This window comes from Hippoglossus stenolepis, chromosome 11 (assembly GCF_022539355.2).
Source record: "Hippoglossus stenolepis isolate QCI-W04-F060 chromosome 11, HSTE1.2, whole genome shotgun sequence".
Lineage (NCBI taxonomy): Eukaryota > Metazoa > Chordata > Actinopteri > Pleuronectiformes > Pleuronectidae > Hippoglossus > Hippoglossus stenolepis.
Window position 1 is genome coordinate 5,647,744 of NC_061493.1, and position 265,263 is coordinate 5,913,006.

A 265,263-nucleotide genomic window follows, 5' to 3' on the forward strand; every position below is an offset into this window, starting at 1 on the left:
TGCTGCTACTTTCCCTGTCCTTTTGTTTACAGACAAAATGGATATTTGATTATATTTTTTGTATCTGCACTCTGCCTGTTCTTGGTTCACAGGAAAAAGGGAAACTTGAATTTAAATTAAAAAAATTATATTAGCACTTTGCCTGTCCTTGGTTTTAAATGGACAAAAACTAGATTTTTCTTTGTTTTTGTATCAATAGTAGCCTAATATGCAGCAAAGTTTATTAAAAGACATTTTTGAATGAAGTATCGATCTTTATTGTCTTTATTTTCAGTCATCACATGCCGCAAACAACCTCAAGCTAAATTTAAAAGCTGATGGCTAAATAAGAGCAATTGAGAATTTGTGTGATTCATAACCCGATTAGTCGATTAATCGTTTCAATAATCGATAGATTAATCGACTATCAGAATAGTCGTTAGTTGCAGCCCTACTTGAAATCAACAGGTAGCCAATGCAGAGATGCAAGAACAGGTGAGATACTGTCCCTCTTCCTAGTACCAGTTAACTGTCTAGCAGCAGCATTCTGCACCAGTTGCAGGTGAGACAGTGATGACTGACTAATGGCCAAAAGGAAGCATTACAGCAGCAAACCAATAATGAGGCATATTGCAAATGACCAGTAATGAGCCAGTTGTATCATTTTCAGAGCAACTTAATGTAAAAATAATCACATCTTACAAGAAAAGCTATGCTGCTTTTTTTTTCTTCTTGAATATGTTCCTTCCCTGTAGATCATGCACGTCTGGTATGACTCATTACTGATGGATGAAACCAGATAAGGGAGATGATAACCTGGAACCAGTAGATAATATTATAATTGTTTTCACTTCCTTCGAAGTTCTCATTCTAAGAGATCTGTAAACCAGCAGCGGATGGACAGAATCTTTGAAACACATTGATGCTCAGCCTGCCCAGGTGACTCACTTTTAATGGCAGAGCTTCTTTCTCTTTTGTCTGTCACCATTTTCCTTCACTCAGTCTGCACCACCCATCTTTTGTGTTCCTGCTGAACATTGTGAACTGTGCTGTTATGATTTAATAATAGAGAACAGCAAACTTAGTTCTAATTGATTTGTGTGTTGCACCTTATTTGTAAGTGTTGGCATGGAGAAGTCAACCCAGCAATAACGAATTTGTCCAACACTTTCTCACCATCAATAGAGTTGTAATTATGATTACAGTTGAGTAATGTACGTGCGCCTGCAGACTGGACTTAATACGTTTACCCTCTTTTTATGAACATTGTCATCTTACCTGTTCCATCAGTACTGTTACAATGTAATTGACTGTTGGTTTTTCTCTTCATGTGGTTGCGATGCTATCTGCCAACCGCAGGCGCCATTTCTGGACCCAACCGAAAAAAACATCAACCACTGCCAATCTGCTCTCTGGCTAAATGTGCGGTCTCTTTAATAAAGCGATCGTGACGTCCTGATCTGGATTCTGTTGGTTTTGTGGGTGTGTGACAGAGATAAACGACATAGCTTTATTTGGACTCGTTATTTTTCCACTTATTATTCATATGCTATTTTTTATATATATTGATGAACCAGAACTGAGCTCATTCTTTGGTCGCAGCTCTTTGCAGTTTTTCCCTATTCATAATTTATATAATTAAATATAATATCTTTGCATTTTTGGACAATACATTTGAAGATGTAACTTTGTGGAACTATGATGGGCATTGTCCATTATTTTCTCATATTCTACAGACAAAATCGTGAAAATTATTGAATGAATGAATGAATGAATGAATAAAATGAACTGATAGTTGGAGGCCTAGTTGATACAAAGAAAAATATATTTTAATCAGAACCTACACTGCAGCTGCCATTGTTCTCCCATTTTAAAAACGGTTAACATTTTACAGTTTCTAGCAAATAAATGATATCCAACCCTGACATTGACAATGAATGCAATTCTTTTGCATTTGCTTTTCTAAATAGCCAGTGGCATTAATAGAACGGAGCAGAGTCCTGAATACACAGTAAAGGACTGTGATGTTCTTGTAGACTTAATCAGGTGTGGTGAATGATCTGTATTATTGTACTATTTACTTCTTGCCATTCCATTGGTGTCCACATTTTAACAGGAGAATTAAAGCTTTGTGTCATGTCCCCAAACAAAGTAGTTATTACCACTCTACTCCTTGACTCCTCACTGTGCTGACCTAAGTAAAAACACATAGAAAGCATAAGAATCCCACTGTCAATGTCTGACATTTGCTTCTGAGATGTTAGACATAAGCTGTTTTCAGACATGACCTCTGGAAGAACTCCAGAGAATTGGGTGCAGATTTTCTGCTTAGGTTGCTTTTTCATACTATGTGAGCGTATTGTTCACGACAGAAATTTTTTTTACTAGAGGGGCCAGGTGGAGAAAGTCAGCAGAAACTCCGGCGGCACGACATTTGGGTTCACACATTCACCTCCTCCGGAAGAACTCCGGAGGATCTGGAGTTCAGTGCATGTCTGAAATCAGCTACACATTGATAGATCGATAGATCACATGGATTGTACTAACTTTATGTACAGGCCGCCGATCGCAGCCTTGCGTTGGCTTTAGTATAACACTGTAAATGGTGCATGTTTGTTTGGTTGGGTTTATTGTTACGGTGCATGATCAAGCAGCGTTTCAGAGAGATTCCAGAACAGATTAGTGATATGTACACTTGTTCATCAGGAACATCATTGTGCAGCTACGCCTATGAACACGCAGCCATGCAACGTCATTAACCATAGACATGCCAAAGGGCTGAGTCAGCCGTGGTTATTACATGCACAACCAAAACAATTAGACTTGTCAAAGCAGATACGCTATTATATAACCACTCTGCAGTTTCAATCTTCAAAACAACGCACTAAATAATGTCATGTAATGAGGATTGATGTCTTGGCAACCTGAGGCTCCTGCTAAAGCTCTGTCTAAACAAGACTCATCACACACTGCCCTGACTGTGTGAGAATTTGCTGGGAAATTGTGCGGCGACTAACAGAGGATTTTATCTTATCACAGCACAAACACACTTTCATGACGAAGAAAAACGAAGCAATAATTTAAAAAGTGTCACTTGTGATGATGCATTAATTATGGTAATATTTATATCCTAACTAACGTGTAGGTAAGTTTGGCATTCAATTTGAGGCCACAGTCACACTCACATAGAGTATATTTGTAAACAGATTATTCAACTTTTTTTCAAAGAAATGAGGGAATGTTTAAACCTGTCACTTTGTACCCTTTGAACCTTTCCAATACTTTCCTCTGTTCTAGATCATTGACAGGAGATCAGAGGTAATTTATCAGCTTATTAAAACATTGTTTAAATGTTGTTAGGGAATAAATGGGGATGTGTATTGCACTCCTCACAGTGTAGCTGTAAGCAGGTTTTTTTTATTTTGAAGAGCCACTCCTCTGTGGTGCGTCTGATACTCTCTGAGCAGCCAGTTGATTCTTTTTTCTCTTGCTACTGAGCTTTCAAATTAAATGACATCGTAGGGAAACTCCTTGAACTGCAAATGGAAATTAAGAGAAAAAAAAATGTTTATCGAGAAAGTACCTATAAACAATTATAACACAAAGTTCTTCAAAAGACAATAAGATAAACAAGTTCTCACCCTTTATTGTTGTTTAAATGCCTGTAATGTGGCCCCTGCACATCCAAGGGAGATTAAATGAAAAAAAAATTCAACTTGTGATGCCCTACTTTATTTGTCGCTATCATTCCAAACAAATTCGGGGGGGGATTACGCCATGCTGACATTACTAACCACTTATGTAGGGAGCAGGGATAATAGCAAGCTGTGGCTGCAACAAGATACTGTAGCTCCAAACAGAAGGATTAAATCAGATCACATATCAAAGAGATGAAACAAAATGTACAGAGACAAAACTAGAGCTGCAATAACCAAATGACCAATTGACGGCAGAGGAACATCTTTAAAAGTAGTGAGCACACGCCACTAAATGTCACCTCTGCTAATCTGTAGAAGACAGGCAGGACAGCTCAGGCGGCTAGGTGAGATAGCGCCCTCTCTCTAACTGAAATGCAAGAGGTCCGAGTCTGATAAGAGCTGAGAAGAACTGTCCGGTTCTCTGCGTGTACTACATGGAGGCGGTGATAACTCAGATCAACACACAGGGTTCTTAGAAAACATGACCAAGCTTAATTTGCTGAGGAGCAAGAAACCCTACCACCTATAGGATCCTCATGCATCCTCGTTTCCAAGTATCGTGTGGATAATGATTAGCAGTTTTCAATTTAACTCAACTGTTTGCTAACCCGGTACATTGAGAAACCGACAGAAGAGGAAGTGAGCGTACGCATGATGATTTGTCATCAGAATTGAACTATAACTAGAATGGCATTCAGAATGCATACCTCTGCCAACAGTCCCCTTCTGAAACCACATTTAAATGTATTAGATCCCGATTTTTATTTGGATCTGCGCCAAACTGCACACTCATAAATATCAACCCCAGATGTTATCATCAAGACCCATGAATTATTCACTGAGAAATCAACAGAAATGTTGAAATACGTCTTATCTCGCAATGTCAAACAAAGTGAAAAAAAACCCTGCATCTGCCCCCTGATCCTGATCCACACTGGAATACAATGGGTTCTTTCTTGACCCATGTCGCATCCTTTTACATCTAGATGTGTGGTAATCTGTATCATAGTGTTTGCGTAATCTTGCTATAAATCAGTCAGACCAATGCAGATGAAAACATAACCTCCGTGGTAGAGTTCACTACATAAAAAAAAAAGATTAAAAGACAAAGAAACCTCATTATCTCGTATCTATCATGTTAGGATGGGTTGAGCAAATCTCAGCCATCATTTTCAGATACAGAGCAAGATATACAGTGCATGTGCAATGAATCAAATTAACCCACCCTCCTATTTTTGAACTTGTAAATGGAAACAGTCTCAATACTGTTGGACTTCATTGGTGACAATTTTATTTAGTTAGGTTTGAAACAGCACACACACACACACACCCAGCAGGAAGTCACGGTTAATGATTTATAGAACTGAATGAATTCTTGAGGAGGCAGACCATTATATTAGCAAAATAAAATGACAGAATCGCCCAAACAATCAACCCCCCCCCAAAAAGAAGCAACCGATGATGGACTCAGCCAATCGCAGATATATTCGTCCAATCACCCAACCCTAAACCACCATCATCAAACCACGAAATGAGTAAAAACATAGGAGAAGAATGGTTGTATCTTGCCTTAAGAGTCCAGAGAATTAAAACAAATCTAAGCTCAGGAGCAGTGAAACAATCCTGGAGGTTTAGATCATCACCTTAGTCAGACTCTTTACGGGACATTTTCCTTTTAACGTGTTACCCTCATCATGCATAGACACAGCAAATTATACCACATTCGCTCGTTGTAAACATTAACATTGTAGCTTTCACATTTTTCCAAAGGAACTTAACATTCTCGTGAGTCATACTTATTCAGCCGTAAACGTCTCTCATTGTTTCAGTTAAACAGGAGGAGTGTCAGAAGGCCCTTGTTACGTGTTTTGCCGCTGAAATTGAGAAAAAAATAATCTCCTGAAGTCTTTACTGCAGAATTGAACCAGGGTATAGCTATAGTTACCAGATATAATCTGTCAAACAGACTAATAGAGAAGCTACACAAATGTGAGTTTTCACATATCACTGTATTTCATATTTCATCTACAGATAGGAAAGGTTAAATAATGAGGATTAATAGTCACTCAGGGAAACTTAGGGTCGTCCTATGATCAGGCTGTGCTTTATCACTATGGCTTCTGTGTAGACACACTTCCTACCATGAAAACTATGAGAGGAAAGGAAAGGACACATGTACCCCCACACGAAAGGGGCCACACTCAAACACTGAAAAGAGAAGGCAAGTTAGGAGAAGACAGAGAGAAAAGGAGAAATAGAGATAAGATGCTTTCAGACATAAACTCAACTCCAGTCATACAGTATTTCTGAAATTTACCAGAGAGCACCAGAGAGCTCCAACATCTCAGTCAGTTGCTCTGGACGTTTTCTGTAACTACTCTTGCCAGTCCCCTGGTAAAATGTTCAGAAATTGTCCAAGTGAGCCCATGTGAGAATAAAACAGGAACATTCACAGCAAGCAAATGGGCGTGTTTTATGTTGTTTCTGATACGAGACTGGAATGAAAATGAGTTTCAAGAGCTTTTGGTGACGCGTCAGTGTGCCGTGAACAAAAACACATGATTTTCAAAGTGGAACATATCAGTCATTTTCTGCCTCCTACATGCTCTACTCAGGCGACACCCCTCACTTGGAAGTTCCAGGCCTTGTCCTGTTGTCAAAGCGTCTCATGTCCAACAGTATTCTGGAAAATGGACCCAGTTTTCTGGACAGTTCATATCTGAAAATGGCCGTAGACACACAGCATAGACACGTAATGTATGTACTCAGGACACAAGGAGCTGCGGATTGAGCCACCAACCTCACTGCAAGACGTATGAGGTATGGTAAATAATGAATAGTCCATTAAGCTGGAATTGAGCCATTTGTTGTGGCTAACACTGTCATTCAGGTGAACAGTTTACTCTTTGCTTAAGTTAAAGGTGAGCTCAGTTGGTGACTAAATGACCAACAACCATAAAACACTTAAGTCAGCATTTTCACACGTTATTCATTTGGCATTCTGTCCAGGGATTACCCCACCTTTTGCACAATTTCACCTGAGATTGGCTCCAGCTCCCTGCCCGTGACCCTTAACAGGATAAGCAGTTTAGATAATGGATAGACGGATTTATCTGAAAGAAATGTGTATGTAAAAGCAAAGCCCAGATATCGGTGTTATCACAAGAAAGAGCAGAAAATGTGTCGATAAGTACTAGTATGTGTTTTTGTGCCGATTTCCATCTGAGTGTGTGCGCCCACGTGATAGTGCCGTGCATATACCAGCTTCCTCAAGCTTGTTTTTGCTGCTCTGCTTGTTGAAACAGACTATTAAAGGTTTGAGGCAGTCTTAGTCAAACAGCGGTTATCTGAAGTGGACCCCATTAGCCCTCTAAATGTGGCAGGTGAGGGGTTGGCGGTATTGAGCTAAGTCGGTGAGCACATACATTGATGAATTAGGAGTGAGAAAACTTGTCAGCCTCTCTTGAAAAGCCAAAAGATTAATGTGTGTCAGCTAAGCCTTGTGTAAAATAGTGAAAGACCACCTCTGGGTTTTCAGAGAGATTTACACACCACAGAGGATCGAGCCTGTCAGAAAGCCTGTTGCCTGTAGAAAATTGACGAAAAAAAAATTACTATCATTAGCCAGAGAAAAAAAAATACAGATTAAGACAAAAATTCAAGCCTCTCTGAGAAAAACAAACAGACTGATAAATGGGCTCTGATGCCTCAAGATGAGACGACAAAGTAAATCTCCCTTTCATTATCAGTGGAGCGGCTACTTGGTTTTCTCTAGATGACAGCGCAGATAAGTCTCAACTGTCTGCTTCCTTGAGAGAGTGAAGGGCATACCTAGACAAAGAGTGTAGCACTGAATGCAAAACAAATCGTTTGTGCCTCTTAGGTTCTTGTAACTGTTGTCTCGGAAACTCACCATTCCCACTAATGCAGTGTATGTTTGGTGGAAACCTTGAACATCAATGGTTTAAATCTCATCAAAGACAGCCACTTGAATTTCAGACAGCTTCTGAAACTCTCTTTCCAATGCAGTAATCTGCCTCCAATCGTTTTTGTTACTTTCCACAACATCAGACTGATAATCCACCTTCTGCATTGATTGGGCAGAGAAAGTATGATGGGTTTGAAATTCTCTCTCTCAACCTTTTTTTGGGCTACACCCAAACTCATACACTTTTATTTAAAAGACTCGGTTTTCGGTTTCTTAGTTGAAGAAAATATTACAAATGAGGAACAGCAATGATGACAAATAAAAGCAGGAGTTTCTTTATGCACTTTAGCATTTAGTGCTGTTAGTTGATTTGTAACTTATAAGACCCAATCAGAATGCAGGGGGTCTGCATCATTGTTTCCAAAAGTCACTCTCTGTCCAGACTCAAGCACAACTTCAGAGGGCAACTCCATGAACTCCTTTGACAAGAGACTGTTTGTAAGATGGTGAATATCCCTTGTACGTTTGAAGGTCTTCTGCACAATTCAACTTACCAACTGCCATAAGATGTTAGCAGGTGTTAGCGGCCCCCAGCAGATATTAGGGACATAACTTCAGTTGTGCACCTTTGCGTCATCAAGTGTTTTGGGTTAGAGAGAGACAGAAAGTGAGCGAGTAGAGTCAGACTGAATGAATGAATATATGTAATATAATATATAACTGTAAGTGTCAGTTCCTAGGATAATGATTTATAGAACTGAATGAATTATTGCGTAGGCAAACCATTATATTAGCAAATTCAAATGACAGAATCGCCTAAACAATCAACCCCCCCAAAAGAATCAAACGATGATGGATTCAGCCAATCACAGATACACAATATATTTGTCCAATCGCCCGACCCTAAACCACCACCATCAAACCACTAAATGAGTAAAAACATTTGAGAAGAATGGTTGTATCTTGCCTTAAAGAGTCCAGAGAACAAAAAACAAATCTAAGCTCAGGACCATTGAAACTATTCTGGAGGTTTGTGGAAGATCAGCACCTTAGTCAGATGTGAATGTGTAATCATCATGCAAAGACACAGCAAATTACCACTAAAAACATTTTAGCTTTCACATTTTTCTCTAGTAAAGTGTAATCTCTCTTAATATATGCACAGATTTGAACATGCCATTCACCTAAATACAAATATAAGTGGGTTTAATTACCAGATGTGTAGAGATAGATAGTACTGTATACCATGGCCAGCAGCTTTAAAGATGTTTACCATGTATGTCTAACAGAAAATACAATGACTTTTTATGTTTGACTTAAAGGGGACATAACTCATTCAATCATAAACACTACATATTGTAGGAACATTGTAGGAACGATTAAATGTATCAGTCAACCACAATATTGCCTGAAGATAATCAAATGTCTACTTGACATTTTGTTGGCAAAGTGACTCATTATTTCTGTATGCAATCAATGTATAAGTATACTATCGTATTTGTGAGAATGTGTGTGATTTGTGCAGAACAAACAGAGTCTTGCCTGCATTCACAATACAGTGTAGGTGTCTTCAATTTGCATGTGTGATAGATTATGTCGAGAGGGATTCTCGCTGGTTAGAATCTAACACTCTCTTTAAAGGATTGCCCTGGGGCTGTTCAGGGACTAAATCTCATAATGGCTTCAATAACAGCCCCATCTTTGTGACAACGTTTCAAAGAGCTGGCAGGTTTAATGTACAGTACACCACAATGCACACTGACAGCACAACACAGACAGGGCAGGGTGAAGAATGAACACTGTGAAATGTCTTCCCTCAGCAAGGAGAGCGGGATTGAAAGGGATTGTTAACTAACTGACAGTTTGGCACAATGTGTTTTTATTCGGAGGGGTTTTGTAAAATGACTCTGTTCTGTAAATAATGGTGGGCTAACATGATAACAACCCATTTGCAGTTTGGCATCATGGAACTATTTGAGTCTGGATTTAACAAGGTGATCACATCTGCAGCATTATGCTATTCTGGTCTGAGGTAGTGCTCCACAGTGGCAGGGTGCTATCTAGTTTAATTAATTAACTGGGTGTAGTTAACATACCTCAGCTGCAGCTACTGTATTAACAACACTGCTGGTTACTGAAATAATGCCACAATAAGTAAGCACTAACTATACAGTGGCTACCAAATAAATGTAATTGAAATAAGTACAAGTACAATATTTCCCTTTTAATTCTAATACAGATTTATAAAGCAGAACTGTACTGAGAACATACTTGAGTACACAGACTTCTCTTGGTACAGTATTTTCCACAGATTATGTACTCCTTGACTAAATAACCTAAAGGTTGGACTGGCTTGGTTGTTAAGAGATCTGAAAATCTCTGCATCTGTTGAGGTAACAGTGCTGTGACACTGATCAGCGGCATTTTGTAGCAGTTTGATTACCCTGACTAATAAAGATAAAAAAAATAGTTTCAGTCAATATCGATAATGTTCAATTATATGCTATACCTCCTCACGGTGCTTGTATAATGTACAAGCATTACATCAATACTTATTGAGCTTGTGTTTTATTGCTATTGAATAAAATTATATTCTGATAATTATTGATATTGTTTTATTGCCCAGCCCTGATGCTTGGTGCTGGGACGATCATACCGGCAACAACTGCAGCTTTTGCTAAGGACACACAACATAACTGTCAGTTTGTAGGACTTAATTGAGAGATTAATGGGAAGTTCATCATATCAGTATTCAAGAGATACACCAGTAAAAAGTGTGAATAGGATGTGCGAGTAAGGGTTTTAGATTGTGTAATCTTTGTTTATATTTGTTTCTACTCCTTGTTTATATTTGTTTCTACTTTCTACCGAAACGAAGCAGATATAATGTCCGTTTCAATATTAAACTATTCACACTGCGATTACAACACACACACAACAGAGAGGGAATTTGGATTCTCTGCCACAATTTTGTAATGAAATCACATTGCCTAACATAAGGAGGTCATCTGATACCAAACCTGTGAATAAAACTCTCCAGTGGACTGCCTTGTGGCCATGTCTGAACCTGTCCACACACCTGCAGGCACAGAGGAATGTCCCTCAGCCAAAACCAGCTGCTCTGGAGCGCATCATGAACCACAACTATGTCAGCACGCTCATGTATTTTATCACTTCGCAGCTTGGTGCTGGATGAAGTATTGATTTAACTTCCAATGCACGTTAAAAAAATTGTATGATGTCGTTATTTCTTTGCAAACTTTGAGAGTCTGAACTCAGAAATGTCCGTCTGCCCCCATTCCCAAACAGACTCCTCACCCCTCCTCCACTCATGAAGGGGGCTCCCAGCCTGGTCCCAGTCACTCATCCTGCTCTGACTCTCCTTTGTCTCTGCTGGGGGGGTTTGGAGGATGTAATTGGCTGAGCCTGCTCAGGTGAAAGCAGACCTCTTGTCTGGGGACACAAAACCGTCTCTCTGTGTGTGTCTGCAGCACTGCAAGGTCAAAAGGACATGCTGTGTTCAGACGCACAAACACACACGGTGCCCTCTTCACTCATCCCGCAGCCCCCAACAATCAGTGCCGCTACCTGGGAAAGGTAATTATTTGCTCTCACGTCTCTCTTCTAGCTCTCAGGGCTCTCAGCTGCCTGGTATGAGAAGAAACAGACAGGGACAAGTTTGTTTTCTGCTTTCACTGCCATGTTGGTTAGATTTATGTACCGATTTGTAAAAGTTTCTGATTTAGCTACCTGTCTTATTTCCTCTGGGTTGTTAAAACCTTGTGTTTAATAAATATTACGATAAAGTGTTCACAATGTCCTGCTTTGCATCCTGCAGCCACTCCGCATTTTGCGTCCATCAACACACACATGTTCAGCAGGATGCACATGTTCGCACGTTGTAAGCCCTGGAGCAGAACATGGTGTAAAATGTTGTGCCGGCTGATATGAAGTGTAGTTCGGCTTGAATAAACATGCTCAGAAGGTAGAGCTTATAAGATTAGTCTGATCGGGTGATAAAAAATATAAAAGCTCTTGGCCTCCTTTTGCTTTTAATGATTCATTACAATGCCAGTTACAGCTTGAGAGTTGTGGTTGGATTTTAGTGTTTGCATCTTTGTAATAAATGTCATTTGTTTGTATTTTTGCTCATGGTAAGATGAGAGGATGATACTAGTCTCATTTCCATCTAATAAAGCTTTAACCACTAACAGGCTAGCTTAGTTTAGTATAAGGACCTGAAACAAGGGGGGGGGGGACGACGGCCTCAATCTCTACAAACAAAAAACAAACCAAAACATCAAAGTTGCGGTTTGACGTGGCCTCCTTGACAATTGCCATCAGCCTAACATCTTACTAAATCTCACCCAACCAGACATGCAACCACTGGGAAATGAATCACGGGGCTCTTTAGTGAAACCAATAAGCTTTTGTGACAGATATGACAGTATTGCCATTGAAAGGTTTTCACCCTCTTCAAAGGCACTTAATCCCTGTAAGTCAGAAGATATTTAGTGTTAGCATTGCGTCTATTTATTTTGACATTCCAATGTTGATGCTGTACTTTCAGATGAGAAGACGTAGATTGTGCCACAGTCATGAAGCCAGTAATGTGCCACGGGCGGCATCGGCCCACCCACATTACTCACTGACGCACCCAGTCAACTTTGATCAAAGTTCATTTTGTAAATTAAATGATGTAAGAATAGAAATAAATATAAACATCTGATTAGAATGAAACTATTGAAACAAGCTGTGGGGAGCCACCGGACGTGGTTGCTATGGTTCTCACAGACAGACGCATGGGCTATTCGTGGGCTGACCATATTAGTGAAGCAACACTGGCTGTAATGAATGAACAAGGGATTCGGGATATGTGCGATTTCCGTCTGATATTCACTTTGTCATATAATACGTTAACAACTTCTCTGCTATTTAGTTTGTGCTTTCAATTTGTTTTTGTGTTTGCAATTCGAAAAAAGTCACACCACCCATTGATACCACTGGCAGAGATCCCACCTGTGTTAGTGTCCCATTAAAAGATCCATAAGGTTTTTAACGTCCTGGGTATGCTGGTGCTTTGCACTATATAGCCAATACATAGCTGTATATTTGATGTGCAGCTGTGTATTACTGCCATCTACTGTGTCTTCTTCTTCTTCTTCTTCTTCTTGTTGCAAAGTAAAATCATCACAGTTTTTCTGAAGTTTATTTATGTTTTTATTAGTCCCTGTTTGTTGGAAAAGATGACCCACCCACTTTTCTTTTGCTGGTTGTTGTTTCCAAAGTTACAATCTAATCGCAATGGTTACAAAACCAACTCATCATACACTATCACCCACATACTGTAGAAACACAAAAGCAATCCCCTGTATCAGTTTCATTTACAACTTTAATTGACCATTCATATGCAGGCTCTTTGGTTTCAGTGAAAAGAAGAATTTAACTTGAGTCATCACAGGCAGAGTCACAGCCCAGTTCAGGCACCTGGAAAGATAAAGATATACGCATATCAACAAACAGAGTTGTTGACCCTGGAGACCTCACGTCTCCTTTTCAGTGAACGATCTCTCTGTTTTTCATCCTGTCCACGTGAAAAAAATACTGGAATCAAATCAGACTTGAAGAAAAGCTCATTGGAGCTGTCATACATCTGTTCTTCTGCATTTAGTTGCCAGAAATGACAAAGCTCCGATTTAAGTAATGTGTAACTTTGTAACAACACATTATGAACTGTATGTTTAACATGATATGTTTCCTGGGAAATACGATGGTAACTGGTAAAACAGAAATCTTCCTGGAAGATTACAATGCAAAACTCTCATATTTAAATGAGGATGTTGCCAGAGTCAATAGAATGTGGTAAAAGAAAATCTATTTCTGTGTGTAAATCTACATTGTATTTTGTTCTTTTCCATATTTATAAACATCCAAACTACATCCAATGTACACGCACGAATACATTTTTGGGATAATTGCATATTTAAGACAAGGAAGCCCACAGTACGTGTCCCCGTGGGCAGAATCTTAGCATTAAATTAGTTATATTTTCAATGGAAACTAAATGGTCTGATACTCTAAATCCGTTTTCGGACATGAACTTCGGGTAAAATCCGGAAAATTCGCTACAGAGTTTACCCAGAGTTTGCCTTTCGCACATGCACAACACAGCAGGTGGTTTTCTGCACAGACACGTTCACAATAGCAACAAATCCTCCACATTATTCAGAGGAGAGGTGGAGCAGCCAGGTGCAGCAGACAGAGGCAGGAAGTGACGTATTAACTCCGCTGCAGAGATCACATGATGTTCTAACCCTAACCCTAACAAACAGACACTGGTGTCCGCTCTTATCGCTTTTTCATTGGGAGATATTTGTTTTCTTTAAGTTTTTTTTAATTTTTGCGTCTGTGACGTCTTAGCAGTGTCATCTTCCCTCCCACTCACTTGCGGTGAATCCTGCAGGGGATCCCCTGCTGTGTTCACACATCGACTTCTCCTGGACTTCTACGGCCTTTATGCTAGGGGGCCAGGCAGATAAAATCCGTCTCACAAGTGCACCTCCTCTGGAGAGAATACGGAGGAACTGCGGAGATCAGTGCATGTCTCAAAGCAACTTAAGAGCCTACAGCCATGCTAGCAACTCTGTCAGGCTGTGCTCTGATGTTTTGATAAGCATGCAAACTGACAACACCATCCCTAGAGCACCAATATCTGCCCAAATCAAGAACAGAATTTATCTTATTTTGTCAAAACTGTACAACGGCGTGCAGCCATCACCTGCTGGGGTCCTGCATATTTCAGTGACAAACCCCTAACAGATTTATGATCTGCTTGGGTGGCCTCGTTTGGAAATGAACTCCTAACCCTCTACGTCTTATTGACACCGAATACACAGCGTGTTATGCACAATACATCACCCCTTGGCCTCTCACTCACCCACGCTGTGCTGCTGCTTTCTTTAACTTGTCTATAGCCCATGACAGAAGGCAAAGAGACGAGGTAATTCATAAAGCACTACATCATCAGGCATCAATCACAGGTATTTGAATTTGTCTTGATTGTTACGCTTGCGACTTTCTTAAAGTTGGAACAGGTTGAATTATTGCAATTTGAACTCACGGTCCTGCCGTTGAAATGGTTCCCAGACTTTTGTTCCCATGGTGAATCACATCCTAGCTCAACATGTGCTGAGATGTTCGGTCTCACTGGGACACTTCAACCCCTTTGGGACATTTCTCGTATTTTGGTCTGAGGGTGAAACTTGGTGCCCGAGTAGTCCTGCAGCGAGAAGTGCACGTGTAAAGTGATATGCACACACGCAGAAATCAAAACCGCTCTGTGTTAAATAATAACCTAAAATGTCAAGCAGTATATGTTTACCTTATGCCTGTTACAAAAGCCAGACAATAGGTGTGATTGTGTCCCTTTGTTGTGTGTCTCTCTCTCAGTAACACAGCTCAGGCAGTGAAAGATGAGCTAAGTGGAGCAGACAAGATGGATGTGGAGCTATCGCTTATTGCCTCAGAGCATGAGGATTGCTCCTGAACAGAAAATATGGACAACATGGTGCAACAGCAACCCTAAACCATCTGCCTGTTTTAGCACACGGTCTTTCTCCCGTTACCTCTTTAATGACACGCCTATTGTCAGGCAGTTTCTTTAAACAGAAACCCACTTGAAATGATATAAGCTGGCTATTTACGGCACAAAGTCGACTAACAGCGGTGTCAGGTCCCTGAGTCTCCGACTATGATCCTGTGATTGGAATAGAATAGAATAGAGTGTAACCTGGTCTGCTTATTTTTTACTTTAAATGCTTTCTGGTCAACATTTTGCAGTAACTACCAAAAGATACAGTGAAATCTTTATTTTTTCAGTCGTGACAGCTATAACATCAATTTAAGAGAACGTCTTAAATCCCAAGCAGTTTATCAGTACATGACCAACAGTTAGCTTCTTTAAAGAGATAGTTGGGCGAAATGCTTCATATTCACGTTCAGTAGCTGCATATAAAACACGCTTCAGTGTATGGTGTACTGAGAAAATGTTTTTTTTGGGGGGCTACTTTCTAAGAACAAAAAGTGAGCAGTAATCAAATCCCAGTTCAACTTTTAAGATACAGATGGTTGACAAATGTGAGGAAAACATGTTTAACTGAGATGAGAAACAATTGAAAAAAAATCCTATATTCAAAAAGTATTTTATTGGCTCATATTTGATTTTAAAGTATAAGCAAATAACAGGCAGACGTGTCAGTCTGTGAGAAGCTGCTGTTCCAGAAATACCTGGTTAAGACAGGTTCTGAAGAGAATAAAAATGAATAGTTTCACCTGCCTTATGCTGTGTGTGACCCCTTGATGTAATGCTAATTGTTGCTATCTGACACGGTTGTATGTATATCAAAGCTAAATAATCTATCTGCATGTGAGCCTGTTTGACTAATGCCTGACAACAAGTGGGAGGAACCAGTCACTCACATGGGCTTAAGGGGAAAAAACAAGCTATTTAATTTTTGACTTTAACATTGTGTATCTATCTATCTTTCTATCTATCTTTCTATCTTTCTATCTATCTATCTATCTATCTATCATCATCATTTTCAAATATTTCCCAGATTTTGAGCATGGTACTTTCCCTCCTGTGTTTTGATATTTAAATTTGCGACACATTTCTTTTTCTGTGTTTCTGTTTTCATCATTATGCTTTGGTTTCTGAAACATTTCTTGATTTTAAAGTAACACCAAAATACTGGTGGTCTCTTTCCAAGGAGCAATTTCCCACATATTCTCCCAACTATTCATTAAAATGTGCGATAAAAAGCGTATCTGTTTGTGACATGAGCACACTGCCATGGGAAACACACTCACACAGACAAACAGGTGGAACAGGTAATGACCCTTCAGGTGAAGAGTGAGCTGGTGGCCAGAAATGGGCAGAGTCTCAGCCGGTGCTACAAGAGGTGAAACTGAGACAGAAGGGAGACTGGTTCTTCCCCATACACTTGAATAAAGTGGACTTGGATCAGGTAGAAAGACTCAGATCCTCTGCTCATCAGTCCAGCACACTATGAAGTTAACTATGTATTTATTGTCCTGTGCTAAAAGCTTCAGTGCATATTCAAAAAAGTTTAATTTCCCCACCCCCAATTCATTCACAATCCCTAACCCTATTTATTCATCAAGTAGGATTATAAATGAACTGTGATTTCACTTCAATAAGCTAATTGCTAAAAACAGGCATTTTACGACATGCTTCATTTGATCGACTTGATGAACAAAACAAAAAACAAAAAGAACAATGCAATAAGAAGCTTCTTCTTCAAACTCTCTTGACATCTTTGTCAGTGTCTTCTACATGGATGGCGCCACTTTTTCACCCTGAGATATTTGTTTTTGATTCTGTTGAATGTTAGAAGCCTCATCAGGAACCCACCCCCACCCGCTCGTTGTGAATCCCGCAAAGAAACTCCTGCTGTGTTCTTACTTCGGCTCCTCTGGAGTTTCTGCGGACTTTATACTAGGGGACAGAAAGTCTGCAGAAACTCGAGAGGCTCTCACTCTGACATGTGCGTTCACACATCTTCTGTTCAGTGCATGTCTGAAAGCAGCTTTGAGACAGTTTAAGAGCACAACAACTACTCTTGCTGCAATCTTCAGAAAACTGCTGTGTATAATCCATCCGTAATCACCATGTTTATGTTTTACAGTTCATCTAAAAAAAAAAAATGGAAACTGCTTAATTAGAAGGTTAACTTTTGATTTCTTACAAGGATGACAGCTGGATTCTTGTTAACTTGTATTTTATGATGGTAACTAAACAGGCCCTGTTCACAATGACCAACCCACATTTGACTTTTTGAAGAATCAAACTTGAACTTGTTTCATTTGAGCTGATTTCATTTTTAACAAGGAGATCACTTAGCAGTTATATTCTATAAAAATTAATTAATCTTTTAAATGAGCAAAGTTAAAATGTAATGCGAATAAAATCTGAAAATCTTGTTTTAATCCACAGTGACACTCAGACTAAACAGGTACGACTAGCGTAAGTAAAGGGCAATAATAATTATCACAATCAAATTTTCATCAATGGCAATATTACAAAAGTTCAATATATATCGATACACATATGAGTGTGATGTTTAAAAAAAATCTGTAAGAAATGTGTCATTTATTGTGATAATTATTGATAACTGCCGATACGAACATTTTGATCATGATAATATTTGTGGACCTAATAAAGGGTTCCAAGTGTAATGGAAACATTTTTAATTTATAAAATAAATGAAGCAGTGAGTATTGATAATGTACAAACACTCACACTATGTAACCACTCTACTCAGGGGGTCGTCATTACTGATTCAGCTTCTAATTACCTCTGACCCTGATCACACACACACACACATGATAAACGTAAATGAGCCGACATTCTGCTAAGTATGTGCCAACCTGATCTCATTAGCCTAACAGCTAGCTGCTAATGGCCTCATTAGTACTGACTGCTACTAAACCATTTAACCACCGTGAGCTTTGCAGTCTGGAAAAAGATAAACCATTTAGGGCTGTTGGTAGTTAAACACTACAGCAGACTAGTAATCTTTTGTTTAATATAATGAGATCATGTTTGATCTGACCTGTGACTTCAAATCAACATTTTACATTACAGTCGTAACATAAAACCTCAGTCAGTTTATCTCTTTCTTCTGTTTATAATCAGGTAAATACTTTTCAAATAAATCAAAAAGAAATTGACCCGCTGGAGATCTAATAACTGAAATCCTGCAATCTTATCCAGTCTGCTCCGAGTCCTCTACTCCCGCCTTCAGACTGTTTGACCCAACAGGCGTCAAACTCTGGCCTCAGGAAGAACAGAATTACTGATTGGCCCATGTTGTTGCTGTTCTTCTTTCCCATGATTCTTCCCATCGGTCTGCGTTTGTTCTTGTTTCCTCTCCTCCCCACCTCCCTTTGATATCTTTCTAGAAGGTAAGCAGTCCGTCTCCGCGCCGTCATCGTACTTTCTTTTTTCCTCTTTAATCACTTTGTTGTTTTTTCATGCCATGCACGGCGGCATATTTATCCAAGATAACAGTCGGGTTTCCCCTCACTTTGTGGGTGATGAGGATAATTGCTCCTACTGTGTGTGTGTGTGTGTGTGTGTGTGTGTGTGTGTGTGTGTGTGTGTGTGTGTGTGTGTGTGTGTGCGTGTGTCCATCCGCTCTGTGCTGTAGGTTGCTTCCTGGTTATTCGGAGCACAGCCACTGATTGGACAAGAACACTAAAAATGCATATATGCAGGATCGTGTGTGTGTGTCTGTAAATGAGAGACAGACATTGACTGTACAGGGCAGTTGTCTGTACGTGCCGTCACACATTTACATTGAAGAAACTTAGCCTCCAGTCAAATGACTCTTTCCTGAGCATCAAAGCAAATATGGAACAGGTTGACTATGAGAAATAATTGTCAGACATGTGAAGTTACTCAAATCATCTCTTCCCAAATACCAGAATGTCACTCAATAGAAACGTATAATATGTAACTTCAGCCTTTCTGATTCTTTCAATCAAAACAATAGCAAAAGAGTTTGAGGCTGTTGTGAAGCAGCATGGGATCATGGCAGTTGGGTTCTTCACCACCAAAGCCGAGGAAAATCTACCTGACGTGAATCAGGAGTAAATCATGTTCATGGATGAGGTAATGTATTAAAGTATTCTTCACATTACACAGCAAATGGCAGTGAATAATTGGGATCTACTATGAGTCACCACTACAAACAGTGGACAGAAATACAGCCGACTGGCTAAGATGGCTAGAGTGGGTTTTTCCTTCGTCAAAGGTTGTTGACCCCTGGAAGTTATAGCAGAGATGGGCAAAGTCACGGATATGACACAATTAAAAGGCGACCAAAATGAAATGTCCAAGCAAGTCAACAAAATATGTAACATAGTTCTTGTTTATTTATCGAATAATTGTTGCATATTTTATTTTTGAATTCAAAATTCTCATCAAATCAAAAAACGGCCTATTGTTTAATGTTGAAAGTGTACAAAAATATCCTCGATCGGCCACTTTGTTCAGATCTGAGTCACAATGTATTGGGTTCTCTCACCAAGTTACTGTAAGTGACAATCTGTTCAGTAGTTTTTGTGTCATCTTGCTGACAGACAGACAGACAGGGGCAAAAACATAATGTCCTGTAAAAACAAAAAAGCAGGTTTCAGTTATCTGCCAAAATACTGGAACAATGCAACAAAAAATAGACTAACTCCAAGAAAAAAACTGATGTTTTGAAAGTAGAAATACAAACACTTGAATGAGATAACAGCTTCTCTGTGTTTACTTTGGAAATATTTGAGTGTATCCATCGTGAGGTGCCTTGCTTCTCTGTCTGCTCGACTGTAATCTTAAGTAATTGTGTTTAGAAAACACTCGAGCTGGGAGACTTCCTCCCTTTTAGAAAAGAGAGTGACAAAAGGAGAAACCCGAGCCCGGGGTGACTCTTTATCTGTATCTGTCTCTCTCTTCTGGACCAGTTGCTTTTTACATGACCTGACTTTGATGATGCCTTTGATGGAACAAGATAGAGGACGGCTTTCTCTGCAGGGGAGCTCACTCAAATGGTTTCAGTACCTTCCAGAAATTATATTTCAATATAATAGAGGATAGAAAATCTCAAGCTTATTACTGCTCCTAGAAGGTTCTGTAGTATAACAATTCCACAAACTCAAAATGCCCTGAATAGACATGTTCAACCAATGCATCAAAGTATAATGTGTCTACATTCTCAGTTACTGCAGCTAAAGGTGACTGCAGAGTGAAAGTAGAGGAAGCGAGCGTCCACTTTTCCTCAGGAAACAGAGTCCATTTCCACTTGGCACATGGACAGGAGTGGAATTTGTTTTGCGTAAGCCTGGCAGGTTAAAAATAACGGAGTATAAAGGGAGAGAGTTGCAGGACGCTGCCTCTCACAACACCTGCAGACAGACAGAGAGAGAGGGGCAGAGGGCGAGAGGAGCAGAGAACGAGATATTTGCATTAGTGTGATTGGTTGAGTGGCAGTTTAGGGGATTTAAAGCAAATCAAATTCACTTTATCTAATCTGATCTCAACTAATAAGATATGGGACCAGGGACTTGTGTTATGCTAAAGTGGGATAAAGTTAAAACGTTTTTTGTAAATCAGAACTAGGACAGAAAGAAAGAAAGAAAGAAAGAAAAAGAAAAGGTTTTGTCATAAAATTATATTTTATTTAAACCCCCTTCTCTGCATGTGTAAAACTATAAAGGTGACTATATCAATCGTCTTTGTTACAACACCAAACATTAGGTTTCTTATGTTCTAAATGTTCAACAGTATGTTCCTGAAGCTGTAACATTATGTCGCCCTGTATACATCAGTTAAACCCCAGAGGGGCCCAGCTCTCTTATGAACAGACCGTTTTCCAGCTTCAAAGTCAGACTTATTTATATGGGAGGAGTAGAGCTGCCTGGACTCATCAGTTAGTATTCAAGTAAGAACCGTAATTGTATTTAGTCAGTATTATAGCTGGGGGGTCTGAGGGGCGGAAACACAGGCAGCAGACATCTGAAACATGTTATCAGTTCAAGCAATCTTCACCAAATGCTGAGATGCAATGACGCATTTGAAGTAATTAGATGATGAAACTGTGTGGTTTTTTTTAGATTGTTCACCAATAGATGAAAGTGTCAGATGAAAGTCAGATTTTGTTGCTCTCTATATATATATATTCATTATTAGTTCTCCCTTCATTCTCCACGATCGAGACCCTTCCACCTGTACATTAGCATAGTGATGACTGCAGGGGACATTACAGGACTGTTTGGGGGAGGCTCATTGAGAAACATGTAGTCCTTTGTTGACATCCAGATTAACAGGTTGTTTCGATGGTCTTCGGGAATGAGCCGCCTCTTCACACGTTTGTGTTTGCGTTAAACACGCAGGGATCAAGTCGGGACGCATTAATGGTGTGAATATGTGCCTGCGCGTGTTTAGAGGGAGGCTGGAGTGAAACTGTGCGAGACTTTTACGCAGCGAAATGAACGCACGGGAGCGACAGCCACAAGTGCAACAAATGATACCTGCTTGACCCAATATGTTTTCCCGAAAGTATTAATATTTCCATGCAAACGTTCGTACTGTAACGCAGCACTTTCGGAATCTCGAGTCTCCTGCGGCCCGACACTCCGGCGAGGTTCAGTATCGCCCCCTGTGTCTGCCTCAGGGGAAATGCTTGGTCTCATGAGAGGAGAATTTGATGCCTCCACACTGCACACACCTTTATCTCACTCGTGGATGAAAATAAAGAGGTGGAAATGGATAAATGCTCTGGCTAAAAGGCAGATTAGGAAAAGTCATGCGTCAAAAGTCAATGCGTAAAAGACGCGTAAATTTATATCCATTGGCTACAGTGATGTTCATATATGTGGATGATGGTCATATAGTCAATCATTCTGTTATGTAAATCCTTTCTTTTTTGGGGGGTTTAGTGACATAGCTGCTTTACGCACCTAAATGTCATTTAATGTGTGTGCCGTGGGGGAGCTGTGTGTGTGTGTTGTGGAGGGAAGGTGGGGGCGGTAGTAGTGGCCACACCTCCCGGTATGGGACACTGGAGCTATAAGAGGCTCCGTCACCACTGTTGATACTTACATCCTGAATCCTGGAACGCTCCTCAGCTGCCGACGTTACCACAGACGCGTTTTATGGACATAAAGGACCGCGTCAGTTCTCACTTCCAGTCCCGAGTCCTCGCCTGTGGTTACCTGTGAGCGGTCAGCATGGCTGCGGCTGAAGCTGCGATACCCGCCATCATGACATCTTTTCCAAGTGTCCAAACCATGGAGCGGAAACATTTTGACAATGTAAGTAATCACCTCTGAGTTTTCAATAGTGTTTTTTTTCTGGTGAACAGTTGGGTTTACTTTGGTTCAGATTGCTGCGATCGCTTGAGGCTCACTCCATGTTCCCTCTGTGTTTCCGTGCAGCTGTGCAGGGATGAGTGTGCGCGTCAACGCAGCGCAACAGGTGGCGCCGACAAGCCGCTGATTGAGGTGGAGTTCAGCATCGTGCAGGCTCCCGCGCTGCCGTCCAAAGACGACGACGAGCTGGGCAGGTTCTTGGACCTCGAGTTCATCTTGTCCAACACCATCCACTCCGATGTGGTGAGCAGCAGCAGCCTTTCTCCACCTCAGCAGCAGCAGCAGCAGTGCGCGTATTCTCTGCCGGAGTCTCCGGAGAGCTGCGGCTCTGTGCCTGACAGCAGCGACCACCCGTCCCCTCACCTGGCCTCGCAGAGCTACTGCGGCACCGCGAGCTTCACGGGCTCCAGCCCGGTGCGCAGCCTCATGGCGGAGCTCCTCACGCCCGAGATGGGCTACCCGGGGGAGAGTTCGCCGGGCAAGGCGAGGGACGTGCGGGAGTACACCGAGCTGCGCGCTTTGAATCCCGTCACCGTCCAAACGACGTCTGGGCACCAGCATGTGGCCACATCCCCGCCGCCGCTTGGACTCAAAATTAAAGACGAGCCCGTAAGTCCGTCCTGTATGATGACTGCTGCTGGCGACTATATGGGACAGATGTTTGAGAAGCACCAGTTACGCACCGCGCATCCAGCAGCATTTACGCACCACCCCGCTTCAGTTCTAGGTGGGTTGCCGGGGTTCGGCGCGCAGCCCATGCAGCACCCTGTTCTACAGGGACACACAGACTGTCACCTACAAATGAACTCGACCATGAGCTCTCATCATCAACACCATCTCCAAAACCAGTACATGCACGCGCCTTACCAGCCGCACTACACACACCAGAGTGCGCCACCGTTTCAAGGACAGTACAACATGCACAGGGAGCCGGTGTGCGTTCACCAGCAGCATCACCCGGCCTCCATGCAGGGGATGATGCTCACCCCTCCCTCGTCGCCGTCACTGGAGTTCTACGGGCAGGACGAGGTGGGAAGCATCAAGCAAAAGCGGGGCCGCCGGTCGTGGGCGAGAAAACGCACCGCGACGCACGGCTGCGAGTTCCCAGGCTGTGGGAAGACCTACACCAAGAGCTCCCACCTGAAAGCCCACATGCGGACACACACAGGTGAGCACGTTAACTTTGTGTTGTGAAGGTCAAACAAATCCGATTAGTAAATGTATTTCAATTTCACTTTTTGTCTTGTTCATGCACCGTGACGACCTGTAATCTAAACTGAATTTGCTTTTGTGTGTCTCAGGTGAAAAGCCCTACCACTGCAACTGGGAAGGCTGTGGCTGGAAGTTTGCCAGGTCAGATGAGCTCACCCGTCACTTCAGGAAACACACTGGACACCGGCCCTTTCAGTGTCACATGTGTGAACGTGCCTTCTCCCGCTCGGATCACCTGGCTCTCCACATGAAGAGGCACATGTAGGCCCCACTGACCATAACGACATTGTTTCATCTGAAATCCATCATGGGATCATGGTCAGAACATCCCTGAAAAGTTTGCCGCTTATTATTGGACAACCAGTGAACTGAAACATTCCTGTAGGAGCCTTCGTGCCTTGGCAGAGCAACCACATCAAACATGACAAATGTATCCTCATTCCTTGTCAGGAAGGAGAATGAACACTGGTGGGGGTTTTTTGTACATTTTATGTGCATATATGAATATCTTTGGCTAAGTTATAGTAGTTTGGTATTTAAGACATTTCCTCACCTTGTCTTATAAATAACTTATTGATTGTTGGTGAGTATCCTGACAACACTGTTATCTGCTTCCCAAAGGGGACGACTCACTGTGGGCAGGTCCCATTGTACATATATGTAAATAGTATTTTTGTAATGTTTACATACGTCTACTCAAATCAGGTCAGGTTTTTTTTAATGCTTTTTATGAAATTGTCTCTCTTTAGTACACAAAACAGATTTTATAGCTCTACTAAGCATTGTAGGCTTGTCCTACATTTCTTTGGTTTTGTGAAGGTTTGCTTGAGCAATTCCAAAAATTCAGGTACTAAAAATATTTTTCAACATAGTCAGTCCACCCGCTAATTCAAAATTGTTTCTTAGCGTCGCAACGCTTTGTATTTTGTTATGGAAAATTAGTTTTTTAAGAATGAATAATCCATTGCAATGGTCAGACTTCTGTACTTGAACAGAATTGCCACTCGGATGCATCATTCTCCAAGAATGCTGTTTTTATGTACTTAAGGGCTCAAAAATAAAAGTACTTTTACAAATATGTGTGTCATTGTATTTTTCCCACTTCAACCATCCACAAGTAATGTTTTATTTTAAAACATTTTAATTGCCGTTTTACCAGTGCAGCAGACAACAGAGCACATGTGGTTGACTAAAGGTTAGAAGTTGGCAACTGAAACATGGTTACAGTTTGAAGTAGAAATTAGTGTTCACAGTATCTAATCTGTCCAGGCTGTTTGAGGTTTCCTTTTTCCAGAATTCATCCATTATCTGTAATTAAAAAAACAAAACCAGCATTTCATAACACCCTGATCTATATATCAGATACATTAAACTGCTGTAAATCACATTATCCATAATAAAGAATGAAATACTTTGCGACGTACACGTGATGTTATTGCAATTTGTTAAAGTTATGGACTCCCATCTGCTTGGCTTGTTACCGTTTATTAAAGACTGCCCCCTAGTGTTCATAAAACATTAACCCAAGGAAATAAGTTGTGTTTAGCAGTTTGAATGGCAAACACTTGTTGGAAAGGGTAATTGATTAAAGCTTTGAAACGAAGCAAAGTTATGTCATTCAATTCAATATGTTCCTGCTATGGATCTATGTGGACAGAACGCAGTGGATACTCTCTTCTTTAAACATTTTACTTATGAAGAATCTGCATCGAGCAAAATCAAATAGAAATTGCAGGGAAAACCCCCCAAAAAATTAAAAAACACAGGACTTGGGTCCAAACCAAAAACACTCGGAAAGGACAAAAAAAAATCAAAATCCACAATTATTTACACACAAGTTTGAGCCTTTAGCTGTCTAATACACAAACTACACAAACACACCCATTGACAATTGCACAACAAGCAAAACTGTGAAGAAAGAATGCAAACTAAAGCAGTGCAGCCGTCTGCTGACAACTGAATGGAAAAGAGAAGGCTGGCTGGGAGCTGGCGTCTAGTATATACCAGAGCTGGGGAGAAAAACCAATCAGATTCCAGCAGTTACAAAAATACACACAATAGAATGGATTTAGTTTGTATTCTCTTTTTGTTGCCCACAGTAGAATGTGGACCAGGGGTCAGCAACCTAAGGCTGTGCCAATGATTATAATCATCATCATTGGCACACAGGCGATTTCTTATTAAAGAAATGTTCAAAGGTTTTGTCGTCACGCAGCCTGTACTATTTAGCTTGATGTTAACACCTCCCAGCCACTAGGTGCCAGTAATGCGCCATAGGCTGGATGCCAATCGCCATTAAATAATAAGAAGAACCTCCGTGAAGTGCAGCCGCTCAGGTGTATCGGGGATTTCATGAGAAACCGAAGACACGGGCATTTCCGCCTTCATGGGCAGAAGACTGTGGCTTTGTTTTCCATAAGGACCGTGCTGTGTGCACGTTATGTTTTGAAAATGTTGTTTGCAGAACGTCCAGTGTTCAGCGAAACTTTGAGACAAAGCACGAAAGAAGTTTCAAAGATCAGGCAGACAAGGGAGAATCAGTCAAACGTGCAGTGTCCAGGTATGAGAAGCAGACTCTCTCAAAGTCTTTGCCACTGCCAAAACCATGCGACTGAAGCAAGCTCTGAATATGAGTGTGGTTGGTGGGGTTCATGACAAACTTATTATTGCAATCATAATGAGATAAACACTCTTTAAAGTGTTGTTCTATATATAGCCAATATGGATGGAATCAAATGACATGTCTGTTGGAAATATTAATGTGGTTCAATAATAAAACTTAATATAAAAAAATGTTGATATGGCACACTAATTAACAAGAAAATGTTACATTGGCACTTATTGTCAAAAAGGTTGCCGACCCCTGATGTAGACTCTTTTAAGAATGCTAGAGTTATACGTATCTACAACTTTATGTACATTTTGCAATTAAGAATCAAATTGAATTGGCTGCAGTATACATTATTCACAAATACATTAATGCATTGATATTTATCAAAATGATAATAAAATAATGATCAAAATCAGGTTTCCGTATTTAGCATGATATCGTAGATGCATGTCTCAGGTGCTGAAACAGGCAGTGGAATAAACTGCTGCCATCTGAGGTTTGTCCATTTTGATATTCGTCCCAACAACGAGAGAGTGTGAAAGCCATCATGTCCGCTTCTTTGAGGAGAAAGGTGTGAAGCAACACGTCCACAGTTTCCCTTCATTGTCGTTCCCAGGGGTATCCACTAGGTGTCCTCTTTGGTTAAGTTTCATCAGGCTGATGGTGTCTCTCCCCCCCCCTGCTTAAATCAGAAGAGCTTGTGACGCGTTCAGACTGCTCAGTTTGCATGTTGGATTTCTGAGCTTTGTCTTTCTTGTTATAGATGTCACATGTCGTTAAAAGCTTTGGTTTGTCCTTTCCTGTGTCAGAACACCAGCAGAGTTTCTTCACAGTCCTCTGCAACACGTTTTGATTTTGGATTTTCTTAGAACAAACTTCTATTGAAATCTGGTCTAGTTGAGATGTGTTCAATTTTGTCATCACATCAAATTTGATCTTGAAAAGTGATTTTATTACATGTAAAAAATAAATAAAACAAAGAAACTATTTCATTGTTTTAAATAACCTTTAGGAAAGTAAAATGTTAAAATCTCTGTGAAATATCCGCATCTGCAAAATCACATTTGGACGATCAGTCTTTTCTGTTAAAGGAGAAACACTTTGGAGCTGTCGACCTACTGAGCTGAAAATTCAACAGTGATCACAATTGTAAAGTTTTTAACAGAGGTGTTAAATCATCGGTGAAAGACACTGGTCTGAAGTCTAATATTCCTCTAAATGTATTAAATGTATATGTAAATCTATATTTTATAGTACTGTGTCTTTGTATCAGTATGGTATCTGTGTTTCCTCACCGTGTATGTTTTGTACTTTCTCTCCTTCTGTCCTCTCTCTCTCTCTTCATTTTAACTAGTCTACTCATTTAAATTTTTTCATAAAAAGCCTTCTGGTGACAGATGTTGCAAATTAGCATTTCGCTACAAACACTAAATATGCATGATTGTATATTGCAGCTCCAATGCTATTGTTATGTCCACGTCAAATAAGCTACACAACGTAAAACTTTTTGAAGGACACACAGCATTACAGCACAAATAAAAAAATGTTTAGTTGAGAAGAGAGTTGAAAGGTAAAGTGAAACATAAAATGATTAAAATAGTCTGTAAGATCAGAACTGGGAGAAAGCACATTTATCAAAATGAGATTTAAAAGATAAGAGAGATTGATCCAAAGATCCTTCCACAGAATGGGAGTCCTGAAAGTACATATCCACATGTTCAAATCAGTGTTGGCAGGATTCTAACAGTCAGTGTTTTTACATAGTACTGAAATAAGCAGAGGACTAGTGTCCCAAAGAGGCCATGTGGTTCACTTTGGTCATTTATCATCGTAGAGGTGGGAAACTTGGCTCGCAGTCAGGTGCACAAGAGAAAAGACAAAAAAACTGGTCTCTTGTAACTTAATAAACAAAGTGCAACACAATGCAAAAACTTGATCAGCTGAAGTTACCAAAAGCAATATGGTAATGTGTGCAGAGTTAGCAGGTTTATTGCATGGGAAACATGGCTGCTCTCCATCTCAAACTCTCAGTTCAGGGCGTGATATGAGCCATCTCTTCTAGTCGTCGCCTTGCCATTGACCTTTTGCTCAAAGATAACCGTCAGGAGATCTGTGGAATGCCGATCACCTCGTCAACGGGCTTCACAATATGGCTCCAGTGATTTTGTCCTTAATATTTAAATTACATGCCAAGCGATAAAAGAGAAAGTAAGAATCGATTGGATAAAATATATGTAAAACAGGGACATCATTTATATTAAAACATTATTAAAAATGAATTAATGCTAATGCTTCAGTTAGCTCTATTCTTAAAGCTTGCAATGCAAAGTGGCCTATTTTCAGTTTTGTGCTGGTCTGTGCTTTTCCTCATTCCGTACTATGCTGCCTTCAAATTAGGATGGATTGAGGAAAACGATAGGCCAGTTCATCAGAGGTCATTCAGGGTAAAAAGCTCAAGAATCCATTTTGAAAAATGCATAGTCATGTGAGAGTCTATGACATCATCAAAAGGACCATGTGTAGACCACTGTGGTGCTGCAGCAGGCTGTATTTATCTCTCCAATCAAATCTGCATTAATAATGTGATGCAGTCGTGTCAACATGGAGCAGAATCTCCAATGAGCGTCTCCAACATCTTGTGGAATCCACTGTCCAAAGGAACGTGGCTGTTCGAGAGCACAGGGAGGAACGGCCCGGTGTTAGTGAGGTGTTCCTGATGAGTGCACGTGTCATCTACCATAGACCTATCATCTCCCACCAAGTGCTTGTAAACCACAGGGGCATCCCCAACCATAGCAGCTGTCTTTTAACCACACAATTCTACTTGTACACTTGTTTTTAGACTCGGTTAAAGGTTCAGTGTGTAAGATTTGGGTGAAAGGGATCTATTGGCAGAAGTTGAATATAAAATAATCCTAGTGATGTTTTCACTAGTAAACTGTACTAATTGTTTTTTTCTTTACCTTAGAATGGGCCCTTTCTATTTAAATACTTTATATTTCCATCAGGAGCGGGTCCTCTATACGGAGGCCGCCATGTTTTTCACAGTAACCCAAACTGGACAAACTTAACACCTTTTGAGTTTTTATGGCAACTAAAGGCTACCACAGGTTCTCTTTCATGTTTGGAAGGGGAGGGTGAGCTGAGGGGTATTCAGCTGCAACATGCAACTACACCACTAGATGTCACTGTATTCTACTCACCTAACCTTTAAGTCTGTATGTCCTTACACATACTGTGTTGTGATGGGTCTGTTTCACAGCAGACATTTTGACTTATAATGGGGAAAGCACAGGAGTTCAGGGCAGTGAGCTGAGCCCCAGTATCTGTTGAAACATAGTATAACTGGTCAGAGTTTGAGTTGTGTTATTTTGTTGACATGTATTTATCAGTGCAAAGATGTTTTGGAGCAAGGTGGTGCTTCAAGTGCCTGGACATGCAGGTGCTGCAGGTAGCCACACAGAGGCAGTATAACATCACACTGACTGTGAATGGGCTGCACGTGTGATTGTGTACGTGCGTGCGTGCGTGCGTGTGTGTTGTTGTTTGAGCTTAGCATGACTTAATGAGGACACTACTGTTATGAAGTACTGTACATGTATGAAGTATGAAGTTACATGTAGGTGTTCGCATCCTATTGGATAGTTAAGTCTAAAGTATGCATTCCTAAATCACATTGTGTCCTTACGTCTTGCCACAGGTGAAATACACAAAAAAGTTGAAGTTGGTGTCTCTCTGTCTGGAGCATCTGAGTTAGATATGAACGTCCCTAAGCGTAGACGCTACAATGTACTGTTGGTTGGTCCTTTATCATCCTGCTTAGAGAGAGAAGGGAGTATCTGTGTAATTTAGACAGGCAGTATTCTCCTGTACAGATATAGTGTAATCTACAATATACATAATATATAGTGGCATATACAGTAATGTGTGAGGATGGTCAAAAATTCCTGATGACTGGGCTTGATTAGAGTCATGAGCTATGTCAACAGATTGGAATTCTTGCTTCAACATCATGCGATATTGCAAGCGCTTAATCTCATCCTCCACCCAGTCCATCTTGAATGCTGGCAGTAGTATAGCTGCCAGTATGTTTTCTCTCTTTTCGAGCATGCCTTCCACTCTTGTAGAGAGTGACTGTATCATGTTCTGGATGAGGGGACGACATGCAAGTAAACCTTGCGTAGCCGTAGGCTCGAAACTCTCATCCAATAGGCCATTCAAATCATTCTTCAGCTGGACAATAGTGGGAGCCAGGAACCCAAGGAATGTGTTTTTCTCCCCCTGAAGGATGTTCAGGGCAGAGGCTAGAGGGCTCATCACATTCACAAACTTGTGTATGAAGTCGATTTCTTCTGGAGTAAATCGACGTAGGCCAAACTCATCACAGACAGTGTGCAGGAGGAGTCTGTCATATTCAGGATCCGTAGACAGACTGGCCTGGGGAATCATAGTTGCTATTTTAGACAGTCGCTGCATGGAGAGGAACATAGAGTTCCAACGTGTACCATTTGGTGTTACAAAGCCAATCCCAAGCTTTTCCTCAACAAAATCGGAGGCTTTTGGACTTTCACTCTGTTCCATAGAGCAGATGCCTTTGAAAAGACGGGCCTCGCTCACGTTTTGTACTGTCTATCAGATACCTTTTCTGTGTCTTTGGCAACCAGATTTAAGGTGTGAGCCATGCACCTTCTGTGAGGTGGAAGGCAAGGATCCTCTAAATCTGAAAGAGGTGCAGGCTCAATCCCATCATCCTCATCTGAGCTCTCACTAGCAGGGCCAGATTCTTCTGATGCATCATCTTCAGTTGCTTCATCAGCTGCATCAGTAATGGCAACACTCTCTCCAAAACAGTTGAATGCTTTAACAAAATTTGAAGCGTTGTCCGTCACAGTGCACACAATTTTGTTTTGAATTTTAAACTCCTTATACACATCTGCCAACACTTTTGCCAGCACATCATATGTGTGTGCTCCTCTGACACGGCGGCATGCCAGGACTGCTGACCTTCTCTGTGATATATCATTTTTGTCCAGCCAATGAATGGTAATGCCCATAAATCCTTTGTTGACAGCTGACCAACAATCTGCTGTTGTGCAAACATGGTCAATATCAGCAAGTTCAGCTTTAAGGTTACTGATAACCTCACTGAATTCTTTATTTAACAGTCCCTGAACCTGATGAAGGAGGGCTTTTCCACTTTACTCAGAGGCTGTAAATCTCCAACAATGTAGTCAATTACGAGTTTGTCTACCTGTTGCTGGGAAATCATACCCTTGAAGGCTGCATCCAGGTTTGGGTCATTTGGGGCTGTTGGCAGGGGGTCTTGGTCTTTTTTTGACTTTCAATTACTTGGAGATAACTTTTTAGGCTAGCTGGATGCTTCAGCTCCACATGCCGTTTTAAATTAGATGCGGATGAGGCTGACGTCCGGACTTGCTTTTTCAGAGCAGGAGGACACAATTTGCACAGAAAGGTGAGATTTTTACTGTCGGAATCTTTATCAGACAGTGTGTAAAAATCCCGCAAATAATAATAAGGTGCATCGGATGTAGTCGCTGAGTCTGCGTCTCTGCTTTCACTTGCCATTTTTATATGAGACCGAGAGCTGTTGTCTTGGAATACGTTGCTTGTTTGGACTACATGTGTGTGCGATGAATCATGGGTAACGTAGTGCGAAGTCGAGTTAGTTGGTTTAGATTAGGCTACATCGCGGACATTTTACGGGCACTGAGCAACGACATGGTGCAAGCATTCGATTTACACAGCGTCTCTCCTCAGGAGAAGGAAAACATTCCGTAACGTTTTAGCTAGACCTCACATAATATGAACGTGTTCACCGTTCAAATTCATTATTTGTCATTAAGTTGCGTTCAGTTCATCGTTCTCATAAAAATGAACGTGTTCAATGAACGCGTTCTTTTGAACTCGTTCATGCACAACACTGAAAGTAGGACATGGATACACCACTCATATTGTAATGTGGTTGTGAATAATTGTGCCAAATGAGGCATTTGGTGTAACATATCATTTTAGTTTGGAAAAAGACTCTGTTGTTATGATGAGCACATATAGAAATTCTTTATATTCTGATTCAGCCTCAAGCCAAGGTAGAAGTCATTTTGTGAGCCATTTTCACTGACTCTCATGATTTCTGATGGTGGCCCCACAAACAACCTTTCCTCGGCCCTGTTCATAATGAAACTACAGGGCCCTAAGAATTGAGGGGTTCCAATTGGCTTGGTTTCAAGTCGGTGCCCTGAGAACCATGAGCTGGACAAAAAGGAGTTTCATGACCTGATGTACGAGCAGCCGTCGTGCGTTAAATTGGAAGTGTTCAAAATGTGTAGTACAGCATGGGGAACATAAACATGACACTCAGAGTCCACGACAGTGGTGGCCCCGCTCTCAATCAGAACAGATGTAGCCATGACTGGTCTCAAGCAAGCTGGCATTGCTCTGAATATGCTGGTGGGAGCCATGTTTCTGGACCAGGATTCCTGAGATGAAGCCATTGCATAGACTGAAAGGCACCACATAATCTGGTAGACCCAAGGCTGGAGCTGTAGTCTAAGAGTCTTTTCAGTTTCTGAATACCTTTTTGTTTTCAGTCCATTGACTCGGTTCAGGGGCAGAGTCAAGAGAAGCAGCATGAAGCACAGGAGCCAGTAACGTGCTACAACCAGTTCATCAAGGTCATTCCATACCTAGTATCATAGGGTGCACATGTGAATGTATATTTCTGACCCTTCAAAGTAAAAGCAAACAAATACTGGCTATGCAGATCCCAGTGGGGAAGGCTAAACAAATTTCTACAACAGGGTAAATTTTTGGACTTGATTGCGAGTGAGGCCGAAATTGAATTCACATCACACATCTATAAAGATTACTGAACAATTTAATCTATACTTTAAGATCTTATGAAGTGTCATTCCATAGTTCTCTTGGCTGATTGGCTGTTGGGATAGGGAGAATGGAATATTGCAGGGGCTGGATGTCTTAACCAGTACACTTTTCTCAATGGTGGCATAATTATAGGCTTTATGCCATTAATGTCTTGTTGAGATGAGAAGCTCTAGCCTCCATTCCGTCTCTGGTATGAGATGTAAACAGCCTGTGTGTGTGTGTGTGTGTGTGTGTGTGTGTGTGTGTGTGTGTGTGTGTGTGTGTGTGTGTGTGTGTGTGTGTGTGTGTGTGTGTGTGTGTGTGTCAGTCAGCCTCTGCACCATGCTGCCTAAATCACAAGGTCGAAAAGCATTTTCAACTGCCAATGGAATGTGTGGTACAGATAAAGAACATCAAAACATCTCCTCCGCATAGCAACTGTTTGACCATTTAATACAATAGCCGTCATTGGATTTTCTCTAGGTGAATTAGAAAACATAATTTTGTCGACTTACAATACAAAATTATTCCCCTCATTATCTTTATAATGTCCATCACTCTTTTGACACTTAATAATTATGATTATCAAAGTAATCCTTTATTCAGCCCTTCTGTTAGCTTAAGAGAAGCTTAATGTGCTTTCACAAAATGATAATACAGCAACAAAACATTTATAAAACAAATTAAATGGAATTATATCAAACAATGTAGCATGTACGACACTGTGATCTACTGGTTAGCACTGTCACCAAACAGCAAGAAGGTTCCCAGTTTGAATCCTGGTTGGGCAGGGAACTTTTTGTGTGGGGTTTGCATGTTCTCCCCTTGTCTGCACAGGCTTCCTCCCACAGTCCAAAGACATGCAGATTAGGATCAGGTTCATCAGAGGCTTTTGATTTGATTGTGAGGTTGTTTGTTTCTGTATGTGCAGATGCCAGCGACCTGTCCAGGGCCACTCTCACCTAAAGTCAGCTGGGATTGGCTCCAGCCCGCCTGTGAACCTGAAAGGAAAGTGGTATAAATAATGGATGGTTGGACAATGTAGCACTGCTTTGAGAGAAAACCTGGTTCTCTGTCTCCTTTTCCTAAGTCCCCATCCCACTTTCTGCACACTCCCTGTCTTCCTTCTCACCTCACTCTGACATTCACTCACTCTTTGACTGTGACAGTTTCCTGTCTCGGTTCATGCAGGTCTGTGAACCTATGGTTGCGTTTGGTGCGTGATGGGGAAACTGTCACCAATTTCCTTTCAGGGTTCACTTTTTTTCTGCTCCTGATTATTTATTCATTCTCCAATAGTCTGCCTAGCAACCACTGACATTTTGTAGGATTATTTATTTTCTTATGCAGTACTTTTACTTGCAATGAAGTATATTATAGATGTATGAATTCTTAAATGCAAGAGAGGATCTTAATACTCTTTTAAATTCCTAACATGTACCAGACTGGATTTCCTTTATTGTGGCAAAATGGACCGAGCTCTGTCTCAGGCCATGTTCTCCCTTCAGTTATCTCCAGGTCACATTCCTTAAAAGAACACTCGCTCATGTACGGAAAGGACAACACGTTCACACTCACATACTTCTCTGCACAGACACCATTCTTGAAAGCTTTTATAAAAAAATCACTGCCTTTATTTTAGAACTTTTGAGCATCAAGGTATTAACAAATATCGGCTGACATTTGTGGCTATTTTGTCAATTCCGGAGCATTAGGCTTTATCTTGTTTTGCACCTTTAATCTCCTCTCTTTGTGGGAGATTTTGACCAACACAGCAGCAATCCATTTGGACGCACATACACATATATTCCGCATTCCCTTTTTTTGATTTCACTTTATCTTTCATAATTATAGTTTTTTGGGGGGCAAATGACAACGCAAGTACTCAAATACTTCTAACGACTATTTCAGCAGACGTGCCAGGTGGGATTAGGGGAAAAAGGTTTTCTTTGCAGGGGGGTCGCGGAATTTTTGGTTGATTAGACAATTTTTTATATTTTTTTGATTTTACATTTTTTTCTACAAATTTAAATTGTCTTTAAATACACATTAACTTGAATCCAACATATTGTAGCGAACGGATAAATGGAGACAGAAGACGTTATCTTTCAGTCAGCAATGCACACACTGCAGCTCCTATACCTTGCACATGTTTAAAATAAAAACATGAATATATGAACCTGTGTATTATTTGAATAGTTTAGTATTGAATGCACAATAACAGGGTAGCTATGTTTATACATGACACTAGGCCCAGTTTAATATAAAACACAATTTTATACAATGTATATAGTAGGGGTTCCCTTCTCCATCTCTCCATCAGTTTGGGGGTCCTTGAACTGAAAAACGTTGAAGACCCCTGATATAGACAACACCACATCATATATTCAATGAAACTGGCTTTTTGAGATTTTTGGATTTAATTTTGATTGTGAATTAAAGCACGTGTTGGATTGTGGTTTCCTCATCCTACACATTCTCACCTCTTCCACCGCCTTTGTATCGGACTGAGCAGATGTTTAAAATACACTGCAAAGCAGAATTGATTCCTCAGAGCTCTGTTTACAGTCTTTGGTAATTCACATTTATCACTAAACTACTGGGTGCTTGGATTCTGTGGCCATAAGGCAAAACAGAACTGTCATTTTTCCAAAGGACACAGTTCAACACCTGATCTTGCTTAATGCTGAAACATGCATAATTCAGATTCCCAAGGACTTCCCCCCCCTGGGCATTAGCTCACTGTGTTTTCTCACTCAGTGTGCAAACAGCTACACATCTCAGATAGTTGTTGTTGTTGTTGTTGTTGTTGTGAACACTTCTGAGCAGAGAATTTACTGCTGCGTTGTTTAAATGTGAAAAACAAAGTCTGGGCAGAGTCTGTACCGATTGTGCTCACATTCTCTGACAGTGGTGTGTGAAAGCGGCTCTGAATTCTCACCATCACTGTTCCTCATTCGCAGTATTTTATGTTAAGCAACCAACTGCAGAGTAGACAACCTGCTTCCTGTTGACACTGGCCCAGTGCGCGTAACTGGTCACATGATAAACGTTAACTACACCTGTCAGATATGGGCGAGTTAAATGTAGTTTTAAAATAAAAGTACATGTTTGACCAATTATTATATCATATTATTAAGCGCTATGAAATCATTAGATCATTTGTACTGAAGCAGCTGTGTAAGCAACAGGTGGAGCTAGAGTAAAATACATTATAAACATTTTTATATACACATTAGATATATTGTGAAAAAATTCCCAAACCACTGGTTTACTCTTTAGCAACGTGTTTTAACAGCTTGTTATACTATATATTGTTTAAAATCCTCATTTTAAAAGAACTAAAGCTGTCAAGTAAATGTAATGGAGTAGAACATACAATAGTTCTCTCTCAAATGTATTATAGTGGAAGTATGAAGTAAATAAAGTGCTTACACATTGTGAAATAAAAAACAAATATTTGAGATTTTCAGTATTTGTGACGTGTAAACTGTCCAGCCTGCAGAAGAGGAGTTATCATATCTTTGGGTGCATATGTTCTTCTCTTAAGTGGGGGACAAAATAGGCTTGTTTGAGTATAAATAAGTTTATTACAATTACAAGCTACTAGGGGCAATATATTGAAATCTTCATTGTTGGACAAGTTTTTCATCGTAAAGTAAATTCAAGTAAATTACATTAACACTGAAGTTACTCACAATAACGTAGTCAAGTCAAAAAGGTTGGCGAGAAAAACAAGTCCCGTTATCTATCTACCGTTAGATTCTTCAGTGTGAGCTGTCAGTGCCTCACAGGTTGTGCAGTATATTTGACCGCCACCCCCAAACCCCTCACCTCCCTCCTCTCACCCCAGCCTGTGACCACCTCCACCGCGCCTGCATGCGTGTGTCTCCTCCTCCTCCTCCTCCTCCTCCTCGTCCTCCTCCTTCCTCCGCTTCCCCAAGACCCCCAACAACCCGATCGGTCCAGAGACAAGGTAAAGCCTATATCTGCATGCCTGGGGGGAAAAAACCAACACCCAACGTCCATCTGCATCTGTCATCCGCCACACATGCACTCATCTGTTGATGGGCGCCCCGCAGCCTCCGTGCACGGCACCGGTGGCGCGCAGCAGCCGCGGCCACACCACACCTGTCTGGAGCACCGCGTCGCCTCATCATCTGCCTCCGCTCCCCCCACTGATCCGCACGGTCATCACAAACACACACTGGGCAGCATCGTCGGACGCGATCTCATGCGGTGGCGCAGCGCGCGGCCAAAATCACAAGGGGTCTCTGTGAGGAAGGGACGCGGTGCGGTCTTCTTAACAAAAGAATGAGCAACACATGTCAGCGCGTTCCTCCACTGAACACGTGTAGCCGCACACACACACACACACACACACACACACACACACACACACACACACACACACACACAGTGACATGCATTGTGTCAGGGCTGCAGGCTGCGTACCAACATATAGTGTCTATTCAGCGGCTCAGGTCTGGTTTCTGTAGCGAGTTTAAGGGTTTTATGTCCAAATGTGGAATTACGCATGATTGGGATCTAATTGTTTTCATATGCAGCCTCAGTTACAATGAACCAATTACGATTAAGTGGTAGATAAGGAGCATTTTTTTTGTTGCAAATGCATCACACAGGCTGAAGTGACACGGGGTGAAGTGATGGAGCAGCGTTGTGCACCATGTGTTCCTGACAGGTAGACACAGACAGACAGCCCTCACGCACTGCTGCCTCCACCCCCTCACTTGGAGTTGCACAAGGAGGGGCAGGAGGAGGAGTTGTTTGGCTGACTGTGACCGGAGAGGGACGGAAGACCAAGGTGCTCGTAACTTCCATTCAACCAATATCAGCGGGAAAAGTGAGATAGAAACAAATGCGCACCCGCAGACTGCAGCCCTAAGGAGAAGCCCCCCCCCACAGGTAAGACAACACCTTGAGATAAGGGGGAGAGTTCAGGTTTAAAAAAACTAAGCGGGTCACTAGGCCAGGAGCTGTGATGTGGTTGTATCTTCTTCAAGGAGCTCTGTGTGTTGTTGCATGATGGGGATGGGGATTGCATGGCTATTTGGGCATTAGGAGGAACACTTTCAACATGTGTCCAGGAAGTGCAGACTCACAGAGGTGGTCCTGTCAGACGCAAGTCACATTGTTTAAAATCCGCGTGGAGCAACACGTGGCACTGGTTGTGCCCGCCCCTCCCCCTTGTTGTGGAATGGAGGGGGGAGGTGTCATCCCATGCTTGGACTGGTTCTAACATGCTACATACAAATAATTAAAAGTAACAACCTTGATGCTAATGACAACGGTAATTATTTTCATATTGTATCCAGACCAATGGTTTCATAACCCTATCCCGCTGATGTCACTATTGAAAACAAAAGGATACAGCATTATTTGTAACATTAACACGTATTACAACTGGAGATGAGCTGATCCCACTGTTTTGCTGTTCATATTTAATGAAGTACCTAAACACACTGTCTGAGGGTTTTTCTGCTTTTCAATCAATCATCAATCCAATTGTATTTGAATTTGCTGAGACTGTGCTGGAGTGTCACGGTAAGCGTGAGTGAGGCAAATTGTAAAATGTGATTGATTGATTACATTTGAGTTCTGTAGCCCATATTCACAAATCACAATTTGCCTCACAGTGCTGAGCAAGGTGCAACATCCTCTGCCCTTAACCCTCTAACCCCTAAAAAGCAGAAGCAAAATACAGTATAATGCTGATACAGCTAGACACAGATTATTCACAACTTTAAGACAGGTAACTGGTCAAAATGTACTGGCTGATTGGTGTATGAGTAGTCAGATGTATTTTCCTCTGCATTCAATCAACCAATACAATTTTATTTGTATAGCCCATATTCACAAATCACAATTTATCTCATAGGGCTTAAAAAGGTGCGACACCCTCTGCCCTTAACCCTCAACAAGAGTAAAGAAAAATTACCCAAAAACCCTAATAACGGGGAGGAAAATATAGCAACCTCAGAGACAGCCACATGTGAGGGATCCCTCTCCCGGGATGGGTAATCTTCCAAACCCTTCCAGCCTGTTTTTTCAAAATCCCCATTGCAAAGGGAAACAATGAGAGCATACAGAGGTATGTGTGATGAGCTAATATTAATTTACTTCTAATTAATAGTATAAAATCATGTTTAATTGCCACTGACAGCATTTTCAGTGGCAAGAAAAAGTAAGTGAACCCTTTCATGTATACGTTTGTCTTAAGATTCAATGTAATCATCATTCTACAATGCAACTTTGTATAATGAAATTGCAGATGTAGTTAATTTGAGCTACTCACAAGAAAAACAATAGTTGTATAAATTAATGAATAAAAAACTGCTCCCAAGTCTTGTGATCTAGCAGTGGATGCCTTAGTATCGTTTGCCAGGCGGCAGCAGGGTGATCAGGCTGAAGCTGGGGGTCACTCTCTTGAAATCTTTGTCGGTGTCCTCAACTTGTGTGTCGCCGCTCTTTCACCGGGAGACATATGTTTTCTTTATTTTTTGCTTCTGTCGCGAGTTAGCAGCGTCATTCACAAACCGACTTCTCCTGGATTTCGTTGGACATTGTACTAGGAGACCAGGAGGAGAAAGAGACAGGCATTCACGTCCAGATTTGGTCTTATCAGTCACGGCTTGATATCAGTCAAGTGCAACACATTGGTAACACTTACTGTCAGTAACAGTTCCACCTTGTTGTCCATCGAAGAAAAGAAATCCCTGCTCTCACTTTACACCATGTTCCTTGTCTGTAGTATTTTCTGCAGCTAAGCAAACGCTCATGTCTTCCTGCCTCTGGGCTGTAACAACACAATGACATTGAGTGGCAAAGGAATCTTAAAATGTATCAGTGTTATAGAATAATATCATAGAGGCTGGACATCAGTAGAAGTTGGGTGATGGAGAAGGACTTGGCTCCAAACTAGAAGTAAATCGAAAGTTCAAACAATACAAATATAGCTTTTGCAGTGGCTCAGTCTGAGGCCGGACCATGAGCTGCTGTGAAATGACCCCAAGATAACTGTTCACACCGGACACCCTCAAAATGTTGTTGAGCTGAAGTAGTTCTGTCTGATGAATGGTCTGAAAGTCCACCTAAACATGGAGAGGGTCTGATCTGCCACAAACACAAGCTCTTGTTTGAAGTTGTTACGGCCAAAGGACGTTTGACCAGCTATTACATCCAAGGGGTCACTCAGTTTTCCACCAGGAGTCTTTAATTTTGAATTGGATTATTCATTAAAACTTTATATATCTTAATGTCATTAATGTTACATCACAAAAACAATGATATGTCTGTGGCTACATGTTTTGAGATATACCATATTTAAATAGTATGCTTTTAGTATTTCATTTTCTATGATATCATTGAAAATTTAAGATATTTCCTGGCATATCATACATCAAGCAAGTGTTGATTTGTCGAGAAAATAATCAGCTTCTTCATTGATGACATTTTTTTTTCAAAAGGATGTCAATGACACTGATCCCACTATCAGATAGGGAAGAAAAATGATCTATATGCTGTGATGAAATCCAATCAGTTGCTGGACTGAAGGGTAAAAGTGGGGTATGTCAACAGAAGTTGTGCATGCATGAATGGCAGTAACTCCAACACCAAATACATGCTCGCACACCATCCCCCTTTCCATTTCATCCTTATCCACACACAGGAGAGCCTGTCTTTCTTCCATCCATAGAGTTCTCTGTTTGCTTTTCTTATTCACTGGTGACATAGTCTTGGCAAAGGACAGGGGCTCCTATAGCCCACGGCTTAGTCGTCTTATGTGTAAACCAGAGTAACAGTCAGTTTGCAGTTTGAAATATTAAGTGATAATAATAACATAGGCCAATGGTGTTGAGGAATGTTTGACCATCCTCACATATTACTTTATATGCCAATATATATATATATATATATAATGTACATTATATTATATCTGTACAGGAGAATAGTGCCTGTCTGTGGACTTGGGGGTGACACTTGCTCATGCTTCTCTGTTAGCGTTTGTATATTGTTGCACCTTCTGGTCTCCTTGATGCATCAAGTCTCCATTAAAACCTTCTGCATAAGACATCTGCTGCTGCCTGAGTTCTCCTTTCACCAGCTTCCAGGAAACTTCCATAACAAATGGCATATCTGAAAATCAGTTTTATCAACAGTAGTCAAACTTTTCTGCCACCTTACACATCACCGCCTCATTAGATAGCAATTTTCTAAATTGCAAATTAAAGATGAATAACGATCCGCATTTTTTCTGCAAAACCCTGACATCTTAATACAGATAATGTTTCAAAATGTAGCTAAAACCACATTTTAATGGCTCGAACTCAATGCACAAACAAATGGTTTTCACAAGGAAAAGGCAAATAACACCACAAGTCAACGCCAGATTTTATCATGTGCAGTGAAGTTTGTCTTCAATTTACCCGTAACCCGCTGTGACAGACAGCAGATCCTTGGATGGGGTTAGGTTTACAGCAGGTGAACGAAAAAGATCTCTGTCATCAGTGCTCCTCACTTTGCCCCCTACTGTCATTAACTGAAACGCGACTTGGTTTTATTTATGTCGGAAATTGATCGCTAACATCAGTACACAACATTTTGAAGTTGGTTTTATATTAATCTCGTGTTCACAACTTGTTTCTACAAATTAATTAATGCAGATTTAAGGTAAAACAACAAACATTTGGTTAAAGTCATAAACGAAAATCTGTGTGTGGTTAATAATAACTTCATGACTATCAATGTTTCCATGTTGCATTTTTACAATGGACTATTGGAGTAGGGCCACTTTAAAGGAAAGACGTGAGGTTTCGGGAATAAATTCTTTATATTACGAAAATTAAGTTGTAATATTATGAGAAAAGGAGTTGTAAATTTAGATTACAAGAATAAAGATATAATATTATTATTACATTATATTGCGATAGGAAAAGTTAAAAATGACTAAGAATAAAGTCCTAATATAATGGGAATGCAGTTATAGTTTTAGGCTACGTGTTATGTTGGTGGGGGAAGATCAGATGATCAGCCTGTTGCCTGAGTTAAAATGAGAAATGTGGTGTTTTGTGTTTCTCTTGTTTATCAAGTTCTACCTATAAGTTTCACACTAAACAAAATATTTAATCTTTTTGCTCATCAGCTCCACATTATCATACGTATCTGGATTACGTGACGGACACAGGAAGTGAAGAGTTTATCCTTCCCGTGGTGCACAAAACGCAACACAGCGTTTTGCCCGGTCCCCAGCAAATTTATTGAATGCCCAAAGGCACACCATTTAAGGGTTCCACGCTTAAGTTGAAAAAATCCCAACATTGTAAACTGGTTTGCTCTATTTTCTCGAGGAATAGAAGCCTGAACCCTGTAAAAGTGATTAGCTCAAAAATATTAGTAGCAAATGATTATTTTTAAGGTGCATTATGCCCATCTATTAGCTATGTCTGCAATGACTATTCTCCTTCCTTACTTGTATTATAATTTTTAAGTTAAATGCGATGACACAGCCAAGATCGAAGGCGTGTCATTTCTTATGTTTGTCGTTGATCTTGCCTTTGATAAATATTTTGCTAGGGAATGCCATGCACTACCGAAAGTAAAAGGCTTGCAGCTTACAGTTTATAACTGTAAGAACAGTACAAACCCCGTCCACAGTCATTAAATCACTATAATCAATCACTATATGACATAGTCCATTTAATGGTCCTTTTAAGAATAATATAAATCACCGTAAGAAAAAAAGAGCCCCAGAACACAGTCTCATTGAATCTCCTGGACCTTCAAGGCTGGACTGACTCACAAATCCATTTTGAGTCACAATGGATTTTCCCTTGTTGGCGGAGAGACAACCTGCTACTCAATGTAAGAGAAAATGCACAACACCAATTGGTACAATCAGTCAGACAACCGCTTGAGGCACGTGACGAATAGGAGAGACTTTAGTAGTAAGGCACAGTTGTACACGTGTAGAGCAACAAAGTCCGTGGTTGTAGATAATGCGAAGAAAAAAAAGGCAATATTACATTAAAACATGCCAAAAAAAATGTCTAACAATTTAAAAAGAGGTTGTGCAATTGAAAAGGGAAGTAGGGCTTTTGAGGGAAGGAAATGACAAGTTAATCTAAGTGTACTCAGAGAAAGTAATGAAGCGATAAAGGCAAAGATTTCTATAATCTTTGTGAAATTAACTTAAGATCTGTGTTGAGCAAATAATTTGTGTCTGATGTCGCTTATTAGGGCCCTAAAACCGACATTGCGAAGGCCTTATTGCTTTTCGTTTGTGAAAAGGGACGTTTTTTCTAACTCCACTGTGCATTCTCACCTATGAGTCCTACATACACGTTCAGGTGTATTGATGATGGCAACCCCGCTGGCTAAAAAAACGAAGGCACAGGAATTTCAGCCCTCATGGGCAGAAGATTATGGCTTTGTTTTTCATAAGGACTGTGCTGTGTGCTTGTATATGTCTTGAAAATGTTGTGTGCTGAACGTCCAGTGTTAAGCGCCACTTTGAGACAAAGCACGAAAGAAGTTTCAAAGATCAGGCAGACAAGGGAGAATCAATCAAACGTGCAGTGTCCAGGTATGGGAAGCAAGCCAACTCTCTCAAAGTCTTTGCCGCCGCCAAAACCATGCGACTGAAGCAAGCTTTCGCAATTCTGAATATGAGTGTGGTTGGTGGGGTTAATGACAAACTTATCATTGTAATCATAATGAGATAAACATGGTTCTTTAAACTGTTGCTCTATATATAGCCAATATGGATGGAATAAAATGACATGTCTGTTGGAAATATTAATGTGGTTCAATAATAAAACTTAATGTTAACAAAATGTTGATATGGCACACTAATTAACAAGAAAATGTCACATTGGCACTAACTGTCAAAAAGGTTGCCGACCCCTGGACTAGAGCAAAAAAAAGAGGAAGGCAATGCTAGGAGAGATTCAATGAATGGTTTGAGAATCATGAATGAAGGGAGGAAGTCAGAGATCTCTGCATATTGATGTTGCTTTAATGTTTAACCTCAATGTGAAGAGAGGGGGAGATAGGAAGATGGATATTTTGCAATGGCCACCAGGGGGCCCTATAACATAATTAAGCAGATCTGTTTTATATTTTTTTTGGTGAGCACGGCAGTGTCAGCATCTCTAAGATGTTTCAGTTATGATCATCAGGTGGGTTTTTAACACAAGCTTTTTGGAATCTGAAGTGGGTGGTAAACTAACCTGACCTCCCACCCTCCCTCTGCATGTGTGACAAAGCACGACACGATGACATGATGTTAAATATCTTATTTGTTAAATGTGAAAACTTTGTGTTCTTTCTCGGGTCCTTGCAGGAGTTACGGTCATAATTTCTCTGTTTGTGCAAATCAAGGATGTTTCTTCTATATTCTGAGTTTCAGTAATTATTCTCACTTTTTCATGATTACATATGTGTGAGAGAAAATGCTAGTGTTTGGAGAGTTGGCAGATCAGCACCAGTGCTGAGTACAACCTCCCTGCTCCTCAGCAAAGGCCCTTTTCATTCACAATATTTTGATATATATTGATTTTGATGTTTAAGTAGAAAAAGCACACATAATAATTCTGCATTATTAAAACTGAACAAACTAAACATCTTTTGAGCTTTTATGACAACTGAAGGCTACCACAGGTTCTCTATCATGTTTGGGAGGGGAGGGTGAGGTGAGGGCTATTCAGCTGCAACATGCAAATTCACCAATAAATACTACACACTGAACCTTCAAGTTTAAGCCAGCAGTCCACATTTGCACACCTTCTAGTTTACATTGTTATTGAAACCTGTCTGAGGGCTAGAGAAAGCACGCCGGGTGTCTTGTCCAAGGCGTAAGGCTGATGCAGCTGTTCCTGCCTGCCCTGCAGTATCTCCCACCAGTGACAACCAGGTGCATACATTGGCTGAACATTATAAAATATCAGTGTAAATTTGCAGGAATTTCCCACATTATAAAAGCTTGATTTGCAGGAATAGATTAAATCATGGGCAATATCTAAAATCCCGCACTGAAGTTCGAGCCCAGTGAGGGGACCTGTAGAGGCTGAACTAGCACACTGTTTACTCACATACTGTTAACTGACGTTTTTGTCCTTCTGATCACACACTGATTACATGCATGTAACTGAACTCATTAGCACAAAGTTACACATTCAAGCAAACTGATGAGCTCTTGACCCTAAGGCATGTGTTGCACCAACCAGGATAAACCTTTCTAGGGGTTTTCGCAAAGGTAGACACAGATTTACTCCTAAGTCTGATGTCTAGATGTCCATTTAAGACTAAACAAAAGAAAAATAATAGAGAAATCTTGTGTTATACTTTGCACATCTGTGAGTATGCCAGCGTCCATGTTAGGTACGTGAGGCTCTGTGCAGATACCCATGTACCCTCCAATTTGTCTGCACGGCCACTACGGCACAGGAGCTGTGACTGTGTCCTCCTAGTGGAGCAAGCTAGGAGGTATAATAAGAGGTGTGCTAGGTCTCTGCAGCTGTCTGTGTGCAGTCTAATTTTGGCTTCATGTGACAGACCCTGAATAGATTGATCATCCTTATTGGAGTGATATCTTATTATTCCCCAAGGCAATCCTCTTTGTGTTGCTCCATTTGTGTTTGATTGCTTTTGTCTCTGGAGTCAAAATGAGTCATTTCGCGACCAAGGTCTCCATTCAAAAGATAAGAGAGCTTGACCCCTTGCTTGTGGGTGTTTGTGTTGTAGCAGCGGCTGTTCATTGACTACGTTTTGAAAAGGTTTCCTCTGCTGTTGGGCACGGTGATTTTAGCTCTTTTGTATGGGAACAGGGTTCAGAAAGAGTCCACTACTGGTATTTTAGTTTTTTACTGCCATAGATTAAGTGTTTCTGTGTTTTTGCAACACTCTCCTCCCTTTCCAACTCCTCAACCACAGCAGCCAAAATCATTTGAATGCCACTAATTAAAAAATCACGATTTGTGCACTTCATATTAAAATCCCATATCTTCTCGTTCCCAATGCCATAGCGCTATTGTAAGAATTCTTATTTTCTCAGCAGTCCACAGTGAGTGATGCATCGTTTTCTGCCTCTATTTACAGGGTGCTGAACAAAGGCCGAAGCATAGTTGTCACTGCTTTGAGTACAATCACAATTTCTTAGGCGTATTTACAATGTCTGTGCACAGCGGGGAAAAGAGGCTGTCTATCATGACAAAACAGAGCGTGTGCCGTCCCAATCACACTGCTGCATATTGGCACTATTGATAACAGTCACAACTGCTTTCCACACCCAACAATATGATGCACTGTAACGACAGACAGCAATAACGGATGCTTTTTTTGTCTGGAACCAAGGGCGCCATGTCAGACCAGGGCGAAGGTCCTCACTAGGTCACAGTGTAGATGTTGAGGACATTACAGAGAAGAACTTGTGAGGACAGGAAAGTAATTGAGTCAACCATGAATTTCTTCCCATCGGTTCTTTTTTCACTTCCGGCCCACGATCAAATATCATATGTCTATCTTAACTGGCCCACTGGTAGATAGGACGCACACTTTTTTTGTGTGAAACTCGCCGAGTGAGAGCCAGGCGGCGTGCTCAGGCTACATAGGCCGAGCCACGGTGCACAATGCCCAGCTAGACGCACACGGAGCGAGCGAGCGCTGACAGGTTCTCTTAGAAGACATTGATGGTGGTGCACTAAGTTGTTTACATGAAAAGAGACAAGACTAGAAAATAATTGTGTCAAGAATGAAAACCACAGCTTGATGGTAAAGTCCAAACAGGGGTTTACTTTCTCATTTACACACAGCTGGCCTGTCATGGTGACAGGTGTGTGTGAATGTCAAACTGCTGCAGACCACCCTAACCCACCATGGTGCAGGGAGAGGGGGTCTCTGAAGTTTTTAAGACATCTGATGTCCAACATCGAGACCTGGTATGAACATCTGTCTCGAGAGATCCGAAGTGGTCGCTTGAGATGCATGTGGAGATGCATTCCAATGCAAACTGACAAACTTAGAGCTGTTCACTTGCGATCGGATCTCACTTCCCCTGCTCTATATGGTCAATGCAGTTGGGTTCATTATCATCATGTTTTCATCAGTTTGTTTGTGTGCATCCGTGTGTTGGTGTGACTGAGAGAGAGAGTTAACACTGTCAAAAGGAATGTGCCCTCATGTGTCCCAGACCACCTCTGAATGTGATCCGTGTGATCAGATCTCAAATGAATCCTCAATGTGTCTTGGATGTGCTCTTGCTTGTAGTTTGAGCTGTCCACTTGTGATCGGATAGGAGGGGTGTTAATACCAGGTCTGAACGGGCCTTCGAGTCTAGAGCCAGGGTGGCAGCTTTCTGTGCTTGGATGCCTAGGTGTGCTATCATTGGAATGCTAACAAACAGCTGATGGATATCGTGTTGGTTTTGTATGTGTTTTCTCACAGCACTGGACAACCTGAGCTGTTGATGGGATGATGGTGCAAGGTGAAAAGTCAGAGGATCATCAGAGGTTTTACAGTTCATCCTGAATGAAATTTCAAGGTGATCCATCAAATAGGTGTTGAGACATTTTACTCAGAACTAAATAAACCAGCCTGCTGATGGTGCTTGATGAGAAATCAGTACTTTGGGAAAGTCATTAGGATTCATTGTCTGGAAACCAATAATCTACCCAATTTCAGCGCAATCCATTCTAGAGTGGACATTTTTCAGTCTGCCAGCGGGCCAACTGAGGACATCGGTACACTTTCAGTACCCACCACTATTAAAACCATTTATTTATGATTTCATTTACTTACAGCATTTTGTCATTGATTAAGAAATCTGTCCCTGAAAGTCTTTTTTTTATTGAGTGTTCCTCAATTGCTTCATCCCAGTCTGACTCACATAATTAAAAAAGGCTTAATTACACTTCAGAAGCAGCTTCATGAAAATCTCCTTACACTGTTGATGAGTTTAGCAGTTAGCTGAGACACAGTCTGCCATTTAGCATACAACATGTCAAAAAGGTTCAAATTAGTATACTTTCTTTGCCCAGAGCCACATAGAAATCTGCATATATAAGAAATTTGTGTGTTTTTTTTTTTTAATCACTTTATTGTGTTTCCCACCATGTGACACAGGTATTACCCAGGAGAAGAGAGGGAGTTGCAAATAAATCTTTGACTAAATAAAGGCAATGTCCAGACTACAGGCTGTATGCAAAGAGGAACAGTGTGCCTCACTTGCACTATACAGAAATTAAGCTATAATACCCCGGATATGAACACCTCCATCTTGCGCATTTGCCAGAGTCAGTGCAACAGTGATCGGGGGATGAAGCCACCGAAGAGTTCCCGTTAATACGTACTCTCGACCAATCAGGAGTCAGTTCACACAGTTTTTATAGCAGCAAATAACTAATTAAAACCAAACTTACCAGAAAAGGAACACGTTAACATACACCAGTGTGATGAGAACCGCCTTAAAATGAAAGAGACCATCAATCCAGTAAAATGGAGGAGGTGGGATTTATGACCTATACTGCAGCCAGGCACGTGAGGGCGATGGTGCTTTGGCTGCCCTTTTGGAGGGCAGTCATGTTGTCCATCTTTATGTACAGTCTATGATCCAGGCCAATTATCAATTGGGCAAAGTGGCCACTTTTACTGTGTTTTAACAGGGTTGAAATGTGTTTGGGATTCACAGCACCCTTATTGGCACCAAATCCTCCTGAACAGACAGTTATTCCTTAACCAGTGATAATTCTTTAGTTTCTCTCTCCCCTCAGGTTAAGAGTGTGGGTGAAATCCTTAAGAGCGCACCATCTTTTCCAGGCTCACGTCAATAATGTTACTCGGTCCGCATACTTCCATCTATGTAACATTAATCGCCTCCGCCCGTCCCTCACACCCAACGGTGTTCTCGTTCACACCCTGGTTGCATCGATTACTGTAACTACCTTCTTTTTGGTCTCCCTCACAAATTCCTTCATAAACTAGTCCAGAACTCTGCCGCTTGCATCATTTCCAGAACCCCCTCCATTAATCACATCACTCCTGTCCTTCAGCAGCTTCAATGGCTCCCTGTCAAATACCGCATTGTTTTTCAGATTCTGCTCCTCACCTTTAAGGCCCTCCATAATCTCGCTCCTCTATACCTTTCCCAACTCCTGCACTCTCCGGTCTACTTCTTCCATCCACCTCACTGTACCACCTGCCCGCTTGACCACCATGGGATCAAGAGCCTTCAGCCGCTCTGCTCCCCACCTCTGGAACTCCCTCCCACCAGACATCCGTACCATTGAGACTCTCTCCATTTTCAAATCCCGTCTCGAAACCCATCTTTTTAAACTGGCATATTCAGCCTGATGGTTTTTCATTTGGCCAACCTACATAATGTTTTATTCACTGTATTGATCTTTTTGATACATGGTTGTTTTTTTGTTCTGTTTTTATCTCTGCCTTGTAAGGTGACCTTAAGGGCTTTGAAAGGTGCAGAAAAATACAATGTATCATTATTATCAACTGAGATAATAAAACTTTAATGCTCTGCTTCATTATCTTGAAGCACAGTATTAAAATCTACTGTGAGGTGTGGTGGCAATAATGATACTCTATTGTATAATAATACACACATAACATTGTCTCTTTGAAGTTCAATTCTAACACCTGCAGGTGGGCTCACCCCACACAGCCACCTATTGTAATGTGTATAGAATGAGCACAGAGCACAGGAGAATCACTTCACTTATACAATCAGACGCCCCTCCCTGCGAGGAGCCAAAAGGTATTCTTCAGCCTCTTGATGTCTGACCAGGTTGGGCAGAGTTCCTGTCTCAGATCTCCGTCCCAGACCCCTGGTGTGACTTCTGGTGTGAGACAATCTGTCTCCGAGATCCTCTATCTTCATATACAACATCAAAAGACCCCAGTCCTGTATACAATGCAGAGATCCCCTCACCCATCTCTATCAGACACACTAAGTAAAACCCCTGCTGTGACCAATTGCTCAGTCACACATGTGGGGGGCCATAAACACTTCCTTCTGCAACTTTCGTAGTTAAGTCACAGACAACATTTGTTATCTACTTCTTCTAAATACATATCTGTTCTTCTATTAAACATTACACAAATGCAAAATCTGCCATTACAGAGGAGAGGACCTTCGTTATTTTAGCGTTACATATATAACTTTTTCTTAATTCAGTAATTTGTGTAATCCAGTTGCCTTTATAGTAGGTCTGGGGCCAGTATCAAAGAATTGTATATGTTCTACATGGAGTGGGAGCAATGAGGGGGTTAACTGGGCCCCAGTAGTGCACTTTTACCCCAGTACTGTGTTGTAGGTTACTCTGGCAATGGGTAGCACAAACACAGTGGTGGAATTTTGATGAAAATCAAGGCTTTGTAAGCACATTTTGTTCTGCCCCTCATGCTTCCCCTCATCCTCGGCTGATTGCTGTGGGGTCAGGACATTTGTGTGCGTGTACGTGTGCTCCATCTGTGGCCCTCTCTCTTTATACTGAGGAAAAGGAAAATGCTTTGAAATTTCAAAAGCGCAGCACCGTCACTCATGCCTGAACGAGCCACAGCAGAAACCTGCAAAGCTGATTCACCTCCTGAGCCTGTTTTTTTTTTTTTTGAGCACACTGCTGTATGGGCAGGGCCACTTTTCTTGTTTTGTACCATTATTAAAATTGTTAGTTTTTGTTGCAAATATGGCTGAAGACTATACACTTTATTTTGTCTTAAATTAACAATGAATCATTCGATTTGTCATATAAAGAAAACACAAAATCAAACAAAATATGTTTACAAAAGGAAACTTTCCTTTCAGAAGCTGAAACTTGTGAAAACATTTCACACTGATCCAACTGGTCTCCAAATACTGATAAGCAAACCATTTGGAGTATTTTCCTTCGAGTCATGCAAACAAGATCCCTCAAAAGTCTAGATACATTTTATTATTAACTTTATAGGACCTTTACCTGGAAGTTGAAAGTTAAGGTCCGAGGACATCCTTTTTTTGAGCCAACACATGGTGAGTTTGATCTAACCTCTCACTGCCACTCCTCCTGGGGTTGTCCAATAGGCTTGGCTCACATCTTGCCTTGTGTACTTACATTAGAGTCAACCAGTGGGATGGAGCAAGTGCACTGGGACTTGATTATTGACTTCACTCTTCACACCAGTTAGTTTCTCACTGCTGAGCTGGTCCGGACGTAGAAGTTGGTTTTTACCTTCCCGTTTTTTTTTTTCTTCAAACATATCGTGGATGGTAAGGTTCAGTTTTTAACTGGCTTTATTTTGAATTGTCATCTTTTTTTGTCATTGTACAGCATGCTGTGTAGGACGGACGTCCAAGGTGCAATTCTATGTCCCTGTAGACTCCTGTACATATGAGAGAGGGGGGAGTGTGTGTGTGTGTGTGTTTGTGCGTAACTTTGAATGGTGGCTATATTGGGCCACTTTCTCCCTCCTTTCGCTGGGAGGCTTTTAGTGCACTGTCTAGGATTTTCATTCAGCGAGGCAGTGATGGAGTCCGATGGAGGGAGACGCTCGGGAGTTGGTGGATTTGACTCGCACTTACAGGACTGTGATATGCAAATTAGCTGATGTATTAAGTGTCTCTCTTACTAGTGTAGTGTAGTAAAGAAGAGCAGTGTATCCGCACCAAACATGTTTCGTAATGAAAAAACAAACTTTTTAGGTCACATAAAATGAATCAGTAACTATTTTGATGATTGATTCATTTGTTGTACACCAAACCTTGTCTTGTTCCCACAGTGCCAGTGTTTTGCTTTTTTTTTTACATCACTGTACATTGATAATCTCAGCGTCATCACCAAGACACATGTCGTTTTCACTATTTTTAAGGTTTTGGAGGCCAAAAGAGTAATAATTTAATTGAGAAAATAATGTGCAAAGTATTGGTTACTAGAAAAATGTCAGCTGTAGCCTTGTCTCAACTTCAGTAATTATTTAGTTAAATTTCATTGCACATTCAATATATTTGAAAAAACTATTTGAGCGTCATCTCATTTTTACTCGCATGTAAAATATTTACTGGTACAGAACAATAACTCCAGTCCAAGCCTGAATATCTGAAGCCAACATGAGCATTTCAGAAACAGAAGCATTTTCTGCCAGTGTCTTCTAAATCCAGGCTGAGTGCTCTTTTCCCAGTTTGGCTTTCATACAGCAGTAGTCAATGGGCAGTCTAAACGTTCCCCTAACAGTTAATCTCTCTGCACAAAAGGGCACTTTGTTATGGCAGCTGCTTTGCCGCAAAATGCAAATCTGTTACTACATGTTTTTTCAAAAAACATTCCCTGCATCTTTTTGCTTTCAGGCTCCTTTTTCAAGTTTTTTATCTGCAGCTCATAGTTTTATTGAACACACGCACACACATATACACACATATATATACACACACACACAACTTGCTGATTTTGTATTATTATTTTTCACCTCAAAGCAGGTCAAGTACAAAGACCTGAGGAATTGTTTTGAATGTGGCCAAGGGGACGAGTAACTAAAAAGTGCTGCCTTGTCGTCCCCCTTTTCCCCCACTCCTCTCTTCCCCTACCTCTCCTCCCTCCACCCCTCTCTCTCCGCCTGTCACATGTCCTTTTCACAGCATAGAAAAGTTTCTGGATTAGGGCAGAATTAACACAAAGCGGCGACGCCACTCCAGCGACACTCGGCGAAACAACGCAGAAGAGGCGAGAGGGGGGACCGAGACAGAGGGAGCAACACGACGGGGTGAAGACACTAGAGCGAACCTCAACTACCTCTGAAAACTGTGACAGCGAGAGGCCATCCCAGAGAGAGAGAGGGAGAGAGAGAGAGACAGCAGCAGAGAGGCAGGGGTCTTTGCACACAAGGTCCTGAAGGATGGAGGAGAAGCAGTTAGCTGGGATCCGGGTGAGTTTTGTTCAGTGAACACACACACACACATGCACACTATTACACTCTTGTGCAAACACCTGTAACACACGCATACAAGTGAATAAACACAAGGATGATGTTTGCACATCTGAGTCCACTGGGGGGATTCAGCTCCCGGGCCACCATCACTCTCTGCCTCACCTTTTTTCCCAGTTTGAGCTCAAGAGACCAGGTTGTTTCATCCAACAGGCTTTTATTTTCTTATTTTGTGCACTGTCCTCTTTTTAAAAGGATTTTGCTCTCAAATTTCCTGTTCAATCTACACTTAATCTGAGCTGCAGTTACACAAGGCAATACAATCGTAGAAATAACAAGCATTTTGTAGACAGAGCTGTCCTCACCACGGCAACAGAAAGCATGAATCATCTACTAAACATCATCCCAAGAGGACCTAAACTTTATTCATGGGAACTTTCCAGCCACACCCTCCATCAAGCTGATTTGTGCGGCTCCACTAACAGTTAACATGTTTTCAGCCGTTTGCCGCTGAGGTTAATGATTTTTTTTAGACGGAGCTGTCCTCACCTGCTGTTCGCCATGTGCCCCGCGGAGCATGAATCATCAACTAAACGTTGTCCCCAAAAAAGTCACACAAAGAAAAATGTTTGTCTTTCCTTTTATCCAAAGTGACTTTCCACTCACACTGTCCAATAAGCTGATCTCAGTTAACATGTTTTCTTGGCTGCTGATAAGAAACCGGGCCAAGAGGTAAATGTGTCAGTGTCAGGCCTCCAACTGTTATTGAAGCTTTAAATAGAGGTTTGGCATCATTGGCAGTCAAGTCACTTACCCCCCTTCCCCAACCCCTCCACCCTCTCTCCCCCCTCTCCCACCTCTCCCCCCTCTCCCCCTTCAGTCCGTCTTGAGACGGTGATAAACACAAACTCCGAGCTCCAACTCTCCTCTGACATTCTCGCACATTTGAAGCTTCACTTTTCTCCCAGATGACATTTTATTCTCCGCTGTGTCCTTTTGAGATGCATATCTGAGATGAAATGCCTAAGCGCTGCCTGAACTTAAGGTGTGTGTGTGTGTGTGTGTGTGTGTGTGTGTGTGTGTGAGTGTGAGTGAGATTGGGAGGGGTGTGTTATCAGTCTCGCCCTCTCTGTTCTCTCAACATTTGAACGTGGTTGGAAGAAGGTATTTCTTCTCTTTTTCAGAGCTTTTTGCATGTGTGTGTGTTTGTGTTAGAGTTTTGAGCTACGTGACAGATTTCCAATCAATCTTTTGCAAAGTTATAAAGCACTGCTGCATGGCTGCACAAGTAGTTGAATTTAGGTGTTCTTATCTGTGGCGTTCAAAAGTGCTTAAATAATAAGTAGCAAGATAATAATTTGAGACTTTGCCTACTCATCTGCAGATATTTTCCCCTCTGTTTAAAACTAAAATCATCAAGACCCTCCTCACGACCTGTCTAGCCAGTAGGAGGCGATAAAGTCTACATCAACGATCTGTCAAATACCAAGAACTTTGTGGTCCAATTCATACTGGGCAATTAGACCTAGCAGTGTTAACTAAACGTAGAGAAACCGGTATATAGCCGCCTTTGTTGTTGTTGTTTTTAGAAGTTTTGCAAAATATCAAACAAGTTGTAAAAGTTTCCATCACACACTCTGGGCCAAGGAGGCGGCTGAACTATCATAGTTCAAGTATCAAGTATTTGAATGTGTTACTCCGTGTATTCACCAGGGTCTTTGTATGTGAAAGCACCTTCCGTCACAGTAGGAAGACATTCTGAGAGAAAAATGTGCAATCTATTTTTCATCATCGACAAACTAGAAACAGTTCAGTTCGTTCGTTAAATTTAAAAAATGTGTTATCAGTCCATTTTAAATCCTTCATTGATTCAGATGTTTACAAGCTACATAAGGAGGGTGTGCTGCACACCATGCCATGCTACACAAGCCACTGTGCTGGTGTGAAATGCAACACTTCTGTTACATCAGTAGTTTGAGAAGCTTTCACAGTCCCACTTTGAGATTGCTACGTTCTTTTGGCTCAAGGTTTCCCATCAGTGAATAAATAATATGACAGTTTTTTTACCTCCATCATTAAATCGTTGATCCAGGTCTGTCCTCTTAATTTGGCAGAAAATACAAAATTATAAAGCTGCTTTATAAGTGACACGCAGGGTGTATTTACCTACTGGACGAAAAGCACATTTACATTATATCTGCTTGCAAACACAATAAGGTCATTGCACTTTTCTCTCCAAGGCCACATTTTGACCCGAGATTACTTTTGTGTGATTCTTTTGAACAGACACACAAGACTTATCTGTGACGGTAAACATGGTACAGAGCTGCAGGGAGATTGTACAACAACAACAAGCACTCACGCACACTTGCACACAGCTCGCCTCTTGTGATTGGTCCCCTTCTAATGGCTGGGCCTGTTGTCCTCAGCAGTGGTAGCAGCGGTGATGTCAGTCGCGGCTCAGAGACGTCAACAAAGAATGAAAGAAAGTTTGTGTGTGAGATTTATTGACCGATTCTTCGTCCTCGCACTCCCATCGCAAGCTGCCTCCTCTTCTTCAGCTCTTTTCTACCTATTTCTTCTCCTCCAATCTTTGCACATCCATAGATGAATGACGGATTTATAAAAACGAGTGCAGTGTCTTATCGAAACCAGTCTGTCTGGAATCGGTTGTTTACTTGCTTGTTGCAGCTTGCTTTCTGAATCCTCAAAAGTGACCTGTATCAACCAGATTAGTTAAACCAGTTTTTTATTTGCACTGATGTTGTAATCAAAGTTTTTCATCAAAAGAAAGTACAAACAAACATTTTTTTCATACTTTGCATGTCGGCTGTTTTAGAGGTCCCCAACGCAATCGACACAATCTTCAGATCCGAGTGCACAACTTTTTTAATTCAAGCTCTGTAAATCTGCTAGCTTGGTATAAAGCATTACAGCAACAAAATGAACATGGGGCTTTCACTTTGTAGATAAATTGCTACAGACAGACGGACTGACTTAGTTTGTTGGTCTTTTATTTCTTTTTAATTTCACAAACAATCTCCTTATCTTTACGTTTGCTTTGAGAGGGAAGTTTGCCCTTTCCTGTCGTGTTTTCTCAACATGTTCTTTTGTGAGTCGCTCCCTTTTCTTTACCGTCTGTTTAAATGTATTTATGTTGGCCCAGATGGTTGGTTGGTGGATGGACACGTCACTGTAAATCTCATGACACACAAGGCGCCCGCTTCCTGCTACCGCTTGGCTCGGCTGGTCGCCTTCTGCCGGGGCCCTTTCTTGTCCAAACGTAGTTTCCTCGCTCGTTCAGTGTTCAAAGGGAGCCCCCTTCCCCTCAATCTTCCAGCGTTGTCTTTGACCGCCCTGGAAGCCGCCACTTCCACAGAGCGGATGAGCAGATGGTGCCCTGGCAAGGGCTTTCACCGATAGCCGTTGCTTTGTTCCTACTCCTTAGTAACTTCTTTTTCCACTTGTTGTTTTAAAAATGTCTGCTCTCTGGATGTATGGATGTGGGATGTGAGAGGAGGGGGAGGAGTTGGGCCCAGGTTTCGCTCATTTGTCCGCTCAGCGCTGAATTCATGTGTCTGGCTGTGCTGACCACTGGTGCCCCTCCATCACTCTTAAGGCCAAATGGAGGGAGAGGTCACCTCAGACTTGCGCATCATCAAAGTTCGACACTGGCAGAACGTTTTCATCCACAGTGTTGGACATTATTAACCTAAATTTGGATATAAGATGTTGTGGTTATGAAATACTGGTACAGATGGTTGTAAAATAACCAACCACTAATACACACTGTAGCCCCACTTCAGGCTAAGGTGACTTAAACACATAGTTCAGTGAAGAATTTGAGTGATGCCATTTTATGAGAATGTGCCTGGATCAGCTCTGATACTAACGTATAAATATTGTTTTTGTTGCCATTTGGGCTTCATAACCATTCACAGGAGTGTGGTTTTTAATGCTGCGATAGCTCCGTGTGTACCCCCTGAGTGGGGAGCCTTTGTGTGTTTGTGTGTGGGTGGATGAGAGAGAGTGTGTGTGCGTGTGTGCGTGCGTGCGGCATTTCCCAAAGGTTGTGTGGCTAATGTGTGCTGTTGGCTGTGAAGTGGAAACTAAATGGAAAGAAATAGTGGAACCCACAGCCACAACCTCCCCAAGGTCAGAACACACACATACAAACACACACACACTGAACAAAACTGATGTTCTTACACATTAGATACACACATTATAGAATACTATAGAAGCACACAAACATATTACACATCTTCACAGTCCTCACAGATACATAAGTCAGAAACTGTTTGATGCACTAAAGTAGATGCAAGGGAAGTATTCTCTCTCTTTTGCTCCTTTTGTAAATAATGAAATAATGGATACACAATCTGTTTCGAGACTTCGAGCTGCCAGACTGTGACTTTTGCCCTGTAACTGTGATAAAACTGTGCAGGCCAAATAGTGGTCCAGCAGCAGAATTTGGACTCACTCGGGATGTGATGGTTTTTTTGTCGCTCACCCTGTTTGTCATCACACTCAAAAAGCATCTCTGTGAGCATTTGCAAATATTCCTTTTTGTTAACGCGCCCTCCGAAGCTGTGAGTTGACATGATTAGAGTGCAGTTATTATTACAGGTGAAACTTGACCGTCGTTTATTTGTCCTCATGTACGAAGCACATCGAGTTGCCAGTCAGCCAGTGTAGTTATAACAGCGGTGCTCAGCAACCGTGTTGACTGCCTCTGGGGCAAGGGGCCAACAAACAGATGTGAACCGAGCGCGAGGGGAAGAGCCGTGAGGGCAGGTGGGGGGGAGAAGAGTCAGACATGATTTCTGTTCCTGATTTCACCCTTCGACTGACTGGCTGAATGAAAAGGAAGGGGGGGGGGAATACACGCAGCCGTTCGGGCCACAGGCAGTGCCCACCGTCAGTTTAACGGCAGCTACTGTGGCGAACGTATAATTGAGGGACAAGGGCCACAAATGCCAAACACGTCCACTGCTGGGCACTCTTTAAAAGGTAACCCACCACTAACCAACCCCCCGTGTACGCTCACAAACACACACACATACACAGTACAGAGGGGGGGGAAGGAGCCCATTGTGTTTTGAACCTTTTTAAGATTTCATTTGGAAAAACCACTCAGGCTGAAAATTTCGTTTTTCAGATTTTCTTCCTCTCCCCCCTCTTTTTCTGCTTTAATGGGTCTCCCTCCCTCCAGCTCCACAAGAAAAAGACAGGCTAGTTAGAAAAAGGGGACTTCACACTCTTCCTCCCTTGTCCTCTGAAGTCGGTGAAATTATGGACAGGGCTCTGACATTGTATCCGCACAACGGAGCCCTTAAATCTCCTGCGGTTTCTTTTAGTATTATTATCATTTTCAAAGGTTTCCAATTGAACTCTTTTCAAAGGCCTTTTCAGAACCATATTTAGGTAATTTGTTGCGCTTGAACCCAACCTGCTCCCTGGCTCTGTATGTGTATGTGAGTGTTGAATGGCAGCTATAAGCCTGGGATGAGGGGGGGTCTGCTTTTCTCAGGGGCCGGACAGCCCTCTCCTGCTCGGTCACACACCTCCCCTGTGTTATTTATCACTTTTTCCTCCTCTCTCCGTTTTCTCCTCCTCTTCCAGCCCCTTTCAGACATGAAATCTGCTTGTAACAGTTGCTGTTTTCATGCGGATGATTTTATGATGGCTGTTTTAAAACTCAAATTAAACATGTCAGGGCTGTTGGAGGAACAGAAACTAAGTAATATTTGTCAAGGAGGAGCAGCAGTGGTCTCCTAAGTGATCAAATATTTGGGTATGATGATGTTTATCCTCACAGCTTGATTGTCAATGAGCACTGGGAGGAGGCTCGGCCTCAAATGATGATGAATGTTCAGATACAACATTAAAAAGCGCTAAAGCCATTAGTTTGTCTTTAAAGCCTATTTTCTCATCCTTGTTTGTCAATTTAATGTGCCATTTTAAAGTAATTTGCTGTATTTGATCCTGTCAGCACTTGGCTCAATGTAGGTAGACAAAAATAGTGGCTAATAATTACATTTCTTGCTTTGTGCCCTCAGATTTAAATTGAAAACAAAACTTGGTCAAACCCCATATTTCTGTAAGTCTGACTTCAAGTTAATTGTTCACTCTTATCTCTGACCCTAACCCTCCTCATTTGCTGCTTTAAATGCTCGGCAGCCTGTTGATTTACAGGTTGTTGTGTTTTTTTGCTGATAATCATCTGCCTAAACTTGGCCTGGATGATGGATGATTCATGATCAGAGCGATACGATTTAAACAGAAGAATCAAAACAATGCTGAAAGACTAAAACACCCTTTTCAGACCCTTTTCGTCAAACCAAAGCTCAAAACCCAAATGCACACATTGCACTGTCATAGAAGATGAATGAAGCGCACAAATAGACCTTTGAAAACACACAATATTTCACTTAATCATCTTATCTATTTTGCAAATCAATGCTGTGTTGTATTAGTTTTATCTAAGTGTACCTAATACATTATTAGGTGAGTGTAGATTAATTTGATCCCTGTGTTCATTCAGTATTTTTACAGAATAATTTGATGTAAACCTTGATATGGTTCTAACATGGATTTGTTTCATTTCTGGAGTAATATGTCAGATAAGAAAAACCAAGGCAAATAGATTTTTGCATCAGCCTGGAAAATATTATAAACAGTTTACAGACTCTATAACAATGTTAGTCTTACATGAGTTTGAGTAATTTTCTCACTAAAGAAAAGAAAATACACAACATTCAAATAACAACTGTAAATGAGACACTGTGTAAATTAATCCTACCATGACAGCAGTGCTGCATACATTACTTGATAAATGTGAAAAAGGTGCCGTCTTCCTTGCTTTCAGTGGCTGCAGCCATCTTTGCAATGTGCCTTGTTCATAAATGATGACGTCAGCTATGTGGAGGAAAATGCTTTCATCACTACACTTAATTAGCATCACACACACACACACACACACACACACACACACACACACACACACACACACACACACACACACACAAATGTTTAAGATGAGCAACAGAAAGAAAGACAGATATAAAGACGTTTCTCCATTCATAGTTAGATTGGCTATTTATTTGATAGGCACAGTGGCCATTAACAGAGTTAATTGTAGAGGTACATTTTCATTGATGAAGTGATCACTAAAAAGATTAATTATCTTCAGATAACTTCAGTTTTTATTTCATTCACTAATATGTCTGTGATATCTTCCGACTTGAGACTTGTGAACAAGTTGCTGGATCCCTGCAGTATTCAGTCTAACTTGGGTCTTTTCAAGCACGATGCTGACATCGTCTATGGAAGAGCTCGTCTGAAAGGAGCTTTTGCTCTTGAACATCCTGCTCCCACTTCAACCAGAGAGGAGAAAGCCACCCATCACACTCTGGTGTCTGACATGAATGTAACGTTTCGAAAAAAAGGTCGACAAATACTTCAATGTCCATTTAGTAGCTAGGTAGGATTACGTCACATGATCTTTAATCGGCAGATGGATGTTGGTCTGGTTTTCATGGAAATGTAGACGTTCATTTTATTTAAACTCCTGGTCCTGGTGGAAATTTGAGTTTCGAGGTTTATTCTTGACTTTGGTATAGGCAGCAAGTTGAGTGTCCGAAATTTTCCAAGATCAAGAATGAAGTTTGAAAGTCAGTTTCAAAGAGTAATAAATCATTTTCAGTCTAAAGGCTAATTTATTTTGCCTTTATGTACGACAAGAGATGAGCGTTTCAATCGATCATTTACGTTGGCATTATCGCTGAGCAATACATCCACGAGAGGGAAGTGCAGAGCGATCTGGCATGATCCTCCACTTTTCCTTCACTACCGTCCAACTCACTTTCAACTCCAGTCCAATCTCCTCCCAGCTTTTCTGCAGTAACTGTTTGTCCCTGTGCCCGGACGCATCACAAAGTCTCACCTCAAATAGTCCTTCCATTGTTGAAATGCCTTCCTCATCTACTATGATCGTCTGACTTGAACTTTTGAAGAGAGGGCCTTGAACCCCCGCATTGCTAGTTGTACTGCTTCATTTCGTCTGTTTTGTCCTTGTCTGTAGGTTTTCAGAAGATGTGCGCACATACAGACATAAAGAACGCAGTGTACGGGTAGAAGGCTCCCTCTATTTCCGCATACGTATCTAACGTTGAGCATGAATGTTGTGACCCTCAGAGACAACGTGTTGTGTATAATTTTCTGCGTCCTGGTGCATAGATGGACAGATAAACCTTTTTTTTTACGTTGATGCCTCACAAGTAGTAATTCATCATCATTCATGTATGTTAGGCGCTGGCACCTTTTTTTTTTTGTGAAAGATGAAGTCATAATTTATGTGTCTCTGTTTTCCGCTCTTTCTCTCTCTCGTCACATTTCAAGCGCAACAGTGACTTCTGCCACGTGAGGCCAACTTCAGTCACATGTTCCCCACTTTCATCCCCAGCAATGGTCCCATATGTTTGTCCAAATGTGTATGTTGTGTGCTTTTTCCGGCCCGATTTGTTCCCATGCCTTCTCTCCGATGAGCCTCGTTCTCCCCGGGGGTCCGAGCCGAAGCCTCACGCTATTTATACAGACCGAACAGCTGGGGCCCTCCCAGCCAAAGCAGTGAGGGATGAGGGGTCGGGGGATGGGAAAGAGAAATTATCGTGGAAACTTCAGGTTAAACCAAGCGTTGGAAATGTCTCTCTGTTCCCTCTTTTTTTCTTCCTCTTCATCATTTGTCTTTCTCCCCTGGGTGTCCAGAGTGGCCAGTTCAGGTCCCGGGCACCTCAGGTCAGCCGGACTGCCGGACAAACATCCCTCACTCATTTGAACCTTGTTTCCCCGTCTCCCTTCCATCCTTTTTTTTTTTTCATTCATCGGTCCATTTGTTTCTTTTTGTATGCTCTCTGCTGCTGATGTCTTCTTCCTGTTTCTTCACTCTGAAACACTTTCTTCTTTCCCCTCGTCCAATTAAAGAGCTTGCTGTTTTGGACTGAATAAGAAAGGGAGATTTTCCCTCCTAACTGTGCTTCAACGCGTTTTCTTCCTTTGTTGCTCCGGACAAAGCCGACCTGCTGTTGCAAAACTGAGCTTTTTGTGTCTCTTTCCTTTTTCTTCTGCTATATGGCTGCTGCGGTGCATGTCCCATTGTGAACCATCAACGCAGTGAAGTTACATGTATCTCCTCGCTGCTCTTGCCTTCACTTTATTCCATCCGGCCTTCCCTTCACTTCTCTTATCACTTATCTTCCGTGGACATCTCTACCCTCGGTGCTCAGCTTTCCCTCATATGATGCACTCAGCAGGGAAGAGGGAGTCGGGCTTATCGATGCTTCCTTCAGTTTGGAGGCCCCTCTCACAGTTAGACGTCTCATCATAGGCCTGCTGAGCTAACGAGAGGTGAAGCGATATTAACCTAATTGCTGTAAGGGACAGATATATAGATCGGGGGGGATGTGCTGAGCCCAGACACGACTGTGGGCTCACTGTGAGAATAGCCTTTCAGTGTGGGAGCAGGTTGATCCATGGATATTAATAGACAAGAAGTCACGCTGAGGCAGGCAGCTTTATATATCTTTCAAAATTTAAATGTTTATGTGCTCAGTCAAAGTTTTTAAAGCTCTTATAGATTAAGAATGCTCTATAGAGTCTTAATTTCAGAGTTGTGTGGATGGCCTGAGTGAAAATGATAAATCAAAGGGGATCCAGCAATGCAACCTTTTTTATAAGCTGATGTTTAAGACAACAATAGGTTCCAAGTCCATTCACCTGAACATCATCTTGCGTTCTCCCACATGTTTTTGTTAGTTTGCCTTCATCAGACTAAAGGGACTGGGAATCTTAAAAAAAAAAGAATCAATGACATTACAATACCACTGCCAAGGCTGATGCCCTATCAGTTATCTTTTTTTCTCAGAAAAGAAAAAAATACTAATATTAAGATGAGTTTTGTTTTCTCAGCTTTTTTTCTCTAGTTAATCCAATAATCACTGACTGGAATGTTTTGGGATTATATTGCTGTTTGCTTGACCTCTGCTTTTGAGTTTAATCTTTTTGTCTCGTGTCTATGTTTTCATGTGTGAGGCACTGGTGGGTGCACGTGTATGTATGTATGTGTTCACATCAAAGTGGGCTTAAGTGGCACAATCCAATGATTTGTTTAACTAGTCATATCGTTTGAACTGGTTTGGAAATATCAGGAAAAACATTTCATTTAGTTTGTACTGCATGGGCGGCAATGGAAAAAAAAACAGGCCTTAAAGCAGACAACCTAACAGTCCTACTCAGCTTCAGTCTGTGAAAACAACATTGTGCACAAGTAAGTTTTGTAATGTTTCACTGAACATTAATTGTTTTTCATTGGCCTTTTGGATCAGAAACAGTCTCCGCCCATAAAAGAAAGGCCTGGGAGAGATATATCTATCACAAGGATGCAGTGATATTTGAATTTAGACAGATAGTGCTTTGAAAAATAAGGGAGAAAAACACGAGTGAGGAGATGAAATGAAAAGAATTCAAAAGAAAGGAGATAATTTTCTTCCTCCGACTTGTGTCTTTGTGTCTGTGTATTTGCATCTTCCTGTCACTGTTTCCCCTAACTTTCCTCTGCCAGCCCTTGAACCTGCTGCATGCTCTGCTGTGTTTCTGGAGTCATCCCAAAATACCCCAAATCTCCCCCACGGTCCAACAGACACCAAAATATTATTCTTTATACTGTCAGAGCTCCACCGTCTATGTATTGTGAAGTTTAAAGCTCGCTAGCTGTGACCCAGGCAGTATTTTTCTTATTGGAGTGCAAGATGCATTATGTTAAGTGCAGACGGAAAATGACTAATCTGTGTTTTTAGTTTTTGCTGATTGCTTACCATAGACTTTATATAAAGATGGACAATGCGTCTCCACTTCCCTCCACTTTCCAGAAATGAAATCCTAACCCTTGGTATGAATGTTACCATTTTGCACCGAAGACGTCATTTGGAGCCAGAGTCTGTGCTGTAGTGATTGGGGGAGGGTAAAACACAGTATTCAGGTGTCAGCAATACACATGCTCAACCAATCACAAGTCAATCTCAGCTGTCAATCATGATGTTTGACCCCACTTTTATACCATCAAATTAAAACTAAACTTCCTGGTAAAATGAAAATCGACTTTTAGAACAATCTTTGAGAAAACAATTTAGATGTACATTTTGACTTTGTAGTTTGGGCCATGTCTTATCCACTAACATAGAGGAAGCAGGGTTCATAATCTATACTGCAGCCAGCCACAAGGGGCAGTCAAGACACTTTGGCTCCACTTCTGGGGAGCAGTAATGTTGTCCATCATTATATACAGTCTATGTTGCTTAAATGAAACACCTAAATGTAGTGCATTTGAAATGGAGCTAGACAAAATTAATGTTCTGTCATGTTAAATTAAAATAAAGATTATCCTCACATCAAGATAAGGACTTATTCACTAGTATTCGATCAATGCATACATTTTCAATATCGCCGGGTTAGAGTATAGGTGGGTGGCAGATATTGGGAGTTTACACCTTCAACAAGTCATCAAGGTGTACAATACCTTTCACCGTCCTGTCCAAGTTTATTTCAAACAATCCTATCAAAGCTCAGTGTGATTGTGTTTGTTTGAATCTGACTGTAATGTGTAATCATCTTATTCGCTTTAACCAGAGCTACATAGAAACAGGCTCTGGCATCAGTTGCCATGTGGCTGTCAGTGTTGATGCCATAGTTGCACATTCTTTCAAAGACTGTGTATAAAGTGTAAATCTGGCCAAAATCATTTGTATTGAATTGAACAGCTGTTAACAGTGTTATTAAACCAACATGTCAGAATGCAAACATTCAACAGTTGTGTTCAAAGTTTCTCATCTCACCTTATCTGCCCCCTCGTCTGGGGTGTGTGGCTGAAACCTCGTGTCTCCCACATGCCGCAGGAACATTTTTATTACCTGCTCGATTTAAACGTCTCGTTAATAGGACGAGTGAGGAAATGTGAGACTTAAGCTGCATTAATCTTCAAATTACAGCGTATTTGTTCCGGCCATCAGTGGGGATATTGGTTTGTCAGAGTGCAAGCTTAAAATGAAATTGGAAAAGGAAGCTTTTTTTTTTTTCTCTCTCTCTCTGTCTTTTATCTCTCACTTTTTCGTTTGAACGTCGGTGGAAGTCATCATGTGTTGTTTCTCATGTATGTCCAGCGACGGAATTTGAGATCAGCATGTGTTTGGCCTCAGGCTCACATGTAATGGATGTTGGCGTGTGTTTGGAAATGAACAGAAAAGCCGTGAGGAGAGAGGAGATCTCTGCCTGCCCTCCGCACTGCTGGTCTTTACACTGGGGGGGGGGACATCAAATGGTGATCACACAAGCGTTTCCCCATCAGCATGCCGAGGTGTCCTTGGGCAAGATACTGACCCCCTAAATGCCCCTCATAGGAAAAGTGCTGCCCATAGTAGCCCCAAATAACAGGTGTAAATGTCTAGACCGACAGACCAAAATTGAGTCTATTAGACCGGGTTTTGGTCGTTTGCAGTGTGAATACATTTTGTGTATAGTTCAGACCAATTGCAGGAAGTTGAGATGGCATGAAACAATAGAAGAAAAAGAAGTGAAGCGGCAGGATTGCTTAGTCTTCACCTCCAACAATTTAATGTTTGAATGATGAGGAAGTTCATTTTGCTGGTAGTAAAATCATAATGATATTACAGTGGCAACGTAATTCACAAAATGAACTGGTTCATTAATTTTCTCCATTCAAAGACTCCAGTTTCTTTCTTTGCAATTAGAAAATAGAAACTACAATAGCTGAATTGGTAACACGTCGACGTGAGATGCACGCTCGTGTACTATCCAATCAAGTATTGAAAAACCTTCGAAGACTCTTGCTTCAGCATCATGATTATCTATCTAATCAGCGTAGCTTTGCTTGCTAGTGTCATTCTCCATTTTTACTGATTAGCTTAGTTTACTGATCAAAAGGGGAGAACACAGTTAGAGTACACTGAGCAGGACCACAAGTCACACTACTTAAAAAAAACTATACGTTCATCCTTAATAGACAAACACTGACTTCTCTGTCTAACGTTAAATAGAGGATTAATATAGGGGTAGTAGAGAGTTGGCACCTGTTTGTCCTTGTTTAGTTAGTTGTGCCAAAAGACCATTATCAGATTTAGTTTTCTCTGAACTTTTTTTTTTTCTAAAGCACACTTTCTTATCATAAACAACACAGGCTCAGTGTGAAAGGAGCTGTGATGGCATAGATGTGTTCTTTGTTAATCCAGCAGCGGTTGTTCTAATTAGCTGTAAACCCAGGCTGAACAAATCCAGCCAGTCCCCGAGGCCTGTTAAGAAGAAAGCCTTCAGACATGAATACATAATTCATTTTAGTCCCTCTGTACTTTAAGGACCACCCGGACAGTGCAAAGACGTACTGGCATGCAAGTGGAGGTGGAGGTGCTCTCAGGAACAGTTCAGGCTCTTGGAATCAGGAACATCTCCAGGCTTCTGTGCTGTTGAATATTCAGTAAACATCCTCAGAGTGCACGTTGATATTCTCTCTTACAGGCTAAGTGCCTACACAAAGAAGTAAGTGAGATTTGAACAAGTTGGTGTTATTATCAGCAGCAGCATCTGTGCTTCTCTAATTAGAGTTAAATGACCTCACATAATAGAGCAATTAGTTAACGATACAAATCCGTCCTCCCTCCGCAAACAGCCTGCTGCAGCCCCAACAAGCTTTTTTAAAAATATTTAATGTCCCCATCCATACTGAGAGAGTGTGTGTGTGTGTGTGGCAGTTGTTAAGCCCCTTAACAGACCCATCTGAGGCAGAGTTGGTAAGAGGTGGCTGGATCCCTGTGAAGGAACTAATGATCTACCATAGTTTATTTCTCTAGCACAAACACACACACACACACACACACACACACACACACACACACACACACACACACACACACACAGTTGTGAAGCTTGTGTATTATTCCAGTCTTTGTTGCAACTCTAAAATAGATGATCTCTTGTTGCACATTGTGTGTGTAGGTCTATGACAATTTGTCGTCACAAAGAAGCCACAGCATGAACTCCCACCACCACCTGCTGACTGCAATGGCCTGTAAGCATGTGTTTAACTCTGAAAACACTCATGCAGAGCACATGGTGTTTTTCCAAAAATAAGCATTTCTTTAAAATTGTTGTTGGTTTTGTGTTTGCTGTTGAACACAAGGTCACAACCTGCACTAAGTGGGTCCCCGCAGAAGAGGACTCACAAATAGTGTGCCCTACATGTGTTGTGTTAAGCTGGAAGTGTACTGTGTGCTGCAAAGATTCATAGTGCACCCATATTGAAAACCCTTTTCCCACCTTTTAGTAAGGAATATTTTCAATGGGCAAATTGAGCATCCTGCTATAGCTGCTGTGGGCGAAACATACCACCTCAGCACCAGAGTACTGGGTCGTACACCCAGTCCCACCCTACATAAAATAGAAGGGAACTGGAAGGTTTTCATTGTCCTATAAACTAAGCTATTTCCTTACCATTACAGCAGAAGTCATCATATTAACATTTCCTTCCTTTTTGGTAGAGAACATTTGTAGTGAGTGAAGTGGCTTCGCTAGATTACAAAATGTGTTTTTGTAAACAAGAGGATTACTCTGCATTTTTTCCCCTTTTTAATCTTCCATGATTTTGTCTTCACAATCAGCATCAGAAGTTTGTTGGAGATGAGCTCAGGCTGCGCTGACCAATCACATTTCTTAACATGGTAACTGCGTAGTTGCCATAGTGCTGATGTTTTGCTAGATTTCTGAATAACAAACCTGATTGAGCCACAGAGATAATTAGCCGAGCCCGTCCCCAACCTGAGAGGAATTCTGTTTTTAATGTATAAAAACATAATCCTAGCTCGATATCTTCCCCAATTGCAGGAACGCGCAGCTTAAAATGTCGACGTAGATAGCCCAGGCAACATGACGGAATTGTTTTCTCAAAACTCGGCACAAGTTGTCTTTGGGACATGATAAGCTCAGGTCAGGTCATATCATGTATCAGCTACAGCCTACATTAAAGCTACAGAGGCCACATGTAGATTCAGTTAAATCCAGTTTTGAGGAAGCTGCTTTTAAATTGTAGCTGGTGACAAAAGAAGCTCATTTTCTATGGGAGTTACAGCCATGCTAAACTTTTAGGTTATAAAAAGTAGCTAGCTTCACAACACACTACTACTAGAAAACTAGCCAAACGTAAAAAGTTAAGTAATACAATCAATAAAACCATGAATCATTATGGACAATTTTTTAATTACACCACAAAATAAATGTATTTGGTTGTCAAAGGATGTATGTGTGTGTGATGGGGCAAATTTTTTGCTTCAGCATGTGACTGTTGGGCCCCACCCGGTGTAGGAGTAAATGTTGCATCATTTAAAAACTACCCTCTAAGCTGCAGGGCAATGCAGTTAAAATAGTAGCATAGCTGCATGTAGCGTGACTACTCCCTGGTATTGTAACTAATACTAGGTAACTAAACAAACATCTTCCCAAATATCATCATGATAAATGAGCTCATGTAATATCCTAAGGGTAATCAACGGCTCTACAGAAGGAATAATAAGTAGCTGCCTATGTGCAATAGTTCCCCCTCAACAATAATCTGCCTGTTCTCAATGTGTAAATGCAGGACTATTTGTTGAGAGCACTTGTTTTCATTGCCCTCGCTACTTCCTATGAGCACCCTGAATAGGGCGGATATATGGTAATGATTCTTTTATTGGATCCCCTGTGAGATTCTAATCCTCTGAATTGATAGACAAATGAATGGCATCCTGTCTGCGTTGATCATCTTGTGTTAAACATAACTGGAGGGCCTCCACTCAAGCGGCAGCGGCCATTGTCCCCGGCTATCAAACACCCATTAGGCCAGGCGCCAATGGCCTGTCCACTTTTGACACGTCTCGCACCAAAATCCAGTCATGAGGAGGTGACGCTGAGTGACACGCTGAAAGACGGTGTGTTGTTTTCCGCCGCATGAGTGATGTTTTTATTGATCTCTCAATCGCGCCCCCGTTGTGGACGCACTACCTTTCCTCATTGTGTGTTCACTTCCTCGCTTTCTCCTCGGCCTCTTTGTTGTGGATAACCATTAGCCATATGGTGGTAAACAGGGACAACAATGCATGCAACAAAACAGGGGCTCAGGAGGGAAGCGCTTGAATTTGAAAGGGCGTAACTCTGTGAACATGTCGTGGAAGGAGGAGGGTTCTGGCTCGGTCGGCCTCTCTGTGTGACATGGCAAGGGGGTTGGGGGGGGGGGCATTGGCAATGTCAGGATGTAGAGACGGACGAGGATTTGGAAGAGTCAAGTGCCGCTGAAAGGGAAGTTGTTGGTGGTCTGCAGAGTTGCGGCAGCTGCCTCTGAAAACAAACGGAAGAGAGACAGAGAGGTGTGGAGGGGGGATGAGGAGGGAGGGGGGTCGTACAGGCCAGTCCAGTGGAAGGCGTGCGGGCTCCTCACTTGTGGGCTCCTCACTTTTTTTGTCTCCTCACTTTAATCTGTTGGGAGAAAGAGTGAGGGAGAGAGAGAGCTTGGCTGTAGCCCACGGGTGCACCAGACCTCCCCCCATTTTACTCGGGCCAGCTAAAGTAAAAGTTCAACACCCCCCCCCCCCGTCCTCCGCCACCACCATCGGTCCTCCTCTCTCCCTGCTTACTCGCTCTGTATTCAGCCTAGGTGCTGGAGTGACAACGAGCCATTCATTGTGGAGGTAGAGGGAAAAGACTGTGGATCTTTCCTGTGTCTTTTTTGGGAGATGGTGGGAGCTGGGGAGAAAAGAGGGGAGGCGGACGACAGAGGAGAAGGAGGAGGAAGGGTGCATATTCCTGAAATTCGACAGAAAAAGGGGCAAATAAGAGAAAGTAAAAGAGTGAGAGGAGAGAAAGAGGGAGGGGTGAGTAAAAAAAGTAAGGGCGCAAAGGAGGGAGGGAGGGATGGAGGGGAGGCAGAGCTGGAATCACAGAAGGATGGGAGGGGGAGAGAGAGAGAGTGGGGAGAGAGAGAGTGGGCTACCATGCCGAATGAGCAAGAGAGGCGGAGAGGAAGCAGAACTCCATCAGATGAAATGAGGTGAAAGTAATTCAGGCATTAATCAAGCCAGGGCAAAAGGGAGGGTATACTGTGTTTTCTCCCCCCTCTTTCGCTTCGGAACTGAAAGGCAAGGTGTGAATGAAGGAGCCCACAGTGGCCAGCAGAGAAGCACCACTGGGTCACAGCATCAAATCATGTCTGAGTCGAACACCATTGCTGCTTCCACAGCAGACCAGGTCAGTTCAAGCTGTCATGTTGTTTTTCTGTTTCTGTTTGTTTCATTTTCTTGTTAACTTGTGTCCGAGGCCAGCGTGCTTGGTTGTGCCTCCCACCGACTCTAGGAATGGGATCTTGCTAGAAGACTGAGAAGAAAAAAACGAGCTGTACCCCAAGTTCCGGTCAGATGTATATCATCTTTAGATCCAAATTCGGAAGTAGTTAGAGGGAGTTTCTAAGAGCAACTGGGTGAGTGTGTGTGTTTCTTGGACTATCAAAGCAACGATTGTTTTGCCCGGAGCTGCCTGGACAACGGTACAGGGTCCTGAAAGAATTGAATTCATCAAGACGAGCTATTGTCTACGCCGCCTTATTTTTCAGTGATCATTCAAGGGGGTCTGTGACGACTCAATACCCCCCGCACCACGTGAGGAGGGGGACGCAGCTCTTTAAAAACCTGACCACGTGTGGCGGCCCTGAAAAGTTTTTATAAGTAATTGCAGTGGGAAGTCCGGGCAGCACTGTGAGAGATGGGGTTGGTAAGGAAGTGGGCTGGTCCGCCGTGTGTGTGAAAGAGAGTGACAGAGGAGAAAAGCGGTAGTGTCCAGAAAAGGCAGATATTTATGCCCCCCCATCCCCTCTCCTTCCAGCCCCGACCCCCCTCCCCTCCACAAGCTGCTTTAATCTCACACTTTGGCAAATGCATCCTTGGCTCGGCTCTCGTTATTTTACTGTCAAATTACTTTGAGACAATTAAATCATATAATTTGTTTAAGATAAGATATTACAGCTATTTTCATTATAGCAGGTAAGGTGTGTGTGTGTGTGTGTGTGTGTGTGTGTGTGTGTGCGTGTGCGTGCGTACGTGCGTTTGCATCCGACCTTGCTGCCGGCTTATGTTTTTAGCCAAGTCTCCTGTTTCTGATTGCTACTGTTGAGGCTGAGTCAGCTTGCTATAGTTCTGTTGGCAAATGCACAAACACACATACACACACACACACACACACACACACACACACACACACACACACACACACACACACACACACACACACACACACCTGCAAGCATATGCACAAACATTAGAGTTTGGAGTTTCACAAATGCAACGCACATGCCAAAACAACACCTGCTCAGATTGCTGACATATAATTCGGTAACAGAATTCTGTTGTCAGTAAAAAAGTTGGAGAAGATAATCAGAGCTGCATATTGTCTCTCTCTCTCTCTGTGTGTGTGTGTGTGTGTGTGTGTGTGTGTGTGTGTGTGTGTGTGTGTGTGTGTGTGTGTGTGTGTGTGTGTGTGTGTGTGTGTGTGTGTGTGTGTGTGTGTGTGTGTGTGTGTGTGTGTGTGTGTGTGTGTGTGTGTGTGTGTGTGTGTGTCAGCCCTACAACGGTGCACATGCTAATCCTCTCATTCTGGATGTTTTAGGTTTGTTACATTAAAACGTTTCTCCCAAAACCTTGACTGACAGGACTAAGCATCTTAACAAGTTGACTTGTGTTGACACAACATCATTTCAAACTGAGGTCATTCAGTGCCTTTCCTGCCAAGAAACAATTGTAATATCTTTATGATGGGATGTTATTTCTTTGTAGTCTCAAGGGCTGGAAAACACAATGTAACAAAAACATATTAAGTAAATTGTTAATCCTTGTGCCAGGCGTGGTATTGTCAATATTTGTCTACTTATAGATTTTAAACACAAGAAAACAATCTATGCCTTGAAACCGCAGTCGTGCCGCTGTTCATTGCTTGTTTCTCGCAGTTTTTCCTCAGTGGTAATGGAGTGGTAATCAGGAGGTTCAGCAGAAATCCCTGTAGGTTGGTACAGTTCCAGGCTGATTACGGTGGCTTGACTCAGGTGCGGACTGAGCTGATAACGCTCAGCGCTCGCAAGCTCTCCTCATTCCAACACACACACACGCACACACACACACACGCACACTAATCTTGTATTTCTATCTTTGCAAGGACACTTATTGACAACATGCATTCCCTATTCACTTCCTCAAACTGTCACCATCTCATCTAAATGCTTAATCCCGACCCGAACCATAACCTAAAACCTCACCAGTAGGTGATTTGTCGAGAAATAAGGGCGATGCTGCCCCCTTTAAACCAAATGTACTAAAAAACCATCCCCCTTAAACAACCTGTCAACTCTGCCATCCCCTCTCAGTCAGCCCCTCATCTCCTATGTGAGAGAGTGCTGCATGTGCAGTTTGAGAATTTGTGTGCAGGTGAGCATGATAAAGTTACCGCTGCTTACTAAATCATGGGATTCACAATATACACTACCGTTCAAAAGTTTGGGGTCACTTGGAAATTTCCTTATTTTTCAAAGAAAAGCACTCTTTCTTTCAATGAAGATAACATTAAATTAATCAGAAATACACTCTATACATTGTTAATGTGGTAAATGACTATTCTAGGTGGAAACGTCTGGTTTTTCATGAAATATCTACATAGGTGTATAGAGGCCCATTTCCAGCAACTATCACTCCAGTGTTCTAATGGTACATTGTGTTTGCTAATCGCCTTAGAAGACTAATGGATGATTAGAAAACCCTTGAAAACCCTTGTGCAATTATGTTAGCACAGCTGAAAACTGTTTTGCTGGTGAGAGAAGCTATAAAACTGGCCTTCCTTTGAGCTAGTTGAGTATCTGGAGCATCACATTTGTGGGTTCGATTATACTCTCAAAATGGCCAGAAAAAGAGAACTTTCATGTGAAACTCACCAGTCTATTCTTGTTCTTAGAAATGAAGGCTATTCCATGCGAGAAATTGCGAAGAAACTGAAAATTTCCTACAACGGTGTGTACTACTCCCTTCAGAGAACAGCACAAACGGGCTCTAACCAGAGTAGAAAGAGAAGTGGGAGGCCCCGGTGCACAACTCAGCAAGAAGACAAGTATATTAGAGTCTCTAGTTTGAGAAATAGACGCTTCACAGGTCCTCAACTGGCAACTTCTTTAAATGGTACCCGCAAAACGCCAGTGTCAACGCTGCAAATGGAGCATTCTTTGACAAAAGCAAAGTTTGAAGAACAAAATTAATATTTCAAATAAAAATCATTATTTCTAACCTTGTCAATGTCTTGACTATATTTTCTATTCATTTTGCAACTCATTTGATAAATAAAAGTGTGAGTTTTCATGGAAAACACGAAATTGTCTGGGTGACCCCAAACTTTTGAACGGTAGTGTATAGTCGAAAAGAACAGGAAGACAGCTCTCTTTGCCTCACTCCCCCTCTCTCTCCCCCGCACAAACACACAGTCAGATTGATCAACAGCAGCACCAGGAAATATCCTACCTGAGTTGGTGGCCATTCGTAAAGATTTTACTGTCTTCAGCAGGAAGGCAGGATTCAGCATAAAATGTATAGACACCCCTTTCACTGTGCGTGAATCACTCCGCAAGCATACAGTTCTCTACTGCAGGGGTGTGGTTCCTCACACTCACATTGTTGTATTCTTCAGTTACTTTGCGTGAGTGCACACACACACACACACACACACACACACACACAGACTACCATCGGGACCATCCCCCTGGTAAAGACTAACAAATAGCTGCTGCCAAAAGTTAATTCTAACCTGTGCCCTAAAACCAAGTCTTTACCCTCAAATAGTCAGAAACAGTCTCTTAGTTTAAGAGGATAATTTTGTTGTAGAATTTTGAAAGTTTGGTTTGATGCTGAGGGCTGGATGGCAGGAGAATGAGACGGGCAGCAGACCAGGATGGAATTGCCAGGGCAAAGGGAGAACAGGATCCAGGACAGGTGAACCAGGGAGCTGGATGAGGCTCAGCACAGGACTGGGAAACGAGAATGATGCTGCAGGCACAAAGAAACAGAAACGTGCAAAGTTCCAAAAACCAGGCCATGTTCCTTGAGCAAAATGTTGGCTGGAGCGTCGTACCACATATATAGCAGCAAGACACACAGCCACACTCCAACACTGAGAGAGGGAAACTGGGGACACATGACACACCAGGGAAATGAGCACACTGTAGAAACACAAGGAAAAGGGTGAGAAAGTTTGAAGAAAGGTTTGCCAAAAATAGAGAAATAAGGGGGTAGGTGCCAGTAAAATACTGATTAACAACAAACATCCTATCATGTACAGATGATTCTGTTTTAGAAAATATTGCTATAACGTTAATTGTCAAGCTAATTTAAGGCAACACTTAAAATTTAGATTTTCCCCCATTTTCATTTTATTTACACTTGACCATGTGATTTACTGAAACAGCTGTTTAATAGTTTATTTTCAAGATGGCTTTGAGGTCACAGACAGTTCGACCTCAAGTTAAAAGTGAGGAACAAGATTTTATTTTTATTTTTTATTTAATTCATAATAATTGGACAATTGATCTAACTAAAATACTAACATTTTGATTTGAATAAACCTGAACACGTTGGCGGCCTGTAGACTCTTGCTTCCATTAGCACCTCCACATAAGCATTTCCATGATCTGTCACTAATCCACAGATACTTCTTCCTTTTCTTAATTCACCCAATATCATGTCTTGAAAGTAGCTTTCTGAAAGAAAAAGTCCAAGTGCACTCAAAGACCCATTCCCTCATTTCCTCGGTCATTACATGGGTCACGTCTCTTCTCTCAGTGGCAGACCGACCTCTCCGTGTTGTGACAATAGTCTGGGGTCATGTGTGATTTCAAGACATGCTTGACTAATTATTGCAGTAATAAGGAGTTCAGATTGGTCTGATAATTGCAAACTGAGCACTGGTGATTGGCTCTGACATCCCCAAAGGAACGATCAGATCAGATCCCCTTTCCATATCCAGACAGCAGCTCTGATTGCTCTGTCATTGCTTTGACTTCTTGTAGTTTGTGGAAATTATACCGGATTTTATAATTTTCAAGCAGATATTTGAGTATTATGAGTTTTAAACTGTTCAGTGCTTTTTGAAGAATCTTCCATCTTAGCTGATCACTACTCGTTTGACAACTCAGAGAAAATGACTCGCATTAACAGACTGACCCAGATTATTGCTTTGTATATAAGCATATTTTCTGGATCACAGGGTGCCATGCCAGGAAGCTAATGGAGCCTGTTGTGTAGAAAAGTACAAATTCTTCCAGTGCAGTGTGCAGGCATTCATCCAGGGTGCCGCTGTCTTTAAACACCTACCTTTTCTTTTTATGTCTCTTATATGAATGTATGTGGACCTATTTATCCTATCAGCCCTGCAGGCTGTCAGTTCAGTGCCTGTTTAGCAGGGTGAGTCTAAGTTCTAATTGCAGAGACATTTTTTTTTGACAGGGATATTAAATATTACATGTTATCAGGGATGTGTCATGACTTGGAATTGGCTGTCCATGGCTGTCATATATAAGGTGATGACAGCTGCCAATATGCAGTTCAGTACATTACATTTAGCGTAGGGAGCCAGCAGGGGCCCACACACACACTCGCACACAAACTCTGCCCATCTGGGGGCAGGTGTTGCAGTTTATGGAGCGGAAGTGCAAAGTAGCTGTGTTTACTCACTGCACCAAGGCTCAGCAAGCAAGGGAACAGACACATGTGGAAAAGGGAGTCAGAAATAGATGTGCGTGCTTGTGTGTGTGTGTGTGTGTGTGCGCACCCCTTGTCCATCTCCCTGTGGTGGCTCTAACCTTTAGTCTCCCTCTGACTTCACTAAGTCAAGCTTGCGGGCTCACAGCTGCCTTGCAGAAGCACACAGTCGTACCAAACCACACACAGTAAACTGAGCATACACTCGTGGTTGTGTGGACAGATAGTTGCGAAGTTTGGCGGATAAATTGGAGGAATTAATGGCTGATGATGGCTGACAGGAGGGGTGGATGAGAAGCTGACCAGCGGACTATAGCTTGTTGAGAGGAGAGGTGGGCAGCTGAAGGGAGGGATGAAGGAGTGGAGGGAAATGTTACTGACCTGCTGGGTACATAAATGTGAATGGATATGCAAGCCAAGTGTGACAAACTGCTGTTTGTAGCATTTGGTTATATTTTCCCCATTTGAATCCTATATGACCATTTTGTTATAGCTACTGTAAATCCTCAATCTTTCTTCTCATAGAAACACGGGAGTCTCCTGGACAAATTAACATTATTACAGTGTTATGTTGTGACTATATGTTTGGAATGGCAGATGGCTCGAAATACCATGAATGACCCACAATCCTCTACTTTCTGAGGAGAGCAGGTTAGTCAGAGGCACAAATCAGAGCTGGAGCAAACTGGGAACAGCTTGCCGTTGCTATTGGGATAGTTGCCAAATTAATGCAAAATTTACCCAAACATGCAACTACATTGTGTCCTCTGGGATTGAATGTTTATTTCTGAAATGCCCCTTCTAAATCCCCCCTGCAGACTGCTCGCCATACAGCAATAGTTTTTTAATGCACTTTTTGATGTGCCTGTGTCAGTTGTGACCAAATTTTATAGGGAAACAATGAATAAACAGTTGTTTTCCAATACATTCAGTTGTGTTGGTTTAAAATTTGTCATTACCTGCGGCTTACCGGCCGAAGAAAATGTCTGGCCCAGCTAAATTTCTTGGTTTGAAAATCTGGCCCAACTGAATTTGTAATTGAATAGCTCTGTGATATGGCAACAGCTAGCAGTCTGTTAGCTCGGCACATGAAATAGGAGGAAAAACTGATTATATCAGGTTTTAGTCAGTCATTATCTATACCGCTTATCCTGTAAGGGGTCATGGGGGAGCTGGAGACATTGGGCAAGAGGCGAGGTACATGTCACCAGCTTATCTCAGGGTCAATACACAGAGACAAACCACTGCTCACACACACACACACAAACCCTTTCGGTGGATTTAGAGTCTCTAGTCACCTTAATCCCCAAACTGCATGTCTTTGTGCTTTGAGAGAAAGCCGGAGAAAACCCATGCTGACAGGGGTACATGCAAACCCCACACAGAATGAACCCTGGCCAAGCTGGGATTCGAACCGGGAACCTTCTTGCTGTGAGGCTTATCTTCTGAAATGCTCCAGAAACCTGTGTAGTACATCTATGTGTAGCTTAATGCTAAAAGCTTCTGTACTATATCTTTTTTTTAAAGATTTTTGAAAAGTATGTGTGGTTTTAATGAAAGTACATATAGTTGAATGCTAAAAGTATTTGTGATGATCACTGTGTGGAAAACAAGCTACTGAGAGAAGCTCAAAGCAGCAAAATAACTAAAGTGAAATGAGAAACTGCAGGGTCATTACCTCAGAAAGTTCTTCTCAGCATGGGGGCGCTAAAAATGACAGCGACTCAGACAACTGCTGGCGGCAGACAGACGGGAGAGATGCGTCTGTCTCTGACTGGGGTTAAAGGGTTCAGACCTTAAGGTGGTTCAACACCTTGGTATTGCTCTTATCACAGTGTCAGTCTGTTACCTAATTGTATCTATTGGAGTCATTTTTTTATAAGCAGACACGGGATGGCATTGTTTTCCGCTCATGCGTCTGTGTTTTTGTCTCACCATGGCCCAATATGGTCCGTCAGTACGTTAGCAGGTGTTTATATGTCTGTTGCTCTGTCGCCATATTGCAAGACAACTAACTATTCAGAACAAAACTTGTCAGCTGTGTTGGTGTGTTGTTGAGATCAAAATGAGGTGAGTTCAAAGATGGCTTCGCAATATCCTGGCTCGGAAAGTCAACATGTTGACAGGTATCATGGCTGCTGGGATCCCATCGCAAGACGGTCGAGCTCCACTCACAACTCAACTCAACCCACAGTCCCTGCTCGTCTCTTGTTATCTGTGATATTTGTTGTCTTTCCTGTCTTGCCTGATAAGAACTGGCGGGGATTGATAAAGCAGTCATAACAACAGTGATAAAACACCACAAATTATAACTTAGTCATATATAGGGTTGCAAAATTCCGGGAATATTCAAAGTTGGAAACTTTCCATGGGAATATACGTGAAATTAATGGGAATAAACTGGAAACTTTGGGGTAATTTATACTAACTGTATTTACCTTGTCATATACAGACATAAATATAAACATTTTGTTTTGTCATAAGCAGACATGCATGCAAACATTTCTAATACAAATTTTAAAAATGACATTTTTGACTTAATCCATTTGTGAGTAGAACTCTACCGTCTCTATGTGGATCTCAGGATAGAACCCGGTCAGTGAAAACTTATCAAAACCTGCAGGAACGATGGACTTAAATATGAAAATCTGACCTCAGCAGTTTCCTCTATGTGACAGTATGTTGGAGATGAGTATTGGTGGTTTCTGAATATATTTTTACTTTAGAGGAAATGGATGTAAAGTGCAAAGGGGAAGTAGTTTTACACATAAACGTCAGTTAATGGGAAGTAGTTCACAGGTGTTAAATGTCTCCTGTGGGTCAGCGGAGGAGAAAGCGATGTTGATGATGTCATCGACCATGATCAACCATGATCTTGGTTGTTTTAACCACGATCATGCTGCAAGATCTAGAATTGCTAACGTTAGCCACTTGCCAGCAAGACAATTTTGTTCCTGTGGACTATAAATACAGTCACCTGTTTGCGTTGTCAATCAATAATGGATACAGCGTGCTTTCTCGGACAAGAGGACTTCGGACTTTCATTTGACGCATTTGATCATGTCGGGTTGAGAGAAAAATAAAACAATCCATTAATTCTGTCAATTTGGTTTACAATAGCTAGCTACATCCTTTGCAAAGAAACAGTGTGTGCTGCATTCCATACATCTTTAAAATAGAGTTTTGAATGACGTTTTTATTGCTCAGCCTTTAATTTGCGGTAATGACTTTTAGCCCAGAGTAGAGTAGCCCAACTCTCGCTTCTTTGATGGACCCCAACAGCCGCGAGTAATCGAGGTGATGGTGTACTTTTGTGTGGACATACATACATCCTACTCTCACTGCTGTAAAAAGTTAGCCTACTGTATACAAATAAACTTGGTATTAAAATGAACATGGCTTCAGTGTAACAAGTAATCAATATGCTAGGTAATGACAAAGACGTTCAAAAACAACAGAAAGTCATAGGTTTACGTTTCTGGCAGACAATGTTCCCAACTAGCTGCATCCAGGGTCCAGCTGAGCTAGGCTTGGCTAGTCTTGTTTTCAACTACATTTAAGTTACCTGTTATAAGCTAACATTTGCAAAAAAAGTGTCAAAATTTCCAAAATTCCCGAGCTTAACTTCCCATGGAAAGTTTCCGGAAATTTACTGGAAATTTACCGGAAATTTTCCACCCCTTTGCAACCCTAGTCATATATCCCTTTAACCCCATTGCACAGCGGTGAGTAGGAAAAGCAGCTGCTCTTTCACCGGCACTCCATGGCTATTTAGAGTGTTGACTCAGTGACACTGAGGTTAGTCCAGCTACAGTTACCTTCTTCAGGCTACAACACCCCCGACTTAAGAATGTGGGGGTCATGGCAAAGGTGAATTGCCATCAGTGGCATAGGGAAACAGCATTAAGCCTGAAGCCTTTTGGATTGGGTGTGACATTGACAAAGTTTATATTCAAATATAAGCAAATCTGTATAGTTATCACTATAGGTCAAGATACAAAAAAAACTAATAAGACAGACAAAGCCAGAATGAAAAAAGAAGATGGATAGTCACCTTTAAATGGCATTAGCACAAACATAAAGATTTAGTTGCTTTAGGAATCCCTGACTTTTCACTGTACCACACTGTTGCAGTTCCCCATTTAGTTGACTTCTCACAAACTGAGAATAACTGTGCCATTGTTGTGAGTTCACTCTTGTTAGCATGCCGCTTTAGATTCAGGCTAGTGCGGTCCAGGTTGGCAGCATGGGATAGATATCATTCAACCCACGCAGCAATATGAGCTTAGACTTTGGACTGTAATGACCTGACTGTGCAGGTTCAGCCAACTGTGCCACAGTCAACGCTACTTTGCTTTCTGACTGATGTGGGTCATCCTTTCAGGATATAAACAATATGAATACGTATTTATTTTAGAGCAACATAGAAACTGAATTAGTTTGAATTGTTTCAAAAGAATGATGAGGCAGACTAAATGTGAACATATAGTTTCTAAACCACTTCTCTGGAAGGGAAACGTGTATTGGGCAATGACTGGATGAAGTCTTATTTACTGATGAATCCAGGTTTTAGATTTATGGCAGTAATAGAAGGGTGTGACTGCCATAGAGCAGATGAACAGGAAAGACTGTGTATCAAAGTGACACTGAAACATGGTGGTGGGAATATTAAATACCAAACTACTGTTGCCTCACCATGTGCTCATAGTTTCTCTGAGCAGTCTTCTTTAGTTTTTCGGGTTATAGTTGTTTTTTCAGACTATAAAACATTATATTGTAACATATGTAACAACTGCAATTTGCTCTTCAATACCATCTTACCTCACTGATTAACATGGCATCATGTCCTTCATTTGTATGTGTCCACACAAGCTTTGAGGTTATGTTACCATATTGCAACTAATTAGTAGGAATAGTTGACCTGAAATCAATTTTTGAATTTCAAACATTCAAGCACATGCTTATAATTCAGTGTACGCTACTAGGATTAATTCAGAATCCGAACACGCTCACATCACAACATCTGTTCGAGTCGGAGATCATTGTCAAAGGCTGTTAGTAATGCTTTGTTACAGTCTGTGTTCTCCAGTAATCAAACATGATACAGTGCTCTAACCTGCAAGCTGCAGAAGGAAAATTAAGCATCTTTGAAACCGGGGTGAGGAGAAAAAGGCTGATGAGGCTTATTCATCAGCTTTGTCACGGATTTGTGGGAAGCAAAAACCAGTGGAGAAAAGAGTTGATGATGAGGCTTGTGGAGGCAGCTTGCCGTGTTAGCAGGGAACCAGAGGAAAAGGGCGGATAATGCTTGTTGAGGCTGCTTGTGGGTGTGTGTTTGCACACTTCGGTTGAAGCAGCAGTGAGGATTGAGGCCAACTCCACAGAGATGAGGATTGTCAACCCTGCCTCAGGTGAAGAAGGCTGACACAATGAGGGGAAAACAAGTCAGATGGAGAAAGACTGATGATGGAGTCTTATGTATGTTTGTATTAGCGAGAGAGGAAGAGAAAATAATGTAGAAAGATGGACCTCTAAAGCAAATATCAATAATGGGGGCTTGTAAGTTTGAGGGCCACTGTTAAAAATGTATTAGATTCATTCTGATATTACTTAGATTTTTGTCTATGAGAGAAAAATGCTCCCGTAACAATACAAATAATCAAAAATGACGGAAACAGCTTTATATGAAATGTCTTTATTTTTTAATATCAGATTTTCTCCACTTATTGATCTATGACACAAGCAATACAGAGAGTGGGAGGTTGTCATGGAACAAAATAATAAGTGACTTGGACTTGTCGTCTTCAAAGGTCAAGCTGATTTGGTATATGACTTGGCTATGGCTCAGGGTTAGAGCTGGTCGTCCACAAACCAGAGGGTCGACTGTTCAATCCCAATCTCCCCCATTCTGCCTGCCGAAGGGCCAATGGGCAAGACACTGAACCCCGAACCCTGTGTGAATGGTTGAATGGGAACACTGCATGTAAAGAGCTTTGAGTTGTCATCAAGACTAGAAAAATGAGTCTTTGAAGCCTCCATACAGGAAATAGGACCATCACAAACTCCAATGTGACGTCTTCCTAATACTTTATTTGGCTGAGCAACAATCTAAAACCCAATTACCTTTGGTTTACCTTCAAATAAGTCACCAGAATTTCGGAAATTGTCAAATTTGAGCTTCAATTACAAGATGTTTGGCATTTTTCTTGATCAATGACATAGTTTAATCTCAAATTTTAAGTTAATCAGCTAGCAGTAAACTGTTATTCTGCTCTGCAATCAGCTAAACAAACCTTCAAACTATTTCAGTATCAGCTCCGCAGCTGATATCTTGGAAATATTGCAGCTTGAACTAGAATTTACAAACCATTTACTCATACAACAGACATGTGTGTGCGTGTGTGTGAGTGTGTGTGAGTGAGTGGGAGGGTGGGCAGGGGTGAGAGGGATGCAGGTGAACAGCTTGCGAGGGCCAACAGTTCCCGCAGGCCAGTCTCGCGCATCACTTGACAGCCATACCCTGATGCAAGCCCACGCACAAATGAACTTGTTAAGCAAATGAGTGAACAAGCAAGAGAGGGGGCGGAGGGGTGGAGGAGTGTGGGTGGGGATGGGTGGGTGCACACGGCTGCAGTGGCTCCAGCTCGACCTGCCTGCACACATCAGCCATCACAGCCCCTCTGTCTCCGACTCGTCTTCTCTTCCTCCTTTTCCGCCACTCCGCCGTTCCCTCGCAGAGCTTTCATTTGCTGCCTCTACTTCCCATCTCTGTCGTTCACCCGTGCTCGTGTAATCCCTTTGTTTCATTAGAAAACAGCCCCATCCTGAATTGGATCTGGAGCTTATCTTCACCATGCTTTAACGCGGGGCTGTCATCCTGCACCCGCAGACAATGGACAGTAAAAGAGACTGTCAGAGCACATTGGTCCTTTGCAGATACAAAAAAACAAAAACAAATACCTGGTATGAACATGGATCTTTCATGTAGCTGGCACACGCAGACGGGACTGAAAATCTAGTGACAATTGTGGAATCATCCTGGTGTTAATCTCAGGCAATCTTTCTCAAAATAACTCTTTGATTGTAGCACCTGCCCACATGCAAGTAGGATACTTGAACATATAAACATGTCAGCCCCCATTTGAACATTTATTCGCACTCTCCTATCTTTTTTATCTATCTTTCTTTGTTCGTGCAGCAAAGTTCCAATTCCTGCTGATTATGGATATCAATGGCAGAGCCCCTGCCCTTTGCCCCAACAACACCCTCCCTTCCTGGCCCTCCTCAGCCCTGCCCCCCACATTTTATTTCTTACAAAGACACCCATACAGCCGGACCCCTTTCCCCTTCCCCCAGGGAAGGCATTTGAAGATTCCAGCCTTGTAGGTTTGGAACTTTAAGTATCAAGGAGGTAGAGAAGTGGGTCAGTCATCAGACTGTTTTGGGGAGTATCTGAAGGGCTGATGCAGCTTCTGCATCACCATGGAGAATCATGTGCAGGTAAGGAGCTGGATGACACAGCTTTTAATGATGTTAGTGATGTGACTGAAATACCAAATTATTTATGTCGAAGAGGAATTTAATGTAGCTGTGGACCAGAAGCTTAAATTCAGATGTTTGACATGAGATGAGTAGTTCAGCATGCTTCAGACAAAGTGGTTCAGTAGTGTGTCGCATCTATATCTTTACAGGTTCAACAGTGTTTATAGCCTGAGAGTTTAGGGGATAATTGTGCATACTTAAGTAGTTTGAAGTGTTCAGGTGAGGGGTGGTGCAGCAGGCAGAGGCAGGACGTGGAAATTCCACTGTGGAGGTCACGTGTTTTTGTTTACAGCACATCGACACCGGCGTCGGGTCTTATCACCAAAAACTTTCTTGACACCTTCGTGGGTGTCTTCCGCGTGTATTGGCATCGTTTTTTTTTCATATTTGTAGTCTTTTAGTTTTTTGGTTTTTCAAATTTTTGCGTCTGTTGTATTCACATGCTCAACTGCATCATGTGGAGGTGTAATTTCAACCAGCAGCCAGAGCAACAAGTGCTCCTGAAAGTGTAGTATGTCAGCACTAGATGCCTCGTAGTATCGAGTGTGAAGTGGATGCTTGACATGCCGGGCAACTTTCTCAATGTATGAAGTGATGTAACCTGAAAGTGACCCTGAGCTTCTGGGCGGCCATCTATCCCACCCTTCATCTGACAGGGCTCCACTTTCTCCCCTCCTCCTCCTCCTCCTCTCTCCTCCTCCTGACACCCCATCCATTGGTTTCAATTAATCAGCCGTGGACAGGGATTTATTCAGCCCCTGCCCAAAGGGATCTTTTGGTATGTGGCCCCAGTGGTAGCAGGTTGAGAAGCCACGGTCTACGCTGTCTTAAGGCCTATTACTCTCACCTCACAGCCCACTCATAATGAGAGCTTTGAGCCGCCTGTTTTTGGGGGGATCCGGTGGGCTTTTTGTCCGATAATAGCCGAGTGGATTCAGTCACAGACATGTTTACTAAACTGTGTGTGGGTGGAGCGAGGGGAGATTATGTGTGCCACTTTAAATAACCGCGGCTGGGGCAGCCTCTGCTAAATGACAAGTTGTTTTTTGCTTGTCTCGCAGGAAAGTGAAACATGTTTCCGTCCCCAATTTGCACTACTGGTTAAAGTTGTTTCTCACGTCTAGTATTAAAAAGACTTCCTGTCAGAGAGTCTCCGCTGCTGAAGACACCTTGCTCTCTCATGAAAAGTATATAAGAATGTCATGGAAAATTCACGCTGATGTGAAATACTGGACAGCTTTAGGTCTTATTTCCTCACAGTATCATCAGATTCTGACATGTTTCAAACAGCACCTCCTCCATGCCTTTGAATGATTCAATACAAGAACAGACATCAAGTAAACTCACCTTTTCCAAAGCGCTACAGCTACGTACCACCTGAAATGCAATATGGGCTGGAGCTGCAGTGTTTAGATATATGGGGCAGTGTAAATGCAAATGAGCCCCTCCCTGCATTAAAGGGCAACTTTGTAGTGTGCATATCAGTCAAATACAGATGACCTGCCAAACGCCCAGTGACGTCTGTATTCCAGCCCATATACTAAATATGGCACCATATCTCCACTAGTGTCACCCATCAAGAACTGGTAGAAATAACTCAACTCAACATACTTGACCAGAAAGCCTTTTGATTTATTGCCTTGCTTATTGTGAAGCACTTTGGAACTGTGCTTTGAAAAAATAAATGCAGATTATTATTATTTTGGATCAGGACCGCAGACCCATACACATTGATTAGTTCCCCAGTTCAACATCACTTACCAGTTTCTAAAGTAATTAGCAGAGACAGTTTTGACCCAGGAGTCATGCTCTGCCTTGTGACCACGGCACAATAAAGCCTGTTTTATGAAAATGAATAATGTCATGAGGTGGCTAGTTACACAACACCATCAGTTTGAGGACACACTCTTGTAACTATGCATGTTTTGGATCAGGTGTGATCTCAGTCTCTTTTATCCCGACCCCACCACCCTCCTCTGAAGGCGCACGCTATTTTGGAGCTCATTACTCTTTTGCTACATAGCAGTACACTTTTGTATGTTTGTGTATAATGATAGGAGAAGTGAAAAAGTAATTTTACATGTGATTTCACATGTATTTGAAATACAGTACTTAAGTAGCCTATTACAGTAATGACTGTAAAGGTGAACCTCAGCAAATTGGGCCATAATATAAAACAAAATTAGCTAAAGTCAAAAACATATCGAACACAATATCAAATCTTGTATTATTACTGTTTTAAATATATTTTATAGTTATTCACACAGTAGCGTATACTGTAGAGTCAGTATTTATTTTTAATACTACAAACATATCATAGAATTGTGATACTGTACATTAACAGGTAAAAAGATGTTAATAGATTCAAAGCAGGTACCTTATCGTACTTGTGAATGGGCATTAAAAATGAACTCATTTAAAATAGAAACAATAAAACAAAAATAGAGAAACAAGATAAATCTGTGATCCACGTCTAGGAGTAAAAACGTAAAAAAAAAATGTTTGTTTATAGACGGAACACACATGAGGGAATTGGTACAAAGTAGTCGGGAAAACAAGATTTTGTTTGAATGCGTATATGTGCAAGCATTTAGACACCTTCCCTCCAGAGGAGCTCTGAGACGTCATAGACATGTGAAATGAGAACAGTGTGTGAGTGGGAGATATATATATGGAGAAATACCTTAACTATAAAAATATCACAACCCTATCTCAGTGTTAAAGTCTTATTTAATACGTTGTTTTTCTGTCTCATTACAGTTATGTGCGATTCTTGCCGACACACTGACAGTTACTGTAAATATCTACCCAATGTTCATAAAATGTTCAAATGTTTTTCTTAAAAGAGCAACTCAAACCGTCCTCTCGAGAGACGTGTGCAGCCTGAGACAGCTCGCCCTGTGAGTTGTCAGTAAAATGCCATTGCACAGTAGGAGGTGTCGCTAAAGGATATTCACTCAGACAGGAAACGACACAGTCGTCGTTCACCATCTCAACTAAGTTCAACCTGCAGAAGGCCTTTGCAGAAATGTACCGACTGTCTTCTCAGAGCAATTACAGCAATTGTTGCGACACTTTTGATGCAACTTTTAAATCAAGAGAAGATCATTTAATAAGCTTTCAAAGTGGGAGAAGCATTTTGTAACACACAGATTCTCTCAGGCAGATATCGTTTTTTATAGTGTCCAAATTTACAGTAAGTCCCAAGATCATCATCGAAGGAAAGAAAAGGAGTGTGGAGACTGTGCGTGCGTGCGTGCGTGCGTGCGTGCGTGCGTGCGTGCGTGCGTGTGTGTGCACACGCGAGGTGACAAGCCAAGAGTAAGTGAGTAGTTCTTGCTACACTCCAGTGGACAGTATCTCTTACAGACATGGCTGCAGCTGTCAGCAGATTTTTGAACAGTCCGTACTCGTCTGTCAAAACAGTCCTGTGTGTGTGTGTGGAGATGTACTGTACGTGTAGTGTGTGTGTGTGTGTGAGTGAGTGTGTGTTTGTCTACAAAGCTGAAGTGCCAGGAGGCAGCAGAGTCGAGAGGAAACACGAGGGGGAAAGAGCATCTTAGATTTTCTTTTCTTTACAATCAAATGTATTTATTTTTTAAAAATGTAATTTTCCAAAATAACACGTTAGTGATTGACACCAATAAAACATTCTGACAGAGCTTTACGACTACAATATCAGACAGTGGGGCTGTCGATTACTAGGTGACAGGACTATGCCAGTGGCAGATCTTGGATTTTTCTAAATCAGGGGCCTTAAAGGGGCCCCAATTAACTCAGGGGGGCCAATTATATATCCAACATCCATCACAATTCCTGATTCATTAAGGTGCATGTTTAAGTCATTGATTGATTCCTGTTAGATTTATAGCTTTGAGCAAAGCCATGCATCATCAAACATATTTAGAATTTTTATATTATATATTTTTAATATTATAAGTATTGTTAGTAAGTAACTGGTTTATTTAATAAAACGGCTACTGACAGGACAGGGGCACTTCAGGGGCCAATCAGATTTGAGCTTGGGCCAGTGCCCCCCCTGGATCCCGCCCTGTATTTATCCATTATTTATCCAACTTTTTTCATTCATTATCAAACTAAACTATTAGCTTCACCTCTCAATATGTTGCTTTTACCCAAGTATTTTAACTCTTTATCCAATACCTTTAGCTTTTCCACAGTGCCAATCAGATTTCAGCTGCCAGAGGCCCCCTGGCCCCACCTCTGGATCCGCCCCTGAACTATACTCATGTAAACAGTGTTGATTGTGGACATTGTAGCTGTTTACCTTCACATTTTCAGGAGCTAAACATGTTTATGTTCTTAAATCGATGTCTTGTTTCACTTCCACACATCTCCACATTTATTACATCAACAGTCCTGTGCCTGTTGGCGAGTGACATTCATCCTCGCCGCCTACAAACGCTTCAGCATTTATCCCCGTCACATTACCCCTGTGGGTCTTTTGCAGAGTGACGTGCCTCAGGGTAAATTGCACTGATCCCACCTTATGTCACTGTTAAGTCTGAGCCCGCACAACACATTCTCATTGTCGTCACTGAGCTGGCAGCCTTTTCGAGACGAGCTTTGCACAGGAGGAGGGTTCGAGTCGTCGGCGTGTTTGACAGACCTGTGAGATTATGATTTGAGATTTGTGAGTCACTGGTCCACTGTGCTACTGCCAACAAGACTATTTTGTAGTGTTTGTGGTGAATCTAGCAACTGGCACCAAATATATAAATGAGACTCATTAGTGGAAATAAGTTTGATTTTGATGACATTTACCTCTGCCAAGGAAATATTGGTTGGTTGGTTTGCAAGTAAGATTATGCAAAAACTAGAAAGAAATCAGATGTTTAGGGGACTGATGTTTGTGATTGTGTACAATTTGTTGCTGATCCAAATAAAGATCCAGATAAAGTGAACTTAATTGTGTTTTTATAAGGGGACTGTTGGGCCTTTGTGAAGGTATGCACTCTTTTTTCATATAAAAAAACCCCTTTGAAATCTATGCTTTTTCCTGGATCTGCACAAAATTTCATGGATTCTTTCTTGGCTCATGTCCCATCCCTCAATCAAGTTTCACGAAAATCTATTTGTATCTTGCTTACAAACAAACAAAATGCCTGTGCACCATCCTTTAGGTTTATTTTGTGATGAAATTAATTGACCCAATTTTTGTATGTTTTGTTTTTATACATTTTTTTTTATTTGCTATCAGTGAAACGTTGGACGCCTGATCCTGAAACTTGAAGCTTGACTGTCAGTAACACAAGATTGTAACTGAGACCTCAAGACACAGTCGCCTAAGAAATCAAACCTTATTGTCATTGGAAAGCAGAGACTGACACCTCCATCCCAGTGGGGCCCTTTTCAGTTGACATGGACACTGCAGCAGCAGTAAAGAGCTGTGAAGAATATGGCTGTCGATCTCATGCTATTCATGGGAATTTTGGGATGCTGTCTATCTGGTGTTATGGTACAAAACTTAACAGATCTGTGAAAGGTCTTGTTGAGTTTCCGAAAAGGGGAGCCACCACTAATGAGCATCACATAGAGCTTTTAAAGATTGGATAAGAAAAATAAGTCTGGAAGATAAAATATTGGTATTTCCTATAACACATCAAAACAAAGACCATACGTGCAACCAGGCGGATGGGCGTTTTTTGGCGTTTTCCCCAATTTCCCAGACAATAATTAATTGATCTTGATGGGAAAAAAATCTGGCATATTGAGACTGATATCTGAGTCTGAACACACTACGTCTCTAGCTTCTTTTAAATCCTGTCTTCAAACTATTTTCTTTTCTTTTTTCTTTCAGGAATATTTGATTTGCTTATATTGATGCAGTTTTTATTTATTTAGTTTTAGTCATGTTAACTGCCTTAGCTCCTATGTGGCCAATGACCTTGTTGTCTTTTGCCTTGTCTGGTCTTTGATATTTTGGTTTAACGCCTCGCTGCCAAGCACTTTGTGACATGGTTAGGAAAAAGTGCTTTATAAATGAGGTTTATTGTTATTATATTTTCTCTATAATTCAGTGCAGCCTGATTGAATGTAAGGGAACTGTTGGACTGGAGGTATGCGCTCTTCGGAAAGTTCTGAAATTTGTAGTGACACCATTTAAGAGCTTCATGTAAGCAGAAGGCTACTTGTAAATCACTGTGAAACATTATCTCACGTTACTAAGTCCTCTTAACTCACACATTTTTCACCACAATCAATGTGTCTAAATGCGTCTAATAGGCTGCTTCCTTTTAAAGCAGCAGCAGCCGAGAGACACGAGTTTCAGCCAAGTCAGCGCTCTCACTCGAAAGAGACCTTGAAAAGAGAGGAAAGTTGCAAAGCGAATAGATGGAGAGAGACGGAGGGGGTAAGACATGTGTGGTCTTATGTAAAGCCCAGATGGTCCCAGAGCAGCACGTGACTGAGAAATGAAGGGATATGGAGAGAGAGGAGTGTCGGTGTCTGACTCACTGACCAGGGGGCTCCCGGGAGCCAACGCCACAGGCTGCAACACCTGGGCAGAGAGAGGCAGACATCGAGGTCAGTGAAGGAAGAGAGGGATGTCATGAAGAACTCCAAGTTTTGACTTCTGCCCACGACGGTTCAGCCAATATATGGCCTCAACACGGCGGATTCTGCTCCGACTCGTGGATCATGTCGACGATCTCCAAACCCCCCCCCCCAAAAAAGCTTATAAATATCTTCAATCTCTCATTGTTTACTATCAGTTAGGACTATCAATTTTCTACCTCTGCCTTTTCTACTTTGGCTTTACCTAGTTCACATTCTCTGTGAGAACTTGTTGGCCAGGCTTCTCCTGTAGCTGGATGCTTCAATATGAAGAGTAACACAACAAATGCTATTCCAGTTACAAGAGAAGTGACATGTGATCGCTGCGCTGCCTCTGTCTGAGGCTGTTGTCGCTGGAGAAAGGGGTACGTCTGCATTTTACAGGACAGATTTATGATCAGCGTAGAAAGAACCTTTACCTTTGGATTATGAGACTGTGTTGAGATCTGAAAATGTTTTATATTCTTATTGTGGCTGTGCTGAAATGATTAGGATGATTAAGTAAAGAGAGAAAAAAAGGAGAAGGTTTTTTTTTTTGTTCCTTATATAGTTCTCAAGTGTTCTATCTTTATTACTAGATATCTGTGGATATATGTAGATATGGATATTATTTCTGGCAAATGAAAAAACAAAATCAGGTTGAGTTGTGTGTGTGTGTGTGTGTGTGTGTGTGTGTGTGTGTGTGTGTGTGTGTGTGTGTGTGTGTGTGTGTCTGTGTGTGTGTGTGTGTGTGTGTGTGTGTGTGTGTGTGTGTGTGTGTGTCTTTTGGAGGCCCACACCTGGTTGCTGATAGGGCAGTTGTATGTACAAGATGCAGAGGCGAGCGTCAGGTCTGGCGAGAATCCACACAGCTGCATGCTGTTTTTTTTCCTGAACTGTTCCAAAGTCAACCCCCGGGCGATGACGCCATAATGTGTGGCCCGCTGGGACAGCAGGCTCGCGGCCGGGGGCCTCTCCTCGTGCACTGCTGTGACTTTGAGCAACTCCTCGCCAGCAACACGTGTGTGGGCTGACCTCCGTGTCCGTCCCACCCGCAGCCTCGGTCAAGGATGCAGGAGAAAGCCTCTTTATTTTGCCCCCCCCCAACATGAGAGCACAGTCGGACTCAAAGGCAAACTATGAACCTTTGGGGGGAAAATATGGCGGCTGTTTGTTTTTTGTGGTTGTTGCTGTTTTGCTGTCCAAATTTTTTTCTCTCGCTCGCATTACTCAGGCTTGGCGCTGCCTCAGAGTTGAACTACGGCACCATGGGGGCAAAATGTGGATGTGGTTCTTAGTTGTTGTGGTTGTTGCTGTTTTCCTTCTTTTTTTTGGCTGATGAACAAGATGTCTCACTCTCACTCTGGTTCGGAAGTAGTGCATTCATTCGGGAGATGTGTGTGTGTGTTATACTAATATATAAATATAAATAATATATAAATTATTTTATTGCCTTATTCAAACTGTTTTGTAACAACCTATGCACACAAAATGTTCTGTTATCGCTTTACGAGTAGTAGTAAACATGCATGTAGCTACAGATTTCTTTTCTTTTCTCAACAGAAACGCTCTTTTTCAGCCTCCCTGGAAAAGTGTGTATTTATGACCAGTATTTACATTTTTTGTCAGATTGAAAGCTTTTCTCACAGAAAATATGAGGCCATTCATTCGACGAGCCCCAGAAACGCAGACTCTGCTACACACAGATAACACGGGCAGCACGACTGAAGTTTGTATTATTGTGTCAATCACAACTCTGGCCAGCCTGCATGGGCTTAGACGCCATAGACTCACACAAGCCAGCAACAGAGAGCTGTACATTTAAATCTTTAGACCTTTCAATATCTGCAACAAAATTCCACTGGCAAAAAACATTTACCATGTAGAAATCTAAGTGAAGTTAACAATCTGGGCTTCTTTTGCAAGAGTGAGATCATCTGTGCACCTGAATATTTGGCCACTGAGGTCACAGGATAGAGGGAGCAAATACTGTTTGTTTTTTTCCGACCATTTATCGTCATATTTTAATACAAGTTGATTTGACAGGCACCTAAGTCCTCCTGTAGCAGCCACAGGTTTTCTACTGACCTAAGCCATTTCACGGTTGCATTGTCCTGTCAAATAAAGACGAAAACGCCAAAAAAAAGACATGCACTGTTCACCGAATAATCACCGGAAATTCTCTGGATAGGCTGTATGTGAGAATGCAGAGTTTTGGACGCCGGCCCCCCCAGGTAAACACAATGAGCTCAAGTGAGAACGCAGCAGGAGATCCTCTGCAGGATGCCCCACAACTGAGTGGCAGTGTTGATGACGTCTTAACATGTGACCGACACGAAACTGAAAAAAACAAAAAGATGACAAATATCTCTGGAAGAAAAAGTGGTACCATACATGCAGAAGATACAGACGAAGATGTCAAGAGAGTTTCGGTGTTGAGGACCAACGCCGGCGTCGATGTGCTGTAAACAAAACCTGTGATATCTGCAGCAGAATAATATGTCCTGCCTCCGCCTGCTCTCCAGAGATGTCGGTGTCTGAGTGGAGAATCTCCTGCTGAGTTGTGTGAAAGGAAAACTGTGGAGAAAGTTGGGACCCAATTGTGCAAATATTCTCCAAAGCTCATGTCTGAAAATAACAACAAATCCTTACTAAAGATACACACCACCACCTCAAAAATTCTGCAGAGATTCACCTTATTTAAAATTACAATTGAAGTACTACAGATTACAACTTTAAAAAATGACTTATTTAAAATTTAAATTAAGCTCTTCTGAATTTTTACATTACAAAAAAAAGCTAAGATCATGACTTCATTTATTTTTCAATGGCTGACGAATTGATCTTTATTTACACTCCAACTACCTGAGGTCACATTTTACAAAAAAGAGCGTACAAATTATTATTTGCACTATTTATTTTTCTGCAAGAGCACGAGTGCCTTCATGTGCACCCACAAACACACCCACACACACTCAATCACACACACACACACACACGGACAGACGGTCGGACACAGCTGAGGTTACGGAGGAGGTCAGGGGAGAGGGACCATCTGATGCCAGCAGATGGAGTGATGGAGGGAGCAGAGGAGAGGAGAGGCTGCAAATCAGGACGACAAGACCAAATGCTTATGGGCTGTTCTTAAGGCGCTGAATTCACTTTACATCGCGTCTGCTCCAGCGCGCCCACCTTATGCCAGACTTTGGGTGGAGGAGATCGTATTTTAACGAGAATATTCAATAACGGAGTGCGAGCAATGCCACATGAATAATTCAACTCCACATGCGGCCCCCAAAGATGTTTTAATATTCACCGTTGTTTTATATTTATAATCACGATAAATGAGGCCTCTGAAGAGACTCGTCTCCATCGGAACATCCGTCTCTGATTTTCGCTTGTTAATGAGGTGTGTTGTAACCTGCTTATAGTAGCTGGACCTTCTGCTGCTGCAGCGCTATCTCAGGAACACACTCGCCTCCCTGCCACCTGAACTCACCCCTGTCGCTCGCTCTCTCCCTGTCTTTGTTGCAGAACGGAGCAGTTCCAGGCGAGCCAGTGAAGAAGGATGAAAACCTCCGGAGAGGCAACTGGGGCAACCAGATTGAGTTTGTCCTCACCAGCGTGGGCTATGCTGTGGGCCTGGGCAACGTCTGGAGGTTTCCATATCTCTGCTACAGAAATGGAGGCGGTATGTGTTTCCTCATAGAGCGTCGCTCCTTTCTCTTGGGCTGTTACTGATTTGATTTATTATTGCTGGCAGGTACATATACAAACTTACAACTTGCATAAAGGGAACATGAAGCAAAAAAAGAGATTGATTCTTTATAAAGCAAATCAACTGATGAGCAGGGAAAGGTGTGTACGTAATGTTTCACTCAAAACCCTGCACTCGCACTCAAGTGTCCGGCTTGTGCTTAGATTTTCTCTTCTTGTGCTTAAACTGTGCACGCCGATATTTTGTTGCTTGGACATTTTCCTGCGTCACAGCTGCAGCTCTTCTCCTCACTCTTCATATGCTGCTCCTGTGCTGTCAGATTTCCCCTCTGCTCTTGGATTTTCTTATCTCCAATTTTTTTTTTTTTGTGCAACAGGTTTGTGAAAATTACCCAATCAGGCCAGGTGTAGTGTTGAAGTGAAATAGTCCCGTCCTCGTTGTGGATCTACTTCTTTGTGTCCCGTTGAGGTGGTTTAAACAGATTCATGCACCTCTGCCCTCCACAGCTTTATTTCACACTCGGCTAACACCAGAGACAATCTTCATTTGTCAACCTGGCGTTCCGTTAGTTGGGCAATTTTCACAGACTTGTTTTGACATTTCAGACACGCATTGAAGTAGCATGAGTGCGAGAAGAGATGACGCTGCAGCGATCGGAATCTGTCCAAGCAACAAATTATGCAAGCGCACAGTTTGAGCACAAGCAGAACGGATCTACGCACAAGCCGGAACTATTTCTTCTTTATTTATTTATTTTTGCTATTTTTGATGTCTTATATATATATATATATGTATATATATATTATATAGGAGGTACTTCAGCCAAAACTATAAGTTACACTTAAAAGCCCCATTAAGCAATATTTTAGGCATGACCACAGAATCAAATGTAAAGTACTGATGAATATAGTTGACTTAAAATGGCTCTCACCCTAACCAGTTTGTAAAAAACAAGTCTATAGAATATATAGGGAGAATATGCACTGTAGGAAATGGTGCACAGCTACAGTAGTTCTCCTGTTTTGCACCAGCTATTAATAAATTAACTACTAAATTGTGTACAAGTTCTAGCTTCTTTACACACTACAGACATACTGCATTAAAACTCGAGTGTTTGGGATGTGGTTGCTAGCTAATTCGAAGAGCACTCTATCTTGCAATGTTGGAGAAAGTGGAAAGAAATTCCTGTACCCACCCCCTTTAACAAATCTGCTCTAAAGGTTCATGGGCTCCTCCCTGGTCCTTACTCCACCCTTCCACCAAGTTTTAAGAAAATCAGTTCAGTATTTTTTTGCGTAATCCTGCCAACAATCAAACAAACAGCATTGAAAACATAAGTTCCTTATTGGTGGAGGTAACCACGATCAAAACAACCAAATACAACAGTTCCTTTGTAAATGTCAGTATATGGCTTTGATTTATTTATACATGCATACAGCAGGGATATGTGTGTTGCTGTATATAGACAGTTACCGGCACAATCCTCCTAATTGAGTCTTAATGTGTATTTTTGTGTTATAAAATATCTTCACAGTCTACATCATCAGACAGGCCAGATGTGTCAGCCATATTCCATTGTAAGTGCACTCAATGCAGCTGTCTGCACCAGCCACATAATAGCTCAGGCTTTATACATCCAGAGCCGCGTGTTCGGCAGGACGTTTAGTGAAACAGCATTATTGTTTATTGGGCTGTGAATGCTGTCAAAATGTGTCTGAGAGCATAGAATGGATCCAGCTGCTGTTGTGCTGCTTTCGCTGTGTAGTCGAGGCAAAAGAACAGGATGAGGCGAGACTGTATTCGTGCTCTGCTGCCGAGTCTTTCTGTTCCCACGTCAAGTGCATCCGAAAAACTCCGGATTGAATTCTATGACTTAGTATCTCTTAGAGGAGCAAGGTTATCTCGCTCGATGACTCAGATCCGTCTTTGACATCTCTCTCACCTGGGTTTATGCTGCAGATATTTGGATCAGTGTTCCGCATGTAGCCGGCCTGCAGTCCCTCACAAGGACTCAGTGTATGTGGGCTGCACGTGAACTCACACACAGCTGCAGGTTTTATGAAGGATCAGGAGAGCTGAGCTTTACCAGCAACGCAAACCCACACACACACACACACACACACACACACACACACACACACACACACACACACACACACACACACACACACACACACACACAGTGATAAGGTTCTGATATTGTACAGTGTCAGCTGGTTGTGATGACCTAGTTCGCATACAGACAAACAAAAAATAACAGACATACGCACACACACACACACACACCCACTACAGACATTCCCTATAGATGAATGTCTGGTTTCTGGTCCAGTCTGAACCACCAGAGAGTTTCTGCACCGGTGAACAGACTCAGCTGCACATTTAGTGACCTCTCTGCTCACTCAGGGGACGTTACTGTGACAGATGAGGTTTTTTCTATCTTTTTGTGTTTTTGAAATACCCCGATGACCGGCTAGATGACGTGTCACAGGTTTTATTTATGTAGTATTACTTTCTGAGGAAATCAGTTTTTGCATAATCTTGCTGACATACAACCTAGCCAACAAACTAGAATGGTGTATACCCTTACCAAGGCCCAACAGTCCCCTAATGAAACCACATTTACATTCACAAGATACAGATTTATACTTGGATCAGCACCAAATTCCACACACTCATACATATCAGTGCCCTTAGTAAGGAGTATTTAATTTCATCAAGATCCAGGAATATTCTTCTTTCTTATTCCCAAAGAAATCAATGAAAATGTTGAAAAACTATTGAATGGGATTTACCTGACCCATACCACATCCTTAAACCAAGTTACGTGGAAATCTGTCCAGTAGTTTTAGTGTAATCCTGCTTCTTGCGTTCTGTACAATACTTATTATATGTACTGCACATATTTTGCAGATTTCTAAAGTGGTTATTGTCTTGCCTACATGTGATTTTATAACTTTATCATGTAGTTAGTGTGCAAATCTTTAGTTCTTCTTTTTCATGCTACCTGTAACTCTCATCTACCTTTAAACCAGTTATTATCCCTGCCAGACAACAGCAGGAGATAAATGGCATCGTTTCTACCTGCTTGGCTGATGTGTTTGTCTGTGGACTCACAGGAAATGCCCACACGTCAACCTTAATGAAGCACTCACATTATGCAGATTGGGAAGCTTAGTATATTATGTGCAGCTTCTCACAATAAGAGAGTGACTGAGTTTTTGTCCTGTTGTTTCACCCCTCCAGGTGCCTTCATGCTGCCGTACATCATCATGCTGGTGTTCTGCGGCATTCCTCTCTTCTTCCTCGAGCTGTCCTTCGGTCAGTTCGCCAGCCAGGGATGTCTGGGAGTCTGGAGGATCAGCCCCATGTTCAAAGGTTAGTGTTGATTGATGGCCGAGGATAAGTTAAAGCCAATGTGTGTGTGTGTGTGTGTGTGCGTGTGCGTGTTGAGAGTGTAGCACATTGATTCTGCTGGTTTCTGTTAACTAGTAGATCATGTGCATCATAAGAAGGTTGAGGTAAAGGTGAGAGGTTGTATTATCATAACAGATTATAGCTGCTTGATTTCATGTCACCTTGAATAGAAGTGAGGTTCCTCCATTTTTCTCTCATCCCTTCTTCTTTTCCCTTCAGGTGTCGGTTACGGCATGATGGTGGTGTCCACATACATCGGCATCTACTACAACGTGGTCATCTGCATCGCATTTTACTACTTTTTCATGTCTATGACCAACCTGCTGCCATGGACCTACTGCAACAACCCCTGGAACACGGCGGACTGCACCGGGGTGCTGGGCAGTGGGTACCCGCTCAACAGCAGCCTGGTCAATGCCACCACCAGCCTGGTGGCGGGGGTGACCGAGGTGGTCAACCGCACCAAGAGGACAAGCCCCAGTGAGGAGTACTGGAAGTAAGTGCTGGCTGTACCAAGGACATTGTGACTTGTACTATTAGAACACTGAAGCAATATATATTAGTTGTGTTTGTTAGTGACCTCAGTCAGACCTGGTATTAACATCCTTCCTGGGTGCTACGATCACAAATGGTCAGCGCTGAGTTCAGGTCTGAACGCACCCAAATGCGTCCTGAACGCGTCCTGAGATCCGATCACTCAGACCACATTTACAGGCGGTCTGGGACGCATTTAGCCACATTCTTCCTGTTGTGTGAACGCAAATGTGGGCCACATGGAAAAGGGCCGTCCAGTCAGCTTCATGTCCTCTGACCCGCTACATCTTCACAAAGAGGCAAACATATTTTGACACTTCTCAGTGCCCAAATGTGGTTATCAACACTGACCACCACCTAATGATTTCCTGAATGCAATCTGTTTTTCATTGTAGGTCTGTACACAGCTCATAGATGCATTCAGCCCCTTCTGTCTCTGCTCACTCTCTCTCCCGCTCTTTTGCTGTTTCTCGTAGAGTAACAGTAAAAAGTAAAGTAAACTTGTAACAGTAATGTAAACTTGACACTGGTGAGATACTCAATCCGGTGCTCGAGTGGTGAAACATTGGTGAAACATTCAATTATTGCACCAAAAATTATAGCAGCATTTTGGAAGATATGAGTTTATGGGAGCTGAATATATGTCTCTGCCTGTGTGTGTGTTCAGCAGATGAACAATCATCAGACCAGCATATTTGTATTGTTATAGGGAACTGTGTAGTCTTATGGCCTGTGGCAAATAGCTCTTGGTGAGTCTGTCAGTCTTGCGCCGCATGCTGCAGTAGAGTTTGCCAGAGGGCAGAGGGTGAAACAGTCCATGGTCTGGGTGGGTTGAGTCTCTGACTGTCTTGGTGGTTCTGCTAAAGCAGCGTGTCCGGAGTGGATCCTATATAGATGGGAGGGGGGTTCTGATGATTTTCTCTGCCGTCCTCACCACTCTCTGGAGGGACTTTTGATCCGAGTCGGAGCAGCTGTCAAACCAGACTGAGAGGCTGCTGGTCAGGATGCTCTCTATAGGGCCTCTGTAGAAAGTTGTGAGGGAAGTGAAGTGAAGACGCTGTTGTGCCCTCTTGAAAAGGGAAGTTGTGCTTGTAGTCCATGTCAGGTCATCCGTGATGTGCACCCCCAGGAACTTGGTGCTTCTCACTGATTCCACAGCATTGCCATGAATCTTAAGTGGAGTATGTATCGTGTGCTTCCTCCTGAATTCAACAGTGATCTCCTTCATCTTGTTGACATTCAGTGACAGGTTAGTGTTGTCACACCAGACAACGAGTTGGTTCACTTCCTCTCTGTAGGCTGAGTCGTCGTCGTTGCTGATGAAGCCCACCACTGTTGTGTCATCTTGAAAACTTGATGATGTGATTCAAATTGTTCTTGGCACGACAGTTGCGGGTCATCAAGGTGAACAACAGAGGGCTCAGAACACAACCCTGGGGGACCCCAGTGTTCAGGATGATGGTCTCAGAGGTGTTTTTTCCAACTCGTACTGTCTGGGGTCTGTCTGTGAGGAAATCCAATCGGACACATCTGTAAACTCAGACTGGGTAAAAACAACATAATCTGACCTTCATGAACAAAAATGACATATTGTGTAATGTGTACATTTGCATAAAATTTTACTCCCAAAGCCAAAATTAAAGCACATAATCCAAAGAACATAATTTTCATAGTTTCTAGTATTGAGTGTGCATTTAGTTTTTCCCAGGTTATGCAACTAACCTCATTGGACTGTCCTGTCGGCCTTTCCTACGAAACCCCGGTCAAAACGGACCCTGCAGATAAGCTTTCCTCAAACATGACCCGTGTTTGCAGAAAGCATTTAAATATTTGGACTAGATTTGACTGAAAGCGCAGCAGCTTTTGAGCAATCTGCAGCGACAGCCAGCCTCACCGCAGTTTAGACTCAACTAAATAACATCACGCACTCACAAAACAAATTATGACTCACGTCCATTACGTCCGCCAGTTTTGAAATAGTTGAAATAGTACATAATAATGTATGATGGGAGGGAGGAGGGAGGGAGAGAGAGAGAGAGAGAGAGAGAGAGAGAGAGAGAGAGAGAGAGAGAGAGAGAGAGAGAGAGAGAGAGAGAGAGAGAGAGAGAGAGAGAGAGAGAGACCGACCAGTAACAGTTGTGTAACTGTTACATTTAAGCTCTATCAGAGACAACATTGTGTTGGGCCAGTTGTTATGCTTTACAATTACCCATGAATCTTCAGCCCAGTACAAACTGCTTCACCTGTACCTGTTGGGTTAGATTTTTTTATGTCAATCCAAAAATGTCTACTCTTTCGATAGTAGTCAGGGTCTCTTTTCCTTTATATACACATTCTCATCACATATGTATATACAGTTGCAATCAGAAATATTCAACCCCCCAAAGATTTTAAGGATTTATCAATTCAAGTTTTTTCAAAGAGCAAGATTCTGCTTCGGACGACTTCTTTATGAGTTGAGTGATACATAAAATCAACACAGAAAATGCATGATGTAGTATTTGTGTGTAACAGTATGTTTTGTTAAGATAGCCATGTCACAATTATTCAACCCCTATATAATATTGTTGTTTTTAAAGCTGTCTGACAGTTTTTATGGCCTAAAGTGGAGTTGAAACATAATTAAGCCTTTGGGAACTCTATAGTGATCCTTCATTTGCTTCAGCTGTGATGCATATATAAACCCCACCCATTCATATTCAAGGTGATTTGCAATCATGGGAAAGACAAAGGAGCTTCCACAAAAGCTGAGAGAGGAGATTATTTCAAGGGCGTTGGGTATAAGAAGATTTCCCAAAAATTTTATATTCCAAGATACACCATTGGGAGCATTATAAGGACGTTTAAAGCTTATGGAACAGCTGCAAACCTGTTGATGATGTGGGGCTGTTTTTCTGTGGCAGGAACTGGCAATCTTGATCGTGTACCTGGCATCATGGATTCCCAGAAATACCAGACCATTTTAAAGAGGAATGTGATGCCTTCTGTTGACAAATTAAACCTTGGTGATCATTGGACTTTCCAGACAATGACAAGACAATGATCCCAAGCACAACCTCCAAGTCAACCAAAGCTTGGTTCAGAAAAAGATCCTGGAACGTCCTGGAGTGGCCTTCTCAGTCACCAGTTTTAAATCCGATTGAAAATCTTTGGTGGGATTTAAAGAAGGCAGTTGCAGCACGGAAGCCATCAAACATCACTGAGCTAGAGGCTTTTGCACGTGAAGAATGGGCAACGATTCCGATCAACCTAATTGTACCTGTCCTTCTTCATGCCCTGTGTGACACACTGGGCATGGACACAGCAAAAAAAATGGACAAAGCACATTTGAAGGTCAGGACAAATCTGATGTCCCGACACTGCTGTGTGTCTCTGGCACTTTGCACAGGCCACAGTTCATCGGACATTCCTGACGCAGTGGATTTAACAGTTTTAGTCCATCAGGCATTTACACCACTAAAACCCTCACATTTCTGCTGCTCTAAACCAACTATATAAAACTCCTATAAAATGAGTAGATCTTTTACAATTACCCAGATTGTTGAATGATATATTCAATTCTTATTGTGTTTGCACTGACATTGCAAAAACACGTCGAGAAAAATTGCTGAGGCAGATATAAAGATGTGTTGGTGGTTTTAGTAATTATCCTCACTGCATGCATATCACGTATAATGTTTTTCAGTGTCACTTTCCAGAAGTCACTTTTTCATAGCAACACAGGCCACATAAAAGCCATTGAATAACTTCACACCGAATGTGTTTGGTCACTCCTGAAACACCTGCAACACTTTTATTGCCTCAAGCAAAGACAAATATCAGGGGAAAGGCAGAGTCGTTGCCAGTAATGAAAATTCCAAGGCCCGGAGGCCCTCCTTGAAGTATTATATGTTTCTGCTGGAGAATGAAATGTTTGCAACACCGAGTGGAGTGAAAAGTGTAAAGCTAGACTTCTTTTTTAGCGTTTGTTTTCTTAAAATTTCCCTCTCGTTGAAATAGAAAACATAAGCCTTGTTAATACAAAATATTTAAATATCTATAGTGTCTATAATATCTAATGTATGTTTCTGTCTCTCAGACACTATGTGTTGAACATCTCTGATGGTATTGGAAACTTTGGAGAGGTCCGTCTCCCCATCCTGGGCTGTCTGGCATTGTCCTGGTTTGTCGTCTTTCTGTGTCTCATCAGGGGTGTTAAATCCTCTGGAAAGGTCAGCGTCTCACACACACACAAACACACACACACACTATCCCTGTGAGGCCAACCTAGCCCCTTACCCCACCTTTACCCTCATGATTTAATGCCTTACCTGAACCCAAACCTCAGTGCCCATCGGCTACTGTCTGTCAACGAATTGGCCTCTTGGGGCATCGGCCAATATTTTTCAGCTTCTGGTGTAGATATCGATTGTGTTTGTTGTTGACTGTTTTTCTTTTGTCAAACGAGTTGAGTGTTTCTCCACACAAAACACAAACAGTGATACTTTTTGTAGGAGTTTTGGGTCCAGACAACACTTCTCTATTAAGAACTATCTACACATGAATTTCCCTCACCTACATATTCTACATATTCACATGCAGAATCTGTTTATAGTGATTACGTTAACCCAAGTGTCCCTTGAACCCAAAAAACCAAGTCTTTGTCCTCAAAAAGCAGTTTTGACCCATGGGCCCCCACACACACATATATATATATATATATATATATATATATTTGGACATTTATAACTTTGTTGTCCCTTTGGTATTTTTTGTTGTCACAAATTCCAATCGACTTCACCACCTTGTCTTGGGGCTGTGTGTGTTTGTGTGCGTATCCAGGTGGTGTACTTCACAGCCACATTCCCCTATTTGGTTTTGACCATCCTGTTCATCCGTGGCATCACCCTGGATGGAGCCGTCAACGGCATCAAGTACTACCTGACTCCGCAGTGGCACAAGGTTCTTGACGCAAAGGTAACACTCACACAGACACAGGGATAAATCAACTGGAAGTAGAAACTGCTCTTTCTCCAACTTTGCACAACCTTTGACTGTGTGTGGGTTTGTTTTGCAGGTGTGGGGAGATGCTGCCTCACAGATCTTCTACTCTCTGGGCTGTGCCTGGGGTGGGCTCATTACCATGGCTTCTTACAACAAGTTCCACAACAACTGCTACAGGTTGGTACAGACTTATTGAACAGCATCTTTGTAAATACCTATTTGCTTTCTTGCAGAGCTAGATGAGAAGATAGATATCAGTCTCGTGTTTTTATGGTAAAGCTAGATTAATGTGTTAGCTGACTTAGCTTATAAGTTCCGTAAAGAGTGGAAACAGCTATCCTGGCTTTGTCTGAAGGTTAACAAATCAGCTTATCAGCACCTCGAATGCTCATTAAGTGACATGATATAGCTGGATTGTTAAATTCTTACAAATATCAAATGTTTAAGATTTTGAAAGGCATTTTGAGATTTCCACAGTGTCATTCTCAAACTAAAACTCAGCATTAAAACTGTGGTGGTCCGATTCACTGTGCCAGTGTCTGGCTGCTGTCGCCTGTGTGAATACGACTGAGCTCATTTTGCATCAGGCTCTGTTTGAAAAGCAGTGTCTCAGCAACAGACCGGCATCTCATTATTTCCACTAATCATAGGGACTAGATGTGGGTAGTGAGGAGGCGTCGGAGGTGAGGAGAGGTGAGTTAGGAGGAGGAAGAGGGATACAATTAACAATATTGAGAATCGACTAGAAGCTCGAGTGAAAAGACAAGCGGAGAGAAGTTGTTGAAAGGTGTGCTGGCTGTATAAAGTATTTGTTCCTCTGCCAGGAGCTTGGGGTTTTTGCTATCTGCGCACACAGCTGCACGGCGGCCTAATCAGCTCGCGGGCTCCACAGCTCCGTCCCCGCGGCGTCGCTCTCTGCACTCCTGCAACACCACCGGTTGGTGCATATGCAGTGCACGTCAGGGGTCAGGAGACGGGGGCAGAAGAGCGAGGAGGGGGACTGACAGCAAAGTTATCAGAGTCGTCCTCCGTGATCAGGTCTGATGGGAAATATGAGGAGACGAAACAAGCGTAGCCGCATGGTTCCCCTGTTAGATGTGAACAAAGTCCAAGTGAGAGTTAGAGACAGAGTAAAGATGAGAGGTGCTCTAAACACATCCTCCCGCTGAAACAGGTGCAGCCCAGAACAAGGACAACACATTCCAAAAAAAAATTATATAGAAAAATGCTGCATCGCTCTTGAAAATGAAAAAGCTTTTTGTTCCAATTTCCCTGCTTCCTACACAGAAATCACAGCAATTCTCTGGCACTTTACAGACCTTGGGTACATTAGTCACCTTTAAAAGGAATATTTCATGGATTTACACAATGCAAGATATCAAACATCTCCAACTTTGGTCGTCATTTATGCAGAAATGAAAAAGTCAACTGACTATTTCATATATTTAATTTCATAAACAATTATTTACCATAACATACTGTAGATACACTGTATGCATGAATGTGTGTGTGTGTGTGTGACGGGCAAAACTACTGTAAAGAGCTTTGAGTGGTCATCAGGAAAAGTGCTATTTAAAGACCAGTTACTGTGTTGATGTGCTGAAAACCAAAACTGACTCTGAAGAACAATTTCACCGATTCATCTACACAAGTGATTTTGTATGAAGATGCAAAACATATCGGACGTTATTAGTTTGATAAATTCTTAAAGGTTCAACAGTATTCTTGAAATTTCAACTTTATTCTCAATATGCAACTAAAACAGATCTGATTTAATTCGATGTTTCACTTTTTTCCTTGACATTTTGACTTTATTCTCGTAATGCAAGATAGAAAGAATTCTCCTCTTCTCGCGTGTTTCTTATGTCTTATGTCTCTCGCCTGTTATAAACACACCCCACTGTGTTTTGAAGACGTATGATTACCACTCACCATGTTTCTTTGTCTCTTTGCCACACACAGAGACAGCATCATCATCAGCATAACCAACTGTGCCACCAGTGTGTACGCCGGCTTTGTCATTTTCTCCATCCTGGGCTTCATGGCGCACCACCTGAACGTCCCCGTGTCCGAGGTGGCTGACCACGGCCCAGGCCTGGCCTTTGTGGCCTACCCAGAAGCCCTCACTCTGCTCCCCATCTCACCGCTCTGGTCGCTGCTCTTCTTCTTCATGCTCATCCTCCTGGGACTGGGGACTCAGGTGAGTTATTTCATTTCAGTTTGTTTTATTCAAAAATTTTAATGAAATCCCCCTATTTTATTATTATTTCATAAATAGTAGTAGCTAAATGTTGTCTCTGTATAGACTGACTTAATACTCTTAGACAGTGTCAAATCTCTTTGAAACTTTATTCTGTCAGGCTGGGTGCTTTATAGTACTCTACATTTAATGCGTATCTTTTGTTGAAAATACAGTTGTTGTTTTTTTAAAGCGCAGAGTGTAAGTGGAGTGGGATTTTCTCTGCACCTTGCTCCTGTCCTAACTTGACCCCGTGACATATTCCTTTAGGGTCAAGGAATAGTGAAATAGTAAAATGATTTTGACTTTCCCGAACGCACCCTGTGTCTCAGTGTGCCTTCATAGTCAGAAGGTGTTTTAACATATTTGCTCTTGGTCATGCTACAAAAGTTAATTTTTTAATGTTACAAAGTGAATATCCTCAGATGACACGTGCAGAATATTTGCTTTTTTCAGATTAAAATCCTCTTCCCTCAATAATGTTATCAGCTCTGTAATGTGTGTAAAAGTTGATTTCACAGAAAACAACACCTCAAGTCTAAAATATTCTTTTATGTGGTTCCTCTGTTCTCGTCATGTAGGGAGGAATTTTGAGCTCTCATGTTAAACCATACCTTTTTCACCCCTGTTCTCTCAGTTCTGTCTGCTGGAGACCCTGGTGACGGCCATCGTCGACGAGATCGGCACCGACTGGATCATAAGAAACAAGACTGTGGTCACGCTGTCAGTGGCCATAGTTGGATTCTTACTGGGAGTGCCACTAACAACACAGGTAAGTCCCACTCACACTGAATCCAGCTCGTGTTCATTTCCTAGAGATGCACTTTTAACTCTTGTTTTCCGTGTGCAGGCAGGAATCTACTGGCTGCTACTGATGGACAACTACGCTGCCAGTTTCTCTCTGGTCATCATCTCCTGCATCATGTGCATCTGTGTCATGTATATTTATGGTGAGGAGGGAAACAGACTGAGTATAGGGTTTTGTTGTGTGCAGGGGCAGATCTGGGGGTGGATCCAGGGGGGCACTGGCCCAAGCTGAAATCTGATTGGCCCCTGAATTGCACCTGTCTTTGAAAAACTACTCACTTACTGTCAATAAATATGACAATTCACATGCATGTTTATTAGACAAATTATTGGCCCCTCTATGTAAATTATTGGCCCCTCTATGGCCCCTAATTTAGAAAAATCCTAGATCTACCACTGGTTTTGTGTGTTTTCGATAACACAAACATACAACATTATTGTAAAAAAAAACATAAAAACACATGAGGCCCAGTAGTTTTTAATTCTCTTATCTCTGTGGATAGGGGTTCATACCTTGACATGATGACCCCGTACAGAGAAATAGTGTCAGCTGTCAAAACATCAGCAGTAAATGTCAGTGTGTCTTAGTCGAGCAAGAATGAAATTCTCCGACAACTCGTCAGTACATGAATTCTACAAATTATTCATTGACGCTGCCTTGTTAACTCACCATTACACACCCACAGTCATTGTGCCACAGGCAGATGTACTGATTCTTAGAGGCCTAAGGACATGTATTCAGTATGCAAGATTAGACAGAAACCTTTTTTCTTCTCGTGCGTCTCCTTTTCCTTTTGTACCTAGAATTTACCGACTGATATCATGAGCTACTTTTATCTTGGAAAAAACACATCTTAGATTTATTTTAAACTTATAATCTTCCCTTCTTTTCATTTTTCACAAGTCCGGCCGACAGTTGTTCGTTTTGTGAGCTATAGGCGTCACCGACCAGCCTGCTCACTGTGACTGCAGCTGATGACTGACAAGACCTTCCTGACGAGCCATTATGCAGATTAGAAATTCATGTGTGATATAGTAAAGCGCTGAGGGGATGTCACCGTAGAATCATTGTTTTGCGCAATTCCATCCAACAATTTTTTCGAAAAACTGAGGGTAGTGTTAAAAGAACAGTACAGACCATACACACACTTTCCCTACTCGTTCCTTTGATCACATGCTATGTGTATGTATTGAATATCATTATTAAAGTGTAAAATCAGCACTTAATTGATGTTCACCATGGATAGAGGTGGATGACATTTTTTTTGTTTTTCACCGCAGGTCACAGGAACTATTTCAGAGATGTTGAAATGATGCTGGGTTTCCCTCCTCCTCTCTTCTTCAGAGTCTGCTGGAGATTCATCTCCCCCTTCATCATCTCTGTATGTCAACACACACACACACACACACACACACACACACACACACACACACACACACACACACACACACATACACACACACAGGGCCCACAGTCACAGTGATTGATTCTTACTGTTTCAGTCACATGAAGCTACATTGTGCCCTTGAAATAGATTGGGACGTTGTTGCAGGACGGACACCACGTACTGGTTTTAAAGGAGTGCGAGGTTCTAAACTTTGGCTGAGTTGCTGACACATTGTTCGGGACGTGGCCTATATTTCAGCTGCCGTCACCACTAATCTGTTTGGCTGCTGTTTGGCCTTGTTTCCAATATAAACCTCTAAAAGCAAATCTTTCTGACTGGGAAATGGACACATGCAGCCGCTATCAATGGTATTTCCCAAGCAGGCGCATTAGTCCACTAAGCTGCTGGGCAAACCAAGAAATTCATTGTTGTGGATTACTGGTCAGACTTCAGGCACTTTTGTTCTCTCTTTCATTTCACCACACAGATTAATGCCCTGCTCTCCAGGGCCTCTGCTAGAACTGTGACCAAACTGCTGCTGGCTACACTCAGGATTTATAATTATATTTATCTGCTACTTGTAAATAAAAGCAAGTATGTAATGTGTTGCTGGCTTCTGATATTTGACCTGTAGAGACTAAAGTTTCCTGTGAAAACATCATCAGTTGTACAGGAACTTTTTACTTTGAGAGTAGCAACAACATTCATTTTTTACACAAACTGTGAATAGGATGGGGCCACATGCTGAATTGTTGCTATCTTTATTGATATTTTTATGCATTTGCCAAAAACTGTTTACAGATGATCAATTTAAATATCCATGTATTTTGCAAGATGTTTTGAATTCATCACCGTCTCCTCTGCTCAGTCTCTCTCTCTCTCCTCTGCTCTTGTAGTTCATCCTGATCTTCACAGTGATTCAGTACAAACCCATCACCTACAACAACTACGTGTACCCCAGCTGGTCCCTGGCTATTGGCTTCTGCATGGCTATGTCCTCGGTGATCTGCATTCCCGTCTACGCCCTCTACAAGATCTCCAGGTCCCCAGGAGCCACCTTCAGAGAGGTACCGCCCCCTTCCACTCAATGTCCAATCAGGGAGTTGCCTGAGCAGTCCTCACTTTGATAAACATATCAATCCTTTGACTGATGATTAGCTGGACAATATGTTGTCAAGTGATGCAAGCAGCAGGATGGCTACACTGATGTGTCTATGAATTTAAATCCAACTGTATAGTATATAAATATATATACCCAAATATGCATAAACAGAGTGCAGAGTCAACATTTTACTGATTTATTTATTTAAATTTGTATATTTAATATGACGCAAATCCATGATCACATGGTGTGGAGCACAAATAGAACAATGGCACACAGCAAGGCTGAACAAATTGGATGGGGGGGGGCAAGGACGAACCCTTTAACTTGAAGTGTGGATCCGGGAAAAGGGGCCGAACCATTATTTCTCTTTAACTTAGCATTTTTTTCCCGGGGAATAATTCCTGCGTGTTGATGAATAAAAATCTGACATATTTATGGAACAGATATCTACGAGTGTGTGAAAGTTGTTGCGGCCTGATTGAATTTAAGGGGACTATTGGGGCTTGGAGGAGGTGTGTGTTGAATTTTCACTAAACGCTGAAATAAGACGAACTACTGGATGAGCATGAGGAGTGAAAGATAAAAGCCGATGAAATGTCAGTTAATGAACGCAGCTTTAACTATTGACATTGTCAAGTTGTTTTTGGAGCTGGTGTTTGATATGCTGAACACTGTACTTCTAACTCAGTCCTGAGTTGATTTGATTCATCTTTCGTCTGGAATTTTATCATCATCTAAATGACTCCCCAAAGTTTCTCTTCATATTGAAGCTTCTCCAAATGACGTGTTCCTCTTTGTCTCTCTGTCTCAGCGGTTGAAGTTCGCGTGCCGAGCAGATCCATCTTGGGGCCCCGCCCTGCAGGAGCACCGGACAGGCCGCTACGCTCCCATGGCCTCTGAAGACACCGTGGATTCCCGTCCCCTCAAGGAGAAGGAAGAGCTGAAGGAGGAGCAGAAAGAGGAGTTGAAGGAAAAGGAGGAGGAGACGGAGAGGAGAGATGACATCAGTCTCACCATTCAGGGGAGCAACGGCTCCACCAACACACACAACAACCCCAACCCCAGTGCATAGACGGCACCCCCGACTCTGTCGGCGCCCCATCCATCTCCTCCTTCTCTTCCTCCATTTTTCCTTCCTTCTCCTCCAACCTCACCCCACTTTCCCACAGTCCTCTGTGGGGGAGATCCCATTCGCTGGAGACCTTTACATATTGTAAGGGCTTATTATTTCAATCCTAACCTCTTCTATATCTATCTGTGTGTCGTCTCGAGATAAGCAAAGAACAAAAAAACGAAAGGAAGAAAAAATTGGGTCATCATCCAAAAGATTAGTGTGTGTGTAAGTGTGAGTTTAGAGTTTGCGTGTGTGTGTGCGTGCGTCGTTTGTGTGTGTGTGTTAATTTGTCCGACATAAATTGATAATGCAGTTTGTTTTCTCCCATGTATATGTCACCTGCATATGCAGTTGGAGGTACAGTAGATTGTGACGCTGCATGTGTTTGTCGTGTGCATGCAGCAACATAGAGACACACACTGTTCTCCTTTATTCAGTTAGTCAGGTCTGTTTGTCGGGGATCGTGACGTTCGAGCGGCGGGGATTTGACGGCTGGAGACCTTGTCGTGGTGCTGTAACGTAGCGGAGGAGGGTGAACTGTGCCTGCACTGGCCATTTATAGTGTGATGATGCTGAGGGATGGAAGCAGTCTCAACTTCATGGCCAGAAATGAGACGGAAACACTCGTTCACACACTCTCACACTATTGTACATTTTACAGCACACAGTGACCTCAACCATAGTTGATCTCTGCTTGAGACTAAGCCTGTTTTTTTTTTTTTATGCTGCTTCTTCTTCAAAAATAAGTTCTGCAGAGAAAAAATGTTTTAACACCCGAGACGGAGACTGACACTTAGGGCTGTTATTCCGTGGAAATTTCCTCCATTTTTAACTTTATCTTTTTACTAAAGCTGCTTAAAGGTTGAGAACTCAGAGAAACGTCAGTGAACTTTAACTGTATTGTGACTCTTTCACACACACACACACACACACACACACACACACACACACACACACACACACAGTACACGGAGCATATTTGTTCCCAGTTTTTTGTCAGAAGGGATCCCATGGCCATTTCTCAGGGTCCACGCGAAGTTAAACTTAATGGTTTGTAGTCGCTCCTCACCTTTGGAAACCGTGTCTCCACTAAGGTGGCCTGTTAAGACACACCTCACTGTCTGAAAATCCCAACACACACATACACAAAATAGGTGGATGCAACTCTAAATCGAGAAGTGCCATCTCATCTTGAAGTCTTCCAGGCATTCCTTTTTTGGATGAAATGCATCTTGGGATGTGGCCTGTGACGGAGGAACTCGGGCTGGACGAGGTAGCCGGTGAGAGGAATCATAGGTGTGTTGGAGTGTGTGTCTCCCGTGGGTCGTAGCAATCCGCCCCCATTCAGGCATGTTACCAAAAACATAACCTACATGTTACCTGAGTCCATTCACATGTTTTTGGTAACATATGTTCCCAGAGACTGATCTGGTGTCAGCCTCTTACCGTCAGTGGAACCTTTAATGTATTTTACAGACACTTGTTTTTAAAAGCTCTGAGCCAAGCTGTGCTGCGACTAATGGAGGAAGCAGTGAGACGCAGCTTGTTTCCAGAAGAACGTAGAATAAAGATCATCACTGAATTATTGTAGTTTGAAATCTAGCTCATGTAGTATTGTTCCCTCCATAGAATTCTCCTTTTTACCTCTCATTATTGTAAAGTAACTTAGTAAATAATTATAAAGACAGCATATGTTTATTTTGTACAAAAAAAGAAAAACTACAGATTCATAATTAACCATGTTTACCATTCCTCAGCTGTGAATTGATTTGTCGTGGTTTTTGTTGGGGAGGGAGGGGGTCTCTTTAGCACGCAGAGCATCCAGGACAATGTTATAGTGGTGGGATGACAGAGGTTTATGTTGGTATCAGGTAGAGTAAATATATCTTTCTCATCTCGACAGCTGGTTGGTGATTTTTATCTGGTGCCACATGTTTCATCCTCCGATGTCCTGTTGGTCACCTGCTCAGGTGGTAGTGAGGTGCTGTTCGCTTGACAAGGAGGGATTGGGGTTTTGGGGAATGCATCAGTATTTCATATGCAGCATATTTATATGTAGGGAGACTTGAAGGAAGAGTTTTTGAACCGTTTATGCTTGTTTGCCATCTTCCTGAGAGTAATATGAGGAGATCGATACCACTCTCATAGCTGGAGCCAGAATCCGGTTAGCTTAGCTTAGCATGAAGACTGGAAACAGGGGCAAAGCACCTCTGACACTCAATGCACATGATATGTCTTGGTTGTGTCCAAAATCCCCCACTCATCCACTACCCCCTACTGAGACCTCTGTGAAGGGGACTATAAAGTGTGCTCATCTGCAAAAGTTTAAAAAGGCTTTCGGACACTACTCTGCACATTTTCTCTGTGCTGGTACTCATGTCATTGTCGCAGGGTTATGACGTGGATCAAAAACAATACTACAGCAAATGGAAAATTCCTATAATACATGTTAAAAGTTTATTTTACAGTTAATGGGAGTGCAATGCATTATGGTATATATTGCTCAGTAAATGACCATCAGTTGTACAATCAGTCCATTATATAGGGTATAAATCAATATTAATACAAACTACACATTGGCAAACTCACTATACAGTGGACTATGTAGTAAATAGTGAGTGATGGCCACAGTTCATGTTTTTTGAAATTGCACGAAAATAAAAGAAAATACAGCTGGTTGCCAGGCAACTGGTCCCAGCAAAGGCGTAGTCAAGCACAAAACGGCCATAAAACGGCAATTTTGACAATTGTCTCTGAGAGTATTAGAGAACAAACCTGCGCAGATGAAGACGTCGACGTTAAGCACATAAACACAAAGCGTGGCGAACACAGTGGGCATTCTGAAACAAGCACAAATCTCTACCAGGTTTTTATCAGGCCTTTGTTCAGGAAGGTTTCTCAGATTGTGGCTAATCCATTAGATGAAGAATCGTAGCTTTGGTCTGTATAGTTCTGTTTTAACTGTCAGGTTCTGACTCATCCAATAAGTATTCACACCACACTTGACGTATGTTGTAATAGTGTTTATTTTTTATTAAAAATACAGTGAAACCAGGTGCTCTATTAAAGGTCGGGTTGGTAAATTGTTTCTGAAACTTTTGATCATATTTGTTGAAATCCTCTCCATGTCCTGATAGCCGTCAATAAAAAAAAGCCAGGTTCTGCAGCCCTGTCAGGACTGTGATAAACACAACAGAACGAAATCATTGGCTGGCGTACTGGCCTGTCACTATAGTGACGTACTGTAGCTGCCTGTGTGTACCCCTCACAAACCAGAGAGGCTAGAGAGACATACACTGCTAAAGCAGTGACGATGGTTAGCGAGCTTCCAGCAGTTGTCAGTCAGTGCACGTTCCTGTGTTTTGGGGGTGTAGCATTGACAAGAGACTGATGGAAGGGGGTGGGTTGCATATAGCTTTTCCAGGATTACCAACCCTATCTTTAAGACAATAATACATTACCACCGTCCGCTAATCTAAATACATTGCGTTGCTTCTTCTGAAAACGGCATCAGAAATTCAAAGTTGGCTCTTGGAAGATGGAAAAAGGTGAACATGAACTCATCATCCTGTTGGGACAGCCTGTAGTTCAGACCGTTTCCTGTTTGTGCCTGTTTCGTGTGGTCATGCTGTAGTAAGTGAGGCTTAGCCGCCGTGTTAACCATCTCAATATATCCCGACCCTCTCCATCTCTGCTGGCCCCCACATCTCTCCCTCCCTTTGTACAGTAATGTAAAAAAACAACATATAATTGGACTGTGTGTTTGTGTGCGTGTTTTATCTTTACTTTTGTTTTGGGGGATGGATATGTGTTTTTTGGGGGCGGGTGGGCACTGTTTAATTTTTTTCTGTTTTTGATTTGTCATTTTTCTCGTAGCGTGACGTAGACGAAGTCAGGTGTATTGTGAAATCTGTGTGTAGTGGATTAGCTCTTACTGCTGAGCCTGCGCGTAGAGCAGGCGTGTAGTGTCACTATTGATGTCGGTGTACCTCTAATCTATCAGAACTAGCCTTGTCCTACTCTGCTAATAATCTACAGTCTATCTTTTAAGAGAGAGAAAAAATTTTGTACTAAAAGAAGAGAAAGAAACTACATATCTTATCTTTGGATTTTAATCATTGTTTACCCATATTTGATGACACTACTTTTTTGTTTCCTTTTTGAAGTTGTATTCATAGAAAAGAAAATTAAGATGAAGCCAGCTGATACTAAAAGCATTGCCAAACAAAAAGCTTTGGATCGAAACTTGAACTACAGAAGAATGGTTGTTTTTACTGTGAGCTCTGGTGTAGACGGCGGCTGCAGCTACATAACGATGCTTCTTTTCTTTTTTTTTCAACAACACTGTTACATGTACTCAAATAAAATATTTTACACAGTGCAGTGCCACCAGTCGCACATTGCTGCTTACCTTTTCGTAGCCTGTGGCCCTTAAAATGAACAGTTTGGCTTTTATTTCTGTGTAGCTGTTAGAAAATGTTGGAAAATGCGCAAAATCAAAACACCAAAATTACTCTGCAACCAAGACTGAATCAGTATCAGGACCCATGAAGTCACGGTGTCACTCTTGTGCAGCTCTGATGCATAATAACAGAGCATGATATTGTTTTATGTAGACGTTTTAACAAGTTATGTGTATCAGATGAGGGTCGTGTTGCTATTTTAAATTGATCCATTGGTAAAGGGAACCACTGATTATTGTGTCAAGCTACCAAAACAATAACACCTGACTCATTTGGCCCCTTTAAAGAAAGACTACACACATGAAGAAGTTAAAATTCGACCCATTCGCTCACTATCACCGAACAACATAACCTAACATGAAAGTCTGGACCACTTTTTGCACACCTTCTCCACTGCACTAAAAACACAAGTTTACCTTGTTTCTATTACAGAATGTTACCTCTTGAAGTTATTACTACTGCTCATATAATAATAATCTCAGCACTTTAAAGAAGTATTTTCTTTTTTTAAGCAACAAGAAAAAAGTATATATAATTACAACAGTTATTCACATTTTCATTCTGGTGAAAAAAGCAGGTATGATGCATGTCTTCTTTCAGTGGTGTGGGTGAAAGAAACAAGTCCAAGTGTCAGTGGACGGACATGCTGTGTTGTTGCTATGCCAATGTAAATGTTTCTGGGAGGAGAGGAGAAAGAAAAGCACAAGTGAGAAAAAGAGAACACAACTCTTCTGGTACCTTCTATCATATCTATCTGTCTATCTATCTAACCATGTCTGTTCTTCCTGTTCTTCAACCTTTAGGGCCCAAATCCATTGAAAATGTCTTAGTCCTGTCAGCTGTATATCGTAAAACTGTTGAATTACAAAATGGTAAATAAAATCTATTTTAAAGATCAGTCTGCTGCAGCGTCCTTGTGTTGTGAGACGATTGTTTTATACCTGTTAGCTTCATACCTTATCTCATACCTTGATTCCCCTGGGAGTGCCTACTTATTAATATCATATTATATATTTATTTCCCTGAGCATCTGAAACAATGACGACAATTTTTCATATTACACAAATTGCAGTGTTATCAGTGTTTTTCCTCATAACATATTGAAAACATATTATCATTGTAACCTCTTAAATTTAGTGAGATTTCCTGAACCATCGTAAATTTTAGAGCAAGACAATTATTACTGATTTTACAGTTTCTGTGATGTCTTTTAGTTGTTTGTGATTTTGGGGTTCATGTGATAAAAGTCTGACTTTATAACTTCCGAAAGACGAAAAAACTCAATCCTCTTCTTGCATATTAGAAGCTGAATTCATTCAGTAAATAAACATTCCTTGTTTACTGCTTGTGGTTGTGTTATCTCACCCCAAAGAAAGGTCATCTAATGATTGTGTCCTTACACGACTCATACAGGAGAGTCTGCGGAAATGAAGTGAAATGGTGACATTAAGCTGTAATTTCCTCCCGTGGCCTCAGGCTTCCACTGTTCATCAACAGTTGCATCGTCTCACTTTAAAGTGATGCAGTCTCTGGAAAGGAAAACATCCAAGGTCCTCCCAGTGTAATAAAAAGCCTTTTAATATATCACAATGCTTGTAAAGCACACATCCAGGCTAAAAGTCTCCAGTCAGGGTGTTGATACATACAAAATAAATACAAACACAGATCTGAAAAACTGACATTACTAACATGGAAGACGACCAACCTGGAGAGATGTTGGCCCATGTTGAATAAATGAATAAATTCGTTATTCATTATTTGAGATTTTAGCAGATTATACTTCCTATAATTTCATGCAGTTTTTTTGTACAGCCTCTAACAGCCAGATTGGTTCACCATTAGTTTAATGCAATTGATATACTTTGTAGTTCACAGTATAGATTTTGAACAGATTAGAATAGATTTAATCTGTGGGGGAAATAGAAACATTGCAGATGTGTAAATCCACCCACACTAAGCAGAGCAGCAGCAGTTTTGTTTAGCCCCACAAGGTGGTGGTAGAGAGACAGTTATTTTTAAACAAAAACAAACAAAGTTTTTACAAATAATGTAGTGAATGTAATATGAACAAAAACGTGTTTTATACATATATACCTAATCCTATTCCAATATCTGATTAAATAATCTGTTTTTACAACAGATGAAAATAATCCATCACGTTGTTCATTCTTTTATTTAAAAAAAAAACATAATCCCTTTCTTTTGAGCAATGAATTGTTTTAACTTTCTTAGAAAAAAGTCCCCAAAACCTTATGTTCAGAAAAGCAAAACGGTGACAGATGTTTGAAGTCTTCTTTTTTTTTTTAAATCATTATATCCATTGGAATTGATCACAATGGCAACAAGTTTCAGTTTAATACAAAACAACACAAATCCACATATAACTAGACAAGATCAACCCAGAGGCCTTGTGATGCTGCCTCCTCGTCACTGTCCTCGCTGCAGGATGAAGACTCAGATGAAGTCTGTGAGTGCTGACACAATGATCACATTAGCATGTGGAGTCAGCAGAGGGCAGCATGGCTGTAAATATAAACACTACTCTATATGAAGGACATCTGTGGAATGAGAAGTAGCAGCAAAAAGGAAACAAAAATATCCAGTAAATGCTTTGCAATGTTTTTTCCATCACACACTAGGTTCTCAGTGGACAAGAGTTGATATTGAACCTTGTTCCCAATTTCCTTCAATAAATTAGAGGCTTGTTAATACAAATACAGTCCACTGCTCCGATTGCACCTCACAATACAAAAGTGTCGGAGGTCCTAAATTACCTATGTGCTCTATCACTAAAGTCCTATGTGACATTTGTCTTGTTGGACCTTTTTTGAAAATGAAAATTAGTCCAGCCCCAGATGTGTCAGTTTTAATTAAGTTGTTCAATCCACTGCATTAGATGTCTGTGCTGACTGTTACACACATGACTGTGCCCAGCAGGTTTCGTGTGATGTGGAAGCGACCAGGAAAGATCAGGGGAAGGAATCAGAAGAGGGCAGCACGACTGTGGCTATAAACACCACCGGTCTATTCCACAGGCACATCTTCTCCAGCCAAGCCATTTTATTACCAGGCCGCAACATCCATCATGGGTACCGCCGGGTTACAGGATGAAGCTCCGTAATGAACACAGATATATGTCGATGGCTTGTTAAGTGTTAATGCAACGTACACAGCACTTCTCGTTCTCGTTAGTGTGTTTGTTACAGTTACATAAGTCAGTCCTGCTTTATCACTGGCACAATCTCATCAGCTGAAAAAGTCCTGTTTGGGGGGAGTCACACAGAGAATCACCCTGAGAACGAGGGATTAGGAATCACTTTTTCAGACAGTAACACACAGATGATGTTTGCGGAGCTGGAACTGTGGTTTATAATCCTCGTATTCTTCCCATATTTTCCTGTGCCCAGTGCAGTGGAGTGGTGCAGCCGGTGGATCATTGTGGCTGAAGGACATTTCCTAGATTGAAGTCACCCTTCTTTTCTTTTCTTTTTTTTGGCAGAAAGCAATTTTCCTGCTTGTGGGACCACTGTTGCATTTTGTTTGAAAGGTGACTCCACTTCTGGGACCGCTGCCCTTTCTCCTCACCTCCACTGAAATACAGCCACCACTCAGGGTCACAGCCAGCAAGCTGTTGGTCCTCCGCTACAACACAGTTAGTGGGGCTAGCGAGAGAGTGAGAGTAGCTTTTTATTGTTATTCAGATCATCAGACTCTGGGCAGGAGATGAATGCATTTACCGAGCGATCCTTCATCCTGATGTCAGCTCATCTTTTATCGGCGTGTTTTGTTCCATATCAATATGCACAATGTAATATTTAACACAGTGTGCAGGTTTATCATTGCAGGCTCAAGCTCGAGTTCAGGAGACATTAAAGTGCTTCTCAAGCTATGACACTTCTTTGATTGAGTCTGAGTAAAACATGCACGAGACAAATTTACTGTGAAAAACAATCACCCATGTTGACACAATGAGCGGATATCAGCGATTACTTAAGTTTCACTTGTTCACTTATTTAATAGGGACAGTGCTCGTTAGTCAACTGACAAATAAATGAGCCAGAGTAGCTGTATAAGCTAATTATCATCTGTTTACCCTATAGTCACTTTTTACAAGGCAAACTGCAGTAGAGGAAAATAGCCTAGTATCTATGAATAATTCATGTATATTATACAGTGCATATCATCCAAAGTACTGTACAAGAGACTCATGATCAAAACCCTTCATCCAATACAAACAAGAAAATCACCCATGATTACAATACATTATAAAAATCAAACAATATAATGCAACACTCAGAAACGACTCAAAGCCACAGATACACATGTGAACTGAATCCCATGAGATAAGGTGGAATAATTACACATGATGTCTTTGAAAGAAAAGTCAAAGTAATTTTTTTCAAATGGTTACGTTAGGCTCTGGAAACATGTCATGGACATTTTGAGCCTTGCTAGTGGCAAAGTCGATCAGGCCGTTGATCCTCGGGTTCAACCTGAAATATGTAATTTTTGTACAGACATCTGCGGTGCCCAGAGGAGGAATCCTGATGACTTTGGTAATCCCCTGACATCCCACTGACACTATGCAATTTTCTGCCTCCCACTACTCTCGACTGAGCAAATATAAGAACTCAGTTGCTAAACTTGATAACTGCTAAACTTGACAGAGTTGTGAGTGACTGATCAGTTTTTGAAATAAATGTTGCATCTCTCTTTTAGAGCTGCTGCACACTAGAGGACAATCAGGATGATTTTGGACCCGATTCGCCCCTTCCAACAATCACAGGGGGCGTTCCCGACAAGAGGCCAGTTGGTGCTGATTATCTGCCCAACTAATCCTGACGTGTGAGGGATTTACAAAATAATGTGAATTTTACGATTGAGTCGGAGACTCCTACGATCTCAAAACGTAAATATCAAACAGGATACGTGAAAATCGTTTCATACAAATCATCTAGTGTGTGCTTTCTGACAATTATTATATCATTTCAAATCCGTCATTATGTCTGTGGTCACTAATGTTTTAAAGATATGTTAAGAGTTTTGCATCAGGCCTTAGTCCAGAATATGAGTCCTGAAAACCCCTGGGTGCTGCACATCCCATAATGCTACCCCATAGCATGTTTGTCTTTCAAAGACGCTATTCTCAGTTTGTAATGTGGGCCTGAAATCCCAAACTAGGATGACTCAAGTGATGTCACTGGATGCTTTTTTCTCAGACTTGACAAATGACATCACAGAGCCATTTCCACCAGTTTATCGACTCTCTCCATGACCTGTGGAGGAAGCGTTAATGAGTTACGTTATAAATTTCCCCTTTTTAATGTGATGTACTTTATGACAGAACCCAACCCAAATATATAATGGTAAAAACAATGTAAAGTGAAGTTATAAGACCTCTTTGATTGGCTCACGGACATAGTGTAAATATCAGTGTCATCGCTCACCACTACCTGTACCATTCTTTCCCTTTCACAGGCAGATGTGAACCTTGTTTGATCATTATGCAGATTTGGCTTTGTTGCCTTAGCTAAACTGAAAGCATGTCACTCACCCGGTAATTGCTCTGCCACTCTGCTATTCTCTCCAGATTTACAAAAGATAGCAGAACATGTCAGCGGTTAAATTGGAGGAAAATAGTCTCTGGAGCCGGCTAACAACAGAGGCTTTATTAAATTAACCTGGCGCAGCCTTTGCCAGGGTTTTCACGACGTGTCCATCTCCATAAAAATTAGGACACTAATTCTTGTTTCCTGAGGGGTGACTTTGCACTTCCCCTGTAAATTAATGAACAGTGTTTTTGTCAGCTCCTAATGTTTCCTGAGAACATTGAGGGGAACTATGTTTCTACTGGCACTGCAGTAGTCTATGATTTCCAGAGGTGCCCAGATATCAGTGTGTTGATGTCTGAACAGGATGAAATCCACCTCTGAACCAAAATTACATTGATTCATATGAAGATATGAGAGTAAAAAAAACTGACTTTCTTTCTTTTTTCAACTTTTTATTCATTCCACACATAATAATTATTACCTTGATAGTCAATATCATTCTCAAGCAAATAATATGTCCTCTCTACTCTGATCATAACACTCTTCTGCATTCATCCTAATTTATATCCATCACATCACAAATTCTACAACAAAACCTTAAGTACATTCTCTTACTGAGCGTGACTCCTGAGCCAAATCTCCCACAATCCAACAGTCCCTCCAACATAACAAATACTAAAATACTGCGTCTTCACCGTCCACAAAACACTTGTTTTTCAACATAAATCTTCTTGTGTTTGGAGTTTTTTAAGTTATTTTCTACCCATATCGATTCTTACAGAGTTATATATGTGTTATTATCGGATTCCTTCACAAAAATACCCATACTCATCTTATTTGCTGTCCCTTTCAAGGAAACACTCGATAAAACACTCAATAACTTAATTTCCCACACTCATCTTTTCAAATTGGGTTTGAAGATAAGAAGATAAGAACTTACCCTCAGAGAGCTGTTAGATACAAATTCATCCCTCGGGCTACATTTGACAAATGAACATCAGTGCTTGAGTAGACTGCGGTTAAAGAGAAGGACGGCATGCATTACCACGGCGATGGTCCATTGGTAGGGACGGAGGTGTTGCTCGGACCCTCCCGGTCAGTCACTCTCTTTACCCTTCACGTCGCCCGGGTGTAGTGCTGTCATGCCCACATTGACTGATTTGGATGAGTGGATGCTGAGAATTTGTCTTGACTGCAGAAGGTTGGGGAAACAGACCGTTCATCACCTTAATGGAAGAGTATTGATTGTGGTGCAGGAGCGCGGTACCCGCCTGCAATAGTAATGGACTTCCTGAGGAATCACTGATGAAAAGACATCAGGGGATGTCCAGGGAGAGGGAGACACCTCTGTCCTGATTCTTAGCACCTTGTTATGTGCTCGCTGTGTGTGTTTGTGCTCTTTGGCTCCACTAATGTGTCCGGATAGAAAAATAAAAGCACAAACGCAGTGTCAAAGGATCAGTTCAACACATCATAAAAACATGTTTTCACTCCCCCTGAGTCACTTCTAGCTTTGGAGATTTTGTCAAGTTTCTGTGATGGCAAACAGACTGTTTCTGCAGAGCTGTCCCAGTCTTATCGACCTCTCAAAGCTCTTTGTACGAGTCACATTCACCTATTCACACATACGTTCATGCAGCACCTTTATACGCAGCACTTTTATTCCTATCACACACTATTCACACACTGTCAGCACAGCCATCAGGGGGGATTTAGGGTTCAGTATCCTGCCCAAGGACACAATGCAGACTGGAAGAAGCAGGTATCAAACCACTGACCGTCTGTGTAGTGGACTCCCAACTGAGCCACAGGCACTGGTAAATGTTCCATATAATTTATACATTTAATATAGCTAATAAAGCAGGAAGGGTGTAAAAGTAAGGGAGGTTCTCAAGGCCAACTGATTTCAGAACAGTGAAGTCTGTCTCCCACTAATCTCTATAAACAGATTTTGAAATACACAGAATCTGTAGGTGAGGGACACGATTTTGTGGTGGGAATCCTTCTGATTGACCAATCACACTGGAGCAGGCGTTGGTTGCCGGCAGGAAATGCATCGGCTATAGGCTTTTTAATTTATCTGCAGTTATATGCAAATAGCTGTTAATATAGATTAGCCAACATGTTGTCTGGACCTAAAACACTGTTTGTGTTTTGTGTGGATAAACAGTCGTTAACAGAAGTTAGTCAGACTGTAAACAATGTACAGTGAACTGAAGACAGAGTCTTAGATATCTGCTCTCTACACCTGAGGTCCCAAAAGTTTGGCCATCGCCCCCAGAGGCTAATTCGTCGTCATAGCTGAAATGTTTCCTTTTTTATTGCCTGTAATGATCTTTTTCACCTTAACCAAGTAGGTTTTAGTTGCCCAACCATATTCATCCTCTTCCCCTTCACCACACTATTTTGTTTCCTCTAGTCCTAAATGTACCATGGCATGATGGCTGTGCTAGCAGCGTGTGAAGTGGCTACAATCCACTTTTTTAACAATAACAATATGCGAGAGAGAGAGAAAAGTGAGAATTACACCCTAAGCCTACAGCTCCGCTCGCCTTCGCTGAACTTTACGGAGAGTTTCAGCTCATTGTTTATCCGTCTAGCCTGGAACGCTACTGTTCTGGTTCACTCTTAAAGGCTCTTTTCAGCTTCAGCAGGCAGGCAGTTGTAATGAGTGGAGGAGACAGTTAGCGGCTGGCTGGCTGGTGAGAATACAGTGGAGTATTTAGTGGCTAAAAAAGACAGATATTTCTCCCAGGAGCTGCTAGAGACTAAAAATAGAGAAAAAACGAGAGTCAGTTTAAAAGGTGATGATGGGTCAATGTAAAGCTTTCAAGCTGTTTCTGCTGCCTGCAGTGGCCGTGAAGAAGATCCGTTATCACCTTTCACTGTAGTTGCCAAGGATATAGAAAGTAAAAATAAAAAATATATATATTTTCACATTGTACAAAAAGAAGAATTTGAAAGAAATGTGTTACTGAATATGAATGATCTAGTATTGATCATCTGTGGGTCCATTACAAACACTGTTTATACGGTCTATAGACAAGCATGTCCTCTATTGTTAGTGTGCAATTATTGAGCAGTGTATCAAAGTTCACCAGAATAATTCTTTCCAGCGTTGCCTGGATCCACATCTTAATCATAGAACATGCTGTCAACACTGTTCACACTTTCTCTCATGTTCCACTGGAAAGTGTTGACAATGAGGTCAATGCATTATCGAAATCAACCAAGACGTTGTGTCTGCAAAGACATGTTGCAGCTGAATAATTTAAGCATCATCTTTCATTGCTGTGAGCAGCCACAAACATAACAAACACAACTGGCACGCAAAAAAATAAACTACCTTAGTGGTTAGATCCCAACTAAATGAGGAAATATATCCTTTTTTATCATTGAAATGAGCCAAACCCTTTAATGTGCGAGTGTTCTTTTATAACCTGCTGTTTACTTGATGTGTACGCACGCCCTCTGAAATATCTGCTGGGAACATGCCCGCTCCTCAGATCAGTGTTAATCCCTTTATTCCGTGATCTCACATGTCAAAATCACTGACAGCTGTCAAGGTGTAAGGGCCAAGGCAAGGGATATTGTGTTGGTGTGTGTGTGTGTGTGTGAGTTTGTGGTAGCAGTAGCAGGGCCTCATACTATAAGACTTTCTTAGCCTCCATTTAGCTGTATTTGACAATCCGCTCAGTGATTAGTGGAACAAATGTCTGCCTGTCGCATTACAACTGTTGTTTTGCTGGCCATTTGTAAAGCTTTGATGTCCTGCATGCTTTTCATTGGGAGATCATCTCATTACATGGTGTGTGCGTGTGCGTGTGTGTGTGTGTGTGTGTGCGTGTGCGTGTGTGTGTTTGTGTGTGCAGGTTTTGCTTTGAATTGCTCTTATCTCCCCCAGCATCTGCCTTTGTTGTTGATTCCAACCCATGTAGACCACATCACAGACAAAACGGTGATTCCCTCCCCTGTTTTGGTTTTTTTCACCTCACATTTATATGGAAATTGCACTCATTTATATTGCTCCGTAAAATATGTAAATGGCAATTATACTGCCCTGCTGGTAATTTGGTTTATTCTGTATCGCTCCATCTCCATCCGTGTGTCCCACTGTGAATCAAGTTGTCAAAGTTTATCTTTGCATGCCATTTTGAAAATGGCTCAAACGTGTCAGTTTAAGTAACGAGGAGACGGATGATTCAGTCACAGTTATGTTCCTCACGATGGAAAGGAGCTTTTGTTTCTCCTCTACTTTTTCACCTAAACTAAAGTAATTCACTGCTGGGAGGATGGCCTTCTCATAAAACTTGGTGCAATGACGGTGAGAACATAAAACAGGGACAGTAATTTCCCCCCAAAAGGCAACAGAAATACTGGCAGCACAGACGGGGTCCATATCCCGCTCGTAGGAGTAAGAAGAAGTTAGTAGTTCCCGAGTGCAGTGACCTAAAGACGGAATTAGTGACCGATCATCGGTTTCTAGTAAAGTATCTGGATGTCTAATGGCAGCTAATCAGGTTGTTTGGATTCTGCCCTCCTCTAAATCCGACGGCAAAGAAAATAATGCAGAAGTGCATGTTGTAGTAACACAAACACAGATGTTATGGAAGTTTCCTGGTGGTGAAAGGAGAACTCAGGCAGCAGCTGATGTCTTATGCAAAAGGTTTTAATGTAGACTTGATACATCAAGGAGACCAGGAGGTGGAACAATAAACAAACGCTAACACAGTAACATGAGCAATTGTCACCCCCAAGTGTGAAGATGTCTCCCAGAGCATCCCCATATAGCTCCCTCTACTTGCGTCACCCATTCCAACAGCACATCCATGAATGGCTAGAATTGCTGTCACTCTCTAAGTTACATGTAGGTGTTCGCATCCCATTGGGTAGTTAAGACAAAAGTATGTATACCTAAATCACATTGTCCGTATGTCTTGCCACTGCTGAAATATGCACTATTCTCCTGTACAGACATAGTGTAATATACAATATACATAATATACAGTGGCATAGAAAAAATTCTGGGCAACGAAGAGACCAAGTGGCAACAAAGATTCATCTTTTTTTAAATTAGAGGCTCCTCAACATGGCAGCATCCGACATGCTCCCTCTTTGATGTAGAGGTGTTTTCATTTACCAGGCAACTCGAGAAAGAGAACATCCCTAATTACAACCAATCCCTGTGGGAGTAGCTGCAAAGGGATGAGGGGTTTTACCGATCACACACACACACACACACACACACACACACACACACACACACACACACACACACACACACACACACACACACACACACACACACACACACACACACACACACACACACATACACACACACACGCAAATCTGGAAACAGCCCAGTGAACCTCAGTCTTCTAACGTTGGTCACAGAGCAGCGCTAATGAAACTGTGACTAGTCCAAGTGCACTAAGACAGTTGCACAGTGTAGTGAGTGAGTGGGAGCGTGGAGGACTGATTTCCCTGCAGATCTCGGGATTTAAACTAGCAACCGTGACATTATAAACCCAACCGTCTCACTTGACGGCTGTTTAATAAGGTGGTTTTAGGTTTTATGGCTGGAAAACACAACTTGTTAGCAAAGTTTATGGACCAATTGATGTGCAAATAAAATGTGGATTGGACCTTGCATGCATACAAATAGCCTGAGTCTTTGACATTTGTTGCTTCTCCTGTGAGCTGAGAAGGGAGAGTTGAGGGCAGAGGGATGAGAGGAAAGATGGTGGAAGGAGCCAATTGCGCTCAGAGACATGTGAGTGTTAACTATCCTGTTGTGGGTCAAAAGAGGCTTTTTCTGGCCTGGCGGGGGGTAGAGAGAGATCGTTATAATCCAAGCTTAAAGTTGCACAAAGACACAATTAAGATACAAAGTAATGTAGCTGCTCATGCAGGCATGGGAACCTTCTCACATGTAGATATGCATCAGCGTGCATCTACTCAAACACACACACACTCCAGCACTCAGCCCTTAATCAAGCTGAATGTGGCACAGCGCAGTTTGAACCACTGCGGTGTGCCACCGGTGTGCGGTGTGATTAGTGATCAAGTCTTCCTCAGAGTGGTTACATATGCTCACAGGCGAATGTGCATCAGTAGGTTTGGCTACTTGAACTACAGGGGTGTCAGTTACCTCAGTGGTTGACAGAGGGCATGTGATTGCAAAGGAGCAACTCATCAAATTGATCCACACGTTGAATCATCTGTAACAACTGAACAGTGGCCTTTGCAGTTCTGCACTAGCGAGTGAGCAGAGGTCTATACAGTCAACTAGCTAAAAGCTAAAAGTATAGACTGTATATTAAGATAGACGACATGACAGCTCCCCAAAAGTGAAGCCAAAGTGTCTCCATTGCTACCTGGAGGTTAGCTGCCTCCTCCTTCTTTACAACCTAAAACACCATCTTTAAGAATAGATTTACGACGTGTATTATGACTTTTTTAGATGTACCATCCACTAACATGGAGGAGGTGTTTTTTTTATCAATGCTGGGATCACCAGGTGGCAATCAACACAGTTTGGCTTTATTTTGTGGAGCACTTATGTCGACCATGTTGATATAGTTTGTATGGTTTGTATGCTTTGGATAAATGGATGGAGTTAAAAGCATTTAAAAGACTTGGAATGTTAGTTAAGTAGAGAAGTGTATGAAGTTTTGAATATGAAGAGAGGAAATTAAGACCCAACCAAAATGAAGCTTTATGACATTATAATAGCTAAAGAATAGTAGCTGGGGCTCTAAAAGAGCTGAAAAACAACCTTGGCTTCAATTCAACCTTTTTCCTCCACAGCCAGTAATGAATTGTTGCCGCCTGCTATGAGCAATATGCTTTTTGCAGGATATTGAAGAGGCCGCGGCTGCAGCTTCAATTCACTTGCCCTTGGCCAGACACAAATGGCCCTTTTTCAACTCGATCCTCCCGCTGTTTTCCAAGTCTTATTCCTGCCGACTGCAGGAAACATGACGAGCGTCAGTCTGTCAGAGGCACAGTGAGCAGATGCCCTTGCTTTCCCTCTATGAAGTTATGAACTTCAGAATTAGCTCATAATTTCTGCTCCAATGGCAACATTTTGAATAATCTTGTTGATAATATTGACTGGAAAAACAGATAAAGTGAAAGAAGTCTTTTTTAAGTTGATCTATAGATTTGACCCTGTCAATTTTCTCACATAAGTTAAAGAGTGACATTGATGTAGATTATCTTTCTGTGAATTGAATTCTGAGACTGTGAATTTACATAACAATTGTGGAAAGAAGTTACATTTTTTAATAGTTAACTACAGTTTTGCCTTTTACTGTAGATATATTACATTAAGCTGCCTTAACAAGGATGATAAAGCTTTTTTCTTAATACAAATTATATAAACAGGCGACCAGTGCTCTGTAGCAGTGAGAGGGGGCGGGGCTGTGTGCCTTTGGTCTATGGACCGAGTTGAAACTGTCTTCATCTACGTCTTCTGATCAACTACACCAGTGGTCAGCAACTGGCAGCCTGCTGCCAATAATCTGTCCAGATTATTTTGATTATTTGATTATTTTTATTTCACAATATCATACTGATACAAACTTTCTCGGGTGTCCCGGGTGCTGATCTCCGTCACAGCAGCAACATTCATGGAATTACTTCAAATTTGGCAAGTTGTCCTCAAATTGAAAACAAAACGTTTGTTGTGTTGCTGTAATGCTTTATATGCATCTTAATTACAGAGATTTTATTTTGAAAAGTTGGGAACTTGGGTCTGAAAATTGTGTTGTTAACAGACTTCTGGTTTAGCAAACATGCGATGTATGAAAAAATAGCACCATTTCATTCAATCATATGAATCATACACGTGGACAGTAATAAAGGAAATTCAGTTTCATTTTAAGAAAACATTGAGTATAAAATCTTCACTGCACATACACCAGGTATGATGAACACAAAGTTGTCTAACTTCACTCTGCACCATAGACTGTTTATAAAAAGCTCTGCACACAACGTCCTGCACACAAACAATAAAACGTGACAGTATGTTATAGAACTGTTTGAGGAGGAATAGTTATGAAGAAGCTCCAGAGCATCAACACAGGACAAGTGAACAGAACATGCTAAACAGGCAGGTTCACAACGGGCACTGTATCCGACTGTCAAGGCTCCAGCTGTGACCGCTGTGTTTCCTGTTCCCCTCCTCCGCTGTATGTTCTCTGTTGTGGGCGCAGCCTTCTACTCATGGCACCTGGTCAATCTGCACACGTGGGTTCCATCTCAACTGTACAAATACCCTGGTTCTCCATTCTTCACCAGATATTTCCACCAGTGTGCTAGTGTGTATTGCTACATGCGAAGCTTGTACCTTCACTACAATTCACTCATCTGCCTGTTCTGACTCTTCACTCATCTGCCTGTTCTGACTCTTCACTCGTCTGCCTGTTCTGACTCTTCACTCGTCTGCCTGTTCTGACTCTTCACTCGTCTGCCTGTTCTGACTCTTCACTCGTCTGCCTGTTCTGACTCTTCACTCGTCTGCCTGTTCTGACTCTTCACTCATCTGCCTGTTCTGACTCTTCACTCACCTGCCTGTTCTGACCCTTCACTCGTCTGCCTGTTCTGACCTTCACCTCGCTTCCCTTTCACCTGCCTGTTCCCTTCCTCGCCTGCCTGTTCTGACCCTTCACTCGCCTGCCTGTTCTACCTTCACCCTGCCTGTTCTGACCTTCCTCTCTGCCTGTTCTGACTCTTACCTGCCGACTCTTCACTCACCTGCCTGTTCTGACCCTTCACTCGCCTGCCTGTTCTGACTCTTCCCTCTGCCTGTTCTGACTCTTCACTCATCTGCCTGTTCTGACCCTTCACTCGTCTGCCTGTTCTGACTCTTCACTCATCTGCCTGTTCTGACTCTTCACTCACCTGCCTGTTCTGACTCTTCACTCCCCTTCTCCTCACTCTTCACTCACCTGCCTGTTCTGACCCTTCACTCGCCTGCCTGTTCTGACTCTTCACTCACCTGCCTGTTCTGACTCTTCACTCATCTGCCTGTTCTGACCCTTCACTCATCTGCCTGTTCTGACTCTTCACTCACCTGCCTGTTCTGACTCTTCACTCTTCCTCATCTGCCTGTTCTGACCCTTCACTCACCTGCCTGTTCTGACTCTTCACCATCTGCCTGTTCTGACCTTCTCACCTGCCTGTTCTGACCCTTCACTCACCTGCCTGTTCTGACCCTTCACTCACCTGCCTGTTCTGACCCTTCACTCATCTTCCCCCTGCTTCAACCATCACCATCCCCCTGTTAAGAATCATTGAACCCAGTTATCTTTTCCACTCCTGTGTCTGCTTCTGGGTCCAGTTAAACAAAAACCTCAACAGCCTACTATGAAATGGGGCAAATACATTTTTCCCCCTGTACTCTTGCACCTATATTTTATTTATTCATTAATATAAACCTTTATGTACTTTTTTGCATTTTCACCTTTTTTTATTTTATGTTGGACATTTTCCTTCATATTCTCTTTCTCTGTGTATTTTCTGCCAATATAAATATGAACATGCATGTGATCCCATGTCCACGTGTTCATCTCTTTCACTGCTTGCACGGTTTAAAATGTAAATAAGAGAAGATATACCGCCGCCCACACTTCCCCACCCCCACCCCCGCTCTCCCGCTCTCCCTCCCTCCTCCTCCCCTCGTTAGCCTTTCAGAATAAAAGGCCGCTGTCCGTGGTGCTGACATCACTGGGAATGGTGCTGTTTCACAATAAAAGTCACACTCGCTTCTCCCGGTGCGTTTTTGGCTGCGGGGGAAAATGATCCCGCACTTTTATAAAGTGAAGTGTGTGAGAACCGGTGCCAGGCAACGATGAGACTGAGACCGCCCAGTGTCTGATGTGGAAGTGAGAGAACAAGAGGAAAGAGAGCTGAGTCTCTCTCTCTCACTCTCTCTCTCTCTCTCTCTCTCTCTCTCTCTCTCTCTCTCTCTCTCTCTCTCTCTCTATCTCTCTCGCTCGCTCTCGCTCTCTCTTCAGATACAGAGAGAGGCACAAAGGGGGAGGGAGTCACTTCTCGCAGGGATAATTGCAGGAGTGTCACTGTTGGAATATAACGGAAAGAAATCAAATCAAACCAAAAGAGGAAAAAAAAAAGCCAAATCAACAGAAGAGTGTAAATCGAGCTTCACCGCTGCGGACGTGCGGCTCCGGCAGATGTGAGCAGTTTCCCTCCGATGGACGAGCTGAGCCTGTGTGGACAGTAGAGTCAGTCACAGAGATCAACAACGACCTGGCTTCTGTCCGCACTGATCTCAAGTGGGCTGCATCTTTTCACTTTTATTGATTGACTTGTTGTTTTTTTGTTTTTTTTGTCTCACAAGTGAGGAGACTGCTGCCAACATCAAGTCCAACGGTAGGTCTCAGCCTGTGTGATGTGGAGGGGGACAGTGTGTGTGCGCCTGTGTGGGATAGTAACAGAGCTTGTATATTATCAGGGATCCTATTTGTTATTCTCTTATGTTCAATCCTAAAAACAGCAGGTAACATTGCTGTTTCATGGTCTGTTGTATAAATGTGTCTGCAGTGCAGCAGCTACTTCAGAAGAGTGGGAGTGAAACAAATGATGTTTTGTTTATGGAATTATCTCTGGATTTAAGTAAAATGAAACGCTTTTATTTTGACACCCAAAGGCACCAGGCACCACATTGAAGATAGACATGTTTTATTCGATGCTGTTATGTGTTAAATTAGGTAGTAGCAACATATGAAATAGTAAGCAGACCTCATTTAAAGTGTTACTGTGTTATATTTCATCTTCTCCTAATGGATATAGATGGAACATGTAATTATAGCTAATACAATGCAATTCAACTCCATAAAACAGCACATTGTAAATCACTCATTAGCTAATCTCCCAAATGTTAAAAATATAGCAAATGCAATACATGTGTAGTCTATAGAAGTGGTTCTGAAATGGGGGCACACTGCCTGGGGGGTCTGTGAAAACAGTCCAGATCCATCCATTAAACTTATCATGATATGATATGATATGATATTATCCCAAGGGACATATATATGAGGGGGGTCCCTGGATTATTTTTTGTCTTGGAGGGGATTGTTGACTGAGAAAAAATTTGCTACATAAACGTATATATATCAGGTGCTCATGTACAATATAATATAATCGAATACAACTACTCTGCCATAAAGTCTACTTTTATGATGTCTATAATGATATTTTTTTAAAACTTTATTTTGTATGTACATAAATGGTAAAGACAACATTTTGATAAATGATTATCTCAATTATACATATCATAAAATGTAGACTTTTCTAACAGTGTTACTCAAAACTCAACATTACCAGCTTTGTTACAATAGATACGATGGGGCCGTTGTATTGAACTGCATTACGTGAACCTAAAACACTAGCCCTAAAGTGTCAGTAAGATTAATATGTGACATATGCAATTCAGCAGTGACTCAGAAACAGCCTCAACAAACCTTAAAAAACAGTTTCAGCAAAAAGCTGGACGTGAAAAATGTTGTTTCAGACTCTGTGTTCCTAATAAATCTCCTTTAGTTAGATAGATAGATAGATAGATAGATAGATAGATAGATAGATAGATAGATAGATAGATAGATAGATAGATAGATAGATAGATAGATACTTTATTGATCCTGAGGGAAATTTATAATGAGAATTATTAAATGGTTAAATGGTCCTTGTTTTCTTTATTTCACAGTGTGATTGATTAAAAGAAAACAAATAGGAAAGAGGTCAAGGCAGAGACTTAGGACTTTGGATTTTGTTCCATCATGTTGCAGCACTAAAACAGCCATCGTGATCTTATAATACCCATTTCTCCGCAGAGCCACTGTATATTCCAATCACATGGGAACATTAAAGTGATGCTGTTGGGATGGGAAAAAAAATGAAATAGGCTGATAATAAGATTACTGCTGAACACAGCACACGCCTCATATGGAATCTGGCAGGAGCATTACAGTGACACTACAGGAGATGCCAAGAAGAATGTAGTGTGCTCAGGTCAGTGGGAGCTAACAGTGACACACTGTCTGCTGCCGCAGCAGGGCCGTCATGTTTCCTCATTCTGACTTCTGAGCGCCACAGTCTCTTTGCTAATGAGGTTTAATGCATGTTCCTCCGGTTAATTGCTATTCAGCACATGCTGCAGCGTGGAGCCAAACAGCGGGGCCCCGGATAGGACCTTGATTGTTTAGCTCCGAGGGTTAGGGTATATCTCTCTGCCGTGGACACATCCATGCAGACAAGTTGACTTCTTGCACCTGCAGAGATCTTTTAAATTCTTCATTAGCTGGAGTCTGCCAGACACGATGACTGAAACCTCTCTTGGCTGTAATTGTATAGCAGCCGACCTGAGAGCGACACAGGCAGATGGCAAAGATCGGCTGATATAAGAAATGGATGAGGGGGAGAAGACAAAAAAGATGATGACTTTTCGTTCCATTAATTTCGGTCTATATGCCAGACTGCACAGATAACAATATAGGCTACATGCCAGAGTGCAATTTGACATACACATGAAATCCATCAATTGCAGTCACCAGATGCTGTCACTTCCATGGCATAATTTATGAGCATGCAGTGACTCTGAGTGCAGACACTACCGCACAACCAATATCACTGCAATGCAATATTGTGGCGTGATAAGCAATCGTTATCGAAGCATCGTTTTCATTTCAGTTTTGGGGCGTACACAAAAACACACGCTCCCACACATTTTGATTGCTTCTTGAGTAATACTTTCGACTGAGCGGCAATAAAAAGGAGTCATATTTACAATTCAGATTCACTCAGCCGAAACATCGGCGGAAACACAATAACACAGCAGCTTAAAACAAAACAAAATCAAATACAAAACCCATTCATGTGAATATACTTTTTGACAGAACTGCGGAGAAGATGGAAATGGAACGGACTGTTCTGCTCCTCAATAGAGGAGGATGTGATTCCTTTTCATCCATCATCCAAACTGTCTGATCCCATCCATCCACTGCACTGGGAAACAAAACTGTACTGAGCAACAGTCAAATGTGATTGGTATGTGTTCTAAGTTATTACTCCTGTCGTGTGGATTTAAATATATTCATACACTGACGTTATGGGGACTGGGGATTAAAAGCAAGTCAATACAATTTAAACTATGAAATTGTAAATTGAAGAATCCGGCAAATATTCTGGTTAAGGTCAGAGTATGCGGCCAGGAAATGGATGTGTGTGTGTGTGTGTGTGTGTGTGTGTGTGTGTGTGTGTGTGTGTACTGCTTTTAGTTAGCTCTTTAGGACCTTTAGGGCCAGCAACACTGACCGTGCCAGGACCAGCACACTCGACCAAAGCCTGGTCCTTATGAGGCAAACCTTCTCAGCTCCTGGTCAAGGTGTGAATTGTGGTTTGGTCAAGGTTAGGGTGAGGCATGAACGAGTCATGGTAAGGGATACGGTTTTGGTTAGGCTGTCCACGATGAATGGAAGTCAATGTAGAGGCCCTGATAAGGATACCTGTGTGTGAATCCCTGTGTGTGTTCATGTGTGTGGTCCAGGTATTACTGATGTTGAGGGGACCTAAATATGTTGACACAGTCACATTATGAGGACCAAAAGCAGTCCCTATACATCGATACATTTTAAGGTAAAGACTTAGGTTCAGGGTAAGGTTAGGTTTGGTTGGGTGTGTGTATGCATGTGTGTGTGTGTGTCCCTTTTTGCTTCCTTCATTCCTTCAGTCTCCCACTCCCCTCAGTCAGTGACATTTGAGCATGGGCAGAGAGAAGGGGGTTGCCACTAGGCTGATGAAAATGGCCCAAAAGAAATATAAAAATCAAACCACTCCTCTCTGCTCCGACATTATCCCGTGACTCATAAATTCTGCAGCCTGTCAGAAGAAGCTACTGTGAATAAAATTGCTCTGATCGATTACATCAGCCAACCTTGACAATTAGAATGGATAGTGTGCATGTGTGTGTGAAGGAAAGACACTGAAGCAAATTGGCATTTGCAAAGAGGCAACAAAAGAAATGGCGACGGAAGGAAAGCGAGTCAGAGTCAGGCAGGTGATGTTGACACACATTTATTTGAAATGTGAAGAGCAGAAAAAGAGCAGTTATATTTCAAAAGGCGACACAATATGTGAAAGTGACACTGGCATATTTAATAAAGACACAGACATATATAAGGACAGACACAGTTGGTGTTATTGGTTTGATTGACATTTTGGAAAATACACATGTATTTGATTAAACCCCAGGGATCTCATACCCGTGTTGTAAGCATGAATCTATACAGCCAGCCGCTTGTTAGGTCAGCTTAGTACGTATATGACATAATGTCTTTTTATTACCTGCCTAAAGGTAATGGAGGCAATAAAAGCCACTTTAAATTCTACTCCACATTTCCTAAAATGTCCAATTATTTATTTCATAGCTGGGGTTACTGCAGATGTTAATGATGTAGAGAGGATTTCTTATAAACGGAGCCAGACAGTTAAATATGTATAAACCAATACACTGTATATCAGTATTACTGTCCATATATATGTCAACTGATGAATGACTAGAAAGAATAAAAAATAACCAAATAAACAGTGCCAGCATTTTATAGTTTGTCCATCAGAGAGCAGTCACAACATTATATCTCAGCTGAAAAAGATCCTGCCCAGGATGTTTGCACTCGTCAAAGAAAACAACATAAAGGGAGTTTTATCAAACGTTTTACTCATATTATAAGTTGTGTGAAGAAAGATACTATTGGCTGATATATAAATCAGGTCTTTATGACATCTGAAGGCGACCACAGGTATGACTGGTATTGCTTTTGGCCTCAACAATCCTCAAATCTGTTGGGTTGCAATTTTGACCTCTAGTTTCTAATAAACGCACACCTATACAGGTTTATTAGTTGTAGTTATTTGATATAGACATCTTTTTATTGCAGACATTCAATGATATTGTGCTCTTGTCAGCAGACAGTAACATGACATGTCAGCAGAGAAATGTCAGAGGATAGTGACACCATCACATCGACCGTCCATCGAGACGCTGACAGGTTTATTCATCTCCCTCAGGACCTTCGTCACAATGAATCTGTGTGTTTTTGTCAAAATAATTAATTAGAAATAATTGGCCAGTGAATGAATAAATATAAGATAATATTGATATTGGTATTAGCCTCAAAGAGTCCAGTAATAGTTGGCCTTGAGTTGCCATTAATGGCTTAAATAATGGCTTAGGAATCATTTAATTATCCATTTGAGATCAGATATGGAGATAAGATATAATTAGATATAAGCCATTCATAAAAACACATTTTCTTTTGTCAGTTTATGATTTTTTTTTTATATATGTATAAATATATCCTTACCATTTGGTATTAGTACAGTTATACATCAATAGATTAGAAATCATTCATTTTTACAGCCCTGGCAGCCCAAAACTTGTTTTTTAGTTATGGGTTATAACTGATCTATATATTTATACATTTATAAAGGTATTAATAACAGCATATAAAGTGTCTTGTAGAAGTGGAAGCCAAATGAACAGCTCCTCACGACACTAAAAAACTATAACAACAAAAAACAGGGGAAAAACAGCTTGAGACTATTCTGACTCGGCCTCATTGTAATCAGGACTTTACTAAACAAAGTGGCAGCAATTTCATAAATTGTGCCACCTGTAATCAAGGTTACATTGTAACAAATTATTCCAAAGCCTGTTTTGCTTTAGATGTAGTTCATCTGTATAATTACATAATTATGTATGTCTCTAAAATCAATGTTTTCCTTCTGCATAATACATACAGATGTATTGAAGTCATACATTATTTACACATCTGATTAGTCATGCGGTTAAAGAGCGTTTAGAGGAAAGAAAGCACAGACAAACCAAGAGGTTAGAAGATGTTTAAAATCTCTTTTGAAGCTCTGAGCGATGATTATGGGATGTTACAATCACCCATCCTGGACAGTTAGCACATAAAAGTAAATCTGGTGTTGAAAATGGTTATTGATTATACATTCGTACAACTGCCATTGAGCTTTTAGTTCCAAATTATCAGCAACAGCTCAAATTGAGTATCACGATTTCCGACACTGGCACAACTTGTTGAAGCCGGGCAGACAATAAATAAATGTTAATTTTCTTAAGGCGTCACTGGTTGGTTGGAGAAGAAGAGCTTCTGATCGCTGTGCTCAGGGGAATCAGTGTGACTGAGCTTCATATGAACCAAAACGAAATCTGGGTTCTGGGTTGATTTGAGTCTCCGTGCAGTTTACACCCAAAAATCTTTGAGCCTTTCCCTGCTGGCCAGCTTACATTACCAGCAAAAGTTTACATGGCAGGCAGAGCCGTCACAGCAGTTTGTGATTTTAACTCTTAAAAGGCAAAGATTTATCCAGTTTGTCCACGTACGGGGAGATGGTCGGAGGGTTTTAGTGTAAAAGCCCCGCTGGGAGAAGTGGCAGGCTGCTGCTGCTGCTGCTGCTGCTGCTGCTCAAAGCCTGATTCTGCTCCAGCTCGGCCGACAGGGAGCTACACGCACACACCAACACATACAGACACACAAAGTACCTCAGCAATAAGCAACGTGCACTCATTTACTTCTCCTCAACACAGACATTCACAAATGCAATCCCACCCTCCCGTGAACATCTGTTTTCACAGTGAAAATCAATGGCTTCGGAGCCCAGCTGGACACAATAGTGGTGGAAAAAATAAAGAAATCAATGGTGGCTTATTAAGCGAGCAGCGCTTCCTTTACTGCTGACACAAAAATGTGTGTATGTGTGTTTGTGCGTGTGTGTTTGTGTGCACGTAGCTGCCTGCTTGTATCTGACTTGGTCTGTGTCCATGAATGATGATGGCTGCCGGCTGTAAGCAGGATGTGCACGAGCATAAGCACATGTGTGTTTGCCTGTGTGTGCGTCTGCCAGTCAAAGTGTCGTGTTGCTGATTGTTGGTGGCTAGTGCTCGCGTACGAGTTCTACTTTGTAGGCGTGCTCTGCATGTCTACGAGTGTGTGCACGCGCTTTAGTGAGCATGGCCGAGACTATCGCTCAAAGTCAGTGTGTTGCTCTTGGGTTCTTGCCCTGGTCTTCTCCCAGTGCCTTGGCCTCAGTCTATTTGTGGACAAAAGGATGCTCTGAGACAAATGATTTAGCACCTGTCCGTCAAAGCAGAAGGACGAAAGATGAGAAAAGAAAGAGGTCAGAGATGGGGAATGGGAAAATGATGGAAGCTTTCAGAGAAACTGTGAAAGGAGCAGGAGAGCGAAAAAACAGAGAAGAGGGGAGAGGAAAAAGTTCAAGCGGGAGAAAGGGAGAGTTGGACTGAAGGAGAATGTATGATTTAGCTCTGGGCCATCACATTGCTCAAGTCCCTGTGAGCAATTTTCCCCGGGAAATGACAGCTTCTATTTCAGTGGAGCTGTTTGCCTAACACCGCCTCACAGGAACTGCGCTTGGCCTTCGGGCCACGCGATCAGACCTTCCCTCATCACTAGTGTTACCATAACAACGAAAGAGGCTGACCTGCACCGATGGCAGCTCAGGGACGTGAACTTTGCCTCCGCCTGCAGCACTCTGGCTGTCTGATGCACCTCCTCACCCTCCTCGGAACAATAAGATAAAATCACAACAGCTCTATGCAGTGGATGCTCTGCGCCGGGAATGTTTGGCCAGCCAGGCTGTGATTGCTCAGCAGTGGGTGATTTGCTTAGGGTGTGAAAACAAAGCACGACGTCAACAATAAAGAGACACTTCTAATTTATAAAATGCACAAATAAACAGACTCCAAGCGAGTCTGGAGTGATGTTTGCAGAGACGCATGTTTGGAGGTAGATGGAGGGTAAACGTTGCCGGACAGGTTGTGTGTGTGCGATGTGCAGTTTATTAGATTTCCTTTGACATGTGCTGAGTGACATCTGCCCCAGCAGGTCTCTGCAGCCGCTCTCCTTTAACACTCGTCGGTTAAATAATGTAAACAACATTAGGCTCCAATCATAATATTTACACATTTCCACACACTGTCGGTAGAGATATACGGCTGACCTCGTTTTTTTAATGGAAAACAAAGCAGCTCCCCCCTCCATGAAAACGTTGACAGCTCCGACAGCGGCTTAGCTAACAAGCATCTGATTGTGCAGATTACGCATGTTCCATAAAGGATTACGGGGACTGAAATGAACAAATTGACCCCTTACCCCTGGAATCCTGCATCAGCATGATTAAAGATGAGAATCAAACACAGTGGGTGCAGGCTGATTCTAAAACAGTAGGCCATACAGTGCACTGTAAGACGAGCTGTAGTCAGCAGCATTATTTAAAGAAACCTCCGCCCGGCTGTATTTTTCCATTTTTGTCCTCGCCTTCTTTTTTGTTTGCGGACCCTAACAACTCCATAGGTTATCCTCTGCCTTATCACACTGAAAGCGTGGCAAGCTGTTTCCTCTGCCAGGCAGGGTGTCATTTGCATTGATGTCGAGCTCATATTCTAACAACAAACGTCGGGCCATGCATCCTGTGTGTTGCTCCTCTCCGCTTCCCTCCTGACACGTTTCAAGTAAGCCAAAGCTATTTAAAAGTCATCACACTGTGGAAGTGACAAAAACTCAATGACAGACCAAGGCCTTATTCCAAATTCAATTTTTTGTGCTTTTTCTCCCCAACAATAGAAATACATAATTTCTCTCCCCGCTTGTTTGGAGAACTCTAAAGAGGAAATGGCAGCGCTCTTGTTAATAAGTGTTTTTTTGCTGAGAGAAGAAGATTGAACAGCCTATGTAGGTCACATTGTATTAATCTAGCTGAATACATCCCCATAAATGGGCTATGTGTTCAGTTCAATGCCGCGTGGCTGCACACAGAATGACTTCTCGGCCTCTGAAATACTGGACCTTGTGCTTTTTCAGTTAAGCATTAAATTACTACTCTACTAGATTCCCAGTACAAAGAGTTGATACGGATGACGAAATTCTAAGTAAGGCTCGATCCTGGTGAACATGAAAGTTATTTGCAGAGCATCTCAGCCCTTTGGGTGAAAAACTGTTAGGAGAAAAGAAAATGCTGTTATTAGATTACTTTAGCAGATTATGTTTTTAAGCAGTTGTGATAAGTGGTATGGCACTTACTTGTAAGTGGAGAACCCAGTGTATGTGCTGCAAGCTTCCCCCCCCCCTCGCTTTGAGACTGCAACACATTCAATTCAGTGCAATTCAATTTCCGTTGTATAGCACCAAATCACAACACATGTTATCTCTAAGCATTTTACAGAGACCTATGAATATTGTGGTGAGCAAGTACCTGGCCACAGTGGAGAGAAAGAAACCTTCAGCAGTCAAGGTGAGCGGCCCCATGCCTCCACTGGTCGGGTTGAACGGAAAGTAAGGTTGGAGGGAGAGAGAGAGAAGAGAGAGACAATCTAGGAACAGGTGTATATGGGCACACACATGGTGCACACAACCGGAGGGAGTGAGGCGTTTATACAGTGCGCCCTATTCTCCCACGTCTGCCTCTGTGCTCTAACTATGGGGGTTGAATTATTGTCTTGAATGGGTTTTACACTCTTCAGCAAATTGAGCTAATAGTGAACATGGTTCGTCCGTCCACTTGGGTTTTCCGGTTGCTTCACTTGCTCCCATCGCTGTTTGTTTGTGTGCTGGCTATCTGGTAGATTTACATGCCAACCAATGCAGCTGCTGGTGTAGACTGGCCAGCAATCACAGAAATTGAGGAAAGCAGAGCCATTTCCCCCTGTTAATATTATGTAGATGAAGAACTGAAATTACTGGCATGGTAGGATCATTGTGTCTTTACTGTGGTGTTGTCTGCATTTCCCACAGAATAAATTCAATCTACGGCTTTGTGCACGTAGATTGAATTATTCTGAGTGACAGGTACACAGACTAAAGAGTGAATAATGAGTTGTCACGTAAGATAAAGAACTTCATTGCATGCCACAACTGCAGCGGAAACTATGAGATGTGCTAGCTCGTGGTAGCGCAACAGTGCAAGTGAGCATGCAGTTAGAGATCTCTTATAATATGAGAAGAGTAAAATACATTTTGCTTCATTGTAACAGTGGCAAATTAGAATACGGCGGGCCACCACGGTGAACAGATGTATAATAGGAAACACCTGTGTTGTTGATCAGAAAAAAACGAAGGTTGCTAGCTATTGATTAGGTGTATTTCATCAGATTACTTGAATTGGCGGGCTAATAATTAACATAAGATTAATTAATCTGCAAAGATATCTGACACATCTGATCACAATGTAAAAATAAGCATTTGCCTCATTTTCCAACAACATTGAGTGACGGCCAACTTCAACAAATAACTTCATCAGTCACAAACCGCAACAACGAGCTTGTTCCAGCCGCGATCGCCAACATACCGTTTTTGATTGTGTTGTGAGTATTTGGTTGTGTTGTATTTGTAGCATATTTTCTATTTCTTGTGCATGTGTTGTTGCATTGATTTCTGCATTTGCATGTGTTGTGTCTATTTGCATGTGTTTTGTTAGGCTGCGGTACATTGAGCTGTCTGGGCCACCGTATAAAAGTGGCTATTTATTTCACGATGTCATTACATGATTAGGTCTCGTTATTTCACATCCATATGGTTATTATCATATACTTCATATCAACAATTTCAACCACACCTCCTCACTATAATTTCTGTCCTAGTGTTACTCAGAGTTGCTTCGAGAACTTTCCTAAATCCCTCCAAAACTAAAAGTCCTTGCTAGAAATGTTGAGGCTATAAATTGGGAGCTTTCTGAGAGTACTCCCAGAATGTTTGTGAATACGGTCCCCGGATTACAGCACTACAAATGAGACACACTTGATATTAATCTGACAGAGCAGTTCAAACACCCTGCAAACTGAATATTTATCAGTCACAGTTTATTTCAGGCATGGGACCCTTTCATCACTGAGCTGTAATGAGATCCGTGTGCATTCTCATAATTAATAAACTAGATGATCTCCGAATCATTCGGAGCCTGATGTAAATGCTATCAATTATCTGTCTGGGTGATTCCTCAGTCTAAAGCAAACTAGAAATTTCACCAGTCAGACAAGCTTAATGGGACGTGGAGACATGGCTGGGGTGTGCATGAATGCTTTTTAACAATGTCAGACTTATGATCGGATCAATGAGACGCCTGCCTCTCTGCAGGACGAGGATTCCCTAGGACGAGGCAGGGGGCTCAGCAAAGAGCAGTACATCTACCTGCTGTCACTGATGCAGAATGACGAGCTCAGTGTGACATTTCCACATGTATTGCTTCTCCAGCCCTGCGGTATCTTCATGTGATCTGGTGCCGCTCAACTATTGTGAACACTGCAGCGCTACATGGCGTTGGACTGCGTGTTGGTCTGTGGTCGCTTTGATGTAGACAGTCAAGCGGAACAATAAATCCCTTCCAGCAATTAAGAAGAAAAAAAGTGCACGGCTGAGTTGCTCGGTGATGGTTTTATATTGCTGTGAGGTGCAGCAAGCAGCCAACGCTGATGCATTTGTATCAGAAGGATTAGGGCTGGTTACCACTTGAGATTTGAGGAGGCAAATGTGGTTTCTGAGATTACGGGGGTCAAAACAGAGCCTGTGTCTCTTTGCCGTGTGTGTGTGTGTGTGTGCCTTTGTAAGACAAAGACACAGACAGAAATAGAGTGTGTGTGTTTTTGCATGCATTAACGAGACAAGAGAGAGCTCCTTGAGGCAACCTGCGCATCTTTTATCACATCTTTAATTAATTGAAGCCCATAATAGAAGCTGCTGCAATTCCACTGAATAGACACAGCTGAATGGAAAACAGGCAGGGATGAGGAGATACTCTTATGTTCCTTTTTCATTTCTTGTCAATCCTCCCATGCCATTCCACAGTCATCTGCATATACAACATATTTGCAGCGACTGTCAATCTCTGCTTTGATGATGACACATATTACCACAAAGAGAGACCGTCGGCTGTTGAAACTGTGATGAGTCATTGATGCTCACTTTTCCGCCTCTACCTTCTCTCCTCAGGTTTTTGTCTGTGACGGTCTGCTGTGAAACCACGATGGTCCCCCCGTGGTCCCCCAGTCTCATCCTGCTCGTGCTCGCCCTCGTCCCTCAAGCGTGTCTGGCGTGCCCCCCCGGCTGTCGCTGCTACAGCCTCACAGTGGAGTGTGGATCTCTGGGGATCAAAGAAATCCCGCAGGGTGTCCCTTCTTTCACAGAGGTCAGTCGGCCGATCGACAATGAGTAAGCGCACTAGCTGTCAGTGCACTGCAGCTGACCCCCCCGCTCCCTCCACATCAGTGATTTTTGTATCAGTTGACTTCCTCTTTGATCTGCTCTTATTACCCTAAATTTTCTGTGTTTAATCAATTCGCCGTGACCCTCTTTGATGTAAGCCTGAGGGAGGAGCTGTGCCGTCGGCTGTGTAATTATTTATTCTTGCTCAGAAAATGACTCTCGCGCGTCCCTCTGATCATCTGTTGAGAAGATGTTAAACATCACACCGTCTTTTCCTCTTGGGTACAGGCCCCCCAACATTACTGCAGCTTATGAATATTAATGGGTAGCATGTACCGCATAAATTGCTCCATTAACCTCATTCAGTAGGTCTATCTCTTCCATCATACTTTACCTGATGGCCAGTGTGCGCTTCTTTGAAAACATCCCCAATGAATGCACTTTACTGATCAGGAGACAGCTTTTCATTGTGGATAAAAGATTTCTGCAGCATTTGGCAAGATGACCGAACCACAAAACAGGAAAAATGCTGCACAGATACATTTGTCAGTGCCATCATCACCATCAGCCCTGCACATGTACATAGTTTTCTGCTGCTAATGTATGTTGCTGATAGTTAATACATTTTTCTACCTCTGATCACCACACGGCCATGTTCACCTTCTTCCATAAAACAAACATCACATCCTCTCCTCTGTTTCCCTAATGCAATCAATTTGTGACTGCGCCACTAATTTAATTCCCCATCCCTCCCCTGAAGACCATCTTCCTCCAGGACAACGCCATAGTGCAGATCCGTCTTCAGGACCTAACTCGTCTCGGCAGCCTCCATTACCTGTACCTCCAGAACAACAGCATCTCAGCCCTGGAGCCCGGAGCTTTTCTTAGCCAGGGGAAGCTTCTGGAGCTGGCCCTCAATGGTAACCTCATCCACCTGGTCACCCCTGACATGTTCCGGGGTCTGGAGCACCTCCGGATCCTCTACCTTGCAGGCAACCAGATCACTCGAGTCCAGGACCAAACCTTCAGGGGACTGCAGGTTGGTGCATGTGAGCTGAGATAAAGGGACAGATGACTGGATGGCGAGAATTAATGCACATTTTTGGGTTAAGCATTTCAACATCTTAACCCTAATCCTTTTGGTAAAGCGAAAAAAAAGCTTAGATTTTGTGAGAAAATCCAAAGCAATTCCAATATGGGACGGCTTTTTGTGGATTATATAGCATGACGTCTGCGACTGTAAATCCAATTCATGACAGCATGTCTGACTAATCCCTACAGTACAGACTGCAGTGTTTCCAAAGGGGGGGTGGGGGTCAACATTGTGTCAACAGTACATTCTGTCGCCCAATGGCCCGTCTGACCATATCGGCAGTAATAATAGCCTGCAATTGGTCGGATATCAATAGGTAAAAAAAATCTATTTAAAGCTAGTTACATCTAACTTTCTGTCTCTTTCTCTTCTTACTCTCTCTCTTCCTCTGGCCTTGAGCTGCAGCAGCAGCTGGATGTACTTACTCGCCACGAGACTCCACTTCTTGTATCTGTCATTTCCAATTAAAAGTGGTCTGCAGAAGTGTGTAATTGCGATCGCCGCTGCAATGTCATGAAAACGCTGGACTGAGTTGGGAGGAATTGAGTCACTCCTCTCTTCGTAGTTGACATTTCTATTCCTCCTCTTTAACTTGTATCTTTCACATTTTCCCTCCTCTGCTGCTGTGTCTTGTTACTATCTGCAGCGTCTGCAGGAACTCCACCTGCAGGAAAACAGCATTGAGCTGCTGGCAGAGCAAGCCCTGTCTGGCTTGTCATCTCTGGCTCTGCTGGACCTCAGCAGAAATCACCTCCGCACCCTGGGAGCATCGTCCCTCAAACCGCTTGTCAGCCTGCAGGTGCTGCGTGTCACAGGTAGGACAGAATTCCTGCAGCACATTATGTCTTATAGTAATATGACATAATCCTCTAAGATTGAATTTAATGCTTCCACACCACAATTCTGAAGAACTGACAGTGCCCAAGACTGTCAGAGCACTGAATGTCTCACACAACTCACAGACCGATGTCCTGGAAAATTACCTGCACTTACACATCTTTTACATATCAATAGCTTTCACCCAAAAGTAGTCCTTGAATGAGAAAGAAAAGCCCCTCTGAAACATTTCTAAAGATTATATTGAAAAAAAGAATGTCTTCCCTTGTTTGACTCCATTCTTCTCCTCCAGAGAACCCTTGGCGCTGTGATTGCGCTCTTGGTTGGCTAAGAACATGGATCAGCGAAGACGGTCAGCGACTGCTGAGCTCTGCTGAGCAGCGTCAGCTGATGTGTTCAGAACCACCTCGCCTCTCCCACCTCAGCCTGGTGGAGGTGGCTCCCAACAGCCTGGTCTGCATCCCCCCTGTGGTTCAGCTGGAACCTAGTCACCTGACTGTGCGACTAGGGGAGAGTCTCAGAGTCTCCTGCCAGGCCTCAGGATACCCTCAGCCTCAGGTGACCTGGAAGAAAGCGTCCCATGGCAAGGCCCAGTTATCCCCTCGAGGACTGGTTCAAGAGCTGGGACCCAACGGTGAGCTCTTCAGGCCTGGAGCTGGAGGAGTGGTAACTGCCCTTCCCAGTGGTGGCGGGATTAAGGTGGGAGGTGTTGGTGGGATCCATGTGCGTGGAACTGAGGAGGGTGGAGAGAGGGACAGCTTTGACCCGGACATGGGCAGTGGCATGTTGTTTCTCAGCAATGTGACTGTATCTCATGCTGGACGCTATGAGTGTGAGGCGTGGAACCCAGGTGGTGTAGCCAGAGTTACCTTTCACCTAGCTGTCAACATGTCCTCTTCTTCATATTCAACCCATTTCTGGCCTCGTTTGAACTCACACTCTTTTGTTTCCTCTTCGTCTAACTCCTTCTATCAACCAGATGTTCTGGATGTGAGTCAGGAGCCGCTATATGAGCAGGACAGCATGGATTTTAGCGCTCTGGGCCCTGCCACACAAACCGCCATTGCGATTGGCATCTCCTTGCTGGCACTCACTGCTGTTCTCCTCCTGATTATGATCTACACTCGCCACCAGCAGTACCAGAAAGAGGAAGGGGGTTCCTACTGTACGAGTAAGGAAGAGAGCATCCTTTATGTGAACGACTACTCTGACGGACCCACAACCTTTGCCCAGCTGGAGGAGTACCGCGATGACCATGGCCATGAGATGTACGTCCTCAACCGAGCCAAGCCCGTTTTGGGGTCCACTTCATCCAGGTGTCCCATGATGAGCGGGTTCGTCCAGCAGAAAGGTATGAAAGAGGCGCTGCTGGACCACGAAATGGTGCAAACACTTACCAGATCAGGGGGAATGGGGCTTCGCAGAAACCCAGCAGACGGAGGCGAGGGACCCCTGACAACGGACCCGGAGGAGCTCTTCCTCAGCCAGAGTCTCCTCTTCGGATCACAGGTTGCCTACGAGATTCACTGCTAAGGGGTTATAATTGTGTTCTGACACAAAACAATAAGTTGATGGACTTAATTAAAGACAATAAAGGAAATAATGTGAAGTGATGAAGCTATGTGGTCTTCATCAGAGTGGAGAATGTCAGTTAGTGGTTGTTTGACGGAAACCTGGATCACAATGAGCCTCTCAGAGATCCTCATGTTACGGATTGTACGACATTAAGACGAGAGTGGTGAACTGTGGAAAAATAACAACTGAATAATACCTTTCTGTCTCCACATCAACCCTTTAGAGATAATTATAGGTGGCTAACCTTATCAGAAATGGTTAGTGAGAGTTAATCTGAATTCTCACAAAAGAGGCTGAAACTGTAATGGTGGCAACTAACAATACGGATTAGAAACAGCCTGTCATATTTTGTATTTATGATTTCTTTTTTCTTTTAGGCTTTGTGTGTTCTGTCTGTGTTCTGTGTAAATATGATAATAGAGCAAATTTGCACTGTGAAGTACAGTTGTTGTTTTGTGGACCCTGTTGCAGATTAGAATTTGACCTAAATGAATCTTACTGAAACTGCATAGTCATTATTCATATGTGTTAGTGGGCGAGGGTGGGTGGATTCGTTTAACGAGGTTCATTTTGAATGCAGCTGCAGGTCTTTTTAAAACATTTTGTTTTTACCGTAGCATTGTTTTCCTTGATGTTAACGTTTCATGTTTTTTTCTACCTATTTGTCCAAACACTAGGAAATAACATGCCCATTGTCTGAACTGGAATCGTTGGTGGAATTAACTGCATTAGCATCAGTTTGTAACAACCATTCGAATGTAAATATTGCAGGATTTGTCTTTTGGTTTCTACATAATAAAAATGTATTTTAAAAAGATTCAACGTTTGAGTTCTTACAAGGTCAAAGGGCTGCTTCCACAGAGCTGTTCTGTTCTGCTTAATCAAACTGTGCTGTAAAAGCAAAACAAATTCTCCGTGTCTCCCCTTCTTTCTCTTCAACTCATGAGATGTAGCAGTGGCTTTCAGTCCCTGTGTAGAAGGTCATGGTTCAGAAAGTCTTTATTGTTACTCTCTGCTGCTAAGCACTGTGCTCTCGGGTGTGCTTTCAGAGCTCATTGTGGACTAAGGTAGGAGAGTACTGTTGGAAATCTGTTTTGAAACATACAAAAATGTGCACTTCAAACCAAGACCAAGAACTGTATTGATTCTTACTCAAAAGCACATCAATATTCTTTTTTAAATTTCTCCTATTTCAGTTTTATTGTTGTTTGATTGTACAATTTAATTAGGATCACAAATGAAGAACAGTTCCCCATCACATACTAATATTTGATTTATTATTATTGCAGTAAATTGGTATGACAGTTGTGTTAGAATTTTTCTGAATTAGGGGCCATCAAGGGCACTAAATCTACACAGAGGGGCCAATTATATGTTCAACATCCATGCAAACTTCAGTAATGTGCACATTTAAGTCAGTACTAGTTTCACGTTAGCTCTGTAGCTTGGAGCAAAGCCACTCATCATTGAATATAATTAGAAAATTAACAATTGTCATATTTATTGCCTGAAGTAATCAGATTTCAGATCAGATTTGACCCCCTGGCCCTGTGCCTTGATCCGCCCCTGGTGGTACACCAGAAAAGACTGGAATATTTACTGTCCATATTTTGGTTGAATATCTAAACATATACAGTATACCCCTGCAATTCATAGCAACACAGACAGCATGAATACAAATTGAGCCAGCTTCCTGTGGAGCGACAATTTGGAGAGATGTTTTTTTGTTTGCGATAATGAAAACTTTTAGGAAAATTTCAGATGACATTGTGTGCACAGAGTCAACAACTGCAGCCTCTGCACAGACAGCTGAGCTAATACCAGGGACAAAAGTAGAACATTTCACAAACAGTAGGAAAAAAAACCCACCCAGCGCTGTTCGAAGCCCATCACAACACCTCCTTATCACAGCTGAAGATGGAAAACGCAGACGTTCTCACACAATGAAATGTGAAACATTCTTATTCCAGTTGTCCCATGAGGCAAATCGATTTCTTTTGTGCCTCCTGTGACAGAACTCTCAGACTATCTCATTACATGTCCAGCGCGGCCCTGCTTTTACAATTGTTGTCATATCCTCATTGGATTTTGGTGAAGCAGACGCCGCTTCTTTCTCTCCCAGCAGGTAGACAAAAAGACAGAAACATGCACAAGACGGTACGGTAATCCTGCTGTAGATCCAAACATGGTCGCTCAAAATGCACAGTGTTTGTTGAGACTGAAAGCTTGGCTCTCATTTCTGGATGTGTTTTGTCCAACTCCTATATCACTTAATCTATGCCTAGTGTAAAAAAATATTATTTTGGTTACAAAGTGTGCACCTCCTCTACACTACAAATTAGTTTCACAAGATCTCCACCAGTCGACCTGTGGGCATGAGCTGTTGATTAGAGACCTACAAAACTGACAGCCATTATGCAAAAGTAATACTAATGATAGCAGAAGAAACGCAGCATTTTCTACCTTTTCCAAAATACACTCTTTATGAGTTCTTTACCGTCAATTATCCAACCTTTTTTTGATGCAAAAAGATTCTGGAAAACACATTTTATGAGCTGTTTTTTAAATCGGAAAAGATTTTAAAGGCTTGTCAGGGATATTACTCTTTTGCTCTTGGGTTTTAAAACCATTCAGTGACAGTCAAGGAGTGTTGTCAATATAAAAATGTGAAGTCTTTTCATAAAAAAATAAGAAGCAAGGAAATGTAACACAAAGTCAGCAGCACTGTAGAGTCTTTTTTGCAAGGTGTTTTTATCAGATTTCCATTTTTAAACCCAAAGGCTGGCTGTAACCCCATCAATCAATATGTGAGGACGCAGCGAAGAATGAGAGCTGATGTTTTCATACTGATGGTGTTCTGTAGCCACCCACCTTCTTTCTTTCCAGGATCTCTTGTCATCTCTCTTTGAACTTGGTTCGATACAAGGGAGTGAATTTTTGTATGAGGTCAAATATAAAATATCTGAGACTGAATAATTGATGCATTTCTACCTGGCCTCTTCAGTGGCTTTTCATGAAAAACAGGCTTGTAAAAAATTCTGTCTAAAGTTCAGTGTCTCTTGCTTTGTGCAAAGACTGTTCCTCGCAATTTCATTTTTGGAGCTTTGATGCTATGCTGAGTGGTGTTGAAATTATGTTCGGTCCTTCAAGGTATCTGTTCATATTTAACAGCGTAATTAATATCAAATATATTCCAGGGCAGAAAACAAATGAATGGAATAAATATGTGCACCTGCAGAAAGTGTAGAAAAGAAAGACAAAGAAACAGCAATCAACCACTTTGTGTGGTATAGTCCCACAGTAATAATATGTTTCTCAAGGAGCTGTGTCATTATAATCCCCATTAAAATGTATAGTTTCCCTTAAATGTAGAATTTCATCCACAAAGGCATGAATGATCGGCATGCAATTGCTCACCCTGCATTACAGGACTAAAAGCCGGATCAAGTCAAAAGTATATATTTTAAGCGAACAATGAGTCTGTCAAACAGACAGCCGATAGGAACACCTCGCTCTTTTTTCCCCTCACAGAAAGCCTACAGGGCTGGCAGAGCCCTGTGGAGAGAGAGAGAAAGAAAAGACGTCAATGAATCATGCTGAACCGAGTGTCTTGCTGACATCTGCAGAGCATTTCCATCCTCCTCGGATGTGCTTTCTCTTCTAATGGCTCTGAGTCCTTCCCAACAAAAAAACATCACAGTAATTGGTCACCTGAGGAAAAGATTGTTTGGAAGGCGGAGCAAAAACATCTTTTAATGAATTTAACAATGCAATGCGTGTGCAATCACAATTGTACCACCTGTGAGAGGAGAAGCAAGCGATTCTGGAGAGAGAGTGATGAAGAGCCACCCCTCACTGGTTGAATCCAGAGAAAATATGGTGTGGAAGGATACGGATACTGTTTCTTAGCTGTAGCAAAACAAAACTTATAATATCAAACAGCAGTAAAGAAACCACATGCACACAGCTGCAGCAACTAAATCATAACATTTTGCCCAGGAACAGAAGAGATTTACCTTAAATTTGTACATAAGCCACCAAGGAAGGTAACATTATCAAGCATTTCCAGTTATGTAGCAATCGAAATAATCCAACTGTGCTAGCAAACTTGTGTATTTAGGTCTGTAGTAAATGTTATATGTCGTACATACAAAGGACAAATAATGAGAAAGCAACTAACTACTGTTGCAGCTGCAAAAAACTAACATGCACAGAGGACGAGATGGTTTCCCAGAGCTAGCACACCAGCTGTGGACAAAGTTACTGACAACTCTCCAGCTTCAACAGCTAACATCACACTAAGAGTGACAGACCGTACAGTATGAATAATGTCCGTGGGAAATGACTCTTAGTGGACATGTTGCTTGCTAACTAAGTTGTTGCGATTTGCTATTACAAATGGATACTGGCCTTCGCTCTGTCAAACAAATATAATGTTACCCATGTGTCAAGCAGAAAAAGGGCAACATGAACTTTCAACCCGAGAGTTGCCATCAGTACAACCAGAACAAATACTGGCTAGCCCGCGCAATACTGCTCAGTCTACACTGTTGGAAAGCCTTAATGCGGACCTTAGCCTTTAGCATTTCTTTGTCAACTTTGGCCTTCTGACCTTCTTCACTTTGATTGATGCTCAGCCTCCTTCTTGACAGGGAAATTACGTTGAGGAGTACACACAGCCTTCACACCGCTGATGGTAGACGATGCATTCACCTTAATGTTGCTGCTGGTCTCTCATCTGCAGTCCCAATCAATCTTTTTCAAAACCCTGCACAACAGTGAGGGTAAACTGCTGGCTCACCTTTCCATGTGGATCCTGAATTGTCACTATCCATTTGCCTGATTCACCGTCTCTGGCACTGTTAGATGGTATCAAGCCACAATCATTTCAAATGAACACGTAGGACCTGACAGGTGGTGATGATATAGGGGATGAGTTTAGCTAACGGGGCTGTGTTGGTTTGTCAGAAAGAAAAAACCTGGTAACAATTGCACAGTATATGTCAAATATTGTATGTGGGGTTGAAGCGTAAAACTGGATGCAGTTATATTGTGTCCTACCCGACAGCATTATCTTCAGTAGACTGTTAATATAGTATTTGTGAAACCTGTGTGTGTTGTTAAGACATATATGTAATGTGCAGCATGTGTCCTTTATCCTTCACCTTATCCTGCTTCTCCCCATCATCCCTCAGCAGGTGAAAGTCACATGTGAGCGGCTGCACCATTTTGTAAACTTCCTCAGCACTTAACTGCAAAGTATGGAGCCAATGAACACTGAACAGTGATGCTGCATTCCTCCTCCTCTACTCATTTTGAATGCCTATTTTGTATTTTAGGAAGAACAACAGCCTTCATGATGGATCACTGACATTTCTGAGTTCATCTGCTTCCAATGTAATTTGAAAAAGTTTGATAAGACTAAGAGAATGGTCCCTTTTTCCAAAGTATCACGTAATCCTTCAATAGAGGCATTTGCATTAAAATAAGAAAAAAATGGACAAGACAGCAGCAGCAAGCTTTGAATATAAAAAAGTCTTCATATGTTAAACCCTTTTACATCCAGTTCAGTTGTTGAGGTGGCCCACCCAATTACATCCAACTAATTTGATATGTAGACTCTCGTAATAATTTGCGAGTAACATTTTTTAAAGATTTAAAACAGTGTTGGAATGCTGGGTTATGTAAAGTGGTCATGCGTATAGAGACAAACCCAGATAGAATGACAACCTAACTGTGCAGTTCATACTAAAATACTAAATCTTTTTCAGCTCCACAAATTCATAAGAACCCATGTGTCGTACGAAGGGCAATCTGGTTTGATTTTGGTGACACCCTGACTTTTCCTCTTGCACCACCTGGTTCTCTTAGAACCCTCACAAAAAATCAGCAGGTCATTGAAAGCACGTTAGCACGCTGACATTAGCGTTTAGCTATTTAGCTAGAAAGGCTACACCCAAGTATTGACTTGAAGTCTTGTTAGTACAAGATTATAAAAGTGGTCCTATCCCTAATGCAAAACAGGAGGAGGTAGATTGCGAATGATTTTAGAGCATCACAAACACAAATAATATAATACAATTAAATGTTCTACAATGATACAAAAGAGTGCTTCACTGTATTGCTGCAGCAAGAAAGTGAAATAGGAGCAGTACAGAAAGTGCACTGACCCAGAAAACATTAGGCCCCTGCTGAGCCGGGGCTGTACTCATGATAAGTCAGCACTGAAAATGACTCTGTGTTTTTTTTCTTCTTTTGAATGTGACATTAAACCCATACTTTGGAGGCCTCATCAGCCTCTAAATTACTAAACTAAACTAAATATTCCCTTATGCACTCAGAGCAGGTAAAACGAACAGCATTAAATTGCACAGTGCCAATGGTGCCATAGAAGCATGAAATAGATATTGATCCCTGTGTGCGATTCTTATTTTTTCCACATTTGGTCTCTTGCATGGGTTGTTGATGTAGTCATACAAATAGCCGAGCAGCTTACAAGAACCCACCCTTATTTTTATTAGATTTTAAGAGAATTGCAGTTTAAAAGGACAAGATTTGTCACATTAAGTGATTGTTCACAAAATGTTAATTTATTGAAGAGTTGTAAGGTAAGTTTGCAAAATAGATTCACTTTGTGTATTTTTACAAGTAGTGTATGTAAGCAGGACAGGTCTTTTCAGAGCAAATTGATCAGTTAGGGCCTTGATGGAAATTGTATCAAATTGTCAATGTCATATTTTATGGCCTAGAGAAAAAATTATGATCTTTAATATTTATAAAGTTCAATGAAAGGCTTTACAGATATTTGATTGCTCTCATTCAAGGACACTTTCAAGGGTAAACACTTCTGTCTCTGAATATGGAAGACAGCTGTGCACTAGTGTTGTAATTTTCAAATTTCAAGGTTGTCTTCTTCCAAAAACACCGTGAGAGACTGCAACTCATTTGAAGATTGTATCCATTTTATCCATCCATTCGCATTTCTACTTGTATATTGTAAGTCTGCTAGAATAAGAAATACGCCTAAAGCTTTCTCCTTTTTTCCCTGAGAAAATAGAGATATTTTGTGACAAATGCACAAGGCTTCTGTTCATGTTCAGTGCCCATTGTTATCACGGAACATTTTCTGCAGATGATGTGACCGAAATGCTTCTTGACCCAGTTGGACAACGCATCAGGAATGCTGCTCCATGCAGTGACATTTAAAATCACAATCCTCACTGTGGAAGGAGCTGAACCCTGACGTGGCCCCATCAGTAAATGTTTAAAAGAGTATGTTTTCCTCTGGCATTTTCCATGACTGTATCAATAGGGAGACAATTATTCTGCTACTATTAAAGAAATCCCCCTCAAACTAAAGTATATGTCAGAAGAGCCTACATTGAATGTCTATTATAATTATATATATCGCATATATACAATCATAGCTTTAACATGAACCCTCTTCCAATAATCAGACGTCTGTGACTTTTAGAAATTGTTATGACATTTAAAGACTGAACACATATTGAGTGTTACCCTTTACTCTAACAATGCATGTGACAAAAGTGAAATATTTCAAATTAAAGTGACATTAAAACTTCCACATTTGTAAATGCATTTTTAAATAAAGCAACACTCTGTTTTAATGGCACGAGCTGCTGAGAACAGCTTGACATCCTGCTAAAAGATCGTACATTACCACTGATAGTCTCTTTAATTGTTTTTTGTCATGTTAGCATTTGCAAGGTGTTTTGTGGTGTCCATCAGGGATTCAATTTACGTCCTCTTTAACTGACAGTTTTTCTAAATTCCATCCAAACAGAGTAGTAGGGCCAAATTGAAAAAAAACAAAAAACACTGAGAGTTAGAGAATACAATCTTAATAATATGAGAATAAAGTTGCAATTTAATGAGGACTAAAGAAGTAATATATCCAGAAAAAGATTTTAAAAAATTTGGAAATAACAAGCAAGGAGAGCTTGTGCTTGCCTGCATTCCATAGCTCCAACTTTTTATCACAAATGTCATTGTCTCTTGAGAAACTACGAAACCCCTTTGAATAAAAACTCGCAATAGTCTTACACCCCCAGCCATTTCAATTTCCTCTTCCACAAAAGAGGCAATTTACTCCAATTCGTGTGGTTCCTCCTTTGGAATAGACTCAGTTTCTCGCTCAATCTGTTCAAAGTCCTGATACTTGTGAATTTGTGGAGCTGATGTGCCAAAAGATTTAGTATTTTGTTATCTGTGAAACTTATGCTTAAGTAAAACTCAACAAGATGCTCCACATTCCTCATTTTAACACAGATGAGAGGCTGATCTTGTCATGACTCTAAGCTCTGAGCTCTGAGAAAGAGTTTGGGGATCTTTTGTTGGACTTGTACCTGTGTTTCCTTGTGTTTAGATTTGTGTCCATACTGCTTTGTGTGTTTCCTGTTTTATTTTGAAACTTGTGTGTCTGTAACTTTAGCTCCTGCCTTTGTCCTGTTTCCTTCCCTTGTGATCGTCTGCACCTGTTCCTCATGTGTTTCACCTGTGTTCAATCAACCTCCCCTGTGTATATAAGTCTCTGTGCGTCTCATCGTCGTTCAGTGGTCACGGTCTTTTACTGTCATGTTTCCAGCGTCTTCTTGCGCCAACTGTTTATAATGTTTTTTTAGTTCAACAGTTTTTGTACAGATGGTCTTTTCTAGTTTTCAGTGTATTTTCAGTTTTTAAATTTCTTTGTAAATACCTTTGCCTTAATGAAATTACACTTTTCGTTAACCTTGCTATTGCAATTGCACACCTCAACTGTGACAGATCTTCTGATATTCCCCCCTCTAATATGACACGTGGCCTAAAATTATGACTTTAATCTTGAGATCTCTGATTTATCCCCCCCCCCCCCATTGAGTGACCCTAATACTCGTACACCAACATGTGCTGGAAAAAGGTAAAGCTTTTGTTCTTGTTTACGTGCTCTAGAATCAGTTACAGTTTTGATAGGATGGGTCAACAAAATGTAACCACTGTTTGTTCACCATCACTGCAGTTGTTCCTACACCCTAACAGAGTGGTTATCATTTTGACCATGAGACTGAATGTCTCATAATTTTAACAAAGCAGTCATTTCTACCCAACTCACAATGTTTATATAAGAACACATTTTACTCAAACCCATCATCTTTCCCTCAACCAAGTCGTCATCGTTCCCTTTGAAACAGATTGGAAAGGCCCTTAGAAATGATGTCCTCCTGCAGATTGGAGCTTCAGATCAGGGGATGCTTTTACGCATCGTTCCTCAGGGCATGGATCAACAATGTACTTGTGATTTTCAGACAGTCGCCAATGTCTTCAGTTTTATTGGTCCTTTTATGAAGCCACTTATCTCCGTCTCAAGGTTCTCCTCTGTTTGCTCATAGCTGTAAGAAATATTGATATCATTATGGATATTACATTTTAATTCAGTATGAAACCACTGGGAACACAACACTATGATGCATGTCTATCCTCAATGGAAGCTTTTACATCTCCAGGCAAATGTTATATTACAGTGTTAGTATGTTTAATGTTCATGTACATAGAATTAAAGATAGAATGATCTGTAGGAGTACAGTAAATCTAGTAGGTTTGATGTGAAGTGAGAATCACTAGGGGAAATATCACCTCATTCACTCGGCAGCTCAGATGTTGAAAGCATAAGTCGAGCACTATTATCTTATTGGCATCACACTCAAAACTGTTGTAATTTGTGTTGATTGCTTAGCAGACCTCGGAAACTGCCAACATGCAGTGTGTGTGTGAAGAAATAAACCAGTTAATATCAGATAACCAGGGAGGATGAACACATTTAAAAAGCTCTGCACACAACGTCCAAACATTAAAAAGTGACAGTATATTGTAAATCTGTTTTAAGGTGAGCTCACCAATGACGAGGAATAATTCTGAAGTAGCTCCACATTACCACAGGCCAAGCAAACGTGCACGTTTAGAACGGGCACTGCACCAGTGTTTATAATCTGCAAAAAATGAAATGCAGTTTGTTGTTTCAGGTGGTTTAGTGGTGTTAGTACTGCTACTGTAAAGGCTTTATAATAGTTTGTGGACGGACTGCATCATCCACTGAATAGCAACAGATCTCAGCCTCTCTTGTTTCCTGTGGTCCGTAACGTTGTTGTTCTCATTAAGCAGCATCCTGATGCTCCAGTCAACTCAGGTCTGGACGAACAAGAATAGTGCAGTATTTAATGGGGTCTCTGCGTGTGCCAGGCTTGGCCTTCAGAGCGATGGACATGGTTCATAGAGGAGTCGCTTATCCTTCAGCCCGGCCCTCCGTGATGCCTTATTATCTGCAGCAGCTGCGTACAAGGTGAGCACAAATGTATTGATTGTCACTGCCCTTAAATGGCAAGACTCTGGGGATGTGTGAATGCATGTAGAAGCTGGAGTTGGAATGTTTTTTCAAACTGAGCGAAAATAGACGAAAAATGCTGGGATGTTTAAATTCTGCATTTTTCTCTGTGGAGCCCTGTGGTGACTAGCAACAGCCTCCTGCTTTTTCTTCACTTTTTAAAAAACTGAATATTTGTAGCGTCCGATCAGGATGGAAGGGAACATTTTTGTGCACGAAGAGAAGCACACACCAGCAGTACATGATGAAAAGAACGTATTTCACACAGGGTTGACCTCCATCTAGTGGCTAAACTGATTCCCGCTTGAAACGCATTAAGATTAATGACCTGTGACACAAGACAATGGTGGAACTCAACTAACACCAGAGGGCCACAGAGAGGAAAGCTGAATGGAATATATTCCAAATATTCTTTAAAAGGGAAATTGGGGGGGAAACCTTCTTTATCCTACACTAATAGCACCATCAAATCCTTGTATGCAATCTTCTAGTAATTTATAGAGGCTTTCTTGAAATGATCTGGTCATGTCACCTTTATTCAACATTCTTCATAAAACACTGGTTAAAAACTACATATATTTACCATTTAGAACATGTATTAATGCAAATTAATACACAAATATAATCAAGAAAATGACTGTTAATGCTCTCCCCCTCTCCTCCCCCTCTCCCAATCAATCTCTCCTCTCTCCCCTCTCCTCCCCAGTTTTCTCTGCTCACCCCAACCGTTCGAGGCAGATGGCCGCCCACATTGAGTCTGGTTCTCTTGGAGTTTTCTTCCAGCTGAAAGGATTTTTTCTTTTTTTTTCTCTCTGCACAGTCACCAAGGTGATTGCTCATTGTTGGGTTTCTCTATAATTTAAGATCTTGACCTTCTATGTGATGTGCTTTGAAATAATGTATATATTATGATCTGGCGCTATACAAATGAAATTGAATTGATGAAAGAGTGAATGCCTTTAAAAAACAATTCATATTCAGGTACTGTAGGATGTAGTGTTGTGACTGGGACCCTTACTGCTCTAATTTAATTGCAAAGGAGAGCTATAACTATATATGTAAGACTGCACTGGGAAAAGCTGCAGACAGAATCAGGCGATGGATTAAACAATACTTTAAACGGATGCTACAGTGCTAAAATAAGGATAATGTAAGTTAAGAACAGAGACAGTTAACAAAGGAACAAATTACGATGGCATTTAGAACAGTCTTAATTTATTTCAGGTATATATTTCTCAAGTTAAACTTCTTTTGCAGACTAGATAACTGCACAGAGCAGAACAGACTTGGACTGTGTTTATCTAGCGTTTTTTTCTAGTATTATCAGTAACTCAAACATTCACACAGCATTTTTCTATCGCACACCATTCCTACACTGCACAGGAGCTCAGTGTCTTGCCCAAGGACACTTGGAATGCAGACCAGAGGAGCTGAGGATCGAACTCCAGACAACCCACTCTATCTACCGAGCCACAGCCACCACCGTCTCTCATATGTACAAAGAGGAAGTTTGCCCAGAATAATTATGAAAACATTTATACAGATAACACAGGTCATTTAATTGACAGCAAGCACCTGGCAATGCAGAACAGTTTACTGTGGTTACAAAGAACAATTGTGGTGATTCAAAGCCAACATCAAATCAAAACTGGTGAACTCTACATTTCCTAAAACGCCAGCAGCAGCAGCACTGACCAAGTGATAAAGGGTCTTTAAAAGCGAGGCACATTCATTGTGTTCCCCTTTTTCACTGAGCACAAAGTCGGCTTCGCTCACAGATGTGCAGTTCAGTGTTGTTGTTGACTTCTGCTTGTGACTCTGTGGTGATCTGAGCCACTGCACAATAACCTCATCTTTTCCCCCTTAAATATCATGTAAATGGACTATTAAAGAGAAACCCTGGGATAAAAGCTCAACATGTGAGTAATATACAAACTAAATACCAGAATTCACAGCCACAATAAGACTTGAAACATGGTTGCAGGCATTCTCAGCCTACGTGAACAAACAGACACTGAACAATAAATGAACAATTAATATTTGAAAATGTTTTCTTCTGAATTGCATTTTTCTTTGTCCCATAATAAAAAAAACTGCTCTTTCGTTTCAGTCACAGATTCGACTAAGCGTTCCAAGCTCTGGTTGGTTAAACAGCTGCTTTGGTCGTCTCATTACTGTTCAGTCTACAATTCTAACACATCCTCTGAGGATCCATGCAACAACAGACAGTCCAAGCATGAAATGTAAAGCTGTTTCCTTCAGTTAATTTGTGAGCTTCTTCTAATGTATTCAGTTTTTATTTGCTCACTTCTGTTTCAATCCCATAATAACATCTCATCGCTGCGCTCATGTCATCAGCATTCGCCAAAACTACTTTTCTGTCAAGCAGACTGTATCCGAGCGGAAACATTAATTAGCCATTTCATTTTTGTCAGGACATAAACTGTAATTTGTGGAAACAAAAACTGATGATGCACTAACTATTTACGGTCATGACGATTATTCAGTCACCCTGGACTTAGCTCTCTGCGACAGTTAGAAGCTGTCTAATAATGTGAGGGTTTATTATTTCTTGATCATTATGCTTGGTGTTAACTGCTGATATAATTTAAAAACTAGAATTCTTAGATGTGTGAACTCCTGTCAGGGCTGTGGTCGGGAGTTTAGCCTGGATGAGTCAACACTCCAAAAAGGCCAGAAAGTCTTGTAATCATGACTAATGTCACCTATTAGGGTTATTGCTGAATTATAGTTTCAGCAAACTTGACTTTAAATTCAATTATTTTATTTTAATGTAAAATATTCCAAGAAATGCTCCCTGAAAAAAAATTACTTATCTCTTTTACTTCTTCTTTTACTCTTAGCTTTTCTGTTTCCCCAGCTCTACATCAAAGTCAGCAACTAGCTCGTAAACATAATCAACCATTTGGCAACAGAAATTTTTCCTCAACAGGTAAATGTAGACTGAATAATGGATTTATCGGGGAAACACTGCAGTAGATTATTAGGCCCAGACATGAACAATCTGGGGAGGAAGACTGGTTTTTCTTTTTTTGCATTTCAAGAGTAAAGTGGAAATATTGAAAATTAAGTCGAAATGTCTGGCTCTATTACCCTGAGAATATTGAATATGCTAATGTTGCTTCACATCTGCTGTATGTGTGATTATCTTACAAATACTGTGAAAATAAAAGGTGATAATATGTCGTCGTTTCTGTTGCCCTCAGGTGACCAACATTTCAAGCAGAAAACTTTTTACACCAGGCTGTTAGGTAATTCGCGACTAAAGGCCTTTGCACTTCAATTCAATAATATTTGTATAGTGCCACATTAAAAGATACATATTCCAAGGCACTCTACATGTTTTCAGGTTGAGACCCTAAAATTATAGACAAAAAAAACTGTTCCTACGATGAGCAAGCACTTTTGCTACTGTGGAGAGAAAAAACCTTGACGCATGAAATTGCAAATAAGTTGGTGGCAAATTTTGACATACCTGACTATTCACATTAAATGAGATGCGATTCAACAAATAAATTATGAGGACGGAAGAAAATTATGCCTCGGGAAAGGAAAGATGAAATTTACATGAAGCAATGATGTTCTGGTCTTTTAACGCGATTAAAACCCAAAAAAGATGAAATACCTTGGTACACAATTTGTATAAAGAGAGGAGAACTTGGTTCAGGAGCTTGAACTGTTTCACAGCCACGTATCAGGACGTTTTTTGTCACCTACTTCTTGACCCTAGCTGCAAGTCGACTACATCACATCCTTTTTAAAGACAAAAATAACTTTGAGTGATGGTTTAAGACAAATATATTAAATTAATCAACAAATAAACTTTAAATATGACTACACAGAGGAGGCGATTGTTCTTCCTCTACTACTACTACTGTTTTGAAATGTGACGTTGTCAACAACACGTATTCTGATTGCGTAGACGTATACGTGTCTGAAGCAAAACTTCGGAAAAATCAACCTTGGTCCGAAAATATAAAAGTTGCTCGCTTGTATTTTGTCACTGATTTAAAAGCTTGAATTGACTTGATACAGGTTTCAGAAATATTAATTAAGAGCAAATTAATGGTACAAATGTCTAGTGTGCAAAGGCCTAAATATATGTTTTAATACCTTTCTTAATATTGTGCATAACTTATATCATGCCTGACACAGAGGTCTGGAGGCAGGACTGCATTAGATTACGATGCTTTATGTTTTGTGTTAAGAGTTGCCCTCTTGTCTCTGTCATTGCAAGATGAACCTTGAGTCAGACTCTTTTCTTAAGAAGATAATAACAATCCTGATGAGACTTCTAGTGACCCAGACCTTTTATCTGCTTCTTCCCTTATGGTATGTATATATGAAATGTTTCTATTGCACTTCAAGGTTTTTGGTTTGACTGTTGTAATAAACTCATTTATTAAAGTAAAGACAACTTAGACTCATTAATTCTTTTATTCACTTTACACCAATTAGACATTCAACCCTCTTTCATTAAACACGTGTCCAGAAGATTTTCTTCTTCAACTTAAGTAACAACATGAACAATTTCCCACTTGCACCAAGTTCTTTCCATTGAATATAATAGGAAATTACGGAGCGTTAAATTGAAGTGTCGTCATTTAATTTCTCCACATAAACAAAATAGTGGAGAAATCCCCCTTGGCTGTGAAAATACTCAACTCCTAAAAAACAATATCAGTGACTTTAGTGGTAGTTATGGCCAAAGTTAAAGAGAAGACCACACGGCTATATAATGGAAAATAGGTGTTAAATTAGAGATGAGCCATTTTCAGACATGAACTCCGGAGAATGTCCGCAGAATTGAGTCCAGACTTTCTCTGGAGTTTGCCATTCACACATGAACAACACAGCCGCAGATTCTCAGGTCAGGTGTGTTATCAACCACACAATCTCCAAGGCGTTCAGGTGAGGGGTGGTGCAGCAGGTATAGAGGCAGGGCGTAATAATACTGCTGCAGAGATCACATGTTTCTGTTTACAGCACATCAACACCACTGTCAGCCCTTATCACCAAAATCTTAAAGGTTCACTGTGTAGAATTTAGTGACATCTAGTGGTGAAGTGGCATTTTGCAGCTGAATACCTCTCACCTCTGCCTCCCCTTCCAAACATGATAGAGAACCTGTGGTAGCCTTCAATTGTCATAAAAACTCAAAAGGAGTTTAGTTTGTCCATACTGGGCTACTGTAAAAAACACATCGGCCTACGAAAGAGAGGACCTGCTCCCGATGTAAATATAATGTATTTAAATATAAAGGGCTCATTTTAGGGTAAAGAAAACATTTGTACAATTGAAACACACAAGTAAAAACGTCAATAGCATTATTTTATATCCAATGTCTACCAATAGATCCCTTTCACCTAAATCTTACACCTTTAACATCTTATTTGATGTCTTCATCATGTATGACACCGCTTTTTAATCCTGAGATATTTGTTTCCTTTTTGTTTTTTTCATTTTAGAAACTTCTTCTGCTGTGTTTACAAATGAGCTCATTCGGACATTTTCCAGAGTTTCAGGAGATTATCTACATTTTAGTGTAGGTCTGAAAATATATATATATATGCTAAGATGTCCATACTATACCAATTATGTACGGAAAGTAGTTTGCAGAAAACATCATAAATGTCTTTTAAATATGCTGCTTTATGTAATATACAAATAATGCATGTGTTCTTGCAGTGAAATAACAAATTACATTCAGTTACCGGAGAAAGAATAAACACGGCACAGACTCCATGAGTACAGACAAGCTCAGTGCATAAAAACCTCCTGGGAATCCTTGTTAATGTAAATGACAGCAGTATCTTGCAGGTCACCTACATCCCTTGAATACTCCTGCGGGAGAAGAAAAGAAAAATGAGCGCTATAATCACTAGAGCAGATCCTTGATAATAGCGTTTTCAAACGATGTGAAATAGAGTGATGACAGATATTTTAATGGAGGCTTACATTACGCCTCGCTTTCATCTCTTTAACTTGTCTCAGCACAGGATCCTCTGGAAACACATAGTGAGCATCTTTAAGCCACAAATAATGATGCAAATATACATACTTATAGGTATATTTAATGCATTTACAATATTTCATAGCCCAAAAAATGATTCTGCCTCGATTTATAATATGCAAAGAAATGAGAGGTTGCCTTACTGTAAAGTTTCCACTTCTTTCTTATCAATATGGCCAAACCCAGAAGCGCCATCAGAGAGGAGCACACCAGCAAAGACTTCAGGATGAGACTAAAACACAAACAACTGAAATCACTCACTAATCACTATATAGGGAATTTGCCATTTTGTAGTGCGGTCTGCATGTTAAGTGCATTTTTTTTTTTTTATACCCTCTAAAGGACACTATGTGGACTCATTGTATCCTCACAGCATTGACAGGAGGAAAAAACGCCAGAGAGACGAGAGGAGGGAGCGCATCTGAGCCGTCTCTCTCCGGTGATTCTACTCCTTCTTATTCTTTTCAAAAAACATCGGAGTTATCATGCGGATAAAGACATGTGGATCCCTAATATTTCCGATGGCTATAGATAGTTTTTAATGAGCTGCACGACACAAATTCATAAGTCGTGGTGGTAAAATATCTAATAAGAGCAGAGCAGCACATCACAGCACAAACTGCAACAAATAAGTTTATTTTTACATTTAAACATGGTCATTCAACTTGTTTTTTTTTTTTACCTAAAGTATTACTACCGAAGTGTAAATTAAACATTTAAAATTTATTATGGGATTTTGCACTGGCCGATGTGTAATCCTGTGACAACCAGCGAAGAGAAATTAGTAGATTCCGAAAGCATTTTTTTCTTTTGCCGATGAGGTCACTTTATAGTCCTCATTGTAAAAGTCTATACAGTGAGTAGGGGGTAGTGAGTGAGAGGGTGATTTCGGACACAGCCGTAGTGATCTTTACAGCCAGTCCACTAACAGCATCTCCGGTTGATACTTTAATCGTCCTGACATTGTAACACAACGGCCGAGATGATGACGGATGGATATTCCTCTGCAAGAATAGTCCGATCATTATCTGTGCTTGGCGGAGCTGAACTCTGGTGAACTCCATCGTGATGGCAAGGAGAACCATCCATAACGGTTAACAGCGGGAGCAGCATCACATCAAACATAGGAGGCATGGTAAAGGAGTGGCAATTTATGTGTAAATGCAATGTGTAAATATTCAATGTGGGGGAAGTGGAATCATAAAGAAGTGCTTGACTCTTACCCGTGACTGTGCCAGGAGTCCATGGTGATGTGTCCGGGTGGCGGGAGGTCAACAGACTGATGCGCTGTAGGTGGGAGTGTTACAGATGTCGCTGCGGGGATAAAGATATTATACAAAAAGCTGAAAAATGATGTACAGTTATAGGCAGCAGCAGTACACACAGAGTTCTACCGTCAATATCCTTGATATGTGACTTGTAATAATCAATACAGCTAGAGACCTGAGAGCCTCAGTCGTATGTCACAAACACATATTGATCTTCAACGCTGGACGTGGCTATTTGTCATTTCAGCAGCTTGAAAATTGACATGGGGAAAAGGCCATAAGTCAGACAATTGTGCCTCCTTTCTTATCTACAATGGCCTGGTTTGAATAGAGCCCAGTGACATTTTGGAATTTCAAGAAGCGAGTCAGATCACCACGTAAATAACTCACAGTTCACAGATTTGTCTGGTTTCTATTCCCTATAGGCTCAGCAGATGTTTCCCACACTGAAATCTCACAGTGAAAGCTTTGATTGTGAGATTTGGGCTTCGATAGACTCATTATTTTTAAAGCAGCGAAGATCATTGTGTTTCATAAGTTTCTGTTATAATGGTGAAATGTCCGATTTCAGATTAAACGTGGCCAAAGTTTCAAATAATGAGGAGAATGTGTGTAAAAGTAATTGCTGTGAGACAAAGGCTCAGGCTGCAGACTGCTTTGATGTGACAAGCTGATGTCAGCATGTCACTGATTTCTTTATATGGTCTCCCTCTCAAAAGACACTGCCTTTCTCCAAGAAGAGTCTACTTGAGCATTGTAGGCCTTTAATGTATTCTTCCACTGTAAAATCAGAGACGTCCTGCTGTAATCTTTGTTTCTGTCCACTCTTCTATCAGTATGAGGATGAGGTGGAGCTCACAAGCAATGAATGCGAGACCCCGTGGTGGGCTTCCAGATGTTTGGCCTATCAGACAAAAGTGAAGTTCAAGGAGACCTGAGCTCCATCACCTGTTTCAGTCAGAGGCTCAACTGAGGGGCTGCATAACCGAATGTTTGAAAGAAGTACGGTTTCGGTCCTCTGTTTGTTGGTTGGTTTGTGTGTTTACACAAGATTACACAAAAACAACTGAATAGATTTCCACGGAAATTGGTGGGAGCCGGATCAGAGGATATATCCAGGTTTTTTATTCACTTTCTTTAATGCAAGAGGTGTTTTTCAAAATGTTGTCAGTGTTTGAAATTTGGTGCAGCTTGATTGAATATAAGGGGACTGTTGGGCCTTGGCAGAGCAGTGCGCTCGACTGAGTGCCACTGTAGTTTTAAACTGTGAATTATGGAAAACTTCCATTGGAGTTCCAGGAGAAAAAATATAGAGCTGGAATCACAGTGAGTCAAATTTGTACGTGTGATGAGAAAGTCCATCCATCCATTATGTAGACCGCTTATCCTTTGACGGTCCACAAAGTGGAGCATTTAGGAGATATTTGTCGTCAGTAGGCCATGGATTAAGAAGAACTTTTTGAATGTATTGCTAAAGTTGCTCTGTGTGTGGGTAGTCAGGCTGTGTGCTAAAACTTCTGCCATTTCAACTTTATGGCGACAGTATGTCAGTATTGTGTTTGCCTATTCCTTTGCCCCCAAGTGTGAAAAATATATCAGAAATGCAAAATCCTGTCTTGTGCAGCTTCAACAAATAATCAAATGAGATGAAACACTAACTTGTCTAGATCAGTGATTCTCAACCTGGGGGTCCCAACCCCATTGAGGGGTTGCGAGAAAATTCCCAGGTGGTTGTGAAGAAGAAAATAATAGAATATATTCTAAATAAAATTACATGTTTTAGACTTGGAATTTTTTGAACATTCAATTGTCTGTGCCGGCTTCTACATTTTTGTCGCTGTTAAAATGTTTTTTGGCAGTTTTTCCTCACTCTTGTTTAATGAGAATGTTCAAATTGGGATTTGTGAATATGGCCTGTAGAAATAACATTTTATAGATTGATTAATTGATTAACTGACTACGGAGAAACACATATCGGCTTCTCCATCTAATCCAACAGGGGCTGCATTACACACTCACGGTGCAGTGGCACCAGCGACCCAACCCATCCTCTGAATTGAGCGATGGGGGAAAAAGTTAACTGCCATAATACTGATTATACTGTTGGATCACGACTCTAAAAGGTTAAGAAACACTGGTCTAGATTCCCAACACATGCACAGATTTGATGTGAAACATGTTTGTCAACCTACTAGTCGTGGGTCGTGGAGTGACCAGCACCTGCACAGCTATCTTCTGGTATCCTGAAGAACACCAGTACCAGCCAATGTCTCTCATCTGCAGATTCTTTAAGGTTACAGTGAAAGCCGTAGTTCTGTCATCACTGATGGCCACTGAAGTGTCTTCGTAGCTCCCTTCAGAATCAGTCACCAGACAGGAGCTCCAGTCTCCACTCCGACACCACTTCTTCTCAATCTCTCTGTAGGCAAACAGACACAGCAGACAGGGAGGACAGACTGTCCATCAGCGTCTCACTTGGATTGAAGATTTCTAACAAATAACCATGTTTAGTGAGTTTAGTTTGTAAATGTTGTTTTCCTTGCAGACGCACTGTAAAAATGCTCAAGGTTGTTCAACTTAAAAAGTTATGTTCAATTACTGCCTTGAAAACATATGTAGACTCAACTTAAAGATCATTTTTGATTCGATTCAGGGCTAAGAAAAACATGTGTTTAATGATCATTCATTGTTTGAACTTCATACTCTGAATTTAAACAACTATGTTACATTATCCATTCATGAAACCTTGCTTTCTCTTACATACAACACTTACATTTAATCCCACACCAATTCAACAAACATTTTCAAGTTAAGATAACACACTAAATTCATACCATTTGCCTTTTCAAGTTGCCGTGTTAACTTGTAATTTAGGAGGCAATTTAACTTAAGTTTTCAAATTAAGTCGATGTAAATTGTTTCATTTAATATTTATATAATTATATATGGGTAAAACATCCATAAATCTGACCGAACTAAACTAAACTTGACATGAATGGGAAAATCAAACACCTGTATCTCTTGCTGTAGAGGCATTCAACTGAAACACTGCTCCCTTCTTCTCCTGTCAGAATGTTGTTTACTACTGACATACCTGCAAGAAAAAGATCAACTCAATAGCCTGCATTTGTAATCCAACCATTTGATGTACATGTTTTTTTTTTCCTCCAGGGATAAATATTGATTTATGAGTTCAGAATATCTCCATCACTCACCATGAATAACCTTGATGTAAGGGTATGTAGCAACATCTCGGCTCCATATACCAGCTACTTCCACGCCGCACATGTACCACCCGGAGTCCTTCTCCTTCAGGTTGTTCATGGTCACCGTGAACACCAGCTGGACCGGGTCGTCGAAAATGCTCACTTTATCCACAGCCGGGTTGGTTGAACGGGGGTCATCTGTTCGGGCTAAGCTGGTGCAGAAATCCCTCATCCTCCCCTGACACCAGTATTTCACATAGCTGGCATACTGAGGGTCGTAATGACACGGGACTGTGAGCGATCGACCCTCCAGGACCTCAAACTCTTCTGCTGTAGTAACCCCACAGAGGAAGGCTGATGGAAAGTGGAGATGATTGAACACTGACCACAAGCTTGAACTTCTGCCGTCAGAACAGAACAGTCGCTCAGTGTTTCTTATCTGTGACTGAGTAACAGTGAAATTGGCCTTGAGCAACATTTAGTACAATATTTATGGTTTCAGTTTCCACTGTAACAAATCACTTCCTACTTTTAAGTTCCCTCTCCATACTTCTTATTCCAAAATTGGATTATCCCTCTATAATACAGAATTTTTGGGGACAAATAGAAGAGGCTTTTGAAGACTCGACAAAATAAACATCAAACGTAGTTTAGCTTTGGGGCAAACAATACAGAAGCTCGGAAGATTGAAAAAGAAAACACACAAAAGCCTCCTCTGGCTCTTACAGCAAACGGCAACTTTAAAACCCCTTCTACTTTGGCATTAACAAATGATAAATACAGGGAATAGATAAAACTGTAAAGAGAAGTGAAGCATAGGAAACATATGTTGCATTGTCGGACTAGGATTTGCCAAAAGCACAAAATAAAGTGAGGTGGCGGCGGAATAGACATTAATCCTCCTTAGAAATCTTTTTCTTCAGTTACCAGCAGACAGAAATAAGCTGCAAATGATTATTGAACAACTACTAGAATCATATGACAGTAGTCATAGTAATTACCTGAGATCCATGGTAATAGGCTGAGAGTGCGTGTGAAGAGTTGCGGCATGTTTCAGACACAGCTTGAGGTTTTACCAAATCAGTTCTCCCCCTTTTGGAAACACAGACTTCAGGTTCCGCAGTGACAACTTCCCATTGGTCACGGGGGCGTTAGTTGGATCCAGATGTTCTAGATATTAACCATGTAGTTGCCAGTTAGGCTTAAAAGGCGGGGGATGCTGTCAGGAAACATCTAACAATGATTTGTGTATAAATAAAAAGTGTATCCCTGCTGGTTTGTTGGATCAACCTAATAAAACTGAATTTACTGCAACAAAAATGCATGAAGAATGTTGACCTATATGCTGATGTCCTATATATCCTTTTGCATCCCAACAGGATTTATTTACTTTCTCAGATGCACAAACCTCCAAAACGTTATGATACTCAAGATTTCTTTGACCTTCCATCACAATTTGAAAATGGACATATTTGCTTTCTTGGCAAAAAAAATCTGAGAATGGATACTGCTCATATCTGTTAAGTAACTATGAAGCTACAGCCAGCAGCTGGTTAGCATAAAGGTTGGAGTCAAGGGGAAACAGTTAGCCGGGCTCTTTCCAAGGGTAACCCACCAGCATCACTATAGATCACCACCTGACATGTTTATGGGGGAAAACCACTCCTCATCATAGACATGAGTGCCTCCTCAAAGTGAAGCCAAAGCGTCTTGATTGCCCCCTGGTGGCTGGCTGCAGTAGAGGTCATAAAACCTGCCTCATCCACGTAAGCAGTAGGGACATGGACCAAACTAAAAAGTCAAATATACATGAAATAAATTTTACTCAAAGATGATTTCGGTCATTTACAGTGGTTCATATCACCCTGCTGTTTGTTCAAGTGTTCATGTTTCCATCCCCCGATCGCTATCGCACAGCTTCGATTATGACGTATCGGCACAAGGTGGCAGCATTTGTATCCAGGATATTTTGACTTCATGTCTGGATAGTGGGAGGAAATGGAGACTTGTCGTCCATCTTTACATATAGTCCATGCCTCACATAGGTTTTTGTACATACTAAACAAACAAGATGTAAAGTATACAAATGCTATGCTAAACTAATTGCTTTCAAGCATCTTCTTGTCTGACTCTCATAGAAGCAGCACATAAGGAGTCCTTCCCCAAAATGTCAGACAATTCCTCTAAGGTTAAACATCCTTCTGACATTTATATCTCCTGCTTTTATGATCTTGGTGCTTGCCATCTTTTTCATAGCCTATATTCTCCCAAGGAACAAAATCCTGAGCGCCTTCCCCCCACGGACGCAGATAATTCATTTGGCAGGCTACAATGAAGTTATTTGATTTTGATGCCTGAACATATTGGATTTGGTCCAGTCTTCATTTGTTGGATTAAGCTTCTACACACAGCCCCCACAGCCAGCGAATTAACAAACAATTATTCCAAGCCTCTCAATTTGCTCTGTGAAGGGTGTCAAGGATGTCCCAGAAGTCCCTTGCTTTTTAATGGGGCTACAAAGCCATTTTATGGTCGTCCATTTCCTGGAAAAATGTGGGCACAACCCAGAAATGAAACTGAACTTACATGACAGTTCAGGCTGATCTCAGAAACGAAACTTAACTTTCACAACACATTCCAGCTCTGTGAAAGACCAGTTTTCACATCTGTATTAATAGATTTCATTTTTTGTGAATCGTGGCATCAAAATAACAAAGATAATAAATAGTCACAATTTTCCACTTGTCTCACAGAGTAAACAAGCGTCAACAAGAAATAAATTACTCTCTATTGACAGTTTGGTGGAAATTAATACCCGTTTTTTTCCTAATCTGCCATTACTCAGAATGAATGTTAGTTAATGACATTTTCCTTCCAGTAGGCGAGAGTCAGAAAAGACATATCACAATCTGATTGTGATAGAAAGTACATTTACTCATGTACTACTGTATTTCTAATTTTATGGTACTCAATACTTTCAACCTTTCAAATCATAATGTTATAGTTTATTTTACACTGCCATTATGTGATGGATTTAGTTACTTTCTCATTGTGGAACATATATCTTAAGAACCGTTCATCTTATCAGCTTCACACTTGTGAAGTTGTTACGGGCCCAGGGAAGTGCAGTGTTGAATCTGGTGGGATTTGGACACCAGCATGAATAAAGGGCTCTTTCACTGTGGAGACTGGGACTCATCAACGTAAATTATGTTTCTGATTATGACAACAGGCACGTTCACAACAACAGCAACAATTTCCATTTTCTGTGCACTGAGCCGAGCTTCACTGAACTTTAAATAAACCGGTGAACAGCTTTCTGTACAGCAGACGTGCTGCAGCTCCAGGGTTCTGCGGACTGAGTCCAGCAGTCCAGTCTTTATTTGACGCAGCTCGATTACTGCAGGTCACTTTTACAGTTTCAGAAAGAGAGCTGCAACTGGCATTTACATAGGTTTAGCAAACAGCCTATTCCAAACCAGCAGGTTTAGAACAGGCACTGCCCTAGAGTTCTTAAAATGAGCTTGACTGTGCAGCACCTTAGCCAACCACAAGATTAAAATATATCAGCAATAAAATACAAAATTCAAAATATATAGCAATATAATAACACTTGTACTTAAATGTTGGGAAGAATTTTACAGTGTGGTATTGCTACTTAATTTTCTTTACCCCACTCACATGAATTTGTTTCCACTCACCTTTACCTATAACCAGGACAAGACATTAATGAGTTGACTAAATGTTCAAAATGTTATTGACTTCTTTGTAGAGAGCTCAAACTTCTCTTTGAAAATTTTTGTTACGATCATATCAGTCATATACGTCTCTCAGAATCCCAGAATAACCTATCCTACAACTTTAAGCTATCCTTTTGCAAAAGGACTGGTGCTAATGTCATCTCTTTAATGTGTGTAGAGCCCGGTAGATAGACTACCTCTTTGACTGCTAATAAATCAGCAAAGGAAGAGATTTTAGCTCTGACCTTTCCAGCAGAAACGTGGGCCGCCGGCTCGATTCAGACTATTTTTCATCTCCGCGTGCGAAACGGTTTCATATCCAGTTGAAACTGGTCCTCAGATCTGTCAGAGCAAACTCGCTAAAACGAACCCCCGGGTCAGAGCATTCAGTGACAACTGTAAGTGAGCGATGGTAACGCCTCAGTTTAAAGCAATTGAGCAGTAATGTGTTTCATTCTATCTGAGAGGCAGATCCTCTCATTCCTCTGCAGGGTAATGTTCTTTTGGGCGTGTTGCACGAGTGGAAGGTGTCTGCTCCCGATACTTTCACGAAGCATTGAACTGTCTTCTTCAGCATAAGAAACAATGCAATCTGTAAGTTCAGAAAGAGTTCTCCAAAGTATAGACAGTAACACAGGATGTAGATCCGTAAAACAGACAGTATAAAAGCACAGTAATATATTAGATATATTGCATCAAATATTGAGAGAATCGTGTAGAGATCAGCCTGTTTTCTTATATTAGTGGATCATGTCATTGATACATTAATTTGCAAGCAGCACTTTAACGTTGTAGCTGAGCCCTTCTGTAAGGTCTTGTTTGTCTGTTAGTCAGCAGGATTACGTAGAAAAAACTACTGAAACGACACCCCCAGTCAGTGCAGGGCCCTTAGAGTTACACTGAATTTCCCCTGCCTTTCAACACCCCTGATCTTTTATGCTAGTTTGTATTTCAGCTCGTTTACATTTTGAAAACAGATAAAAGTACATTTTTACCATGTTATATTTATCTGAAAGATTGTGATTAACATTGCTGGATAAAAAATTTTTTAACTAAATATCTTGTCAACAAATAAAATGTAGCACATTGTTATAGGTCAACCTACCCAACAGAATATAATACTCTGCCAAGGCCCAATAGTCCTCTCTTGAATTGACAATTACATTCACTCAATTTGGGGGTAGAAAGGTTTGATCCCCAGCTCTTCTAGTCTACATGGACAAGTGGGTGTGTGGATAGTGTGATAGAAAAAGCGCAGTGTATATTAGTGCTGTATAAATGTGTGAATTTGGCTTGTACTGTGAAGCACTGCGAGTGGTCAGTATAATACAGTCTGTATTATTATTAGTGTTCTCAGGTCACTATATTGTTTTATTTCATAAGGCACAAAATATCTTGGGATACACCTGCATAAAATTCTAATAAACTACTTACAAAAACGTACTTGTGTAACTACTGGGTATGGAGTCCTTTTACCATTTTTTGTAGACAGGTGGATGTTTAATATTTAGTTGTTTGCAATTAGCAGATCTTCATGTAAACTCATAGCTTCCCCAACAGTGATGGAAACAAAGCTGTTGTATAAATGAGGCTGTAATATAACAGAGCATAACAAAGGGAGGATATAGAGATGAAACTTGTACAGCACTGTGTGGCGAACTGGTCTTATTAGAAGGAGGCTTGTTGACAAGCAAAGGAACACTCATCTTGTTTCTTTTGAGATTCTGATACAATATATGCAATTATTTTTCTCTAGAAGAGATGTTATTGGGGAGGAGACTGAAGCTGCTAAGAGTTTAATATTTGTGAAATCAGGTACTTTTAGAAAACACTTCAATTCGCTATTCACCACATGTCTGTTGTTTTTATTTCGTCACCTCAGTGCAAAAAGGGAATGCTTTACAAATTTGTACATTTAAAAAAAAAAAAAAGGATCGACCATTTTATCAGTAAGAAAATTGTACTGTATCACATGTGACAAGATGCAACTGATTCAGTGTTGACGGCGGAATGCGGCATCATGTCTTGACGGGGAGATTTGCTATCTTCTCTTGTCGTGATCTTTGGGGAAAAAGAAAAAAGCGGGACAGGTGGAAGGGTTAGTAACATGGAGGTTATGAATCAAGGAAACAGAGCGTGACCTTTCCTCCACTGTCTGCTCGTCTAAAAATTTTATAACGCTGTTTTCTAGCAAAGCAAAAGGCAATATGTGGTATCCTGTGGATCTACCCTGAATAGCAAGAGTCTGCTTTATCACACACTATCTGGAGCTGTTCCACTGAGAAATAAGTGATGACCTGGCAAGGACGGTTAATGTGACTAAGAGCACCCAAAGGAAAAGGGCATGTCTTATTTTCCAAGCATAGATCTGTTTAAAAGCCCTTTTACTGTCCACTGAGAGACTGTGTGCTATATCCACAGGAGGGTTGGCTCATGTCCCTGTAAACTCTTATATCAAAGATACTGACTCTACTTAAAACCAATCGTAAATTCATCTATACTGTAGCAATGGTGCTGAACAAAATATATACGTTATAAATCCAACTTTACTAACTCTTAAAATGAGAGATGTTTGTGTAAACTACACACCTTCTGAGAGGGGGCTAATTAATTAGTTTCAACCAATGAAGTTCATCACAACCAGGTGGAGGACAGTGTGAGCGAACAGGAAGTCAGCAAAGGCCCTCTCTGGAGAGATGGACAGGAAGTCTCCCTTGTTCTGTGGGTTGATCTGGATACGAAGACACACTGGAGAGAGAGAGAGAGAGAGAAGACAGGGAGGATTTAGTTTGTTTTGTGCACCACAGATTAACACAAAAGCAATAGGACTATAACTAATGATCATTTCCATAATGACTTAAGAACATTTTCAATTGATAGCTTAGCAAATATTTGTCAGAATAAGACTTGTGATGATGACCGAATCATTCTTCTTTGAGCCGTACTGTTTTCCCATACTGAATCCTCTCCCACAGTGGAGTAACAAAGTGGATGTGTAACAAATAGGAGTGTAACGATTTTGAGACTGAGACTAAATGATACAAATATCCACAATCTCTCCTCGTGACAGGTCGATGGAAGGGCGATACCTCAACCTGCTGCCTCTTGAGCCCTTTATGCCATCTTCATTGTTCTATTTGGAGTTAGGGTACGCTTTGTTTTTTTTATATTGTCTCATGACTATTTTCGATCCAATCCTGATCCAGTGATTAAACCATGAAGAGTTGGAAGATTTTGGTTAATGTCTCGTCGCCCCAAAAAAGAGCCCCCTTTGAGCTTTTCTAGTCTTGATGACCACTGTACCGCTTTACAGAAACAAAATATTTCAACATTCAAAAAAAAAAAAAATCAAGGTATGTATCAAATGGTGCCTCATTAATCTAGGTCTATCAGTGAAACTGTGAATTTTGAGGAAAATAATAACGTTACTTTAACGCATTTTACTTTCAAAGCTGAAAAATTCAGCCCTGAAACCTTTGAAGAAATATTATCAATAAAGTAATATTTGACATCACTCAATGACACCTGGCAGGGAAGCGAAGACAAATAGTTACTGACTAATTACCCTGCTGCTTAATGCAATGATCTGCATCACCATCATCATCATCATCATATCAGCCAAAGGGCCTAATGCCACCCAGTCGAATGTTTTATGGAGAAGTTGTCAATGAACTCGGAGTACCAGGGTCACCACTCTCCTGCACTATGGGAACACACACAGCTCTGAAACCTAAAGAGAGTTATTTAGTGACCTGCTTATTAGATAGATGCACTTGAAATACGAACACTTCAATGCAACAAACCTGCAGTCAACCCGACTACAATGAAGGCTGGGATGTGCAGTACATTTTAAAATCAGTGGAATCAGCTTCGTGGTCAAGTTGGAGGCGGAGGTTTGTGCTGCTGTTTAAGTGTATTGCAGTAAATATTATAAATGGTGCGGGATTAATTAAAACTGCCCCTCAAACCACTTTTATACAGCTTTTTGATAAAGCTACATTAGCTCGTTAGCTAGCATGGGTCTGTGCTGGTCGCTGAAGGAGCACTGACCCCGGGACTCGGTGAAACCTCCCGGTGACAGTAACAGGACATGTCCCCGTGGAGACGACTGACCTGCGAGGATGAAGCAGCCCACACACGAGATGAACCCGGACAGAAAGCTGTTGAAGGGGAAGGTGCCGACCAGCAGGCAGTAGAGGAACTGCAGAGCCCCCGTCAACAGGATGTACAGCAGATAGGCGTCCACCACCTTCAGCTTGTTGTGCGTCGAGGAGCCGTACTCCTCCAGGAACCGGGCGACCACCGAAATCACGGAGTTAGACATGCTTCTTGGGTTGGAGGCTAAGTGTGCAGCTAGCAGCGGTTAGCACAGCTCCTCTTCCTCAGTCCAATGAGTGACGTGTCCTCGGCCAACCGGAAGCCGCCCCGGTGTTACAGGAAATGCAGTCCGAGTAGCAAAAAGGGCCCGTGTTGAATAAGGGATAGTTAGCACCGCCCTCCCAAAATTATTGAAAGAAAGATATGCTAAAAGTAAACAGATGTTACTCTCTGTCAGTTTCATGACATGCATCCATGTTATTGTAATTTACATAATCATACCGTCACACTAAATGTAGAACTGTTTTAAAACTTGATGAAGTGATTGTTTTCTAGATTCAATTTCATTTTCAGCACGAACCAAGAATAACTATGAAATCCCAATTTACTGTAGCTACTTTGGGTACTGTAGCTTTTTCTAAATAAACTTTATTAATTAACAATTAGCCAAACAACATAAAGCACACATAGACTAATATAACGTGCCCATAGAAATTAACAAACATACAGAGTACAAAGTAAACAAAGTTTCATATTGACAAACACAAAAAGCTAGTTGGTATAATCTTAAAGTTTGACATGCAAATAGATGATTATGTATTAGGTTTATCAAGCAATTAATAAATGGTGAGAAATTATAATTTAGTGAATTGTTTGCAATTAACATTTGACCTCAATCTTCAAGTTTTTTTTTTCTCTTTAGTGAAGAATGAAATGTACAACTATATATTACAGTTCAATAGTGTCACATAGAACAGAGTTCACAATGCAACTATATAGTTTAAATACAGACAATAGATAAACTAAATAAAATAATAATAGTAAAGGGGATGTTAAACCCAAAGTTGCACACTTGTCACCAGATTATCACAAATTTTCTGAGAAACAGCAAGCTCAAATCCTGGAAGCGACAATTTAGTCACTATTATCTGCATTTGGAAAAATTACTCAAACATAAAAAAAAGTAATTATTTACACATTTTGAATGTCTATCTGTCATCAAAAGCAATATATATATATTTTTCAACTTGTACTTGGTAACCTTGGTGTAGATGTACTTGAAATGAATGGTTAGCCAGGAAAGTATAAATAACACTTTGCTTCAATATCTGTACATTTCACTTTATTTTAGGATAAGCCAGCCTGTATCATTATTGCTGTCCATGGAGTTATTGTCAGTTAACTGAATTCATATAAATACTGAGGACATGGGAATAAAACTTAAAAAGTAGTAGGTCAGTAGCTATTTGTTGTGTACAGCTTCGTTTGTTATTTGTCTAGTATATGCACTGATACTTATACAATAGAAGTTCATAACTGATCAAAAATATTTTGAACTTGAAGGAGCACTTATTTATTTTAGATGTTCTTATGGATGTTAGTGTATTTAAAGAGTCCTGGGAGAATGCCTATGAGATCCCGTCATAAAGAAAACATTTGGGCCAAAGTCAACTTATGATAGTAAATAAAACTGTAAATGGTTTATATGCAATTGGAAAGTAATTTTTTTGGGAGTCTCTCTTTGCTGTCTTGTAACACAAAAACACTGAATATATTTATTCAGCCTAGAGAGAACCTAAATATAAATGGAGAGTGCGCCTGGTCCTACCGTTACTAATACTTTGTTCCTTTGAGGTATTTCCATTTACTTTTGTAGTCAATAAATTGCTACATGAGCAGTGGCATCTCTGTGCATCACTGCTATCATGGAGTTATTCACCATCTTGAATGTGTCTCATGTAGAATTTAAGGCAAGGATAACAATTTAAATGTTTCCTTTGGTTTATCACAGTTTACTCAGGCACAGTATCAGTCACACTGTAACTGATACTGGGAACACAGTCATTGAGTTCTTCCCTGTCCATAGACACCAAGATCATGCATGTGGATCTGATAGATGTGGAGCTTTTCTTGATTCATTTTGAGTCCAACCCCCGAGAGCGAACAAACTATCTAATAAACTTTCATAAACCCGTATATATCTCATTGAATAAATTACAAACAGCTTTAGTTGCTCTCAGACGGTGTGGCGCAGGGACAACTGCCCCCAAACACGTGTAGCAACAGAGGCAGCTGCCTCCAAACAGTGGCAACAGAGGCAGATAGATGCCAGACACCCTCCCAATTTGGCAGCTGCCTCCAAACAGTCTGACGCCGGAAGAGCGCAGGTTTATTTCGTTTGACCGTGATCATAAGAGTGACGCTTCGGTGCATCTTCACGAATAGACGATCTTTGCGCCCGGTCAGCTGATCCTGTACGAGTTACAAAACACGAGTGGCTCTCTGACGGCGGATCGTTGTGTTGTGTTGTAGCAGGAGCAGAAAACGTGTTGTTCAACCGCGATCGACTGAACTGAATGTAAACACCGGAGCATGTTGACAGATGGATCCCGGTTCAGCTCCGATGCAGAACGACTGTGAGACAGAGTAAGTCCGCGGCACAGCTGCTCAGCTACACACACACACACACACACACACACACACACACACACTACACCGTGTTCCCTGTGTGTCCTGCTCACGTTCACTTAACAGCAGCAGGAACATGTGTTTCCACTGGGTCACTTTCTCTCATCTGTTGTCTGTGTGCTCCAGTGCTTCACTACACTGCTGAGTCATTGTATCTAAATCCACTCAGAGGAAGTAGGACACGATGTGAGATGGTGTGAGGACTCATTGAGTTTGTTCAATCCACATGTGGATTGAACAAACTCAATGAGTCCTGACACCATCTAAAACAACACTAAAACATAATGAGGATTTAGAAATGTAGCCATCTTATGTGATACCACTCAACCAATGCATGTCAGCTTTATGGGAGAGACTGAAGAATCTTAGTCAACTGAAAAGTGAACCGACTAGTTTGCAACTGGAACTCAGTCATGTAGAATCAATATGCTTATTAATCAGTGTATTATACTATGTGGAGCCGATTGTGAAGCGGGGCATGCTGAAAATATCAACTTGTCACCAGGTTGAGCTCCTAAGCGATTTAAAAAGTGGTGTGTATTTTGTAAAGTCTCCTTTTTTTTTACTAGATTTACAGCAATATTTGTGAACTTTGTCATCTTTACCTTCTTCGCAAAAATTACACCGAAGATAATGTCAACGTTAAAGTTCATAATTTTCTTCTTCTTTATTCTTAAATGTTCGATTAAAAACGTTAAATGCTAAACCTACACGTTAAATCTGAATATTAAGTCTTAATCTATACGTTAAATGTTGAATTTAAATGTGAAATCTAAATGTTTAACTCAAATGATGATTTTAAATATTAAATCTGAATGTTAAATGTTGAATCTAAATCAAAATGTAAACTCTAAATGCTATGCCCCATATAGTACTGGTTTAATGAGATTATCTTAATGTGACATGCCTTTTTTTTTTTTAATTGTCACTGAGGAAAGGAGCAGCAGTGGGTGACACACTCCAGGGGGAGGCGGGCTCACCAATGACTCAGCAAATCTGAATAACCTGTTGGTATGAGGGCAGGTGAACGGCCTGGACCTGGACCTGCTGTATTGGTGGTGGTGGAGCTAGAAATATGACACTGGCCTGTTTCCACCTGCAATCAGAGCGGAAGGGGATGGGGATGGTTTACCCGTATTTAGTTTTTCAACATATTTTAAATAAAAAGTGGTCAAGACCGCAATGTTGTCAGTGTATTGACTTAAACTGCATAACAATGAAATATAGATTGACTAATAAGAAGTCACAGGTAACTGGGTTAATCATTAACCTCTGCTTCAATGCTGTGGCTCATGTGTGAGGGTTGTGAAACGTGACACCCCCGGATGTGTAGTCGTCGTGCCTCATGTAAATAACAAACCACACTGGCTTGAAACTTGGACTTGTGCCAGAAGCATTGGTGCTGTACATTCATCAAACACTGAGCATTTCCTGTCCTATCTCTTCATTCTCCTCATGCCTCTGTGTTTGCTTCAGGGAAAACTCAGTCTGGAACTGGTGGCCCTCCTGGCGTCCAACCTCCGTGTCCCTCTTGAAGACAACCGAGTCCAAGATTCTTGCCTGTAAGTATGTCTCGACTTATACTGGCTGATTACATAACCACTGGGAACTAATGTAAACATAACTAGGCACTTTGATGGTGTATTAAAGCGGCTAACCCTTTATGAAATATCACATTTCTCCATCTTGATTTCTTCGTTACTCTTCTTTTCCTGATCACATCAGGTATTAAGAATGACCTGTGGGCCCGGTTTGTGACGTTACCAAACCAGGATCAGCTATGGACTTTGACTCTCACCAACAAGATGGTTCACAAGCCTGCAGGTATGACCCTCCTCTTGTTGTATATCAGGGGGCAGCAGCTGTATTCTCTGCACTGTAAAACCCACAACCAAATTCCTGCTCTGTTACCCTCCTTTCTCCACCAGCCCCTAAGACTCCCCTGGTGATGGTCCATGGCTTTGGAGGAGGGGTGGGGATGTGGATCAGAAACCTGGACGCGCTGAGCAGGTCACGGCCCGTCTACGCCTTCGACCTCCTGGGCTTTGGCAGGAGCTCCAGGCCTCCCTTCCCCTCAGACGCCGCCAAGGCAGAGGAGCAGTTTGTCGCCTCCATTGAACAGTGGAGACAGTCTGTGGGCCTGGAGAGCATGATTCTGCTGGGGCACAGTCTGGGGGGGTACCTGGCTACCTCCTACGCCATCCAGTACCCTTCAAGGTAGTATAGATAAAATAATAACTAGAACCATCAACCAAACCCACATCAGGGACGTATACAGAAGCAAATACTTCATTGTTTGTCATGTTGAATATAAGCTATTTTATCTGAATTTAAGACGTGTACTTTTTTATTTGGTCGACTGGTGGAGTTTTAAAACATTTTGTGATCTTGTTTTATTGGAGTCCCAAAGGCGAGTTGGATAGCACTGTCATTTTTGTTGGGTTAACATGAAATACTGCAAGTAGACAGTGAGCTTCAGCTTGAGAGGGGCTAATAGGTGGATTTTATGACTGAGGATGATCAGAGTCAAGACTGGTTCCAGTCTTTATGCTAAGCTAACTGAATTTATGCTAAGCTAAGGTAACTAAGTTAAATACTTAACAGAACTGTAGCTTATTGTTTTTAATGGCCTTAAACTAGAGACATGAGTTTGTATTAATGTTGCTCAGTGTCTTGTAAATACGCATCTCTTTGCCAAAACATTTGCCAGAACAACTTTGTAAGTTGTTATTATGTCCAGTATTTTGTTTACAGATTTAATGCGTTAACGCTGCCCCTAGTGGCCAGAAAAAAACAAGTTAATGCTGCTTCAAACCTGTATTTCTACTAAATTGTACAAAATTCCAAGAAGGAATCTTTCGATATTTACCTTTTATTCTCAGGTTATGCTCCTTCAAATGTGCATCTGTGTTGTCTGGTAAAGAGACACAACTACTCACAAAAAATTCTAAATTGTAAAACTCTGTCCCTAAAACACATTCACCCCAGCCTCCTAATTATAGTATTAAGAAAGACAGCAGTGCATACCACGTTATGAGTAAGCAAATAAATGGTACTTAATATAATTTGTCTTCTGCTGTCTTTTTTCCAGAGTATCACATCTTATCTTGGTAGACCCCTGGGGTTTCCCTGAGAAACCCAATACACAGACTGAGGCGAATGGTGGTCAGGTGACAGAGATGAGGAGGTCGTCACCTCCACGCTGGGTGAAAGCTATTCTAGCGGTGGTTTCCCTCTTCAATCCACTGGCTGTCATTCGAGCAGCAGGCCCATGGGGTAAGAGACGTTATTGTTTATCTAGTAGAGCGCTGAGCCACATAATACTCTTTCCACTAACATCAGAGTATGTCACTGATTCAGGTCCGGGTTTGGTGAACAAATTCCGCTCTGATTTCAAAAGGAAATTTGAAGATCTGTTTGATGACGACACTATGACGCAGTACATCTACCACTGTAACGCACAAACCCCGAGGTATGCAGACATCGTGTGGTCGAATTTTTAGCAATACCACATAAGGCCTGATAATGGCCAACACATCGCTTATCACCCTTTCTCCTCGTCTTCCTCGTCCCAGTGGTGAAGTGGGTTTACGTGCCATGTCGGAGTCTCTGGGCTGGGCCAAGAGGCCGATGCTGCATCGGGTCGACCTGCTGCCGCCCTCCATGCCCCTCACCATGCTGTTTGGAGAATCTTCCTGGGTGGACAGCTCATCGGGGGACATAGTGGTCAAGATTAGGAACCAGGCCAACACCAAAATGCTGGTGAGTGGACATGCACAAGCAAAGACATTAGGCTGATGTTGTCCAATTATGTCTATTTCAGCACATCACTGAATTATTATCATTTTAGTTCAATGTATTTTCTTCGGCACATAAACGTAAAGTGTCTGTACATAACTAACTGCCTTTGTTATCTTTGTTTATCTGCAGCTGATAAATGAAGCCTCTCATCACTTGTATGCTGATCAACCAGAAGAGTTCAACACAGCGGTTGAAAATATATGTAACTCTGTTAACTGACTCCGTGTTTATGTGTGTGTGTGTGTGCTCCTGTTCTTATATCTTTGTGAGGACCATTTTTAGCATAGACCCTACAAAGTGAGAACATTTTTGGAAAGTGAGGACATTTAGGCCAGTCCTCACTTCTTCAAAGGGCTGTTTGAGGGTTAAGACTTGGTTTTAGGGTAAGAGTTAGAATTGGGTTTAGGTTAGGGTTAGGCATTTAGTTGTGATGGTTAAGGTTAGAGTAAGGGGCTAGGGAATGCATTATGCCAATGAGTGTCCTCACTAAGATAGAAGTACAAACGTGTGTGTGCGTGGGCTTGTGTATGCACTGAATGTATAGAGACGGTTCATGATGGTGGTTTTAGCAGTGTAATCTATGCATGTCAAGCGTCCTGGATGTTCCTCTGCTCTGTAACAAGTTATTACTGGCATCAAATAACTGTTTGGTATTTATTACACCAATTTATTTAGAATTAGAAACTTTATTTATAACATGTAATTTTTGTATTCTGCCATGTGTTCATACAGAGCATTAAATGATCTGATTAAACAGAGTAATGCAGCCTGTCTTTAACAAAGCCGACACCAGTCTACTGATACGCACATTTTATATATACCTCACATCAACCAGTAATACACTGTATGTTATATTTTCTTTGACTTCTGTACCTTTTCCACTGTATCAAACAGATGATTGTGTTTTATACATTGAAAACAATAAAAGCTGATTTGACAGACGCTGTCCCTCTCTGCTACTGTTGTATTCCACATGTGTTGCACTTTGTGACCCAGCCAGCAGAGGTCAGTAACAAGTGTCATCCCCATGAAAGTCCTCTGAGCAAACTGCTGCACAACTAAAAGTACATAAATATTTTCAGCTAAATATATTTTACCAGTAAAAGTACTCTCAACTATGCAGCCCTTGTTATTACATTAGTTAAAATAGCATTTGTAATTAGTGTAACAGTCATATGCACAGTGGGTTAGTTTGATTTAAAACAATATACAATTGCTATTAATTGTTTTTAAAGTACCATGAAATTGGAATATTCATGTCAATACCTTTTTATATTAGAATTTTCCTTCAGTACAGTACTTAAGTAAAAGTATTTCCTTACATCACTGCATGTGCACTACATTATATATTCAATTATTTTACTTAATCTGGCAAGGCCATCATGTAAAACACACTACTTTGTGAACGACATGCTAAATGAGAGAGTAAAAGTAGAGAAAAAGGAGCTCTGAGTATATCTGTAAAATGTAATTTTTGTACAGTGATGATTCAAACATTTTAAGAAAACTTAAAGCGAGACATTTTCCTCCACTGACTAAGAAAAGAAAATCAACCTCTTAACCAAATAAACCATGAACTAGTGTAAAGTGGTTATCTAATGAGTGTCCCAGTGTCACATGCTGTAAGAAGTTTTGGATATCATGGAACATGGACGTTTTGGAAATATATGGTTTTCATAGGACTGCAATGAATATACGTCATAGTTGACTACTATCACCAATCATATCAGAGAAGAGAACGACAAACCTCAGTGCAGTATGTAAGTCAAAGGTAAAATACAATCACTGCCTTGAAAGTTCTGAGCAAAAGATAAATATGTTTGACATCAGTATCTTAAAAATGATGAAATGTAGCGAAGGTGTGTCACATTCCTCCAGCTGTTGAAATGAATCACTATGAAGTAACCTGCCATGAAACACTTTCTCTCCTCAAATCAAAAAACAAGTGGTATTACAGAATGGGAATTTTACAGGCCCACACTTGCCTCCTCTCTAATCTGTCATTCATTATTTTTCTTTTCTTATTTCAACCCCTCCCTCCTCTGACTAGGACACTGGGTGTGTCTGTAAGAATGTATGCAGATAGAAAATAACTATTACTCACAGCCATCATTTCAGTGTAAATTTTATTACCAAAACGACACAGAAAACAGTCCCGCTAAATAAGATAGATAAATAATGTCATGTTATTCAAATAGCTCCTTCACATTGTACTTTGACTGCTGAAGTCAAATAGACCAGAACAAGCAAATCTGTGTGAATTCAGGCTGCTCTGGGCTCTGCTGTGACACGGTTGTCTGTAATTCACAGCAGAGGCAAATCCAATTTTGTAGGTAAATTGCAAAATACTGTAAAGCTGATGTCAGTATGATTATACACACACAGTGGAGACATACACACAAGGCACAACAGAGCAACATCTTCTTCATCAAGTTCAACCACAAGGAACACTCTGCAAATGGAGACGCTTGGGTTTAATGAGTGCTAACTTTTTCAAAATAAAGGCGGCGTTATGAATTTGCATGAATCTTCTGACTGAAATAACCCTTCAGCCATGTCCTTCCAGATACATTTTTTTCAAATACACATTGTCGACTAGTTTGGAAAAATGACTTTGTCTTCGAACTTTGATTACAAAATGTTTCTGTCAAATGTAACAGAAAAAGAAACTGTGGGGAATTCCAGTGTGCAATTTGCAAAACGCCAATTTCAATGTCTCCTTTCAAAACATTTCACAGTACCCTTCCTTCATTTAAGCCATGTGAGGTTCATTTTGTCTGAAAATAGTTTTCACAGATTCTTTTTTTCCACCTTGTGACAAGATACATGTATGACACACATACAGCATGTTCATTATCACGCAATACTGATGACCTCACTGCAACTTCACATCGTTCAACGTCTTGAAATGCACTAGTTTAGAATCAGTCTAATAACTAGAACAGCTTAATTCAATATATGAATGCTTGTTAGTTACAGCACTGCATTGGCTAGGCATGCATTTAAACCCTGCCCTATACTTCTTTACCACAGGTTTAACATTTTAGAGCAAGGCAGAAATGAATTTATATTACTTCAGGTAAAAAATAATACTGATAATGCTACAGTTGTTAAGTGTCTATTCATAGTTTTAAAAATATCATGATTTCATATTTTTGCTATATAAAATACACAAGATAGTTTAAGATAGAGGAACTTGGCAGACTTCATATAATCAAACGCTTTCAGTTTATAAGGCAGAGTGATGGTTCCACAGGCTCCATCTTATTTTTCAAGAACGACGATATCAGCCACGCCGTGCACTTGCGTGAGCTGTTTGCAGTCGAGGGACGCCACCAGCTTCCTGGGTCCGGGCTGGGTGGGGATGAAGTGCTCTGTCAGTGTCACCGTGGAGTGACCACTAACGTCACTGAGAGGGACAAACAGGAGAGAAAGTTTAGTCTGGAGAAGGAAAGTAGTCAGGAATTTTGAAGGGTAAGAGACAGCGAGGCAAAAAGAGGGCGACGTCTCATATTCTTACCCTACAACCACTTCATGGCCCTTTTGTAGACCCAGGCCTTCCACTCTGAACACCACGTCCTTCAGCGTACGTGGCAGGGGGTTGGTGAAGGTGATCTTTGCTGCCATCTCCTTGCCAACGACAGCTTCTCCCAAAGGCTGCAAGGCACAGATTACAAACAGAAAGGGTTGAACAAAACCTTTCTTATCTTTTTAGAGTGAAGGTTTACACTGGAGGTAACCCACCCCTCCAAAAATAGAAATAACACTACCGTAGCAATGCTGTGCTAAATTGCCAATTGACCTACCGAGATGTTGAGGTCAGGGGTGCGGAGCCTGAACGAGGTCTGGTTGGCCAACACTTGCTGCGTCTCGATGACTCTTCCAGACAGGGTCAACATCAGGGCGGCTTGATCCACCAGCTGGTTCTGGTACTGCTGGTAGGGCAGCACCCACTCAATGGTTTTTTCTGTGTAAAGAGATACGGAAAATGAGCACAGCTCAATATTCGATATTTTTACGATGGAAGTTTTACTGTTTTTCCAATGATTTTCTTATCTTATCTTATCTTATCTTATTAGTTTTACTGTTTTTCCAATGATTATCTTATCTTATCTTATCTTATCTTATTAAGTTATCTTCACATTAAGATCAGAAACAGCTAGCCTCTGTCCAAAGGTAACAAAATGACGTGTTGTGTAGTTTAATAGTTAGCGTATTGAAATGAGAGAGAAATGTGTACTTTTCCTTCCAGGGAAATACTCTCCCTGGCTATTAACTTTGACAACTTCGTATTAATCCCCACTCAGACTGCTAGGAACCTGGGTGTGACACTCGACAGCCAACTCTCCCTTACTGCCAACATTACTGTAACAACACGTTCCTGTAGATACATGCTGTACAACATCAGGAGAATACGCCACCTTCTCACTCAGAAGGCGGCGCAGGTTCTGGTCCACGCCCTGGTCATCTCACGCCTAGACTATTGTAACTCCCTCCTGGCAGGGCTACCTGCTAGTGCCATCCGACCTCTGCAGCTCATCCAGAATGCAGCAGCTCGACTGGTTTTTAACCTACCTACATTCACTCACACTACTCCGCTCCTCCGCTCCCTTCACTGGTTACCAGTGGCTGCCCGCATCCGTTTCAAAACATTAGTACTTGTGTACTGTGCTGCGAACGGATCAGGTCCAGTCTACATCCAGGACATGGTCAAACCTTACACCCCAGCCCATTCACTCCGCTCTGCTTCGGCCAATCGGCTTGTTGCTCCCTCACTGCGAGCTAAACACTCATCAAAATCACTAAAAAAAAACAAAAAAATCACCAAAAACACTGTTTGCTGTCCTGGCTCCTAAATGGTGGAATGAGCTCCCCATTGACATCCGGACATCAGAAAGTTTACACATCTCCCGCCGCAAACTAAAAACACACCTCTTCCGACTATACCTTGAATAACATTTTTAAACTAACAATTTAGTAGCACTTAAATGGCACTTACTTATAGCACTTTGTAGTTTGGCTTTTTTGAAGAAATTGTACTTTCTCTATTGTTGTTGTTCTGGGTTTGTACCCTCATGGTTGAATGCACTTGTAAGTCGCTTTGGATAAAAGGGTCAGCTAAATGAAATGTAATGTATTCTTTTTTAGTTTCACTTCTTCCTCTTCCTCTTGCAAATAAAAAGTTTGTTCTTGATAAAACACACCTTTGCTTAATAAAGTAAACTCAGGGATTTTATTGCTTCAGCTTCACTCGGTCTGATATCACCAGCTTAGCTTACAGTGACTAATGTTAGCTAACTTTATCTAGATATCGCCGTGTAACAGACGTAGTTTAATGAAGTCATCACCCGTGAACAATTGTGCTACTTTTAACTTTTACCATCATGTCACCATTGTCACTTATGGCCACAGAGGTCACTGTCAAGCAAGATTTACCGAAAATCGCCAGAAAAGATCTTCTTGAACTGAGCGTTTCAACTGCACCGGAGCAGCAGACACTAGCTGCGCAGTTGATACGACAGACTGCAAACACTTGCTCATCTACACATTGAGCAACATTAGCACTATACACATAATCGTTTGATACATTGTTGATATAAAAATATAGACTACGGCACTAACAAGTGGTTGATACTTTAAGGCTTAGTGGAAATCTGACCTTCATTGGGCAAAAGCTCCACAGGTATCTGTTCCTTCTTGATGGTGCCCTTCAGCACACCGGTGTAGTACATGACGGCCACCTGGCTGTGCAGGGTTGTCTGACGAGGCTCTGAGCTCAGGTTCTTCACCAAGATGCTCAGCTTAGCATCGGTGCCCATCCTCGGCCCCTCGCCCTCCATCTTCACCTCCACGGCGACGTCCTCAGCCATGGGTGTGGAGTAGACTTCTGGCTTGCTGCCATAGCGACTGGCGGTCTCCACAGCGATGCGTTCCTCCTCTGAATCTGATAGGGTGGAGGGAGGAGAAGGAGAGTGAGTTATTGACAGAAGCGAGAGATTTGGCACACAGCCCTTCCAAACAAAGCAACACGTGTTTTAATAAATCATTACATTTTAATAGTGTTGGAATGATTCTGACGCTCTGAAACATCAATCGAAATAAAACGTGTTTTTCCGCACCTTCTTGGTGTTTGTACAGGTGTGTGATGTCTGCCCGCTCTTCAGAGCCCACGGCTTTGGTGCTGATGCAGTGGCCGACCGCTTTCTTCTCGATGTGGAACTGGTTGAAAGTGCCATCCAGGTTCCTCTTCCAGTAGATTTTATCACTGTTGACCTGATAGGAAAAACAGGAAAAAAAAAAAAGGTCATGAGAAGAGGAAACAAAGTATCCATCACACTTATTTATTATTTTTATCCTTTCGTACAGTTGTAAAGAAATTATGTTTTCTTTAACTCTCTTTTGAATCAAATGGGGAGAATCAGGGGCCCAAGAAATAGTTCCTGTCAAAGACCAATATTTCATATCCTTAATCCCAGAGATTGAGTTTGTCCACCTGTCTCTAACTGGGGCAACCCATTCTTATTTATATAGTGGTGAATAAAAAAAGATTTCTGTCCCACTTGCCAATTCATACCACTCACCTCAGCGAACACAAAAGGCGTGTCATGTTTGAGGTAGACTTGGCCGGAACGGATGGCGTTGACGGATGCGGGGCCACAGCGGAAGGTGCCCTGACTTGTTTCCTGTGGAGTGGAGTCAACAGCCTGCCAGCCTCCATGGCCAGGAGGCAGGTCCGGTCTGGCCATCCAGCAGTCGTTCCATACGTGGAAATTCCTGAGGGAAGATGGAAATGAGAGGTTTTAATATGAGGTTGTTTTAAGAGGAACAGTGTGACACTTTGTGAAATATGCTCTTTAGCTGAGGAGGATGATCTACACCAGCCTGCTGTGTGCCACCCATTTCAGATTCAGATCAATCATCCGCCTTTTGTTTGTATAGCACTTTTCATACAATGTAACACAAAGTGTTTTACAGAACAAGGGCATAAAAACAACATCCTCCGTCCCTTCACTCACCCCATCCACGCACACAGCAAAACAAAATTAACAGGAAGTGAGGGAGCGTTATCGTAAATCTCATAAGTTTGAAATGAGGATACAGCAAAGACAGGAAAACAAAGAAAGATAAAATGATATGGATATAATAATGAAATACTAAAAGAGATAAGTAAAAGATAAGGATAAAGTAATAAAATGGTTCCAACAGTCTCATGATTAGTTTTGTATTAACTGACAAATACGAGAGTGAAATCATTCTTCTCATCTAACACTCTAACACACGAGAAAAGCTTATTAAATCAGCATATTTCCCAGTATGTAGAGCTGTTTCTTTAATATTTCATGGCATGTTCTTCAATTATACTTTTTGAAAGCTTCATTTCAGATTTGCATTATTAAAATGTCCATGAGCGAATGAACAGTATAGTGGGCAAAACCTGTGTCAAGCATTTACAGAGCAAGTAGAGATAAAGTGTAATTTTAAAAAAGAGCATTATCAGTAAGCTTGTAGACCTGGACGATATGGCCAACAATTATATGTAGATAAAACATTTACTATCAGTCAATATCGAAAATGATCAAGACAAATGTCTCAATATTATCATTTTTGCACTTGATAAACAGCAACAAAAATGGTAGATCAATTATGTGTCAAACCTCACTCTGATTGTACAATGCATAATCAATATACCAATATAAATTGGACTTTTGTTATATTGCTATTCATGAAAACTATATTGTGATAATTATAGTTTTTTTTATTGCCCAGCCCTATCAGCTGGTATGGATTCAATGAAATTCAACATAAATCATTGATTCAGAGGGAGTTGGCTAACTTTGCTCTGTGTATGGAGAAACAGGTGCCTGGTGTACTTTTGCTTCATAGCTATAGAGGGACAAGAAATGGCACCCATCAATCTAAGAACTGTACTTCACTTATGGGAGATAGATATCAGTTCAGCCTCTTGAGTCTGAAAGGAGCTGCAGATAATTGTAAGTACACGACGTCTCAGGGTCAAGTCAAGTTAGGAGACTGCTTTCGGAGCAGATCTAAATATATGGTGCATTCCAAAGGTATGGATTTAGCAGTGGGCAATTTTCCACGCAGGGTGTTCCTGTCAATGTAAAGATACACATCTTACCAGACGGAATCACTATTGAGGTAGTCGATCGGCTCCGCATCCTCATCGAAATACACATCGGTGGTGAGGGACACGTCAGTATCGTGAGCGGACTGGAAGTTGGTCACGCTGCGGGCTGGTATTCCAAGACACCGCAACACTGGAAACAAAGACAGACACATAAATAACATTTACATTAATTCAAACTCATTTAATAGTTGAATTATGTTTCCAGATGCAAAAGATGTGAGCAATCACTTGGCACATTTCTACAAAGATGGCATCTGCCTGGTTGCAGAGAAAGCTGATAAACCTGCATGAATGAAAGCAACACATGTGGCTCTATCTGTGATAAAAGTGGGAGGTATGACAGGAATGCCAATGCAAGGTATTTATGGTGTACATGAGCTACGTCCTGCTATCAAGAGCAATGCTGCAGTAGTGCTATCATGTGAGGAAATCCTGCAAGCACAGATTTAATGAAACGTTCTGTTTCAGAGAGGTGAGATCTGATTAACGGAGCCTGATAAACAGGAAGTCAGGATTACGATTCATTTAGACACTGTGAGTCAAACTCATGTGAACACTGGGAGATACAACACTGGTATTCTCTGTGGCATTTCACACACACACTCATACACACAAATACAATCTCTTCACATGCCTTCCGCCACCACCCACTAAGCTCCAGCCCCTCTATAAAAACACCATCACATGATCTATTTCACATGCTCACCTGTTGTGGTGACCCCAGAAAAGACCCAGCACTGTCCATATGACACAGGCGTGCCGCTGGAGGAGTGGTACTTCCTCAGGATCTCCACGCTGCTGCTCCACGCCGCAGGAGAGACTCCGTCGGAGTATTTCCCAGACCAGTTCCCGACCAGAACCCCAAAGTCATCCTGAGCGTTAATCTGGAAAGAGGATGGAGACTCAATCAATAACATGTGACTGCCATCATACCGTTTTCAAAACAGGACGTTGAAAATTATATGGGCTGCAGCTAAAATTAAAGACAGTGAGACAGTCAATCCTTCAAATTTAAGATATAATAATGTTACATTTAATGTGATAGTGAAAGGCTTAGTTTTGATATATTTAGAAGTAATTTTCTGATGTAGCATTGCACTTGGTCTGCTGCAGGGGTTCTCAAACTGGGGTGTAGCCTATAAGTAACACACTAATAAAACTAATGACTATTTTGGTTCAGAATTTCATACACTTCCTGTAGGAAAACATCCAAAAGCACAAATCTTTTCAAATCGGGGTCCATGGCAAAAGTTTGACAACAACCGATCTAAAGTGCAAGACACACGTGCATTTAGGGTGTAGCTAATTTAATAGTAAAATACCCAATGTAGACACTGGATAGTAAAATTACAACTGTTTCTGTCTGAAACCAGCAATAACACTTCCATCTCTTTTTTATTCTAGATATTCTTCTTCCTTATCAAGACCGAGAGCCTACTTTACCCAAAATGTAAATTCACTGCTCAACTTGAGAATTGGGTTTCTTATGCTATTAGTAGCTAATGTAGCCTCAGGCCTCTAGCCTCAAGCAAAGAAGAACTGTGCTTTCAACAGAGGTTTAGTAATTTAACGTCTCTTTAACTCCACACCAACAGATCTTTCTCATAAAAAAAAAAAAAAGTAAGTAAACTTCAGACACAACCAAATGGAAAAGACTTCAAACTACAGAATGCTGTATATAACTTCTTTAATATGTGCACATTGCACTGCTCGAGGCCTATAAATGGCCTTTGATGTGTAAAGTTAGTTAATTTTGACTACTTTGACTGCTACTGAATTAGATCATATGCAGTATACCGTATGTGTGTTATATGTGTGTGAAATACATGAATATACATTTTTATATTTTATCAATGTATTTAGCAGTATATCCATGTAAGTGTCTTACCAAGGCAGATAGGACCCTGACCACATTGACAGAATCCCCTCGACCAGACGGAGGCATGTCACTCTTCTCCAGGATGAACAGACACGCATCCAGGATTCCTTCATGAAACTATGGTGAAAAGAAACCCCACACAAATTAGTAATAAAGAAAATAGTTAATTTAGATGGGAATTGATCATTCTTTTAACATTTAAACATTAAAAGATAAAAAAACTCCATTGATTACAAAGACTTTCATGCTGAAAAAAAGGCCTAACAAGTAGGTTAACCCTGGTGATGTTCAATATTTTATATTTCTATATTTACTAGTCCATAAATCCCATAAAAAGACAGAAACCAGCGATTAGTTTATCCAAGTATTGCCTGAGTAGCTAGAGCCTGATATGTCTGATCCTATTAGCTCCCAGTTGAGCATTTTTTTAAATAAAACAAAATCAAAAGCTGTTTTAAAGATGAACAACTTCAGTATAGGGACAACTGGGCGTGATAGTGCCTACCTGTCCAAAGTTCCATGTCCGGGCCCCAATTTGATGCTCTGTGCCGTAGTAAATCCTCCCAGTGTCATTCAGCACATACTCCTTCCTCTCCTCCTCATCATCCAGGAACACTGTATCCTCTGGAAAGAACATGACAGTTATATATCTGTGTATGATCATTTATCATCATCAAAACAATTATGACAATACACTGTTTCATATAAGTGTGTGTTTGTTTGTGTGGGTGTGTATGTTTTCTGTAAGATTCTACACTGGCACATCTTTTAATTATTCTTATTTCAGTAGAACTATATGGGTTTATTTTAATGATATAGACTCTAGTGAAGACTTTGACTTATTTTCCTGTCTGCGAAAAAAATGACCCACAATCCTCTCTTTGTTCACCTCTTCAGTGACTAAGCCCCGAAAGAATGTGATTTATATTCACAAATCATGTCCCCAAGAGTCTCCTGGACCAGGAAATGGTTAAGAAACACAAAGAATCCTTGGACCTTGAAATGGGGCCCACACTCATTTATGGGAAGTAGTCTGTTTTGAGTGACATCAGCGCCCCAGACTTGGGCGTGCACCCCTGACATGAGCTTCACAATCACAGTCTTTCTTTTTACTCATTGTCTCTTGCTGATTCTACAGTGGTTAGTGGCGGGTCGCGAAAAAGGAACGCGACATAGGGAAACAAAGAGAAAGCAGTAAAAGTAGCAGAGTATTCATGATGGAGGTGAAAAAAGCCCACAGTCCAAAGTGAAGGGAAGAGGTCATGAGGGACGAGAGAGAAAGAGGGGATGTTATGCTTGGGAGGGAAATGAGGGAGAGAGAGTGGAGCGTAGCAGAGAGTCTTGAGATTTCTAAAGGAGAGATCAGAGGGAGGTGAAGTTGACTTTATCTGGCAGCTATGATGGTTGTGGTTTTCACTTCTTCCCTGAACATCGTGGAATGTATGATGAAACACACACACACACACACACACACACACACACACACACACACACACACACACACACACACACACACACACACACACACACACACACACAGGATGAAGAATGAGGAGGAGGCCGAAAAACGGGGCAGTGGGGTGATGCAGTGAGGGCCGGGTCAGCAGATAGCAAGAAGGGAGTAGGACAGAGTGGGCGAGGCATATAAAGGAAGGAAATACACATGGAGGCAGTAAAAGCGAGGGAGAGGACAGGTTGTCACCAGCTGTGGGATTACTCTGAGCTCGCCCCGTGGCATTTTATACAGTAATTGTAGGATTTTGACTTTTATGAGCGTGAGGGAGAAATTGGTCTCGGGAATAAGAGATTGAAAAAGGGAAGAGGAGATTGGGAGTGCTGCCAAAAGCAGCAACCCCATAATAAAAGACCATCTTTTAATCAAATCCAGGTCCACATTTTTTTTTTGTTAGCTGTGTCGCAAATACACTGCTTTTCTGCTAAATTTCCTGTGGGTATAGTTTGCAGTGCTCAGCAAACTGAAAGAGACTCGGGAGAATAAACAATGGATCGCATTTCCTAATGCTTTTATTTAAATTAATAAGAAACTAATAAATCCACAATACATTATTCAAAAAGACGACAGACCTTTATTTACTTGTTAAATAAAATTAATTTAGAAATGAGGAAATAGTAATTCCAGCAAAAGTAAAAGATGATATCTGTGTGCAAAAAACACTTATTTTATATAAGGAGCTATATGTTCTGTTCACAAACATAACTCGCCGTCAAGGAGCAAAATCTTTTTGCCTAAACCAAATTCAAAGATAGCTACAGTATTTCAGACTGATTTTGTTATGTAAGGCTTACTAATGCAATTAAATAGTTTCACAAGAACCAAGTCTCAATTATCACTCAACATTAAGCCGCTCAACCTCAGGGAGGCTAGCTAAAAATGTATGCCATCATATCAGATGGAAGGTATCGATACCACGTTCCGCGCCATGTTTGAAAACTAAAATATATAATATCATTGACACCTACTAACAATGCTAATTATATAGTGCAACAACAGTCTGGACACCAAGCCAATGACTGAAATCATGTTTATTTGCTCTTGTAGATGGGTCTGGCCCTCATCAAATCCTCACTAATTTCCATTTGATCCCAGAGCTAAAAGAGGAACAACTATATGACTAACACTCCTCAGACGGCCAGAGAAGCTCCAAATGAATGAAAAAAATGTATTGCTGGTATGTATTAACTGGCAGTTTGCTAAGATGTTATCATATCAATTTAAAAGGCTATAATATTCTATTCAGCTTGTTTTTGCTGCCCTCAATTGGCCAAAAGAATTAATGAACTTTAACTGCAAAGGTAGCTCAGTGTGCAAACACCAGGATCAACCTTATTTATCTGTGAATGTTCTAATTATCTGTAATAATTTCAAAAATGATGTTTAAAGATCGGTTTCATCTTGCACACAGATGTTTTAGTTATACACAATTCAGGGTGGAGCTGTAGTAGCACAACCAAGTTCACCAGCTGTCTTGAACTGTAGCCAGTGGAGTTACATAACTCCCATAGTTACAGGATCACGCTGTAGCTATTTGGTTGACAGCAACACGGATCAAGTTGGCCTTTTTCACCCATGTGTAACATTATATCAGCACTCCTCTCATAGATTCGGAGGCTGTACACACATCTACAGTATTTTGTGCCAGTATTTGCCATCTGAATGATGATGCTGTTACACAGCAGATATTTCCTGGGAACATCTTTGCTGGCAGCTCAGCAGTTTTTCTGCCATCAAAAATATAGATTTTCTTTTAAAGCTATATGGCCTCAAAAGCTTATGTTAGGACGAATGAAATGTTATTTATTCCAGACAGGTTATGTAACACTGTCTGTCTTCGACCAATGTTCTCCTCTTATCACCAATCTTATTTTCTTCATTTTATTTCCTTACCTTCACACCAAGGGTTGAAGAGCATGACGATGTTCTTGTTGGAGTTGTAGGTAGTTGCGGCCTCTCCCTTTATAGAGCAAGTCACCACGCTGAGCCCGTACAGGCCAATCACAGCGCTGGCTGGAGAGTTGACGGACAACTTGACCTTGGTGCCGTTCGCCGCTACGATCTTTGCCTCCCAGCGTTCATCCTCCAGGTGATCCACCAGAGGAATGATGACGTGGGTGCCTTTGGACACCATGGGCAGGGGACCTACACCAGAGAGGGGATATTTGAATCAGAATGCACCATTATGGAAGAAATATAAAGAAACATTTTATTATGTTCTGTATTGTAATGGTTTCTATGTTGTGGCTTTAGATGGCAGCCTACTGTACAATGTATTATCTTTTGAAGTAATGCAAATGCAAATACGAGTTCCATTTTTGTTATTGCAAATATATACTCGTATCTGTCCATTAAATCTGAACAGCCAGGAGGCTGTTGCTGAGCTTAGCATAAAGACTATAACCAGATAACGCAGCAGATAGTCAGAATGAGGTAGACAAGACAATAAAATAAAATAATATATAATATTTGAATCACACTTTGTTTCACAGTGAGTCAAAATTGAAGTTGTTTTCTCATTCTTTGTCAGCTTTGAATTTGGATGAACTCGAGTTATACAGCAGCTATGGAAGCAGAAGGACTTAATGTTTTAATAAAGTCCTTCTGGCTGGGGAACAAACCTAATGTTTTATTATCTGTGTCAAAGTATTTGACTCTCACAGTGGTTGAAAATCCGACCAAACTGTAAACCACATATGTATCACATTTCCAGCCGTGCATGTTCCTCTGACTCTGGGTCTGGAAGACATCCAGTTCTGCATAAGACACACCTCCCCGCAGATGTGTTCCTGTGTACGTGACCCGATGTTTTGTTGCGGAAAACTCCAAAACAGCTGAACCAACTTTCAATTAAGTTTATCATAAAGTCCCTTCTATCCCAGCAGCTATGAAGACTTATTGGAAGCTTTGCTCTGAGCTATGTGCTGTTTTATTTGAGTATGGAGTTTACCAAGATCTCATTGTTCTCCAGCTGACCCCAGTCAAGACCCCATTCTTCCTTTCTCACCACTGAGGACTTCTTCAAAAGGAAATCAATTAAAGAAACGTGTTGTGTCTTTTCGGAGAATGTAGTCGCCTTCATTGAAACAGACTTGGAAGTTTTTTCTTTTCTTAGAGAAGTTTAGTAAGTGACGATGATAAAAGCTGCTCCTTGTAGTGCAACGCTTAAAACCTTCGCCTCAAATGCAGCCGTTAGTTCGAAGGTAATAAGTGCATGTTGAATGTGGTTGATAGTTACTCTCCTCCCGTTCGAGCATGTAACAATCTAGGCTGCCGCTGACTGATAATCATTTCTCCCTGGTGATGTAATAGCCTTTTATTCCTCAGCCGGTCGTAGCAGTGTGAGGCCTGTAAATACCAGAGGGAGGTGTTCTGTGTCCTGAAGTCTGGAAAGTGTTAGCACTGTGCTGGGTGGTGGAATCCAAAACTTGTGGCGTACGGCTGAACTGCTGATCTATTTAAATGTGATCGGTATGCATAGCATTTTGACCACATTTCCCAGGCTCTGTTTTGAGTCAGGGGTTCGTTCCTTCACATTTCACATGGGTTTGCAATAAATACTGGTTAAAGGGGCAGTCCACCAATTGTACACATTTATATTAGCTTATTCTTCATGGACTGGTAATCTTAATCTGTCAAAAAACAGTCAGATGAGCTCGACACTGCCCGTCATGTTCCAAATGTGTAAATTTGAGTAGATTTCATCTTTCTTGTTATTTAACATTGTTAACTAGATGAGGCAATGTGTTTTTGAACTGAACCATAGGTTGGTCTGGTCAAGTTTACAATATACTACAATACTACGAGGAGGGTGCGAATTATATGTCCAACAGCCACGCCCACATTTTTTTGTTTAGAGATAAGGACACTTCAAAGTGCCAATCGGATTTCTATTTATTTCAAGTTTTTATCTTTTACTTCTAGCTGACCATTCTAATTGTTCATCCATCAGCTGCATTTAGTTATTTTCATTATTAAAGTTGCAGTGTGTAGAATTTAGTGACATAAAGTGGTGAAGTTGCATGATGCAGCTGAATACCCCTTACCTCACCCTCCCCTTTCCAAACATGAAAGAGAACCTGTGGTAACCTTACATTTTTAGAAAAACTCAAAGGGTGTTTAGTTTGTCCAGTCCGGGCTACTACAAGAAACATGGCGGCCTCCATAGAGAGGACCCCCGATGTAAGTATTTCAATATAAAGGGCCATTCTAGGGTAAATAAAACAACAATTTGTATAATTCAGATGAAACACACTCGTGAAAACATCACTAGGATTATTTTATATTAAATTTCTGGCAATAGATCCCTTTCACCTAAATCGTACACACTGCTCGACCTTTAAGGTTTGGCCTATTTGAAGCAGTCAGCTATGTTATTTCATATGTTATATTAATCCCTAAACCATGTATCACCCCATGACTCCCACTGCATGAATTTATTCATCTCATACCTGTTTTCAGGTCCAGATGCATTTTGTCATTTTCAGCATTGAAGGGCCTGTTGAGCTCCAGCTCAATCTGGAAGGTCTGTCCTCTGCGGATGATCAGCTCGTCGCCGTGATACAAGTCCGTGTGGTGCTCCTGTCTGTTCTGACTTGTCTTGGAGCTCAGCGGGTCAACCGAACGCACCGACAGCTTTATTTCTGAAAGATTATAAAATGTGCATGATGCAAAAACAGTTAGAGATTTGATCTAAGCCTATAGTCCCAATATACAACAGTTTATCCAAAAAGTCAATCACGCTACCTTCCATCTCCTTTGCTTCTCCATTCTCAGGCTTTGGCTTGGCGGGCTCTGGGGCTGGAGGTTTGACCAATTCAACCTTGTCTGTGATATCATAGGAGGTGCTGTTCTGGCGCTTACAGCAGCACGGACACATCTTCCTGAACCATCGGCGACAGGCTCCATCTTCCTGTTTCTTCTCCCCCTCTTTCTGAATGGTGAGCTCCACCCTGGTGGGCGGGGCTGCTCCGGAGAAGCGCCCTACCTCCGACACGCCCCTGACTGTCAACCGCTCGCTTGGCATTCTAGAGGGAAATAAAAAAATGCTTGAATTGTCTGAAAAAAACTAAAATATATTACCCCGATAAGACTATTGAATCATCCCCCTCTTTGGAAAAATGAATGTTTTGCAACTTAAAGATAGGGTTGGCAATTTGTTTCTTTGGACAAAATGAAATGATTGGCTGAATCAGAGATGATAGCCACAAGTTAGCGAGCAACACACAGAAGAGTCGGTTTCTAGGAGTTCACAATCATGTGGGTGTAGCTTTGACGAGACAGCCAATGGGAGGGGGTGGGATGTATCAATTGCATTTTATCAAAGTGTAGCCGGCTCTTGCGAGCTTAGCTAGTTGAAATTACAATAACATGTTTCATCGCCTACCCCACGCAGTATTTATCATGCAGATACAGTAGTGTGAGGACCAGAAACACAATTTCATTCGTCTCAACGTTTTTGGCACAAAAGCAGAAATCTCAGACAGAAAAATGAGACCGAACATATCTGCAACAGGGCATTGGTTGAGAAAACGTCGAAGCAGCTCATCAACATTGTAGGTGCAGCAGACAGAAAATGGACAACGCAAGACATTGTAGAGGTCATTATAGAGACGGTATGGAATTTCATTCCACCGAACTTTGTATCCATAACAAAAAACATCTCTTCAATCCTTTCATCTCTCCATCAGGAAAACACCCATTATACTTTCTCTTTCGCTTTTTCCCACAATTACCACGTTCCAGATGTGCGCTCGCCTCGGTCGTTAGGCTTTCCCAAAGCATTCTGGGGTATTTAGCCTTTATCCTTGTCAGCTACACTCGGTGAACACTGTAACACGCCTCCTGCAAGGAACTGGATTCTATCTGCCTCACCCCAGCTGCTGGGGCGTAATGTAGTTCCCGTGCATGTCCCTGTGCACGTGGGTGTAGGTGTACCGTGGATCATATGAACATCTATCACACTGCCATGTTTCTCCCTCTCATACGGTGAGGGTGGGATCACAGCGGAATTAGATCATTTGTCACATTAAAGATAAGCCTGTCCTAGGGCGTCGTAATATCCAAATGATTAGGGTGCATACCACATACCCCAAATTCCCTGAGCACTGCGTTCCTGGTTCAACTCTGCTCAACTATTTAATGCATGTCATTCCCCTACTTTCTTTCCTGCATTTCCTGCCCGTCTTCACTGCCCCTGTCAAACAAACAAACATATTAAAGAAATATATAAGCCTCTAAACTCAGGGTTAAATGTCATGCAGCAAATATGGCGAAGCGAAAACAAAAAGTGTTTACATAAATGGAAGGCAGAGGGAGGAGGCCTTTCCCTTTCCCCCCCCTCCTTTCGCTCCTTTCTCTCAACATCTGCAACTTGTCAATTGCATAAAAGACACTCAAGGCTGAGCACTGCACGCAAAATTCAATTCATTTTACTCGAACTTTAAAGCCCCGTTTGAGTTTTGTTGACTCTTGTGAAACACTGAGCTGCAGTAATGCACGTAGTCTGGAGAAATGGAGAATTGTAAGGCAAACATATACACAATGTTTGGTTTATGGGCTTACTATTTGCATTTTTACAAACACCCTTCACTGAGCCCTGCCTCCCATTAGATGCTGAATCTACTCCTGTAAAACTTTCCATTCTTTAGCACTCTACAGTCTGAAGGGTGGAAGATTCACACTAGAATGGGTCGTCAATGTCACACAGAAGTGAACAGAAGATTTCTTTTCTAACCGACAAGGATCTTATCTTTGACTGAGACAATCACTAATACATCAATCAGCTATAGAAAGCAAGTTAGTCAGTATGATGGTGTATTAGTGATTATCTCAGTCAAAGATCCTTATCTCGTCTTGACTTGTTGTTGAAGAAAAAGAATTACGAGATTTCAAGATGAATCGTTACATCCGCATCATCAAGTCCAAGTTTTACTGGAGCCTGAAAGAGTCGAACTTCAGTGAGCATGAGTTATCCTTGGTGCCTATTTCCGAAAAACAATTGTTTAAAGAAGGTTTTTAATCTTACAATTACGACTTAGTTTTTGTAAAATATAAACTTTATTTTAACTTGGGTTAGGGTTAGGGTCACTTTACAACTTTGTCATGTAATATTGTGACTTTATTCCCGTAAGTATTTTTTTCTCGTAGTATTACGACTTTGTTTTAGAAATCCCCGATTTTTTTTCTTCAACATGGCCCTACTGTGTCGTAAATTAACGCTAATTTCTTTATCTAATAAAGTAAAATAACGCAGTTAGCTGGTAAAATGCTCTTTAGTTTTGGAGGTGGTAAGCACCAGACTAGCTAGTTCGGCAACTTAAAGTTAAGGTTAAAGTAAATCTCCAGGAAATCAATGTAAGTCAATGTAATGTCCTCTGTCTTTAACAGATCATCATCCAGAAGTCAGACTCTCTAACCTGATGTTGATCGAAACAAAGTGAAACACATTCTCCTAACTGGGCAATTAAAATAACTTCATTGAAGTTTGTATTCCTCTTTATACTCACAGACAACAAGGGACTGAATATTTGTGAAAAAATGAAAGGTAAAAACATAATTGTTTAAAAAATACAGCAACAATGATGCTTTTCAAGCATAACAACAGCTTTTCATGCTGTGCTGCTCATTGTTTGTGTCTTCACAGGCTTTAAAAAAGGCAAGTTATCTCCCTGCTGCACCTTAGGTGGCCTATAAATTAGCCAATTAGTCACCCACTCAACCCCATAAAACCATGAAAAGCCTCAAGCCTCTTTTTTTTTTTGGCAGCGCTGCTCTTCCCTCACGCTCTAATGCACAAACTTAAATGGGTTTATAATACAGCCATCAGCCAAGCTTGAAATGAAGTGTAACTTCTTCATCTCTCTCTTGCTTTGCCCATCGCCACCCCGCAGCATACATCATGTGTGGTGCATGTGTCCTGTCTCCTTCTGCAGCTCTGCACTTCTTCCACAGTCAGTTTGGATTGGCATGCTCACACGCCTGGTACGCCCACCGGCCTCTGAGATAAGTGAAACTTTGGCTGGGCTTGTATGTCAGGTGATGTTGTTCCCATGTAACACTGATTAGTTGATTTAACTCAAAAAAGGGAAAAAAAGCATTATTTAAAAAAATTTATTGCCTGGAATGTCTTAAGAAAAAGTTGAAATCCTGTAAATTCCTCATCCTTCAATGTTTCTAAGTATGGAAACCACATCAATTATTATCACAAAATAACTTTCATCACAAGCAAAAAAGTTCAATATATATCAATATATAACTTGTGCATTGTGCAGGCACAGTGAGGAGGTGTAACACATTATTGATCTGCACAGGCCAAATCCAGAAGTTGGACCCCAACTGAAATCTGATTGACCCCTGTCCTATCAGTAGACTTTTAAAAAAACAATAAACTAGTCACTTACTAACAATACTAACAATGAATATGACAATTTGGTTAGCTTTTTTTACACCATGTGCTTGACCAAGGAACAATTTATAAAATATTTCCAATGACTAAATTGTGGCACTGGATCAACCTCAGATTTCTTCAATGTTTTGCTGTTTATCATCCTCTGCTCATAAACCTCACCCAGGTGCAGAAATCGTCATCTTTAAACTTAACAAATAATTTTGTAACATTTATTGTGATAATCTGTATAGCAATATCAACAAATTTTGATCTTCATAAAATTTCCTCCAGCTTTATCTCTGAGAGAAGGGGAATGATCAGCTGCAGCTGGTTGGCCACCAACCAACCAGGCTGAACACATGAAAACACTTTCACTTGTTGTTTCTTTCACTGAACATGGTTGTTGTTGCAGTTTATGACAGAAAAAGTTCAGCTTTTATTCAGAGCTGACAGAAGCTTGATAATGCTCAAGTTCAACAAAGTCCAGAAAACACCCAGTGAATAAGACAATAAGTTCCACACTGTAATATACCTTTGATATGATCTCTACTTTTGTAAACATGTATCCCCCCTCTCTCTCTCTCTGTGGACGAACCATCACCGTTAGGTGTTTGGAATAATAAACTCTTAAAGTAGCAGTGACTTACTTTCTCTTCGTGGATTCTCCTCTTCGAAATGTTCCTTCAGCGGATGAAAACTTTTTTCTTCTTCACTCGCTCTGTTCTTGGATCTGAATACTTATATGCTCCGGACACACCCCCCTCTTCTCCCAGCTCAGCCCACCGCGCCCCACCCTGCTCCGCACGGCTCAAGTTACCCCAATCCCAGCAGGACCTGGCGACCGGAGCGCGCTGCGTAAAAGAGCGCACGTAGTGAATTATAACCACACGCACGCACGCACGCACACAAACACTCACACACATACACACTCACACACTGAGGATATAAAGTTTGTTACGCAATGTTCAGCCAAACTTTTCCAATGCAGGAAGGGAGTGGGAGCACACCGATAGTGGAGTGCAGGAAGTAGACTGTAATGCTTGAATATTGTGAATGTTAATGTGACGATATCATAAAAAATCATAAAAAAAGGTCATAAATGATAAATAAATAAATGAATACTACTAATACTCACCAAAGAACAGACAAAAACTATAAACCACACCAATCTCAAACTAAACTATACCAAATCAGACCGATTTTATTTATTATCATAACCTTATCAACAGGCCCAATAAGGGTAACAAAGATCTCAGATCATTTCTTTGTGTTAATAGGAAGAAAAAAGTATATCTTTTTTAATGTTGATGTTCTTTTTTGGTACCAACATTTTCCGTCCAGCCCTCAGCTACAAAAAAACTCTCCCCATCCATCCCGATATTTTTTAAAGGTCATCATTTCTTTTTACAACATATATCCTTCCAAAATAAAGTGGCATTTAATAGATACTCTAAATTGATACATATTCAAAGAATCCACATCCTCAGCTTTAAAAAAAAGTATATTCCCAACAAATCCTGAAGTTAGTAAAGTAGAAACTAAATTTTATAATGTGACAAACATCCAGTACTCGACGCAAGGAATAGGAATTCCCCTCAATGTTGTTGGACTCACTGTGCAACACATTGCAAGACATTTAACTTCCCCTGCACACTCACTATCAGTTCTCCTCTGCTGGTCACATGACAGAAAAACCTCAGAGGACAAACCCTTCCTGACCTCTTGTCCACTAAAGCCACATCCTAAGTTTAAACCACGGCTGAAATGATCAAACCAAAATATTCAGAATAGGGTTGGATCAAGACTTTACACATTGTTGATTCCAGTCCAACTACAACGTGATTCAATGTTTCTTACAGGTAATCTGTCTCATGGAATCCACACCCATCTGGTCCCACTGATGTGAATGACTGAGGTTGGTCGTCAGCTTTGGGGTTGCCAGGAAATCGTAATGATGTCATAGCTGATGAGTGCTGATGATGACTGGGGCAAACTGAAGCCTTCACGCATGTCTGCCTCCCTCTCTTAATCACTGTGGTTTGCGTGGTATGGTTACCATAGAGCAGTGTAGGATTAAAGTCACACTGAAAATTTATATTCAAGTTTACCTGTCATTACATGTTTAAAGAAATGGGATGTACGTCAATGTCAGCATGCATTTTCCAAAACGTTCAACACCTCATTACTTATTAGAACTAAACACAAAGATGCTAAAACAGATGGGAGTGTTTGTGGATATTTGTTTATTAAAAACTGTTTATTAAAAATTTTGAATGTTGAAGTCACCGGATGAGAAATTCAATGGAGCAAAATTCCAGTCAGTCCAATAGCTGTTGAGATATTTCAACAAATTGTCATCTAGAGCAACACTGCAAGCATGGCAAACAACTAACTGTGTTATACATCATAATGCAAACAAGCAACACAGAGTTGACTGCACTTGTATTGTATGTGTCTAGTCGTGTTTTGAGTGCTTGATGGCTGTAAGCCATTCAGCAGTCTGTCAACCCAAGAGAGGAAACATTAGGATTTTGTATCATCTGCCACAGAACAGGACGTACAGGAAGTCCAACAGTTAGTCAGTGCCTGTAATTAATGCTGTAATTAATTAAAGAGGTGCAGTGGCATTAAAGAGGTGCAGTGGCAAGATACACCAGAAAACAGACAGCAAACAGCATCGCAAAACAAGGACACAACTAAAGGAACATTTTTGGTGAAATATAAGGTAGTGTAATGACCCTAAAGCCCTATTGCAAATCAGTCCTTTAGTTCTGTCCTTTATCTTCAGTTCGATATATTTTAACAGAAAAAGCCCCTGTGTAGCTACGAATATGAAACATGACTGAATCCCATTCTGCTGTCCTTACTCCAGGGTTCATGTGTTGTACGTGCTCACAGGGCATTCCAGTCTAAACTTGTGCTTTTTCTGCTATTGCGTCATAATGCGCCTACTGTTGGGGAAAAAAAACCTGTGAGTAATAAGGCAACCTGGAGGAACGGATTCATCATTTTTGCTACAATGTCATTTGTAAAGATGAGTCTTACAAGAATTGTTGCTCAAGCCATACATTCGATTTTTGTCATGACTATTTGCATTTTGAAAAATGCAGACCATTTGCCCGTCTCATTGTTGGTTCTGCTGGCTTGACACCAGTGTGATAAATGACATGGACAACATTTGCGGCTTCTGCAAAGCGGTGGGCGTGAGAGGAAACATAAAGGTGACTCGGGTTCACCGAGTATCTGAGTATAACAGATGGGCCCAAGTCCTGGCTCTCACACTGTACGTGGGAAACCAAACAGCCAGCCGCAGGCCAAAGGAAACTTCCTGACTGTGGGAGAAACAATCAAATTATGGGGAAAGCACCCTTTTATTATAATATATATTATATATTATTATATAAGTGAAAAATACCATCAAGGAATGAGATTCATTGTATGTAGAAAATATCTAGTATTGGTATGCGTATTGATTTTTCTCTGCATATACTGCTGGTTATTGTCCATGTGCTAAGGTCAGGGAGTCAGGGAAAAAATCTTTGGAATGTGTTCTATTGACACTTCATTGTTAAACAATAACCCAAGTTCTCCAGGAATTGTCTCTTACACAAGAATAAAAAATGTGCAACACACAACACACACAGGTGTACAACGTGTTGTACATTCTTAATAGCCAAATAAAAAAGAAAACCCTGGATGAAAACCGGACATATAGATGGCTCGTGTTGTGTTAAAGCAATTAGTTTGATGTTTTGGGAAATATGCTTATTCGTTTACCTCCTCCGAAGGTCTATGTTTTTATGCTTAATAAGCTACCACCACGGTTTGCTTAGATTAACATAAACTGCTTTCAGACAAGCACAGAACTCAGAAGTTCCCCCGTATTTTCTCCGGAGGAGGTTCATGTGTGAACGCAAATGTCCGAGTGAGACGCGTAGACATAGTTTCTGCAGACTTTCTCTGCCTGGCCTCCTTGTAGAAAGCTGATAATGCTTCTAACACGTGACAGACGCAAAAAAACAAAAAAAATTTTTAAAAAGCTGGTGAAAAAGCGGTGACACACACGTAGAACACACTGAGAAAGATGTCGAGAGAGTTTATAGTGATAAGAGCTGATGACGGTGTCGGGGTGCGGTAAACATGATCATGTGATCATTCAGATTTTTTAAATCTTGCGACAGGGCCAGGGTAGTTGTTTTCAGTCCATCGGTTTCCAGTATTTATATATATATATATATATATATATTTGTCTCTATCTATATATACAGTCTTCCATTTGAATATTAATTTTGAGTGTTTGTTATAAAGGTCAGTGATATCAGAGGTCAAAGTATTTTACAATAGCCCATTGTTTTCATGCCTTTATGAGGAATAGGACCTCTAACCCTATTTCACACAAACATCTAGACAGGCAACCAGAGACCGTTAGAGAGATGAGATAGAAAAAAGTTCCTGTTTAATAAGGAATTGATTATAACCTGCTAATTTACAAAGAATTCTTCACTCCATATTATTTAGGTGCAGTGTTTGATCTGAATGATTCATAAGTCTGTGACATCAAGAACTTGCGTAACATCAGTGTGATGAAATGCGTCTCGCAAAAGTGATAATCAGCTGCTGCTCTGTTCATTCACAGTTCGCCGTGCGGCGGATGATTTCATGCACTGCGGTTGCTCAGGAGACGAACACAAACAGACAAAGCCAACAGGAGCTCTGCTGCTGAACAAATTATTTATTGGTTGCTCCTTCGCTCGGCTCCCACCCCCTTTCTCTCGCTTTAAAGAAAAAGAGTACAGGATTCAGTTCCTCCTTTGTGTACATAAGGGAAAATATTGCCTTTACTGTGGAAGTACTTCTCCAAAAAGTGAAAATTGGAAAAAAGGACAGACCACAATACACTTTCCACAGTTTTGTGTACCACTTGGTCCCATTGTAAAATCTGTCTCAAGCTTTCTGCTCTTTTCATCTACGTTGTCTGTAAAAACATTGTGGTTTGTGGTTTGTTTATGGTGTTGCATTTACTACATCTGAGCGCCATGCAATCTTGTGCATAAGAATTAGGTTGAGTATAGCTCCATATCTCCAAGTTCCTTCACAACCAATCTCAAGGTTTTTAGATAATTTGTTCAAGACCAAAGTAGAGAACTGACAGACAACATCGTCATCCTTAAAGTCACGATGCCAACAAACTCAAATGAGAACCATTTGAATGTGAATACAGAAGTGGACCATGTAAAGAAATCCCTCTTCCCTCTGGTCTTGCTGTTAACCCATGGAAAATATTACAGGTCCTGTGTTACTAATCCGATCACAAACACATTTCAACTTGACTCATCACTGTTCCAGTCAATAACACACCCGGACTTATGCAGAACTGTAACCAGGGGTAGGGCCCTTTATAGAGGAAGTACACTATTGTTTCGATCGTCAAAAATTCTACAGTCAAGTCCCTGGTCCTAAACTTTGTGTTGTGAGTTGTAAATGTAAAAATGAAGGGTGGTGTGTGAGCCAAAGAAGAACACATTCCATTTTAGAGTGGATTTGATCTTTAACGTTGTTTTTTTTTACATTTATATGATAATAACGCAAAGATCTTTATGAATAAAATCAGTTATACGTAGAGTGCTAATATACAAATGAATAGGTGGAACTCCAAGCAGTTTGCAGGAAATGTCTATGTAAGTGATACAGAATATGAATCTGATCTCAATACGTGTATTTGGAATATGGTGATAAAGTGGCCAATCAGCCGTGGTGGAGGAATGTGCTGTCAGAGTGCCCTTCCAGCTCCTTTTTCTGTTCATTATCATTCATTGCACATTCTCAAAAGCTACAGTTTCCCACAGAATAAGACGCAGCTGACAGTGACCTCAACAAAAAAATCATCAGGCTGTTAAATCATTAGGGGGGACACACTTACCTATTATACAATGTTACAGGAAAGAATTGACTAGATCAAAGGTGGAAATAGATCTGGGACTTACTGAAATGTATAGATTTACCACGAAGTAAAGCATCTTTATAGATAAAGGTATTGAAGCTCTGTGTCAATATGTTGTCATTTTCTGCATCTCTTCCTAGCACATAAAATAAATCCTGCTATGAAACCATTAACATGACATGATAGTGGGCCTACAAATTAAAAAATGACGATCTGTTTTCGACTGAATATGGCGCTGACAACCATCAAGGATGGTGTAAGGTTCCTTGTGTGTCAAAAACCCTGTTGACGTCAATAGTGTTACATGCCTGAGGCTCTATTCCTCATCTCTGACCATTATCAGCTGACTATGCTGCCCCCTGGTGGCTACGACCACAGCTCAGTGTGCACCTCATACTGTCTGACGTGGTTAACAATCATGTCAATAATGTTAGTTAAGATATACATGTAAATAGATAACAATGCTTATTTTCTCAATAGTATTTTTCTTTGGGCTGTTCTACAGACTCCAGCTTTTCCAACAATAATGCAGCTGACACTTCAGCTGCATAAGCTGATTTCAATAGCATTTAAAAAAAGCTACCATTTGTTTGAATTCGATTTATTCATTTAAAAAATTTTTTTTATCTTCAGATACCTTTATTCCTACATATGAATCAACAGCATTCAACCAAACTTATGAAGAGGATTCAATTTAATGAAGTTCTACTTTGCACTTTGTCTTGTGTATGGTCAGAATGACAATAAGGTGAATGTGGTATTTTATTGCTTTTTAAAGACTTAATTTAAAAGAAATTTCCATCACAAAATAAATATTAAACATTGTAAAATGAGTCATAATCAAATACATATATTTTTGGGATTTGGAAATTAAGTTGAAAATAAAGAAAACTAAAACCTAAAACAAATTAAATAACAAAATTGCATTTAAAAAAACAAGGGGAGTGTTTGTATTCAGTGTATATTTAGTTTTATATATTCATAATATTAATATTTAGTGGTTGAAGAGGAGCGGGAGTCGCGGCCCTTTTACGTCATCACTCCGCGTCAGGAACCCACCATCAGCTCAACACATCTGACACGTGAGTCGAACTGGTTCGTGTTTACTGTTTGTATCGAGTCACATTTCACGTGAATCAGGCTGAATGGGTCATCTTACTCTTCTTTAACTATTTATTAAAACTGTCTGATAAATTCAGAGTTTATTTGTGTTTAAGTTCTCGTGCAGCGACTTAAGTAACGGCTGTCGGTCGAGTTTCAGCCAAACTCCTTTCCAGAACAAGTCAATTTAAGTTTCATAAAACACACGTTGTGATATCACCTGAGACATTTAAAGCCGGAGATCAAAACAAATAGATATACCTTGTTTACATTTCATTTCCTGCTTGCCGTTTGTATCAGTCTTCGATCAAACCATGAGATTGAATACATCGATGTAAATATACGGGATACTTTCCTCTTAGTCCTAGTCTTAAGTGTTTCACATTTAACATTAACAAACTTAACTATCAGTTATTCATTTGGTGAATCAGATGGATCTGAGCAATGTTCATTTTATAGACTCGTGTTTTTTGTTTCCTGTGACAGACACAAGATCAAGATCAAACATCTCCTCTCTCAGGACCAAGAGGTTGAACTGATCACCTTCAACTCATCACCGTGAGGCGAAAGCTATGTTGGAAAAAGCAGAGGAAACAAACCCACAGAAAGGAGGAGGAGGAACGAAGAGGAAACACCCCGGTGGTGATGATGGGAAAGGAGAAGAGAGGAGGAAGAAGGGAGGTGAAGAAGGAGAGAGGGGTCAGGGAGACGGTGGCAGGAAGCGCCTGGACCCCCTCAGTGTGGGATATTTCCGCCGAGTGGGAGAGAGACTCAGTGACGGTTTTGAAGATAAAGAGGAGAGAGGTGAGAATAAGTGTTCTGATGTTGTGAGCAACTGGAAGGTTGGAAAAGTGCGGAAGAAGAACACATGACATTATAGTAGTACACTTCCATATCAGAACACAAATAAGTGCCTTCTTCTTATTAAGGCCCTTTTTAGACATGAACTCTGAAAAATGTCCAGAATATTAGGTTTGGACGTTTTCCTGAGTTTTCCTCTCACATATGAAGAACACTGCAGGAGATTGTCCGAGTCAGGCGCGTTTGCAAAAAACAGGAAAATGGGTGGGGACGCTTGAGTACAGCATGTAGGAGGCAGAACACAACGTACAAATCTCATGATTCTGTTTACATCACATCGACACCAGTGACGGCCCTTATCACCAAAAGCTCTCAAATCTCTTTCCAGATTAAATATTATTCTGTGTCCTGTACGTCTAGGACACCTCTTTTTCACTTTAGCCTTTGTTGCATGTCAATCTTTAAATGCCATTATAATTTCCAAGAACCCAAAGTGCATTAAGGCTTCAAATTGCTTGTTTTAACCAATGAACTGTCAGTGTAAACCTAAAGGCATTCAGTATAAAAAATTCAAACTTGCAGTCGGAGAATGAGCCATGTAGCATTTCTCTGAAAAATTACTTTAATTATTTGAGGGTCTGGTTATTAAATTGACTAATCTTTTTAGCTTCATTTCAAATGATATGTAGCCCTAGTTCTTACGGAACATGAACAGCTTATTATGTCGAGCAGTCTATTGTTTGACCAGATGATCTGTCATTTAGCTCTCAGCTTTAAAAGTCCGAATGTGCTTTTAGAAAAGTGTTTAAAGAAGTTTCATCCATGTTCACTGAAAGGTGTAACTTTCTCTTTGCGTTGATGGAGATCTTGAGATATTCATGACTTCTATGTTGCCCCCCCCCCTCTGCTCAGCACTACTGTCCTTATCATTATATCTTTTCTCTGTTGACCCTGGTTCCTCTCTCACTGTCGCCCATAGCGATGTTCGTGGAGAATGTGCTCTCTGAAGTAAAAGGTAAAGCGATGATGGTGGCGATGGACTGCACAGGAAGCATCACCCTGCAGCGGCTGCTCCCTCTGTCCAGCCCTGAGCAGGTGGGAGAGGTGCTGGCTGAACTGGGTGGAGAATCCGGCTCAGAGTTTCAGGTGGTTTCCTGCGATCGCTGCGGGGGCCATGTCGTGGAAAGTGCAGTCAGACAGATGTCCAGGTGGACGGGTAAGATTCTTCTCTCATCACTGTGCCAAATTCTTTGTCGTAAAATAATCAAGTCACACAAAACACCTCAGCTTGTCTGTATCGATTGCTTCCATTTTTTTTTTTTAGAGTCATCACAGAAGGAGTCGTCTGATACCACAGAAGAAGAAGAGGATAGTTTTGAATTGCTGGAGGCGCAGGTGTTGTCTCTCAGTCAGGTGGTCAGAGACAACATTGAAGAGTTCATCCAACATGTCCATGGCTCACACGTGGTCCGCACACTTCTACACCTGTTGGCAGGCTGCCTCGGACCCCCCCGCACTGAATCCCGTCCAGGTACGAACACACACACACACACACACACACACACACACACACACATTTATTGCGTGGCTGACACTGATGTGCTGCAAACATCGACTGAGCTCCGCAGTGGAATTAATGTTATTTCCTGCCTCTGTCTACTGCTTCACCCCTCACCTGAATCCTGCAGATTATTTCTTGCTGTTGTGAACGTGTCTAAGCAGAACACCCCTGCTGTGTTGTCTATGTGTGAAACAAAAATTCAGGAGTTTCTCTGCAGGACATGTCTGAAAACGGCTTTAAAGAGCCACCCCCCCGAGACCAAATTAATTGTGGCCAATCCCTTTTGTGTCATTGAGCCATTTTGAGCTTAAGCAGGGACAAAAGTATTTATAAAGCAACGTTAAAAACGTTAAATTTCAATGGATCTGTCACTTCAAATTGTTTTGGAAATACAGTTCCTATGATACTTTTTGGGATATAAACAGGAATAATAATGTTTCTGAATTACTTTTAAAACTTCATTGTGCTGAGTTTTACATAGTGTCTTCTTTTCTATGATTTCTAACTGGATTGATTGAGGTTAATTCATGACTGATATAATTGTATCCCCAGAAAGTGTGCAGTTATTCAATCAGCCATCGTGTGGCAGCAGTGTCATGTACAACATCATGCAGCTACAGGATATGGAGTTTCATTAAATGTTCACATCAGAAATGAGAAAAGATTTGATCACAGAAATGTGACCTCGGTCAGATTGTTGGTACCCGACTGCTCTCAAGCTGCAGCTCCAACTGCTGCTTGTGTTGATTAAAAAGGACAAATCACTGAATAAGTAACTTGAGTTGTATTTAGAGCTCTGGCTGTGGAAGTTTCCCTTTCACCTCATGCAGCATCTTCACCCCACATCTCTCCCTCCAAGCCTCCCATTTAATTCTCACCCTCAGAGCCTTGACTCACAGTTTGAAAAGCCCTGGCCTAACACATCCAGTTTTTCTTCTTGAACATCTGGTGACCCTGCGTTTCTGCTCCAGTCATCCCTCACCAGACAGAGAGACAACTGTCTGAATATCAAGGCTTTTTTCACTTCACTCTGCACTTTTCTTTTCATTCCAGCATCACGCGAAGAAAATAGAGCTATGATTGTTCTTTGAGGCTGCTCGCAAGTGTCAGGACATTTACACCCAGAGGCATGTTTGCTTTAATCTTGAATTCATGCCATCTTTTCTCCCTTTTGATATTCTCTTTTTCCTCCCAGGTGCAAAAGTGCGCGGGGTCGCTCCTTTGCTGACAGACTTTGAGATTCCCACGTCATTTTGGTACGAGCTGAAAAGCCTCACGGAGACCTTGATGGAAAACATTAATCGTGAGTCATCTTTCATCAAACGCTGACACGACACGTATAATCTCCAGCATTGTGGTATTGCACAAAAAAAGTCATGGGGTCAACCTAATCACACACATTTAGATTTTCCAAAAGATAACTTTTGATTTGGAATGATTTTTAAATATTTTAAAACATGGAAATGAGAAAGTTGTCTACTTGGTGTGGTGGAAATATAGACATGGAACAATTATCAGTAGAGTTAACAATTTTTCCTTACATTTATATTATATGTGATTTTAAGAGTTGTATTTAGTATGTACATATTTAGGATTTAATTTATTTATTTATCTCATAGTTTCTGCTCGACCACATATTTCACATATCAACAGGTGCTGTCAGTAGTGCTGTCTCCTTCTTGTCCTCTGCTGAGCATATTTCTGGAATCAGAAAAACAGTCTTTTAAATGGAAGTGAGGACTCACAGGAGAGTCAGTGGGGTAGACCTGAAGGGCAGCAGTTTGTAATAGAAAGCTGCTTCGAATTCCTATGATTAGTCCAACTATGAAGTTTAAATACCACAACAAAATGAAGTCAATAAATTCTCTCCCTGCTCAGGTCATCAGTTCATTTTTTAAAAACATTAAGGAACATAAAGAGAAAACAAGTCTGATGACTGAAGAGAGACACAACATATGGTTCTTTCTGTTCTGTGTCAATATCCTCCATGCATCACTCAGGGCACTGATTGAAACTAGACTGTCACTCAGTCGAGCAAATACCTCCACCAAAGCCCAACAGTCCCCTCATGGAACCACATTTAAATTCACTACATCCAGATTTTTATTTGGATCTGCACCAACTGAAACACACTCCTATAATCAGTGCTCTAAACATGTCTGATCTTCTTTTATAAAGATTCATTAATTATTCTGAGATAACTGTTGCAAAACAATGTTAAAGAAATCTGGATTCAAACCAAAATGTTATATGTTCTTCCCTGACCCATAAAGCATCCTTCCACTAAATTTTATGATAATCCGTCCAGCAGTTTTTGTTTAATCTTGCTAACTAACAGACAAACATAACCTCCTTGAAGGTAAAAATAATTTGAATGAGTATAGGCCTCAGTACACTGTGTGGGTTTTTGAACGTCAATAAATGACAGTCCTGGATCACACCATCACACACTAAAGACAGCCTGCAGCAAAAAGAGAGAAAGGAGGGAGGAATAATGGATTAATACAAGGTTATGTAAAATAGAATTACGGTTATATAACGCGGAGCTTTAGATATATCTCAGGTCCATTCAAATGGTAAAGAAAAGTTACCCATTTCATTTAACACTTACCTGATCTACCCATCAAAGAAAAGAATGCTGTTTGTACATTCAAGTAATTAATGTTAATCAGGATCTAGCATTCTGAAAGTGATGGGACACACTAACTTCCATTGTTATAGCAGCAGTCTCCAGCATAATGGCTGAATCCATTCAGGAAGCATAGAAAGAATCCCGTTGAATAAATAATTAATAACCAGACGATCAACAACCTGAAAATTATTTCCAAAATTCAAAAGACATGGACTCATGTCCCCCCCTATCTCTGCATCTCCAGCAGGGCTCAGTCACTCTGTGGTTATATTGAATTGTACCAGCCTGTGCATCCTTCCTGTGGGTATGTGCTGTAATTCATATAAACACGTGGATACTTGGTGAGCCTTTCTATAACTGTAGGCTATTTCTGACTCATCTTTAGCACTTGGTATTAATACACTGATAATCTGCATAAAATCCCAGTGTTCCTGTTTAAGTAGATTTAACTCTACCTGCTGTTTTCAAAACATTTTCTATCACTGCCAAGGTATCCTCATGTCACCCCAACAGAATGAAGAACGACTAAAATATGTAAATATTCAAAACAACTATTTGGCATATGAGCTTGCTAGACCTCAAGGATACACACACAGGATTGAAGTACAACTGTTGGCCACAGGGCAAACAAAACAAAAGGCAGAAAGATTGACTACTCTTCTCTCTCTTCTCATCTCTTTCCTGTCTAGTGAGCGTGACAGATGCTGTTGCCAGCGCAGTGTTCCAGACCATGTTGACTGTCTGTCACAGAAAAAGGCCCAAACTCTGCAAACAGCTCCTCAAACAAATCATGGAGTACCTGACAAGTCGCAGTGCTGCTCCGGGACTGAGGTCGGTCCTGAATCCTACCCGACATGAATTGATCTTATAAATGATGTTATTTCCACTAAGTGTAACATGGGGTATTGCTTTTCTTTTGGCTGTAGCCCACTTCTGGTCTTCCTGAAGGATCAGGCTTCGAGTCACCTCATTGAGACGATCATACAGCTATCCCACAAGCCCCTTCTGCGTGACCTCTACAAGAACCATCTCAAGGGTCACATGGTCGACCTAGCCCTCCATCCCATCGCCAACTTTCCCATACAGCGTCTGACTGCAGCGTCCGCCAAATACAAAATGGTAGGTAATAACTGTCCAGCCCTCTGCGTCATAGTCAGTGATACACTCACAAAATATTATTATCGTGCCCTTGCAACAGAACGTTTAGTCCTTATTAGTATGGAAGAAGCTGCATCATCCCTGATGTATCCAGACAAGGGCGGTGCTATGGGTCACAATGAGGTCAACAACATGCTCTCCTCTCTTTGTAATAAAATAGTTACTGTGCTGGAATTCATATTTTAGTCATAATCCCATTTTATCCATGTATGATTTAAGGAATTACTATCTTTAAAAAATGTGCATTTAAATGGTAAATGGGCTTTTCTAGTCTTCATGTCCGCTCAAAGTGCTTTTACAGGACAGTTTTGCCATTCACCCATTCACACACATATTCATACAGTGCATCTAGCATTAGCTGTCAGAGGCAATTTGTGGTTCAGTATCTTGCCCAAGGACACTGGGATCAAACCTCTGACCCTCTGGTTAGTGGAACACCCACTCTACCTCCTGAGCCACAGTATTTATGTGATGGAGCAAAGTAAGCATGCATGTGTAACTATGGTCACATGTCAAATATGTCAAGCATTAAATGACTTGTATGGTCATACTGACTTTTTGTTTGTCAGCCTGCCTGTTATGGAAAATCTGTAATAATTTGTAACTGAATATTGAACTCCAGGTATAACTGAACTCTCTCTGTCCCATCTCCTGTCTCCGTAGTTCCTGACGTTGTTCGATGAGCTGATCCAAGGTGTGGAGGCCGTCTTGGCCTCAGGTCACATGGGGGTGATCGTCCAGCTGGCGGAGAGCTGTGCAGAGAGCGAAGAGAAACAGGACGACTTGCTGCAGTGTCTCCTGCGTGTAAGCCCTAAAGAGTATATGTTATTGACTTATGAAGGTCCACACGGGTGTTGAATCAATTTAACAAAATCCTTGTTACTGTTTATTCCTCTTTTACGACTGAGATCGAAACTTGATAACACTATAAAACTACTTAATGTTTGATTTATGGATTAATCGGGATCCTGTTGACTTGCTGCCTCGCAGGCGTTCCACTGCGCTGAGCCCGGCTCCCGACACGTCAGCTGCCTCCCCCTCTTCATGTCGCTGCTCACCTACGAGGTGTACTACCACTCTGAAACAGCAGAGGGCGGCACGTCAACAGAGGTGAGCAGCTGAGAGGAATCTAATGTATGAATGAATGCTACAGTGTGTTGATGTTAAATACATGTTGCAGATGCAGGGAGGTGACTTTGTGGATTTCTTGATCATTTTCCAGGTCCCGCTGTCGTCCATCTGTTATCATGGCTCGCGGCTGGTCCAGGCGCTGTCCAGGTTCAAGGAGCGCTCGATCCTCCTCAGCAGCCTGCGCACCCTGAGCCCTGCTGACATCTTGACGCTGGCCTCTGACCCTGCGGGCAGCCACGTCCTCCAGGCCCTCATCACCACATCCAGCGACAAAGGGAGGGGCAAGATCCTTAGGAGACTGGAGGTACGAGTACAAGGGAGCTGATGGAATATTTGAAACAGAAACGATTAGTAGATGGATTGATCTCTTTGGACCGTTGTTCAGACAAAACAAGCAATTTGGAGACATTACTCTGGACTTGAGGAAATTGTGGTGGTCATTATCCTCTATTGAGCCTTTTTCATGACCTGCGGGAAATTCCAAGAATTTTCTAAGGGCTTTATACTAGGGGACCAGGCGGAGAAAGTCCGCAGAAACTGTGGAGCCTCTCACTCATGCATCTCCTCCAGAGAAAAGAAAAGTGCTGTGGAGTTCAGTGCATGTCTGAAAGCAGCTTTTCTGACATTTAATAAATCAGAAGCTGCCGTCAACTTTGAATCTGGGAATAAATGTTTTTTTTTTCTCCATTCATATATTTTGTTAGTTAAATTAGACATGTTTTTAGACATGGTTGCTTGACCATACTGTTGCTAGTTTTGTATGATTGACTTGTAAAATACACTTCTTAATTTGAGAAAAGTTCCAGTCTCTTCTCCACTGTGGACATTTAAGTTACAGACTTTATCTATGTTAAAATTATGAAAATATCTGAGAAATAATTTGAAAAATAGAGGGAAAAAGCAAAGAGTTGAACATAATGAAAGAGGCAGGACGAGAAGCTTTTTCATCAAACCGTTTCTCCTCACAGGGTCTGCACGTTCAGATGGCGTGCTCCAGGCTGGGCAGTCGGGTGCTGGAAGCCATATGGAACAGTGCATCCGTGAATCAGAGGCAAAGCATCGCACAGGACCTAGGTAACACAAAAGGCTTTCACCCACTTTTCTGTAGAATTTCACATTTTATCCAGTTCAAATGTAATCTTTTCCCTCCCCTATCGCCCCTTCTCTTCCAGTTCCAAGTGAAAACCAGCTGAGGTCGGATCAGTTCGCTCGTCACGTGTGGGCCAAATTCGCTCTCTCCCACTTTGTGCACAGACGAGCACACTGGCAGGAAATACAGGCGGGCGAGTCCAAGAAGAGGAAGCTTTTCAGTGACATTCTGGAATAGAAATTCGTAACAGCTTTCATTTTTTATTTCCTACATATGTTGATAAAAATAAAATAGCAAATTGTCTTTCTCTGTGTGGTCTCAGGAGAGTAAATACAGCCCCAGTCTTTAGCTCAAACCACTGTTGTGCCATTAGGTGCAAGAATCCGCATGGCCTGTAGGGGGTGCTAGTGGAGCATTCAATGTTTTCCTGAGGTCTGGGTTCGGTTGTGACATGAGCAGAGTAACACCGGCTCCAATGTGTAAACACAGTCAATTTGCAAAACTGTCTGAAACTCTGAACCAAAGACACACAGCTGAAACATCTTATCCTCTAGAGTCATGTTGTTTATCATTGGAATTGCTGGGATGAGCATAATGGGAAAACCCTTGAAGCTATAATTGATCATTCAGTTGATCTGAATGTCGTGTTTCTTCAATGGAAACAAAAACCAAATCCCTGCTGTGATAAAATCAAAATAAAATCTTTTGTCGCCGGCCTGTTGGAGACACATTAGCACAGATCATTGATTATGAATTGATTTGACGAAGAGAGAACTTTATCCTGACAGGTGCTTGTCACACGGAGCCAAGAAGTAACGTTCCAGCACGTGTTACTGGTTCTGGAACAACCAGAACGATCACCTCACCCCATGTAGTAAATGCATTGTCAATTTATTTAGATGGGTTTAAAAACATGGTCAGCAAACTCTTTTCCATAATGTACAGATTCAGACAAACGGGTCAAATTCTAGTGTCTTAAAATTGTTGTAGGTCGTTTCAACCACGATTTTTCAAGCAAAACAGGGAGGATCAGCATGTTGGACAGAAAAATAGAAACCTCACAACAGTGTAAGTCAGTCGTGTAATAAATTCAACCTTTATCAAAGTGTTGTGTGGAGGTGTGGATACAAAACAGGTGTTGATTCTACTGTATAGTAATTCTATTCTAATTGTGTTTTTTTTACATAACACATACATCAGTGCAACCACAGAAGTGTACTTTGCATTGCTTTGCATCAGTGAAGCGTCTCCATTTTCAGTCAGAATGTAAAGTGATGAGAGCCGCCCATCACTAAAGCATGACTGCACCTAGAGAGCAATTTTCCGCTTGCCACTGAAGAGTATAGAAAAGATCAGTTCACCAACATCAATTTTTTTTTTAAAAAGCCAATTTTTCCACATTTCTATGGCATCTAACTGTCGTATGCAGGGCTGTGGCTCGGGATCCCCTGACGGCTGTGCCAGCTGTGTGTGAGTGTGTGATAGAGAAAGTGCTGCACATGGATGCACTGTATGATTTTGTGATTGGCAAAAAATGTAGTGCAAAGCACTTTGAGTTGTCATCAAGACTAGAAAAGCTGCATTTACCATGTCTACCATATGCAACCATTGGAATACACCTGAATAAAACGCAAAAGTAAATTGTCTGTCCAGAAACCGATGCAGAAGACTCGAGAGGGAGAATCTTGTTTTGTTTTTCAGACATCCTGACCTTTCCACTTGCAGAATATAAAGTCAAATTGTCAACTATGCACAGTTATATTATAGATAGATAGATATTTCACTCATGCTCCAATTAAGATGAAACATCTTTTTACCATGGGTCCACTAAAAGACGCTGTCGCCACTTCAGTCAATGGATTATCTCAATCAATCACATTTGAACACATATTCACAAATCACTATTTACCTCATAGGGTTTAGTAATCTGTAGAAGGTGTGAGATATCCTCTGTCCTTAACCTCGGACAAGTCAGCAAAACATTTGAAAATAAACTTTTATCACATAATTTAAAGGGATAGTTCACCCAAAAATGAAAATTCACTCACTCACCTCTATGCCGATCGAGGGTTGGGTGAAGTGTTTGAGTCCACTAAACACTGAGGAGTTTCAGGGGTAAAGTAGCAGGAGCAGTATGGAGGCATTTTGTGTTTTTTTTCCTGTTTTTATACATTTGAAGAAGTGGTCACCATTTACTTCATTTGTATTGGATTTTGCTGCAACGCTGTTTACCCGTGAAACTCCAAAAGTGTTTTGTGGACTCAAACACTTCACGCACCCCTCCATCGGCATAGTGCTGAGTAGATAATGAGGGAATTTTCATTTTTTCATACTGAAATTGTTCCCAGCTCTTGGCTCGCTGATTGGTACGAGGCCATAAGGAAACATATGATTTGGGAATAAAAGACAATAATAATTCTCTAAACTTAGTGGCAATTATAAGCAGCTACTTGGAGGTATCACTTCGACTTATTTAGTCAATCCTGATCTACTGTGTTACTACAACTAGAAACAAACTTTGCTAAAATGAGTAATAGAAGCATGGGGTTGGAGGAAGCTTGAGAGTTTCTTCAGTGTAGGTAAGAGAGATAAAATACTTCATGTGTGTATGATAATACTGTGATGCCCTGGAGTTAAGCTGATTAGCCTTAGCTTAGCATCGAGCATAAAGACAGAAAGTAGTGGGAAACAGCTGACCTGGCTCAAATGAAACATCCAGCAGCTGATCTGAACCTCTGGGTTTAACACCTGTGGTTCTTTAATTCACATAAACCAGAGTAAAAGCGATGATGCTGCTGTATAGTGTTGAGGTGACGAACCACATCCTGGCTGAGAACAATAACCATGTGTTACCTGGGATATAGGTGTCATTGACTGTTGCTAGGCAACATCACTGTGATGATTATAGGTCTGTGTCTGAAATCCCACCTTTATTCACTGATTCACCGCTTCCTGATTTACACACACACACACACACACACACACACACACACACTCATTTATAGTATAGGAAATAGTAAATTAAGATTTAAACAATTGATTGCATGTAGTGTACACTGCAGGAATTTTTGCATGAATTATCTATTTATAATTTTTTTGCATATGATTCTTAAAGAGAAAATAATTCATACTCTGATTCAGCCTGTGAATGTCGTCCATAAAACAACAAACTGCAAGTTATTTTGGAAAAAGCCAAACAAATCACTGCTCCTGGGAAAGAAATAGCCCCTAAAAAAAAACACTACTTTGATTTTTAATACACTTTCTGAACACACGAGACAAAAAGTTGATTTTTGAGATGCTGTTAAGTGAATTTTGTTACCTTTGTATAAAACCAGATTTCCTATGTCCCTCTACTTTCTGCCTCTGTGCTAAGCTAAGCTAACGTCTCCAGCTTCATATTCATCAGACAGATCAGAGAGTTTGAACCTTTCATTGATCCTCTCATCTAACTCTCTGCAAGAAATCAATCAATTAGACCTTTTTCATAAATAGCACTTATCTGAAAATAATAAAATCATCTACCTTCGTGTACACTAATGATCATTGAGGCATCTAGTTATAGTCTTTCCATATTTGCTTCGCTGTCACCGTTTGACCTGCTATTAATCCACATTACTGGAAACACAGGCAACACTGCACGCGGCATTCAGCCCATAATGAGGCTGATGCTGATTGGTGCCCTCTTTTTCAACCCACTGTTACAATGATGGTGTCACTGCGAGCCTCTCGCTTTGACAAACCACTTTTAATTGCGTGTGCTTCATTCTGAGTGTGATTTTCGAGTGAGGCCGGCCGGGCTCGCCCTCTCTCCCTTTTGTTGTTCTTTTACTTCAGCTCTGTGCACAGATAATCAGCTCGGTGCACTCAGGAGGCAAATCAGAGGAACAATGACCTTTGGAGTGCGACGAGCCACTGGTCCTTGAAAGGAAATCACATGGATTCTCCGGGGATGTTAGCAACACTTCCTTCAATGCCACTCAATATCTGGCCAGACTAGTTAATGGACGTCACTGCAGTTTCCACATGCCTCGGTCTATCCCCAGTTCCACTTATTTCCAGTATTACCTCCTCGCTAACGTGTCTACACCCACACCTCGGGTTAATGAGCATCATTCGTTATGCACAGCTCTCACCGAAAATAGTCTTCCTTTGGAGCAAAGTGAGGAGTTAGTTCGACAGGCTTTCACAGGCACACAGCAGGTGGGTTTTCTTGTCTGTCTCTGTTACTATTGAGAAGGATTCTTCCGCCCAAGAAACCCCAGAATGAGTCAGCGACAGGAAGACACTGAGAGGGAGGATTTCTGTCACGATTTGAAAGAGTGATCGGGTGTGACAATAAAGAAATTGTATGATATTTTCCCTGTTTCCCTTTCTATTTCCCGTGGGCTTCTGTGTAGCTGTCAAACGTATGCTATTATCTGACAGTTATCTGACCTGCGAGTGTGATAATGTCCCCTTTTGTGCCAGTTGAAATGCTGCAGGACGTATTGTATAAAATCCAAACTGCCTCGGTTTGATGGGTTCACCGTACCTCTGTGCTTATCACCATCTGTCTATAATTCAGCTACTGGGGGCAAAGAAAAGGTAAAAACAACAAAAACCTCCTCTTTCTGAAAAATCAACATAAATATAGGACACATGGGATGCCAAAGGACTCTAGGACTCATCGTCTCCTTGACAACAGTCTCCAAGCAACCATTACTCCTCAAAGCATCTCTCCAACCCCGTCTCCCTCTGACTCTCTCTCTCTCTTCAGCCCCTCTGTCTCTTTGCCAATTTGTCTTCCTCTCAAGAGTCCTCCGATCCGACCATCCTCCAGACTGTCCCTGTACCAGTATCAGGACCTGAAAACTGCAGCCCTCTCGTGTGATAGCATGGGATTGGCTGTCGTCACTTCACTACACCTGCCAAAACTAGGGTGGAGCAGAAAGGCGTTGGTGGTGAGGGGCTGTTATTTGTAGTTATTTAGTCAATTGCAGAATTATTTCATTAAGAGTCATTATTTGTGGTATCTTTTTTTAAAAGTTTTGCAATTAATCAACATAATAAGAAAATAAATAATGCGTAATTTGCATACATTACGCATTATTTATGCGTACCTGTTGAGTGATGATTTATGATAAATTTACCCAAATTGCAAAGATGTGTTTTTCTATTAGTGTTTAGCTGGCCAAATATATATCCCAATACAATGGAGGTCAACAGAGTCATATTTGTGATTCCCTCCAATTGTTTGATTTGAGCACAGCGTTTAAAAATAACATTTACGGTATCATGGGAAACATCACTTTTCTGCCCTCTTCCTTGATTAATCATTAAAACTCTGCTGTTTTGACAGTGAACCTCTGAAGCTGGATTATCTTGAGAGCAATACCAGCATCAGAGCATTATTTGGACTTAAGTGGCACTAACAACATGAACAATGTCTCAGTTCCAGATTAATATTCTTACTGGTCACAACTATGTTAGACAGGCCACATGTCTGCTGTAAACAGCTTCGGCCGTCTTATTTATTACCTACATTTCATGTGTGGCCCTTCTGCAACAGGCTCTGCACATCCCCTGTGTGGTCCAACACCCCTACTGATCCAAAAGCACACCAAAATTCTGAAAATATGACTTGGGAAAAAAAGTGATTTGGAAAAATGTCTATTTTTCAGTGGACTGAGCCACAAATTAAATCTCAATGTTAAGTGGTGTTCATAGCCGAAATCTCAGGGACTCACAGCTGTCCGCATGTTTAGAAACCATTAGAGTTAAGTGGGAAAGCACATGTTTTGCAATCAACCTTTTACTCAGGAGCCACTTTAACATTAAATTGTGGCTAAACACAGGTTTTCTCATCACATTTATTAAACCTCTGCACCTAAACAGAACACACACTTTGTTAATGACATTACACCTCTGTTTTGAAAATGGCTGCTGTGAAAAACGTCTACATGTGTGAAGCAACTCTTTAACATTGAGCATTTCCCGAACAAGAGGTTGTTAAAGATGTGTGGCAAAAAAATTGGTAGTAGGTTAACTAATTTGCTAAAACTGAAATTACAACTTCATTTAAACAAGTTAACACATCTAACATGTTAAGTTAGCTGTAACCAGTGTTGCCAATTTAGTGACTTTGTCGCTAGATTTCGTGACTTTTCACCTTCCCTAGCGACTACAAATCATAAAACAAATCTGGTGACTTTCAACTACTTTGGCAAACGCTGTTTTTGCAAAATCCCGTTCACTGATTTGTGAATGATGACACGTTTGCCTTTCTTAGCGTTCTAGCGTTCCCAATGTTAGATTTGTAATTGTACTTCCGTGTTGTCACAGCAGCTCACCTATGTAGAATGAGCCGCTATAACTACACAGAAGTACATCTACAGATCTATGATGCCTATCGCCGTGTGTGGCTAAAACCAAAGTCCGTATGGGCACTCTGTAGCTATGTCTGAAAAGTCCATTCATCCCCATGCACTATATAGAGCATGACTAGAGGTTGTTAAATATATAAATATATCTACCAAAGAAATAATCAGCGACCTGCAAGACAATGGGATGCTGGTAGGCAGCGCAACGAATGCAAATAAGACGTATCTACATGTGACGTCATTACGTAGTGACTTTTAGCTACATTTCAGAGCCAATAGCTTCTTCTGGGGAGATTTTTTGGTAACACCTGAACTACAGCATGAGTTAGCAAGCAAGCAGGTAAGTTAAAAGTTAGCTGGTAGCGATAAAGTGACATGGTTTGTAGTAATAAACAGTTGAGATTTAGTAAAGGATAATCAAAGTAGTTCATGTAATAGATAAAATATTGAAATAATGCAGTTAGCTTAAAGTAGCCAAATGGATACGTGGTTGAAGTGACTAGCTAAATGTAATGGATAAATGGTTGAAGTAAATGGACCTAAAGTTGAAAAAGGAAGCTTAGTCATGCATAATGGTTTAGTTTCTGATATTCCAAGTGGTGCAAATGTTACAAACCAACCTAAAGATTTAACATCACCATGCATTTTTAAGTCAATTTACATCAGTAATCTGAACATGACAGTTGACTTTATCTGTGAGTGTATGTGGGACTAAAAAGGTTGAGAATTCACCTTTGCCATTGAGGACTAAACCTTAGAACCAGCTGCTGGATAATGGTTCTCATAGTCTTATCATTAGGCAGATAACGTGACAGATCTCTCATGTGTTAGGTATATATCTTTAATTTTGGTGGTTTATATTGCTTGCTCTTGTTTCATATTGGCTCCTGATTTCTCTGCAACATAAGATTTTGTTACAGCCACAAAAAGTTGACGTTGCATCTTTAAACCACCAAGTCCTAAATGGAACAACTGTCCCGAGAGGCCCCAGTCTGTCTAGAGGACCTGTGACTCATCTGATGACCTGCCACAGCATCCCGCGAAATGGCTGCAACAAGACATTCATTTCAAAATGTTGCTATAAAAAAGGACAAGATGCTCATTCAGGATGTCAAAGAAAAACTGAATTTATTCTCAGTGGAAAGATGACGGTGCTTCGTAGATGGTGACAAAAGGGTGACCATATGTCAGTGATGCCGCCACGCTTGAAGAGATAACCAAACAACGTTTCCAGAACGTTCTCTTCTTGGGTCCCCTGTGTGGCCGGACCCCACAGAATCAGTCTTAACACATGTAACAATGTCAGTGGGTAAAAAGACAATTATGAAAACACCACACAGCCAAAGGTAGGTTTTAGGTTTGTCCTCCAGCGAACCAGAACTCCCTAGTGTTCTGTGACTCGACTCCGACTGAAGAAAAGTTCAGTCTGGTCATTCCTGTTAACGTCTCGTTCTTTAGAGCTGTTGTGACCTTTTTGTCTTGCGCTCCGCATTCTACAGTAAAGGGTTCTTTGTGCTGCTCACTCATGACGCATTCAGCGAAAAATATGGCTTTTGCGCTGATGTTTTTTTCTTCTTCTCAGTTTTGTATAAAAGTCAAAGATGAACATTTGCCAATGGTGGTATCAAACACTTCATTAGGTCCGTACGTGACACAAAAGGTGGATGCAGTGTGAAGATGGTATGAGCAGAGAAAGGGAGCATGTTTATACATAAAGGGTCTTGCTTTCGATGGCATTGCTAGAGACACTAGCTAGATTGTGCATTAGCTATTGGGCCACTGAGGTACAGTAAATGCAGTATCATGTAATTGTAAAACCTACAGGGTCATTTCTGAAAATCCTCTACTCGGCATGCTATAAAACAGGTTCTACAATAGGTTTACATCAGATTGCTAACAATCTCTACATTTGTGCGTGCTACTTGGGTGTGTGTTTATTTGTGGACCCCCCCCCTCCACCCAACCCGCTTGCTGATTCACCCAAGCTCACCTCCTAATCTGTTTCTCTGCTTGCTTCTCTAAATCCTGACCTCAAAATGTGTTTTATCGATAGGGAGAAGATAAAGATTGAATGCTGAGATCCAGGATGATTTCTGTTCTAACCATCTCTTTATCCCAGTTTTGTCTCCTTTGCTTCTCCCTTGACCTTTACTTGCCATAGCTAAATGTATATACCTCAACCACGCTGATTTTACAACTCTTACAACTAAGTTTTCTCATTCCTCTTCTTGCTCCTATCTTCCATTTTGCCCTCTTCTCCTCCTCTTTCATCTTTTCCTCCCCCTCAATACCTTTCAACCTGGTTTTGTGTGTACTTGTGTGGGAGTGTGTCTTTTTGCTTGTGTGTACATATGTGTCACAGTGCACTAAGGTCATGGCAGGAGCGAGACTTCTGGCGGAGGATCTTGCTGCCCCGGTGGCGGCTCATCTCCCGGTAACGGCCTCGATCCCTGTCGCGGTCGCGGCCGTACGTGCGCGGTACCAGCCCTGCCAAGAAGCGTTTGGCCCGGCTGGTGAGGCTCTCCCTGCGGCCTGCCCCCGGGTCCCCGTCGGTCCAACCAGGGCCCACGCAGTCGCCCCTTGCAGACCGAATGGCTGCCTCCAGAAGCTCGTTGGTACCGTGGTCCAGGGAGGCTGAGAGCTCCAGGTAGACGCAGTCGAACATCATGGCGCTGGATTGGGCCTCTGGTGAGAGAGGAGAGGGTTCTGTAAACATTGCTGTGCAGTGCATGTCATAAATAATTGAGGCTTAGCACACTGGCAGCTGGAAATGGCAATTAGAGGCAGCAGTTTGAAATGTAAGGGCTTTAGATCATGAAAGCATGTAAACCATCCACAGCATGGCAGCGACCCAGCTGGTTTGCGATGTGTATCACCGCACGATAATATCTCTGCATCAACGGCTCACTCACAGCTGTTTGGGAGACTCTTAAGTGTTAGATTGTCGCCATTTATGCACCAGATCAAGACAAATAGTGAGTCTACTGCATCTCCCTTTGTGGGGATTTGACTCCTGCAGCACACTAAACTGATTCCTCTCAGTTTAGTGTGCTGTTGAAATGTTGCCTGATAACAGCGAAAGAGACGTTTTACGTCATAAAAGGAGAGACATTTTCCAGAACTGTGATGATGAAAAAGCTGCTAGCTTTTTCTAGAGCTTTGATATCTTCTTTGCTCTCTCTGTGCACTGATATTAATACGAATAAAACCTCTGTAAACTAGTATTTCAATGGTCACGAAAGGGGCATGAAAAGTCAAAGAAGTGCGATGGATCACATCGAAGCAGCTACCGAGCGTGCATCTCAATGGATCTGTCTCTATGACAACGTAGATAACTATCTGCCGATGAAGACTGTTGAAAGATCTAGAAAAAAAGATAGTATGTGTACCTTCAGTTAGAAATTCATCAAGTCACATTTGATAATTGCAATTCAGTAATAGACAGACTCTGCAAAATATATTTATCAATGAATAGATAATTCGGTTTACACAAATTTCAATCCAGATTGCATTGTTTCCTTCAACCAAAGAAAAATATTATCCACTGTAGTGTGAAGGCTCTTAGACAATAGGTGACTCAAACTGAATACAGAAATGGAAGGAAATGCAAATAAAAAGGTTCCAAAGCAAAACATTTTAAAATTTGTATTTATACGGACAACTCACATTAATCAACATTTCTGTAAATGTGTTAGGCTAAGTGTCAACTTTCCAAAATATAGATTTCAGATACATTTTCATCAAACTTTTAATATTAAGTTTCCCCTTTTATTTTCATTAAATGATTGGTCTTTATAACTGTTTCTGAAATCAACATTCTACATATTCCTTTTGCAAATAGGTTTCATGAGCAGTAAATGAAGGATACGAGCCAGAGAGACAGAGGAATAAGTGATGTCAGGATGGGGTTAATGTTGCCAATAGCTGAGAGGTAAAAGCTCAAATCTCTTGGCTGCAGCTCAAACAGGAAAACGTTTTTTTCCTCAATGTGAATCTCCTGGATAAGGACAGGTGACTAAACGTGCTGTCGCTCAGTATCTCAGCTAAAAGCACCTGATTGTCTCTGGTCAAACAAGGCGGTATGATAAGGAAGGCTGACAGATACAGATCACTCTGCAACAAACAGGCTTCTCTGTCAGTGCAAACAGCATTTTTTCCCCAACTATATTAAGGTTCTGCTTTATTCCTGCTATTCTCTAAGCCAATCTGAGAGCTTATGAGCAGCTGTGTGCACAAAGACGACTGTTGGTTTTCATAATAACTCAATTAAACTTCGACAGTATGAACTTGGAATAACTGGGCAACAGAAAAACATGCCCTTTCTTCTGTCAATTCGTTTAGAAAAATGATTTCAACACACAATAACGTACTGCAAGAGCCAATAAAGAAACTCAAATGATCTACTCAAGAGAATTAAGACACAGAACACAAGTAGAACAAATTAGGTAAGACAAGCTCATAAAAAACTTATATATTTAACAATATGAAGAACAATTGGCTATTGCCAATTGTTCTTCATATTGTTAAACATGTCAGAACCACTGATGAGAAAATTTGTTTTTCCATTAACTGTCACTATTAATTCATATTCTTTTATATTTTCTCTTAGCAAACAATGAATTTCTGTTTTCTTTGAGACAGAAATGAACATTAAAATAATTACCCAAACTGTCAGATTTTTAAAAAATGATGTTGGTTATAAATGTTCCTGTATGACTAGATCATAGACTGTATATAAAGATAGACAACATGTCTCCTCCTCTACACCTTTGCTGTGCCCAGCCACCAGTGGGCGATTGAGACGCTTTGACTTCACGTCGGGCAACCTGTTAATCTTGCACATGTAAATCTTACAGTCTATGGACTAGACATAACAACTACTTTGTAGTATTCAGCAGGGGATGACGTTTTTGCTTGGTTGACATGGAGACAGATCTGTTGACAGGGGAACTCTGTCTGCTGATGTGTGATAAAGTTATAAACTACAGAAAAATAATGAATCCAGATTTGGCTGCATTTTTACAGCACGGTCACACAAGCACTGGTGTTACACAGGTACAGCACACAGCAGTAGATTTGATCTGGGTGTAATAATCCACCCACAGAGCAGCTGCCGACCAACAGCAATGCCACCTAATAGTAGATGAGGTAAGAGCGGGAGGACAAAATACAAATCCCAAACCAGATCAACAAAGCTTATCCTAATACCTATGACAGCTGATTGAATTGGATTGAGTCCATATAACTTCTAAAGGGTGTTTGGGAGATTGAATTGTAGAGGAGAGGGAAGGAGAGAAGACAAAGTGAGGGGATGAGGTGAAGTAATGATGGAGGGAGAAGATGAGTAGAGTAAACAAGGAGAGGAATAAAAAGTAGAGGAGAGGAAACAAGGAGATGGGAATTAGGATAGGAGAAGAGATGGGGTAAAGGGATAAGGAAACAATAAAGGATAGAAGGAGAAACGGAAAGGAGAATAAATTAATGGAGAGGAGAGGAGAGTGATAGTAGCCAACAAGATAGGAGACAGGAGGCCACCCAAAGGTAATCACAAAGGAAGGTCCCTTCCTGTATGCTGACAAGTAAAAAAAAAAGAATTGAGGGATGGAGAAAGATACAGACAGAGAATCAAGTGAGAGTGGCATTAAGCTGAATAGGAAGAAATGTGAGTCATGCTGAAAGAAGAGGGGGATGCTGAAAGAAGATGACAGGCAAGATGTCATATGACACGAGCAAGAGGAGGAGAAGGAGGCAGAGAGCGAGAGAGAGACAGAGGGAGGAGAAGGAGAGACAGAAAATAACGTTGACTAAGCAAACGGAACCCGAGTTCACATTAATCAAAGCCCTGAGGAGCGGGGCCCCACCACAGACACATATTGAGCAAATGATAAATATGTGAGTGACAGTGTGCATCACTGTGTGCGTTAAGGAGGGGGAGAGAGATGTAGCAAAGAGGGGGAAGGTGAGAAATAGCAGAATAAAAGTGTCACAGTACGTGCCATAAATAGACTTTATGACTTCAGCACTCTTAGCCAGCACCCCCCTTGGTTCTTTAAGGAGGATGTTAGCTCTCTGGGCAGCCCCGTCAGCTTCCTCTGTCAGCCTCACATATCAGAACGAGTACATGTGGTCTGTCTGCAGAGAACACAGGAAACATCCGTGTCAGGCGCCCCTAGGAACAAGGCCGGAACATTATTGCCATGCCCGACGAAAGGCTATGTGCACAAATTTTACACCTGCTGCCTCTGTTTAAATTGCACAACAAAGCAAGCCAAACAAGATTTGACCTGCACAGTGAACACACACAGGTTCACATTTTTCCCTTTTTTTATTTCCCCATCTGCCTCTGACTGTGTTTGCTCCTAGTTTCAACCCTCACATTCAAAGCCTGAGGTTGACTCCACATCAAAAGCCTAACTTATTACAAACAATTATCATAACCCTTGAATGAACATGAATCTGGTTTGATCTCTAATAATAATCCTAAATCTTTAACTCAACATGTCTTCTTATGAGATAACAACCAACAGCAGAATATTTTTTCTTAATATTTATCCAACATTTTAAAATGGTATACTTACTTTTACACATTTGCATTTTGTTGGAAGACACTAAATATACACATATTGCTAACCCTGTCATACTGATTAAGTCTTGGGGGTTTGCATTTGTAATCCAGTGATAATAATACATAATCAAATGTAGTTTGATTGTCAAGCAATAGCCTTTACATGTTTTTCTAGCATTATAGGCCAAACATTTACTTTATGTTGATGCAAATAATGTTAAAGGTGCACAAACTAAATTCTGGCCACTAGGGGGCAAAGGAATTGTCAGCTTGTGGCAGTGATGGGCAGTCACAGCCCTCTTTAAAAACACCACTTGATGGCAGGAGCATCAGTCATGTGGTGTTCTTCATCTGCCACAATATAATGAAATGGTTTGCTTCATAGAGGTGATACCAGCTATGGTGCTTTGCTGTCTGCACATCACTAGCAAATTAAGTTGTTGTGGCTAACGTGCTAGCAAACCACCTGGCTTTTGTGCCCTGTGTCATGTGTTTTAGTTCAATCTTATTTGTATAGAGCCAAATCACAATATACATTATCTCAAGGCATTTCACTTAGTAATGTCTCTCTACCCTCAGAAAACCCAAAGAGCCAATATCCTAGGTAATAAAAAAGAACTAAAAGAACGTCAACATTAAAAGCAGAGTCAAGTGTATGTGAACAGTATATTCTTGTGACAGATTCTTGTGAGGAATTCATCATTAATCCATTATTTTGACTTCTATTGTATCTGAGAGTGAAGTTCACCACTGGTCACTGACAATTTCTGCACAGTTTAATTTTAAAGCCATTCTCAAGCAGCTGCGGTGGTTCAGGGAACCAATTTTACTTTTTCGAAATAGATACAAAAAGGCAGAACTTGACAAAATGAGCAGGTGGTCAGGAATGTCTTCCACAAAAGAGCTGCAGGAGAACCTCTTTCATACCGGCAAGAAAAGACTATATCAAATTCTTCTAAATGAGCTCAACATCACCTCAGTGACATATGGAGAAAAAAAGTTTGTGCGTGTAGCAGTAGCTGCATAGACTGGCTTTGTGAGAAATGTTCTCATTGTGAAGGTTTGAAACTAAGTGTTACTCTCAAGGACAACAAAACAAGCCCGTCTCTCTCTGCACACTCTGCTAACATAATGCATCACACAAACCTCTTCAAACTAAGGCTCCCATTCGCGCACACACACACACACACACACACACCATTCTCATCCATTCGCCCTTGCCTCCGTCACTCCCCCTCTTCCCGTCCCTGTTATCACAGTCTTCTGAAGCGGCTTCAAGAAGATAGAGAGATGAGGGGAGTACGCCTGCTTGTTTGTGCATTTGTCGTGTCTGTGCGCACGCATGCAGCTGTGCATGTATGGTGGATACAAACATATATAATTATAGTGGGAGCAACATCTTGTGGGAGATAATTCAAACAGAGATGGGATCTGGAAAAAAACAACAAAACGAAACAAAAAAAAAACGAGTCGGAGCCGAGGGATATAGAGAGATGTAACCCCTCCAGAGGGTCAGATGGAAAGGATATGGGAATGTTTGCAGCTGCACAAAAATATGTCTTTAGACTGATGTTAATGATGTGAGACATTCACAAAGTAAACATATACTGTGGGACGAAATCGCAGGGGTGACCCTAAGAGTTTATACACAATACGAATACAAGTTCAAATCAAGGTCAGACTCTGCTGTTAATCTTCTCACTTATACTCTGCTCAGTGGAATTTTAAGCATTGCTAAATGGATTCAGTTTGTCGCTGTGTGTTGCATTCTCAGTGATTGTGTTGTGCAGGGACCTTGCTTCGGGGTTGCATGCCAAAATGTAAAAGGTCTACAAAGCTTGCTGTGCAACAATGATGAATGAGTAAAGCGAGCTCTCAGATCGATCAAATCTCAAACCCAATAATTTCAATTAAACGTAAAACAATCTGCATTAAGTAGTCCTCCCAATCAATGACTACATTTACATGGACAGCAATGATCTGACTTGACCTAATTCTGAATAAGACAATACTTCAATTGTGATGTTTAAAAGAGTTGTGCGTGGTGTGCAGTGTTTAGTACTGTCACCTCACAGCAAAAAGCGATTCCTTACATATTTGCATGTTCTCCCTGCGTCAGCGTGGCTTTCCTCCAGGTACTCCAGCTTCGTCCCACAGTCCGAGACATACAGATATGGGGTTAGGTTGACTGGACACGCTGAAGGTGTGAATGTGAATGGTCGTTTGTCTCTGTATGTCAGCTCTACTTAACACTCGCGACGTGGGTGTACCCCACCTCTAACCCAATGTCAGCTGGGATCGGCTCCTGCTCCCCCCATGACCCTCAAAGATAAGCGTAGTCGATAGCGGATTGATGGATTGTTTACATGACTTGCAAATAGAATATTCCATTCATATTCCTCTTTACATATTACAGAGCATAGCCTGATTATGTCTCATGTCAACATTACTACTTTCACTATTGTATGTATTGGTGTCCATGTAATTAGAGCAACTCTGAATGTGGAGGTTTTTTATCCCCTATAGACACCAGAAAATCTTTTTGATACCAATGTTCTGGTAAAACCTTCAGAATCTAGCTTGCTTATGTTTGCCTTTTAAGATTAATATATGACAGTTAGCTGCTTACATGACAATTGGATGATTTATGTGTTGCAGGGCAGAAATCAGCAGCTGAAACACAATGCAAACCACTGCTGAAATCATCTGTTGAAATATCACTTATTTTGTGCTTTAGGTCTTCTTGTGTAGTTGATTTCTTTATCATAATAAACTAATAACATCCAGTGAGATTCACTTTGGCAAAACAATAAAACATAAGAAAAAGCCAACGGGGTAAACCGATTTTGTAGATAGTGCGTATTTCCATCCCTTTACAACAATAACAGCTGATAGAATTTCTTCCCATGAGGTGTTTAGCAACAGAGTATTTATCCCTGGATGTTGTAAACAGATAGGAAATTGATTTTGCTGATCAAAGTAAGATCCCCAAAGAGTCTGTTTAATGGAGGCAATGTCGGCCTGAAGGAATATTTATGTTAAAATACCTGGATGGAGAGAGAAAGAGATGAGGACAGAGGACGACAGAGAGAGGAGTAAATAGAAGGGGTAGATGAGTAATGTGTGTAAGTGTTTGTCTGGTAAATACATATTTGCATTTTGAGCACATGAGCACGTTCATGCATCATAAGCAATGGAAAAGCATCAATAACTGCCATATTACAAAAAAATGTCCCCTTTTGGGAGCTACTAGAAAGCCATTAGAAAGAAGCATCAGAGTGCATTTCAAATCTTTCTTATGTTTTTCCTTTTTCTTTTTCTTGCATCAGTCACCCAGCTGTTTGCTTGTCTGGGAAGAAGCATTTCCTAAGCCCCTGTTGCACTGCTTGTCAAGCTTTCAGTTCTCACACAGAAGGGAGGGTGCACACATTATAATCATAACAGTGGCAGCTATTCCACTTGAAATACCCAAAAAAGATGGGTTCTTAATATCAGTAAAAGGCAGACAAGACTTACATTTTAATCTGACTTCCTCCCACAGTCCAAAAACATGCAGATTGGGGTTAGGGTTAACTTGAGACTCAAAATTGACCATAGGTGTGAATGTGTGTGTCATTTGTCTTTGTATGTTGACCCTACAATACCCTAGTGACCTATCCAGGGTGTATCCCACCTCTCTCCTCGTGTCAGCTGGGGTTTGCTCCAGCTCCCCCTGTGAGCCTGAAAGGATAAGCGTAATGGATGGATGGAGTAGACACTAACGTGTCCCTCAGGGTGAGCCCTGAGCCCCAGCTGTATGCCTGCCAGGTCATGGTCAGGGTGAAACAAACACATATGTCACAGTTAGTTGGTTTTGCTGACAAGCATTATAGCGAATAGCAAAGCAGGTGCAGAATGTTGCGCTTTCCAAGAGAAATAAAAATAAAAGCCAGTGTGTCTAGATTGTGGGAGCAGCGTTGCATGATGAAAAAAGTCAATCTCGGGCATCATTACAGCTGGAAACATGCAGCTAAACCGTATCTTTTGGGAGGACAAATGCTTGGATAAATTTAATACTCTTAAAACCTTAAACTGGTGGAGTTCATGTGCCCAAAAAGCCGTTTTCACAAGACCGTATTATGAGGTCATCCTACACAGGCAAGTTGTTCAGTGAGCAGAAGCTGAAACCTCATTCAGAAGGAGTTGCCTTGTTGCAGCTGAAGACTTACTCTGAAAGTAAAATCATGCATTGCCTACACACACAGTGATTTTATCTTCTCTGCATGAAAATAAACCTGCTATGGCAAATGAATACAGAGGTGATCCTGCAAAGCTCCTTCAAACATTTGGTCCGAAGTCTCATTATATGAAAAGTAAATAAAAGAAACTGTTAAACTGCATTGTTAAGATTTTTAATGTGGTAAAAGCTCATGTGCCTGACAACCTACAACACAAAATCACTGAGCAGGAAATCTACGATGAGCTCAAAGCTACTTACAACAACTGCTATGAGCATTTCTTATCCCAACCGATTCTTGCGAAGACTCAGTCCTACTCCAGACTCACTGACCCAAACGTGGACAAAAAAACAGTGAGTAGCAGCATCTTCACCACTGCCATCTGACATCAGACGCCTCGCCAAAGACAGTTCCAGCCTTCGATTAAGGAGATTGGTGTGATATTTAAATTCAATATGGCTCTTGATAGGAAAAATGTTCCCCACCCCTGGCCTTGGAAGTAACATGGGTAACATTAGTGCTCTGAATAGCATGCTAATTAGCTAGACAGGCTAAAGGTAGCATCTTACTTCAAGCGTATTCAAACTTACAACATGTAACTTGGCCCCTAGGTGTCTCTCAATCAAAACAATAACCAACGGACTAGTTTGAAGGATGTTGTGAAGCAGCATAGGCTCATGGGAGTTTATCCAATAATGTTACCAATGAAATTCTACCTGACGCAACTCAAGTGCAAATCATAATGCATTTAAGTTTAATTCATGTCACGCAGCAAACAGCAATGAATAATCGTGAACAATGACCAATACAAACAGTGGAAGGAAAAAACAACTGATCAGAGAACGGGCTAGCAGTGAGTTTTTTTCTTGAAGTGGATATGACAGTTAAAAGTGGATATGACAGTTAAATGGCAAGCTCAAATTGAGGATTTCCTTGGGTTTGAACATTGTGGGTAATATTTTGAAAAATGTAACATAGGTCTCGTAGTTTTTAGACATTTTAATAAAGAATTGTTACATATTATACAGGTATCTTTAATTCCATTCCTTGCATTTTTGCTTGTGCCTTGTTTGTAGAAAAAAAAAAGACACTTAAAATACTGACCAATTCACACTAGGCACACTGCTTCAGCATGCAGAGTCTTCACAGGTGCATTATAAAAACTGGATAGAAAAAAAAAAATGATATCCAGTATCCTGAGATGCATTAGTGTTTCTCCCAATAGCCCCAACTGAGTGACACATAGACATTGGGGGGAAATCATGAAAGTATAAATCCTGTTTTACAAATATATAGCCTCCATGGATTAAAAATTATAATACAACAAGTCACCAGCTTTACACACGTTTCATTTTCAAACGTGGTCTATGGAAAAATCGTGCCTAGTTACAGCAGCTTAGCTTGATTGGACAGGAGAGGGGTTTGGTGAAGAGCCAATTACATGCGAGGGTGACAGCTTTTCATTAGAGAACAGCGTCCCTCACTCCACCTACCCTCTGAGCTGATTTCACGGGATCGGACCAGGTCGCTCTTGTTGCCCACCAGGATGATTGGTGTGTGTGGCTGGGACTCCCTGAGGAGGAGGCGGAGCTGGGAGGTGCGGTGGAAACTCCGCCTGTCAGTCACTGAGAAGACCAGGATACACACATCACACTGTAGAGCGGACAGGTCCTGGGGATACAAAAGCACACATATACACACAGGCATTAATAAATCAACACCGTGGCTGAGTAGATTAGCACTGCTCACACACAGGAGGGATCCAGTGACGGCTGAATAGGTGTGGAATGTCATGTAGCTGCAACACAGTACACAAGATCCCCTTCATGCCATCAACAAATTGGCAATTTGTCCTTGCACACCATTTTAAACTCAGCCTCCTTCTTCAAGTTCTTTTTCTGTTGAGCTGGAGCTTTGCCACTGAAAGGACATTAATGCCAACGCCAGGAGGACGGCACTTTAGTTTTTATCACTGTCCCATGGGAGGACACAGAGGAGGCTTTGCTCAAGCTGACTGTGTGCACATCACGCTTCACTTTGAATATCCTGACCCTTTTAACAGTGACCACCAACGTCCCATTGGGGCTCCTGTCACAGAGGCTCAATTTGCAAGAGTGGCTGCAGCAGAAAAAGCAGCTTGGAACTGCCTGGGACCATCATTGTCCTCTTTCGCTTTGTCTCTCTGATTCTGTCAGCCACATTTACATTTGACTGAAGGAGGGTCATGGGTGTAAGATTGCTCGTTGCAAGGTTCTCCTGGGTATTCCTGAGTATTAATGATCGTTCATTCCCTGTACGCTGATCAAGACAAAACGTGACAACACAATCTCACGGTAATAGATTACATTAAGGAAGCATTCACAGCCAGTCCCCAAATTATATGTTGTCCTCTTTTATCTGTCAAAGATCGAGAATTTGTCGGTGAAATTTGATGCAGGGCCTCACAGTGTTGCAGTGGTTAACACTATGGCATCGCAGCAAGAACATCTGGTTTGGCCAGGTGCTTTTCTGGGATGCATGTTCTTCCCATGTCTTTGGGTACTCTGGCTTCCTCCCACAGTCCAAAGACATGCAGGTTGGGGTTACGTGAGAGTGAAAGGCTGTTCCTCTGTATGTTGGCCCTGCAATATGCTGGCGACAGGGTATACCCTGCCTCTCAGCTGGTATTGGCTCCAGCTCCCCCTGCAGCCTCTTCAGGATTAGCTCTGTAGCTAATGGATGGAGGGATATTAGATGCAGAGACTCCATATGGTTCAGGGTTTACTGAACTGAATTCCGTGTGGTTGTGAAATGCAACCCAGGTTTGGATGTAAGTCTGAAGTATGCGGTCATGTGGATTACATGCAAATTTATATCACAGAGCATCGTAGATTTTTACATTACACACTTTCTTTGTTTGGAACATGGCCAAAAAACATCAACCTTAACCTGTGCTTCCTGGTAGAAAGATGCACTGATGAATATTTTCATGTAAACCTTATGGGTCAAATGAGACATGTAGCCTATATTGTGAAAAACTCAAAGATAATCATCAATCACACAACCTGTCCAGCACCAAACAGCAGAAGAACCTTCATAAGCTAAAACACCAAATGAAGTGCAAGTACTTTTAAGTTGGACTAGTCAATATTTATCATATTAATGAGGGATCAAAAGTGGCAGGTTACAGCAAAAAAAAGCACTGATAAGCCCACTGCCTACGAACCGCCTAGCACCAGACAACAGGTAGACATGGTAACAACTAGCCATAGAAAATAGTGCTTCAAGGTAATAATATATCAATATTCTTCCTCCAGCTTATTCCACTTCCAAAAACTATCCAAAACCCTCACAGCTTTAAAACTCCAAAGTGAGATACAGAATCTTTTTCCCACTCAGCTTACATCTGATCTGCTTGATCCACAGATTTAGTAATTCCCCAGAACTATAGTCTTTCAGGTTATTTTCTATATATTGTATTTAAATTATCCAGCAGGAGAATATTTATGTTTTTAAAATCCTTGAAATGTTATCTCTATATTTGACTTTTTTTCAATTCTCATGGTTTAACAATGCTGCTCCAGACTTGTTAACATCATACTATGAGGTTGAAAGTATTTGAACAAAAGGTAGACAATCGAAATAAACTATTTTTATCCAAAGAATAAATCTGTAGTGTAACGCCAGTAAAAGCTCCATTCTCTGTCAGTAAAACAGAGAGCCAGTATTTCAGAATTAGAAAACACCCAGGAACTACTTTTTCACATCAAGATGGAACTCAGCACTGTAGCCTTCAAATGAAATCCAAAGTATTACCACTGTGTCGACGAAGTATTTCTGGTTTATTTTATTTGTGGGTTAGTTTAAGGTTTAATCTATAATTCTCGGTCTAAACATTGAATATTTCTGACCTGCAGAACAGAAAAAACAATCAATGTGTATTTCAGCTCAAAATAGGACTCTGAAGCCATAAATAGTAGTGACTGAATCAATACAAAAGCATTTTATTCCCACCAGATAACCCGATCTGCCTCCATGCCTTGGACTGCATATTGTCAGAGTGTATGTGTGCGCGTGCGGATGCCCTTGCCCTACATCCGCAGCCCTGAGGGTAAACTCCTGCCCCCCGGAGAGTTTCAGACGCCTGAAAAATTCACACCATTTCAAGTGGCCAAGTACTATCGGATCGGAGCCCGGAGCAGGAAATTCATGGGAAGTGCCTTGGCACGGTCTGTTTGATGGAGCACAGGAAAAGACAAGGGAGAGGAGAAAAACGGAGATGAGCAAGCCAATGGCATGGAAGGCGGCTCCGCCACCTGTCACAGTCTGACTGAGGGAGGAGGACGGAGAATGGAAACTACAAGGCACAGGGAGATAAAGTGAGGGAGAAGCTAATCTTTGTGAGCAAAGGAGTAACAACACCGAGTGGACATCGATTAGGAGGTTGATGGAATGGTCCAGGAAGAAAACTGTGAGCAAGTAAATCGAACCAAGGCAGAACAACTCTGGACACTGCCAACTCTCTCCCTCTTGATTAAGCAGCTCCTCTCTGTCTCACAGAGAGGAGCCATCTGTCAATACCTACACACACAGGAACTGACACACAGCAACTGACACACAAACACAAAAGCCTGGCTCACACAGAAGCACTCAGATCAATGAGCATTCAGGAAAATATTCATTAAATTATCTCAATGACAAATAATTCATCTGGCTAAACAGACCATTTTCTCTGTAATGTCAGTGATCTGTAAAGTTTCCTTTGATCAACATCTGTACACTTCTTGCAAAGCTACATGGCCAAAAGTATGTGGACATACATTCTGTGAATATGTCTAGCATAATTGGTGTGGAGGTGTTTTCCATCCTTTGGTTTATATATTTTACAGATTAATCTTAATCTAATATTAAATAGTCAGTAATCAGTAACCTAATAATAACAACATCAGATTGTTATGCAAAACCTTGCATTGCTGGCTCTATATTAAAACATTGAATGAATAATAGATGTTTTTGTTGTTGGAGGATCGTTGCTTTGGGCTATATTCTGGCAAAAGGCTCATGTTGTTGCCCATCATCTATAACTGTTTACAACTATCTATCTTACTGATAGCTTCAGTTTCACTGAAACACTTGGGCTGAAATTGAATTTGAGGCCATAAACATAACATTAATAAGTATTTGTCCTTTGACCATTAAAAACACTGTACAGGATTTTAAATCTAACACATTTTCAAAAACATCCTCATCACTTCTGTACTACAATTTCTGTTTAAAGGCTGAAATGTACGCCCATATGGATATATCTGTAATGGAATATATTGGTCTGACAGAAAACCTTTAGACATATTGGTTCTCTGCTTCAGCTTCTAACTCTATATGAACTGAGTATAGGGCAATCATTCAGGCCCTCATCCACCATGATAAATGTCATCTTCAAAAATAGAAAGCTCACAATACAGTCCTATCATGCTCGATCAGCTAGAGAGGATCACATGCCAGGCTTTTTCCTTTCACCAGGCGCAAATGTAGATAAGAAAAACACACATCCAATCAAACATGATGGAAAGCATGGCTTTTCTTTTGAAAAGGACATTCATGGTATGTGCAGACCTTAGATCCAGGGGCTGTAGCTCAAAGCTCGTGGAGCTGTGGTTGAAAAACTGCCTTTAATATCCTGCTGAACTGGAATGAACTTGAGTTTTCCTAAGCTTTTTAATATGCAGAGAAACAACACACAGCATGCACACACACATGCATTAACATGCTCTCAAAAATACACCCAAACACCAACAAACTACACCAGCTACCATTAAATATGAGGACAATGAATCACTTATCAGATATAATTTGCATAACTTGCTGCGCCTGCACGAGCACTCAAACTGTTATTACCCCCAGTTGGGAACAAAGGCAGAAAACACAGCATACAGACCTTTTTCTTAGATTGTGCATGAGCGCGCACGTGTGTGTGTGTGTGTGTGTGTGTGTGTGTGTGTGTGTGTGTGTGTGTGTGTGTGTGTGTTAATGTATTTCTCATTATACAAAATGCTCCCCCCCTGCCTGGAACACAGATCCTGAACTATTGCAATCTATTGGCTCCAAACTCATTTGCTTTTCAGAGTAAGATACATGAGTAAAGCAGCTTAAAGCCTTTACATGGAAAAAAAAGGTCACACACCTGCTTGCACAAACATGCACAGAGTGCGCACACTGATAAATACATGTTACACTCATGCTACCATTTGGCTTTATCAAAAGCAAACACAAGCAATCTGCCTCTTTGGTTTGTGCCTGTCAGAGCAAAATGAAAGAGGGAATGGCAGTGAAAAGGAAGTAAGGGAAGCAAGGATCAGAAGAAAGACAGTAGAAAACCACTTGCTCTAAGTCAAAATCTGATAATTGGATGACAAAGCTTAGTGCGGACAGAGTGCTGAGTTAGTGGTTTTGCTCTGACCTAACTTTATACTGCACAGAGACAATGATTCCCTTAGGAAATATACTACCGAGTCCATCTGGACTGCACACACACACAAAGCACACACAGAGCACACACAAGCCTGTGTGAGCAACGGCCACCGATGACCACATCATTCCCGAATTCAGCTGACATCACACACACACACACACAGAAGGGTAGTGGAGTAAGTGTCCCTGCATGACCCAGATTCAAGCTTTATTATGACAGCATGTAGAGCCTCCTCCCTGCTGAAGTGTCCATTAGCAAATCCCTGAATCCTTACCGGTATCAGGAAAGCTGTTGTGTGCAGTTGACCTCTGACCTGCGTTGTGCAGCGAGGATAAAAAAGGATTTCCCTCTAGGACACAATAAAATGTTGCATTATTGGTTAAATACCAAACATCATGTGATCTTAGAATAAAAAGGTTCTAACTGTCTTTTGTCCAAAATGAGTTATTCACGTGGCAATATTGTCTTAACAAATTTGGGGGGAAAGGTTTGTTGAATCACAGTATTTTTTGGTCATACATTAATGGCCTTATAATTAAAAAAATAATAATAATATTTCATTCCAGCTGCAAATCAGTGCTTGGCATGTGAACAGAAGACCCAATCAGCTTTTGCCTCTCACCCTTTGCCCTGCTGCTTTATGGTTGAGGTTATGAATAAATGAAGTGAATAAATACAATATGAATAAATTATGAAATGTTGCACAAACGGTTTTGTGAAACAATGTGAATTACACTTTTAAGCTTAGAGATACCATTACCATTAACTATCATGCTATAGATGACTAGCTTATATACTGACATTTATTTTTGTTTAGTGCTTTGACTCTGTTGAATTCAACTCACACAACAAACTGTATGTCCATCTCTCACAAGCCAATACAGACGTGATATGTTTTAAATCATTTACATGTCTGTCATACCAGATCCTTTTTCTTTGCTTTTCGTTATATTACAAATCTTGAAAAGAAATGTCCAGGTTTTGTTTAAATGCTCTAAACACTAAGCACTAGTAAACATGTGGGCTAGAGAAAGCAGATAGTACAAAAACATTTTAATTAGAAAAACTTTATGAACTAGAATGACACTCAGTAGAGTGTAAACCCTCAACAAGGCCCAACAGTCACATTAAGTTCAATCAAGCTGCACCAAATTGCACACATTCATAAATATCAGTCCCCTTAATATGTCTATTTTTTCATCAAGATCTATTCATTTAAGAGAAATCATAGAAAAAGTCGAAAAACATCCTATCTCGCAATGTTAAATGTTAAAGAAAGTTTAAAAGAATCCTAAGTAAGACGGTGCCAGTCCGTTAAGAGATTTAAAAGTTAAAAGTAAGATTTTAAAAACGATCCTGTGACAAACAGGAAGCCAGTGTAGGAGGCGCAACATGGGTGTGATATGGTCTCTCTTTTTTTTCCTAGTCAGCAGGCGAGCAGCAGCATTTTGGACTAGCTGCAGGCGTTTAATGGAGGATTGGTCTAAGCCTACATACAGGGAATTGCCATAATCAAGACGGGAGGTTATGAACGCATGGATAACTCTCTCTAGGTCTTTTTGTGGGAGGTAGGCCTCTACCTTAGCTATTTGTCTTAGTTGAAAAAAGCTACCTCTGACTACTGAGGAAATTTGCATTTCAAAATTAAAAGAACACCAAGACTCTTTACAGTGGAGTGAGTATTAGGAGCCAAAGGCCCAAGATTGTCGACATCTTGCAGTTCTGATTGTCCAAATATGATAACCTCAGTCGTATTGTTGTTTAATTTGAGGTAGTTTGAATCCATCCATGATTTTATGTCATTTAAGCAGTCAAGCAGGGGCTGCAGTGATGTCTTAGTTTTATGGTTCAGGGGCAAGTATATTTGAATGTCATCTGCAAAGCAGTGGAAGGAGACATTATATTTTTCAAAAATTTAAGAGAAAAGGACAGGGCCTAGAAAGGATCCTTGAGGTACCCCACATGTAAGTGGGGCCTTCCCAGAGGTGTAGTCACCCAGGTGGACAGAGAAACTCCTATCTGTTAAGTAAGACTCAAACCACCTGAGTGCTGTACCTTTAATCACTACAAAGTTTTCCAGGCGTGATATTAGGATTGCGTGATCGACCATGTCGAAAGCGGCCGTCAGGTCTAGGAGCACTAGGACAGCAGAATCTCCTGTATGTGATGTGTTCTTCCCTGAGGCATACCACATCCTTCCAACAAGGTCCGTGGAAATCTGTCGTGTTTTTTGAGAAATTTTGCTTACAATTAAAGAACAAACCAACCAAAATAAATGGACAGGGGTGAAAAAATAACCTCCGAGGCAGAGGAAAATATATTGCAAGTTCAAATCTATTAAGACAACCCAGATAGATTCCAAATTTAAATCATATTGCTGAAATTTTTTGACCAAAATATATTATATGCTTTCTCAAGTAAGAATAACAATGTAGCTTTTTAAAGAAAATTAAAGAGTTCAAAGGTTCTATCTACAATACACTTGATCTAGACAACTGTGATAGTATTCTGGCAGTTCCCTGGTAGGTATCCCTCAAATACAATGCACATGTTTTTACACAATAAAGAAAAATGAGAAATGAATCCCTGCAGAGACTAAAACAAACAAAACGGTTAAAGTATAACATGTAAGCACATGGATTAGGGCAAGAAATGAGAAACTGTAAATGGAGCAGAACAACTCTTAGAAGGAAGCAGAACAGCGAAGGATGAAAGAGAAAATAGTCCAGGGAAGAAACTCCCAGGACACAAGGCCAAATTCAGTCTCTGTTCCGAGAACTGGATGGTGGAACGATGTTTCTTTCTTCCTAATCGAGTGAAAGAATGTGGTCAAGCAGTAATTATCTCCTTCCAAATTACATCCTGGACCTTCTCCCTAATTCGCTTTAGCAAAACAAATGATCCATTCCTCCGCGGCAGCTTTTCTCGCTGCGCACTGATAGTAACACACATATAAGTCATTGGCCTACATTTCTCCAGGCCTCAGGCTGCACCTCTTGGTTGTTTTTAATAAATATTTAAATTTCAGGCTATCAAATAATAATGGAAACTCTTAGACTGACTCAGGAAAGGTATAAATTCAGAAATGCGCCAACGTACAGTCACTAAGACAGACACACACAGTCACACACGTTAGAGAGAAGGGTCTGAAGGTCCCTCGAGTCGTCAGTGACCTCAATCTCCGACTTGGTCCCCTACATGCAGAACCCAATTTATTAAATGTTTGAGAGATACATTTAATTACACAACCAATGTCGGGCTAAAAGCAAAGAAGGGCACGGTCCTGCTGGGTCAAATTTGCCAGTGTTTCTATTTTAAGCACAAGGATGACTTATTTAAACCATCCAACCCCAGTGACGTCAACAACGCTCACAACGTCCCAGCATCTGGCATAGCAGACTCTCAACCCTGTGTGCATGTGTTTTACACATTTGACTATCAGTGCTACATGAAGACACACGCACACACACACACACACATCTGCCAGCATTGTCTATATGTGTCTCGGCACTGGCAATATGTGCAACCTGGGGTTTGTTGTGCACCACTCTTTGCACTGCAGTTGGGAAAATGACAGCTCCATCTCGACTTCCACGAGTCAATCAGCAAGACCAAAAAATCACTCGAACAAACCATCGCTGAGTGTCAATGTAACAGTTCTACATCTTTTTTTTGGCAGTTTATATCGCAAGGGAACAATGGGGCCAGTCCGAGAACGGACGAAGCCCCACAGCCATCAGCTTTGGATGCTGACTGTTGTAGCATGATGTTATGCGTGAGTGAGTGATTAAGCCCTGGTTGTGCATACACGAGTGTGTATGTGTGTGTGTCTGTGCGTGTGTGTGTCTGTGTGTGTTGCTATGGTAACTTGGGTGTAGGTTTGGATGCCCCACGGAGAACCCTTGCAGCTCGCTACAAGGCCAGAAGCTCTGCCTCCAGGGACTGGGGGTGCTGGCGGTTAATGCTGTGCTAGTTGAGGTCCATGAGATGTGTGATAGGCAGCTGGACAACATCTGTCTGACTGTGCGAGGGAGTGACTGTGTGCTCACAATGTATGTATGTGTGTGTGTGTGTGTGTGTGTGTGTGTGTGTGTGTGTGTGTGTGTGTGTGTGTGTGTGTGTGTGTGTGTGTGTGTGTGTGTGTGTGTGTGTACATGTTTTCTATCTGCGGGCACTTCCCAAAAAAAAAGCACAAAAAATATGAGCACGAATTAGCAGATGATTTTGGGATGCTGTCCAGTTCTCTCTGCCTTCCCCCACTGCTGACGGCCCTGGAGTTATTCCAAGCCTCCCGCTGTCCGGCTTCTGTTGCTTCAGTCTGAAGGGCCTGCCTCGTATTAACACGCACAGAATAACAAATGTAATTAACTCTTGGTGAGACTTGACCATGGCAGGAAAAGGGCCACTGGAGAGAGGCGAGCAAGTGTCACAAAAAAATGAAACAAGAGTGTGAATGGACGGGGAGATGTGGAGATGATGACAGCTGCAGGCGGAGAGGGCACCGGAAATTGGGGGTGAGAAACAGAGGATAACACTATAACAACGTGATAACAGGGAATGTGAGGACACGAGCTAGCTTCCAGTGGACTTCCCCAGAGCGAAATGTAGCAGCGTGTGAATAATTTAACCTAAAGGCGGGAGCCCCTGAGGCCCGAGTGGACATCTGGTAAAGGATGCATCAGGGATAATCCACCCTAAACACTAATTAGAGTGCTCTAACATTTCATCATTAACAGGCATTCATGACTGCTTACTTTTTCATTTCACATAATGTCATCAGTGTCACAAGGAGCTTTTTGACAAGCTGTTGTAGCTCTGTGCTGCTTTCCTGCTCAAAAACCCAGTTGTATTAACTCCATCACACTGTTCAGCTCAAAAGGTTGATGATGCATCACTGAAACTATTTTGGCCCTCACCAAAATGTTCTTTGTATATTTGAATCGAAGGTTAACAAGTGGGATTTCCACTTTTCAGAAAGAGAGCGTCAGAAAAGCTCAATAGCAGTCAGCATAGCTGCTCCCGCAGGATTCCCTGTACGGTGCAGCCAACACACACATGTGTAAGCAAAAGTATGAACACACTATCTCTGCCTTCAGTGCACACAAATCATTTGCCCATCACGGAAATCAAACAAATGGCTTTTTTTCACTTAAAGCACAGGCCCACAATGTCAAAATCTGAAGACGTCAAAGAAGGCTTATGAGGAACAGATGTCTCAGGAGCAGGAAAAGATTGAGGACGAGTCGAAGCTCTATGATACAAACAAGCCCCAATGAACAAAGCGAGAAGCAGACGAGTAACTCACCTGTTTCCAGTTGTCGAAAATTATGACTTTGCTGTCCTCGTCGTCGACCGTCACCGAGCACTCGTAGCCCTCACCTGCAAACAAACACCCACGTCACACACATCAGCACACACAAAGCATAAAAAAACACCACAACACACTGTAGGGCGTATATACCAGTGTTGTCGCAAAAATATATGCAATACAAAATGTGTACATTTATTATAATAGTGCCACAGTAAAAATGTCATCTCAAGTTATTCTAGTTCTTAAAAATTGTCCTTGACCTACTCCGGAACAAAATCAGTTTCTGGAGTTGTTTAAAATGGGTTTAAAGAGGGACATTTTTATGCTCTAATGTCGAGGCAATATTCCACATGTTTCTTTCCAACTTAGCTCTTGTAAAATAACCCAAACCAACAATATTTCAGTCTATTTTATCCGGCCCTGCCTCCCTGCCTACTTTAGAGCTCTTAGCTCCAAACCCATTTGTTCTTACTGAAAATGTTCATCTTTAAAGATTGAGTACAAATAGTATTTTCAACATTGCTCAGTAAAAATGCTATGTACTGTAAATTCCTAAAACCCCTGAGCACTCTAGTCTTTAACATTTGGAACACAAGATGGATTACATACTGCATTTGTTGGGGACAATTTCTAACGGAAAGTGATATATATATACAGTAGTGCTATACCGAGTTTTAATGGTAGCAGGATAGTGCATGTGGTAGTTATTCAGTGTAATCTACAGTGTCCACGCTCATGCTAAATGAAGCTTGCACACTGTATCCCAGTCAAAGCTCAAAGACTCATAGTTTCTGGGCAACAATGGAGTTCAGAGGAATAAGATTATATATTGTTAGACTATTAGTCCGATTTTACGTGAAATTATTAAATAAAAAGTACAGAAGAAAAAGATAATTTGGCTTGAAAAAGACCCACTGTGTTTACTGTTTGTCAGGTCTATTTTAAGGTACCAGCACGCCAAAGCTCCTGTTGTTAATCCTCGACTGTCTGTTACTGGTAATTACTTGGTGAAGACATGTATTGATTAGAGTCATTCCAGTCAGGAGGTTGATCTGAGGCTGGAGCTTCTATTCGAATGTATCAAACAGGGTCAGTTAAACAGATGAATGTTTCTTTGTGATTTCGATGTGTAGCTCATAGAATAATTTAGCACTCTTCTAAAGTTCCCATGCATAATATGATTCCCTATCAGGGAAACATGTACAAGCTACTTGGATGAAAGTGCTTTTCCTGCCCATTTATGATGCATGAATCCAAGCGTAGTTCATCTGCGCTAATGAATACTGTATGGTGTGAGCGATGGGTGTGAGTCAGAGGCATGTGAGCTTCTCCAGGACCTGGTGACACTAACAAATTGATCGACTGAGGACCAGAGCTGATTATCGCTGGTGTTGCAGTAAACAGTGCGACAGGCCTACTGACTGACGGGCCGGAGGGGAGGCAAAGTGAATCAAGGCTGATTCAACAGCTATTTACACAATGAAGAGAATATTCATTGGCTTTCTTGCTGACTACTAACATATCTGTCTAGGAAGTAAGTTCGTTTAGCATACTTAGAAACTGGAGATACAAGTAGCATGGCTCAGATCAAAGATGCAAGCTATCAGCTAGTTAGCTAACTCAAACATACCTAGAAGCTGGGGAAATAATGCCGCGTTCCATTGAACCTCGGAGCTCGGAATTTCCGGCCCCCGAGTCGGATGTAACTGGAACGACCCCTAAAGTCGGAATTTTGACTTAGCACTAACTGTCATTAAACGTGTTGTACACATAGTACTGTCCAATTACTGTCTGTGGATGTGTTACTATTGTGTTAGTAATGCGTATTTATTAACTGTTTTTGCTAACAATGAAAAACAAACAATTTTCACCCACCCCTCCATCGGCACAGTGGTGAGTAGATACTGAGTGAATACATTTTTTTGGTGAACTATACCTTTAAGGCTGTTTCCTCCTGTTTCCAGCTAACTAGTTGCTAGCGCCAGCTACATAGCTAACATACGTTACTATTATTATCTAACGTTGGGCAAGAAAACAAATAAGTGTTTCCCAAAGGGTTAAATTGTTCCCTTGAAATACAGTTAAAGGGAAAATCTGAGCTGTCTAAAGCTGTAGGGGAGAACAGGGTAAGTCGAACCAGTAGGTTAGATGAGCCACCCCCTGTATCTAGATAACCATAAAAAAAATAATCATGTGACCACAAATTAAGGAAGTATAGTCGACATTACTCATTCCATATTTGACTCAAGCACATGGAGAGTGGTAAGCAAACCAGAGCAAAATGTTACTAAAGGTTTCAATCTTGTATCTTCATTTAAATAGATATGTTTTTGACATTATTACATGTAAATTTAAGTCAATGTAAGCTACAGAACAAGGTCATAAACGTAACGTAACTGTTGATCTGAGCTACAATGTGAAACGGTTCTGTCAAAATGGTGGTTGTGGGGTAAAACGAGCCAGTGATCTGGGGGTAAATTGAGCCAATGGTCAGTAATTGTTCACTGCACACACACACACACACACACACACACACACACACACACACACACACACACACACACACACACACACACACACACACACACACACACACACACACACACACACACACAAACTCTCTCTGTGTCACTGTTACAAGTTCATGTAAGTGTTTGATCACTGTTCCAAGTTTTACAATGTTAATGTAATAAATACCTTGTTGACTAATATTAAGTTTAAGTACCACAAACATGCTGTACGTATACAAAAGTACAAGTACTTTATTTCTGTAGCTAGCTGTTAACACACAAAGATCAGTTTAATCCTTCTCTAAAATGTTTAAGTAACATGTTGAACAACAATAAACAAATATGTGTTTTTATTTTAAGTATAAGTTTTTCCTTTCGTTAAATTGATGACATGGATTTTGTGTATAAGTTTTTAATGGTGGCACCATTTACCTATAGAGGGCTCAATATACCCCATCACTGTGATCATAATACCCCCACCTTGGGGTAAGATTTGCCAAAGGACCAACTTTCTTTGATCGGTCATTCTTCTGAAACCATTATAATTAGATAACTTGGTTTAATTTCCATGGGTACACAACACCCGAGGAATAAATAGTAACTTCTGTTTTTGCAGTGAAATCATCAAATGTAAAAAGAGGCTCATCTTACCCCGTTCTCCCCTACTTGGCTGGACTGTGTGAAGGCTGAATGAGTCGAGATAAATACAGCATTGATCACAACAAAGACGTCTGAACAAAGCTTATCTAGACCTTGAGATTGATTTCAAAAGGTTCTCAGTCCTGCCATAGATTCACATGCACACAAAGACACACACCACACATCCCTGTGTAGGCTATTACCGCATGCTTGTGTCTCAGAGTCTATAGAGAGGGATCTGTCGGACTGCCCGGCCAGAGATAAGGCCAGTGACGACTTGCCCACGCCATTCTGTCCCAGCAGTACTATTCTCAAAGCTCCGCCGTGGCTGTGGTAAGTTGACTGTGCAGCTGCCGATTGGCTGGAGGACTGATCCCGAGCCACCGCTGTGTCACTGATGGGCAACGTGGCAGGATGCTCCAAGCCCGGGATCCAATCGCAGTCCTCGGACACAGCTTCTTCCCTCCGCAGCTGGTGTTTGACAGGCAGGGGTGTGCTTCCTCGCCGCAGGGGGGGCGCCGTGGTGAGAAACATACTGTACTAGAATGAAATGAACACAATAAAAAAGGCCTATGTGTAAATATAGTAATGAGCCACTGCACAGCCAGATATTGGGTTTTGTTACCTGGAGTACCTTGAAATAAACCGGCTGTGGATCTACCTGTAACACTGTCTATTCTTGTAAACGTTAACACTGGAGGATGGGGTGGCAGTGGAAGTGGTTTGTGTGTGTGTGTGTGTCTGTCTGTCTGTCTGTCTGTCTGTCTGTCTGTCTGTCTGTCTGTGTGTGTGTGTGTGTGTGTGTCTGAGTGGGTCGAGGGTGGGGGGGTTCTCTGTGTGTGAAAGAGGAGGGAGGTGAAAATAATGAAGGTGAGATGGACGAGTGGCAGTGTAAGAGAAAGATGCTGATGAAGATGCAGTGTTTCAAAGGGAAACCTACAAGAGGAAGAGTGGAGATGGCGTTGAGGGAGACATGGCGGGAGGAGCGCTGCTGAAAGGATGGCAGGGGATAAAAGAATCCCAACACACAGCAGGGTTAGGGTTAGGGTTAGAAAAAGAGAGGAGGAGGTATGTTGATAGAGAAAGAGGGAGGGACAGAGGAAGAGGCCACAGCAGTGTGTAATAAGAGCAGAAGTGCGGTTAGGTGGCTGTATTGGGTGCAGCATGAGCGCAGCATGAACACATAAAAAATAGGTCAAAAACATAAAGTCTTGATCTCCATCCCTGGTTATTTAAAACTGAGAAAGCTGTTAGTGGTGTTCTCCAGAGCAATAACGTGGCTGCGAAAAAAGTGCGTGTGACTAACTGTGTGCGTGCGTGTGCATAACTGTGTGTGTGTCTGCAGCCGCAGCAGGTCAACCATTGACGACCCTCATCAATATTAATACAGCAATTAATCTAGCTCCAGTGACACCCCTGGGCGACTGTGGCACAGCATCTGCCTGCAAAAGCTAAGTACAGAATCGGGCACTTAATTAAAGGGGATTGACACAATATCAGGGATGTATTAGAAATCAACACAACAGTGTAAAGTCACACAAATTGCAATGAGCTGAATCAGGACCTCTCTAAAACAATGTCAACTACAACACCTGAGTGTTTCAGAAGGTTAGGAACAACTGCAGGGCTGTGTAAAGGATTGTATTGGATTGTGAGATTGTACAGGTGTACCCAAGAAACTGGGGACTTTGTCTCAAGCAGCTTAGATCTCTCATGAGTTTGCTGTGTTTTTCCCATTTGATGTTGTATAATGAGATGATCAATTCTGTATTGGTTCCGTTGAATACTAAAAAAAACATGCAGCTTAGTACAGTATAGTAAATTAATAAAGCAGTGTATCTCATGATATAGTACTTTAGATTATGGTACGGTACAGTGTAGTGTGGTATTGTGTTCTGTGATGTATTGTGTAATTCACGTTGGTACAGTGTAGTGTATTAAAGTAAACGTTTACTAATTGGTAATATATTGTTGTATATGGGAATATGATAAAATGTAGTATATATAGTATAATAGTACAGTACGTTATAGTATAGTAGAAATGTATTGTACAATATAGAATATTGGACAGTATATTGTAATGTAATATATAGTATTGTAAAGCAGTATAGTATAGTATAGTATAGTAGTAGTGTTGCAGCATATGTTTAAGGTGTGGCTTCTTGTGACACAGTTGGCTTGCTACTTGGTCTGTCTCTCTCTTTTGCTCTCAATCTCTCTATCTCTCTCTCTCTCTCTCTCTCTCTCTCGCACACAAACAAAAACACACACGCTCCCACACACACACACACGAGGTAGCTCAATTAAGTTAATTGAACGAGCTAATCAATTAAGCATGGCCTTTATTGTCAGTGGCGCTCAGGGGAGCCATACATGCAGAAACAGGAGACTGTGAGCCAGTGTGTCAGGGGTTAATCTCCTTCTCTCGCCAGGCTGTCGAGAAAACTGGGGCAAACAACAGTGTACAATACAAAATTAATACTACAGGCAGTGTCTCTGCAGCCAAATTACACTCACTGCTGCTGCTGCTGTGAACCTGCTGCAGCCACAGAGTATCTAGTAAACTTGTGATCGTTCCTGACCACGCTCACTGTTCTTTAAACTTCAATTTAGATGATTGTAATGTAGGTATATGAAATCATTTATGATGAATAACATGTCCACACTATAGAGGGAGCAAAGATAGCCTGGAGCTATGGATTTAATACCTGCAACCCAGACTAAGGATTTACTGCAAACACATCACAGCTATAATCACAGGGCTGAAAATATAGCTGGCGCCTAAAAAATGTGAGCAAGTGAAGTTTACTATAAAGTCTCTACAGAGTGGTACAGACTCACAGAGAGTCCCTGGAGGCCTGATGGTGTTCAGAAATCCTCTCCTGAGGGGGAAGATAAGAAATCACCCAAATTCTGAGCTTAAAAAAATAAGTGTGACTGAGAGGAACCAATGTGAGCTGCATAAAAGCAGAGCTGCACATCAGACAGAGAGAGAGAAAGAGGTTCAGAGAGAGATGGAGGGAGTGTGTGTGTGTGTGTGTGTGTGTGTGTGTGTGTGTGTGTGTGTGTGTAGTCTGGTCTATTGTGAGGAGCGCACGAGGTGTGGTGCGTGGCCTTACCTGGTCAGCCATGGTTATTAATATATCTTCTCTTTATGGAACAAGTGCTGTAGTTGCAACCTCCTGCGCCTCAGGTCATCTGTGCAGGCTGCAGACCCGGCATCGTCTTCACCACGGCGGCAAGAGACGGCGCACAAAAGAGACGCACCACATTTCATCTGACATGATCATGTTATTCTTCCTCTCACTCCTGCGCGTAAAGCCGCCTCCTCCTCCTGCTCCTCCTGCTCCTCCTGCTGCTGCTGCTGCCGCCGCTGCTCGGGACTGGGAGCCAGTTGCACGGGGACGCGCGGCGCATGGACAATTCACAAAGGTGTTAGTTGGCAGGGCGGAGTGAGGATGAGGAGGATTACACCTGCGCCCCAGTTTGGAAAAGAAGGCGACGTGCTATAGGAGTAAGAAGAGGAGGAGAGAGAGAGAGCCATCCGCACAGCGCATCACCTCCTGTCCTTTGGTTGCCCCAGCTGTTACTGCGCTCCCCTCCATACCTCCAGTTCATACCTGAGTCTCTCTCTCTCTGTCTCTCTCTCTCTCTCTCTTTATTGGTTGCGCGTGCTTGAGTGAGAGCAGAGGGACGATGGGGGAGAAATAGTGCCCCTCACCTCCTCCCTCCTAAAGCGCAACCCAAATGGCTCAGACGCACGGGTTCCTTCAAATGTGTGCCTTTGTCTAACACCGGTCTGGGCTTTTTCCCGGTGTGTTTCAATCGGGTTTTACGGTACACAATCATTTGTTCTGTTATTGTCGCTGTGATGTGAAGCGGCCGCCAGAGGGAGGCAGAGAGAAGCCTCATGGAGAAGGTGTCACGTGCTCAGAGGCTTTTTTTGTCCTGGTACAACCTCAGATAAGAAGTTTAGGAATCTGCTGTATTCAAGCTTTATACGACGATGGAATGATGGGACTTGCTAAGAAAAGGCTCCTTTTCCTAATTAACGCCCCCCCACCATTACGGTTGAACTTCTTTCATAGGACCCGTATATGCTCCGATATACTCTTTAATAAACAGTAAACCTGAGGATAACTGGAGAACCCTTCGGAAACAAGACCTCAATAGACCTTTTCCTGAGGATATGTGGGAGGCAATACTAAAACAGTTCATAAATCATCCCTACACTGCAGACGCAGCTTCGTCAAATTTAAGATACTCAGTCGTATCAGATACTCACCTTTCTAAAACTAAGGGAAAATATGATGGATGAAATGCAGCTCCAGAGACTCTGTTCCACATGTTCTGGGCCTGTGCCAGCCTTCGCTCCTTTTGGGAGAAAGTGTTTACATCTTAAGGCATTTGGCTACAATCGAAGCTATAATATCTCTGATATGGGAGCCGCCATATCAGGTGATATGGGAGCCAGAGTCTGTGCAGTAGCGATCGTGGGACGGAGATGCGGTATCAAGGTCCCGCCGATGCACACGCACACCGGAGTCAGTCAGCTTTCAATCATGATCATTTCACCCTGTTAATACATCATCAAATAACTAACTTACTAAACTTACTGATGAACACTTTAACTAAGAGCTAGCTAAAAGGACTGAAACCATCTTTGAGAAACACTAAGAGAGTTCCCAGGATTACCAACCCTAGTTTTAACATGTAATTTGACTTTTTAATTTGGTCCATATTCAGTTCATTAACACGAATAAGGTGGGATTGATGACCCTTACTGCAGCCGGCCACTAGGGGGGCGATCAAGATGATTTGGCGTCACTTTGGGGAAGCTGTCATGTTGTGTATCTTTTTATACAGCCAGTGACTTGTCAGGGGGAACACTCTCCACTCTGTGGCTCTTCATCTTTCTGAGGTGTGGAAAATAACAAAAAGGAACTGTATGACAATTTTGGTGCTTGACACGTGATATCTCAGTCCATTCCTTTCCTACAGTTCTTACAATTAAACTCACAATCAAATCTTAAGAAACACTAAACACGCTTTTATGGATGGCCTTGTTGTTGATCAGGCTGTTGATGATGGTGATGCCTTTATTAAACATCAAATTTGTAATGCTTTTGGTTACCTGGTACAAACTGTTATTCTTTTTGTCCTCATTTCTCTTTTTCATTTCATACCATTCCTCTCCAAAATGCCCATCAAGGGGACTTTGACACTGGTGTAAAGTAAAACCTGGATGCTCATAGCTCTTTGCCTTAAACAGATCATCCCTGTGGGACTTAAGTACTGTTAAATGACAGTGAATGTCCTGACATCCTTTTAAGGCCATTGTGGTAAATGCCTGTCACACTCAAATCAATACCTCTCCAAAACGCTGATCCGGATGATGAAGTCTCTTCCATCGTAATACCCATCTCCTGAAGCCCTAAGATATTAATCTTCTCTCATTCTCACACTGCAGCCCTTTCTGCTCACTGACGCTCTTCGCTGAGTATTTTTCAGAAGTACAACAGGCCTCCTGACACGTCGGCAGGGCTGCACTAAACACACTGAATGGAAATGGGAAGGATCCTCTCAATGGGCCTGCTGAGCGTGACTTAAATTTTAAGCTTTCACTGATCTGTAGACGTAATTAAGTCTCATCAGGACATCAGCGCTCGCTGCTGCTTCTGACTGTGTGAGAGGATCACAGCACAGACAGATGACACAGATAAGCGCTGTCATTAGCCACCAAGACGGTATCGACACAAATAGGCCTTCTCCCTGCCAATGGAAGCATTCAGTCATTAGAATGTGGAGCGGTGCAGTCTGGGAGAGATCAGGCGGTCAAGGGGTAAACCAAAGGTTTCTTAGGTGCCAATAAGATGCAAGGTGCGAGAGTACTTTATGCACTTATCGTCATCACATGCCAACCATCCACAGATCTACAGCAGATAACGGCACAGCTGGATTTGAATTACCTTCTTCCCATCCAGTGTAATTAAATATGACATGGTGGGTGAATATGACTTGTGTGTGTGAAAATGGATTATGCGAACAGATGTTTTGGCCAACTGTTACTAAAGTATAATCAATATTTGTCCATTTACCAAATGCCCTTTATATACGTCTGTTCAAGGCAAAGCAAGGCAGTTGTATTTATAAAGCACATTTCATACAGAGGTAGATTCGAGGTGCTGTGCAGGCACATTAAAGAAAATAAAATCAGAAAGCAAGGCTTAAAACAATTTTAACAAGAGGTAATAGAAATTAAAAAGGATAAAATCTGTAGATTAAAAAAATGAACGAGTTGGAGTAAAATAATACAATTTATAATCTAAAGAAATTCCCTGGCTGGTGTCCTCTAGTCAATACAGTAGTTTGCATGCGTCCGGCTTTAACATGGGTTTACTTTAAACTGGGATTCATAAATATTCACATATTCTAGATTAATAATTTGAAGATCTTAATTTAAAAAGACAACATGAAATGTATGAAAAAACAACAGCACCCCAGTAAATCAGTCAAACTAACATATTAACCACACATGTGAAGAGTAATGAAACAAATTCAGATTCATTTTATGAAAAAAATTGACTTCACTGCAGATAATTGTAAAGTAGGTGTGTTTATATCAGGTTAAAATGTCAGTGTGTGTTGCAGATTAATATGTTAATATTATTTTTGATGCAGCAGCAAAATAAACCCATTATATGCAAGTGATTCCAATGCCCCGATATATTTAAATCTCTGCTTTACATCTCTCAGTAGGAATAGCCTGACAACAAAAACTCAATTACACGCCCTCAGTCAATTTGTCAAACCAAGCTCCTGACCACTGCAAGTACACGACATGCCCTTTACATTGTGATATCAAACTACTTGGGATGTAGATTGGCTCCACTTGCTGAGAAGTCATTTTCCCCATGCGGTCATCTTCTGGTGTGATTCTTTGTGTCAAATCACAATTTAATAAGCGCTTTCCCACATTCAAGCTCGGAACGTTACAAGTACATTTTTATTGATGCTCCTCATAAGACAAGACAGGCCTCTTTTCACAAGGTTATTGAGATGACATTGAATTTAGATAATGCTGCAGCCAAGAGATTTACAAGGAGCTTTACAGTGAGCCAGCGTGATACATTGTGTATTTCCTGTGTCACATGGCTGAGTAATGGGGTTACAAGGTTGTATTTGTTGTTTTAATTGACTTCATGTAATGTAAGGATGTCCTGGGAAGGTTTCTTAACACCGGCAGCACTCTGTGCACATGCTTCATGTCATACTTAGGTTTGTGTTTGCTTGGATGGGTTATGTTAGTCAGTGTGGACTCAGCAGGCACCCAACAGTCCCTGAGAAAGGCTGTTAAGACTGCAGATTCAGGTCCCACGGGGGAGGTCTGGAGACGTCTAAGTTCAATGACCTGGATTTGTAAATGAGGATGTGCACTTTGATATGAAGAGAGAAACTGCTTTGTTTGGCTGTAAAAATCCTCCCAGTTTTGCAGTTCTCCTCCTCTGAAAGCTTCCCACTGCCAGGGCAGGGAGTTGCTTAGTGACCCTGGCATTCGGATGGGGAATATAAACCTTTTGTTTTTATGGCACATGATGCATTCTGTTTATTATACACTGTCATCTGTCTGAGAGCTCAACCACTGTTTGTCTCTCTCTCTCTCTCTCTCTCTCTCTCTCTCTCTCTCTCTCTCTCTCTCTCTCTCTCTGACTCCAGAGGTGCAGGATCCAGATCCAACAACAATAATGATAATAATAACAATTATTATTATTATTATTATTATTATGGTTATTATTACCTGGTGCTGCTATCATTAATAACATCATTGTATCTATAAATATCAATTATTCATTTTCATTATCATTAACAACAAGTCCGATAGAGTTTAAATATAATGCTTCCTGGTCTCTCTCTCCTCCCCTGCCCCTCCCTCTTCTCTCCCCTCTTTTCCGTCCACCTCTCTTCTCTTCCCCATTTTTCTCCGCTCACCCCAACCAGTCGAGGCAGATGGCCGCCCACTTTGAGTCTGGTTCTGTGGGAAGTTTCTTCCAGTTCAAAGGAAGTTTTTCTCTCCACAATCACCATGTGTTTGTTAATTGTGGGAACTGTTGAGTTTCTCTATAATTTTGTCGGGTCTTGGCCTTACTATGTAAAATGCCTTGAGATAACGTAGCCTATGTTCTGATTTGGCGATATACAAATAAAATTGAGTTGAATGTTACAAAAGCAAACAGGAGGTGGCTAAGAGTTCAATGGGATGTGTATACAAAGCATGTTGTGATTCATATATATGAAAAATAAATTCTTGAGATGCAGGTTGTTTGTCAAGGGGGAACGTTATTGAACACTTCAGTGTGTACTAACTTTACTGAGTCAGTCTGTGGGTCAGAGTTTGGTGAGTGAGAGAGTGTGATGGAGGCTGAGGGTGTGTCAGGCATGGGGGAGGGGCAGGAGCAATACGCCAGGGCTGTACAGGTTTTTTTCTCAAGTGCTTATGAAAGAAGGAAGGCAGTAGCATCCGCAGCTGACGTACTGCTGGACGTGACAACAGGAAGTACAGCGGTGGGTTCCAGCACGGTGCCAGACACACAAGCAAAATGGCCGCCAGGGACGCCACCTCCCACAACAAGGAAACTCTCATCTCCTCATTCGGCCCATGTGATGGAGACAAATTTGAAGGAACCGTAGGAGAGGCCGCAGAGCTAACGTAAGAATACATAACATTGACAAATTCAATCGCGTAATATGGCAACCAACTAATGGCAAAAACCAGTGTTGAACCAATCAGCAGAGCTGTAGCCTTCTTGTTGCGGCGGTCTGCGGCAAGGGTCCCCCGGCAGCCGTGGAGGTGAGAGATGATGAGGCCGCAGTTGATGGCGATACAGAGGAGGGGGGCCACATAATAAACCAGGAAGGCAGGAACCAGGAATAACAGCCACTCGTCTTGACCGGCTAACCACGTGCAACCGCCATTAAAGTCGATGTAGGTCACCTTGGGTAACGCCATGGTTACTGAGACCAGCCAAATGGCTATCACAGTGCATAATCTACGGGAGAGGTAGACAGAGTACAAGTTTATTTATTGTGCCGGAGGATCACCTCAGACCTAGTCATTTAGTTCAGCCTTCAAAGTCTCAGTAGATCAAAGACCCCAAAGGATGCAACCACTGATTTGGGACACAGCTCATGTTTTGGTCCTTGTCAGGTTATGTACAATGCGTTTATCAGACCTATTTAGTTTTTTTTCGGTTACCTCCACCAAGAAGGTTATGTTTACTTCAGTGTTAGATTGTTAGTCTGTTAGTTAGAAACTTTACAAAATGGACAACCGGATGGATTACCAAGTGCGGTATGGGACCCATTTAATTCTGGTGTGGATCCAGATCCGGGGGCGGATCCAAGACTTTTTTTATCACTTTCTGCAACATTGTGAGATTTTTTAAACAGGTATATTAAGGTTATTGATATCTATGAGTCTATGCTTTAAAAGCTGCAGAAAACTGCAGAGTTGGAGGATTTCTGTTCCGGTCGTGTTACCTGTGACACTTTCCCATTATAGATCCTCCATCAATTGTTAATACAACATATTGATTAGAGCAGCTTTAAAGTACAAGGCTGGGGCTATATTAGTTTTTTATGATGACAAATTCATTAAAAAAGACCAAAACTGATGTCTTTTCAGACTTTTTCAACTTTACCAAATAATTTTTGCTGAGGACGTAAATCTTTTTACAGAACATACTTCAAAAGGAGTACACAATGCATTTGTGGGGACTATTGTCAGCCATGGGTCAACGGATATTTTTTGTGAGGTGACTACTTTTGGTGTTTCATCAGACTTTCACAAACCCACCTCTGCTCGCCCCATGATACTCACACTTGTGTCAGACTTGCAGGCGGTCTCGTCCGCGGTGCAACAATACGATACCGCAGCACTGACAACGCTGCCAGGCTGAAGCTCTCCACTCCCACTGTGACCGAAGTCATAAACCCTAGAAGGACGCAGGTCCCGCCTCCCAGCTGCCAGTTCTGGAAACTGGCGCTCAGGAGCACACAGGGCAGGGTTAGCAAGGCGCCCAGGTCTGCCAGGCTGAGGTTGAGGAGCAGGACGGAGCTCGGCTTGGAGCGACTGCGTGGGTTCCTCACCAGCACCAGCCACAGCAAGAGGTGACCTCCGACCCCCACCAAGAGAGAGATCAGGCTGACCATGGGAAGCACCACAGTGAAGGAGATGGTGGTGTTGGTGGAGACAACGTTGAAGAGGAGGTTGACAATGGCAGGCATGGTAAAGATGAGGCTCTAGCAGTTAGCACATAAAGGACAGGGGTAAAAGACAGATTTAGAAATTGAGGACAGTTGAGATAATACAAGAAACGGGGGGAGGATATAATGCACAAGGATTTAAAAAAAAAAATTGGAGTAATTCCACCAAATAGGATTGTGGATGAAGAGGGAAAGGCTAGATAAGGGAAATAAATGCGCAGGAGGTCATGTAGGGGGTAAGAGGAGATCATTTAAGAAAGAATGTGGGAAATTACAAACGAGATGAGACAGGAACGATGATGGGAAACCGAATGCATAATAGAGAAAAGGATATTTAAAGGGGAGGAGAATTACCAACAATTGTGAGAGCGAGGTAGAGAATTTAGAGAGATACGCAGAGTAATGATCATTTTGAAAACTAGATCTAATAGTCGGCTATCTACCATGTATTATTCATGTTTATAATGTCTGCCTCTCCTCCTGTGTCACCTGCATTACAGAGCTCACCAGGCCTTTCCCCGTGACTGACAGGCCTGATGATTCAGATGAGATGGTCCAGTCCCCGCTCCTTCCCTCTCAGGAGACTTCAGCAACAAACCCTCGGTTACATCAGCAGTTCGACCGCATCACGACACACACAAGACACCTCGCCTCGGCAAGCGCATGGCACAGACAGACGGGAAGGGAGCGTGTTTGTTCCCCGGGGGATAAACAACACAGACACACACACAGACACGCACACACACACACACACACACAGACATGCACACACACAGACACACACACACGGGGTATTTGTGTAGAGGATAGAAGTGCAGTCTATGGTAAAACATTTTTAAAAAGCAGTCAGTTGACCAGAGCGCTGCAAGTAAACAAACCACTTATCCCCATAAGTAAACACGCCACTTATTTGCTGTTGAAGCGATGACACGGCTACCTACACATCTGACATTCGGGAAGTCTCCCTGAAAAATAGATTTTACTTCAATGTCTGTGCAGAAAGTCCAACATTTGCCTTCATCCTTTAACCCCAATTGAATTTGGGATGGCTTCATGGATCGATTCAGCCTCTTGAACATCCTGAAGAAAACAAACCACAGCCCTTTGATGGCAGATTAAAATAAAAGCTCTTTAAAACACCCTGGGAATTTTCAAGTGAGACATGCAGACTTTGACCTAGACCATTTTTGACTTTGCCACATAAAGTAAGCATTTAGCACTTTAGGAAATCAGCTTATTTGTTTATTTCAAAGTCCTAGATGAGAAAATTGATATCAAACTGCTGTGTGTGTGTGTATTGATTATGCAGCTGGAGTTAGCCTAGCTTAGCATAAAGACAAGAAGCAGGCAGTAAGAGCTGATGTTGTTCTGCCTGAAATAAAAACGTTCTACCAACCCCTGTAAAACTCAGTTAGAGGTGTTGGTAGGTTTAATTAATACTAATAACACAGTGTATCCTGGTTAACATAAAGAACCAGAAGGACACTCAGTGGAGCGCATTCCACTGCCAAGTCCCAACAGTCCCCTTATGAAGCCACATATTATATTCACCAGATCTGGATTTTTATTTGGATCTGCATCAAATTGCACACACTCTAAATATGAGTCTCCTAAGCATACTTGACACTTTCATCGTGACCCATGATTTATTGTTTGAGAAATCAATGGCAATGTTGAGAAACGTCCTATCTCACCCCCCTGATCCGGACCTGCACCTAAATGTAATCTGTTCATTTTGGGTCATGTCTCACCCCTCCACAAAATTTCTTGGAAATCAGAGGAATAGCTTTTTGAGTAATGACGCTGACAAACAAACGCAGGTTGAAACACAACTTCCTTGGTAGAGGTTAAAATGTGAAATAGGTAATTTGTAGGTTCCTTCTTTCTATATCCACATATAATCTTCTGTGGAATTAGCTGATTTTGACAATATTCTTTGTATTAAACTGTTTTTTTCCCTCGGAAGGATTTCCCCCGAGTTCTGCTTGATTTAAACCAAAGTCAATTTTGATTCATCATTAAATTATGATTAGAAAGTTTATTCTTTAGATGTTGCATTGAATGCTCACCTCAACATATGTTACATGCAGCTGTTGCATACTGATAAAAGAATAATTATTTGAGCATTTAGCATATTCCAACATCCATATTTTAACATTAAGCATAAAAACGGCTATTAAATGATAAATCACAACTGTCTTTGCAGTTACATATTTCGTGGTTTTTGTGATCCGGCTTTTTTTATTTTAATAAAACTAAATTTCTCAGACACTCTTCTTAATTATCTTTAACTATTAGTTTCAGCCGTATCAAAGTAATTTGGAAATGATGGAGCGTAGTGGTGGGATGCATCATTACTCCCAATTTGTCAAAAATCTGATGAACTCTATCCGCGATATTGTTTGTGTGAGGGACAGATGGACGAACAAATGAACAAACATTTGTTCATTCCTTCATCCATCTGTCCCCTTCGTGCAGCAGCTCACTCAAACTTAACATCCTTGTCCAAATTTCATCTTCGGGGGTGGATGATTATGTGAGCTTTGCACAACGTAGAAAAGGTCAGCAAGGCAGCTTTGTGTGTTTTTTTCACAGTCCACTCTGGCTAATAATGTCCTGCAGTGAATAAAGGTCTTATATGAATGCGATCACAGGAGGAATTCTTTTATTGAGGGGAAAAAACTAACTAGTAGCCTCATTCCAGCCTTATTGAATTGTATTTAACACATTATAACATCCTAACAGAGCTCCATTGTATTTGTATGCATGTTGTCAATCTAGTTTCATTAGTACAACAGCAGCTGGATGAGGAGTGAAGAGCAGAAGCAGTGGAAAAGAGCTAAAAGGGAAAGACGAGACAAATGAGGAGAGACAGCCAAAAACACAAGTGATGGGAGGTACTGAGATATGAAATGAGCAGCACAAGGCTAAACTAATTGTGTTTAATTTTAGACACATTGACCTCGTGCTGAACTGATTTACTGACTTAGAAGTTGTGAGTGGCTCTGGGCTGTTTTCAGTCCAACTATTCTCACTCCTGAGCCACAGTGTGGATTTATCTGTGGCATGAAAATCAATCCAGACTGAAGTTTGCAGAGGAAAACAGAGAGCAGAAGGAGACGTCAGAATTACGTACAACACAAATTTAATCTGGAAATACAGATGGATGACAAAAAAGAAAAGGCTCAAATAAGTGTCTGGAGAAACATAAGGGAAGCAGATGCTTCCATGAAAGACGCTCTGGTTATTAAATGGTTTGATGGATGAACATACAGTGAATCATATGCTCTTCACAGTCAGATTCTTGACATGCCGCCATAATCATCAAAACTCCAAATGAGAATATGAATTTATTAGAGGAATTGTATCCATTTCTATTCATTATAAAGAAGCTGCTACGGTAGCTTGTGATGGCTCGACACCTCACCAAGACAGTGATGCTTTTTCCATAGAATATAAGACGGGTGACATGACAGCGCCCCAAAAGTGAAGAGGCTGGCTGCAGTATTGAACTAAAACCTCCTCCATGTTAATGAATGGGATATGGAAATTAAAAAGTCCTAAGTACAAGTCAAATAAATTGTTTCTGTCCTTTCAGCTATAGTTCTTATCACACTGATGTTCATTCAAGTGGTTCTTTTTCTGGTAAGTTTGGTTTGAATAAGTTATTCGAAATAAAACGGGTTGAAACGTCATGATTGACAGATAAGACCGACACATAATTGGTCTTTAAGGATCTTTCTCTGGAAAACAACAACTCACGACAGCCACTCTAGCTAGCAGCAACAGAACTTTGTCTTTATTTCCCCTAAAACAGTGGTCTTCAACGTTTTTCTGACCAGGGACCCCCTATTACATATCCTGTACTATATTGCGCGCCGTGTTAAACTGTGCCTACAATACCATGTAGGATAGCTTATAGTTTCATGTGAAAATATACCTTGTTATAAAAATTATATTTACTGTCAGAGTAATACACCTCCTGCCTTAGTGAGATGTCTGACCCTGGTGAGTGGCACACTGCATGTCTCTCCTGGGAGGGATGGAAGTTGTCAGGGCCAAATCAGCCTCAGGCTGCAGCCTTAACCAAATAATATCCTTAAATAAACAACTAACTAGTCATTTGTTTTAATAAGACACTAGTTTTACGTTATGAATAGGTGCTGCACAGAGATGTAAGCTAGCCAGCTCACACGATTGCAGGAGGGATCACGGGTAGCTTTGATTATGTTTCCTTTTTTTTTTAAGAATTAACCAACTCTGTGATATGAATGTGTCGAATTCATGTTAATATGTATTTTCAGACATATTTACATTTTTGAAAAAAAAAAAAAAAAATTCAAACAACAATTTGTCGGACCCCCAAAGGGTCGTGGCCCCCCTGTTGAAGACCCAGGCCTTAAAGCAACAAGCTTAGACATTGAACCATGAAGCTACTAAAAACCAGCATGTTCATCATGCACCTGTGAGCATGCTAGCATTTAACCTGAGGACAGTCATGTTAACTTGTTACTTATAGGTCTCTGCCTAAAGAGGCTTAAGTCTTTATTGCTTTATGAAACAGTTACAGTGATGTTAGCTTTACATCAATATTTTCTTTGTTCAAAGCAGCGAAATAAATTCCCACAAAGCAAACCAACAGTTAAACAGTATTGCTTTTTAATTGTCCTTTTCTAAAGCTAAACAGGTAGCTCAGCTACACTGGATAATGCAATATTTGACAAGGCAAGGATAGAGAAGTTGAAGACTGGAACCAGAGCTGCCTTAGGTTTCATTGGTAATATTTAAGTATTTTAAGGAAAATACCAAAGTCAGGTATAGAGGAAAATACAGAATTACATGCATGTGTGCCAGAGCATCCACATCAAGAGTTAAATTACAATAATGTGAATAAGTGCGCAACAAAAATGTCGTTCAGCACTGTTCAATCAGAAGATCCTGAGAGTAAAACCTAAGGTGAGGTAAAACAGAAGTCCAGAATTTAACTTAAGCTTTAACACTTAGACCCAGGTGTGGACTAAAGGTGCAACTTGAAAAAGCAGGGCAGAGCCACAGGAAAATATAAAGAGGATGTATGTGCCTCACTTACTGTGGAGAGGGACCTGCTCCAGGGAAAAGCCCTCTGCTCACCATCAGAGGATGTGCTGTGTAAAGAAGAGAAAGAGAGGACACACACCTGGGTTCTTCTCTGCATCTGCTCCTCCTCTTGACACGCACACACACACAAACACACAAACACACACACACAGAGCCACTGATGATAATCAATGACACAATGAATAAATTCAGTATTAAATGTGTACACTATATGGCCAAAAGTTACGGGCACATACTTTGAGTGATTTTTGGTGGGAATGTCATCATAATTTGGATGAAGCCCCTTACTTCCAATTAAGATACTTCTTTATACTACAACCTATACTATTTTTCTGGTATTTCAGTGTAGGCTGTAGTATAAAGACTAGCTTCCAACTCTGTGTTTAGGGAAATCCTGTTTCAAGGTGAAAATGCCTCCCAGCACAAAGCCAGATCTATAAAGAAATGGTTTTCAGAGTGTGTTGTGGAAGAACGTGACTGGCCTGCAGAGCCCTGACTTTAACCCCATCTAACACTTTTGAGATTAACTGGAATGCCAACTGTGAGCCAGGCAGTGCCAGACCTGAAAGATAGCCAGAGATTTGCAGGCACTCTCATAGCATCGTTTTCGGCCATACAAGACAGCTGTTTTCAACAAAAACACTTCTAAAACCCTACAGAACCCGTCTCTCCAGCACCAAACACCACACACACACACAGTGAACAGCTGTTTGGTGAACACAGTCGACATTCATCTGCCAGATGTTTCCCTCAGGAGTTGGTAGAGACCATTGTAGAATCCAAAAATAGAGCTAAAAGAAATGAGCTGCTACAATTCACGTTATTTTCTTTTAAGCGACACACAATTTGTTCTTGGGTGAACTCAAGGGTCCCCCCTATAGGTGGAACAGTTAAGGTTACTATGGTTTTTATCAGTGTTGTAAATTCAAATCTCAGTTTGAGCCTCTCCAGTGGTAAACGCCCATTTGTTTACAAGTTCATGGAAAACAAAATGTTAAACTTAGAAGCCAAAGAACCATGTTGACTGACAAGAGTTGAGGGTTTTATGCAAATATGATGCACATATATATATGAACTTTAGTGAAGAGATGTGAACAGTGCTCTTTGCTCTACCATCGATCACTCTCTTTCTACAAATGCTTGTTATAATGTCTGTAACCTTTTTACTATGACTAATGACCCATGAACGATTATCTTAAAAGTTATTCATCCGGAGATACCGGGTTGGAATCCTTTTGCCACTTTTATCTAGGAGTAAAAGCCAGTCCTGTACTTACTCTGGTTTGGTTTCTTACTTGGTCACATTCTCTTCAGCATGTTGCAAATATTCCAGCAGGAGACACCAGAGTTACATAGAGCAGCTCCAGGAGAACCGGGAGATAGAAAGTTTGTGTACCGTCAAAATGATTTGAAAAACATTATTTTAAGTTTAAAAAACATTGTGTTGCTTTAAAGTTGATGAAATGTCAGTGCTGCCCCCACTTGCTCTGCAAAATAGCTACTACTACTCAGCCACTGCAGGTTTACAGATCCCCTGTGGAGTTTTTGCTGTGTTTCTGACCAAAAGACACTATGCATATCTATATCCTACTTTTAAGTATGGTTGATGCATTTCCTTCTGCATCAAACATTTGCAAAGCCATTTTTTAGGTTAAATCCTAGATTGCTTACATCCATGTTTACAAGCCAACAGCCTTCTTCATCCCTTGCTTTGCTATTGCATTGCTGCACCACCTGGGGGTTAGCGTAATACTGTGAAACCATTGGCTAAAATGTGTGTCGCTTTACCTGTGAACAAGTGCATGCTCGAGCATGTACATGAGACAAACAAACTGGGGACCCTCTCTGGAAAAACTACATGGCGCCACTGGTGGTCAAAAAATCCACAGCATTGGCTTCTGATATTTGGCCGGTAGTGTTTATGATGTTCCCCATCTTAGCTTTGCATGTTAAAAAGTCAATGCATGTTCTAATTCTTAAAAAGTCTTCAAGTTCCTCAAGTCTGAAAAGTTACCTCCACCCTATGACTTGGTTACTTCAGTCAGTGTTTCTCCCTCTAGGTGTTTGT

General features: G+C 41.3%; 9 protein-coding genes and 1 long non-coding RNA gene across 14 annotated transcripts; 5 read left to right on the forward strand and 5 right to left on the reverse strand.

The window, feature by feature from the left end:
- The first annotated feature begins 22,235 nt into the window (after positions 1-22,235).
- Positions 22,236-24,833, forward strand: klf17 (Kruppel-like factor 17). The gene is made up of 3 exons (XM_035171557.2): positions 22,236-22,488; positions 22,612-23,713; positions 23,847-24,833. Exons 1-3 carry the CDS (start codon positions 22,405-22,407, stop codon positions 24,020-24,022), a joined length of 1,362 nt encoding a protein of 453 aa, XP_035027448.2. The 5' UTR covers positions 22,236-22,404; the 3' UTR covers positions 24,023-24,833.
- A 26,559-nt stretch (positions 24,834-51,392) lies between these two features.
- On the forward strand, positions 51,393-114,804 carry slc6a9 (solute carrier family 6 member 9). 3 transcript variants are annotated; one of them, XM_035169494.2, is made up of 14 exons: positions 51,393-51,524; positions 52,887-53,173; positions 93,673-93,829; positions 97,103-97,234; positions 97,493-97,769; positions 101,886-102,018; positions 102,629-102,763; positions 102,864-102,967; positions 104,753-104,990; positions 105,667-105,801; positions 105,880-105,979; positions 107,118-107,218; positions 108,121-108,291; positions 109,141-114,804. In XM_035169494.2, the coding sequence occupies exons 2-14, from the start codon at positions 53,144-53,146 to the stop codon at positions 109,399-109,401; spliced, it is 1,974 nt and encodes a 657-aa protein (XP_035025385.1). In that variant the 5' UTR covers positions 51,393-51,524; positions 52,887-53,143; the 3' UTR covers positions 109,402-114,804. The 3 variants fall into 3 exon arrangements, with proteins under 3 accessions (XP_035025385.1, XP_035025384.1, XP_035025386.1); XM_035169493.2 differs by lacking the exons at positions 51,393-51,524; positions 52,887-53,173 and adding an exon at positions 70,206-70,510; XM_035169495.2 differs by lacking the exons at positions 51,393-51,524; positions 52,887-53,173 and adding an exon at positions 83,341-83,541.
- On the reverse strand, positions 81,721-84,988 carry LOC118117339. The gene is made up of 2 exons (XR_004697781.2): positions 84,931-84,988; positions 81,721-82,969 (listed from the first exon to the last, which is right to left on the reverse strand). It is a non-coding gene; the product is annotated as an uncharacterized LOC118117339 (long non-coding RNA).
- Positions 114,805-129,477: 14,673 nt separating the features above from the next.
- Positions 129,478-146,045, forward strand: lrrc24 (leucine rich repeat containing 24). Of its 2 annotated transcripts, XM_035169362.2 has the most exons (6): positions 129,478-129,859; positions 132,382-132,532; positions 141,511-141,706; positions 142,484-142,762; positions 143,463-143,631; positions 143,946-146,045. In XM_035169362.2, exons 3-6 carry the CDS (start codon positions 141,545-141,547, stop codon positions 145,184-145,186), a joined length of 1,851 nt encoding a protein of 616 aa, XP_035025253.1. In that variant the 5' UTR covers positions 129,478-129,859; positions 132,382-132,532; positions 141,511-141,544; the 3' UTR covers positions 145,187-146,045. The 2 variants fall into 2 exon arrangements, with proteins under 2 accessions (XP_035025253.1, XP_035025251.1); XM_035169360.2 differs by lacking the exon at positions 132,382-132,532.
- A 14,892-nt stretch (positions 146,046-160,937) lies between these two features.
- pigr (polymeric immunoglobulin receptor) lies at positions 160,938-167,238 on the reverse strand. The gene is made up of 8 exons (XM_035171096.1): positions 167,113-167,238; positions 166,121-166,465; positions 165,918-165,999; positions 165,098-165,324; positions 162,861-162,951; positions 161,781-161,869; positions 161,583-161,629; positions 160,938-161,468 (listed from the first exon to the last, which is right to left on the reverse strand). The coding sequence occupies exons 1-8, from the start codon at positions 167,159-167,161 to the stop codon at positions 161,385-161,387; spliced, it is 1,014 nt and encodes a 337-aa protein (XP_035026987.1). The 5' UTR covers positions 167,162-167,238; the 3' UTR covers positions 160,938-161,384.
- A 4,450-nt stretch (positions 167,239-171,688) lies between these two features.
- Positions 171,689-174,290, reverse strand: dad1 (defender against cell death 1). Its single transcript, XM_035171097.2, has 3 exons — positions 173,965-174,290; positions 172,441-172,599; positions 171,689-171,912 (listed from the first exon to the last, which is right to left on the reverse strand). The coding sequence occupies exons 1-2, from the start codon at positions 174,173-174,175 to the stop codon at positions 172,469-172,471; spliced, it is 342 nt and encodes a 113-aa protein (XP_035026988.1). The 5' UTR covers positions 174,176-174,290; the 3' UTR covers positions 171,689-171,912; positions 172,441-172,468.
- Positions 174,291-176,341: 2,051 nt separating this feature from the next.
- Positions 176,342-181,380, forward strand: abhd4 (abhydrolase domain containing 4, N-acyl phospholipase B). The gene is made up of 8 exons (XM_035171632.2): positions 176,342-176,595; positions 178,114-178,199; positions 178,363-178,461; positions 178,566-178,854; positions 179,729-179,913; positions 179,998-180,109; positions 180,213-180,399; positions 180,568-181,380. Exons 1-8 carry the CDS (start codon positions 176,552-176,554, stop codon positions 180,655-180,657), a joined length of 1,092 nt encoding a protein of 363 aa, XP_035027523.1. The 5' UTR covers positions 176,342-176,551; the 3' UTR covers positions 180,658-181,380.
- A 1,642-nt stretch (positions 181,381-183,022) lies between these two features.
- Positions 183,023-201,173, reverse strand: tgm1l1 (transglutaminase 1 like 1). Its single transcript, XM_035170400.2, has 14 exons — positions 201,016-201,173; positions 196,726-197,006; positions 196,431-196,622; positions 193,873-194,124; positions 190,972-191,090; positions 190,476-190,583; positions 189,294-189,471; positions 188,579-188,717; positions 187,020-187,212; positions 186,558-186,711; positions 186,098-186,382; positions 184,245-184,405; positions 183,959-184,095; positions 183,023-183,847 (listed from the first exon to the last, which is right to left on the reverse strand). The coding sequence occupies exons 2-14, from the start codon at positions 197,003-197,005 to the stop codon at positions 183,703-183,705; spliced, it is 2,343 nt and encodes a 780-aa protein (XP_035026291.2). The 5' UTR covers position 197,006; positions 201,016-201,173; the 3' UTR covers positions 183,023-183,702.
- A 6,152-nt stretch (positions 201,174-207,325) lies between these two features.
- On the forward strand, positions 207,326-217,162 carry LOC118118287 (nucleolar protein 9). Of its 2 annotated transcripts, none has more exons than XM_035171341.2 (12): positions 207,326-207,391; positions 207,897-208,214; positions 209,191-209,427; positions 209,536-209,742; positions 210,968-211,075; positions 213,094-213,235; positions 213,331-213,523; positions 214,226-214,366; positions 214,553-214,672; positions 214,785-214,997; positions 215,662-215,767; positions 215,866-217,162. In XM_035171341.2, the coding sequence occupies exons 2-12, from the start codon at positions 207,983-207,985 to the stop codon at positions 216,018-216,020; spliced, it is 1,854 nt and encodes a 617-aa protein (XP_035027232.1). In that variant the 5' UTR covers positions 207,326-207,391; positions 207,897-207,982; the 3' UTR covers positions 216,021-217,162. The 2 variants fall into 2 exon arrangements, with proteins under 2 accessions (XP_035027232.1, XP_035027233.1); XM_035171342.2 differs by having other exon boundaries at positions 207,348-207,404.
- A 6,085-nt stretch (positions 217,163-223,247) lies between these two features.
- On the reverse strand, positions 223,248-251,645 carry rem2 (RAS (RAD and GEM)-like GTP binding 2). Its single transcript, XM_035169252.2, has 5 exons — positions 250,955-251,645; positions 248,039-248,375; positions 244,681-244,754; positions 234,421-234,598; positions 223,248-224,830 (listed from the first exon to the last, which is right to left on the reverse strand). The coding sequence occupies exons 1-5, from the start codon at positions 250,964-250,966 to the stop codon at positions 224,502-224,504; spliced, it is 930 nt and encodes a 309-aa protein (XP_035025143.1). The 5' UTR covers positions 250,967-251,645; the 3' UTR covers positions 223,248-224,501.
- Between the last annotated feature and the right edge of the window lie 13,618 nt (positions 251,646-265,263).

What these genes read in the sequence shown, in the direction of transcription:
- klf17 (XM_035171557.2), top strand. Translation starts at nt 22,405, where the DNA reads ATGGCTGCGGCTGAAGCTGCGATACCCGCCATCATGACATCTTTTCCA. An exon ending in AGCGGAAACATTTTGACAAT is followed by an intron (nt 22,489 to 22,611) that starts GTAAGTAATCAC and finishes GTTTCCGTGCAG; the next exon opens with CTGTGCAGGGATGAGTGTGC. An exon ending in CCACATGCGGACACACACAG is followed by an intron (nt 23,714 to 23,846) that starts GTGAGCACGTTA and finishes TGTGTGTCTCAG; the next exon opens with GTGAAAAGCCCTACCACTGC.
- slc6a9 (XM_035169493.2), top strand. Translation starts at nt 70,469, where the DNA reads ATGTCTGAGTCGAACACCATTGCTGCTTCCACAGCAGACCAG. An exon ending in GAGTGCCACTAACAACACAG is followed by an intron (nt 105,802 to 105,879) that starts GTAAGTCCCACT and finishes TTCCGTGTGCAG; the next exon opens with GCAGGAATCTACTGGCTGCT. An exon ending in CAGGAGCCACCTTCAGAGAG is followed by an intron (nt 108,292 to 109,140) that starts GTACCGCCCCCT and finishes TCTCTGTCTCAG; the next exon opens with CGGTTGAAGTTCGCGTGCCG.
- lrrc24 (XM_035169362.2), top strand. Translation starts at nt 141,545, where the DNA reads ATGGTCCCCCCGTGGTCCCCCAGTCTCATCCTGCTCGTGCTCGCCCTC. An exon ending in GTGTCCCTTCTTTCACAGAG is followed by an intron (nt 141,707 to 142,483) that starts GTCAGTCGGCCG and finishes CCTCCCCTGAAG; the next exon opens with ACCATCTTCCTCCAGGACAA. An exon ending in GCAGGTGCTGCGTGTCACAG is followed by an intron (nt 143,632 to 143,945) that starts GTAGGACAGAAT and finishes CTTCTCCTCCAG; the next exon opens with AGAACCCTTGGCGCTGTGAT.
- pigr (XM_035171096.1), bottom strand. Translation starts at nt 167,161, where the DNA reads ATGCCGCAACTCTTCACACGCACTCTCAGCCTATTACCATGGATCTCA. An exon ending in CTCTACAGCAAGAGATACAG is followed by an intron (nt 165,325 to 165,917) that starts GTGTTTGATTTT and finishes GTTTGCCTACAG; the next exon opens with AGAGATTGAGAAGAAGTGGT. An exon ending in AGATGAAAGCGAGGCGTAAT is followed by an intron (nt 161,469 to 161,582) that starts GTAAGCCTCCAT and finishes CTTCTCCCGCAG; the next exon opens with GAGTATTCAAGGGATGTAGG.
- dad1 (XM_035171097.2), bottom strand. Translation starts at nt 174,175, where the DNA reads ATGTCTAACTCCGTGATTTCGGTGGTCGCCCGGTTCCTGGAGGAGTAC. An exon ending in GGGCTGCTTCATCCTCGCAG is followed by an intron (nt 172,600 to 173,964) that starts GTCAGTCGTCTC and finishes CTCTCTCTCCAG; the next exon opens with TGTGTCTTCGTATCCAGATC.
- abhd4 (XM_035171632.2), top strand. Translation starts at nt 176,552, where the DNA reads ATGGATCCCGGTTCAGCTCCGATGCAGAACGACTGTGAGACAGA. An exon ending in CGAGTCCAAGATTCTTGCCT is followed by an intron (nt 178,200 to 178,362) that starts GTAAGTATGTCT and finishes TGATCACATCAG; the next exon opens with GTATTAAGAATGACCTGTGG. An exon ending in TGTAACGCACAAACCCCGAG is followed by an intron (nt 180,110 to 180,212) that starts GTATGCAGACAT and finishes TCCTCGTCCCAG; the next exon opens with TGGTGAAGTGGGTTTACGTG.
- tgm1l1 (XM_035170400.2), bottom strand. Translation starts at nt 197,005, where the DNA reads ATGCCAAGCGAGCGGTTGACAGTCAGGGGCGTGTCGGAGGTAGGGCGC. An exon ending in TTCTGGGGTCACCACAACAG is followed by an intron (nt 188,718 to 189,293) that starts GTGAGCATGTGA and finishes CTTTGTTTCCAG; the next exon opens with TGTTGCGGTGTCTTGGAATA. An exon ending in CCTGTACAAACACCAAGAAG is followed by an intron (nt 186,383 to 186,557) that starts GTGCGGAAAAAC and finishes CCACCCTATCAG; the next exon opens with ATTCAGAGGAGGAACGCATC.
- LOC118118287 (XM_035171341.2), top strand. Translation starts at nt 207,983, where the DNA reads ATGTTGGAAAAAGCAGAGGAAACAAACCCACAGAAAGGAGGAGGAGGA. An exon ending in AGTGCTGCTCCGGGACTGAG is followed by an intron (nt 213,236 to 213,330) that starts GTCGGTCCTGAA and finishes TTTTGGCTGTAG; the next exon opens with CCCACTTCTGGTCTTCCTGA. An exon ending in TGCTGCAGTGTCTCCTGCGT is followed by an intron (nt 214,367 to 214,552) that starts GTAAGCCCTAAA and finishes GCTGCCTCGCAG; the next exon opens with GCGTTCCACTGCGCTGAGCC.
- rem2 (XM_035169252.2), bottom strand. An exon ending in CTCTGAGACACAAGCATGCG is followed by an intron (nt 244,755 to 248,038) that starts GTAATAGCCTAC and finishes GTTTGTTTGCAG; the next exon opens with GTGAGGGCTACGAGTGCTCG. An exon ending in TTTTCGACAACTGGAAACAG is followed by an intron (nt 234,599 to 244,680) that starts GTGAGTTACTCG and finishes TTGTATCCCCAG; the next exon opens with GACCTGTCCGCTCTACAGTG.